This window comes from Copadichromis virginalis, linkage group LG6, assembly GCF_057382275.1.
Source record: "Copadichromis virginalis isolate Kocher_CV1m ecotype Utaka linkage group LG6, C_Virginalis_male_GT1.1, whole genome shotgun sequence".
NCBI classification, from domain to species: domain Eukaryota; kingdom Metazoa; phylum Chordata; class Actinopteri; order Cichliformes; family Cichlidae; genus Copadichromis; species Copadichromis virginalis.
In genome coordinates, this window is record NC_140623.1 from 18,100,609 (window position 1) to 18,384,913 (window position 284,305).

Consider the following 284,305-nt stretch of genomic DNA (forward strand, 5'->3'; position numbering starts at 1 on the left):
ATGCACAGCTATCATATTTTTTTCCAAAAAGGCCGAGGGCTTGATTGATCCTTCATTTGTCAAAATCACGGGGAAAAATCCAAAAATACCTCTAACTGTTCTTTTTTTTCTACTTCCTCCCCCTTTCTTTCTTCAAAGTCTTTCTTTCACCATCCATTACAAGTGTGTGACAGGTTCCAGACGGGTTGAGAGGGGAGAACAATGTGTTGTGACCCTCAGTACCGCCCTCAAGCTCAGCGCCTGGCTTCAACTCCTTCTCCCAGCAGGCCGTGGGGGGGGGCCTGGCCACCGCCCCTCTGCCCGCCTCCCCTCTCCTGGTCCCCCCCTTCTACCACCACCACCAGAATCAATCGCTCTGTGACACCATACAAACGATCCACCGAAGTCCATGCATCACAGTACAGTGCACCACCAACAATGACTGGCCATGTGGTTCAGGAGTGAGAAAGAAGGAGCCAGAATAAGATGGAAAGTTCTTACGGGTAAATATAAAATTAAAGGAGGGAAGGAAAAACAAGAGAGATGTGGCAGCAAAACAAGAAAAATGAAAAAACAAACCATGTGTACATATTGCTCCTAAACAATTCATTAAAATGTTTTAAACTGAGTGTCCGTAGGAAATTACACAGACCTTTAACCAATTAGTATATGCCAGTGCTATGGTGTCTGTGACATGTGCTGTTGAGAATCTGATATACTTAATTACGAAAGCATATTTAAAAAGTCTGGTGCAGTCTGGTGTTTATATGCTAAGAAATGGGCCATTTTAGCTCTTCGCTAGGTGGTTCCTAGGCATGTATCATTACATTTTTGTATATAAATAATGAGTAACACAAATGAGATGTTATTGTCATGAAATTAAAATAATACAATGCTTTTATAATGTATTATAGGTTCATAAATGCTAAAAACAGGTCATTTTAGCCCATTGCTAAGGAGCTGCTAAGCAACGTGATGACATCATAGTATCTGATATAGACAAGAACCTTCAGGGGCCTAAGATGTAGCTGAGTGGTGAGTTTGGTTCCTCAACTCCTGAACATATAGGAGGAGTTAAAGGACAAACAAACAAATAAACACACAGACAGAAACACAGATGATATGTATTATAGTAAGCTATCATTATAATCAATTAGATGTTTGTACCAAGTGTAAACATACACTTGTAAACAAGTGTAATATATAACTGTAAAAGAATGAAACTACTCAATTACATACAAAGAAGTTTAAATTAGCAACACCATCTTCACTAGTTAAACCATGAAAAACTAGTTTTCCTTTTCTAAACAATAATATTGTCTTGTTTCCTTAATGATACGTATACTTTGGGCATTAACTGATAGTAGTATGTAGTTTGACACTTTTAGGTATAGGTTAGAAATAATGAATGAACTCTATAGGTGCTGGTGGGCTCTATAGTGTTATGCTGCACTGCTGGATTAAACCATGTAAGCAGTTTTGTGTGCTGTCTGTGTTCTAAGCTAACTGTCCATATTTTTGTATCCCACTATGATTTTATGCAAGTATGTACCTCTCAACACACCCTTTCTAAATACAGGAATACAAAAATTTTGAAAAAGCGCCCCGGGCCTGGCAGAAAATGCACATGGGGTGGGTTTTTGTTAGTTTGCATAATAAAGCATATATCAAAATCTGTTTCATTCAGTCCCTTTCCTTATCCTTATCCATAGCTTATCGCTGCTTCATAAATGTCTCTGCAGGATATCAAAGTTTTGCAGTAATATTTCTATCCTGGCACAGTGGTAGTGACATTTCTTTACATCCACCAGAAATAGCTGGTTTACCAGAGATGAAGCAGGGAGCAGCTGTAGCAACACAGGTGATCTAGGCTTACATAAACTAGAAGCATGGTGGAGCCACAGTGAAGCGTTTATGATGTTCCACATAAAAGAGAAACTTTGCATTTGGAGGGATAAAGAGAGGGTATGATAACTGTGGCATTTCTTGTTCTTTCTTGTTCTTCTTAATCACATATTGAGAGCGTTGATGTGTGAGACAGACATATTGCACTGAAGGTAAAATAGTGTGGATCTTCTAAGCTAACTCCTACAATGAAAGTAAGCAATTCTCATGATGTTAATTTAACACATTTACTGACAGCAGCTGCTGGCCGACGGTCACTAGGTAACTCTTTCACCTCCTACTGTTTGTTTTAATGCTGCTAATTGCGCATGTAATAATCATAATAGTAAAATTCACAATGCATCATTCAGTTGTAGTGCATGTGTAGACGACTGAAAATTTATTATAGCTTCAATTATAGCCAGAAGATCCTGCAAGCATCTGAGGTCCTCTCTGGTCAGCTACTGCTATTGTTTACTTCAAGCTGTATTACTCTGACTCCCAGAGGTCCCCTGGGAACCAAGTGCCCTCCGTCAAACCTCCCCCTTATCGTCACGCACACACTTACACACTTACACACTTACACACACACACACACACGGTGGAAGAATTGTGTTAATTTACCCAGCCAGTAGTATTAACCATATTATATCAAATAACTGCCACAGACAATTGGGCAGCCAGCTCCGTGACTTCATTTTAATTGATTTTCGTACATGCTCTCAGCTGTGGATGATTTGGTTTCCCTCTGACACTATGTTTATTAAAGGCATATTGCATAAAGGAATAAATAGATATTGTTGGTTGGATTTATATGAGCTTGGAAAGAATGCCGAGATTCGCCCCTTGTTTTAATATGAGCTGGGCGTGTAAATGTGTAGTTTGTTTAAAGTCAATATATTTGTTTAACCTTTGGGCAAAAGGGACACCTTTTGTGCGTGCGTGTGTGCATGCGTGCATATGTGTGTGTGTGTGTGTGTGTGTGTGTGTGTGTGTGTGTGTGTGTGTGTGTGTGTGTGTGTGCGCGCAATGGACTTTACCTTAATATGTGTAATGAAAAAAGTAAAGAGAAACAGAGAAATGTTTAGATTATTCCCGACCTGTCCATCAGAGGAATAACACTCAGCTTCATGAATGAGGTGACTTCATTGTAATATGCAGCACAGCCCGTGAATAGAGCCGTGCGCTGTGTGTTGGCCTGAAACTGTTTTTATTTTCTGTCTTTTCTTCAAGTGGAATGGCTTCGAGGAGACCCCAGGACCATTTCATCTTGAACATCCTTTACCAGCTGTCTCAGTCTTAAAGGCATGCTGTTCAGCCAACAGAAAATCCCACTAATCATCTTTTTGTGTTTGAGGGCACAATATGCTGAAACAGGCAGGGTGCAAACGCGCGCACACACACACACACGTATATATAGATACACATAAACACACACACATGCAGACACTGCCAGCCTGCTGCTCTCTTGTCCCCATGCCCTGAGGGGGAGAAAAGGGAGCGGAGGGATGGAGGGGGGTTCAGTATAATCACTTGTTAGAGGTCTGGCTCCGTCCCCCACGCTCCCCTCTCTCCTCTTCTCTCAGGAACCTCCTTACTCCTCCCCCAGCGTTCTGTCCATCCACCAGTTTGTACAGTGTCTCTTATTTTGGTTACTCCATGACTTCCTCCTGTGAGTTTTGTTGTTTACGCACACACACTCACACCACCTTATATACTTTGTAATATTTTCTATTTTCTAGTACTGTTGATATGATCATTTATGGAAAAAGGACCACAAATTACCTAACAGAGAAAAAAATTATTTAGGGCTTTGGTGTTATATATGAGAAGTTTTTAAGTAACCTAAATACTGTAGTCGCCTACTCTATGTTTTCCACTTTAGTAGCAATTTTATTAATTTAGTAATAAATTAATAAATGGTGTTTTTTCAATAACATATGTAGAAGTCCGTTAAAATAGAAGAAGGAGAAGAAGGAGACTGTGAAGAAGGCTGCCACATCTTCTGAGGAGGAGGCCGAAAACTCCACTTCTCCAGGTGACAGTGCTGTTCACACTGAGTGATATCTCCAATATGGGAGAGACAAATGTCATATAAGTCTGCATTTTCATCCTGGTTAAGAAAGACTTATTAACAGAACTTAATATGTCTATAAATTCTCAAATTCAGCTGTGTGCTTGATAAAGACTGCGACAGCCAGACTTGAGCAATAGTTCTCCAAGCTTTCTGGAGATATTTCTTTCGGACATTGGCTGCTGTTTCACTCATTTCTAGTCCAGTTCTTGTACCCGATCATTTTCAGACCAGATGGTTTTTTGTTTGTTAAGCCACTTAATAGTGACCTATGAATCATTCAAGCATGAAAAAGATGAGGCAATGTTTGGTCTACACAGAACAGGCAACTTAGCAAAGAATCAGGTTTGTATCTATCTTTTGTCACTAGCAGCTCATTGCAAAAACACGGGATTTTTTCCCATTTCTTTACATGAATCTACAAAAAATACCAAACATAACAGAGTTTGGCTGGCGTAAAAGTGTAAAAGTTTTTTTCACCAACGAGGTGATTCCAAAAAGGTATTTGCCAAAAAATGTGGCATAACTTGGGCCTTAAGAATTGTGAGAAAACTGGACAAGAGCAGGATAAAGGAAAAAGGGACAGGGCTAGAACTTACAACAAAATAACAGAACCAGGAAGAAAATCCAGGAAAGACCTGATACAGGACCTGAGAGATGCATCTGGCCCGTCAGGTGATCCATTTACTGTTCACTGAAGCCTCATCAGAAATGGGCTCAATGGAAGGTTGACTGTCAAAAAGTTTGACTGTCAACCTTCCATTGAGCAAATTTGAAAGATCTAGTTATAAGTGTGTATAAAGCAGAGGTGTGGACTCGAGTCACATGACTTGGACTCGAGTCAGACTCGAGTCATTAATTTTATGACTTTAGACTTGACTTGAAAAAATGTTCTAAGACTTGTGACTTGACTTGGACTTTTACACCAATGACTTGGGACTTGAATTGGACTTGAACCGGTTTACTTGAAAAGACTTGATATTTCACCCCAAATATAAAACTTAACATGCATATTATATAGAGATTGAAAATGTGATGTCATTCAGGGGTAAAACCGCAAAGGATTCTGGGAACTCGTGGCAAGAGGTACTAGCGCACACAGACTTTCAATTGAAATCAGTTATACAGCGATAAAAAGAAACACAAAAATGTCAAGAAGCCGTTGTATTATTAACTGCAATAGCCGGTCGCATGACAGCCACGGGAAGCCGACGGGTAAAGAGATCGGTTGTTATCGGATTACGACGTTGAAGAGAAATTGTTCGAGCCATGTTTCCGAAGTAACAAAGATGCGACTGGATTGCAGCCATTCAAAGATCAAATATAACGTCCCAGAACACTCCAGCTCACAGGTTAGTCTGCTCCAAGCATTTACACGAAGGTCAGTGTTTTTTAGTAGTTAATACGTCATTTTCATAACATAATTGGTGATATAGGTTACAAGCAAGTCTGGCGCTGAACAGAAATTGTCGCGCTATGCTCCTTTATTTATTGTGCATAAATAGTGAATTGTCCTGACACAATATTGCGTTTCGCCTCTGTTATTATGGTACATTGACAAAAACATATACTTTTATTCACAGGATAAAACAGGTTTTTGTATCACTAATTGCCCAGTGCGATTACAGCATACAGTATTATTGTCACTGCTACATTTCTGTGATGCTACCAGAAATTATTTCCACTGCTAATTAATTACCGTTGAGCTCAAAGGTCCTATTAATAAACGGTTAACGAATGTGTATTTATGACGACGATTTGTGAGACTGGTAAACTTATGATACGTACGATGGTCTTTCGTTCTACACGGTGCGTTTCAAGGTCCTGCACCCATCCGTCGGTAAACTGTACCTGGGCTTGTTGCAGTGACCTGAAGTTACTAAACTTCATGAGTGCATACACTCACTCCAAGAACCGTATAATTATAAATATGCATATAAATATGCTACGATGAGATAGCTGACTTCATCTAACTAGCAAATGTTGTCCAGGCTACGTTGGTGATACAGTTTTTTTAATGTGTATGATATTTTTGTCATGCGATTTTAAAGCCGGTCCTACAACCGCATCCAAGAATAACATGCAGCTTATCTCAGAACTGTCGGTGAAAATTATTCTTGGAGCTAGGTTTAATTGAGCTGCATTTTAAAGAGGTGCAATTTCACAATTTGTGTATATTTTCTAAGTTCACTATTTTGTCATGTGTTGAGAAAAACACAGATTTTAAAATTACATGGTCTAATATTTACATTTAGCATATAACTGCAACATGCTTTTTTTCGGGTTTTTTTAAAGACTCGAAAGGACTTGAAATTCAAAGTTTAAGACTTGTGACTTGACTCGGACTTTTACACCAGTGACTTGAGACTCGACTCTGACTTGCCTGACATTACTTGAGACTTGACTTGAGACTTGAGGATAAAGACTTGAGACTTACTTGAGACTTGCAAAACAATGACTTGGTCCCACCTCTGGTATAAAGGCACTCAGGAGAGAGGTACAACAGTGAGTGCCTGCAATCATCTGTACAGATAGATAGATAGATAGATAGATAGATTTAAGTGTTTAAGACACATTTTAAAGGAAAAAGTTGCTGTTTTGTGCATTACGTGTCTTTGCTCCTCTTGATCTTTAGTTTGATATTTACACAGGGAGCTGAAGTCATGTGAACATTAAGTTCTTTCTCTAATTTCCCCACTCAATGACTTTATGAGTGAACAGGTAATACATCATTCTTCCCATTGACTAATGTTCTGGTTCATTTTGTCCTTTCCGCTTCACCATCGCCTGCCGTGCAACACTGATTAATACCATCACAGCAAATTAGATAGCCAAGGAACAACATGTTTATCATTTTCACACATTAAGAAAAGTACTTTCTTTCCCTCAGTGCATTCAAAGCAGTGGCCACATCAAGGTGATCTATGCATACACAGCACAGAGGGGAAATATTAATTGGAATTATAGCCAGAGATGTGGCCTTTCTTCTAAAGGTCTTTAGACAGAGGACGAGAGCTGAGGGTAAGGCACCTTTACGTAATGATGTCATTCTTTACAGTGATCCACACAGAAAGTTCTCATTACGTCTTTTGAATTTTAAACATGCTAACTAAGCAATGGACATACAGGCAAAAAAATGTGTCTATGATATTTGTATATCATATACTTGTGTCATTGTTGTCAAATACAGTTTCTTCCTTTCTAATTGTTTCCAACTTGCAACTTGCTGCGGCGGTTTTAACTGAGTGTCTGGGGGGGACAATAAAACAGGCTACACTTTCCTCAAAGTTGTGTTACACATTCAGCAAACACAGAACAACTTTGACAATCCAAGACTCACTTTTCTTTTTCCTCCGTTTTCATCTCCACCAAGTCCTGAGGAGAATCTTGGGGTGTTTGGAAACTAAACTGCTAATTATTTCACACTTTTCAGTGGCTGGTTGCTAAAACTTTGTCCACTGGCTGCCGTTTGGGGCTGGGCTGTTGGTCTTTTTTTTCCTTTTTTGTGTGTCTGAAAACAGCTCCCTGCTGAGGGCTGCTGGATTTTTGTGTGTGTGTGTTTGTAGGTTTGTTTGTTTTGTTTTTTGCTGAAACAGCTGCCCGCTGAGACTACAAGTTGACTGACATAAACAAGCAAGACTGAATCAAACTAGTAGACACGGAGGCGCTAAAATCAAAACATTTAGCTGAAAGACAGTAAAATTAGATCATAATTAATCTCGGTGTCATTTTCATATATAGTCGATAATTTCTCTTTAATTAATTTATTAATATGATATATATATATCTATATATATATAAATATATATATAGATATATATGTGTATATATAACCTCTAAACATGGTCGCCATTTCTCTTTTACCTGTTTTTATTTTGTTTTACCTTTGTGCTATATAAGGACATCAGGAATTTTGCGAAAGCACCTTGAAAATCGTGATGGGCCATTCACTTACAATCGCAGCCCCAGGTATTGACAGAAAGAGAGCAAGCACTCAGAAATTCTCATATCATTTTCATCCTCATATCATGCTGAGAACGTAGCCTGGCACTGGTATGTTCTTACCCAGTGTTCCCTCTCTCAGGCTGTATATCACATCATAAAGAATACATAAACCCCTTCTCCAAAAAAACCTAGTCTCTAAGGCATCAGTGCCTAGCCCTGTTCTCTAACTCTGAACAGAAAGAGCTGAAACAAAGAACTTTCCTGAGAAAGAAAAAGAAGAAAAACAACATCGCTCAGAAAAGAAATTGAGAGACAATGCTAATAACTGTAAAATATGAATGGTGACTTGACATATTTACAAATGCGCTGAGAGGCGCCCTACTAAATGTGATAAAATGGGAAACCAATGGCATGGAAGAAGGCGGTTGTGGGCCCCCATCTCTTGCCATTAGATGTTCAGTGGAAGCTGTCAACAGAAGGCGCATTTGCCTGCCAAGCTCCCTCTCTGACTGAGCTCTCTGCCTGCAGCACGCCCCAAGCTCCTCTTTGACTCAAAGGGTTCATTTCACTTCTTTTAGCCTCATTCGCATGTGGTGCTACACAAAAACCCAGCTTGCTCGCAGCCTGCCTCTCGTGTGTGTGTGTGTGTCTGTGTAAACTGGTGTGTGTGTGTTTGAAAGGGTGTGTGTTTCAATTTCTTCTTTTACTTGTGTGTATGTGTTTGTGTGTGCTGTTTTTGCACGAGTGCACGTGCAGATGCATGTGTGTAAATCAAAAGGTGATGTCAGGATCCTCACTATTGCACTGACGGCCTTAAAGCAGCAGTGACAGGAACAAGAAGAGAGCAGAGGACCAAGTCCATCATCACCACACATTATTTTCTAGTGCTATTAGCATGAGCTCCTTTTACTGAGGAATCACAGCCAGCTTGATTTCACTGTGATATCTCCATAATTACATCACAGCTGAAAAATCTACCATAGTAGTATCCTCCCTCATGCTTTGTTTACTCCTCGTCATCTGTGGATAGCTGTTGTTATAAGACTGGGAGCTTTGGGGAGTGTTGATCTTTAAACTGGGAGCCACATATTTCCTTACACTGTTAGATTTCAGAGAGGTTTGTTTAAAAAACTAAACACTAAATCGCTTGCTAGGGTCAGAAGTTATAGGTGTTGCAAACCCTGAAGCTGAGGGGTGCATAAAGTATCCGTGTTTGACGTTGGTAGGTTTGGTTTGGTTACCAGCACGGCCTCATGGCAGTTTATGAAACAGTCACGCAACTGAATTTATACATTTGTTTTCCTGGACACAAATTTTCCCAATTCAACATAAACCTTTATCTATTGATTTGTGTCCTTGTCACAAAGTCAAGTGTCTGCTTTAGTTGGTTGGATCACTGGCAAAGGTGCAAGTTAGGTCAGGACTAACATCAGAGACTAAAGTCTGAATCTGACACAGAACAAGTTTACCAGAGATTTTTAAACCTTTTTTATTACTTTTAGACTTTTCTATTGGTTGTTTGCTTTTGGTTCTCACTCTGTTTTTAGATTTATTGTTAAATTGTAACCACCCCACCCCCCACGCCCACCCCACATATGGCACGTTCTCTTGAGTGTTGTGTTGACTGTACAAAAAAGGGGAAAAGCATTTACAGTGGGGCAAAAAAGTATTTAGTCAGCCACCGATTGTGCAAGTTCCCCCACCTAAAATGATGACAGAGGTCAGTAATTTGCACCAGAGGTACACTTCAACTGTGAGAGACAGAATGTGAAAAAAAAATCCATGAATTCACATGGTAGGATTTGTAAAGAATTTATTCGTAAATCAGGGTGGAAAATAAGTATTTGGTCACCTCAAACATGGAAAATCTCTGGCTCTCACAGACCTGTAACGTCTTCTGTAAGACGCTTTTCTGTCCCCCACTCGTTACCTGTATGAATGGCACCTGTTTGAACTCATCATCTGTATAAAAGACACCTGTCCACAGCCTCAAACAGTCAGACTCCAAACTCCGCCATGGCCAAGACCAAAGAGCTTTGGAAGGACACCAGGAAAAGCATTGTAGACCTGCACCAGACTGGGAAGAGTGAATCTACAATAGGCAAGCAGCTTGGTGTGAAAAAATCAACTGTGGGAGCAATCATCAGAAAATGGAAGACATACAAGACCACTGATAATCTCCCACGATCTGGGGCTCCACGCAAGATCTCATCCCGTGGGGTCAAAATGATCATGAGAACGGTGAGCAAAGATCCCAGAACCACACGGGGGGACCTGGTGAATGACCTGCAGAGAGCTGGGACCAAAGTAACAAAGGTCACCATCAGTAACACACTACAACGGCAGGGAATCAAATCCCGCAGTGCCAGACGTGTTCCGCTGCTGAAGCCAGTGCATGTCCAGGCCCGTCTGAAGTTTGCCAGAGAGCACATGGATGATACAGCAGAGGATTGGGAGAATGTCATGTGGTCAGATGAAACCAAAGTAGAACTTTTTGGTATAAACTCAACTCGTCGTGTTTGGAGGACGAAGAATACTGAGTTGCATCCCAAGAACACCGTACCTACTGTGAAGCATGGGGGTGGAAACATCATGCTATGGGGCTGTTTTTCTGCCAAGGGGACAGGACGACTGATCCGTGTTAAGGACAGAATGAATGGGGCCATGTATCGTGAGATTTTGAGCCAAAACCTCCTTCCATCAGTGAGAACTTTGAAGATGAAACGAGGCTGGGTCTTCCAACATGACAATGATCCAAAACACACCGCCCGGGCAACAAAGGAGTGGCTCCGTAAGAAGCATTTGAAAGTCCTGGAGTGGCCTAGCCAGTCTCCAGACCTCAACCCCATAGAAAATCTGTGGCTGGAGTTGAAAGTCCGTGTTGCTCGGCGACAGCCCCAAAACATCACTGCTCTCGAGAAGATCTGCATGGAGGACTGGGCCAAAATACCAGCTACTGTGTGTGCAAACCTGGTAAAGACCTATAGTAAACGTTTGACCTCTGTTATTGCCAACAAAGGTTATGTTACAAAGTATTGAGTTGTATTTTTGTTATTGACCAAATACTTATTTTCCACCCTGATTTATGAATAAATTCTTTACAAATCCTACCATGTGGATTCATGGATTTTTTTTTTTTCACATTCTGTCTCTCACAGTTGAAGTGTACCTCTGGTGCAAATTACTGACCTCTGTCATCATTTTAGGTGGGGGAACTTGCACAATCGGTGGCTGACTAAATACTTTTTTGCCCCACTGTACATACAAAAATGTTTGGGTACCTGAGGAGTGTACTACAAAGCAAGGTTCACTTGATACAAACCGTGGTAACTTATGCCTAACATAAGTTATTCACAGCATCTTTTAACTGCCGTATAGTTTCTCTGTTTCGTTTGTTTCTACATCACAAATGAAGCCTCGCTGTAACGTTAAAGCAGGGCAAACTACATATATCATTGTCACTTGAATTTAAATGTATTCAGCTGGTGACGCAGAGAACATATAAATGTTTTTGTACTTTTTTATCTGTTGCTCGGTCTCTGCTACACTGCTGCAGTCGTAACTGTTAGAACACAGAACATACCAAGAATACATATGCAGCCAATAAATTCAATTTGACTTTGATTTACTGACAAACTTCCACATCTCCTTTATTAATCTTTATATATATTTAGACACTTTCTAGTTTCAGAGCTCAAAGGTGCAGCCTTCACATTAGAAATAAACAGCAGCAGAGTGCACTCAGCATTAGCATAATTAACTTGAATTAAAAAGTTTACTTTAATAAACTAAAATTAATTAATTAGTGCTAGATTAATGTCGTGTTTTGTTTGCAACAGTGTTGCAATTTACTGTTATATTTTTTTTATTCTTTATAGATTTTTTTATCACCATCGCCTGATAATGTCTCAGATTAGAGGAGGTGGCACTCACAGGGATCATTTTGTGCCAAAAACGTAATACAGCACATAAAACACTTTTTCTGTGAGCGTGCCAGAGCCTGAAGCAGAAAGTCTGGCTCAACAGAGAAAATTGATAACCATCACCCTGTACCTGTTGTCGAGCCAGAAATGCAAAAGAATCCATGTTGAACTTTCTTCATATTTTACCCTTCTAGCTGTTATTACAAGATATTAGGGTGCGATTACTCAAATATTTTTGGTTAGATTTAAATATTTTAAACAAAACTGTTATCTCATGATTTAGTAAATGTAATTCTGCAACTTTGTAGATATGTCCAGTTTAATTTATCTCTGCAATACTGATTAAATAAAAATAAATAAGATACATTTTTGTCTCCAAACAAAAATTCTTTGTGTTACATATTTTTAAGAAGAAAAGATTAAATATTTAAATTTTCAAGCATTAAAAAAACATCTGTGTAGTCTTTTTTGGTTGTATGCTTTGTTGTTGTTTTTTTGCTACAGAAGGAAATCCTTATGATGATGATGAAACCTTTCAGATAAGGACTCAAAATAAACCAGAGACTGTTTTCCACGAATTGATTTGAAAAAAAATTGAATTGGATTAAACCGATTGTCTCTGTGACTTAACTCTGTTTTAACAATTAAAACGTGCTGCATACATTTTTTTAAATAGCAATAATAATTGGCAATTTAAAGCCACCATTTTTTCTCACAGTATTTGACTTCATAAGGCTCTGGCTGTCCTCTGGCCAGTCTCTTTGACTAGCAGCCCAAGGGTCAGACCAGTGGAGTGGAAGTTGAAGAGGGTTGTTTGAACGTAATAGGTTTTGACTGGCATGTGTTACGCGCTCCACTGCACCATTGATTGAGCGCTTGTTTGCTAAATCACTGCTGGTTTCCCCTGTCTGGTAGCCCTGTGACACGTGTGGTGTGTGGTCACTTCAGCTGGAAGAGAGAGAAAGGGAGAGAAAGCAGCGGGTCATGTGATCAAAAGGTGACACAAGTCAAAGATGTGAGTCAAAAAAAACAAACAAGAAGAGTGGAAATAGAGGGTGGAGAAGTCTTCCTTTTATGATGAAACTCTCCAGCTGAGAAATCATCAGTCCCTTAATTCATTCGCAAATCTTAGCACTTTAGTCTTTCCTCCATGGACACTTGGCACAACACCCCTCCTCCTCTTCCTCTCTCCCATTTCACTCCCACTCTGCCCGCACCCTCTGCGATTCAGACATGCTTTTTACAGCTTGGAGGAAGTGGCAGTGAAGGCAGGCTGGTGTCATGGGTCAATGTCACTCAGCCAGCCATCAACTCAACGGATGTGGATCACTGGGATGAGACCTCCCAGCAATCTCTCTTCTGGTCTCACGTTGCCATTATTAATTGATCCCAGCTAATAGACTTCACACTAATGACGGGGGGGAAGCCAAAATGTGCTGTGCATCACAATACTTTGACTATGTTTACAAATTGAGCATGGGTACTAGGTACACCTCAGACATGCAGGTAATTGACATCTTCCTGCTATTCATGTCTGATATCAGCTAGATTTGTTCTTTAAGTGAAGCAGCCCTTTCATTGAGATTCTGGATGTAAAACAATATAATCTGTTATCATGAATGCAGGTCCACATGAATTCAGCAAACTAAGATCTAAAAATCAGAGTTAAGAAACTGAAGGGATCGGGCCGATTTGTGAAATATCACGAAAATCACTGGATAGCGAGCCATAAAATTTGCTATTCATGTCTTTTGAGATGTATCCCAAGATTTGATGCATCTTAGTTATTATTATTGTGTCTAATACTTTTCAGAATTAGATTGCTAAAACTCTATAGCTGTGTCATAGTGTAGTTGTTTAAACATTTTCCTCACTAGCTAAAGATGCCAGTTTGATTTAAAAGGAGACAAAAATACCAAAACGGTTGTGCCGGTAACTGCATCTGGTGTCAAAATCTGCCAGATCAAATATGTAAAACTTTCTGCTGGGGTGACCTTTCGTGAAAAAGGGAGTTGCTAAAGGTAGCTTTGTTTTGCTAAACTTCTAATCTAAGAAGCATGTTGGTATTTCCAAGTAACATCTTTTGTTCTCGAGCTGGCAAGTGTTTCAATGTTTAGTACTTAATCTTATCAGTTTATGATAAATATACAGTATTCCTTAGATGTTTATATTAAAGTAATCTCTAAAAACCATACTGTATTTCCTGCATATAAATATGGAAAGTTTGTAGTCTGTGGTCCGATTTCGTCAGTTTTTGACAAATTATCTTTGAGAAGACTTTGGTTGTGTGCTTCGGTGTGGTGTGACGAGCAAAAGAGGGACAGCAAAACTGCTAGCTGTTGTTTAATGACCATTTAGATTTTTTATTGTTTTTGTTGTTGTGTTTTGGATGGGCTTTTTAGAATTAATCTGTATTCTTGAACAATGACAGTCCAGGAAGCGGAAGCTAAGACCAGACATTTTTATTTGCTATCTGAATATCCTGTCTAAACCACAGAGCCCAAAATACTCTTCTATGGAAAGCAACACTTCAGTCCAGCCTATTGGCTACTAGACTGAGGTATGTTGCATGAGTATGTGCTCACATAGCAAATGACTGCTCTAATCTTGAAATATATATTTTTTGATATTTCAGTTTTGGATAGCAGCAAGTTTTTAACGGCGTACAGGCTAGCATAGTATAAGCTATGCTATATGTTAGCATTTACATTAATTTCAAATACAGAGAAAAATGTTAAGTAAACCTTTTAGATTTAAACTCTTCTGTTCTGCAGAAAGACATTAACTAGCTCATTGTTTTATATCATTCTCTTCTATTTCCCTCTATAATTCTAGATAGGCTGTTGAAAATATCACAGCTATAGCCTACGCAGCGCCTGGAGTCCTCCCCGTGCCTCTGGAAGGCTTGGTGAGTAAACAGTGTCTTTGCTGATTACAACTCCTCTCTCTCTGCAGCCCAAGGTAAGCTAAAACACTTTGATCTGTTATTGATTGTCTCCCTCCTTCTCCTTATCCCTCCACCCTCTTTCCTCGCTCCCGCTAAAACATAGGTGAGTCAGCCAGCGGCCCGAGGCACTGAAGCAGAAACCAGCAGGCGCGCTGCTGTGTTTCTAATGCTGACCACTGAGGTTAATTGATACTCTCTCTGTGGTGTAAAAATTATAATTATGTTTAAGGGAAACTGAGGAGCTGTTTAGACAGGAGAATACTAATACAGTTTCAGATACAGAGTAGCTGCAAAATGAGTACCACAAGACTATATTGAATCACCATTAGATTCTTTGACAGGGAGTGTGACGCAATGCACAGGATGTAGAGAGGAGCAAACAAGGAGAAAAAACCCAAAAGAGAGCTGTGACAAATTAAAGGAGAGCTAGTCAAGTGTCAGTCGGCACAAAATAAAATCTGGCAGTTAGTGGGCGTTAGTTTGGACAAATACTGGTATTTTAAGAGTGCAGGAAAAACTGTAGAAGTCCTTTGAGCTGTTGCAGAATTTAAAAGCTTCCTATGTTTTGGCATGAGCCAGGGAAGTGTAGGCTCTTTGGCCCTGCTTCAGATCCCATCCTTCTGCAAAATCCAATCAAAGAGCAGCTGAGGATAATAGTAAGAACTCCATTTGACAGCTTTACTTTTCATCATTTTCAAATGCGATAACATGCAGTAAAATGGCACATTTTCACATTTTCCTGACTAGCAAACTCTTCGGGTCTCTTGAGTGATGAGAGCAGCGGCCTGCCAGTAGCAGCCTCTGTCGTCACCTTCATAGTTTCGACGGACTGATGGGAGAAAAACACATTTTTAAAATGAAAGGTTCAACTTAAATCACAAAGCACTCACGTGACCTGAGTGTTTTTTGAATGTGCTACATGGTAGGAAGGGAATAACCCGCTGCTAATATTGTGGTGTACGTAGATTTATAATCCTAATCCAGTAGGGGGCTTGAAAAGGCTGAAACACACAGTATAAGAAAATTACAGTGGCAGCAACCAGCTGATTTGTACTTCATATGTGTTGCTGGATGCTCTCGTGATTTTGACCATCATACTGCAGCAGCAACAGAGCAGAACCCCAAAGGACCGAGGCCAGATGAAGGAATTGAGGAATCGATCAAAGCCCTGGTAGCAACGAGCTGAGATCTATCCTATGCCTTGGTTGTGCTTGACATTGGAGAGTGATTTAGTGGCTTCAGAGTGCTAAGTGTCATGTTCCCACATACTCTCCTTAATGAGAAAGTGTGGAAAAGAACTCACTATCTGCTTAGTCTGTTTTCATTTTTTCTTCTTGTGTAGCATGTCTGTTTCATTTCTCTCTCACGCCTCTCCGTGTGAGGGGGGTGCAGCTGTGAGATGATGAAGTTTCAGGGAAAGGTGGATGTGCCATCCATTACAGGAGGTGGAAAGGTGCAGATAAATCACCTTATCAGCCCTGCCTTCTCCCCACTGAGCTCAGGGAGCAGAGCAAGGGGAAATCCATCAACCTCCACAAATGGGACATGACTTAGAGATCACTCTGCCTCTATATAGGCCTCTGTACATACCTTGCACTGGCTTTAACATTGTATTATAACTCAGATCGAGTTCCATCCAGGCTGAGGCAGACATCCTTGTACAAGATGCAAAGAATAGTGTCTTTACTTTTCAAGCGTATTTGTTTGGTTATGGTTGATGTTTTCTGCTAAATCAAAGTCCAAAAATGTGCCTTACTTATACAGCAACAGTGTACAACAGTTTCCTGGTTGGACTTGGTGATGTTGGGCTTCAGGAAGACATTCAGTGCTGTTGTTTGGCTCTGAAATACCAAACTAGTAATGAAATGTTGTCCCCGCTGCAGGAGCTGTGTGCACGGCCTGGCTTTTGTCATTTGCATCACCTTCTAACAACATTGCCAGATAAGACTGCCAGTATTCATGATTTCATCATGATTCACTCAAGATTCATCAAGTATGTATAACCCAGGATGTTGTATTATTATCATAATGGTAAGGCTAGATTTTGCTAACTATGACGTTTTTTTCTGGTTGAGAAAAAGTTGTGGTTATTTGGAAAAGGACAAATATTAATTGCAGTTTTGTAATGGTACACAGACTTCTATTAGAAACAATATTATTACTGTCATGGTCCTGGGTCGGTGACCCAGTGTTTTTGGTTGTGTACGTTTTCTTTTGATCGTTTTTTGTATTATCACTGTTGTGTTGGGTTTCCCAGGGTTTAGTTGGGTTCCCTCTGTTTGGTGTCATCCCTCCTTGTGTATCCCCCTTAGTGTGGTAGGTCTCTGTGTTTAGTCCGCGTCTCTGAGTTTGTGTCATTATGTGTATGTCTTTCCTGTTTTACTTTGAAGGTCTTTGTCTGATGTCAGTGCGTTCTGTTTACGTTTCCCCTGCCTCATCAGCTGTGATGTCTTCCAGGTGTGTTCCCCTCCTGTTTCCCATCCCTTGATTCCTGGTGTGTGTATTTATAGTGTGTGTTACCTCGTCCTCGTTGCTGGTTCGTCTGCTTCTCTCCATCCGTCTTCCGTGTATTTCCTCGTACCTCCCTGCATATCTGTTTCTGGTTAGTTTCTGTTAGTTTTTCCCAGTTTAGGTTTTCTTAGTTTCATGTTCACCTTCACCATCCCTGTTGTATCCTCTTTTGGTTTAATAAACTCACTTGCACCAGAGCTGCCACATTTTGGGTCCTAAATCATTTTCACACGGCTTTCACTGCAACTTGTGACAATTACCTTAATCTACAAAAAGGTAACGACATGTAAATGCACAATTTGAGGGCAAGAGCTTTGGTACTAGCAGCTATCTGGTTTCCATTTGTAGTCGTTTTATCAGGTTTTCAGTGCATGCAGGAGAACAACTACAGGGAGTGCAGAATTATTAGGCAAGTTGTATTTTTGAGGAATAATGTTATTATTGAACAACAACTATGTTCTCAATGAACCCAAAAAACTCATTAATGTCAAAGCTGAATGTTTTTGGAAGTAGTTTGTAGTTTGTTTTTAGTTTTAGCTATTTTAGGGGGATATCTGTGTGTGCAGGTGACTATTACTGTGCATAATTATTAGGCAACTTAACAAAAAACAAATATATACCCATTTCAATTATTTATTTTCACCAGTGAAACCAATATAACATCTCCACATTCACAAATATACATTTCTGACATTCAAAAACAAAACAAAAAATAATCAGCGACCAATATAGCCACCTTTCTTTGCAAGGACCCTCAAAAGCCTGCCATCCATGGATTCTGTCAGTGTCTTGATCTGTTCACCATCAACATTGCGTGCAGCAGCAACCACAGCCTCCCAGACACTGTTCAGAGAGGTGTACTGTTTTCCCTCCTTGTAAATCTCACATTTGATGATGGACCACAGGTTCTCAATGGGGTTTAGATCAGGTGAACAAGGTGGCCATGTCATTAGTTTTTCTTCTTTTATACCCTTTCTTGCCAGCCACGCTGTGGAGTACTTGGACGCGTGTGATGGAGCATTGTCCTGCATGAAAATCATGTTTTTCTTGAAGGATGCAGACTTCTTCCTGTACCACTGCTTGAAGAAGGTGTCTTCCAGAAACTGGCAGTAGGACTGGGAGTTGAGCTTGACTCCATCCTCAACCCGAAAAGGCCCCACAAGCTCATCTTTGATGATACCAGCCCAAACCAGTACTCCACCTCCACCTTGCTGGCGTCTGAGTCGGACTGGAGCTCTCTGCCCTTTACCAATCCAGCCACGGGCCCATCCATCTGGCCCATCAAGACTCACTCTCATTTCATCAGTCCAGAAAACCTTAGAAAAATCAGTCTTGAGATATTTCTTGGCCCAGTCTTGACGTTTCAGCTTGTGTGTCTTGTTCAGTGTTGGTCGTCTTTCAGCCTTTCTTACCTTGGCCATGTCTCTGAGTATTGCACACCTTGTGCTTTTGGGCGCTCCAGTGATGTTGCAGCTCTGAAATATGGCCAAACTGGTGGCAAGTGGCATCTTGGCAGCTGCACGCTTGACTTTTCTCAGTTCATGGGCAGTTATTTGGCACCTTGGTTTTTCCACACGCTTCTTGCGACCCTGTTGACTACTTTGAACGAAACGCTTGATTGTTCGATGATCACGCTTCAGAAGCTTTGCAATTTTGAGACTGCTGCATCCCTCTGCAAGATATCTCACTATTTTTGACTTTTCTGAGCCTGTCAAGTCCTTCTTTTGACCCATTTTGCCAAAAGAAAGGAAGTTGCCTAATAATTATGCACACCTGATATAGGGTGTTGATGTCATTAGACCACACCCCTTCTCATTACAGAGATGCACATCACCTAATATGCTTAATTGGTTGTAGGCTTTCGAGCCTATACAGCTTGGAGTAAGACAACATGCATGAAGAGGATGATGTGGACAAAATACTCATTTGCCTAATAATTCTGCACTCCCTGTAGAGGATCACTTTTCCCAGAAAGGAATTTCAGAACATAAGCTAATACCTATGGCCTCAGTCCCAGGAACTGCTCAGAGCCGACCTGGCTACAAAAACTCATCAGCTACTCACTAAGTGGTAGTGAAATAACCAAACATGCTGCAACTAATAAATAGAGACTGTTGGTCTTCAAAGTAAAAATAGCGGTAAGGCACAACTTTCATTTTCAAGACAAATGTTCTCCATTTCGATTGCATCGCATTTTTCAAGTTTCACTACAGCTTGGCAAGTAGTTGGCCAGTGTTTGCAGTCAAGTTGGTGTCTTCTATACAAACCATGTGACCAGCTTCACCTAGCGACTGCCAACTAGTTGGGGAATTCACATTTTTCCCTAGCCACTTAACAGCGGGTCAATCACAGGTCTCTAGTCCTGTGTGACTGAGGCCTGATAATGATTTAGCTTTTCATTAGCTCTCTAATAATGTGTCTGCATTAATACATAATGGATAGGATTCGTATGGGACAGGAAGTCTTGAGTCCCATATCTGCTGGCTACTACACATGCCCCAACTTCTTGGCCTTTGTCCAGTAAGACTAGCTGATGAGTTTTATTGTCATCACCCCAGCATCCACATCTTTAATCCCACATATCCAGTACATCATGATCCCACACTTCATACAACACAACAGGCAAATCAAGCTTCTTACTCAAAGTGCTTTATGTAGTCATTCAAAACATAAAGGAATTTAGCAAATTAGCTAATCCAATAAATAAATAAATGAAAAAACTCTAATAACTCTTGTATAACTAAGTTGGAACATTTCAATTTTGTGTGTGGAGCTTTATTACTCATTTGATTTTTTGTTTGCGTATCAGCATATGTGTTTTCTGTTCACACCGACAACATATTTTTCATGTCATTACTCAAGTGCCAAGGCCTGGAAGCGCAGCCTCTTTGTCTATTAACAAGTCACGGCAACAAGTCAGCATCTTTTTCTCCTTACTCACATGAAAACTTTTTAAATTTGTTGATATTGTGGGTCTTTTCCAATTTTATGTATGTTTTATTCTCATAATAAAAACAGGCGCATACATTTAGCCGCATGAGGTTAACGCGAATATCAGCGCTATCGAAGTGATTCATTATACACTCATGTAAATTTCCCCGTGATCTTCTGCATCTCAGCATCCACAATTGCTGTACGGTGTACACCTATGGCTCCACACACAAGGTTGCTAAGCAACAATAATGACAGTGACCTTTTAGAAATCAGTGGGATATGTCCCGCTAGTGGAAATGATTTCACCACACACTCCAGCGCACGTGTGGGGCCTCAGTGTTTACCTCAGCTCACGTCCTGAATAGGCTGACAGAGAAAGAGAACACCTTCATACAACATCATGCAAAGGCATTAAGCACATTTTTGCCCTTGAGGAAACCGGAGGAGTTAGCACTTCCCCGCTAGCTCTGAATGTAGTGCCTTGTCACCAACCCCCTTTAATGTAAAAGCAGTCTATTGGTATTCAGCTGCACAGGTATCTAAGAGAGAAAAGCCTTTTAAACATCTTAACCGCTGTTTGTTCTGTCTCTAGAGGGCATGTGCCGTACACTGGGGGTTTGAGAATAGACAAGGAGAATTGCAAATTTGTTTTGCCAGCTACATGTGCTCTGTAATTCCATGCCCGCTGCATTGTGAGAGATTGTGTTAGATTTTGCATAAACACGCACAAAGGCGGGATGTTTTGTTTAATTCTTTGAAGATTTGGGATGCTTAGTTGTGATTAATGACTCCTCTGCAGAAGGAACATTACACAGAGAGCAGATATGATGTTACCTTTGTGTTGTTTTGCTGCTACGGTTGTTGTCTTTTTCTGAGAACAGCTAGAGAGCAACAAGAACACATGTAACAGGTTTTCATATTTTACTTTTGATTGGCATACGAGACTACACACCAGAAGACGGTGATGGTTTAAGCAAACAAACAAGACTGAGGCCTGTAAGATATTTAGGTTTAGATGAAGACATCATTATATTGAAGTGATTTGCTATTTTGCTTACTTACAATATTTTTCAGAATTACTTTAATGCATTTTGTTGCTAACATTTATAAAACCAGCATCTGAATGTTGGTCCCCGTGGCTTAGTTTACAGTAAAATGCTTTACCGTGTTATCAGTATAACTTCAGTATAATTAAAATTTTATAGCTAAGGGTTAAATGACAATGACTCAAAATGTCCAAATATAAGGCAAATATAATAATTAAACCATACAAAGTTACACATCACTGAGAGCGGAATATTGATTTGATGAGACTGGTCAACATTGTCACGGCTGGCGGAGGGAGCCGTGTGGTGTGGAGGAAAAGGAGGACCCAAGATGCAGCAAACTGATGATACGAGTGATGTTTTATTTACAAAGGTGGTGGTGACAAAAACAGGCAACGAGGTATGAGTACTTTACAAACGGAAACCTAAACTGGGAGAAACTAAATAGCAAACCTGAGACCGTACAAAGGGGGTGCGGGGCAGAGGGACGCAGAGACAGGACACCATGGAACGCAGATGAATGCAGAGATACGCAGAAATACACGGATGAGTGCAGACGAGCCGACAACGAACACAGACCGACACCCACTATATATACACACACACACAAGGTAATCGGGTAATCGCACACAGGAGGGAAGAACAGCTGATCTGAATACACATGATGACTGGAGGACACAAGCTGAACACAATGACAACAGACACAGACTTTCAGAACAAAACAGGAAATCTAGAACCCGAACCGGACACAAGGGGGGAGGACACAGAATAACTAGAACAGAGGGAAATAATCACAAAACGCTGGGTCAACGACCCAGGACCATGACAAACATCACATTTACACCTTTACTGTTTGTGCCGTAATTTCTTGACAGACCGTGTCATTGGGAAGGCACTGCACATCACATATGAAAAACACTGATCACAGCTACAGAAGCTGGATGAGGTTTTTCAAAAAAGAAATTCTCTGAACGCTGCATTGCAACAGAAGACGTCAGCTGATATGAACAGATATGAGTCTGTGTCTCAGTATTTGTCAAACTGGATCACAAATCAGAAGTGGAGACCTTTTGACATCAGAAGTAAAGTAGTACCTGTTGAAATGTGTTGGTTGTCTTGGTTGGAACTACTACTACTTGGAAGACACGCTTTACGTTTCCAGTTGTGTCGCAAGTTTTCAAGTTTCACTAGTGCTCAGCAAGTGTTTTTGCAGACAATTCAGCATCTTTCACACAAAAACTGCAGATGACCGTGGAAGTCCTCATGTAACCAAGCCAAAACACACAGGTTTTTTGGTACTGCACCTTCACTGCAACCAGGATAGCCAGCAACTTGCAGCAAACACTCACCAAATTGTTGGTCCCCCTTTTAAGAAATCCTTTTACAGAGTCACCAGGAGGTTGCCGACCGATCTAGGCCTGTGTAACTGAGGCCTTATGAAAACTGGTTCAACATTTTGCATGAAATTGCTTACACAATGAACCAATTCTGAGGTGTTTAAAGGGGACTAACTTTTTAACAGATGAGAGCGTGATACAATTTAAATAACATGTCGCAAGCCCTTGTTTATGCAGGGAAAAGCAGACATTGGACAGTTCTATTTATGTGCAGTTGTGCCAAAGCACTTGTGATGTGTTCAAAAGCACGAGAATTTGCATTTATTACGCACCAAGGTGACTAAATGAGGTTTAGGTTAAACAGGTACAGTACTTTTGAGAATTTTAGCTCACATCTGAGAAATGTACCAAGGCAACAGAGAAAACTGTAAATTCAGCACAACAGGGAATGACCTAAATGAAAGCAGAAGAAAGTTCCCCAGGCAGAAAGTGTAAGAGAACAGGAAACCTCCTTGGTGTTCGTCTCTTAAGTCCTGGGTATGCATCTGAATGACAAACCTGTGTGTCTGTCCCCCTTTTAAGAAATCCTTTACAAGTGGTGAGACACCAGGGCCAGGGCTGTGGAGGCTGTATATTTCTATTCATAATTGATGACCCGGACCCAGACAGACAGCACACTACACATGTAATATGGATTCACTCTTGGTTTCAGATGCATGCCCTCGTCTGGACTTGACTCTAAGCCATCATTGTGTGTGGAGCTGGAATGGAGAGGGAATGGCATATGTGTATGGGAGGCTGGCTACATGTGCAAGGGTGTTCACATGTGTGTGTGTGATATGGTTGTTACAGCCAAAAATATAATAGACCGACCTTGTGTTCACCAGCACAAGTTTGGCTCATGTTGTGACTGTTGATTCCAAGTTTGGCTTTCCAAATTTCTGTTTTTAGAACTATTTCTTTGACTTCCTACCAGTTGCTTATTTTGTTTCACACTTACTTTGGTTCCTGTGCACCTCTGAGACAAACACAAGCTTAGGGGCTGTTACCTTTGTAGATTCCTGGAGACTAATTGATCAGGAATCCAAGCCCTGGTGTGTTTGCTTGGTCTCACGTTACTGTTCCAGTTTCAGTGAAGGTTCACTTGTTAACATCTTGTTTTATTCAAATCCCTGGTGATTTTTCTTACACCCTGTGATCAGGTGATCGAAAATGTGTCTTCTCCTATTATACGTCTATGGTGCGAAATTCATAAAGGAGATGATGATTAATGCTGGCAGTCAGTTTTGGCATATTTTGACATAATCTGACTAATTGACTAATCCACGTCTGACAACAGACATGGATCATATTAACTTTGTTATAGGCTAAAGCAGCGATTCCCAACCTTTCCATCTCCTTGATGGGTTTAAAAAAAGAAGATTTTTCAGGTTTAAAATAGTTTTATTCCATATTAGCTTCTTATTTCAACCATTCAGTATGTTCGGTGACACTCTAGTTATTCACACATTTTCGTATTATTATTTTAACCTGTTCAGGTCTTAACCAAATATTATAGTTGCGCTTATTTTTCCACTTACCGCTGGCCTTCAGAAGTACCCCTGAAGCACTGAGGTATTCACGGGGCTGAAGTACAAACTAATGTGTAAAAGACGTGTGTTGCGATCATGTGTGCCATGCGACGACAAGCCTTAACTGGACAATTTTTAGCTGGAAAACCAAACAGAAAATCTGTGCAGAAAATAACCACCATATTAGTGACTTGAAAGCTGTAGATATCCTCATGATCATTGTAAGTGACCTCAAAAACAGTGTGTCCATGCTGTTCTGCTCTTGCTGTTCTTGATTTTGGACTTAATTTTAAGACTCATCTTTCAAATTACAATAACAGGTGTAATCATTAAGCATTCTACAACACTTGACCTGGTAAAAAAAAGAGCGCCATTAATCCATGAATATTATAGTCACAATGTGTAATGAGGCTACTGATGCAACAGATAAATGCATCATTAACAAACATAACGTGTTCGTACATTGTGCAGTAACACAACTCAGTTTGCTCAGTTTTACTGCCTGTAGTTGAATAATGAGCCACTTCCTCCATCTGAACAAGCCCGTCACTCGTCCTTGCCTCCTGATTGATTCTGCGCTTTAATGGAGTTGTGTGGTAGCCCGTGAGTCTCACCCTATCCTCTGGTCTCAGCTGAAGTTCACAGAGGCCAGAGTTCATACCCAGCATCCCCATAGCAACATATGACGAGTCAAACAGAAACTCCCTCTCAATAATCTGTAATGGATTTGACCTTTGAACTCTGCCCCCCACTGCCCCTCAAACTGACACATAGCCAAGTGCAAAGCCCTACTAGCTGTAGCCCGCAGCCATGTCCACCACATTTCCCTCCACATACCTGCCACGCAAAGGTTCGTGATTAGCTCTGCTGTGGCATATGTCATCTAAGTGAACTGGCTCGCATGTGCCGTTAATGCCGTCACGGCTTAAAACAGGCACGCGCTCTCAGTGATGACACAAAGTAAACGAGGACTTCATCTGTGCCTGTCATGGTCTGGCGCAGTCATCAGCTTTACCTGCAGTGCCTGACTCACTGCGACCTCACGCAGGTCCCCTGTCATCATTATGCAGCTTCACCTCGCTGCAGCCAATCCCGTTCTCCAACCAGCCTCACTTGCTGCATTATTTATCATCACTAATCAGGACCCCAGCACTGGTGTGCTAGCCACCTACCGGTAACATCACTTCCCTGACCCGACCCTGCCTGTTTCCCCACAGCATTAACGTGTGTTTACGCTAACGCCTGCTCATTAGGTCTAACTATGCTAGGCCGGGGCCAGCTGCCTGAGCTGCAGCTGTGGGGGTTGAGGGCTGGGGGTGCAGAGGCGGGGGGGCTTTTTAACATGCTCTAACCAGCCCAAGCATCCCCCTAGTGGGGTAGGGAGAACAGCTATGTGCTAATCTCAAACAACAGGAAAAAGCAACATCGGTAGCTAGTACACAAAGAGGTGGTTTACTGGGAGACGTGGCCTGCGAGGACCTGCGATCAGGCTCCATTATTGTTGTAATTAGCGTGCCTCGTGGAGCTCGGGCTCCCAAGCAGTGTGCCTCGACCTCCCCGCCTCTCAGTCTGTTTACAGCCAGCTAAGGCAACAAGGAAAGGGCAGGGGGCTGGCCACACGGCTCGATGCCTCTGTATCGCTCCAGCAGCAACACAGCTGTTTGCTCATTTGAAGCAAGACTCAGAAGGCTTTTCATTTCTCTGCTGTCCTACACAATGCAAATATTGTATTGCAGTATTGACGAAGAGAAGCCAAATACCCAAGGAGGGGCCGTTGGAGGTCAGATATAGGATTTCGGTTTTTAATCAGTTTCACTGAAAGATTGCAGCAGTTAGCAAGTGTGCAACAATAAATGACAGGATCAAGCTGACAGCAACACTAAACATTCAAAGCCATCTGAAGGCGTGTGTGCCCACATCAAATCATGCATGACTATGTTATTCCGTGTCGGGTCTGAACCTTCTCTTCCTGACATTCTCATTTCACTTCAACCTTTCAGCAACTGCCTGAACCTCTCACATTTAATTCCAACCCTTTGGTCCTCCATCAGCAAGAGGCCACCCACCGGTGCGACACCCGTCCCCTGATCACCAATTAGCAAGGCCCGTCCCTTTCCCCTGTTGAGATGCAGAGATGGAAGCGTGGAGAGGCAGAAAGGCAGAAAGGTAGAAAGGCGCTATCAGGGCAGTTTGAGGTGGAGGTCCCGTGAAGGACACGGCTCCCTGGGTGGCTGAGCGATGAGCACGGGACCGTGAAGGGCTGAGGCAGGTCTTTCCCACAGAATATCAGTCTTTCAGCAAGTGTTCCAGTGCCTGAGCTAATCAGACAGCTTCTTATATAAGAATAGTGCCACCTTTTCCTCCATAAGGACTTGAACGGATGTCCGTTTTCACTGTAGATGTGTGATGATGTGTGTGGTAATTTTTTTCCAATGTGGGACCAGATGCTCTGACATAATTTCAGAAGATAAAGAACCATTTTGTCCGCATAGACGGCGTCTTTCAAAGGCCTTCCCCAATCTTTCTCCTCGTTGTCTCACTTCATTCCCTCTCTTATTGTACCTGATAAGAGACCCTGTGTTGCAGTGTGGTAATGAAGCCTGTGTTAGAAGAGCAGCACCGCCGGGCATTCAGGCCCCACACACCTCGGAGAGGCAGAGAAGCATGTGCATATCGATCTTATATTGTTTCCTTGAACCCAACTGCCTCAGTGTGCTTTGTGCTCTGGCTGCACTGCATCGCAGCTCGCTGTACTCTCTGTTGTCATAAAGAGCAGCAAGTGAGGTGTTTATGTGTACGAGCTCATGTGTCTGTACTTGTGGCTTAATTAGAATTTATTGGAATTTACAGAGAAAAAAAGAGATTCAAATTCCTCAACCTGTTTAAAGGGATCTTATAATTTCATCTGTACATAGTCAGGTTTTTTAATCATTTGAATATATTTTTACTGTTACTTAATACTATTACTTTTTTTAATTATTTTATACAGAAAGGATGTTTAATAAATGAAGCAGAAGATGGATGGAAGTTTCACATATAACATATAAATGTTAGTGTAGATGCGGCGTGTTTACACAGGGTCTAATCTGTTCATTCACAGACTCTGTGTGTTTATGTTTGTGTGTTCCTGATTTTTATTTTTTTGGAACGACAACATGAAAAAGAATCTAAAGGGCTAAAGCGCCATCTGGTGGAAATGAAGCAATGTGTTCTCTACTCATATGAGTGTCCATCTTCACACTAATGAGCCTTCATTAGTACACAGACATGTAACTACAGGGATGTGGTGTCTAATTATTGGCTAAAACTTGAAAAAATTGCTTTATCACTACCTAAAACTCACATCCAGGATTTTACCTTCAAATTTCTTTCCTCCACATTTATTTAGTTTCTTCATAGGAATGTTTTTTAGGCCAGAGAGGAGTGAATTGCTGTCTTATTTTATTTATTTGGGGGCTTTTTTTAAGCACATTGCAAAAAGCAAAAATGCAAGAGCTTTTTTTTTTAATGCAAAACGTAAATACTTGTTCATGTTAAAAAAAAATGCTGAGGAACACGTTTAAAATTTGGCCTCACACTAACAGCAAAAAAGCCAACTCCACTATTTAGCATTTGTGTGCATTTTTTTCTAGATTCAAATCAGCTCTAATTCACTTCTAATGCACCTGCGGCATCCACCGAACGTGGCTCTAAATCTGAATTATCCTCAGAGTGCCTTGTGCGTTCTGCAGAGTAAATCTGTCATGTTCTGGCATCAAAACAAGCACCAAAGTTTATTTGTTTGCAGAATAGCCGGTGAAGCCCGTCCACGCTTTTCGCTGCAGTTCTTTGTACACAAAAGACTTATTTGGAGTAATGCATGTAGAAAGGGCTGGCTGTTCTGTCCTCTCTAATTGGCGCTGTCAGGCATCCCTTCGCTGGCTTGTTTCACAGTCTGATCGGATAACCCAGTCCACATGAAGAGAGGAGTGAAAGACAGCCCGAGCAAAGTTAAAAAAAAAAAAAAAAGAAGAAGGAGAAAAAGGGAGAATAATAAAAGATGTGCAGGTTGTTAGGAGATGGTGAGCTGCTTAAGAATGATCAGCTGCCGAGCAGACGACAGGCTGCGCTTTCTTTTATACATAAATAGTTGTCTTTCACTCTGTATCTTGCCAAACAATCGCTGATCAGAGGTGTGTAAGCAGGTAGAGGGGGTGGGACTCTAATGCAACATGACAAAAGTGCTACTTTGATATTGCTGATATCATTACCCTCGTTAGCAGGTAAATGCCACTGATAAGATGGAATGGGAAAATAGATGTGGAAGGCCTGCTTTTAAGTGCAGGGAGGAGCGTGATGTTTAAGTGAAGGGAAGAATGCAAAAAGAAAGATTATTTTATTCTCTTTTATCCCGCAACACTCGAGTCGTTCTCTGTCCAATTATTTAATAAAGCCTGCTTTTATTTTTTGTTTTTTTATTTATTGTTTTCAAACCATTTTAGCGCTACTTTTAATTAGTCGTGTGTTTTGTGTGTTTTGTTCCCATCCCTATGTAGGTTTGTCTGGGCGCGCGAGAATGTGTGCGCGCCTATAATTCGGGTTCTCCGTGCGCACGTGTGTGCGTCAGTAATACCTGTGTTACAGTCGAAAGTAAGTAACTTCAGAAGTCAAGTGTATCATGTCGCCGGGATCTTCTTTGTGGTGACAACAGTGATTAATAATGGAAAGCAGATGTTGGCATCTTGATCTGAAATTTTCATGAAACTTCGCTAACGTGATTAAAGTGTATGTCTTCCTCAAGTCAACTCCTCTCTCCGGGGAGTGGCAACAAATCATGGTTGAGACAACATGTCAAATCACAGAGAATCGTATGCATGTCAGAAACAAGCTCTCTGTGTTTCACCTTGGAAAAATATGAACTCATTCTCCCTCCATTGACGTTAACAGAATTGGGCAAAGTTTGATTATTTTGCAACATTTTTTTCTATAGCTCTAGGAATTTCACTTTCATATTTCTTTATTTCCCACTGATTCGGGCTATTTAAAGCATTTTAAACTTTAAAGCAGCTACAGGCCTTGTAAGTATAATTTCTTTTTCCCCCGCTCTAGGGCATCCTTTTGCACGTAAATCAGCTGCAATAGAAAAAACAACAACACAAACAAATAGAAGCATAAATAATATAAATAAAAGGCTTTCTATTGGCGGTCTTAAAGTAGTTCAACGCCTAAATTTAAAACTTTATCAAATTATTTCAGCATGAAGATGAAATAAATAAGCGTGACTTCGTGCCTGCTAGCGTGTCTTCTCCGGTGAAAAGTGATCTATTTTTCAGGGGAAGTTTAATGACATTTCTATTTTCTCTACTTCAGACTTGGGGATTCATTTTTATATTTCTTGTAAGGTGGGGGCGGTGGGAGGATAAATGCATTTGCAGCTTGCTGCTCAGCAAAGTTTATTTATATCTTAGGATGCATTTAAAAGCTCAGGCTGCTGTCACAAGGAGATGGCATTGCTCACTTTGGATTGTGAGGTGCAAATGTATGAAAAAAGGCTCGAGCTGGAGATTCAGCGCAAAGTAGCCGGGAGTGTTGTGGCAGCAGAAATATCTGATCACTTAAATGCTTTCTCAAACATTTCTGGAAGAGGCACCGAGACCGTCTTTCTAACTATTTCTCTCTCTCTCCATCCTTTTTCCACCCCTCTGCCTCTTTCTTCCTCGCTTTCTCACCACCTCTCCAGAATACTACAGCACTTCACCTGCAGTGCATCAAGATGATGCCATTTTTGCTCTGCGCAAAAATGTACAACACAATACAACACAATCGATAAATTGTCCTAGTGTGATCAGTCAGTCAACTGACAGAGAATTACGCAAGACCTCGCACAGACAGTTTGGCTATTGTTGAACCATCTGATGCACAGCCTGAATTCTGGAGACTTTACCTCCTAAATTATAATGTTTTCTAATCATTTCTGCCATAATTTGAACAGAGGAAGAGAAGGGCTCCTGCAGACAAATTTGTCACGCTCATTTGACTCTGTCTACTTGAAATCTACTCTATTTGAGCCCATAAGTGCAACAAAAAAGTGCCCAGCAACCGGCAATATCCCCTCCTCTAAATGTATTAATAAGCCCACCTGTACATTTTGCATGTGACAAATGTTTTATGCAGTTTTTGTGCAGTAATCTGTGTTTTAGAAACCACAGATAAAGAAAACAAGGTCGAATAAGACGTCTTTCTTGACAGGCGTCAGCGTCTGCTGTAATGCTTTACGAGTTATCCTCGACTTATCTCACCAAACTTTTCATTTGTCTTTCAAAACTTCCTGACAGCCCAGTCCTGTCTACGCCACTAAATCCCAGCGGCGCACTAGTCTGGAGCAAGCGGCAGAAAATAATGCAGTCCATTACAGCAGTATTCCTCAATGAAGGTTATAATGTTGGTTTATAATACTTTAGAGAGGTCTTAAATCAGCCTGCACTAACTTAAACGAACATTTGCCAGTATACAAACAACGCAGTTCAACATCTCAGAAACACTTAAGCCTCTAAAGTGGTCAATCAACACCTATTTTAGTTCAGCTGAGATTTATTTCAGAGCTGTTATGTTAGATTGAATAATGAGCCAAATGAACAGGACATTTCTAAAATGATCAAGGCCTCAGCACTCACAGCAGAGTCTGACCCCACTGACAGCCATCTCACAGTCTCACATCCTTTTCACAGACAGCTTTGGCTGTTTTTAAACCAGCACACTCGGAGCCTGCCTCTGAATTCAAGACACTTTACCTCCTGAATTATAATGTATTACAATAATTTGTGCCATAATTTGAGCAGAGGAGGAGGAGGGCTCCTGCAGACACAGATTTTCCACGCTCATTTGACTCTGTCTACTTGAAATCCACTGTATTTGGGCTCTTAAGAGCAAGCGCCATAAATTGCATGAAAGGATGTGTGTGTAAATGAATATTAAACGCAGTATTCTTTCCAGCGAGCCGACAATAGCTGTTTTCACATTCTATCTCATTTTTGTGTTTTCTCATACCTTTCCCGCTCTTCCCTAAGGCCATAAAACAGTACTTTTACATATATTACCTTTTGATTAATGGAGCTGTATTCATTATTCTGCCCTATTGCTAATTAGAAAATGCTCTCTGCTAATGATATACAGTTGGAATAATACTTGCCCACGAGGCACGCTATCACATCAGGTTTCATGCTCGTGCGCTCGGCGCGAGTCTTTACCCACGGAGCCGGATCTGCCTCGCTCCTCCCGACTCAGCTCGTCCATTAGCAATAGAGTCACGGCGAGCGCTGGGTGTCATTGTTTTTGTTCTGGCATAATGAGGCCTGTTTTCTCCGGAGAGTTGTCACTGAGGGTTGATGAGGTGTGCAAGAACTGAGTCAAGTCTTAATCAGGAGATCTGTGAGAGCACGCGCGTGTGTGGTCTTGATTTTTTTTTTTATCATGCATGAAGATATATTCATTTTGTTGTTGCTTTATAGCGTTTTAAAAAAACATTTACATCTATTAAAAATGAATCATTAGCAGGCAGATCATATTTCAGGTTGGTTATTGTATCGGGTGTTTCCGCTGCTCTGAAAAGGCTTCCGTGTTTCTCCTCCTGTCACGGTCCAAACGACCAGTGGCAGTGACAACCGTCCATGTCCCACAAGCAGACTGGTCTGTACTAATGCAGCCTTATTCCCCTGGCTGCCCCCTGACTGTGTTAATGGCTGCAGGGGTGTGATGGAGGCATAGTGGGGTGGGGATGGGTCACAGCATGCTGGTGACAAGGTAACATCAACTTTTTTTTTCTACATATAACACAATATATATGCTATATATATACTCATGAATAAATCAAAGTATGAGTCCTACAATAAGAGCCTTAAAAGACTTGATTTTCATGTGTCTTTTCTACTTTGCTACTTTACTGTATTTGCTACTAAATCAAATGGACATGTCTGTGTTTATACCTGCTTTATCTGTCAATTGGCTTTAAAAGTCTATCTCTATATAGTAGTCATGGTAACAGAGCAATCTTAGACATGTGCTGTCAAGACAAAGTTACAAATTTTGTTGCAAAACATGTAGAAACATGAAAAATACACTGATTCATTTTATGCACTCAGTAATTCAATTATCAAACACTATCTACTGTAGCCAAGTAACATTCAAATATTGCTTCCTTTTAACACTTACATCTGTGTTCTCGCTAATAGTTGCAAGCGCACGAGTGCCAGAATGTTTCGACCTTTTTGTTTTGTTGCTGCTTTTTTTAAGCCTGTTTTTGAGCCTGTTAACAGAAATTGATATTAAACCCATCCTTCAAGTTCGCCTGCAATAATTTCAGCACTTTATCAAGCCTCTACATCCTACAGAGATACACGTGCATGCCCAGGTAAAATAACCACAATAAAAATCCACGTTTCTCATCTGCAGGTAAAACAGACAGCACATCAAAAAGACAGCAATTCAGCCGCGGTTTCGTTTGACCCTACAATACGGTCGGTGAAACGTCTGTAGTAACCGTAGGAGGAAGAGAAGACGAGGTCTGCTCTCGAGAGTCTGTAGAGAGAAAAGGCCAAAGGTTAAAAAAAAAAAGCTGGAATAGTGCCAAAGAGCTGTTAACACTTCCCACCTAGTTTTTGTGGCTCAGAGGTCAGCATTTTCTGAGATTACTACTTCTTATTTTCCCTTTTCCGCTCTAGCCGAGCACCATTACAGGCCAGCACACAGCCATTAAAGAGCAACAGCACATACGGTTGTAATAGCACTCTCATATAGCTCTAGGGTCTACTAACCTATAGCCTCTCTGTGTACTGCATTATCCTGCTGCTGAAGTTCTCACTCAGGTCAAGCAGGTACTGAGGTAGGTCTCTGTTACATTGTTTTCAGGCTCTGGTTAAATAGTAATGATAACGTGATGCTTGATAAGTCCTCGTGAGGAAATAGTTAACTCTTCCAAAAAGTCACCACACTCAGCACTTTCTTTCAGTCTTCATGTGTAAATAATATTGTCCTTGTGAGATTAGAGTTGGGAGGAAAATAAAATATTATCAAGCACTTTTAGAAATTTACACTGAACCAGAGTAATATGAGAATCAAAACCCAGAACGTAACTTTTTAAATGTTCACAACTCATTGTTTGGATTCTGAGGTCCAAATGATGGTCCGGCAGCTCAAACAACAAACCTGGACCAGCCTTGTTTCCCATAATGAGACAACTAACTGCATTTTCACTGAATCGCTGCACAGAGGCATCAGTTATTGTGACAAGGACCCTTGTAAGCTACGTAAAAAATCATTTCCTCTACAGTTGGGGGCCCATCCAAGAGGCAAATAAGAAAAAAAGGCCAGATTTGTATTGTCTCTAAAATTAGATCTTGAAACCATATATTAGCAAAAAATAGTTTTTTAATAATAAAAAGTAGATAATTGGTATATACAGTTGTCTGTATTTTACCTGACCCTCTCTCCCCTACAAGTGGCAAGTGGTCTTTCCCAAAGTTAGCTAGCTAATGATCGAAACAGGCATGACAGGAAAGCAGGAAAAAAAGGTTTTAGTCAAGTTGTATTGTGATGATTATTTACAGTTTTCCCCAGTAAAGTATGGTTTCTCCATTTTGAACTATTCTGTGTACATGTATGCACACATTCCTGTACGATATGTCTGATTAGTTAAGAAAGACAAAACCTATGATCCTCAAAACAAGATGGCAAGAGCCCATCAAACATTTGTGCTCGGGGGTGTGTAACTCAGTGCTTCGGCATGATTACAAGCAGACTAAAAACAAAAACCGGAAGGCAGATGACTTCAGATTCTGCATATTTATATGGGAAAGGCGTTATGCAGAGATACCAACTTGTCACCAACTGTGTTCTGGGTTTATTCATAGCTCTGTGCTACTGAGTTTGGAAATGTTAGCGCTTTGGATTGACATAGGACTGGGAGCTAGAGTGACAGAATCAAGACAACTAAAACAGATCTGCAATAGGAGAGGAAGACATAAACGGGTACCAGACAAGGAGGAACGTTTTTCTCCCCCTCCCCCGTCCCTCTGGACTCTCCTGTGTTGAATCTCAGTTTTCCATTTTAATAGCGTCACAGCCAGAGTACTTAACAGTGCCCTCCAGAGGCAGTGACGTTCGTGTCAGAGTGACACGAAGGCAATGAAGTCAAAAAAGAAATTCACAAGAGGGGGCGCCACTCTTGGAAACAGATACAGGAGGCAACACATATTTCAGCATCAGTCAGACTAAATCACTTGACATAATTACAGATGCATATAGCTTCTTTTTTTTTAAAAAATCTTCAGCCTGTTACAAGTAATTATATGACTATGTCAAACCATACTGGTCATTTACTCCATTTTGAAATGTTTCTGGCATTCCCACTTGTCACCTGTTCATAGAACGGCAAAGATACTATAAATAACTTTAATCCTGCATTAAGTTGAAAACGGTAAAAAGACAACATAACTGAATTAAACCTCTTTCAGAAATAGAAATAGTGAGGTGTTCAGGTATGGTTGTGTTGTGTTTCACTCTCTCTGTCATCACTCTTAGTGTGTTAATTTTCATGTCTCATGTTTGTTTTACTTCAGTTTGTTTCCTGCTTTTATTCCTTACCTATCTGAGACCATCGGTTCTCCCCTGAATAGTTTCACCTGTGTCTCATTCTACTCTAAGCCTTGTTTATTCTTGCCTGTCCCCCTCTCCTTTGTCAGACTGATTGTTTGTTCTCCTCATGTCAGTCTTTTGTTCTTCTGTTTAGATTCCGGTTATGTTTAACTTGTCCTTTGGACAGTGTGTATCTTGGTTTTTGCACCAGCCAAATAGATGCTTGCTTTCCATTCATTTCTCCTGAGAGCATGTCCTGTTTCAGATCCTGTCTCCAGTGCTATCATGACAGGTTCACCGCTCTGTGAAAGACTGCCTGGGCTAATAGTTTAAAGAATAATATTCACTTAAAATTACTTCACAACATTGCCAAATATTTAAAGTGTCAGGATACAGAATCAGGTGATCCTGAATTCTCCGTTAGTTATGCTGCAATAGGCCTAGGCTGCCAGGAGCTTCCAGTGATACACAGATTATTTCTTCTTCACTTTTTACAGACACTATGTGTTTACACACTACTTTGAATTTAATTATTAGTTATTATTATTAATCATTGGATCTCCACCACAGTGTGTTTTTTGTCTTGTCTTCCTGCCCTCAGCCTCAGCTGATTGCGGCAAACAGTTGCCCCTCCCTGGGCCTGGTTCCACTGGAGATTTCTTCCTGTTAAATAAGACTTGCCAAGTGCTTGCTCCTAGGACATTGTCTGACTGTTGGGGTTTATTTGTATTATTCTAGGGTCTCTACCTTACAATATGAATCATGTTTGTGTGTTCATGATATTGTCGTTATTCGTTTGGGTTTCATTTGGATGCATTTTGATTGTTGATGTTTCTCACCATTCAGGCCCACTTTGCTTTTAAGTAGGTCAGAATGGTGAAAATCGTATTTCTGTCAGTGTAAAGAAGTTTAACTGCACATTTAATCCCTGTAATTTCTCAATATAAGATTATAAATATGCAATACAATAAAAGGAATCTGTCAGCACAGTTGCTTGAACTTTTAAAAGCTGAATGTGAAATTACCTAAAAGGTTCTGGTAGTTCATGTCCTGTAATTAATACAGTAAGAAAGTAAGTAAATTAAAAAACGTTTGTTAAGTCACAGAAAGTGTCCTATTTTTACTTTTTTTTATTTATCTATCTTACTTTAGACATATTGTAAAAAATAAAAATAAGAATTTTTATAGTAGATTAATAGTCATTGTGAGGTCTTTATCAGTAGGGCAACCTGTAAAAATTATGAAAATACAATTAAAAATCCAAAATTTTTGGCCACCCTCACATTCTCCAAAGATGTCCAGTGGGCCGGATTGGAGTCTTTGCTGGGCCGATTCTCACCCCGACCTTATTTTTGACACCCCTGTAGTAATTAAAATACATATTAGCATCTAGAAAATTATTTGTAGTCATTTGAAGGAAACTCTGGTTCATTTATAATATTCACGCTATAAGAGAGAAGTTAACTATAAACACGACACCTTTTTATAACATTCATAGAACTAAAAGTTGATGTTGCTAAACTGTCACTGCAGTCAAGCCGCTAACAGAGCTGCATTTTTAATAAGATTTAAGATTTAGAACAACATTTGGTTTCACATTACCGATTACCTGAATAAAATAAAATAGGTATGAGAGCAGAGTCTGTAGCTGTCCCGTTTAGCTATTACAAAGGTAAAAAAGTAACTTACTAAATGTATTTTTAAAATTAACTGTAAATCACTGCATGTTGTTGCCGTTTACATTATATACAGTATCCTAACTTTTTTTTGGATTTGTAGTTGTAGCCTGTAAATTACTTAACAACCACATGTTCCTACAAATTTCACTTTCACATTTTCTGGCAGTTCTGAAAGCAGAAAAACAATAGAAATGTTTACATGCATTTAAAATTGCACAAACCGAGGTTGGAAAACCTGAATATCACCATCTAAGCTCACATAATAATGTGTTATTCGTTAAGGTAATGAGAATGTGATTAATGTATTGATCTTTTAATTTATTGAGTCAATAACAGACAGAAAAGTGATTGTTTATGTCACTTCCCTGTGTGGATAAATATAAAAACTGTGTTATACTGTCTCTAAGAACATTATCTGGGCCAACATGCCACAGTATTTCCAAGATGATGTGGAAAAGTGAAAAAGTAATGATGCAAGCACAAATGCTGCTGAGCCCACACAGTGCACTTCTAATGTTGAAGCTAGTGGGCCTGGTTTAATTAACTTGTATTCAGGTTTCTGGCTGAGGAGAATAATCACAGTGCAGCTCTACTTTCACAGGAGAGCCAAATTAAAACACACACACACGCAAATGAAGGATATTCTTATGAAACTGTGTCAGTTAAGTAAGTGCATCATGTTTCCTGCTAAGGAAAAAGCATGTTTGAACTCAGTCAGTTTACTCTGAGAGATTTTACTTATAAGTTATTGAATGTAATTGATCACTTGCATGATTTTGAACAATTGCTGTTAATAAATTGCTGTTAAATCTTAGGAAAATAATGACAACAGAAAAAATAGCATATTGGAAGGAAGTCAAACTCATTTTATATGGTGGGTCACACTAAGCCCGCTTAACAGGGGCAGACCAGGGAGTGTCCCTTTTCTCTCAGTGTAAAGATGTTTAATTACACATTTAATCCTTTAGATATCTTAATATAAGAAAAAAGAAGTGCAATTTTAACATTGTGTCTCAGTGTTTTCTAAGAAATGCTGAATGAAATCTGTCAGCTTGAAATAAACATGCTGTTCTCCCTTCATGTTCAGGTTTGCCACTCCTTTGTGTAGTTTCACCCAGTTTAGTTCATCCTTAGTTCTGTTTTGCCATCTCCACTTTATGTTTGATATTGTCAATAAATCGCCTTCACATCTGAGTAAGTGCTGCATTTGAGTCCTCCTTTCCACTCTTCACACGGCCGCTGCCCCGGACCGTGACAAAAGCTGTAAAATCCATGAAAGTACAGCTCAGAAACACAGCTAAAAGTTGAAATGAAGTAAATCTTTGGACGGTAACCCAAAAATTACAGATGAAGAGCTAAAATACCTGCAGGAGCTCATCTGTTCTTTGGATTGTTTTACATTCTAACCATTTCATAACTGGCATAGTTAAATGTGGCGTCCTAAACTTTAAACTTAGTTGAGCTTAGATGTGTGCCTTATTCCTCTGCCTTCCCAAAGCATTATGGGAAATCTGGATCACAGTGCATCTTTACAACCATTCTTCACATGAGAGCCAACCTCAGGCTTTCAAAGAGTTGAGTTAAAGGTGTAGACAAGACTACTGGCATCCATCCCCAGGACAGCAGGCCAATTATAAAATTATGAGTGAAGAGTTCCTCTAGCTCCCCGATTGCACCAAAGAACCCTATTACCCAGCAGCCTTAGCTTTGAACACCTCTCCCACACAAAAAGATGACACAAGCCTCCGTCGCTGACTCCTGTCAGGCAAAGGTTTTGCAATTGAAGCTATTTTTTGTGTCTCTGTCTCCCAGAGTGTTTAAAAGCAGCACAACGGAGCCACACTTCCTAACATCCTCGGCTTAAAGGCAGCACTGGCAATATGACAGCCAGAAGAAACAGCAAGTGCCACTATTGACATATTCCCCATCCTTTTGGCATGTCATCTCCCTTTTTCTGGACACCTGATTGATTCTGACAGCCTATATTGGGTATTTCATACGAAAGAGAATTTTGTGATTAAATGTTAATGAGCTGGAATTTCTCTCAGTGCTTTTATTACAGGCCGCCAGTTTTGAACATTTTTCAAAGTAACACACCCAAATTCCACTGTTTGCAATGAATTAATAATACAGTCTTGTCACTGAAGTATCATGCATTCTTTAATCAGGCTCCGGGTCTGAAACAGTAGCTTCTTGAAAGGTATTTCTTTATGATCAGAATAATTAGAAACTTATCGGCACTCATAAAGGGCTACTCAAAAAGTCATGCACTCATATATACAATATATGTGTGTGCATGTCAGAGACAGAGAAAGCGAGACCCCTGGGGTGGACTACTTTCTTGTAGTTGCTAGCTGAATTATATGTCCTGACTGGTTCACATCAGTCATGACTGGGGACTTGAGAAGACTGAGGCCAAAGGGCTGTGTGAACTGCGAGCACAAAAGAACAGAAGTGCGCATCTTTGTTCCAAGAACTCAAAGTGCTCGCCAAGTTGTAAAATAAACATCCACAAGTTTAGCTCACCCCCCCCCCCCCCCCCCCCCCCCCCGCCTCACCCCTTCCTTCACGCAGCCAAGCCTGGAATCGGGCCTCCGCTGCTGTTCCTGTTGTTGAGGACAAGACACAAAATTGCGCTGGTAGTTTGGGTTGTTTGGTGTCCTTTGTACTAAACTGTATTTGAGCTGACATACAGTATATCTAATGTCTGCATCTGCCTCCTACCTGAAATGCTCTGCGGCTTTTTCTACAACTGCCAGCAAGAGACGAGATGGGAGCAGCCAGACTTGTTTTATTTCATCATCTCAGAACATGATAGTGCCTACCTCACCTACACTCTCTTTACCACTTTACCACCCTCTGCCAGTTGTGTCTGTGTGCACTGACATAGGAATAAAGGGATTAAAAAAAAAAACAAAACGGGAATGGGTAAAGTGAAAAATAGAAGGTGCTCAGCAAAATGTCTGAGGTGTTCTCACCGTTAATGCAGTAATCACAGCAGGGAGTGTTATTCTGTCAAAAATGCTCCCCAGTTTCAGGATTGTAATATGCTTGGTATGTGGATGCTGGCTTTCCTTCTCAAGGCAGAGAAAACAAAAGATTTTCACAGCTATTGTGTTTCAGTTTCAATTCTTAGGCTACTACACTTCCATGTACTACACTACGAGTACTGTGTACTTTTTGTTGTATCGCCAGGGTTATGTGAAATCACTGATCATAAGTGAACAACACATGTAACAACAGTAACTAAAGCCACCTCTCATTTCTTTATATTTTGCTTGCAAGGAGACAGATTTTACTGTCATTTTTCAACGTGGTCTTGAGCGATATCTCTACAGGCTTTCATCTTTCATAGTTTTTCTTTGGACATTTTAGCTGCTTTTTTACTCATTTTTAGTCCAGCCCTTACACCTGACCATTTTCAGAGAAAGGTTTTTTGTTAAGCCACTTAACACTGACCTGCCAATCATTCAAGATTAAATAAGAGCACGTAAATGAATGACCCAGTGTCGTGTCTACACAAAGCAGAAAAGTTAGCAGTGAAACCATTTTAAATAGTGTCTTTAGCCACTTTCAGCCTTTCACAAAAACACATAATTTATTGCCATTTCCTGAGCTGAATCTATAAAAATGCCAAAGATAACACAGTTTAACAGACATAAAATAGTATTTTTGCACCAACAAAGAGATTTCCAAATATTAGTGTAAAATTTGGTATATGGTGAGCAATGCGTTCTTATAAAATCTGAGGAAATTTGGCAAATGGTGGACGAAATAAGAAGCGGTAGGCCTAAAAAGAAAACTATGAGGAGCTGATGAACAGTATCTGAAAATCCTTAAGAAATGGGAGCAAAGAAAGACAAAAGACCTGAGAGATGCATCCAGTGTTTCAGTAAGTACACAGGATGTTATGAGTGAGGCATGTAAAACACGTTCATCTGTAAAACACGGTGGAGGTTTGGGATGGCATTCCAGTCAGTGGTGCTGAAGATCTTGTCCGAATTGGTGGAATTATGGATGCAGAAAAGTACAATCAGATTTTGATCCACCACTCAATACATCTACACTGCCAATACAGAAAAAAGAGACATGGATAGAAGGACACACAGAGAAGCCCTGAGAATAATTTCTGGAGGCTAGTTAAAAAGAATTACAAGAAACCTGCCTAAGAAGTTTTGAAGAATAGAGGTAGTCATGCTAAATATTTACTTTAAAGGTTGTTAGAATTCCACAAATTCTGTTTTTATCCCATATACTGGATTTTAATGCATGTTTCCTAGCAAAGAAATAAAGAAAAGAGGGGAAATATGTCTTTACTGTACATTGCCCCACATTCAGGTGCATAAGCTGCCAGATTTGTCGGTGTAAATGCACTCAAAATAGCAAGTGCAAGTATGGAAGTATGCAGCACGGAAGAGATGAAGGTTTCTTTTTTTTGTTAAAAGAGTGAAATCTGCCTTTGTAGACTGATTGACTTTCTGTCTCTTTGGAGTTTGTTTTTCAGAGTCTCTTCTGTTCTGCTCTGCAAAGTACAATCTGTGAGAAGCAGACCTCTGAGCTCTCTCCGTTCCTGAGCAGAAGTTAGAACAGTTGGTGCCCCTCAATAAGTTATAGCGCCATCATCCCAACTCAGGAACACGCAACAGTCTGGAAGAATTTCAGGTAAAGGCCTGTCTAATTAGTTCCCATCAAAAATGTAATTCTTTTCTGGAATTACGCCGCAAGGGCAGAGTAGCCAAAAGCGAAGATACCTGGTGGTAAAAAAAAAGAGGAAAAAAAAGAAAAATAATGAATGAAAAGAGATATTCTAACCTCGAGCCATAAGTACATTTATATGCTTGACATGACTCTGCCATCAATGTTGGGTCGAATTCTAATTTAATTTCTGAGATGTATGTGTAATTTTGCCATTAATATGAATGTTACCACCCTAAATATTTTACGCTTCTCATGGATATTGTGAGCGTCTCATATATCCTTCAAGACTGTATTAATTAATAAACTCTTTTCTGATACTTTTTTTTTTTGCTGGAAACTTCTAATAGGAGCACGCAGGTGGGATGATATAGTGAGCGGAGCCAGCACATAGATGTCTGGTGCCTCATTAACATCTCCGGTTCATTAGGAGGAGGCTTTTTTCCTGTCATCTTTTTACTATGTGCCAATGTTGTGTGGCCTTTAAGGTAATTAATAATGAATTAATTAACCAAATTAATTCGTAGGTTGGAGACGTTGTTCTGTAGTGAGGCCAGTCAGCTTGGATTTGGGCCCTGATGGGTGAGGCCCTTTACAAGCTGATGTTGTTCATGTTTCTGACAGTGCCAGCCCCCTGTCTAAAAGCCCTAGCAAGTGCCATTTGTCTCCAGGTTAACAGAAAGACGAGATATAGGGCGGGCTGAATTATTTAAGCTCCCACAACACATGCACTTTTGCTTTTCAAGCATGAGTTATAATTTAATTAGAAACTTCTGGTGCGTTGCTGGCTATTTAAATATTAAAATCTTCCGCTGATCACATTGGATTAGCCATCCCTGTGAAATTCCCTGAGATGTCAGTTGTTGTCTTTCTGTGTCCCCCCCCCACACACACACACACACACCTCCCACTCTATCCCTTTTCTCACTCTTGCCGCTTCTCTTGCATCTCCATCAGCGTTTCCTGATCTCCCGCGCTCACAGGTTGTTTGTCGACTCCTACATTAGAGACAAAGGACTTGTCATGGACCTTTGGGAACCTTAATGGGTGTCAGCTCAGAGTATGTGAGCATAAAACTGATCTGATGTGAATGAAAAGAGAGGGTTATGCCTTACAATCGGGCTGCGTCAGAGGCTGATTACATTAGAGCTTCTCCCCCGACAGCAGTAAATAATCGTCTTCCTGCGGTCATGTCGAGCCCCGTTTTCCGCCACCTTTTATGCTCTGAATTTAACAGATGCAACTTGTTGACTTGTAGCTCCACACGCGTGTTTGTGCCACTGTGTTGATGATTGTGGCATCTAGAAAACTGAAGTAGAAGCAGTTTGTTTTCCAAAAGCAAGAAAATCTTGATATAGCATAAATTCCAATAAGGTGGAATATGCCAGTCAGAATCAGCTGCAGTGGCTGTATTCTCTAGAACAAAGGAACGTGCCATCAACAGTGTGGATAATTTATATGTAGGTCTTGAAGTACAATGGAAGTCTTTGTCACAGATTCATAATCAAGTTCTGACTATGCATACAAAGCTTGGTTATGTATCTGTGCCATAAATACTGAGGCACATTTATGCAGACTGCAGCTGATGATAAGTTTATGCATTGCTGATTTTTTTTTTTAATTACCACGATATGCACTAATTTCAAACTAGTTTCTTTTTTCTAGGAAATTTTAAGAATATGAAATCCAATTACAGAAGGTGAGGAAGCGGCTAAAAGCTGTTTTTGTCTGCCCCAAATATGTAGGTGAAAGAGAGAAAAGACAAAATTGTATCACTGCAGCGAGCCGATGCACGGCTTTACTCTGCACTGTATGTATGAATTATGGCTGACAGGTTGCACGATCCCTTTGCACGGTCAACCCAGTGACACACACACTCAATCAGCAGTGGCAAAGATGTACTAGTGATCCTAAGCAGTAGGCCTGCCGCCTAATTATAAACCAGCCTCTACCTAAATAGTCTCCCCCTGAAGGTTATTTATTCCTTTATGCGCCTTTTGAAGCTGCTTCCCTTTTAGCTTTAGCCCCTCTTTCCTGCTGCAGATCAATGGATGCATATCTCACCTGCCTTTGATTCAGAAATAGCTCTCACATGACAGACAAAGAATACCTTACTTTTCTTCCTCACCATATGCCTGTGTGCTTCTGTCTTTCTGTGTATTCCTACCTGTCATTTTGGCTGTATGAACAGGTGTATTTGCCTGCTCGCAGTGGGTGCGCCTTGTGCTGTTTCTCCAAACTCTGGGAGGTGCCCCGGCAGCAGCGCTGCAATTGTGTGTCAATCAGGCAACGCTGCAGACGGCCTCTCAGGCCCCCCATCGTGTGGGGTCCTCTTCTTCTCCTGTCTCATCCTGTCATCCCAAATTCTTTTCATCTCCTCCTCTGTTCCTCCCTCAACCCTTCAATCATCATCACCAGTTACTCTCTGGGAAGCGTTTCCCTCTTCATTTCTCCTCCATAGCATTTATTTGCTGCACAATTCACCGATATAACACTAAAAATCAGTTAAAATCAAATAATGCGGAGGGACATCTGTGGCTTTTTTTATAGACTGAATCGATTATATATGTCATATATATATATCTATATATCTATATAGATATATAGATATATATTTAGATTCACAGTGTACTGTGTGCTGTACATTTTCTCCATTTTGGTTTTGTTTTCTCATTGCATTGAATCACTTTCTATTTAAATAGCTTTAAGGTCAAGTTAAAGGTAAATGTTCAGGAAATATCTTAACATTTGTTTTTTCTAGATAGAGAGAGCATTTAAAAAATATACCTTTTCACCATGAGGAGCACAGTGGCTCATAGTAAAAGGGTTATGGTTTCAATGTGGAGCTTTGCATGTTCTCCATGTGCTTGTGCAAGTTTTTCCAGAAACGTCTTCTGGAAAACAGGTTAATGTTGTCTATGTCAGCTCAGGACACTGGGGCAAAAGTGAGTCTTAATCTTAAGAATTTCACATTGTGGTTAAATGAAGGTTAAAATGAAAAACTAAGTGTGGCGTAGGTGTGGTCTCTGGCCCGCTGCAGAGGAGGAGTGGCACGTGAGCTCACGGGGCGGCGCGGAGGCGGGGCTGAACAGGTGTTTGGGACGAGATTGAGATTCTTGTTATGTTTCAATGACAGTCGAGGAAGAAGGAGAGCGACTACTGAGCGGGAGTGTCTGTGTCCCATGTGTCAAGCCAAAACCACAGTATATAATAAAAGAAGTGTGTGTCACCATAACCACGGCGTGTGTGAGCGTGTGCTGGGGTCCGACGTCACACTAAGTAAATAACCAAAAGCGGAAAACTCTCATGTTTCATCTTTAAAAATTACATTTTATATGGAAGTTAGATCAATTCGGGAGAATCAGAGCTATTTCTAATTTTGTCTCATTCATGTACAATTGTGCTATCAGTGTGCATAAGTATGTGGACATTCTTACAGGTGCCATCAGTGTAATTACTGACTGCAGGTATGAAAAGTTCCCTAAAACACTTTAGTAGACAAGTCCCATATTTAGAACAACGGTTAAAGAGAATATCATCACAGGTGCTTTGTTAGCCGATCAGGACATTACAGTCAACAACTTTGCTCACTCTCTCTCCTTCCCTCTCTTTGCCAGACCTCCCCAGATGTTATTTGACTCTTATTGGCTTTAATATTTCAGCAGTTTGCACAGTTAGAGGAGCTCGATTCGCTGCAAGCCCTAATAATGTTACGTCCCTGTAAACACAGTTGTATTTACTGACTACTCGTAATCACACTGGGGCAAGTGCTGGATAATCAAAGAATGAAGGAGAGGATCCGATGTGTGTGCCGCCTGATGAAACGGTTAAAGAGGCAGAGGTGCACCGACGGAAACATCTAAATATGCTGCCTGCGTGAACGTCTGGATGGGCTTCAAAAAAAATCACCAACAGGTCTTTTGGGACGTATTTGACTCAAATGAGGTCGACAGGATTCAGTCGCTTGCAGCATATATTAGTAAGTGAATAAACTGACCTTCGGCCACCCCCGAAGAATTCTTTCGACCTTCTAACCCCGTATTCTTTCAGATGTATTGATTATTTTAAGCCTCCGTCGGGCCTATGAAAACAGTCTCAGTACAGACCTTTTCAGTCTGCTCTGTTTTGTATTGTATTTCCATTCATAATGAGCTCATCTGCAGCCAGATGTTCAGCTCAAATATGCTAAAGCAACCTCTGAGTCCAAGGCTTTCTTTTCTTTCTTTTTTTTGGCAAGAAGACTATCAGATGGCCCTGACAATTAATACTATGGCGAATAGGGCACTTTAATTATTAACCCTGCGTTACACTTGAAGAATGCTCACCAGGCGTGAGATTTAAAAGAAGCTAATGTTTCACTATCAAACCATTTCATCCAATCTTCATAACAGATGTGTGCGCTGGGGAGAGCATTACTTTCCTCAGTGGGTGCTGAAAATATGCCTGCTTTCCTCTCATCAGGAAAGAAGTCATGGTTTGTCTTGAGGGGCCAAGTGTCTTCTTGTGACTAGCCATTGGTTTTAAGTGGCTTGTGCATTTTTCATGGGACAGTGTTCAGTGGGAATGTCTTGTCACTCTATTAAGGCCTATTCAAATGGTAGTGGCCATAAAAACGAAGCAGCCCTGAAATATTAATTTGATATTGCAACACACCACAGTGTGTGTTAATTAAGGAGAGAGCTATATGCTTCAGACGGGACAGGGCTTTCATGCCGTAATGGTGGAAGATGAGTTAAATGAAAGCGGCGTTTGGGCTTCCCAGCTGATTTCAGTATGTAGATTTTATTTTATAAGTAGAAATGAAATGCCCGCCTTACATGGAGGGCACTCAAGTGCTGATAGAGGGCTGCTGTTAACAGTTCTGCTATTCATTAATATTTTTTCATAAATTAAATTAAGTAGTACAGTTGTTTGCTGTTTGGTGGCTTTGTTTAATTAAACAGAAACAGCGCCGCTCGATTGAGAGCCTATAACTGAGTCAGGGACAGCCTAAAGGTTACATTTTAACCGCTGTACCTGTTAACGTGTGTCCTGTATAAGTGTCTCCTTAATGTAAGGCTGAAATGATTAGCCAGTAAATCGACTGGCGAGCTGTTATCTTTCTCAGTTTGATATTTAAGCGATAATCCACAGCAAACATCGTCAGAATCCTTTAATACGTTTGTGTATGTGATCACAAAAACATGCTATTTTCTAATAGTTTTAACATTTGTTGCAGTCCCGCACCACACAAGCACACATTTATAAAAGACTCGGTTATATCATCGTCACAATTCTATATTGTTTCTTTATATGTTTTTCCTTCATAGAGCAGTTAAAGTGTCATTTTGTATCCTTCTCCCCTCCTTCTTTTGGCCTTTTTATTACTTCTCCACCAGTCCTCCTTCCTCTGTAGGACAGACTAGCGATTATATACCCTATCTTCCATCTTAGAGCTTATTAACCTTTTTGTTGGAATATCTGGAGCATAAAGACCTCATTAAATATTTACATATGCACTAACCACTATGAAAAATTAAGAAACCCAAAGTTTTATTAACCTGTGGTGATATAATGTCTACTCTTGGCCAAAAAAAGCGGGTCTTTTTTGCACATTAAAGCATTCTGTAGCGCATAATAATGTATGGTAAGAAGGCTCCCCGTGCATAGATTAACTCTGCTTTAATATAACATTAGGTTTCCCCTAAACTAGCTTTATTATAGAATTATGCTTTTCATACAAGGTGTGGAGCTAAGGGCAGGGGAGGGATGTTTTGCTTGCAGAAATAAAGCATTTGCGACAGTCTTTAATTATCCATGGCTCTGTGTGTTGCGACTTACATACGTGAGGGTTTCAGAAAAATTCTCATGCCCTGCATTTCATGAATATATTAGAAGCCGTAGTGTAAATACCTGTCCCTGCTAGCCACACTGACCCGCCATAGGTGCAGTTGATCCACAACACGCTCAAACTTTCAAATGGGACTAAGTGGCGTTCAATTATTCAAGCATATATTCAAGAAAGGCAGCATAATACTTACAATCATATGCTCCCGCTACTCCACTCCTCTGTTTTGGATTGCGAGTAATACCTCACAGGAATGAGGCACTAATATCTCTTCACTGTCCCCTAAAATCACTCCCCTTTACTCTGATAGGTACTCAAGCACCCTGCTTCCCAGAGAGCTGTTACTTTGATTCTTTCGGTGGCGCATGCGGAGCCGGCTATGCTTCAAACCTGCATACCTGCAGGCACCTGCATGTCACCGGTGCAGTTCATCTGAAGGGAATTATGATTATAATTTCAAAGCAGGAACCGAATCTTATCATCAGTGTCAAGGCCAGATAGAAAGACAGATAGACTGTAATGTAATGTGGTGGCATATATTAAACTATCCAGCAGAATAAAAATTGCCTGCACATCAGGCAGTTATAACATTGTGCTGGCAATGATAATACAGTTAAATAATGTATCAAATAAAAGTGACAGGAAACAAAAACTCACATTTTTATTCGACTACATGCTGTTGACCATAATTGTTCTTGTGCTTGGAAAAGAGAGCTTGACTTTAGATGTTTAGATATTTAAGTATTGTAATCGTATATTAGTCCTTCTCTGCATAATATATGATATAATCTTATAAATTTAAATCTTCAACCATATCTCCAGTAGATGCTGCTTAAATTCTCCAAAGTTGGACTTTACTTTATTGCTGTAAAAGATTTAAATGTGTCTTGCCGTAAGAAAAATGGAAGAAAAAAGTCAATGGTCAGAGAAGGACATCGGTGCGGTAAAGAGTTAAAAAGACAGAAAAAAAGAATTGCAATTACAACGCATGATGAAAAGCTTGGAGAAACAATCCGGGACAGGAACATGGAAAGTGAGAGATGAGATGCGACCGAGAGCTGTAAGTTGTAGGTGTTAAACTTTGATGTCTCTGGCGAGTGAAGCAGTAAAGTACAGTACAGTGTGGTCTGTGAGTAGCTGTAGTGGGGGGGGGGGCGTAAAAGAGCAGTAAAAGTAAAAAAAGAGTAAAAGACAGGAGAGGCGAGCCATACATAGTTTGAGTGAGACACAGCAAGTTAGGGGGTGCAGATAGTTAGATTGCGAGAGAAACAAGAAGGTTATCCATGATTTAACGCCTGTGGGGCCCTGAGATGAGCTTTTCCAGTTCAGGCTGCTGTGATTGCTGGCTGGTGCTGACTGAGGCTGGGGCCTTTCAGATCATTTCATCATGGAGCGCCTAATGAGGCCTGGGCTCACTCCCCGAGCACGGGGGGCTCCAGACACACCTCTGATGGAGAGGCTCCAGCATCTACCAGCAAACACCATCAGGTCCTGCCTAAGGAGGCTAGGAAAGGGGCACTTGGAGGGAAGTGGTGGTGGTGGTGGTGGATGTTGCTCCAGGGTGAGCTGAGAGACCCACTTTGTCCCGAGGCTGTGTGAAAAGGTCACTGCCCGTGAGGAGCGCCCACAGGCCCCCGCTGCAGGGCGTCTGCAGGGAGAGTTGTTTTTGTTCAAACAGGAAGTGGCAGGTTAAGAGGAACATGTCCACCGAATCTATGTCTGCTGTTTGCTCGTGAAAGCAGAAGTGGGAGCTTTTGTTTTTTATGTTTTGGAGTTTGTCTGGGCCACTCTGAAAACACGCTGTGCCAGTTATTTTAGGTTACACCTTAGATGGCTCTCAAATTTATCAGGCAAATAGTCAAGGACTGTGGGACATATGTGGCAGTGTGGGTGCTTCTCTAATGAGAGGCAGCTCTTGGGGATATGAAAGGCAGAGCGGTAGGGGCGGGTGGCAGGGGGTGGGGCAGCAGACTGGTGGAGCGACCTGTCTGTTCACCCCGGCTATGGCCTTTGTGCAGAGTTAATGATGCCACTAATATGTTCTTTAAAGACCACACTGTGATTCATGGCTTTCATTAGCCCTGTGTGCCAGGGTGTCTTTCTCTCTCACTCTCGTTCTCTTTTCTGTCGCCCTTTTAATGATGGCCTGGAGACGAGGTGGCACGCTTGACCCTTAATCATACGAGTGAGAGGAGGCTGGGGCGAGTGAGAGGCGGTGATGAGATGGGAGGTTTTGGAGGAAAAGTAAGGGGTCTGAGGAGGAAGAAGAAATCAGATGGTTGTTCTTCATAATCTAGCTCCCTGGGGCTGGTTAAGCACAGCTCTTCTGCTTGGGCAGGGCAGTGTAGTGTCCAGTATATGTGTGGGCTTACAGGGAAAAGGCATAACTATCATTTATCTAAAATATCACTGAGCCTGTAAAATTCCTAAAACTCAAGACTTTTCACCTCTGAATATAACAATAGGCTAAACCTGACGTGAGCAGATTAGTAAGAAAAAACCCATCTCCTATTTAAAGATAATGATTTTTCATTCGTTGAGGTTTTGACATAAGCTCCAAAATAATATTATTATATTATATTTTATAGAGGTTTTAAGGAAATTCCTTGATTTAGGATCCAGCATGTCTCCTTATAAAATACTAGTCCAGCTAGGCTAGCTGGAGTGGTTCTCAGAGTTTATTTCTATTTCCACTGTAGCTAACTGGCTGGCTGGTTTACACTGGCATGTTTTATTCATCAGTATTGTACGTAATTTTTTGTTGTTGAGGTGCTGAACATGGGAAAAGTTTGCATAGAGTAGCTAGCTAGATTACTATCAAGTGGTGACCTCTGGGATAGAAAACAAAGGAAAATAAAGGACTAAAAACTGCAAATAAATTAGAGGTGACTTAAGGCTGGCCCTTTGTATTGACGCTTAAATATTTCAATTTTTATTGAGCTGCTTTAAGTGACAAATGGGCTGCTAGCTGCCTTGAAGCCTCGCTAATATTTTGGTGAACTGAGCATCTTGATCATGTTTGGAGCTTTGGTGCCTTTTTTAAATACAGTTATTTAACAAATATTTTGGCATGCTGTATCCAGGTTTCCTAATAAGTAAGTATTATTTTATTTGGAGTTTAGCAATAATTCACTGTATGTGATACAACTATGCAGTCAAGGTATGCTAACCAAGCTAGCATTAGCTGCTAACTTAACACTATACCCTTTCTTCCAAATATGGAAACACAGACTGTATGACTTGTCAGTCACAAGTCATTTGCCACTGAGCACACCAGAGATAAGTGTCCACTTTAATACCCTGTATCACTAATTTGCAGTATGACCCAAAATGAGCAACTATCACCAAAGGAAAGTGTTTACAGTGACCAAGGCTGAAAGCCATTTTCCTTTTTCTTCGATCTGTCTTTTTTCAGCCGCAACTCTCGCCATCTGGTGGCCTTCAGATGGAGTGCAGGTCAGAAGTCAAATTGGCTTCATTTCCTTTCTTTCTTTCTTTTTTTATGTCCATCTTTTATACTGTCACTTGATGTGCGTACAGAAACCAACGGGTGAAAGCCCCCATATTTAATGCATAGTCTATGCAAATTTTGCAAGATTGTTAGCTTGGTCGTTAACAGGGTAAACAAATAGGAGAGTTAAATGAAAATATTACTTTTTTTAAATCCTTTTTTTTTTTTTACCATCTAATTACAGGAAGTGGACGGACTGGATGGTGCAACAGAGTCAATAAATCCATTTCTGTCTGAGATGCACCAGTTCTCTTGTTTCCTCAAAGGTAAACAACTCACTATTCATCACTACGGTTGAAATTGATTCAATGAATTTACACCATGGATACATTTTTTGTGACAAAAAATGATATTTATTGGCAAATTTATTGGCTTTTATCTCATTTCAAAGGGGACACTAAGCAAACGATAAAATCTGGCTCAAGTGGCCCACTGTAATGGTCACTATTTACAGAGGTAGACCTTTGACCCAGTGCACTCAGAGCTGTCGGACATGCACGCAATTGTTGTCTTGTGGCAAGGACGGATTTGATGTGCTGAATTTCCTTGAACATGGTTCTTTTGTTTACATCTGTATATCCTGTTTTTGACCCGGTCTCTCTGTTTTTGGGAGGTCTGAAAAGGTCGTGCTCGGTGGGGGGGCGTTACTGGAGCACACTGGTCACATCCTGCAGCTGACCTCAGGACTTCCATTCTTGTGTCTTCTATTTGCGTCTGTGGAGCCCTCAAGCCAAGCCAGGCTTTTACTTAATTTGGGAGCACATACAGGACTTACCTGTGTTTCCTCATGTGGAAGGAAGAGTAAATGTTGAAAGGGGTTTAAAAAAAACTTCTCTCCTGTCCGCTGGAAAAGATTGTTACAGACTCTTTGACCGTGTTAGGACTCAGGGAATCGCAGGATGTAGTGTTACTTGACCTTAATAATGGCTTTGTTGAATGTGATGTTTATTAAATCATAGAAATAAGGGCTAAATTTAAGATTTAAGAAACACCACTGAGATTTTCTCTCCTCTTTGTGATAGGCGATGACATGAGCAAAACTTAAAGTCATCTGAAGCAACGCTGCAGTCATAGCTGATGCTTGGTTTGTCTGTGAGTCTTCGCGTGTGGCCTGGGTGAGTATGTTCACAGTGGGGTAAACAGAGTATCTATCACCTCCAGCTGCCTGTTGGTAGGCAGATAAATAAATGATAAATAAATTACACGCGGACATTCTGTACTTGAGCTTGCTTTGCACAGAATTACAGTTGTTTACAAGTGTGTTGGGGGACCTGGCAGGCAGAGCCACGTACGTCTCTGCATCATGTTGTGCTGTTTTAGACCACTGACACCGGGGATAATTTCAATAATTTACACTCTACGTGATTCTAGGAGACGCCTCGTGTGTTGCTTTTTAAAAATGTAAAGCGGGCCATGTTAGTCCCTGCCTACCGACCACAGCCTCCAAGTTCAGCACACTCACAAACATAACATGGCTTTGGACCAGCACCCTGATGATGAAGAGCAGATGTTTTCCCCAACTGGGGGCATGCTCTTAATGCTTCTATACCCTCCATCCTATAAAAACTATCACCACCCCCTCCTCCTTTTTTCTCTTGCTTTTCTGGTCTCTATCCAAGCCATCCATTTTTCGACAGAGTAAAGACAGATTAGGGCCTAAATCCTCCGCAATTTGAGTCACGGCCTTTTGTGTGCTCCACACGGTGTGAGGAGTGGCGCACAACTGGCCCCCCATTTGCCAGAGATCAGGGGGTTAGGCCGGCCACTGATTGAGGGGGAGCCACAAACTGCGACCATGTTTGGAGAAATAATGAGATGGAATTAAGAGAGAGTCTTAGTGCAGACCTGGGTGTCACAGAGAGGAGGAGTGCTGGAGAAATTAAAGAAAGGGCTAGAGGTTTCATTGTGAGGAGACCGGTCAGCAGAGGTGTGTGTCAGCAGGAAAAGGTACATTTGTGACCCTCTGGATCCTCTCATTATACCTCAATTCTGCACAGAAATGTCTGGCTCATGCATTTTTGTGGCATTAGGCTACATAGCACTATAGCAGGTGGTGGCTACCAATCACAAGGTCTGTGGATCAATTCTCTAGTCTTCATGTCGAAGCATCCTTCGACAAGATGCTGCACTTTGAGTTGCCTATGTGGGGGTGTGTGCGCAAATGTTTGCACACTTTTCTTTTCTACCAGGAGACCAATCCAAGCTATCACAGCAGCACAGCAGTTGTCATATTCTAACATGTTGCTAACTTAGCTCACAATATTAAGCAAATTAAACAATTAACTCTCATGTATGTCAGTTAAACGCTATTTGTGTATGTTTCTATTCATTGTGGACCCTAAAGACTGAAGTCAGAATAGTTGAGTAGTTTTTGGCCCAGGCAGTTTGACGCTTACAATTCTGATATTAAGACCAGGTTTCTGCAAATAGAACAGGAAATACCCTCAAAGAAATCAGCACATGGTTGCAACAATGCCTCTACTCCTAACTTCAGTTTCATCCATATTACCATCTCATCCTCAGTTCAAAGCAGCGCAATGTTAATGAAGGTTCCCATGTACAAAGAGAAGCTTATGTAAATGTTACCTCTCCAGATGTTCCATATCTCTGAGCCAGAACTGCACTTAGCCGCCAGCCACATACTACCAGTTAGCATTTAGACAAACCTTTGTACCTTCACTTGCCTATAGGGCCTATCAGATCGTCGTACCCCCGAAAATCAATATCTGCTGCTAATGAAGTTTAGCCACACATTTTAATGAAGGACCCAATTTGCATTTGAAAGTAACAAGAGGGGAAATGGGTTCATTTTCCCCCATATCTTATTTAGTATGTACGTTTGAGCAGAAAGCAATGCGCCAGTTTGTTGTGTGTGGTAACATTTGTCCGATTGTGAGGGGGGTGTTGAGGGTTATTTTGATTGGTTACTGTATACACGCTGTTATTGCGTGTCTGAAAAACTCAGTTGATGCACATGTTTGTGTGATAAGCTTAAATAAAATCAAGCACGTTGAATCTGTTGAAAGTTTAAGTTGTTGAAGGCAATGGACATTACATGTCTGATCAAGCAAGTGTTCTGCAGCAAACAAAGCTAAGCTAGCACTGGCCAGATTTTGAACCTTTCTACTGTATCCTGCTTGTTTATGAGTATTTATGAAAACGTTTCTCTGCTTTATGTGTGCGTTTAAAGCCTGATTCTGACATGGAAATGCCTGTCTATCAGCTGTTGTCCGTGTTAACCATGATTTAGCTTTCTATTGCGTTTTCTGAATTTATTTATCTGCAACTCATTATATCTGCAAACGTGAAAGTGGAGAATAAATATCAACTGGCTAAACTGGAATTGCAGAAACACTGACCATTAGCCCCAGAGGTTAAATCAGCAGATTAGCTGATGGGTGTTTTATGACCCGCTTCTATTGTGGGACAAATGAGAATCTAAAGATCATAAGTAACCTGTGTAAAGACAGTAGTGCTGTATTTAGACTGTAATTAGCTCAAAGGAGGCGAGCAGCTTCTCATGAGTCCCTCTCCGCTCGCTTTTTTTTCCTCCACAACAACGTCCGTCTGTTTAATCTCTCCTCCACGACCGCGAGCGTCTACTGCGTGCGTCTCTAAACTAAACTGGCTTTAATCCTTATTTATCTTGCTGCTCTACATGGATCATCACACTCCCAACCTGTGTGTATTTTTGTTAGAAGTTAAATTGCTACAGTAGAAAGGCTGAAGGCTGTTTTCTTTCTTTCTTTCTTCCTTCTTCTTCTTCTTTCTTTTAAAGTGAAGCCCAAATCCCACATTTAAGAGGGGGAATAAATGGTGGTTAAGGCCTCCAGACTGAGGACTTGATGATATTCAGATAAACAACCTGCATCCTGCACAAACGCTTGCGTGTTTTCGGTGTAATCCTCTTTTAAAAAAACAGGCGCTTTGATATGTGTTCTTGTGGGAGATTTTCTCCTGGACCAGGTGAAACATTAAAGTCTTATCATTTCACTAAACAGCTGCAGCTCACCTCAGGCTACGTTGCTTTATTTTTTCTTTGTTTTTGTTTTTTTCTGCCCCGTTTTATCTGTTTTTCTATGTTTGAATGTTTTTCACATTCTTGCTTTGCATGTACTGGATCTTGAGTGCATTATTCACAATTTACAGCACAATTTAGCTGTGCTTTTTGAATAGTTTATATCAGGCTGTAATGACCCCATCAAAGGTGATCATCACTGTGGCAGTTCACATTTAGACCAAAAATGAGGGATCAAAATTTGCCAAATGCAGCTCAGTAGAAATGCAATAAAGCCACTAAGGACCGCTGTTCTTCACAGATGGGCATCCTCGTCTCCGTCAGTTAAAGTTCTCCGCGAGCAAGCGCATATTTGTATCGTGTCACACTGCGTTCATGACCCTTTTCTACTTGAGCGGCTCCTCGTTCATGAAAGCCAACCTGCTCGTTTTATGTAAATAACAAGGCTGAGTCTCCGGCGTGCCACACTCGGTTAGAATACTGTGAGATCTCCGCAACAATTTTCGCACTCTCCCCTGTCGGCAAAGTGTGCCACAATACCAGCTGCAGCAGGAAGGCAAGTTAGCCTCCAGCAAGACTAAAGTGTGCATCAGAGTAAAACAGTTGTTTACTTTGTTTGAACTGCAGTATCTCACCCACGGGAGAGCGCACGCTTGAAGTTTCGCGTCTTTCACTCCAAACTTGTGACGAAGGCCTGGATGAATAACAGTGTCATTTCTCTACCTCACCCCCCCACCTCACACCCCACCATCCTCCCTTGTTCTCTTGTTGTCTTCTCCTCCACATTCACTCTATTTCTTTTACCACCCCAGCCCGCGAGTGCCACCGCCACCCTTCTTCCCCTTTGCGCTCCCCTCGAATTATTCATAAGCTCTTTTAAATTTTCAGCATGCGGCAAATTTATGGTGACACGCAAACTACATTATGTTTTTTCACCCCCTTTTTTTTATGAACTAACAGCACTGCTCATTTCTCTTTAATTGCACAGCAGTTGGGGACACAGATGCACACAGATGCGAGTGCAGGAGGAGGGTGATGTGAGAGGAGGGAAAGTGGAGATTAAAAGACAGCAGAGGCGAGGATTGTGTAACTTAGTTAAAGTCATGAGGCAGTGGTCCTAAGTGACCTGGCTCAGATGGAAGCGCGCCTGTGTGTGTGTGTGCTTATGTGGATACAAGAGAAGGAGGAGTGAGAAAGGGCCGATGCTGTTTCTCTGGTTTGCTTCTGCTTCAAATCCAGTTCAAACTAACACTACATCTGAACATCTGTTTTAAAGTTCCTCACAGAAAAATAACAGTGACTGTACTGGAAAAACAGTTCGTACAGCTCCAGATATAAATGATGAACTCAACATGCCGTGAAGTTTTTCCTTCGTTGTGTTCCTATGCTGAAAAGAGTTTTGAGTGTGTGTGTGTGTGTGTTTATACTTTACTGACCTTTTCCTGACAGCGTGCCTTCAGTGTATCTAGAGCAGTCTGAGTACATGTGAAAGCAACACTTTATTTTAACTGCTTGTGTTATTTCTTCAGATTTTTTATTGAGGTATTTGGGAAAACTTCATTAAGTCGTAATGTGAAAAGTACTGTGCTGAAGTCTTGAGTCCCTCTTCATTTCTTTATATTTTGTTGGGGAAATGGGAAATAAGTCCAGCAACTTGTGACACCGAGAAATAAAGTTGTTATCAGTCAGACACTTTCCAGATCGTATTGCATCCTGGATCAAAAATTGAACTTTTCTGCGTTCATAATTCCATTTTGGCAACATTCCCGACACCACAGGCTCAAATGTTGTCCCAGAACATGTAGATAGACACTTGCTGTTGTACCTCTCTCTGGACCTCCTTCATACACACTGATGATGATTTCAATCAAAACTTTTTCATTTGGATTCATGACTCCATCAGACCTGTTGCGGCTGATTTTCAGTCAGGTTCTTGTTACTTTGGCATGCATCAGACTTTTCTTTCTGTTTCCCTTCCTTATGAATTGCTTCTTGACAGCCGCCCTTCCACTGAGACCATTTCTGCTGAGGCTTCAGGGAACAGTAGATGGATCAACTAAAGGTCCAGGTGCATCTCTCAGGTCTGTCAGGTTTTTTTCTAGATTTTTTTTTTTTCATGTTTATGCCTACCACTTCCCTTTGGTGGTCCACTTGTTCAATTTCCTCAGTTCTTTTAAGGACACACTGCACACCATGTGATATGCCAAGGTTTCAGCTATTAAATCTTTGGGAATCACCTTCTTGGTGCAAAAATAAAATTATATGCCTGTCAAACTGTCTTAACTTTGGGATTTTTCATAGATTCAACTAAAGAAATGGGAACAAATGATATGTTGAAATGATTGAATTCAAAATCCTGCTCCTCACATACAAGGTCTTAAATAATCAGGCCCCATCTTATCTTAATGACCTTGTAGTACCATATCACCCTATTAGAGCGCTCCGCTCTCGCTCTGCAGGCCTACTTGTTGTTCCTAGAGTATTTAAAAGTAGAATGGGAGGGAGAGCCTTCAGTTTTCAGGCCCCTCTTCTGTGGAACCAGCTTCCAGTTTGGATTCGGGAGACAGACACTATCTCTACTTTTAAGATTAGGCTTAAAACTTTCCTTTTTTCTAAAGCATATAGTTAGGGCTGGACCAGGTGACCCTGAATCCTCCCTTTGTTATGCTGCAATAGATGTAGGCTGCCGGGGGATTCCCATGATGCATTGAGTTTTTCCTTTCCAGTCACCTTTCTCACTCACTATGTATTAATAGACCTCTCTGCATTGAATCATATCTGTTATTAACCTCTGTCTCTCTTCCACAGCATGTCTTTATCCTGTCTTCCTTCTCTCACCCCAACCGGTCGCAGCAGATGGCCGCCCCTCCCTGAGCCTGGTTCTGCCGGAGGTTTCTTCCTGTTAAAAGGGAGTTTTTCCTTCCCACTGTCGCCAAAGTGCTTGCTCATAGGGGGTCATATGATTGTTGGGTTTTTCTCTCTGTATCTATGAAGCGCCTTGAGGCGACTTTTGTTGTGATTTGGCGCTATATAAATAAAATTGAATTGAATTGAATTGAATTGAATGTTTTTGCTAATGGCTGCTGGTTAAATGGTGGCTAAAGTTTAAAAGTGGTTCTTTGCCAAGTTGTCTGTTATGTGTAGACACAACACTGGTTCATCAAATCAAATCACTTTTATTGTCACATCACATGTGCAGGCACACTGGCACAGCACATGCGAGTGAAATTCTTGTGTGCGAGCCCCACAAGCAACAGAGATGTGCAAACACAACAACACAAACGAGCAAAATACAAGAATGGCCAACCTGAAACTAATAAATATATGTACAATATATAATAGTGTATGCATTTCTGGATGTGTATACTAAATATTTTCCTACGTGTGTGTGTGTGTGTGTGTGTGTGTGTGTGTGTGTGTGTGTGTGTGTGTGTGTGTGTGTGTGTACACATTTTTACAAATTAAATAGTAAAAAATAATAATAATAATAATAATAATAAAAATAATAATAATAATAATAATAAAATATATAAAATATACAGAGTTGAGACATGTGCAAAACAAGTGGCATTTATATACAGTGTGGAGTGCATAATGTTGAAGTTCCAGTAGTGAAGCTGAGGTGTCCATGACGTGTTCAGCAGTCTGATGGCCTGATGGAAAAAGCTGTCTCTCAGTCTGCTGGTACGGGACCGGATGCTGCAGAACCTCCTTCCTGATGGAAGCAGTCTGAACAGTTTATGGCTGGGGTGACTGGAGTCCTTGATGATCCTCCCCGCTTTCCTCAGGCACCGCTTCCTGTAGATGTCTTGGAGGGAGGGAAGCTCACCTCCAATTATCCGTTCAGAGCACCGCACTACTCGCTGGAGAGCTTTGCAGTTGTAGGCGGTGCTGTTGCCATACCAGGTGGTGATGCATCCAGTGAGGATGCTCTCAATGGCACAGCGATAGAAGGTCCTGAGGATGCGGGGGCTCATGCCGAATCTTTTCAGTCTCCTGAGAAAGAAGAGGCGCTGCTGCGCCTTCTTCACTGTTTTGTTTGTGTGTACTGACCACGTAAGATCCTCAGCCAGATGTACTCCAAGGAACCGGAAGCTGCTCACTCTCTCCACAGCAGCGCCGTTGATGGTGATGGGGGTGTGTACTTCTCTGCACCTCCGGAAGTCCACTATCAACTCCTTTGTCTTTGCGACGTTGAGGGTGAGATGGTTGTCTTGACACCAGTGGGTCAGGGCGCTGACCTCCTCCCTGTAAGCCGTCTCATCACCGTTGGTGATAAGACCCACCACTGTAGTGTCGTCCGCAAACTTCACAATGATGTTGGAGCTGTTAGTGGCTGTGCAGTCGTAGGTGTAGAGTGAGTACAGGAGAGGGCTCAGTACACACCCCTGTGGAGCACCAGTGTTCAGTGTGATGGGGGATGAGGTGATGCTGCCCAGTCTGACCACTTGGCGTCTGTCAGACAGGAAGCTAAGGATCCAGCTGCAGAGGGAGCTGCTCAGTCCTAGATCCTGCAGTTTCCTGTCCAGCTTCGAGGGAACGATGGTATTGAATGCTGAGCTGTAATCTACAAACAGCATCCTCACATACGTGTCTCTCTTCTCCAGGTGTGACAGGGCAGTGTGTAGTGTCAAGGCTATGGCATCATCAGTGGACCTGTTGTGGCGGTATGCAAACTGTAGAGGGTCCAGTGAGTCGGGTAGTGCAGAGCAGATGAAGTCCCTGACCAGCTTCTCGAAGCATTTGCTTACGATGGGGGTCAGGGCTACAGGTCGCCAGTCGTTCAATGAGGAGATGGTGGAGGATTTGGGTACAGGGACGATGGTGGCCATTTTGAAGCAGGCTGGGACTACAGACAGAGAGAGGGAAAGGTTGAAGATGTGCGTGAACACTCCAGCCAGCTGAGCCGCGCATGACCTGAGGACGCGGCCGGGAATCCCGTCCGGACCAGTAGCTTTGCGTGCGTTCACCTTCATGCCTTGAATTAGTTGCCATTTTATGCTTGACTGATTTATAGATCAGTGTTAAGTGGCTTAACAAAGAAAAAATAGTCCTCAAAAAATGGTCAGGCACAAGGACTGAACAAAAAATGAGTGAAAAAGCAGCAGATTTGCATGTTCTCATATCCATTAGATTCATACCAGGAGCCTTCTGGTCACAGCTCATATATTACAAAAAAAGAAAAGAAATTGAATCTAAAATGCGATCGGCACATGCACAAAGAAAAAAAGTATTGCATATAAATATAAACAGCAAGTTTTCATTACCCATTAGTTATAGATAAGTGGAAAACCTTGGCTTCTCAAAAGGGAATGGCCTCAAAACAACTAGATATACAATTAAATCTTGTGTCTTCCCTGGATGATTTTATCTTTATTATAATGGCTATTTTTCTATATTTGTGGTGCTTTTGCTGATCCTTGAAGCATCTTTTTTAAACAGTTGTGTCCATTTTGATTTGTTTTTTGGGGGGGGGGGGTTGCTTCGTTGTTTTGTAGTGTCCAAAAACAACCTATCCAGTTCTCTTTGAGCTTAATAGAGTTGTAGCACTGACTGAACAGCGTCAGTCTGGGGATGCGCAGAGCAGCACAGAGGAAAGATCCAAGCAACAAAAGATTATTGATTGGAGAAAGAAACAGAGAAATCTTTTTGTTACAGATCAGGCTGAGGTGTCCATATCGCCCTACTCGATCCAGTCTGTTCTTATCTTGATGAACACATCTGTAAGGAAGTTTGCACGTGTGCCAGCATGAAACCATAACACGTTAATTTGTCCTCAAGAGAAATGTGAATTCAAGACAGCGCGCAAATTCTCTAGCATCATTCCTGAAACACACACGCACTCCCGGATTACCACGAGGGGTTAAAAAGACCAGATCAGACCGTAAAGTGTCACGTTTGTAACAGTCAGACAGCGCAAGAGATCAAAGCTGTACAAAATGTGTCAGATTTCGTGTGCGTGTGGATGTTTGTCTGCGTGTTTGTGGCAGGCCGGAGCTCTTCTTGTCACTTTTTTTTTCCTTTACCAACCCCCCCGAACAGAAAATACATAAATTATACCCGAAATCATCGCCTATGATTGAAGAGGCTCCGAAATGGAGGAGTGAAGAGCATCGCCAGATGAAGTGAAGTGTTGAAAGGAGTGATTATTTTTGCTTCACTGAGGTCTTATTTTTCAAAGTGCCACTAAAAGCATGAGAGACTTGTGTCACTTTGCACTGGGAGGATGGAGGAGCTGAAGGGTGATTTGATAAGAGATGAAAGAAAGGTAGTGACACCCCGGCCACCATATTTTTTTCTTCCTTTCTTTCTTTTTTTTTCCAGACCTTTGCTCAAAAGCCCGATACTTCAAGTGGCTCCAATCATATTCTCCATGAGGCAGTGCGATATTTATGGCCAAGTGCCCACAGCTAAAGCTAATATTATGAGCTTCCACAGTGCCATCCATATTGTTTTACCTCCCGGTTGCCTGCGGTGAGGAACAAATAAAGTGCCTGACGCTGTAGAGTGGCACTGGCAGTCTTGGCTTTCACTCCTTTAGCAGGTTGGAGAGTAGGCTGGGCTGCAGAGAGGGGAGAGACAGGAAGAAAGGGGGCTGTCACTTTAGGTTGGGTAATTTTTGATGTGCACGTCAAGGCCTTGACAAGGGGAATGTGGCCGGCTTGTACATTAGAGTGAGGCTCACAGGCAGCGCAGCACTGGGGACAGGTAGTAATGCAGTCCCAAAGAGTGCTGCTCATCTGCTCGCACTATGTACTTGTCTGGTGCCACACAAGGATGCCCCCTGTCGCCCTGGCTCCACTCCCCCCATCCCTCTGCAGAAATGACTTTAGTCAGTGAGGGAAGAATCCATTTACAATGTGTGCTTTATAACATCTCCTTGACAATGCAGTAGTGGATTAGAGACATTTGTGATGAATCTTTTATAAAGACTCTTCCCCCCCCCAATCTTTCTTTTCCATGTGCACAGGCTTTCTGGGTCCTGGCGCCACATGCACATGTGTCTGTTCGGATGTTATCGCAGATAGGGAGAGGAGATAGCGATGGGTTCTTACAAAAAAAGAAAGGAAAAAGGGGGAGAGTGACACAGAATCGTCAGAGTGGGGCATTAAAATTTATCTGCAAGTCACACTGGCTGCCATGATAGCTGGCGTGAAACTTTCCTTTGAAAATGAACGTCACTTGTCCTCTCCGTCATCCGTGCGCCTCGCAACCAAGACAAGCGCTCTCTGTCCTCATCAATTCTTCACTGCAAATTCTGACATTCATTTCGTTCATTTGCATAGCGGCGTAACGCGATCGGAGCGCGGCGTTCCCTTTTCCTCAACTTAAAAAAAAAAAAGCTCCTTTAAAATTAATGCCGCGCCCAGAGAAATATATAAATATATCCTAAAGTTGACACGATGTTGTTCTACATTATTCTCCTTGAAAAGTGATTTTGTTCATACTTACAGCTACTCAGGCACCGCTGACGTGGAGGTGCGGGGCAGACACGCTCGGCCTAACAAACATGCATGCGGCTGTCTGGCCCTGCCAGCCCTCCCGTCTGTCTGCTCTGTGTTGTTAACATGGAAAGTTGCATACGCAATCCTGCGGTCTTGACCAACTTCATGCTGTTTTTTTAATGCGCAAGCCTCCGGTGAGTTCTCAGCAAATAAGTTCACTTGTTATCAGCATTTGACTTTGCCAGTGATGCTATTGGTTTTTAAAGAGGTGGGGGGGTTGTAGACGCTTCTGCAGAAGTCGTCTGTGGCTTTCCACAAAAGGAAAGAAAACATAAAAATGGAGGATTAAGATTAAAATGAGTTCTATAAGGGTGATCTTCTTTAAGTCATCCTTTCATTTGTTTTCCAGAATAAACGTGCTCTCCTCTCCGAGCCGGCGTTTTCTCTTTTTCTCTGGGCTGCTGCTCGGATGAATTTTCTGCCTACGTTTTCCGCTTCAAGCTCACCTGTCCGCCACCGTTGTCCGTTTGAAAGGGACAACAGCAGCCAGAGAATATGAGAGCGAGTCAATGCAAACGCCGCACCGAAAAAAGAAAAGAAAAATTAAAAATTGATCACCTTTCCATTTGAATTCAAGGTAGGCATCACTCTCCATAAGCAGGCCTGTCTCTTTAAATCAAAGGAACTGTCACTTGTGCGACTGCCTGTTTACAAAATATGAGGCTGAAAATGAGACCTGGTCCCTGCGGACAAGCTCCTTGTATAAATATAAATAATGAATATTAGATAAATTATTTCTGCCCTTTAATAATGTAAAACTTGACGAAATTCACTTACACTGTGAAACCGGAGGATCAAACTAAAAGTAGATAATGCAGTGGGTACAATAGGGGTTAGAGTGCTGTGTGTGTGTGTGTGTGTGTGTGTGTGTGTGTGTGTGTGTGTGTGTGTGTGTGTGTGTGTGTGTGTGTGTGTGTGTAAAGAAGAACAGGGACAGGTTGGAGTCCCTGCTGACCTTGTGGTCACCTCGGTGCATTGATGCTTTGAAGGTGGTCAAATCGGAATTCATTTTTCTTTTATTTATAAAAAACCTTAAAACGACTGCCTGTGAGCAACCACTCAATCATCGTGTATATTCTTTTGCCCATCTGCTGTGTCTGTATAATAATTATTAAGTCATAATTTGAAGAAAGGTTAAATATAAATGTATTTACAGCCTTCACAAGGTAATCAGGGGAATAAGTGGGAGCAAACTTACAGCTCCAGTCCCTCTGGGGGAGGTGGAAGAATGGGAGCGAATGCCTGCGCTGCTCTGCTGCCTGGGTGTCTTCTGGTAAGAAAGAGGGCGGAGATTTGATAAATGGTTAATTATGAAAAGCCTTGTGCCAAAGCTAAAACTGTAATTAGCCTTAATTGGCTAATTGGATAGAATTGGTGGATGGCATAAGCGTAATTACCCCGCTCTTTTATTTTTTTCCTTTAGCATTCAGCGTGAGATTATATGTGTCGCTGAGACAGTGACAGTTGTTGTGTTTTCTTTCTCTAATAAGTTTTGTAGCTTGTTGGGTGATTCTCGACTTGTGTTACTTTTTATTTTAAACTGGTTACTCGGTCGGGTTTGTTTCCACCCTCACTTTCCAGCACCGCATTGACTTGTTGTTGTGCTCCTGCTCAAAAGCTAATAAAACCCTGAGTGAAGGAAGTCCAGCTTTTTCTCCAACCTGCTGATTCACACCGCTGGAGATAAATTGTGCAAAGGCCTTCACTCCTGGTCTGAGACAGTCGAGCGAAACTAAGAATTTTCTTTCTTCCTCTTGCTCTCTTTCTGTCTCTCTCTCTCTCTCTGACACACAAACTCACAGTGAGCATTAGAGCCGCTCAGCTCAAGGTGCTCAGACTCTCTGCTAATAACACCATCTAGAATTCACGCCCTCCAAATAGGTTAATGTGTTTTTGCCCAGAGGGCCCTATCTACCTCAACAGCAGAACTCTCTCTCTCTGCACTTCCATTAAGCTAGAACACTGCCGCCTATTAGCTGCTGCGGTGTGTATGGGGCCAGAAGTGAGAATGCGAGTACAACCACAGCTTTTTCTCTCTTTATGTGTGTGTGTGTGTTTGGACCACAAAGGTGCTCCTGTAGTGCACTGAGGGTGTCACTACCTGGAGCTGCCTGGTGTGCCGTGTTAACTGTTGCAGGAGAACAATGTTATGGCCCCTGACAGCTTGTTAAAGACTTCACCGAGTTGTCTTCTGTGTGTGTGTGTGTGTGTGTGTGTGCGTGTGTCTGTGTCAGGATCCTCGCAGCAGATATTCAAGCACACATACACAGTCAAAACTCACAGAAACACATATTTGTGTTTGTTAACATCTGAGAGTGAAGTTTTTTTTTTGACTAAACAAACAAAAAAACAAGAAAAAGAAACAAGCTGCCACTCAGAGAAGACAAAAACACTCATTGCGTGGACTTTTAATGAATCCCCGCTTTGTTTGCTTTTGTGAATGTCCACAAGCGCTTCGTCCTTGTTCTGTCTTATTTTGTAGATTTACTGATGGGTTACTTAGGAAACTTTTTTAGTGATTACAAAAAAAATCCTTGTGAGCATAACTGATGTATTAATTACAGAAAAGGCTCAGAATTGTGACAGGACTTTTACAAACACCAACCTGGCTCCTCTCAAAAAGTGATGAATGAACGTGAACGATGGGCAGGATAAATACTGAGCGCTGCAGACGGTAATTGAACCTGAGAGCAGCAGCAAAAGCACCGTCCTGAATTGTTATCTCAGCAGTGTTACATTTAATACTGAAGGTGATCACTAATTAAAGATTTGAAGAATAGAACAGATGTATGAATCTATGAGGTGACTTAACTGGAGAAAACTAGCCTGACAGTGTGATTTTGTTTTTAGTTGATTTGAGATTTATGGTAAGAAAGAAAGAAAGAAGCCAAGTGCTCGCTTGCTTGCTCTTTACTTTCCAACGTAAATCGCCCTGAGATTATTCTTTTTGCTATGAATTGTTGCAGTATAGTGACGAAAGCTGAATTCGACACTTTAAGAATAAAATCAGCAGATTTGAAACCTTTCGTATGGACATAATGGCACCTTTTTTCTTTTTTTTCTACCTTCAGCTCCTAAATTTCACCTTTCAAGCAAATCAATGTATTTTCATCAGCAGGACTGACTGGCGTATTTTTGGAATATATTTGCACTAATGAGTCATTTTTGCTACATTAATTATTATGTGATTCTAGCCGTGAGGGGTGTTATAAGGAGAGCATAAAGCAATCATTTCTGATAAAATTGCTTATGGCACAGCACTTGAGGTGAATGCACTGACTCTGTTGCAGACGTGATTTGCTTAAAGGTGAAGGTGATTACGGGGTGTAAAAAAAAAAAAATGAAAGAAGGAAAGAAAAAAGCAATTTTTGTGGTTTGAAATAGCAGCAGCAGTGGGCTCTGACCACCAGGCAGTCAGGGATTTTATTGGACTTTTTTATGAAATGCAAACGACTCTGTTAAAATCAAACACGTCCTTTGTCTCTGGGTTTCTTATTGTGCTTCTCTGCGTGTGACATGTGTTCATTTCACCTCATTCACTTTAGAATTCTGAATTTCCTTTTTTTTAACATTTTAATTTTAAAAGATTTTGAATCTTATTTCCATCATTAGGACCTGGCCTCACATCACCTCACAACGCTCCAGCATCTGAGCGCGTGCAGCGTTGTTTCAGAAGCTGCTCAATGCTTTGTGTCAGCCTGACCCCTAGTGGACATCCAGCCCACCCACCGATGCGCCCGTTTACAGAAGTATTACAGGGAAAACAGCAAAGAGGAAAACATCTATGAAACTTGAATAAGTTTTGTTAAAATTAATAAATCATCTATTGAGACGTTTTGATTGGATTTCACAGGCAGCACATGTCCTGAATTGTTTTGCGGAGAGGATTCGAGTTAGAAGTGCCTTAGGCCCTCAGCAGTGGTCTGTGTCTGCAAACATTTATTTGTATTTAAGCAGACGACGCCATTATTCATCGTGTTTGATGCCAAAGTCAATAACGGGCTGTACGGAAATGCGAGTTAAATTGCTCTCAATTCTCTGAACTGCAGTTCAGCGTGTCTGTCTATGACAACAATAACTCAGGCATTGAATATGTATTAACGACTGAAGGGTCCTCAGAGATGCAATGCATATATTTGATGAATTCCATGACTGACTCGACCAGCCCGTTTCATCGAGTGGAAAATAGATCTGACCAACTTAGAGACAGCAGAACTAATTAAATGGATAAAAGATATATATTGCCTCCTTAGAGTATGTAAAATTAATAGCAGACCAAAGGACTTGCCTCTAAGCCGCTCCATCCACTCTACAGCACTGAGCTACTACAGTGTGCAGAGCTTTGGAGGGCAGATGAGGCTTTGTGTGAGTGCGTCTGTTCTTCTTCTTCTGATGCAAGAATGATATTTCTCTTTTGTATATTTTATTCCCGTATTAAATTATCTGCACGCTCTTTGCTGTAAGTTGCTGTATTTCACTGCCTGTGCGATCAGTGTGTGTAAAGCCTGTAAATATGAAAAGTCTGCTTTTGTCCTGACAGAACAATATGCACACCTGAGCACTAAGAAGTACTGGCATCAAATGAAAATTACTTTTTTCCAAAACCATCAGACTCTTTGGTTTTTTGCCGTTGTTTAATTTTTTACTTTTATTTCATCAGGACATAAAGCTCAATAGACCCTGAGACAATATTAAAGCAGCAAGTAAACCAAGCATCCAGCCAAGGTTCAAACCCAGGACCGTCAGGCTGTGAGGCAAAAGTGCTGTCTAGTATGATGATTAAGAATTTGGGGTGTTGATTTATTTCATTTAAATAGGAATTAAAATATGTGTTCAAATGTTTCATATGACCAGCTGGGGGAAACTGAAAGCAGTGTCAGCTCCAGATCTATGAACCCTCCATCCTCCATCAGGTGGTCTGTCTATCAAGTCTGAAAAAACTGACAAAAAAAAATCTATATATATGGGTGTGTGTGTGTGTGTGTGTGTGTGTGTGTGTGTGTGTGTGTGTGTGTGTGTGTGTGTGTGTGTGTTCCTGTCTAGCTATCTTTGTGAGGACCGAAATCTCCATTCTACTATACTTATGAGAACCGACAGTCACTTGTGAGGACACACACACCGGTCCACACAAATTTGAAGGTATTTTTGAGTGTGTGTATGTGTGTGTATAAAAGAAGAAGAGAAAAAAAGTAACAAAAAGCTCACATTTGAGAAACTTTAATTAGCAAATGGAGCTCTAATGGAGGTTAAAAGTTACAAAATTAGCTCCCAATTAAGTTTCTGTCAGTTGAAAGTGTAATTCATTCAAAAATCCTTTCAGCTCCAGTCTTAAGTTATGCATATTATAGATATGTCTGGTTATACAAATGACTTAAATAGTCTTTTTGTCTGACTCTGACACACGCACTCACCAGTCCTTCACTGACCTGGAACAGCAGGTGACACCCGTGCTGGGAATACTCTACACTGACCCACTTTGACTCCTTAGTGCCCTTCATTCTGAGCTTTGCTGGGTGTGAAGACAGGTTTATTTTAACCTTACAACTCAACTCTATTAACTTTTGCTTTTATAATGCTACATATTAGTGCTTTTTACCTGTTCAAGGTTCAGTTTGTTGAGCCCCAGTGTTCCAAGTTGCAAAGTTTAAAAAACACCTGTATAAAGAAATTCAACACACCTGTGATGATTTTAACATAGATGTTTTGAAGTTTACTTTCATACAGCAATGATTCAAATATAGATATCTGATATCCAGCCATCAGAAGATGGGTACACTGTGGTCATAAAGGGATGGACATGGTTAGGAGCAACACTCAGGTATTCTGTGGTGTTGAAATCAAGCTCAGTTAGTACTAAGGTGCTCAAATTGTGCAAGGAAAATATCCCCCATGCCATTACACACTACCACCAGCATGAACTATTTATACAGGGCAGGGTGGATCCATGCTTTCATGTTATTTATACCAAATTCTGACTCAATAGCACATTTTAAAACAACAGAGATTGACCCAAGGTGCTCTCCAGGCACACAAAACTCATAAACAAACAACACAATAAGAATGAATACAAAGTAGGAAGGATTTTAAAAATGTGATAAATAAAATAATAATACAATCCATGAATAAGACTGAAAAATGAAGTATAAATAAAAAATGAAAGTAAATATATAAGTAAATAAAAGTCAAATAAAAGAGCAGTAGAAAACATTTACAGTGAATTCCACCAACGTTACATCTTTAGAGGTCGCCTTTAGTTTTAAGGCAAGAAGAGGGCACTGAGAGGAGTCGTTAGGACGATGATCTCAGTGACCTGGAGGCAAAATACAAAGTTAAAAGATGGCGTCAAACCATGTACTGTTTTTCCAATCTTACACCGTCTCATGTTGGTGAGCCCATGTGAACTGTAGCCTCACTTTACTGTGTTTTATACTGACAGGAGTGGCCCCTCGTGTGGTTAAATGTTGGCATGGTGTGGCTGGTGTGGCACCAGGTGTGCAATCTTGGACACAGGTCAGAGGTATGCTCTTCTGCATTTCATCCAGAAAACTGGATGGATATCACTGGATATTTTCCCTTTTTCAGGCCATTTTCTATAAACCCTAAATACGAATGAATGAATGAATGAATGAATGTGTGGGGAAAATTTCTGAAATACTCAGACCAGAACACGTTCACAGCCACTTAAATGACCTTTCCTCACTGATTCTGATGCTCAGTCTGAACTTCAGCAGGTCGTCTTGATCATGTTCACATGACTAAGTCCACTGAGTTGACATGTGATCCCCTGATTAGATACCTGTGTAAGCAATCAGTTTAAAAGTAGAAATACTGTATATGTTTGTTTTTATGACTTTTGTATATATACATGCTATAATTCTCATAATATAAGGCCCTTACTTGGCACCTGTGACTATGTATATATGTCTGTCTGTCTGTCTGTCTGTCTAATACATTACAATAGTCTAAGAGAAGGCCATGAAGTGAGTAAATGCAGGTTATGCTGCTGTTTTGGACCTTATACTATGCAGTATTTCTGCTCCCTTTATCTCTGGATGTGCATTCCTGAAGTGTAACTGCAGTGAGCACAATCCACCACTGGAGGGCACCCCAGTGAGTTATTGCTACAGCTCTCAAAGGATGCCTAGTCCTGCCAACTTGCCTGGCCTTGACCATGCACTTGGGAAGCCATCATTTATTTTTGGAGCCCTAGGCTGCCTGGCTGCTGTGAGACTGGCAGAGGGTGAGGAGGTGGGAGGGTAAGGAGGGAGAGGAGATGCAAGGAGTGGGAGGGGAAGCAGGGCAACTTACGCCAGCACCAGTGACACAAAAAGCATTGTCCTGATTTAATGGCTGTGAAGTCTTGCCTCCCCCTGGTCCAAGGAGCTGCCGATGCTTAATTAGGACGAGCATTCATTCAAGCACACACTCACACAAACACACAACAAAACGCCGCGCATGCACACACATACAGCACACCTCGGCCCCAGCATTCAGCCAGGCTTTCTGCTACAGCACCAGCCGGAAGCGAAGATGACTCAATCCAGCTCTGCCATCACAGAGATGAGTTATGAAGACAGACGGGAGTTTCTGTTGTATCGTGGCACAGCACGCTCGCTCTCCTTCCAGTATGGAGACCATAAAATTGTCACCGGGCTTTAATATGAAGACTTAAACCTGTGATGAGTCATCAAGTGTAAAATCAAACAGCCCTGTGGTTTATGAATCATAGGTGTATTGGGAGTTGTAACATGACATGGGTGAGTAGGGAGGGGGAGTGGGGAAAGAGCAGCAGGGGAGAATTTAACCTGAAATATGGCTTTTACGTGACCTGCCGTGACACCGTCAGACGGAGGTGGTGGCAGGTATGACTGACTAAATTGCTTGTGCATTTATCGCCTCTACGTTTTTCAGCATGTTCAGAATGACATTTTTAAAAAAGTACGGCACCATTATCCATCTTTGTTAATCACACAAATGCGTATTTTTATATATTCACCCAAGGACTTTGTATCTGCTAAATACATTCATTTCTCAGTTTGATCTCTCTTTCATTTCTCATGCAGCGTGTTTTGATTGAATGGCCTTGTTCATCGTGTAGAATATTGATCGCCTTGTATTGATAACACGAACCTCTGAGCAGCGCACTGAGCAAACCGCATTAATATGCATGCGTGTCATACTGGACCCATTTGTACAGGTTTCTGTATTTTAAGAAAGCGATCAGGCTCGTTCTCTGTGTTTAACAGGAAACTCTGGATAAATATTTCACTGCATCTTTACACAGAGAAATAAGAATACAATACAAACTCGAGTGCCAGCTCCACACAAACATATGCAGTGGGTTTTTTTTTCTTTTTCCAATGGATTTACATCCAGATGTATTAAAAATTCTCTTCTCCATTATCTGAAAATGCATATTTCTTAATTATTCATCGCAAGGCATTGAAGCACCCAGGTCTTTTAAATTTTTTATTTCTGCTCAGCTTCAAACAGGAGATCTTGTAAAGGGGACCCAGTTTTGGGGTGTGGGAATTGCTGCAGGGCGAAGCTGACAGGATTTTTCAGTCTCGAGGCACCTCTTGCTTTTTCATTACAGCAAAGCAAAGGAACAAATCCAGGTCAATTAAAATAAGGAAGAGGAGGAAGAGTTGAGTAGCTGGCTAAGGGGCAAAGCCATCACCGGGATCTACCACAAGAGGGCACAAGGAGCTCGGATAGTGCTTTCAAAACTTGGGGGAAGGAAGCTGCAAAAGGAGCTTGGTCGCAGCCCAGATTACATGTCGATATCCATAAAGCTTTTGAAGTTTATAGAATCTTTTCCAGAGAGGAATATACCATCAGTTGTCACAATAAACAAAATTTAAAAAATGATGTAAGAATATGTTCAAGTTTCAATTTGTATGCTCAGTTAAAAGTGCTGCCCCATCACTTTAGGCTCTACATAAAAGTCTATCAGACGCCTCCTCCTCCAGGCCGTACCATCACATGTGCGGTCCCTATAAAACCTGCTCCTTCAATTCTATTGGCGCCTTCTGCCGGAGTGAGTCGGAGAGCGTCCCCTCTTCGCTCGCAGTGACGCTCGTTAAAAACTCTGGAAGTGACACGCCCCCGTAAAAAGCATCAGTGGCTCACCCGGCGGGTGTCACATTGAATTTAATGGCCTCTTGTCCGCGTGCTGCGCTGTACGGGAAGTCATATCGTGATGTGAAAGGTGCTTTCCCCCGTCTGTCTCTTAATATGTTGTGACGCAAATGTTCACATGCTCTCTCTCTCCTGTGCACACACACATACACACAAACTAACTGAGGTATAAAAAAGCCATTAATTGTGTTTCTCTGACTCTCATGGTGGCTGCAGTCCAGTGTGCAAGCGTGCGTGCGTGCGTTTGTGCATTCTTGTGATAGATTAAGTAGTTTTTTAATATGTGTTCTCGTGTGTGTGATTGTAGCCTCCTTATGACCTCCCTGACGGCCAAAGTCAAAGATGGGCTGAAGTCATAACTCTTCTGTCTGGCTTTGCCCTTGAGCAATATCAAAGGCAGTCTGAGTGCAGCAAGTCAAACCACAGAGCTTCCGTCTTTAGCAGTGGACACACAAACTGAGATGACCAAACATGCACACAAAGGCCTTTCTAGTGTGGCACACACACACGATCAAACATCGCAACAGTCGGTGCTGCTGATTGTGAAAGACAGGTTGAATTCTGTAAAACAAATCGGTCAAAAGAACATTTTTGGAGCATATTTCCAGTTCGTAACATGTTGAGTTGTTGCTACTGATGGTTATTATTGGATGTTTTAACCAGAGCATGCTGTACTATCACTATCAAAGGAAGAAACATGAGCGGTCAAACCATGAGACCTGGAACAGTTTATCCCGACATCAAGAGCACCCCGAAATGCTGACAACGCCATTACAGCAAATCAAAGCTGCACCACTGTGGACTGTCAACCATACCGGATGTTTGCAGCAGACCCTACAGATTATATTTTTACCTTTAACCTTTGTTTTCTCTCCCAAAAAAAGCTTATTTTAGCAGTCAGCTTGATCATAGGTAGAAATATGATTTTATAGAAGTCAAAGATTCACACTCTTCTTATTTTTTCTTTTAACCGTCTCCCAATACGCAGCATCTTCACTGGAAACAGCTTCCACCGTTGCTAGAATGAAATCTGATGGCGTGATAGTGGCGAGAGTAGAGAGTTGAAGCTGAAACATACTGAAGCCCTGAGCTGCACAGCTGGGATAGTTACGGCTGGATTTGCTGCCAGCAGTTCTTTTCACATACACATGGTCCAGTATTGATTCTTTGGGCCCTCATAAAAAGCCTTTGAAAAGACATATACGTAACTCTCAGGCAACTCTTCCAGGCTTAATAGCAAAACTTAAAACTAACCCCGAATAACCCGGTGAGAGAGAATCCGACCGAATCAGCACCCCAAAAGCCTTTGGCCTGCACTATTTGAGAACAAAGGTTCATGTCTCAACTTCTGACTGTCGTGCAAACATTTCCACTTCCTCAACATTTCATCCAGTGACACACCAGCCGCCTGTGGCTGTTAGTCTGAGAGGAAACAACAACAAAAGACTCTTGCATTACCATTATTACCGTTTTGGGTGCTTGCCAGCAACGCTCCAGATTACCTTGCATGGCAGACAAATTGGCAATCGCAACACCAGTGTAATGGAGGCTAATTGCCTGAGTGCAGGGTTAGTTTGTATTTCATGCAAATCTCATGTGCATAATAGTGAGACTTGGCTGACAAACAGGACAGGCAAGGGCCATTCTGAAGCAAACGTAATTGAAAATGGCTCTTTGACACGGGCCGTTTACCTCATATTCACTGATTATTGCTCACAAGCGCTGATGAGCTCATCCTTACATTTACTATTTTGTGAGACAAGGTCCCAAGACAGCCATTGATGCAATAACTTCTGTGCAACCTAAAATTACCTCCTACCAAGTATTAGTAACGGTGAGCTTTTTTTCCTTCTTCCTACAGTATGATGTGGTCGGGAATTGCACTGGAATAAAATTACAAATACCTTTCGTGTCAGGAAAGTTCAGCAATATGGCAGCAGAGCTGTTTAGTTAAACACTTATTATAGAAGAATAAAAGTTTTATTTTACTTACCTAATTATTTATTTTTATGGATTAAAGGAGTTTGCTTGAGGATCACACATTTTTAGCCCGAAGCTTCGCCTGTTTTTACTGACAAAGGCACAGAAAAAGTTCACTAAGAGGGACAACAGAACGCAAAACTAACAAACCTGTTTTTGGCCTGTCGATTAGACTAGTGATGATGCGCTTTGTATTCATATCCATACAGCTTATTGAGCTGTAAGTGGGTCAGGTCACGGTCAGTGCTACAGTACGATTAACATGTAAGTGAGTGCGTTTCCAAAATAGACCCTACTGTTGCAGGACAGCTGCAGAATCTTTTAGGGGCCAAGGTTCAAGGACTCACATGGACCGTGCTACTGGATCATTCAAGACTTTTCCTGCCTTCCTTAATAAAGCTTTTACTCTTCATAGCGTACACATGCAGCACACCGAGAGCCAAAGAGCTGTTCTCTAGCGTCCTGAAGAGCACCTAGTCACACTCCGCTAACTTTGCCATCTGCATCGGGCTGTTTTGGGGGAAGATAAATCACAGAAGACCCTGTCCATGCTGGAAATAGAATTCTTCCAGTTAAGAAGGTCAGGGGTCGCATTTCTGGCCATGGCTGACTGTCCTCGAGGCTAAATAAAGAGCCTAGGGGTTGCAGAACAACACAGGCTTGCACAGACCTTCACACTCAATTAGGATCAAAACAGCCGTCAAACTTGGACGTGGATGAAGGTTCCTGAAAGACAAGGAAGCGATTCTGAGAAGCTCGCAGATCAACACATAAGTAATGCACACCTTTTTTCTGCTGATACATTGTCTGAATGGATGTGTTTTCAAGACTCAGCATGTATATTGTTTTTGCTTCAACCACATTCACAGTGGATTTGAAATGAAGCATAAAAACATGATTCGCTTAACAAAAAAAACAAAACTGTGTTAATCGTTTAGCCCTTTTTGCACTGTCTGCATTTGTACAGGCTCAAACCAACATAGTGTATAAATATGAGGAATATTATTGAGTCTTGGACACAAACCTTTGCAGCCAGTGACCAGCCTGTTAACAAACTTCCACTTCTTTGCTTTAAGTCTTTTCAACATTTGGTTGAACCTGAGCAGAAGCTGTAGCTGTACAGGCTCACATAATCAGCAAACACCACAGACCCAGTTTCATTGGCACTATACATGCACGTGTCATTACAGTGTGTTACCATGGTTGACAGATGATGATAGCTCCTTCTTTCTCTTCTTTTTCACTTACTCGGATACAAGACAATCTTAACTTTAGCTGACAAATAACCTTTTTCAAGAACTAGACAGGCCTTTTTATAATCTAGCAAAAAATCTAATCCAGCCTTTCTGCTCTTTTTACATACCAGTTATTTGCACTTTGTTGGAAACCTTCTGTTTACATTAATGAAGGTGTCTCTTTCAACGTCCACAGGCTTGACCAGCTGTTGTGAAGAGGTTTGTATTTACAGAGGAAATGTTGATATCGTCACTTTACTTATTCTCCATCAGCTTGCAAGAGTTTCTGCCATCTTTCTTCAAGCCTTTTTAGATTTTTCACTTTAATGGTAATGCCTAGGGTTAGGGTTAGGGAACGTATCGAAGTCCCACTTCTTAATTTGCGGTGAAACCTGTCATAAAGCTTTGTATCACTTGATCTCTGATGGTTTACTTTCAGGCCTGAAAATTGAGGAAGAAATGAGTGCAATGCTTAAACAGTTAATGCAATAGTTTATGAATTCCCTTGAATCAAAGCCTCAAGTATACACTTCAATCATATCTTAGCTGCTTCACTGTGGGGGATGTGGAGGGGCAGAATGATAAAAATCATGTTTCCCATTACTGATTCATGGAATAATCAGTTAACGTGCAGCTTACATTCAGCGTATTAATCAGAGGAACGTATTTAAATTTGTCAGCCACCGCCATGCTGTTTCTAAGGTGTTTGTTTATTCTGCACTTTCCAAATGGCACCTCTGACCCAGCCTGCGAAACGTGAGAGCGGAGCCGCTGAGTGTGAGGTCAGCGCCATCATTTACATCCTAAACACACGACAGGCTGTCAGGCAGAGGTCAAAGCAGGTCAAGTTCACATCCTAATACAATGTGAGGAGGGCGATCTCTTTACACACACAAAAACAAATAGCTGGTCGCATCTACACGTGCAGGCGGTAGATGCAGCGGAAATGTGGTAAATGTGCAGGAAGAGCCACCTTAGTTAAAGTTATTGAATATTTTTGTGTATATATTTTTTACAAACAAAAGAAAAACACTCTTTATCAACCATTCATATAAAAAGTTCCACATTGCACAGCCAAATGTTATAAAACAGAATCTCAGGTTGTCCTTGTCTTCCTTTGATCCCTTGTGAAAAGGCTAGACAGTCATGCTGCAGTGATCAGTCAGGGTCAAAGTCATACTCCACTTTCCCCTCCCTCCCTCATCCCATGTCGTCTCCACTGTAGTTTTGTAGCTCTGGCAGCTGGTGGTGCTGTAAGACTTGAGTCTGCCCCCCCTTGGCTTTCTCTCCTACATAACAAGGCTGTCACCTATTCTACCCTCCTTTGTCCTCTCCCCTCCATCACTCACCTCCACACGTCAACAGCGAGCCACTGCAGCATCCTCCGTCAGCCCGCTGCGATCGGGCAAGTGGGGACCAGCGCTCTACGCAAAGTAAGCCTGGACGACGGAATGAAGTGTCTTCAAATGAAATGTAAAATAAAAAAGGAGGTGGATTTTGGGTGTTCAGTGATCTAAAAGAAAAACAGTTTTGTTCTGCAGAGGGTTTAAAGGACAAATGCATGCACATGCAAGATGAAGAAGATCCTGCATTGATTCAAGAGTTTTTAAAACAAACAAAAAAAAAAAAAGCTCACAGTCCGAGAGCACGATGTCTCCCACCAGGTCATTTGTGTGAATGGTATTAATTGGGTTCCCTGTGAGGCCACACGGCCAGCGGCTCAGTTATGATTCCAGTGGGTAAATATTTGCCTGCACTAACCCTCACCAAGTGCCATAATGATTCTTTGTGTGTTGCGCTGTGTGCCGTGCCTTTCTTTGTGTGTGTATATATATGTCACTCAGCGCCTATGTCCGCCTGTGTTTCGTGTCTGTGTTGCAGCTCAATCTCCCTCCAACATTCCGTCTCTTACAGCTGCAGCTCGCCAGAGTTTGATCAATAACGCGTCCTTCATTCTCAAGTCAGGCCTGACCTTGGCAGCCTTTTGTCTCCTTCCAGGGGCCAGAGTGCGCATGTACAGGTTGGAAAACAAGGCTCTCAAAAAAAAAAAAAAAAGAAAATCCATCCTTGGACGAAAAAGAATCCCCCACCCACCCCCAACCCCACCCTTCTTCCAATGCCTCCACGCTACAGCATTCTCATTAAGAAACTAATGAATCATATATTTATAGCATTCTTATCTTAGCGTAATGAGGTGATGCCACTTTTGAACTCATTTGCTAAATGACCACAGGCCAGACGCAGAAATGGAATAAACTTCCAATTCCCTGCATGTGCCACCGCATTGATTTTCACAGGGCAAAACACAGCAGAGCCAATCCAAACCTGACTGAACAAAGAACACCTATGCAGTCACGGATGATTTAAAAAATAAATAAATAAATAAAGCAGGCCTGTTCGCTCCGAGACATTTTTAAAAGCATTACAACATGGAAGACTGCAGCAGTAGGCAGTCAGAGTTGATCTGACAGATCTGTTTACATGCTAATGCAGCCTGACATAGCCTGCAGGTGGCACCATTTATAGATTGGTCCTGCAGTCTTTGTACTCTTTGTTGGTCGGTGATACATATTTGCATGGCACATTTTTTCTTTCACAGGTAGATATTCAATCTGTGACGGCGCATTAAGTGATCAACAAGTGTATTTTGCAACACAGTCACCAGCAAAGTTCAGATGTAGGGGTTTAAAAAAAATATATATCTATAACTATCCATATATATTTATATATCTATCTATGCGCACAAAGCAATCAAAGCATGATGTCATATTGAGCTAAATCTTTGTGATCAATTTGCAAACCAAAGAGCCAGAGACTGAAGCTAAATGAGCCTCACAACAGGAGCTTTTGTTTATAAATTCTTGTTTTGAAGCGTTTTATTTGAAATTATAAAGCGGCCGATTGTCAGATTATGTGTAATGATGAGTGCATTTGTACACGAGCCATTCAGTAATGGGTTTCTGCAGGCCAGTCGCATCAAGATCAATTACAAAATTAGCACATTAGGACTGACAAATTACAAAATTATGTTCTAATCCTTTTGAAGCCTTCTGGGAAAACAGTGGTAGATTTGATGTCTCCGCTTGCTCCGGGGATAAACTGTGAGCGAGCGATTTCACTAAAAGGACAAAAAGAATAGATCATTCGTCTTCCACAGTCAGACTTCCCCACGAGCAAGGGGGAAGTCTAAGAAGCCATTTAAGATTTAAATGACAATTATTAAAATCATTAAGCATGTATGGATATATCAGTCAGAAAGCACTTTCATCATTGACTGCTACTGGTAAATACAGGACATTTGCTTGTATAGCAGTGAGCTATGTTCATCTGTTGAGTCACATCAATTTTGTGCTGGCTAAGTGTTCAAAAACAGTTCAGTTTGTTTTTACATTGAACATTTCTTTGTTTCCATGGCACCAAATGGGAAATAAAAGCCACACCAGATGATGCATCTCTACAAATAGTTTAAAATTTGCAGGTTTGGACAGAGCCAAAAGAAATTCACCAGCTTTCTTAACCACCTTTTATTTACTTAAACATTAAAGCCCTTCTGAGTGAGGAAAACGCAGGTTTGTGTTAAATTCTTAGTTTTCCTGCTAGGAAAAAGTTAGATTGGACCATATCCGGTAAATGTGCGAAGCTATAGTTGTTTTCCTTGTGATAATAACACCAATATGTGTAAATGACGTTCAACGAGTCAGACATAAATCGAAACTCAGAGTTTATTCATATATTCCACTTTCACAAAACAAACGCTTCTCAAGCTTTACAGAACCAAAAACGTATGACAGTCGTCTTCTGAAACATTATTAAAAACTGAAAAAATTAAATGAACTCAAAATGGTCTTCACTAGACTTTCCTCTTCTGGGTGCTGATGTACAGAACTGTAAGAAGGAGACAGGAGAAAAGAAGGGGGGGATCTTATTCATACACGATGATCCATAAAAATAAATCAAAATTCCGAAAATCTCATTTGACAGACAAAATACTCAATGAGGCGGCGTAAAGCAAAACAGAGGCAGGCTAATGTAGGATTTTTAAGATCGACACAGACATCTGGTGACTTAAAAATCCTGTATGTCGGATGATATTTTTTATTTCCTTTCAGACACACAAAATAAACATATTCCCCTAACATTTTTTTGTGTGTAGTTATTCATTTACACTCCACCCGACTGCTCGAATCAGCTGGTTGTTGGAAACACCCTGTACTGCCAGGAGAGATGCTGAAGAGCGCCATCTGCTGGTTAAATTGTGTAACATCAATGCTCACAACATTGTTGAAGGGTGTTTCTCTCGTCTTTAATTTATTTTATTTAGAAGCCGTTATAAATTATAGTCTGGCTCCACTGCAAAATGTTTTTTTTCTTAAATGTCTTTAACAGAGGAGCCATTGTGTGTTTTGTTTTTATTTTTTTTATGTGAATAGCTACTGCACCTCACAACAGTCTGAATGCGCAGCCCCAAACACAGAAGTTATTCCACAGAAACAAATCCCAAAGAAAAAACAATAATTCCAGTAACAAGAAAATGTGCTGCTGATGATGATTTAGCAAATTCTATGTTAAACCTTGACCCCCTGCAGCATCCACGTTCCACATTTTTTCCCCTCAAAGATAATCTGTATAGTTTGTTGTACTGGTTATTTTGACTAAAAATAACACTATCTGCGGCCTGAAACACCGGCCTGCATGACTCACATTCGAGATCAAATCACACACTGGATACAGTGCATGCCTGGTGTCTGGAAAATGCAGACAGAGAGATGAAGATGTAAACAATACAGTTAAAAACAATGTTCCGACTACTGTGGTGAATACAGAATATATTAAAACTATCTCTGCAAACAAGAGCCTTACAATGAGCCAATTCTCATAAAAAAAAAAAAAATTTAAAAAAAAGGGGCATACCAGTGATTAAACATGAAATCTCTGTGTCAGGACAGTTTCAGTGGTGTGAAAAAGTGTTTGTCCCCTTCTTGATTTCCTTTTTTTTTTAATGTTTGCTGTTTTAGATCATCAAACAAATGTAAATATTAAGCAACAATAACACAAGTAAACACAAATTTCCAAATGAAGGCGTTTAGTCTGACTAGTATCACGCCTGTTCTCAATCAAGAAATCATGTAAAGTGGAGTAGACCAAAAATATCCTCAAAAGCCAGGCACATGTCGGAATCCAAATTCAGGAAGACATGAGAAACAAAGACCTCTTGGTCTTGAAAAGGGTTTAAAGCCATTTCTTGAGATGTATGACTCCAGTGAACCACAATGAGAGCTATTATCCACAAATGGCGAAAACATGGAACGGCCTCAGAAAACATTTTGATGATCCCCAAAACTTTAGGGATAATACTCTCTGGACTGACGAGACAAAAGTTGAACCTTATGGAAGGTGTGTGTCCCATTAGATCATGCATGAAGCGAACACAGCATTTTAGAAAAGGAACGTCATACCAACAGTGAAAAGGTGTTAGTGTGATGGTCTGAGGCTACCTCAGGACCCGGAGGCTTGCTGTGTTAAATGGAACCATGAATTCTGCCGTCCGGCCACCGGTTCATTACCTCAAGCTGAAGCAGAGTTGGGAGAATGATTCAAAATACACCAGCAAGTTCACCTCTGAATGGCTTAAGAAAAACAAAATGAAGTCTCTGGAGTGGCCTAGTCAAAGTCCTGACCTGAATCCGATTGAGATGCTGTGGCATGACCTTAAAAAAGGCAGTTCATGCTTGAAAAGCCTCCAAGGTGGCTGAACTTAAACAAAGATCCACTGCAAAGATGAGTGGGCCAAAATTCCTCCACAGTGCGGGAAAAGACTCACTGCCAGTTATCGCAAGCACTTGACTGCAGTTGTTGCTGCTAGGGGTGGCCCAACAGGTTTAGGGGGGGCAATCACTTTTTCACACAGGACCATGTAGGTTTGGATTTTTCTCTCTCCTAATAATAAACACCTTCATTTAGAAACTGCACTTTGTGTTTACTTGTGTTATCTTTGTCTAGTATTTAAATTAGTTTAATCTGAAACATTTAAGTGTGACAAACACAAAAAAAATAGGAAATCAAAAAGAGGCAAACACTGTACAAAGCCATTGTACAGTTTAAGTTCAAGTCTGTCTATGCTGATCAACATGGAGAATATTAATACAAAGTTTCATAAAAATATAGCAAGACACACAAGAAAATGCAATATTGAACTGACAACGAGTGAAAAAGGGCAGTTCCCAAGAGCTGTGTTAACAATGTGTTGTTTTAACAATAATTAGTGAGTTAAAAATATCTTAATAAATCAGCTCGGGCATCAGCTTACAGCTACTGTCATTAACAGTTTATCTACTGATTATTATCATATAATGATGTACTTCGAAAAATCAATGCAGGCAAAAAGTTTAATTTGAAGACCAATTTAATTTGAGTGGGATTTTTTTTTATCATTAACTAATTATCACCATTTGGCTAACCCTCACAATACTTTCAAGAAGGCGAGAGACCTTTTCCACAGTTTAAAGAGGGAAAAAAAAAGTACTGGTATAAATAAAAAAAATAAATAATAAAACACATTTCTGAGTTCAGTTTTACAGTTTCAGGGTTCTGGTTACTCTTCACAACTGACTTGTACTGTACAGCTTACTGGAGCTGTGTACACTTTTATTTTACAAGTAAAAAAGGAGTTGTGTTAGAACAGAACATAGCTAAAAGATTATGGCACCATTAAGTTGTGCCATTCATAATGTATGCCCTCATTTAAACGGAATTAATAAGCAAGCACTGAATGTGAGTCATTATCAGACAGACCACAGCTTCCTGTTTTGAGAGGAACATCCTACAGAGCAGGTTACTTTTCTGGGCAAGTTGGCTATTTGACAACCTTTTTAGATCACACTTTAATCTGCGCTCCTCACCTGTGTTTGTCATATTTTCGTCTCCTTTCAACTGTCATGAAAGAGTTCCAGTTTCAGACATTCAGAGAAAAACCTGATGGCCTCAAAAACATAAACCTGCATTTATTTATTTATTTTTAATCTATTTTATCATCTCTGTCACAGCTGCACAGTATTTCCTTAGGTTTAGCATATTTATTCTGCACTTCAGTCTTCTTACAGAAGACCTATACTGCCTTAAATACCAAAGTCTACATAAAAGGGACATGCTTACCATTGTTTCCTCTTAGGAAGGCATCGCCATATTTGTTCTTGAGTTGCCCGTTGACATACTCCTCTGTCTGCTCTATGGCGATGTTCATGTAACCATCTAAACAGGCCAGAACACCTGCAGGTACACAAACACACCGTGTTTTCCTTTAAAGTCATTACTTACCGATCAGTAGGGGGGGGGGGGGGGGGGGGGGCAAGTGGCTAAGCTGTTACGTACCTCTATAATCGACACCAGAGTTCAGTTTGACCACAACAGGTCTGCCAATGATCTGCTTCAGAAAGTCACTCGGGGTCTGCTTCCTCAGGCTCATTTTGACTGTGATCTGAAAGGATGGAAGATGAGCATTAGATACTATAGTAGCGATTTATTTCATGGAGCTACATTAGCGTAACAAAAGCTAACTCGTGTTCATGTCTGTAATAGTAACGATTTCCTAACGCAAACAGGCTAGTATCGTTAGCGGCTAGCTAGCTAACGAGTATAACTAACCTGCTAACCGACTATTTTCCCGTGAATCTGCGCAGCGAGGGTCGCTGTCTTTGTGAAAAGCATGCTTACATTTTATTGCACCCAACAACACAAGAAGAAACCCTTTAATTTTATATGCAGCAGCAATATGTTTGTTAGCATTTCACTCACCAGACCGACGTTTTCCAGACAATTGTATTTAGCATGGACGTCAGTTTGACCAATCACAAGCGTGTTCTGTACGGAAAGCGGCTGAGGACAAAAAACTTAAATGCTTGATCGCTAATCACATAATCAGCTATCAAACTGGAAACAAAGTAGCTATAGTTTTGTGATTAAATGTTTGCCTGAGCCTTCTGTATTTTTGCCTCTTTTTTTTTTTTGCATATTTGTCACATTTACATTTTTCAGGTAAACAAAGATAACTTGAGTAAATACAAAATACAGTTTTTAAATTATGATTTCATTTGTTATAGGAAAAAAGCTTCTAAAGCTACCTGGTCCTTTAATCCCCCCTAAAAAATAATCCCCCCTTGTTAAGTCATGAGTTAACTGCTAACTTTTCCCTAGTCACAGCCAGGGCTGGTTACTGCCAGACCTGCTGAATCAAGAAATCACTTAAGTAGAAGCTGTCTGACAAAGTGTAAAAGGTAAAAGATTTCAAAAAGCAACACACCATTCCTCATTCCTTGATCTAAAAAAAAATAAATAAATTTCAAGAATTGATAAGAAACAAAGTCAGTGACGTCTTTCAGTCTGGAAAGCGTTACAAAGCTATTTCTAAGGCTTTGGGACTCCAGCGAACCCCAGTGAGAGCCAAGGTGCCACAGGCAGTTTTTAGGTTTTGGGAAAATAAATGTTTCAAGCAGGGCCAGCTTTCGATAGTCTTTTCCCTTAATCAATAAAATCAAACCACATTTCATATTTACTCAGGTTACCTTTGTGCAAAATTACAATTTGTTTGTTTATCTGAAACATGAAAGTGTGCCAAAGTGGCAAAAAAAAGAGGGGAAAAAAGGAATCTGTAAGGGATCAAATACCTTCCTCAGAGCATGCGGTGTTTTATGTGTTTAAGACTCTTACAACACTGTAGCCTTGTGTTCAGCATCACTTTAACTGCCATAAATGTAAATTATGTCAGTTTGTTTAATTTATTGTGTTCATTTATGTTATTTATTTTCTTTATTTATTGTTCCTTTTGGGGTAGGAACTAAGGTTCATTCTGTGTTGCACACAGGCCTTTTTAAGTGACGTAAAGGGAAGTAAAAAGCATGTGCAAGAAGCTAAGTTAATAAGTTAACTAAGGCAGAAGAAGGAATAAATAAGCAGTTTAAAGTAAAAGAAAGCTGCAAAGAAGAAGAAATTGGGAATTATTTTTGTTAAGTTTTGTTCCTGAAGCGGACTCATTCCCTCACGGTTACGTGCAGCCAGCGAGGTACGTTAACTGTGTTTGTTTATCGCGTATTTGTTAACTTGGGTTTAAATGTTTATTTGTAATATTTATGTTGGTCATTCTGTACTTTTATGTAATAACAGTTTGACGGTGGATTTTATGGTGTTTCTGAGGAGAAGTGTGACAGAAGAATAAATCCATCTGTGAATGAAGAACCGTGGTGTCGTGTATTAACTGGAGGGAGTGATAGTCAAACTCGGACCTGCCCAGACTCGCCCTATCAGCGCAAATTCGACAGCTCATCAAGACGGGAACACAGATAAGCCACTGTTTAGGACACACAGGTTCATAAGGTTTTCATGAAGAAGTCTATAAGCCAGACTCTAAAGTTTTTGGTCTGAAAAGTAACACAAGAGTTGGAAACTAAAAGGAACTGTGTATAGCCTGGCAGCCACGCTGTTTCACGTATATGAATGTGCATTTACGTAAGAGATGTAAATTCATGTTCAGCTGAATAATTATAGTTGGCTCTGAAAGGGCAGAAGTAAACTTTGTACATTTTGACAGAAATTCAGTTTGTATTTATGGTTCAGTGTCTTTTAAGAACTCTGTTAAGTGTACTTACTCTGTAATATTCTACATGTATGGGCTAATTTGAATGAGAGTGACTTCATTTAGTTAAGCTCATTCTTTCAGTATTCACAAATGTTGTTGCAGCTTGCTCTTCTATGCTGCCTGTGTATATTTGTGTCTAAATAATCAAAATGTCACATACAAGTAAAGAAGCTCAGGGTGCAGTAGCTGCTCCGGAAGAAGAGACTGAGTTAGAACAGACAGGTGAATCAAATATCGGGCAAAATATAGCACCACCTGAAGAGCCTCGTAGAAGTGAAAGAGCCCGAACATTAACAGAAAAAGGAAAAGAGTTTCAGAAAGAGCAAATCAAAGGGCTTTTGCTTCGCTTTGACAGCAAATATGAACGATGGAAAGCTCTGATTAAGGTAGCTAAAAGATCTGTATTAAAACAGGATCCTAGTGACATCCTACAAGAACACATCACCAGTATTCAAAGGGAATTATCTGAGTTGAACATTGCTTATGATGATTACAGAAGAATTGATCAACCAGCCCATGACATGCGTCGCAAGATGGATAACTGCATCTCGATCACAAAGACTGTAGTACAAAATGCTCAATCTGAAATGCAGGGAACAGCGGAGGAGTTGATTTGGCCAGATAATAGTTCTGTATTCTCATCGTCAGCCTCCAGTGTTTCACTTCCTGCCTCTAATGGTTCTAAAGCTTCTTCTATTCACTCAAACGTATCTTCACTTAGAAGACAAGAAGCTGCTGCCGAGTATGCAGCTACACAGGCTGTACTGCAGATTATGGCTGAACAAGAGGGCCACGAAGAGAAACTGCAAAACCTTGAAGCTGAAGAGAGGTTGATCATTGCAGACCAAGAAGCAGCAGCATTAGCTCGTCGTCTTGAAGGAGAAAGGGAAGAAACTGAACGTAGGCTAGAAAGAGAGAAACAAGAGGCTGCTCTCTTAAAGAAACAGCAAGAAGAGAATGCTGCAAGAAGAAGGTCTGTAGAAAACCTAAAGAGAGAACTTGAGCGTTTGGAAAATTTGAAAAGGCTGAATGCAGCCAAAGCAAGGCTTCAAGTATATGATGAGAGTGAGCTCAGTCCAGCCCAAGGGAATGCTGCACAGAGCCTGAATCTACATAAGGTTATGCAGCCACTCAATCAGGTGAAGACTGAGGACCAGCACTCACAACCACCAAAGGATGCAGTGCTAACACATGTGCTCCACGATAGCACAGGAGAGCTCGTGAAGGTCTTAGCTGAGGCTATATCAGCAAATAGGCTACCCATTCCAGAGCCCACAGTTTTTAGTGGTGATCCACTCAAGTTTAATCATTGGAAGTCATCCTTCCAAACTCTTATTGAAAAGAAAAACATTCCAAGCTCGGAGAAAATATTCTTCCTCCAGAAATATGTTGGAGGAGCAGCTAGAGAGGCATTAGAAGGTTATTTTCTGATTGGTTCAGATACTGCATATGTTGCTGCATGGGAACTCCTCAATGAGCGATACGGCCAGCCTTTTATGATTGCCAAAGCCTGCCGAGACAAATTACATGCCTGGCCAAAGATAGCATCAAGAGAGAGCGCTGACTTAAGGAAATTTGTGGACTTTTTACGCAGTTGTGAATGTGCCATGGCTCACAATGAGAGTCTGCGTATTCTTGATGATGGCATTGAAAACCAAAAACTGACAGCCAAGTTGCCTGATTGGTTAAGCAGCAGATGGAACCGAAAAGCCACACAGTATCAGCTGGAGCATGGAAGGTTCCCAGATTTCAAGTATTTCGTAACTTTCCTGACTTTGGAGGCTAGTATTGCTTGTAACCCTGTTACATCTTACTATGCTTTGCGGCAAGGGGAGCCAGAAAGGACAAGATCTAAACCTCAGAATGTAGTGACCTCTAAGAACCAAGCAGCAAATGCAAGGATTTTTACAACTAACACCACTGAGAAGAGCATAAGCACATGTACGTTTTGTAAGAAAACAGGGCATGTCTTGCACAAGTGCCGTAGACTAACTGCAAGGCCAGTTGCTGACAGAGTGAAGTTCATACAAGGTGAGAAACTGTGCTTTGGCTGTTTGAGTCCTGGCCATCAATCGAAGCATTGCAGCAACCGGATGGTCTGCGACACCTGCTCAAAGCGCCACCCCACATGCTTACATGAGGGTCGCTCAAAGCAAAAGGAAAATGACGAGACAAGTTGCAGTAAAGAAAGAAAGCCGCAATCGCCGCAAGACACCACTCACGAAACCACATCCAATAGAGTTGTGCATGATGGTAACAGTGCTCAGACTTCAGCAATAGTTCCTGTTTATGCATCAATGCCAAGTGATTCAAACAAAGAAGTCCTTGTCTATGCTCTGTTAGATTCACAAAGTGATTCTTCATTCATTCTTGAAGAAGTGGTAGATGCTCTTGATGTTAATGCAGAGCCAGTCAAGTTGAAGCTGTCTACAATGTCTTCCAAGGAGACAGTTGTACCATGCAAAAGACTCAAAGGTCTACAAATAAGAGGGTTATCTTCTTCTAAGAAGATCACAGTGCCAACGGTCTACACTCGTGAATTCATACCTGCCAATCGTACACACATTCCAACACCAGAGACTGCAAAGGCATGGCCTCATTTAGAGCATCTTGCGGAACACATTGCCCCGCCGAAGAAATGTGAAATCGGTCTTCTTATCGGGTATAACTGTCCACAAGCACTAATGCCTAGAGAAGTTGTATGTGGTGAGGACAACCAGCCCTTCGCACAGAAAACTGACGTAGGCTGGAGCATAGTGAGCTATGGTGATCCAGGTGAACACTACAGTGATGCAATAGGAGTAAGTCACCGCATCATTGTAAAGCAAGTGACCCCTGAACCCAAAGTAACAAGTAAGTTGAAGAGCGAAGTTCATTATGTTTGCAAAACAAGAATTAAGGAGATGACTGCTCCAGAAGACATACTTAAGGTGCTGGAATCTGACTTCAGTGAAAGGCTTGGAGAAGAGACAAATCTCTCGCAAGAAGATCTCCGGTTTTTGACTAAAATGAAAGAAGAAATTAAGCACAAAGAAGACGGACATCTTGAAATGCCTCTGCCTTTTAAACAGAGCAGGCCAGAGCTACCAAATAACAAGCCAAGTGCTGTTCAACGCCTCATGTGCTTGGAAAAGAAGCTCAAGAGAGACCAGAAATATCGGAGAGACTACATGAACTTCATGGAAGACATTATCAGTCGTGGTGAAGCAGAAAAGGTCCCAGAAAAAGAGCTTGATAAACGATCAGCTTGGTATATTCCCCACCATGGCGTATACCACCCTCAAAAGCCAGAGAAACTGCGAGTGGTCTTTGATTGCTCGGCAAGATTTCAAGACATGTCATTGAATGACTACCTTCTTACAGGGCCAGAGCTCACAAACACCTTGGTGGGAGTTCTTTGTAGATTTCGAAAGGGCCCAGTCGCTATTATGTGTGATGTGGAACGAATGTTTCATCAATTCCATGTAAAGCCTGAAGACCAAGACTACTTGAGGTTCTTATGGTGGGAGAATGGTGATCTTGAGTCTCCGCCATCAGTTTTTCGGATGAAAGTCCATTTGTTTGGAGCAGCTTCCTCACCTGGCTGTGCCAATTTTGGACTTAAACATCTAGCCACAGAAGGTCAAGATCGATTTAACCAAAGCACTGTCAAGTTCATCCGAAGAAATTTTTATGTTGATGATGGACTGGTGAGTGTAAGGTCTGATGCTGAGGCAATCAAGCTGATCAAGGAAGCAAGAGAGCTTTGCAGCACAGGCAAGCTTAGACTACACAAGTTCATTTCCAGCAGCAAGAAGGTATTGGAGTCAATACCAAAGGAAGAGTGTGCAGACAGTGTCAAAGAACTGGACATAGATTTAGGGGAGCCACTCCTAGAAAGAGCACTGGGCGTGCAATGGTGCGTATCCTCTGATGACTTTCAGTTCAGAGTAACTGTCAAGAAACACCCAATGACGAGAAGGGGAGTGCTATCCACAGTAGCTTCCATCTACGATCCTTTGGGTTTCGTAGCACCGTTTGTTTTGCGTGGGAAGTTGATCTTGCAACAGTTGAGTCGAGAGAAAGCTAGTTGGGATGAACCACTTTCAGAGGAGTGCAGATCACAGTGGCAGTCATGGTTACAAGATCTCCATAACTTGTGTCAAGTAAAGATTAAGAGGTGCTACATACCAGCAAGCTTCATAGATGTCAAGCAGTACGAGTTACATCACTTCTCAGATGCTAGCTTCACAGGTTATGGGGAGTGCACTTATCTAAGAGCAGTGGACTCTAATGGCAGCGTACACTGCTCACTTGTCATGGGGAAAGCACGTGTTGCCCCCACTAAGGTCACAACAGTTCCAAGGCTTGAGTTGTCTGCAGCAGTGGTTGCTGCGAAGATGGGTGCCATCTTAAAACATGAGCTCGAAATAGACAACCTTAAGGAATATTATTGGACTGATTCAAAGGTTGTTCTCGGGTACATTAATAATGATGCCAGACGCTTTCATGTTTTCGTGGCAAATAGGATCCAGAGAATCAAAGCCACCACAGATGTCAACCAGTGGTATCATGTGCAGTCCGAAGACAATTCGGCGGACCATGCTTCGAGAGGGTTATCGGCAGATCGGCTCGTTGCTTCAAATTGGTTCACTGGCCCAGACTTTCTGTGGGAAAGGGAGCTACCCACAAGAGATGCTAAGGTGGGAGAGGTTAGTGATACTGATCCAGAACTTCGAAGGGCTCAGGTGCTCAACACCAGCGCAAGGATAAATAGAACATTGTTGGACCGCCTGACTAAGTTTTCTGACTGGAAAAGAGTTGTTAAGGCTATTGCTTGTCTTAAACGTCATGCTAAGCAAGTTAAGGGTCTTAGTCCCAAACTCAATGGAAGTACAAGTGTTGAGGAAAGACAACAAGCTGAACTTTTCCTAATCAGATTGGTCCAAACAGAAGTATTCAGCAGTGAAATCAAGAATTTACAGCAATCCAAGGACGTAAAATCCAAAGACAAATAATAAGCATGTGTTAAACTAAATGCTTATAACTTGAAGATGCAAATCTGTGAAGAAATCTCAAGTTGAGATTTGGTGGGAGTTTAACTGCCATAAATGTAAATTATGTCAGTTTGTTTAATTTATTGTGTTCATTTATGTTATTTATTTTCTTTATTTATTGTTCCTTTTGGGGTAGGAACTAAGGTTCATTCTGTGTTGCACACAGGCCTTTTTAAGTGACGTAAAGGGAAGTAAAAAGCATGTGCAAGAAGCTAAGTTAATAAGTTAACTAAGGCAGAAGAAGGAATAAATAAGCAGTTTAAAGTAAAAGAAAGCTGCAAAGAAGAAGAAATTGGGAATTATTTTTGTTAAGTTTTGTTCCTGAAGCGGACTCATTCCCTCACGGTTACGTGCAGCCAGCGAGGTACGTTAACTGTGTTTGTTTATCGCGTATATGTTAACTTGGGTTTAAATGTTTATTTGTAATATTTATGTTGGTCATTCTGTACTTTTATGTAATAACAGTTTGACGGTGGATTTTATGGTGTTTCTGAGGAGAAGTGTGACAGAAGAATAAATCCATCTGTGAATGAAGAACCGTGGTGTCGTGTATTAACTGGAGGGAGTGATAATCACCGTTACTTTTGGTCCCAGCCATCACAGTTGATGTGCAAAGAGAAGATTGTGAAAAAAAGGAAATATGAATTTTAGTCCAGCAAAATTATATATATATATATATATAAGAAGGCGCCGTAGTGATCGATGTAGCGGTTCTGAATGACAGCAATATCAAGAAGAAGGAACACGAGAAGCTGGAGAAATACCAAGGGCTCAGAGAAGAGCTCGAGAGGATGTGGAGGGTGAAGGTAACGGTGGTCCCCGTGGTAATCGGAGCACTAGGTGCGGTGACTCCCAAGCTAGGCGAGTGGCTCCAGCAGATCCCGGGAACAACATCGGAAATCTCTGTCCAGAAGAGCGCAGTCCTGGGAACAGCTAAGATACTGCGCAGGACCCTCAAGCTCCCAGGCCTCTGGTAGAGGACCCGAGCTTGAAGGATAAACCGCCCGCAGGGGCGTGCTGGGTGTTTTTATATATATATATATATATATATATATATATATATATATATCAGCTATTTATTTTCCTGCTGTTAGTCAATAATTTAGATCTGTGCGTTTTCTATATGTCATATTTCACATAATTACCATCCTAGACTGAAGGAGCATGATGAAAACAAAACATTTGAATCTGGATTCTGGTTACAGCACAGAAAATCACTACCCAAATAAGAAGAAATCAGAGCAATTTCTGGTTGAATATTACTAATAACAACAGAGATAATGATGTTGGTACGTCATACCTCTTTGTGTTGTTAAATTAAAATATAAAAAAATCCTTTAGGTGCTTGCCTTGTTTTAAAGTGCATATGATCCTGAGGCAGAATTGAGTTAAACTTAATGGGTGACATCAATATATATTATAACCTATGGTTTCACAAAAGTTTGGATGCTGTAAAATGTAAACAAGAACAAAATGCAGTAATTTGCAAATCGTTCAAAGCCTATAATTGAGAAAAATACAAAGGCAACATATCAGAGTCTAAACTGAAAATATTATAAAACTATCAGGTACATGGGCAAAAAATAAGCATACTGGAAATGTTGAGTCTGCAAAAAATCTGTGGTCATTTGTGGTACATAACAGCAATTAATCAATCAGAGAATCGATAAAGATTTCACCAAAACTTTTGCTGAAGGGCCATGATCTATGGGCTCTCAGCTAGCACGACATTAAAAATAGACATGATGCTTTAGTAGAAATCACTGCATGGGCTCAGGATCCATTTTCAGTAAAATATTATTTGTCAACCATTCGCTCTCACATTCACACCTATGGGCAATTTTGAATGACCAGTTAACTGCACTAACTGCATGCCTGGTTGTCTGTGACAGGCTACCGACCTGTCCAGAGTGTACCCTGCCACTCACCCTGTGGTAGCTGAGATAGGCTTCATCCCCTCTACGACCCTGAATTGGATAAATGGACGGAGGGAAGGATGGATGTTATTTGTCACTGCCTCAGCAAATGAAAGTTAAAACACTACCCTGCAAAGAAAGTACATTTTTATCAGCACATAGTTCAAAAGCTGAGACCTGTGATGGTCATGTAGTACACATGGCGTGTTTAACCTGCACATCTGTAGGGCACACAGGGATAAACACACATTTTCAAGCAGCATATGCTACACAGTCCAAATGATGCGTTTCTCAGAAGAATCATTGCTTATTTCAGTGAGAGGATGTCTGTACATATTCTGAATATTCATCATAAAGAGTAACAGTCCTTCCTGTTTGTTTTTGTTACACACTAAAAAAAAATGGATCATTGCAAAATACAAAATAAAAAAAACCTCAAACAATTCCAGAGAACCCAAACAACGGAAATTATGTATCAAGCAAGAAGAAGGAAGGACTCTGTGGTCTAAATTACTGCAATTTAATTTCAAGAAGGTTGTGTTGTAAAATGTACAGGTGATGCAACACAGTGGTAAATATGCTTCTCCCTAAATGTTCATGAAACTACTCTGAATCTCACATGTTTGACTTTGATACTATTTTACTGCACTATGCATAATTTTCTACATTAATCATATGGACAAAGTCTCATTTAATTTAATCCAAAAGCTTAACCTAATGTAATAAATTTCAATCTCAGTGGAAATCTTTAAAAGCTACAGAAGTTGACTTATATGTTAAAGTGAGTTTATGAGTGTTTCTCACTTTGGGTTTACACATTTTTAAATCACTGTGGAATTTCTCTGTTTTAAAAGAGAAATAAATAAAGTGCATTATAGCTTTAAAAACGTATAATGCAATATTAGTAATAGTATTGTTATTTTTTTATTATTATTATGCTATTGGTAAGCTGTGCTGTGAAGGATAAGAGAAAGTCTACCATCTGATAAAAACTCTGGTTGTTAGGGTGCGTGACCCAAACACTGCACAGCTTGGGAGGTACATGAAAAATGGTGTAGGGGGGGAAATAGGGATGAAATGGTGAGGTGAAAGATAGAAGAGGATAGAGGGCACGAGGATGTGCCAGTACGTGTTAGCAGAGACAGAGAGGTTGAGAGAAAAAGAGAGAGAGAGGGAGAGAGAGAGGGGGATTGTGAGAGGTGGAATCATAAAGTACTTCTTGTGTGTCTAGACAGGTTGCTTGTTAGCAGGGCATGGCTAGCCCTGTGGAGGCTAGAGGTTAATTTGGTATCTGCTGCTGTGTTAAACTAAGGTCAGTACTACAAGTCCTTAAGTCATAAACAAGAGTGGTTAAGAGCCATGTATACACCTAGGCACCGGTTAATGAATATTCAATGAAGATTTTTTTTCCCCCTTGTCCCTTGTTTCCTTTGTCGTTGCTTGCTTTGTAGAAAATTTTTGGAAAGGAAAAAAACCCACCGTTTTTCTCCATGGCCTTCAGAAATGACCTCTGCGTGCTTACATTTAGTTGTCCTTTGTTATCCTATAGTTGTAACAAATAGTGGCTTTTTGCTTTTTGATTATTCGCTTCCATTCTTGAACGCACCGAATGCAAATGCTTGTGATTTTTATTTCGTAGTACAATAAAAACCAATGATCTAATAAAAACAAACGAAAAAAATGTCCGAGTCATGAAGTTTGTGGATAAAGCAGAACTTATACTCATGACTGGCATTTAATGCAGATGTTTTCTTGGATCTTAGTGGAAACATAATGAGAAAATGTTTGAAGTGAGCTCGCACGAGCAAATCGGGTATAATTCACATGCTGAGAAAAGTGCTTCTGGCCTGTAACCAGCACAAAATCCACCAATGATGGTTAATAAGTCAGCTGAAATAGGGCTTAATTAAAACATTGACACTGTGGGCTGTATCTGTTAACCCGTCAGTGATCACCAGACTGTTCTGCTGCCTATGCATTACATTTGTAATGTATGTCTAAGATGCCAAGTCTTTCTTTGTTTTGTTTTACATATGCTGTAACAGCAGATTCAAAAATAAATAAATACATAAACACATGCAAATACAAAAGCATCAACAGGCTTTGTTTTTGTTACTAATTTCATTGTTTTTGCTTTTAGTCAGCACATGTTCTCAGGTAAGTAGTAGATTTCCCTCTCTGGTGTCAAATTGCTTCAGGCAGTCTTAAATGTTTGATTTTTTTCCTCACTGTATTCTAATTTTGTATTCATTTGCATTTCATGTGTGTGTGTGTTTTATACATATATATATATATAATTTTGCATTTTAAGGTAATGGATACTGGCTCTTTGACACTTCCCATTGTCAGTGGCTGATATTTATCTGTTACAATAATTTGCTTGGGCTCAAATCAAGTGAAAAATGTATTGATATAAACACTGACTAATGACCAGATTGTTATTTTAAACACCTGTATTGACAGATTTTCACAATCACCACATCATTAGTTTGCTAACAAGTTAAGGCAAAAGAGGCAAGTATTGTATTTTTAATGCTTCTTTATTCATATTTTCTTCTATTTATTTTGGTTTCCCAAAATAGCAAGCATTTAAGCATTTCACAGTAGTAGCAGCAGTATAAAAGCAGGAAACATCAACCGTGTAGTTATTTTCAACCTGTTTTTTTGGAGCCTCACGCCCACACAGAAGCTCAATAACGCCAGATTTAAACAATAATAATGATAATAACTGGGGGGGGCAGCTTACATTAATGTTTGGACAAACAGCTAGTCATTTTTCTTCAAAACCTCTCTGACCATGCAGTGTAAACCTGGTCAGCCAGAAAGCATAACAGCAGTGCTGTCAATTGACAGACAAATCCCGTCTCCATCTCCAGACCTCTTAACCCCGAGGGATGGGCTTGTGAAATAGAAAGATTACGGTGACGGGAGATGCTATTGTAGGTGGGAAATGGGGGACTGGACCAAAGCAGGCAGGGGCTTGAGGTGAGTGGGAATAAGGAGGAGGGGGCACATCCCTCTTGTATCCTAAAGCAATATGCAGGATGGGGGTTGAGGTGGGTTGGCAGTGCAAGATGTGGAGAAAGTCTAGACTGCATTGACCCTTTTGAAGCCAGGTTTTCTCTTCAGGTCAAGCTTGATATGGAGAAGATAATGGAAAAGCTTGGGGGACTTTTCAAATAAAAAAACAGATTGGTAGACCAAGTATCCCTTCTCTAGCTTCTGTGTAATCCCAAACTGTATGGAGGTAATAGCCTGGAAGTGATGGGAAACCTTTTTCTTCCTTTAAAAGGCGACCAGGACAACTCAGTTGCATGTCTTGAAGCTTGTATCTATTACTTTTGTAGCACCTAGGGTTCCTTTAAATGGTTGACTTGCTTAAACATCTTGCCTGCCCTCTGTTCTTTTAACTGTACAACAGCGCGGCCGCTTACTGAAACAATTGATCAAATCGTCACATTTACTGCACATCCACAAAACAGAGCTCTGAATCCCTTCACTGTAGCAGGGAAGTGCTGAAGAATTTACATTTCTATGCATCGGTAAATTGCCCACAGAAGCAATAGGAGTGTCCCTGTGCTTTGAGTTTTGCTCCTTATTATTTTCTTGCCCATGACACGTCGCTCAACTTCCACTTAATGACTCAGCTATGAGCGCTGACAGTTGACAGAGGTTGGCTGGCCTGGGGGCCCCGTGCTTAGAGAAGGGGGTGGCACAAGGCAGGCTAGGTGGGATGTAATCACTCCCTGTAATTTGGAGGAAAACCACTGAGTCACAGTCAAGATGAAAGCCCCGTTCTTGTTCCCATCATTCCACAGCCATCGAGCTCCACTGCTTGCAAAAATCTGAAAAGAGAGCTTCAGAGAACCAATTCTGCCTGGTTGATGTCCCCCAGGGTTTAGTCCTGAGACCATCTCAAATCAGCTACAGCCCCGGAGCCATGTTCTTTCCCCAAGGAGTGTCACTGTAGCCAGACAGTCAGACTGCCCATCCTGTGCTGTATGGCCCGAGCGCAGCCAGCCAACACAACTCTCCTGAGATCCTCCTTAGTGGAAAGAGAGCTCAGTGGAGCTTACGCTGTGGGCTTGTATCTGGCTGTCTGTCTGTCATTCTGTCTGACATTCTCCCATGTTGCCGTTTCCCTTTTATATCTCAATCTGGGGAAAGGAGGGAATGCATTTCAAAGCTGTTCCACATCAGGGAAGGAAAAGAATATATTTTATTTTTCACAATATAGCAAGTTGGATAAGTTTGCCAAAAAGCATCCTGTCGTGAAAATAATTGTCTGAACTGGCCAATAATTGCACTTCGTTAAGCTCAGTGTACTTCATTTCCCCGAATGACCATTTTCACAGCAAGATGGGCCAGTTTGATCACTTTGCACGCAGCGCTATGCTACCAAGTTGCCAAAGGGACACTGTAGTGGTTTTGCTTGATAGATGGTGAATGGTGCTTATACAAGGAGCCACTCCAGTGCACCCATAAATATGCATTGTGACATTTGGAACAAAGCCGCTCGTCCTCTCTTTCCTGATGAGCCCTGCCTGCATACTATAACATATTGCCATACTGTCACACCTTGTGTTTCATAGCCAATCTCTCTGTTCATCAACTTGGCAGATAACCTCTAGATGCTGACAAATGATATGGGCGATGGCATTAGAGCTCTATTGTATGCAAAAGCGGGAAGCAGTTTTCCAACAGTGATGCTTGTGCAAGTAATTAATGATTAATCCTTGTTATTTGATGATGAATATGGTGCAGGGTTGCATGAATATTAAAAAAATAATAATAAGGCCACACTTTCTATGTTCATTTTTCCCAATCTGCAAATAGTCAGCATCACGTAGATAGTTAATTAAATGTAGTTGCTGTTATTTTAAATTAGCAGAAAATGAAAGATAATTAATAATATTTACTGACCCCCCCCCCCCCCCCCCCCCGAGCAGGTTTCTTCCTGTTAAAAGGGAGTTTTTACTTCCCACTATCGCTAAGGTGCTTGCTCATAAGAGGTCATCTGACTGTTGGGATTTTTCTCTGTCTTCTCTGTATTATTGTAGGGTCCATACCTCACAATATAAAGCACCTTGAGATAACTGTTGTTGTGATTGGGTTCGATATAAATGAAATTAAACTGAATTTAAAGCTAATTGATTGGGTTTAGGATAAGATCATAGTGTGGGATAAACTGCACCTTTTCGCAACTCTGCGCATTGCTGATGAAGTGCAAGGATTACCTATTAACTTGCAGTTTATTAACGATCGTATTATAAATCAGGTCCCAAAACAGGTTTCCCTCTATCAACAAAAGGTTTGGTCTGAGGATGTGTTCTCGCATCCACACACCAGACTCGGGCAAGTGCAGAAGAATGCTCCCAGTCCTCGCTGTAGCATTAAGAACATAGCTGGCCTGGATCTCCAAACACCCCATTGCGTTAGAAAGGAATAAATATCCAAGACAGCCAGAAGCAGTTCCTTTCAAATCCCACACACACGCATATCTCTATCTCTCCTCCATCCCTCTCTCTCTGACTCTGTCTCTCCCTCTCTCTGTCATTTGACCAGCAGTGCTTCCTGCCACTGAGGACCTGTGACTCAACAGCCAGAATACAGCAATGTTCTTTTGCCCACCCTCTTGAATATTCATAGAAATAAGAGGACCCATCCATCTTGCATCCATCCACTTTTATATCTAAAAAAAAGGAATTGTGTGTGTGTGTGTGTGTGTGTGTGTTAGAGGTTTACAAGCTAGCACTGGATATCTAAACGGGTGCTGTTGGAGAGGGTAGGGGCGGGGGTAGGGTGGTGGGGGGCTGTTTTACACTAATTTCTTTATCCCTTTCACAGGAGTGCCATGTTACAAGAGAATTCCTGAGGCGAGCCAATGGCCCGATAAATCTGCCGGAGCCTCTCTCTCAATTTGTCTTCGTGGAATGTCAGCTGGCAAGCGCCCAGACACTGAGAACCTCTTTTCACAATGCGCCAATCTAACAGACGAGATCCCATGTTGGAGCTACAGTACGAGGACTGGCATGGATAAATTGCCACGTGCCTTATCTATGTGTCTTTATGTGTAACTGTCTGAGGTCCTCACTCGGCCTCTGGAAGGCCACTTCCTCTTAGACTCGACAGTTAACCTGAACGGCCGGGTGGCTGACATTGACAAAATGCAGGTGTCGCCAAAGAGGAACCTGTTATGTGACACAGACGCTGTGTCAACCCGTCTTACGCCATATGACCCGCAGTGTGAACAGAAATTGTTCTGTTTGGTGTCGTTCATCACTGTGTGGCGCAGTCTCCCACATAGCTCGGTCCAGGTGGCAGAATGGCAGAGTGGGAGAACAGACCATGTTTGTGTGAAGATGCAACAACTATCTCTCTCTTTTTCTCTCTTTCTTTCTCTCATTTGCCTCCCTCTTTCTGCTCTCGCGTTCCCTGTTCAGACAGATCGCTGTGTATCTGTCTTTGGACACTATTTAAAGGTTGTAGGTTAGCAAACAGGAAGATGCCTTCCCACCTGTACCCCTATATGAGCCATGAGTCATGATCCAGTCATAATCCATTTATATGTACAATATTTGGAGGAAAATGCACACGTATGTACACACACTGGTGGGAACATAAAGTTTATTATTAACCAAGAGAAAGTTTTATTTAATGAAGTTCATAAATTAAAAAGTGCTATCATTTTTATGCATTATTTAGACCTAATTTAAAATAGATTATCCCCTAGATACATAGCAGTATGTCTGCATAATGAATGCGTTTATTTGTTAAATTAAGTTGGGTAAAAGTCTGTAAAGCAGATACTTTCAAATAAAAAAAAAAAACAAGTAAATACCACTCGATCCTCTACATCTCTAACATTTCAACACAGCCCACCACACAAGCGTATTTCGGGGGTTCATGTTACTGCATGACAGTTGGCATGACTGTAAAAAAACGCCATGTGCCAAGTGGAGCTGCCAATGCTCAGCATGGCTGGTTTTAATATTTTAATGTGTTTCATTACAACATTATGGGCCAGATAGCCTTTCTGACGTCCAGACAATTGTCTGCAAATGAACAAGATTACATGACAAGCCCTGAATGACAGCGCTGCCCACTGTTGCCTACCCTAGCCACTTATCTGATGGTAGCCTAGCAACAGATCCCTGACCTGGCTTTGACCTGCACCCGATAAGGTCAACACCTGAAGGCTCTCCCATTGGAGGGCTGGCTGAGAGAGAGGTGGAGCCTGGGGATGCAGGAAGACAAAGGACTCACAGACCAAGGGCAGCCTCCTCTGCATATAGCTCCCTGCTTGTACAAAAGCATGCCAGACCTCCTTACTGGCTTGCATTATACCTGCGTGTGTCTGTGTATTTATGATTGTGTATCAGAGGCAAGGCAGTCAAAAAAAACTGGCAACAAAAAAAAAGCCCAACTGCTGGTACAGCAACCCCTCATAGCTAATTTAGACGGTGCATTATTTTTGGTAAAGGGTGAAAAATATCTCCACATTTCTCCCAGAATTGCTTACAGCAAATGAGAAGTATTGTGGTGACAAGACCGGATAGATACATTATGAAGGAGGTGCTGAATGCGAAACTAATCGACCACAGAAGCCCACCCTGACAGACACCCCTCCCACCACCCCTTCTCTATTATTTGTGTGCATGCACACACGGAAACCTCACTTGGTTTAACAGCAGTGATATGGAAGTTAATCCAAATTGTGATAGTGGCAATATCCTATTAGACCATGGCAATAAAATCAAGCTGAGACTGGTAACGCATTACAGATATCCGAACATGTTCAGCACGCTCCATTACAATGCGAAGTGACATTAATCAGCAGGGGTCCTCTTACACATACATGGAGGCAAAAAACAAACATGCAAATAGTGCACACACAAGCCCGAAGTAAAAGCTCAAAGGAAATATTTGAGCCTTGAAATGATCACTCGATATTATTATTTTTTAAATAATTACTGAAATAACACTGGCTTTTTACAAGATAAGTACAGACATATTGTAAAACAAAACAAAAAAAAGATAGCCAGGCAAGCCAAGCGCAGAGAGGTGGACAAATGAAAAGCAGTTCATAATACTCTTTGTAATTATTTTTGCTCACCCAGCCTAGGAGTAAAAGTGATTTAGAGGCAGGTGGCAGAGAGTTTTACAGTCCTAATGCTGTGTGAGTTTCTCTTTTTTTAAAAAGTGCCGTTATTCAGTATGCAAAGCGTTTGAAATGATAAAAAGAGCACTACAGTTTTTGTAGACCAGTGTTTGCAAAGGGTGTGTCACGAATAAGCTCGTATATGATTTCTTTCATTTTTTATAACCATAAGTTTTCGCATCTTTCCGTCTCTCTGATGTGCATATTCACTGAGGTTTTGTCACCGTGGTGATGATCATTCAGCCCTGTCAGGTTTGGCGCTAAAATAACTCTCGGCCCTGAGTCGAAGGACCTTTCGCTTCCCTCCAGGGCTTTTTGCAAGACCTCTGCCCCAGTTCACCCAGGGCAACCTAGGCTCCTCCTCTGTATATGTGTGTCTGTGGAAATGTGTGTGCATGCGTGTGTTTGCACTGTCTCCTTACTGTGGGGAAACTGTTGAAGGTCAAAGGGGAGGAAGTTGGCCACCTGCCTCTGTCACACTAACAGTAGCTGAGGGGAAAGAGAGAGGAAGCAGTAGCGGGAGACGTGCCATACACACACACACGTGCACTTAAAAGCACACACACACACAAACGAGCACACACAGAGAGAGAAAGTATAAGTAAAAGTTGTATGTGTGCATTCTTTTGTCTGGCAGCTCAGTTTTCAAGGTCAGCTGGGTTGGAGCTTGGAAATCCTTAAATAAGTTGAAATTATTGTCATTTGAGTCACATACTCTTAAATTTCCAGCACTTTGTGATGCTTCCCTTTTTTTTCACTGAACATTTTATTGACCTTTGTAAAAGTTTGTTTATCTGATCCTCACACTTTTATTCCTGAGTCAGAGAAGCAACTCCTATAGGCTCCAGGAGACCCGCTGCTAAAAAAACCTGGTGCAGGGAGTTCTCCATTGGTATTTGCTAGAGGCGACAACCCTGCTCGCACCCTGCATAAATGTGCCAACCGAGGACGAGAGCATAGAAGGCCAGAGGGCAAAAAGGGAGTGAACCACCTGCTTCTGTCACACTGTCAGGATGAAGGCGGATAAGTGTAAATAGGGTGAAGTGTGTGTGTGTGTATATGTGTGTGTAAGGGCTGGGTTGTGGATATTGTGTAGGAGGAAGGGGGGACAGGTGGCACGCCGGACAGCGCTGGCACGAGCCACCCAAGGATTTATCACTCAGCGACAGTCATGGCTGGGCAGGGGACAGATGTTGCTGTTTACCCCAGGGCAACATCTGACTGACTGAGCCTAGCATTGGCCCAACCAGCCCAGCCCAGCCAGCACAGGATGGGGCCTGAGAGGATTGAGGAGAGGGAGGTAGGGGAAGCGACAGAGGAGGAGAAGAAGAAAGTGGATAGATGCTCAGTTTACCCCCAAGGTACACAAGCAAGCGAGCCCATTTCTTTCCAATCTGCTCCATGCTCCACTGAAGCACCTGAAACTCATTTAGCCCCCACTAACTTGTGCCACTATAGGGAAGCATTTTAATAAGTAGTAATAATGCCACATGACAATATGAGCTTTCATCAGAGGCCTGAAACCTAAACCAGCTACTGGGAAGTGAAACAAAGAAATTGTAATTGACCTCGGATGTACTGCGCATTAGTTAACAAAGCAGACACAAACACACGGCCCTTAAGATGTAATTAGTGCATGCACGAATACACACGCGCTGCACATGTGTTCCACCAGGGTCATGTGAGAAGTTTTAAGAGGCTGTCACCAGCAAAATAGTTGAAGCATTCCTCCCTTGAGCAATGAGGAACGACCTTTAGGTTCAACCGTGAGTGAGGTCATGTCATTGTTGCCATGGCTACTATCAGCAGGCTGCCCTGTTGCTCGCATTACCTCAGCTGCCTGGCATTGTCAGGGTCAGAGAACAGGCTGTGACCTCCCCATGGTGACCAAACTCAATGGGGAACAGAAAAAAGCTCCACTAAGACAAACACTAGTGTCCTATTTGGCTGATCTGCTGTTAATGTAAATGCTTAGTGGAAATTATGGCATTTCCGAGACAATGCAAAAGATATTCTTTGATGATTTGTGCCTTGAAGAAGTCAGCCTTGTAAAGTGAGTGTGATATAACATACAGTTTGCTATCATTAATGATCACTAATGTGGTGTAATAAGCTAAGGGTGGACAAGCAGACCAAGATTTTGCACAGGAGCACGACACACAATGGCTTAAAGGAGAGATCTGCAGTGCCACTGTTAGGCTACAAATGTGCAAACAAGAAAACTGTCTCCAGCAAGAAGAAACGCACATTTATCTGAGATTTCATCGAAAAACTGCAAACCACATCACTGATGGTGTGATCAAAAGTAGCTCGCTCTGCAGGAGTGTATGCATGGAAGCTGATCGGAAAGTAAATACAGTAAAGTCATCTGTGATAAGGCCTGTTAGCTCGATGACTCTGTCCACAGTGAACGCTCTACACGTTTATCTTTTAGTGTTTAAACTAAGAGTTTCTTTCTGATGTAGTGCAAGAAACCGTCTAGAGGTCTTGTCTTTTGCATATTTTATGTTGTAGAGAAAAAAACAAGCCGCAAGCAGAAAGAAACCTAAACGATTCGAACCTCTTTTGTTTCCCAGCTCATAAGCTTTCTGCCTGGAGAACCTGTCTTTGTCCATCTGCATGTGCACGTGAGAAACAGCTGTTTACACGCCACAAACACACTGGGACAACTCTATTAAAATTTTAATATAAATCATTGTAATATTCAGCATCACAACCCAACATTATCCTCTCCACAAATGAAAAAAAACCTAATGGAGTGTCTTAATCATTTCATGCAGGAGATGCAATATAAAATCGCTCTTTTGCTATTTGTGGAACATGTTTGTCCACTCTCCTCCTGATAGGCCCCATTTAATCATGTTGTTCTGTTTCCTAATTAGCAGAAATGCAAAGTGTCTTTGTCACCTGTGGACAGCCAAGAGGGCTAATTTGGGCTTTTCACTAATTGCCACGGTAACGAGCCTCCTGCGCCTCCGCTGGGGGTGGGTGGAAGGCATGGCAGGAGGAGGACTGGAGAATGGAAGGATGGAGGGATGAAGACACAGCTCTGCTCACACACGGCCGAGGTGTGAAAGAACGCGGCAGGCCAACAGAACACAGCCTGGAGGAGTCCAACAGCAGGGAGTGGGGGACAGCCTGCGCTGTGAAAAAGCCCCAACACCCAGCTGAGAGGGAGGAGGATTCAGCTCTGGCCAGTTTTGCTCTCTCTCAACTTTGATGGGGAGATGACTACATTGGGTTGGATAACTGTTGGACATTTTTCTGACACCGACACTTGTTTTTTCCCCCACCTGATTTAATACAGGTTTCCACACAAATGCACTCTTTTAAAAAACTGTTCTTATTATAGACAAACTCCAGGAATAACTCTGCAGGCCGTTTTTTTACATGAAGTTTGACATGTGTGAAGCCTGAGTGTATTCTTCTTGTTGCACTTTTCATACACATTGCAAATTATGTTGAAATTAAATTTAAAAAAGAAGAAGAATGCATTGCATCTAGTCGTACTCACCACAAGCCCCCTGTTATTTATTTCCATTTATTATTAACTTTTACCGTGACGCAAATTGAGGGCTAATATTAATTGTGATAAGGATTATATATACATATATATATATATATATACATTAGGGTTTTAGTGAAAATGTATCCACAGAGCGCTGAATTTAATGTTAAATTTCGCCCCGGATTTAGCGAGTTCCACCAGCAGGTCAAAGCGAAGATGTGCATTCATGTTTGCATGCACCGCATAAATTATTGTCGCGCTGTTTTTTTTTTTGTTTTTTTTTTATCTCTATACATATAAAAATATATTTATTTATTTATAATGGTTTTTTTGTTTGTTTTGTTTTTGTGGGAAGGAAATTGCCCTGACTCCCTTTAATGCAACCCGACTCCATCAATATGCTCTCTCCGCCGAATTATGTCCCTGCTTTCTCAAATATATTTTTTGTTCAGTAATACACTCTGAAAGCTTGGGGGCACCTTGTCCGTACGCTGCTCTCGGGGGCGAGCTCCTCCAATGTGTACGTGCGCGCAAGTGTGCGTTTGAGTGAGTGAGTGAGTGTGTATGCGAGAGAGAGAGAGAGAGCGCGCGTGTGAGCGCCTGTGTGAGCGAGAGAGAAAGCGCGCGTCTGTGTATGTGTGTGTGTGTGCGTGCGCGCGCGTGTCTGCCTGCTCTGCTGTTGCTGCCCTTTGATCCCTGCATTAGTGTTAGTTAGGGGCTCGGAGACACACTTGCACCGAGAGCAGCCATAGTCAAGACACGGCAACAACAACAGCGGCACCTCCTCCGCCTGTGTGTTCCCATTCCCCCAACAATACACTTTAAACCGAGCAAAGCCAGGTGCACGACCAAGTCCCTGCCATCACTGGCGCCTCCAGTCTCAATGGGAAAAACCTTTTTTCTCCTTATCCCTAAACAAGGACGAGAATGTGATTAAAAACGGGGGAAAATGCCAAGGAGGAAGCAGGAGCAACCCAAGCGCCTGCCTTCACGTAAGTCGTTCGCTCGTTTTGTGCAATTTTAACGGCTCTCCGTGTGTTTTGCGCAGTAGTTTAGGGTTAAAGAGGTGAAACAGACAAAAGACTCGGCGTAGGTTATTTCTCCCCTTTTTAGGTCCGAGCGAGGCAGCCATGTTGTTGGCGATGGGTAACGTTAGCCTAGGCAGTGAGTGGATAAATGATACGTGGCTTTAATAAGGGTATAATCGATAAAGGTCCGGTTCCGCTAAAGGTTGCGGTCAGTTGGCATATGTGTCGGTTGTGTGTGCGTGTGGGGCGATAACGGCCGAGCGTTTTCGGTAATGCGTTCGCCTCCGCTAGGTCGCTTTTCGGGTAGAAAGGGGAGGATCTGGGAGTCTGGCCGCAATAAAATGAAGGGTCAGTCGGATCAGACGAGCCAGACTCTGGCTACCCGTACTCCAGTGTTCCTAGTTAGCAATAGCGCTATCTAGCAACGCTCGGTAAACTTCATTTCGTCGGCAATAAACGTCCAACTTTCGCCTCGTAGTTTTTTGCGGCTCCCCAGTCGTAGAGACGAAAATTCTTCTCGCTTGTTTGTCATCGACTTTTTTATTTTATTTTTTAAAGTATGGTTAATTTCTCTTTTCTTTTTTTTTCTTTCCGAGGCAATGCAATTTTTCCTCTCCCCCCTACCCCTCCCAGTCTGCATGCAGGCTGTGTCAGAGCCATGGTCGGTCACCTGAAGTTCAGGGTTTTTCCCCCCTTCCCTTTTGCAGCCATTCATTGCAGACAGACTACGATCAATAACGCGGTTAGAAAAAGGAAACGACACTTGTGCTTCTTTACTACGTTTCTCACGGTAACGCCGTGCAAACGCCGCAGAAAGCCCATTAGAGAATCTCGTGCTGAAGCTGAATTGGGAAGAAGCTCGTTTTTTTTTCCTTTTTACTTTTGTGTGTTTGACCCTACCGTGTCTTGGATGTTCGTATTGTGCCTTTTATCAGTCCAGATAATGAAAAGCTGCAGTGACATTCTCTGACCACTAGAGGATTGCTGGAGACGTTAGCGTGGCCGATGACAACTATTATTAAAGGGTTTATCCAAGAGTGGCATTTAGTCTGCTCTTAATCATTCTTGCCCAACACGTGCGTAAGCAAAAGAGCACAATTAGTCATATTAGTATGTAAATGTAATGAATAATGAGTGATTCATGTTTACATCAACAGTGGCTTGATGCATTTGTCTATATGGCACTGTCTTCTTCTTCTTCTTCTTCTTCTTCTTCATCATCATCATCATTTCTTAAATGTCAGATCCGGGGAGCTGCTCGGCCTAACCAGCACAGATCCCATTTTCCTTTTCTCCACTGTTAATATTAACTGATCTACTGTTCAGGTGTTTGACCTAGGCTTGAACTTGGGGAAATTGCAGCGGTTGGCTGGGAGGCATAGAGGTGGAGACGAGGTGACAGTGGGTGCAGGGACTGTGTGTGTGTGTGCGCTCCGGACTTGACTGACAGCGAGTCCTCGCTGATGTGCTGCATGAGGAGTGTGTAAGTCACATGGATGAACCGCGCAGAAGCAGGGTCACGACGTTTAAATGATAAGAATCCACTTCAGCCTGCGTACTATCACTACACATCCTAGAGGGAAGGTGTCTTTAACGGTAGTTGTGCAAAGGCATGTGTTTTGCCAAAGTCTTGTGTGTCATGACGTGTGTCGAGCGCTCGCCGTAGCCCTGAAATGCAAGCAGTGACACATTAATTTCACACGTGAGGTGAGAGTGACCCTTTTCTGTGAGGTGTATTCATCAGTTTGCTCTGCCATTCTCTCTTTAAGAAAGGTTTCAGATTGGGGGTGGGGGGTTTCTACTGTACAGCCCACTGTACTCCTACGAGCTTATACTCGGCTTTTCCTGGAAATAAGAACACGTCTGTAGTCCTGCTCAGGTGGAGTGACTCACTTTGTGATATATATTCAAATAAATTGTATTTTGTGTGTGTGTGTGTGGGGGGCGGAGGGCTGCAGCACTTGAATATCTATTAAACCATCTCAATTTTTGCATTCTAGACTTTGAAAGAAGCAGCAAGGTAAAGGCACTGACTTTTAAGGATGGAGTTTGTTAGTTTAAAATGTAAATATTTGGTATAGTGTGTGAATCGAAATGAACTGTTCTATCAGACGAGCGGTGAGCTGATTAAAATATAAGATCCAAGCAGAGGGGAATGAGAGGGGTTGCTTAAGATTTGTGATTTACGACAACCGGTGTTTTCAGAAGGTGCACACGGTTTCGTGATAAAAGCTGTTTGGCACAGTGTGATTATGTATAGTCTGGATCAGCAACACAAGATGTCCCAGTATTTTCTCTCTTTTTGAGCACATCAACCTTTCAATTAAGCCGCTTCGTAATTGGCCTGCAACAAAAATACTCTTCACCCACGTATCTGAAACCATGCACTCCCGTGTAGGCACTGTACTGGAGCACTGCTGTGCCTGTTCCTGGCTCTAAATGAAAGCTGCTTTTTTTTTTTTCTGATTTAGGAGTTGTTTCCCTCCTCAGTCAACAAACTGTCACAGAAAAGTATGAATTTGTCAGAAGCTTTTTGCGCTTTGTTTTGGATCTTCCCACTCTAGAATGGAAGTGTCACCCCATGCCATTCGCTGTCAGTCTGTGTGTTTTTCATTATTCAGCCAACAACACCCTAGTGGTGTGCCAGCCAACGAGCACAATATCGAGCTTCAAATCTCTTCATCTGTGGTGAAAAAGGGCAAGCTAATACACTGGCTTTAATGCTGGAGGTGCTTTATCTTAGCACAGACCCAGATATATGGGCTGTGCTGCCCAGTGTGCAGTGTCCTATTGTCTGTGGCACAGCTTGTGAGTGGAGACTATTCTTTAAGTGCGTGTGCATGGCACACACATGTGAAAGTGTTATGAAAGTGAACACACAACCTCTTGTGTGTGTGTGTGTGTTGTGTCTGTGGGTACATAAGCTGGCTATGGAGGTCACAGTACAGTATGGCGCCTTCACTCTGACAAGTAAACATGACCTTTGGTGCCACAATGAAAACAGCCATTCTTTATGACCTTGTGGTGTGTTATTGTGTGTGTGTGTGTGTGTAATGTTGCTGCCTTATTACTTGCGATTCAAAGTTAGGTTAAAATGCGTAAAAGTTTGGATATTTTGCATGTGACTTTGTGCATTCGAAAATGTGAGAAGCAGCATTTTTGCCGCCTTCTGTCCCCAAAATGTCCATATCCCAGCTTCCGCTTTACTCGGATCACCCGCTCCGCACCACCTCGTGCTTCTCAAACAATCAAGAAGAGCCACATCACAAAAAGCACCGTCCTCAGCGACTGGGGAGGAGCCTTCTCCGTCCGCCCCTGGTTATCTTCAGCTGAAATGGAGTTGCATTGGACATTTCTAGATCTAACTCTGCTCGTCTTTGTCAGCCAATAGCTGACAGACTGGGTGGCTCTGGAGCTTACTGTAATGGCGGGTCACTGGCTACCTTCCACTTGCTATGATTATAATGACCTTGGTGGGGCTGGGGCTTGAAAACATTGGATTAAGGGGAAAGGAAAATGAGAGGAGGTTTCCATTTCGCTCTTGGCATAAAATTTGTGGGGGAATTTCTGCCAAGAACACCCCCTCCCCAACACACACACACACCCTAACATCACCACCGCTGCCCCTCAAGTTGATGAGGCTTGGGTGCACTGGCGGCGTCGGGCGAGTAGAGCTCAAGCGAGTAATGATACACAGCCTTTAACTTAGAAATGAATTATAGGGCAGGGGAAAGGTGGCGGACGCCTCTCTCGCTGTATAGTCTTTGAGAGAAGAGAAACCTGCTTCTTCTTCTTCTTCTTCTTCTTCTTCTTCTTCTTCTTCTTTGTAAGCAAAAAAGAAGAAGAAGAGTCCAGCTGCCTTTTGTGTTTCACTTAATAGTAACAGAAAAACACTGAGAGTGATGCGAGTTTGGGCAAGGTTTAATGGGCCTGGTTTCAAAGAAGTAACTAAGCCTCAGGGTGAGGATCAATATTTATACCAAATGTTAACCTTATTTGCTGCTTCAGACAATTGGCTCAAAGCACACAGACTACAAAAAAAGAAAAGGAAAAAAAACCATTTCTTAAGAAGCAAAACTCTGTGTGGATCTGTTACTTGAAAATAATGTGAAATGAACGCGCTGTAAAAAATTCTGTTTCACATCCTGTTGAAGGCATCATTTGAAATGCTAACCGCTCTTTACACAACCAGGCTAATACCTTACTGAGTGGGTTTGTTTTTTTTTTGTTTTTTGTTTTTTTTGGTATTATGTCTCCCTTAGATTTTGGTTATGTTTGTTACTCGAGAACATCTGAATGCAGGCATGTCAATTGAAAACTCCTAACACTCGGGTTCAAGTGTGTTGGTCAGTGTCACGTTGGTAAAGCACAATGGAGATTTTTTTTTTCTTCTTTTTTTGTCGTTAATTCAGTTTCTTTTCACTTTAATTGGATTTTATCACCAATACAGAAATCAGAAATACAATACTTTGAGACACAAAACCACGAGCCTGGATTTCCTATGACTTCTTTTTGCAGTAAATACAAGTCTGGGCTAAAGCAACATAAAGACACACAGCATCACAGAAATTCATTTTTTTGTATGTGTTGGGACAGAAGATGAACAATTGTGCTGAGATTTCTGGTGATAATTTGACATGTTTACGAAAGAAATCTGTTTTCTTGGAAGACTGCGTGCACTTACGGTTACCTAGACCACAGCGTGCTAGTCAAACCAAAACTACAAGGCCTGCTTGGATCTTTGTGGATTCATAGCTAGTTGAAGCACCACACAATGACAAGTGGTGGGCCAGACATAATCCTTTTGTGTCTAGACACACTCACACAAGTTATGCAGATTGTTATATTACCTCGCCAAGTCTTTTGAGGTTTCACGACCCAAGCGTCTGTGTGCATTTTTTTCTTTTTTTTTTAATTAATGGAGGAGAATCATGCAAGTCGGTCTCTTGCATACTGAGAAGGGCTATAACAGTACCAAATGCTAAAGGTTGTAAATACAGGATGATTTGCACTTGAACTTCAAGCTCTTGCTGGGCTACAATGATAAAGCATCATGTACACATAGTAGTGTGACTGGAACATCGTCAGTAATGACGTTTTTATGTTAGATGGTGAGACTGAGTATCACCGTATTTGTGCAGAAAAAATATTAGATTTTTTTTTTTTTTTTTTTTTTGATTTAGAAAAAGAAAAAGCTCCCCAAACTTGGACAGTTTTTTTTCCTTGTGGTAATGCATTAATGTGCAGTCTTGGCCTGAGTTATAGGAGATTAGAAGATATTAGAGTTTTTGAAGATTGAATAAATATTATCCTTTTTCCCCTTTATTAAATATGTTTGAGAAAGGAAAAAGTCCCGTGCCTTTTTTCTGCATTTGAGTGACGGAGAGAGACGGGAAGCCCGGGGGGGAAGAGCGGGGTAACGACTTGTAGTAAAGATCCATCTGGCTGGGAATCGAACTTGGGACTTGGCTGACGGACGGTTTTTGTGCTCATGTGATACTCACCCAGTCACACTTTGGATCTCCCCCAGCTGGTTTAATACAATTCAGCGACATTTTTAGCAGAAGAACTGACAGAGAGGCGTGCCGCTCATAGAAATATAAAGACTGTTTAATAAAGAGTAAAGGAATGCATTTGACCAGTCACAGTAAACAAGCATTAAAAAGCTTACTGTTCGAGCCTGTGGTAAGTTAGGTGTCTTAAAAATAAATTCTGGTACAGTGTAACAAAGTTTAGTTCAAATTGTAACACAGGAAAAAAAAAACTTGATCTGAAATGGTCAACTTGGAAAGGTGGTTTTTTTTTTTCAGATGTGTGTTATCTAATCATTTCAAAGTGCTTTCTCTGAGCAGAGAGTCCTCTGCAGCACAAAATCAGTAGTCAGCCTAATACTTCAGTACAGTACCTGCCTGTCTGCCTGGTCACAATCAGAACCCCCTCTGTGAGGAATGGAAGTGCCTCAGCCTTGGTAACGATTTTTCCCGTGTTGACAAGTCACAACATGGAGATCTACAGCTCGGAGAGCAGCCCTTTGGCTACGCAGAGCCCTGCTTGCACTGAGTAATAGCAATCTCACAGGAGTAGCAGGCTTTCAGCTGGCAGCAGTTCATACGGAACAGCTCGCCGGTGCAGCTGGGAAAGACAGAGCAGAGTGGAGAGGGAGAGAGGAGCTGGTGGTGGTAGCAGCAGTGGAGATGGAGGGAGGGAGGAAGTGGAGAGGAAGAGCTGTTAAGAGCTTTGGGCGGTTTCTCTGTTGTTGTACCACACAAGTGCATCCAGGCCCTGCAGGACAAGCCTTTAACAGGCATGAGGGATGGAGAGCATGAGAGGAGAGGAGGAGGCGGCGGTGGTGGTGGTGGAGGAGGAGGAGGAGGGAGGTGGTGGTGGTGGTCTGGGGAGCCGAAGCTGGCTAGTCGTGCCAGACGCTCGCTCTAAACAGGGATGTGATTTATTGTTTGCCTCTGTCTCACGTTTCACTCCTAGAAAGACACTTAAATTGCGTTGTTGAGAGATAAAGTACTTCCTCAATTGTCTTAAAAGAACGACCACCCCCTGCGGGCTGTGAAGAATTTTTTGAGCATGTGGTACATCATTAACAAGTGCACCAAACTGGGAATATTTTTGGCACAAGGTGGCATCTTGATTTTGTTTTTCGTCTGTGGATTCCGCTTGGTTTATTGCTTCCTTTTTTTCTTTTTTTTTTAACTGTCTATATACAGATCCTACTGCTTATGTATATTACGCATTAATTACTTACAAAGCTGCCTTTTAAAACTCTGTAATTCAATGTACGTATATTTCCTAGTGGGCTGGCCAACACGCTGATCTTTGTCACCCTTGCTGAGTGCACTCGGCACGGCACAGTGCTATGGGATGACCTCACTTCCTGTGTGGGTAGAAGAGGGCAGGAGGCCTCGTACGTACACACAGACACACAGACACACAGACATTCTGAAGCACAGCCTGGCTTCAGTTAGCCTTCAGCGCACCAGCCAGGCTAACCCCTCTCCCTCCATTTGGCGCGGACGCGTTTCGTCTTTGCGCATTTGGGCAGACACGAGCACGACGCGGGCTAATGTCTTTAACTAGCTGGTCTAACAGCTGTGTGTTTACAGCTTTTTGGGACATAGGATCAGTTTTATGGGAAGATTAAAAGTACAGAAGGGGGGGTCCGTCACAGACACAGGATAGTAAGACCATAAGGCAGTGACAGCTCTCTAAAAGAGGGTGTGGAAGTGTTTGACAGTGGGACAAAAATCCAGAGAAGTTAAAATCACTGATGTGATGGCATCTCCTGAGAAAGACATTGTCAGGGCGGTGTTAGGTTATTTACGATGTAGTCGTTTCATCTTCTGGCGTATTAAAACAAATATCTTGCCTTTCATTGTTAACCAAGGGCACATGCTCACTTGATTCCGACCTTACAATTCTAAAGAGATTAGCAAATAAGTGGATGTTTTTTGAGTGCAGAGTCCAGTGGCTTATGGTTCTTTTAAAGAAGCCAAAACCATAAGTAGAAACAAATTAAGCTGGACAAATTAGTCGAGTCAAGTTACCAGCGGTCGGATGTGGGAAGCTAAAAGACAGAATCAGGTGGCTCAGCTCATAATTGCCCGTATGTTCCCACACCCCACCAGTGTTTTGACCGAGGTCCATGTTGGTTCAGATTGCCATGCCATTAATCCCTCGTACTCTACAGGGGAGTGGTCAGCGGCAGATGTATTTGCACTTCCTCCAGAAGGTTTTCTAGATTAGCCCAAATCCTCCCAGAAAAACCTTTTTAAAACCTCATTTGGCACGCACAGTCAGACTTTGTGCTCATAGCTGGCCAGAGAGCCGTGCCTCCCTCTACGTCTCATTCTCTCCGACTCCCCTGATATTATTATTTTTTGTTTTGGGGTTGTTTTTTTTGTTGTTGTGGTTTTTATTTTTATTTTTCGTATCCCTACCTTGTGGTTCTCGCAGCTTAGCCCCACGTCGATTTTTGGACTGGGCAGTGTAATTGTTTGGAAAGTCGGTTGTGTCATTTGCATGTAGCAAGCAGCCACTTTTCCAGTTTCAGTGGTTTGACCTTGTTGTACCTGCCAGCCAGAAATGAGATCATCAGAAGAGTAGACGAGAAGCTGACATCTCTCCTCCACCTACCCGTGGCTTTAAGTGATGGTTGTCATAGCAATCATTATGCCACAGAACAGACTCAGTGGGTGAAGGATGGCTTTGAATGCGGCAGCCTCGGGTCACAACCTGGTTATGACAGAACAGATAGACCTATGAGGGTTGGTTGCAGTACACACTCTGCACAAAGTAAACAGCCACATACAAACCTTGTGAGGTTCATATGGATTTCAGGTCGAGATTGAAATTATTAAAGCAGTGCCACCCCCTTTTTTTAATGCCACAAAGAAAGAGAGGCAGGTATTGGTGTAATGGAGAGGGGGAAGAGCAGCATGGGGCGAACAATGCCTCTCATTCCCATCAGCTGCCCTGGCCAGCATTTAACATGGAGATTGGAAACGGAATAAGCCCCCCTCCATTCTCCCTGGACCTGCATGTAAATGAGGCTAGCGGTTAGCATTTCCTGCTGTGCTACAGCAGTTCTTCTCTCTTTCTTGCTCCTCTCCCCTCCTTTTTCTTTTTTTTTTCTTAAGTAATGGTCTGAAAGTACTCCCCCTTTTCCTGGGTAGGAACCGGGACCAATCCTGATTAGTGTCCCTGTCCTAAGTGACAGGCTAAAATCCAAGCAAGCACTGCCTTGGGCGCCTCTGCCAAACAGCCTTCAAACCAATACCACCATATAAAAAAAGACACCCCCCACCACCTACCCCCCATTCGCAAGATTCCCTCCCTCCCCCTCGTCCTCCTCGCTCCTCTGCTCATTCTCCCCTGCCGTCCTTTCTGAGTGTCTCTAATAGATGCTGTCTCCATCGCTCTAACACACTGTCCTCTCACATACATGCATACATGCACATATAGAATTACCTCTCACTCTTCCCTCCTCTCCACCTCACACCAGAGCTTGCTTTGTATCCCTGGGTGGACTGGCTGCTATAGAGCCAAGTGTCCCTTTTGCCAGTAGGGTGATTTACAAACAATACATGGACGCTGTACACACTCCCACCTTCCACCCTCCTACACTCTCTCACTTCTCTTCCACAGACACACAATCACCTCTGTGAGGAGCTTCAGTATGCCAGAAAACTACGCAGCAGGGTGATGGCCTGTTCTTTTCACACTTGTTCTAAAGAATGTACCCTGGCTTCTTCTGAAAGTTAGCGCAACACGCACGCCTCGGTTTGAACGAGGTTAGTTTGTTTTAAGCGGAAGAAAAATTGGTGGCGTCTGACTTGTGTGTCAAGTGGCTTATTATTGGTCATTTTCAGCACCACATGAAATGATAATCTGCGCTCCATTTGTGACAATTCTGCCTCATGCAGACAAGCAAATGCGTGAGGAATTTGTGTATTTCATTTGAGGAGTTGGGATGCTGTTGCAAGTTTGGAAATTGGTATACTTCAAAACCTTAGTATTTGTCACTAATTCCTGTGTACGTTATAACTGTAAACCAACCACGATACTAGTGAAAAGTGCTTACATATGCTTGAATATTTTTGCATACGTACATGCATATATGTAAAAACATGCACGTGTGGGTTCCATGTGGTTTTATGTGGCCACCAACATGTCACAACCAACGAGAGGGTATGAGGGAAGTTTCTGAGTATGAGCAACTCTTCCTCACACAGCCAAGAAAGTGTGAACTCAATCATTCAGACCGGGTCTGTCAAACATGAATCAAAAGGTCCAATCAGGCCCACTGGATGACTTTGCAAAGTGTGGAGGACTTTTTTTTTTTTTTGTCTTCAAACTTCTCCGGCTCAAGGACCACCATCTACATATCCATTTGTCTTCCTTCAGTTCACAGGAATTACTGCTCCTAAGTGTTGGTCAGATTTTAGTGAAACTTGAGCACGTCATCACCTAATAGGTCTTTTCCCCAAATTTGCTCAGTGGCACAGTCATATTGATCGTGTTGCAGGGACCTTCCAGTTTTCAAAAGAAGCTCTTCTGCTCTTAGTGTTGCTTAACCTCTCAATGGATTTTAATGGATCCCATTATTTTGTGCAATACAACCAACCGAAGCTCATCACTCTGTTTCTGTACTTCACATGTTACAATAATATGTGAATTGTGATCGATCATGAAGCGGATGATCTAAAACGTGATTGCCAGTGTGACTGGGCCTTTTACTTCACTGCACTTTGTACTAGGAAGAATTGTATTACAGGTTGTACTTTGTTTTGTAGTATAATTTTTTTTTGGGGGGGGGGATTTTAATTTTTTTAAATTTATTTTAATTTTTTAGTCATTTTCATATATAATTCATATATAATAATTTTTATTTCTTTCAGTGTTTTTTTTTTTTTTTTTTAATTATTATATATTTGCTTTATTTTGCTATGCTTGTCTACAGTAATGTAAATGGTAAATGGCCTGTATTTGTATAGCGCTTTATTAGTCCCTAAGGACCCCAAAGCGCTTTACACAACCAGTCATCCACACATTCACACACTGGTGATGGTAAGCTACATTGTAGCCACAGCCACCCTGGGGCGCACTGACAGGGGCGAGGCTGCCGGACACTGGCGCCACCGGACCCTCTGACCACCACCAGTAGGCAACGGGTGAATTGTCTTGCCCAAGGACACAACGACCGAGACTGTCCAAGCCGGGGCTCGAACCGGCAACCTTCCGATTACAAGGCAAACTCCCAAGTAAGAGGCCCAAACTAGGACATTACCCATGATCTGTCATATGACACTATATTAAGGTGGTTAAACTAAGGAGCTGGGCCAGTGTGTGTCTCTGAATTATGATGTTTGTTTGTAGTTACATCAGACTGTGTTTCTTCCAGGTGCTTTGTCATCCGGTTTGTAAATGGATGGTTTATTAAATGTGAGCATTTTCAGAATGTACTTGCTCTTCTTTACTCTAAAAATAACACAAATGGATCATTATGCTATATTTCGAACCACTTGTGATCAAATTGGGCTGAGCGCATGTGGCCCATGAACTGAAATGAGTTTGATTAATGTTGTTCTTAAGTCAGTTATTCCTAATTAAATAATAGTGATGCTGTTAAAGCCCTGCTCTTGAATTGCTTATGACTTTTTTTTTTCTCCCCCCAAAAATGAAAGGTTTGCGTTTTGGCTGACTTCACATAGACCTGCCATCTGGCTTTTCTCCACAAAAAAATGGAGTACTAAATTATGGTTCATAAATTTAGTTTTTGCATAGAGTCCGGCTGTATTGAGATTAAAGCCATATTGCAGTGCCTTACCCAAAGGAGGACTACAAGTAGACTATAGCAATGCAAATTAGAAAAAATGGTCTATAAAACAATATGTTGCAACATAAAACAAAATAAAGTTGGCTCCTTCCATACCTCTTTGACCAAATAGCAATTTCGGCTTGTCAGTAGTTTTATTATTGCTGGGATTAGATGATTACTTACTGACATCTAGTTTTTAAAGACCTCAACCTGTTCAAATTTGTGGAAATTGTTATTTTGCCGTGAAATTTACACACAGCCACGCAAAGAAACAAACCACTAAATTATATTTAGGGAAACCAAACCGCAAAGGTGCTGAATAGTAAATTTGAACCTTGACATTTGGCACTTCTCTTTAAAAACTGTGGCGTTATCACATTTGGAGCAGTGAACAATAGTTATAGCTTTTGATGGTTTTTGTTATTCATTTTGTATAGAACACCCCATACAATTACTTTAACTGATAAGAGGGGTTTTGTACAGCCTTGTCAGACTTGAGATGTTCTTTTCAAATGGCTGCTTAGATTATTTACCAGCGCGCATAAAGCAGATTCAGTAGAAAAGCATGACTCATCCCTACTAAAAACACTACAAGCAAAGAAGATGCCATTCATATTAAAATAAAAAATTGGCACAAAGCGTGACAGTTAAAATCATCAACTGACCCATGGCCGCTAAGAAGTTGACACAGCCCTCTTAATTGTTTAAACCAGAGCCCTGAAAATCCAAATATCCTGGCTTAATTTCTCTCTTTTTTTTTTTCTTTTTTTTAAAAATTAGGCAGTTAAACCCTCTCCTAGCTCGAATGTCCTTCTTTATGTTGTTTTTATGTATCTAGCCAGAGTCAAGTCTATTCAAGTGGCTAGTGTTTCAGTAGCAACATGTTAAGGCAAGGACATTCAACATGTATGGCATATTTTGCATCCATATCATAGCTTTGTAAATTATCTCAGGTTTTAATTTAACATAACATACACAAAATATCCACCACTATAGGAAGCAAGTTCATCCACTGAACAGTAAGCGTGTTTTTGTATCCTTTACTCCTTTTTATTTGATGAGCGTAATCGCGGCAGCTACGTTTATCTGACATTAATGATATTAACAAAGTGACAGTCATGTCTTTGCAGTTTAGCTTCTGTTGACACTTTTGAAACTTTTGAAGCTCATTATGAAGGGAAGTCTTTGATCAAGGACTAATGATTATCTGATAGGCAGTCAGCATTTGCACCTTACGTTCGTGTGCAGTTAGAGAACTCGTTTCCACTGCGCCTGCACTGGTGGCAGCTAGCTAATTGTTATTTGTGCTAAAATTGTAGGGTAAAGGTAAACTACTTAAGACAGTTTTATATTTGTAAACTGGTCTACATTAGTGGAAATGTACATTTCAGATTTGGATTCATCCCTCCATAACACCTGCTGCCACTGATTTCTCAGTCCACTTATAACTCTTTTCCACAATCCAAGTCCCACTTAAGTGTGGGTGGGGCTGTCACAGCAAAGTGGCCTGAAAGTCTTTTGTATGCGACACAAACAAAACACAACAATGGAGGACATTGAGGCGATGGTATACTTGCTGCTCAAAAAAATCTGTATCTTGTCATTACTGCGGTGTTGGTTTGTGTGTAGCCATTTCCATCAGTTTCAAAAATGGCAAATTTGATTTTTGTAAAGTAGTCGATCTCATGACATGCACTCTGTTTATGTCGCAAACCTTAAAAACAAGTCCAGTTGAGTCAAGTCGAGTAGGTGCTAGTGGAAAAGAGGTATTTTTGTATAATTTGGCATACCTCAACCTTTTCTTCCTGTTTCCCTTCCTTCTTGACAACCACCCTTCCACTGACACCATCTCTGATGAGGCCTCAGTGAGCAGTAGATGGGTTAAATGAAGGTTCGACCCCATCTCTCAGGTCCGATGTGAGTTTTTCACTGGATTTTTTTCCCCCTTATTACTTAAGGACAGGACATTGAAGTACTGTTGCCTTTCAGTTAACTATTTGTAGATAATTGGCATCTTGTTACAATGTTTGAATAGCTGAGTACGCAAAAGTCACCACAATCATTCCTTCCTGGGCATCAGGCGGCATTGATGGTATAAATGGAACGATACCATCTATATGTTGTTTCAGAGCTCTCAGTTTACTAAATTAGGATCTAGAAAGATGAGCTGTGGAGCAGACAATAATGGTAAGAGCTTTTAATAAGGCGCAGCAACATAAAGCATTCGTCAGAGTAAGACGAGGTTGCGGTTGCAAAACATTTAAAATGCATGTGCCAGTATAATGATGATTTGCATTCTCGTTTCATCAATGCAGTTTCAACACCTCACATTACCTGCTCTGGATTCATAGTGCCAAATATCTAGCAGCACATGCTTTGGCCCAGACGCACATTGAAAAAAGCAACATATTTACGGACATATTTACGTGCGACCGTGGCTCAGGGGGTTGGGAAGCGTATCTGTAACCAGAAGGTCGCTGGTTCGATCCCCGGGCTCTCTGTCCTGGTCGTTGTGTCCTTGGGCAAGACCTACCGCCTACTGGTGTTGGCCAGAGGGGCCGGTGGCGCTTCTGTCAGTCTGCCCCAGGGCAGCTGTGGCTACAACCGTAGCTTGCCTCCACCAGTGAGTGAATGAATAGTGGCATTGTAAAGCGCTTTGGGTGCCTTCAAAAGCGCTATATAAATCCAATCCATTACTGATTTCAGATCATCGAAATCGGCGTGTCTAGTCTGCACGATAACACACGAATGCAACACACTAACTAGAGTTTTTCTCATTCTTCTTTTTTTCCCAGCGCTTTTCTTTGTCAACCTTTTCAAGACAGGAAGGAAAAAAAAGTCTTAAAATGCAATAACCTTGAGAGTGTTTGATAGTATAGGCATGGTGATTAGAAAATGCCTGCCTTTAGCCCACTCAGTTGAGAAGCGATTTGACAGTTTCATGTGGAATAGATGTTTCACATATTCTAAGCTGGTTCTTTGAACAGTGACAGATAGCAGACCCTGGCCTGTTCTCACTGGGTACTTCAGTTAGTATACAAGCCTGAGCTGTTTATTGTTATAATGATCAGTTTTAACATTTAGTGGGGTATTTTCAGTTTTCAATTACAGATGGTGTTCTGAAGTGTGTGCGTGTGTGTGCATTTTTGGGGCATTATTAACTCATATGAAGTTAAACTAAATTGGTTTACATTTAGCAGAAAATAATTTATATTTCTAGTAGAAATATGGGCCAATATACTGGCAGATATTCACCTGGTTGACTGCTTCAGCCTATTGATGAATGCTGATGGTGACTGATGTTTGTCTGTTGTCACATCAGTTTTGTGTTGTACAGATGCAGTGCTTGATATTTGTGCAGCGGGCTACAAAGACCTCTGAAACTCTGTGTGTGTGTGTGTGTGTGTGTGTGTGCGTGCGTGCGTGCGTGCGTGCGTGCGTGCGTGCGTGCTTTCATTTATCCATTTCTTAAACTGTTTCCTTTACAAGATTAAAGGTTGTCTCATGAGTTTGATGATTTTTAATTTGTGCTTAATCAAAGATTGTATAATAAAGGGCTAAAAGTGTTGATATATCCCTAGTTTAGAGCAAAGTTTGTTAAGCCAAACTTTCACACTTCTTTTAAGTACATTCATTTATGATACTTATGTTCAGCTGTCATAAGCAACTGCTTATATAAACTTTGCACATTGTCAGTAGAATCAAGTCAAGACCTATGTGTTTGTATGGGGTTTTTTTTTTTCCAAACGATATATAGGATTGGAGAGTATTTGCATTGAAATAACTTGATGTTGAGCTACATAAAGCTTTTCTCGAATAAAGCTGGCCATTGTTTGCGTAAGTCGTCTCTCGTCGATCCCAGAAGTTCTCCTGCAGCACAGAGTGAGACACATTGCCTGTGAAACAACAAAGGAACAACTTCACATGTTATAACGACATGCGTGGCAGCATTGGCAAAGTTCATTGATTTGTGGAAATAACACACTTGAAAAGAAATCAGTCTTTTCAAAACCACCCTGTCTCTGCTGGCAAAACCAGTCACTTTGACCTCATAGAAAGCACAAATTGTCTCCTCACTTTTGTGCTATAACACATAACATCAGATCCAAACTAACCTGTTAAAATACAAAGGTCACGCATGAACACAAGCGAACCAATCAGCAGTGTGTTTCAAGCTAAAATGACTGTTTTTCTTGTCGGGATCCTATGTTTTGTGTATGTCTGCCTGCCTGCCTGGGGGGCCGTGCCAACTGCCATCAAAAGGTAATGTGCACTGTGACGATTAAGCAGGAATCTCATACTGCATTAAAAACAGTCACTGAAATGTTTGCTCTTTTAAACATCATAATTAAATATATAAGAAGGATTTGCTTCTGAGAAAACGACTGCTTTTAAATATGAATGTTGGACATTTGCGTTCTCACATGCACCTTTTGTTGGTTATTATTTAGAGTTCAGGGCTACAGCTTTATGCAGGACCCTGTACAGTTCACGTTAAACTCGGACACCATCTGACCGCCTCTAACCCCAAAAGGAGTGAAGTATTTGCCCCGGGTGTTGCTCCTTTTTATGTTTTTGCACCATTTTAGTGTCACATTGACTTTTTTTTTGCATTTTAAGTTGACTTTTAAAGTGACTATAATGAAGATTTCTTTCCTTTAGGGATGAACTTGTAATGTTTCAGCTTAAAGCTGCAGCATGTAATACATACGTCTCCCTCCAGCAGTTTAGGCACATAGCTTCGAGTACACATCTGAGGTTATGAGCAAGAACTTTTTTTTTTTTCTTTTCTACGTGAGATGCTAAAAATGGAAGGGAAAAATAAACCAGGATGTAAAGTGCACTTCATCTGCATTGAGGAATTTCAGAGGTCTCGGGCTCTCAGTCGTCTCATTCTCTTCCAAGAACACTTCTCCTTCCTGTTTCACCTCTGGCATGCCGCCCAAAGTACCCACAAACCACGGAGGCCAAGGCCGAAAATACACAGATGGTAATTTGCGCTACATTTCAATACGACTCAACCACCATTATATATAGCACTGCTGTCTGAACCCTGATCCCTACTGAGAGTATCACCTCACCTCAGATTCCAGCTGAAAGATGGGCTCTTTATGTCTTTGTCACAGACACAAACACTTGGGTGGAATAGTGCAGGTAGCTGGAGAGGCGTCGATTCTGGATTTTTATCATTTTTGAACTGAATATCTGAATGTCTAATGTTAATCTTCATTAATACATGGGATGACATGTCATGTAAAGACATCGTGTTACTATAGGGTGAATATCTTGTTCCTAAAAAAAAAAAAAAATTCTAACCCGTGACCCCTGAGGGAATGTTTTGGTTTGGGTCCCTTAGTTCGCTTGGAGGAGAGGATGGCTGTAATAAAAAGTTGATTTGTAGCTGTGATAAAATGTTTGTGTCCAGATGAGAGTGGTTTCTTCCAGGATGATGATGCCTTCATCTGTGCAGAGCATCAGGGCTCACTGATGAAACTATGATCTCATCTTAGTTGAACATGGACACGGTGGTGTCCTCCATCACATTCTCCTCCACATTGTTGAATCACCACGAGAAAATGAGTTGATCAGTCTTTACAGTAGGTTTCTAGAAACTAGTCACTTTATGATGGTCTTTCTATTTGTTTAAAACTAGTTATTTAAAATGTAAAAACTAGACTAGTTAAATGGCAAGAGGTCCATAACATGATTTTAAAAAAAAAATAGGCATCTAAATGGGGCATGTGCAAACTAATAATGTAATGTAATGTAATAAACGAAAAGTGCACAGCTGACATGACTCTGTAGAGGAACATACAAATAAACACAATGCATGCAAAAGCAGTGCAGAGGCCACCTTCGTCTCTGGTCCCAAGCTCATTAAGGATGGATTGAGGGCGAAGTGGAAAACTATCCTGTGGTCAGTGCACAGTTTAAAAGCCAGCACTAGTGATATAGTAGCAATAGTATGGGGGTGCATCAGTGTATTTAGCACGGGTAACTAGCGCATCTATGAAGGCACCAGAAGGATACATGCTTGTTTTAACAATGCAGCGCCAAACAACGCTGTAATCGGCCTGCTTACAGGGAAGCTCTGATCTATGACATGGTTCAGGGTTTGTTTGTTTTTTCTGTTGTGAGCCATAGTACTGTCAAAAGTACAAAAACATGTGTATACATAATCTAAGTAAGTTAGTTGTATTTGTGCACTTTGCTGAGACTATGTTAAAACAAATTAATTGCTGATGAATTTTTTTTTTTAAATTAGTTCGATATAATCGTGATTAAAAATGGTGCACGGCAAGCAACATCTTTGGTTATTATACATTTGATCATCCATAGATGAAATTAAAACCAGCGTGCGAGATTAACTAGTGACACTAGAAAGAAAGGACTAGGATAGGACAGCAGTGCTGTGATTAATTGTTCGAAAAATAGTTAGATGGATCATTACACTATCACTTTCTTTTCTAGCACAGGCTTGGGTTGGGTTTTTTTCTGTAGCTAAAATTTCCAGATGTTCCATAAATGCCTCAAATGTGAACCTAAGAAGATCTAATGCGAACTAAGGTCACGTTAAAAGTGAATTCTAGAAATAGGTGTGTTTTTATTTGTATTTTTTTTTTTTAGCACTACACAACAAATGCCTTCTTTTCTCACCTCCATTGCCTTTTGCTTTGAATAATGCTGGCATTAAATTCAGTGATCATTTTTATTAAAATCATTTGGACATTATTTTATCAATTAAACAGATGTTTAAAATGATTTCCAAGTCAATGTTTTCTGTTTCAGTTGACATCATTTTTCACACTGTTGCCACTTTTTTTTCCCCTTTTGTTTTGGAACCGAGCTGGAATTTTAAGAAGTCCCATTAAACAGCCCTGCCCCTGTTTGACACTACAGATTATTTTAAGATTGTTATGCGGTGGTGTTGCTTAACATAAAGGACAGGCACAGTCTTACAAGTTCATTTAATGTAAATAGGAGGCATACTGTCCTGTATGACATTTCGCCTCAGTAATCACTGGTATTGCCTGTCGCCTTGTTGGTTGTCATGTTTCATCAACTTCCTAATGGAAACAACACGATGAATAAACTCGATGGAGTGATGGTCATGTTGCTCCTGCAAAGGAACATCAATATTCAACCGATTTACAGATGTGTCCTTACTCTAAACACATGACACCTTTCTTTTTCTTTAAACCTTTGGTTTTATATTCAAAAATGGGAAATGGCAAAAGAGCCAGGATCTGGATTTGTAAAAATTTAATTGATTTTTTTTTTTTTTTTTTTACATTTTTAATATAAGATTTGTCTGTTTAGAAAGGTACTGACTTACATGTGTTTTACACTTGTTGACGTTGAATCAAAAGTAAGTCTAATGTTTCTAATAAATGTCAATGAAGTATTGTGTTAACATTCGGTTAAATCATTACTCCTGCAGTCTTCTCTTGCTGTTATTCTTCAAAGTGAAAACTTTTATAAAATTGGTTGGTGTTAGGGAAAAAGACACGCATGAAGTAAAGTATATGACAAAGTGGCTAACATCCTGGTTACACAACTGAGACTACTTTACTGATTACAGGTAATAATGAATAACGAAATAAGTAATTTCTACTTTTTTTTTTTTTTTTTTTTTTTTTTCTTAATTCAGGGGGGAGGGGGGGGGTGATTTTGACATAGATCAAGCAAGTGAGGGTTTGTGGAAAAAGGAAAGGGAGGTGATCCTGATCCACTGTGTTCCAATTAATGGAATTACCTTCCTCCTTGGGAGGACTGTTAGTCATTTGCAGAGACGTGAAGCAGTCAGTAGTGCATCTCCCCCACCATATTGTCCAGCGAGCACTAATAAGGTAGCCCTGACCGCCGGGCTTGCTCATTAGCATAGCCCGCAGCTGTGGCAACCCCCGCCAGGGTCCAGCCGGACACTTAATTACTGCCCCGGCTCCTTCTTCACCACATCCATACTCCCTGCCTTCCTTCCTATGGCCTCACCCTGTGCCCTACCTCCTTAACCCAAGCACACATACCACGATGAGCCTCCCAGTCTTAGAAGGAACGAGAGGCTAATCATTTTGGTGATGTAAATGTGATGGCTCTAGTCTCGGTATGTTGTGACAGTCTTTCATGTTATTTCACTTTGTAGGGCTTTGCGGTCAGCAGTCTGTGCGATTTTTAGTGATTCCCTGACCTGCACTATCCTCCTCTCTCTAGCTCTTGTTCCTTCTCTCTCTCATTCTTATATTAGCTCATGGGCACGACTCTCCTTTTGACATCAGCGCAGTATTGATGCACCCCCTTCCAACCTTAATCGGCTAATGGCCTCCTCTTCTTGCCTGCCCAGTCAGATCAGCCCCTCCCTTTTTGCCATCTCTCTATCTGTCCCTTCCTTCCTTCACTGTCCCGTCTCCTCTCCCCCCCTACCCCGTTCAGGCCTGGGGTCAGGGAGGCCAATATTCATGCCTGGCTAAGCAACAGAGTAGCTTTGTGTGTGTAAGAGAGAGAGGAAAAAGGAGAGGGAACATGTTAGTCAGCAGCCTCGCAGAAGTCATGTGGTTGGTGACCTCTTGACCTACCTTTTACTCTAGTGTCCTGCTCTTCTCTCCTTTCTCTAATTCACACGCCTTCCTTTTATATATTTACTTATTTTTTTTAACTAGTGATCTTTCTGTGCGACAAGGTTAGCTGAAATATAGCTGGCACACGGTCTGTACGTCTACATCTGAGCACGAAAGCACACACATGCGTGCACAACCCTCTGACCTGGAAAAGCCTCAGCCAAAATAATCCTGCCAAGTTCACAACTGGAGATTGTTGACAGCTCTGTGTGGTGAAACAATGAACAACTCCACTACCTGGAAGGTCCAACTGTTTTTAGCTGTAGTTACGGGCTGTGAGCCTCCTGGTTTCTTCCTTTGACAGGTTAGCACAACAAATTTCTAAACGCTGTACATGAAAATATTTTTATCTGCTCTGTGTGCATCTCTGGTCAAGCTCAACACTGTTTATTCTGGGAAGTCTTGAAGCCTTTGGCCCTCCCTTTAATGGAGTCTCAGGCTGGACTTGGACCCCTTTATAGGTCTGTCTTTGTCTGTCTATAATAAGGTGGCGCTATACATCTCAGTGGCCCAGAGAGAAAACTCCCTCCCGTTTTTGCCAGTGAATCATCCTTGTGTGAGTGATAACAGATCCAGACTGCTGAGCACCCCGCAGCTGTTTGTTTCAACATGCAAGTCATCCCCGCCATTACACCGCTAAATGGTTCCCTTTCAGTGGCAGACACTTGCCGCCTCGGCCAGTATCTCCATGCCTCCATCATCAAACCAGCCACCGTTGAGGAGCCGAAGCAGTTAAATGTGTATGTCAGGGGAAAAAGAAAAAAAGGAAAAGATAATCATGGGCAGAACTTTAGCAATTAAACATGTGTTTGTTCTTCAAAGAATGTCTCAATGTGTACGATGGGCATGTAGCACTAGCTGTAAGTACAGAACTGGCATGAAGGCCCCTTAGAGCTGGTCTGGAGACCATGACCTTGGAAAATGTCATTCTGTCCACAGGGGTGGCTCGCCTGTGACACACAAAGCCATGGTAGTGAAGTGCGCACTGTAGCACTCAGGCAGAAGCCCAGTGGCTTAGTGTTGTGTGCAGCTGCACCTAACCCCGAGGTTTAAGATTGAACTTAGGCAGCAAGAAAGTTCAGCCTGAAAGCTGAGACCTCGGGTCAGTAATCTAGCGATTTCCCTCTAACCACATTACAGCCATTAGTGGCTCTTGCTGCTTTTCGCATGTCACATGGAAATGGGTCAAGCCCTGCCCTGCATGACTCACTGGCTCCTTCTCCCTCTGCCTCCCTTTATTCCTGTTAACCCTACTCCGGTGGTAAAATGGCTTCAAGCGGCATGGTAAATTGGGTTCACAATCGGTGCATTTTGGTGTTTTTCATTCACCTTAATAATAGTCTCAACAGACAAAGTGTCACACGAGCTCGTCAGTGCCATAAAGTGCGTCCTGTAATATCTTGTCAAGGTGAAGGCTACTAGGCATGTGGCTATAGGATGTTTGGAAAGCACTAAGGCTGATATTATAAGGTGATCCGTTGCTCTGCTTTTTGACATCTTCCTCTGTGTTACTGTAAAATGTAAGAAAGGAAGTGGGGATGTGTTTGAGATGAGAAGATATCTGGAAGTGTGCAGGCCCTGTTTGATATCTGTTGCAGAAGGAGAGTAGCGGTCACAGCGGGTTGTGATTGTGGTCACCTTTGCGGACCACAGTGAGCCATGCTGGCCAGATGTCAGCCATCTCTAATGATCCCTACAGGTTGCTGGGCTGGGTTGCCTGGCAACGATTTTGCCTTTGCCTGTAAACAAAGAGCGGACCCACCGGGCCTCAGCGAGGGTCGTGAAGGTGAACACAGCTTTGGTGTGCTTGGAAATGTATGTTGGTGTGTAAGACATCTTAAATGATATTTTCATTTTTGAGTGCCTGCTCTTCTAATGAATCTCAGCCAGTTTTTTGTTAAATGTTTCGTGAGCTTCGTGTGTTCAGTAACCCAAAGAGGAGGTGTCAGTTTTGACATTTTGTTTCACCCGGGCTTGGTGCATTTGACATATTCTTATGGAGGTTTGTTAATATGTATCAGGAATATTCACTTTTCTTTGTTCGCCCTTGTCTGGCAAGCTGTAATGTTTTGCTTATGAATATTGATACATGAAGTGTATATTAATGACCCTTGGTGACCTTAACCCTATCCTTATTGGCTCCCTGGTGGTATCCGCAGGCTCATGAATATTAATCTAGTTCTGTAACCTCCATTACCCTAATCTTTGCTGTCTAGCCTCCCAGAAGGACCCGTTGTCATGGTAACCCCTTTACTAGGCTCTTCCAGACCAAGGGTGGGAAAAATAAGGTTTAAAAAAAAAAAAAAAAGACAGAAAAATCTAAATTACTCAAACATCTTGGATGTGCCTTGTGACTGTATTAAAAAAAGAAAAAGAAAAAGAAGTTGAATTTGGGCTTTAAGTCTTTTTAGTTGTCTGCCTGCTTTTTCAGCTTTTAAAGGCTTTTTGACTCCCATTTAGGATTTTGCATTGTGTAGTTTGCTAATCTCTGCAGTGTAGAAGCCGGACTGTGAAAGCTTAACTGTCTTAAGCATCATAATTGTAAACCTAAGTTAGAGCTTTACGGCAATTGTTTAGCTGTGAAATAATCATCAGTCTTAACTGTTCGCTAAAGCAACCTTTGCCACAGTACTCACACACTTTCATTAATTCTTCCTTTGGTTTCCTCTCCTCTTCCAGATGTGGACAGCAATGAGGAAGGAGGGCCTGATGGCACTGCTGTGGAGGAGGAAGGCTGGTTTGGGAACGCCTCTGACACGCGCTCAGAGTCGTCGTCTTTTGGAGACACCCAGGATGAGGTCCTCCTGCCCAGGGGCTCCTCTCCCGACGAACGACCTGGAGTCAGCGCTGGGTCTGGGGATCATGACACCTGTGGAGGTGAGAGCTCACTGGGTTGCCCCACGCCTATCCATCGTGCCTCTTTGGAACTTCTTGGACTGGATGGAGGTGCATTCTCGGCCCAGGACACGCTCTCGTCTGTGGTATCGTCACTGTACGGCGAGGCAGCATCTCGAGCCCTGGGAAAGCCCCTCAGCAGCAACCTACGGCGCCTCCTAGAAGCTGGGTCGCTAAAACTCGACACCGGGGAGCTCCTGGGTCGGTCATCACGGGGAGGGGCTGGGGGCGACTCTCCTCCAATAGGTCTAGCCCCACCTTTGACACTCTCTCCATCTTCCCACCACGCCCAGCAGTTAAGTGCTCTTGCCCGAAAACTGGCCAGTAACAACAACAACAACAGTGGCTCAGCCTCACCGGCCTCCACAGCTCCTTCAGCCACCAACATCAAGCAAGAGCCCCTAGACCCCTTTAACTCTGTCACCCCAAGCAACGGCAGTGGCTTTGTATGGGCAGGTGTGGCAGATAAGTGGCCCCCAGCCAGCTGCTCCACGCCCTGCGGCTCCAGCCTGTCCCCGGACTCTGCAATCCAGAAGTTAAAAGCAGCAGCCAACGCTGTGCTTCAAGACAAGAACGCTGTGGCCTCTTCAACGACATCTTCCTCCTCATCCACCTCTGCCTCATCTGCAGTGCCCACCCTGGGTGGGGGTGGTCGAGGAGACGATGTGGTGCGCTTCGATGCCTTTAACTCTCCGTTTAGCCCGCAGTCAGCTAGCTCCACCCTCGCTGCGCTCTCCAAGAAAGTCAGTGAACGGAGCCAAGCCTCATCAACGGGCAGTGCTGCTACGGACCACCAAGCAGCGAGTTCCTTCCTCTCACTTGTGTCTATGACCTCCTCCGCTGCCTTGCTCAAAGAGGTGGCAGCCAGGGCAGCAGGAAACCTGCTGGCAGAGAAGAAAGACGGTTCCCCCTTGGCAACTACTGGGGTCCTCCAAGAGGACGTGAAGCCCCTGTTGGACAAGAACCAGAAAGCACCCACGCCCTCTACACCCAATCAGAGCCTAGAGTTGCTGTTGCCCTCTCCTCCTAAGGGCAGAGGGAAGCCCAGCAACCAAGCAGGTAATCTAAAAGCACAATAAAGGACTATAATAAGCATGGGAATCACTATAAGCATAATGAGATTAGTGAATTAATTAAAATAATGGTTGCACCAGTACGGTACAGTACAGTAGGTGCATAACTCCATATTTCTCTACTTAAAATATGTAGTTTTTTCTTCTTTAGCAGGAGAGACTTGCAAAATTATTAAAGTACACTCAAGTGTTAGATTGTGTTAAACACACAATCTGTCTGCTTAAAGTTAAACAAGACTGCTATGGTTGAATGTGCAAGCTTGTCTTACTGCAGCAGAAAATAATTCACGTCTTTTAACTGTCAGTTCAGTTTCTATATTTCCCCAGCCATCGTGTGGCCAAACATACAACACTATGAAATTCAAAGTCACACCGTTAGCAGTGCTAAATTATTACTTCGTTCTAAGGATGACTCCAAAAAGCGCAGACTCGTGTCTCCTTTCCTTTTCGTGTAGCAGCGGCAGGTTCGCATGTCACCAAAAAAAAAAAAAAAAAAGAAATGCCGGCGGAGAAACAGAATTGTGAACTTCGGTGACATGTTTTCTCTAGTTTTGTAATGGTTTTGTTCTCACCTCACTGGCGCTGAAGCAGTGTGTAGTGTAGCCTCAGCTTAACTGTCAGCCGAGCAGAGAGCATAGCCGAGAGAAAACAGCTCTGGCTGGCCTTCTAGTCTGGGAAATGGTCTGTGGGCTCGACGGGGGGTTCCCGACTGAGACCTCACTGCCTTCCCAGACCAGCTCGTTTGTGCTCGGATGTGCGTGCTGCCAAAAGGGGGCCGTCAGTGTGTGCTCGGCACAGTGGGGAGCCCTGGAGTCCATATCCATCTCAGCAGCCTCCTCCTGGCTTCATACCCCACTAACCAGAGCCCTCTGCACTGATCAGCACAGCAGACTTAAGGCCAAACACATCATACTTTCCACTGACTGGATACAGATGCGTGCACTCTTTTTTTTTTTTTCTTTTTTTTTTTTTTCTCCCTCACTCTTTCTTCTCTCCTCTCGTACACGCTGTCTCTCAGTTACTTACAAATGGGCACGCAGTATAATCTGTAAGAGCGTGCTCAGATGTAGACGTGCAACCCAAACAAGGGTGCACACACAGATCTCACTCTTGGACAGGCGGAGAGATGACTTCAAAGTGCAAGCTCCAGCTAAGTAGTCTTAAGGGAGAACAGAACGTTTTCAGGGAGATGGATGGGCACTTTTGAGGGATTGTGTCGCAACCCCGCCAAAACTAAAATGGCTGGATCAAATTGACTTCAGACAGATGAGGCAGTCGATGTAATATTCTGTGATCTGCATGCTAAAAAGGGGTCTGCTCTAACCCGGCATGCCGTCAAGGTCGAGCAGCACTGTTAAAAAAAAAAAAAAAAATGCAGGTAGTTGTTTGGTCGCCAGACTGAAAAATGTGACCTTGATTATTGACTGTCATGTCTTGTTTTATTGTAGACCCTCGCTAGTTCTGCTATAAAACTGTATCACGCTGGCATGCTGTGCTTTCGTGTTTTAGGAAGAATCGACTCCCGTTTTTCTAACACGTGATTAGGCTTACACATGTTAAGCACTAAACACACACACGCTGCCTCCTGGTTTTATTTCTGCTTTGTTCGCCTCAACTTAGACTAAGCACAAGTCATTTCTGCATTGTGATCTCTGCTGTGCTTGGAGAGGTTGGGCCGCAGATGGTGGTTTATTGTTGCAAATAGGCAGTCTCGAGGTTTTACACCTCAGGTCAATGAATGGCTGAGCACAGTAATTTCACCAAACACTGATTACCAGATGTTTTTCAAGGAACGGCACTGGAATACTTATGAAGCCATCCTGACAGGCCCTTGTAGAATTTGTAATGCAATCATGCCTCTTTCTAATAAGACCAATTAAACAGTAATGGATGCCGGATATGAAGCCAACAACAATAATCGAGATACTAAAACATGCTAGAGTTTTTTGCTTTCATTGTTCCATCGCTTCCAGCTGGTGTTTCTCTCGTGATAGTTTTCATCATTAGGTGCGCAGACGTTGTCTCTCGCAGATCTGATCAGTGTCTGAGTAACTCCCTTATTAAAGAGGGGATTTGCATTTCTTTACAGTGGGATTGTCAAACATGGATCCTGCGGCTGAGAACAAGCCCACCGAACTGTCCATCCCTGATCCGCTAGGTGGCTTTGCAACGTATGAAGATCGTCGTTAACAAATCCAATTTGTTTTCAGCCAAATGCACTTAGTGCAGTTTTAGTGCAGTGGTGCCGGCATTATTACATATGGATCTTTTGAGATCAAATAGGATCAATACTTTTGGCAACCGTTGCAAGAGCTTGGTTCGCATTGCCGGCAATAAGTCGGACTCGTTCCCGGTGGGTGATGGGCTCCGCCAGGGCTGCCCTTTTTCTCCGGTTCTGTTCATAATTTTTATGGACAGGATTTCTAGGCGCAGCCAAGTGGCGGAGGGCTTTCGCTTTGGTGGCCTCAGAATCTCATCTCTGATTTTTGCGGATGATGTGGTTCTGTTGGCTTCATCGGGTGAGGGCCTCCAGCTCGCACTGGAACGGTTCGCAGCAGAGTGTGAAGCAGCGGGAATGAGGATCAGCACCTCCAAATCTGAGGCCATGGTTCTCAGCTGGAAAAGGGTGGAGTGCCCACTCCGGGTCGGGGATGAGTTCCTGCCCCAAGTGGAGGAGTTCAAGTATCTCGGGGTCTTGTTCGCGAGTGATGGGAGAAGGGAGCCGGAGATCGACAGACGGATTGGGGCTGCAGCTGCAGTAATGCAGACGCTGCACCGGTCCCTCGTGGTGAAGAGGGAGCTGAGTGTAAAAGCGAAGCTCTCAATTTACCGGTCGATCTACGTCCCTACCCTCACCTATGGCCACGAGCTGTGGGTAGTGACCGAAAGAACGAGATCGCGGATACAAGCGGCAGAAATGAGCTTCCTCCGAAGGGTGGCTGGCCTCTCCCTTAGAGATAGGGTGAGAAGTTCGGCCATCTGGGAGGGGCTCAGAGTAGAGCAGCTGCTGCTCCACATTGAAAGGAGCCAGCTGAGGTGGTTCGGGCATCTGACAAGGATGCCCCCTGGGCGCCTCCTGGGTGAGGTGTTCCAGGCATGTCCCACCGGGAGGAGGCCCCGGGGCAGACCCAGGACACGCTGGAGAGATTATATCTCTCGGCTGGCCTGGGAACGCCTTGGTATTCCCCCGGATAAGCTGGAGGAGGTGGCTGGGGAGAGGGAGGTCTGGGCCTCTTTGCTTAGGCTGCTGCCCCCGCGACCCGGCCTCGGATAAAGCGGATGAAGATGGATGGATGGATGGATGGATGGACTTTTGGCACGCTTGCTTTACAGTAACTATCCATCCATTCGCTTCCGCTTATCCTTTTCAGGGTCACGGGGGTGCTGGAGCCTATCCCAGCTGTCATAGGGCAGGAGGCGGGCTACACCCTGGACAGGTCGCCAGTTTGTCGCAGGGCTAACACACAGAGACAGACAACCATTCGCACTCACAATACTCATTTACAGTAACTAAATGCTTCGTTTAGCTAGTGCATATTCATTCATCAAAGTCCATCAACATCTTGGGACTGGATCTTGCCTCTAAATAAAAAAATAAATAACAGAAAAATAAGAATAATAATTCTTTGGTTCCCATCAAGGCTCTCCTGAGGATGGTGGCAAACCATTCCAGTGTCCTGTGTGTGGCCTGGTCATCAAACGCAAGAGCTACTGGAAGAGACACATGGTCATCCACACAGGCTTGAAAAGCCATCAGTGTCCGCTGTGTCCCTTCCGCTGTGCTCGCAAAGACAATCTCAAGTCCCACATGAAGGTTGGATTTTATTTTTCTCCTCTCTGATCTGATCCCCTTACATGTTGTGTTTGATCACTATTTAAATGTTTCCATTTCTCTTTTGCATGATTTAATACTGTTGCGGCTCACAAAGAAATGTAGAAATAAAGCAAAAGATGTCCTAAAGCTGTCTTCCTGGCACCATGCAGTGCTGGAGATAAGGAGGGGTTTGACGCTTAAACCTGTCCCCATTTTTTTTCCCAGGTACATCAGCACCAGGACCGGGGTGAGACGTTTCAGTGCGAACTCTGTCCCTTTACCTCCTCCCGTCACTTCAGCCTGAAGCTTCACATGCGCTGCCACCAGCACTTCCCACGCACAGACGTCAAGGTGAAAGAGGAGATCACCACTGACACGGAGGGCGAGGGCTCCCTGATGGGTGACGGCAGTTCCGCAGACATGAGAGCAACGGAGGTGTCCCCGCTGCACTCGGACGCTCAGCAGCAGACGTCCCCTCCAGTCGAGGCGTCCTCCAATCACATCCACATCAAGGAGGAGCCACAAGAGCGAGACCTGTCCGTGCTCTCCCCCTTCAGCATCTGCAGGGACCGTGCCAGCAGCAGCGCCAACTCCCTGGACCTACCCGGAGTAGGGGTCGGAGTCGGCGTCAGATCCAGCCCCAGCGCTCCGACCACAGCCTCCTTATTCAGCCCTGACATCACTACCAAAACGGCCACTGACCTGCTTATGAAGCTTTCAGGTTAGCATAGATTTATTTTTTCCTACGTTAAACGAAAGCTTTTTTTTTTATAGTGCAGTCTTTACAGTGCTGCATTTAGTTAACGCTGTGCAGAAACGCATAGAAAAGCAGCTCACACAGACGCAGCGGTGGTGTAACTCCTGTAATCCATAATTGCTTTGTTTATTGTGCCGCTTTCTCAGCTTGACTTTTTAAACTCGACTCACTGCAGTTGCACTTTCATCAAGAGTTTTTCAGTTCTTCCAAACTCTCATATGAAGACATCGGCACTGATCTCCAGCTAGATGTTGTCTCCCCTTTGCCTTAAGTTTTGTTTTGATTCTTCATTGTCACCAGAAATAACATTCGTAAGAAGTGTAAACACTTTTTTATGCTTATTGTCTCAGGTCAAGGCTGCAGAATGTCTCTGAGCTGTTTTATTTTTATTTATTTTTTATTTTAAATGGCTTATAAAAACGAGAACGTAAAATGTCTATTAGTTCAAACATGCGGGGAATAGAGAGTTTTAGCTTTTGACAGCAGCACGTACACCAACGCATCTCAGGCTTCTTTTTTAAATTTTATTTTATGGGCATTAACATTAGAAAACATTTAAAATTCCCATTGGTGTCATTCTTTAAAGGGTGAAAAGAAACGTAACAGTTCAGACTATGTGCATCTAGTCGCACTGCACAGATGGGTTTTGGCATATGTGACTGAGCTCTTTAACTTATTGAGCACAGAAAAGGTGGTGTCATAATGCCACATGTATTCAAAGTAATTTCAACTATACTAAAGGAATTCAAACCTTTTAATCATAGTATACTGTAGTGTCTTATACATCATACATACATCATCCATTCATGATTTGTTTGTGTACCATACATTGTGGTACCCACACGACAATAGTGGTTTCTGATCCAGGTTTTGGCCTAACGTGTTCTTGCTTGTGCATAGGTATTTGTTATATATACTCTGTATTGCTATTGAAAACATAATGTAGTGAACTGATACAGCATCTTAAAATATTCCAGTAACATCAGTTTAAAAAAAAAAAAAACAAACCCTAGCACAGATGACGCTGAGATAAACACGGGAAGGTGAGATCTGGGCTTTAAATCCATATTCAAAAGCTGACACATTTCAATGATTGATACACAGAGTTTATGCATAAGTGAGAAACTGTTGGGCTCAACACATCTAGCTCATTTACTCACATCCTCCTTCTGCCCAATTCACTGCATGGGGCTAAGACTGCTCAGAAAGCCTTTTCTGAGCTTTTCCTGTCTCTTCTGTTTTTTGTTGTTGTTGCTTATGAATTGAGGACCCTGTCGGTAATGACTCAAAACATCTAACATAAATTGCTGGTAATCGGGCAAAGCGCATCCCACTGTACGCACAACCAGGGTTGGTAGCAGCAGAATGGAATATATACAGGAAATTGACTTATGTGCCACTGTGACGCTCTTAATGCTTTATCTACTAGGAGTAACCCTTGATGCTCTTTCCTGAACTGAGTGGTTTCTGTCATATTTCGGTCATGTGACTGGGTTTGTATCACCTACCCTTGGGAAAACCTGGAAATTGTCTTTATAGATGTACACAGAGGTGTCAAAACCCATCATTGCTGGTACGAGGGAGGTCGTCCAGTGTGGTATTTATGGGGGAAAGGGCAGAACCTTAAATCCAATAGCATAAAACATGCAGTTCATGCAAACATGCATGTTCTTAGTTAGTCTAATTTTTGGAAATTGCAGTTATTTTTACATATCAATACCCAAGTAAAGGTTCAGTTTTAAAATCATTTATCCAGTCAAACATAAATGCAGTATGATGGGGTGTTTTTGTTTTTTTTTTTTTTGTTGGTAAAATTGACACTTGGTAATGCCCGGTGGCACGTCTTTAGCTCTGTGCAGCTGGGCACTGATTAATTCCGCAAAAGCAGTCAGGGACTAAATGATTTGCTCAAGGGTACCTCGTCAATAGTGGTCAAGGAATTTATTTTCTCGCCGGCATCTTGTCAGTTGTCACGGTTGGTGACTAATTGTAGATTCCTGGCGTCTTCCTCCTGCTTTTCCTTGCACGTGTTGTTATTATTACTGACAAATTCAATTCCAAATTAGCCAAAGGGATAAACTGAATATTTACCCAAGCGGACTTAAAGATTGTCGTCTAAAATAGAAGACTTCATATTGGCTGCTCTTGATAGGAAGTTTGTCCTTTCCTTCTTTATTTTCCTAAGCCAGCTATGATACTGCACTTTCTTGAACAAACTTAACAAACACGCTGTTCCCAGCCGTACGTGGCCCGACCCATGTTTAGAGGCATTTCACTGTGTTGCAGAAAATATCAAAAGATGAGCTTGGAGAAGATGGCAAGATTGATGGAAAAAGGTTGACCGGGGTTCAGCGCCAGGGTCGAGGCGACGACTGCCACTCTTCCTCTTAATACTGTGTAATTAGATTGAGATCTTGAGAGTAAGGATGGGAGGGGAAAAAAACCCTGGGAACATTAGATTAATTAAAAATTTATGCATAATTCATAATTAAAAAGGAATTCATAATTTGAAATGATTAGCGCCCTCAGCGCCATCCTGTGACCCCGCCAGGATGCACGGGGACTCGGCTCGGCTTAGTTAACTCCCGCTCGATCTTGCACGCCCCGGCTCCACATGGATGCCCCCTGGGTGCCAGTTGCGCTTCACTCCCAGACTGCACAATCAAGCCCAGGCAACTCCCAGAGGAGCCAAGATGGCTCCCTGCAATGTCAGCCCAGTGTCAAGTGGCGGACATCTTAGTCGGGGCATCATTCAAGGAGAGTGAGGCAGGATATAAAAAGACAGGACGAGAGGATGTTGAACTTGAATGCGTGATGATGGGCTTTAATGAATACCACTTCTTTGATCACAAAGTTCTCTCCCTTTGTTGGGGGGCGGAGTTAAAGAAAGGAGGGTTATGAAAGTGGAAAGAAGTGGGCTCAGATCTTTATGAGACTTACCCATGCCAAGGAGCAGCCAGGAAAGGAGAGGTGAGGAAGTTCCTCCTGGGACCTCTAGACTCCATTTCTTTTGACCTCCCTGCCAACCCAGATTGAGTGCGTACACGAGCAGCTCATCCCTCCTGCTTTTACACCGCTGTCTCAGTGCCTCGATCCCACAAGGCCCTATGGAGGCGGGGGCGGGGTATTAAAAAGCTGCAGAGGGAAAAATTAAAAAAAAAGAAAAACGGGGAGAAAAATGAGACAGATAAAGTGACAGCAAGCAAAGGCGGAGGGAGTAAAAAGCAAAGAGGGAGTTGCATTGAGTTCCCCAGGCATAAAAAGCCAGTGAACTCTCAGTGACCTCTGACATAATAAGCATATCTCTTTTTTTTTGGGGGGGGGTGGCTGCCCTGCTTTCCGTTGAGTGTTATACTGATAACCTTTGATTTTTATCCTTGCACACTGACACAACCGTTAGCTATCCGGTGTGATCCACATTTTGATTCAGAGATGAAAGCCACAGAGGCACTTTGAAATGCACAGCCTGGGAACATTTCACTGTGCCCAGTGGACCCCGAGTTAATAATGACAGCGGGCACTGCACACCCTCCGAACACCCCCTCCACTCCCACCCCGCTGTGGTGACACAGGCACAACGTGCTTGACCCTGGCTGGGTGTGAATAATTGGTGTGCGGGGGGGTTTATAGGAGGTGTTGCATCTGTCATGATGCTTCTGCAGTTGTCTTATTTATGCGTTTCCTGGGAGAGCGACTCCCATGTGGTGCTTGGGTACAGTAATGTGACGCAAAAGCAGAATTTAGACTTGTAAAACATGCCATTTGTGTGTCATCCTAGCAGGAGATCGAGGTTTTTTGTGTGTATTTATGCATATTGAAGGAAAAAAGTATGCAGGAAAGATTCTGTAAGCCATTTTTTTGGGAACGTCTCATGACAGAGTCTTTTTGATTCCCTTCTTTTAAGAATGTCTAGATTTAATCGTATGTGTCCCCTGCTTTCCAGCTCTGCATGAGCAGATACAGGCAGGTCTTTTGTGTGTGACCTCTGGTCCATACATCCCCACTGCAGCCATCAGTATCACTGTCCGGTGTCTAGCACACTGTCAGCTTTTGTTGGGTTCTCAACCTGCCCCATGTAGCCCTGTGCTTTTTTTTTTCTTCCTCCTCTTCTCTGAAGAAAAAAAAAAAAAAAAAAACAGCAGCCAATTGTCAGAGGGGGAGCAGGCCGGCGTGACAGAGGTGGAAAGCTAATGAAGTTATTTGACGGCAGCCCTGGCCACGGAGCTAGAGGTGAGGTGGAGTGGACAAGCGCCTGGCAGTGAGACAGATGAGGCGCAAGAGAGAAGCGTAGCGAGGGGGAGAGAAACGGGCAGGAGAACGGCGATGGAAGTAGCGTTGGTGGCAGGTGTCAGAAGGGTGTGATAACACGGAGACAAACTGATAGCATCGTCAAACCTGAGCTAGAACCAGCGCAGGGAGCTGACACTGGACATTGGTGCGCACATGCACAGACACACACACAGTCACGAAACTCACATAAGCGAAGCCCAGTCACCCAGAGATGCCCATCTCCTCCGCGAATCTGTGCTCACTTCACAGAATGATCTGCCAGGGACTGGATGCTCATGATGCTATTGTGATTGTGAATTTTGACAGACAAAAGGCCAAAAGTGTAAGCTTGGTGGTGTTGTTGGCTGAATAGTTCCTGTTGGTGCTCTGCGCTGCCTTTTTTTTTTTTTTTTTTTTTTTTTGTTCTTGAGCCATCAGCTCAGAGGAGTAAAAAACAAAAAACTTGCCTACTGGATTAGGCTACTAAATTATTCATTGGGATCTGTAACATAGATTCTGAGTGGAAATGCGCTCTATTTATAGCAATCCAAAAGGTCACAGGAGTGGTGTGACTTTGTGTGTGAGTGCACGTCCTGGAGTTGTTTTTGTTCTCATGAGGCCGCCGAGGAGAAGGATTCGAGAATCCGAGCTTGCGTTTAGTATTTATTTGTCAGTGGTTTAAGCGCAGCGACTGCCCGGGGTTTGAACGCAGCATGACGAAGCAAACGGCAACACAAAGTATGGTTAAATGTGAGTTTTTGTTTAATCTGTGTTTGTAAGGCGCTGACCAAGTGTGCTGTCCCTGTCTGATCCGACATGGCCCAACACGCTTCTAATTAGAGGACGTCCTTCCAGGTGCTGACCAGGTTATACTTAGCCTGCCCGCTGACATCTGACAGCATGACATTTCCAGCTGGTGCCATGTGCGACCCTGCGCCACTGCCCCCCTGAACTTGAAGGTCATCGCCCCACCCCCATGTCCCCCCACCCTCCCCTCCCTGCTGCTGCTCACCCTGTTCCTTCCCAGCCTCTTGAACTGCAAGCCCAGCCCTGCCATTGTGTGGCACTGTGGCATCACAACATCACATGGGTGGTCAGAACGCCAGCACCTGTCCCCTTTCCCTGCCCTGTATCCCCTGTCCCTGAGCCCTCTATCCCTCCGGCATAGATCATCATTAATCAGAGGGGCCGGGGCCAGCGCAGATTGATGATGTGGGCAGGGGGCGGCAGGCCTGTGGCGGTTAGAGATGTTAGGTGAGACGATCGGGTGAGGAGCGGAGCAGATCTCTGCTGGGGCCAGAGGAGACTGGACAGCAGTCTGCCCAAGAGTGATAGCCTCTCTTATAGCCATGCTCTGTGTGTGTGTGTGTGTTTGTGTGTGTGTTGCAGATTGAGTGTCCATGCTAGGATGTACGAGCTGTTTCAAACTGTACAAGTGTCAGGGGTTGTGCCAGTAGATGTGAAGATGTGTTTGTCGCTGCACCACTTGACATTAGCACAGTCAAACAGTATTAGCATTCAAATGGAAAAATGGAAAGCCAAATTTGGTGTGGCTAATTATGAAGTTGAACTAGTGATACCTGCATAGCTCCTTAGCAGGTACTTAACCGTGGTGTCTGCTGGAGCGCTCGCAAATTGATTTATTGCAGATTGCAGTGATGTCCTTCTACAAATGAGTCATGTTGCTATGGGGTAAAAATGACATTATATACCAACTTTATTTTTGTAACTTCTGTCATGTTTGGTTATCATAGCAACGAAGCTGCTTCTTGACTCGCATATGAATTTGCCCCACATCACAATGCCACTATTGCAGATAGTGTTCACAAGTCACATGGGCTGATCTCTTTAGATTTTGAATAAACAAGATCAAAGAGCATGTAAACTCGGCTTTTTCACTTCATGCAACAGCGGGGGATTTTGATCCTTTAATACGTCCAATTAAGTCCAGAAGGCTTTGTAAGTTTTCAAGTTATTGTGTCCTCATAAATCAAACGAATATTGTGCAGTGCATTTTTGAATCATTTGACATAGTTAAAAAAAAGAAGAAGAACAAAACTATATTTGGAAATGAAAATGGCTCTAGTGACATAAAAAGGTTCAGTGAGGGATCTAGAGGAAGTGGTTTTTAATTTTGTGGCCAAACAGTGTGACTTAAATTTAAGTAACTGAAGTTTTGTGACATTGCACAATAATCTATTTGTTAAAAAAGTCCTCAGTACTCGCGTTCTTTCTGAAAAATGGTATAGTGCACCTGCACTTAATTGGTAGACAGTGGTATCCTTTAACCTTCTGTTCCCACAGCCCTGTATTAAACAGACGTGACGTGTCTTTCCACTAACAGTATGGTATATTTTTGGCAATATTTTTAGCTCTTCTTTTTTGTGTGTGTTAAAGCAGTTTTTATTTCAACCATTTTTCTGAGCCATAACCTGTAAAAACCTTCGCTTTAGCACAGGGAGTAGTGGAATGTGCTCAGAGACACAAAGAGAGGCGCTTGCCCTGCTGTTCTTTTCTTGGCGGCTATCGGAAGTTGCTCCATGTCTAATTATTAATTATTCATCTAAGGCGGATTAGATGTGGCCCAGTTTCTCTTGAAGATGACTTTAGAGCAGAGGGATCCATGTGACAGTTCAATCCCTAACCTAGGCTACACACAGCAAAGATGGCAGATAAGACTTCGGCTGATTGCTATCAGAACTGCTGGAATTATTTCATGTCCAATTATTTCATGTCCCCTCATGAAGGGGATTCAGATGATGTCAAATGCAAAAGGAAACGAGGAATCCAGACTTAAGGTTGAGAATAATATGCACAGAAATGAATGGGTTGGGGAGAGGGAAAGGCTCTGTGAGGTAGAAAAGAAAGAGAGGAGGAATTCTGAATTTGTTGTGGATACCCTTAAGACGAAATGAGATCATAAGATTGCGCCCTGGGTTTTTCCCCCCATATCGCGCCAACTGTTGGCCAGTATGACCTGTGATATCCCATTGTGGAAAATGTTGTCATTCATTTGTTTTTTTTACATTTTCACAGTGTTGCGTAAGTGACTTCAGCTTATGAAATGCATGTCAGGTGTTTTGGTCATGGCCTTCTTTGGATAATCACTTTTCCCTCTGATCTCTTTTGTCTTCTTGACTCCAGCGGCCAATCAGAGGGAGACACTCAAATCTCCGTTCCAACTGAAGGAAGAGCCCAAAGTGGAGGAAGCACTGAGCCCGAGACCATCCTCCCAGTCCCAGAGCCAGATCCAGCCAAGCTTCCCTACGACTTTCAGCCCAGACGGGCCAACGGTGGCTGCAGCAGCCACAGATCGCCCAGGGTCGCTGAAACCAAGAGAAGGAAGCCCCATGGCTAAGAACAGCTTGCTGAGCCAGGATATCAACGTTAAGGTCGCCTCTGAGCTGCTGATTAAGCTTTCAGGTAGACTATCTGCTTATCTATAGAACTGTAGAAATGCAAAATGAGCTTTATAGCTCTCAGATCGGTCTTTGCAACAATTGGCACAGTTCTGTGCCCTTAAATCTATGCAAAACACTAACTCTGTGGTCTTCAATATATATTTTGAATTCTTGCACTGTATTTCGTGAGTTTCAACAAAGCAGTTTCTGCAAACATACATATCTAAAAGAACGGTCACCACTGCAAGTAGTTCTAGGAAAGAACAGGTCACGCACTGTTATCTTGTTATTTATTGTACCAGTTGGCTGTTTATGTTCCAGATCAGCTTGGGAGGTTAGATGTAGGCCAAAGGTTAAGACGCTGACTGACATAAAACCCAAGCTAAAACTGAGGAGAGTATTACGGACCTGCAGGGGGATAATTGTCTTTGTTTTTTTGAAGCTTCTGTTTCACTTTTATTTTGTTTAGTGTCTTCTGCTCTGATGTCCCCCAAAACAAGGCCAGCAAATGGCAAATTATATAATATTATATAACCTTGCTTGCATTGTTGAACTTAAACTCAACCCTGACTTGCTCCTTGTTCCATGTCAGGCAGTTTAAGAGCAAGAGTTTTGACATGAACCACGTCTCAACCTGTGCGGACCGCTCTGACATCATGCATTGCAGCGTGATTTAGCCTTTGCCTCTTCTGGTTCCCTGCCCAAGGAAGCAGAAGATGCAAACCTGATTCCTTCTTTCGGAGTGTGTGCGCTGCTGCTTCTGCGCTTAGCATTACATAAATGCAATCATTGTTTTCAACGTACTATACGGTTTGTATCACGGGCTAAATAAAGTGTTAGAGCAGGTGCTTTTTTTAAACCTGCATCAGAATCTCTACTGAATACCAGGTCCGGTTCAAGTGTGTTATGGACAGGTGTTTGTCCACTGTGGGCTGCTGGAGTGCGTCTCTCAGGCAGTCAGGAATGAAACAGGCTGAAGTATGCACCGAAACAGCTAGCTTTTCCAACTACATATGAGCAGAGTGATTCTTTCCTTATTGATTGCTTAATTGCAGTGCTCACATTATGTGTACAGCGCAATTGTTTTTCCTTTACAAGTATAAGAGGAAGACAGGCGGTGCAATCATAAAACGTACAGTGTGGCACACTCGTGCAAGTATGCATCCACACAAAGAAAACAAATGGCTGTCTGACGGTGGCGCAGTGGGGTGTTGCTCCATCCGTGGCTCTTCATCCTGTGCCAGTACGTGCACGCTTGACAGACACCCTCACACACACCGGTTGCCATTGTTCTCTCTGGGTCGACTGGTGTTCACAGTGACTCATGCTGGCTGGGAGCTCTGTGATAGTACACGTGTGCTGCTCCAGTGCCTGCCCCCAGGTCACGTTTCCGTGTGTGTGCATGTCTTTGCAGAAGACAGGGATTACATTATTGGCCCGTGAGTGTAAACAGAGAAATTGAGACAATGCTTATGGGCTTTATATAATTCCTTCACTGTACTCCCTCTACCTGTGCTCTTTGTTTCATCACTGCTCTTTCCCGTCCCTGTGCTGACGTTATCCTGACAGTTTATTTGGGCTTCAAGCGGCATGACCAGCATTTATCCCCTCCCGTTACTTACACTAGCTCTGCAAGGTTGACCTAGGTTAGGGAAAGATGCTGCAGCGTTCATCCGTCCGCTGGCTCCCTCTGCCCCCTCACACAGTCCTCGGAGCGCAGTGCCGTCCATTGCCATGGCAACAGTGGGGGCGGTAGATGGAGAGGGCTGTCTAGAGTGACAGCCTTGACAAGAGTCTGGACCCTCAAATGACCCTGGGGGGTGTGGAGGAAGGGAGGAAAAAGATGGTGAGGAGGAGGAGGGGAGGGAAGCGGGTAAAGGTCATTGCCGTTACAGTCACGTGTGATTACGATCATGAGGTTCAAGGGCATCTGCACTGTAACCTTTCTCTGTCCCTCGTTAAAGGTCAGGCCAAGTACACAATAAGCCAGTGAGGGTACTCGGAATAAGGAAAACGCATCGGTATTTTAGGTTAAAACATCCTTGTCTGTCTGTTAAAGTGTTTATTTCCACATACTTGTATGTCAGTACAGCAAATGGACACAGCCTAATTAAATTTCATCTGCTCGGCTTTCCTCGACCATGGCATTGGACAGTCAGAGCAAGTAGGGTTGTCATCATTACTGCCCATTGTGCTGTAACATAAGTTGCATCATCCCTTTAACTAGGTCACATCTTCTCTTCGCGCTCTCTCTCCCTCTTCCTCTCTCATCCTTATCAAACATTTGTTGGTCGTATATAGTCGCCTTGCTAGTGCTACCTCCCCCACATCTGTTTAAAAACCAGGCTGCTGGTGTCTGGGGGCTAATTACGCCAGGCTAAATAGTCCCTGGCGCCAGCGGCTAACGTGTCCTAGCAGATGGGCACTGGTGTTGCAGGGCAAGGGGAACATGGCGTCACAGGACGGGAGGGGGAGAAAAGGGGGGGCGATGTAGGGCCCTAGGTGGTGCCCTGGCAGACTGGCATCGTGTGGGTAACAGCCGTGCCTCCCACTCACCATCCAGCCACCCTCACCATAGGTGTGAAATCACACTGTACTCACTTAACTCTTTTTTTTTTTTTTTTTTTTTTTCCTTAGGAACAGGCCTTGCATCTCCGAGGACATTTTACGGGCCCTCTCCCCTCTCTAGTGCTCGTTACTTTGCTAATAAAAGTTGCATTAAGCAATTTTGACCACTAAGGAGCAGAAAGATTTAGAGCGAGCAGTTGACAGCAACACCCTTTTAACATATGAGGTTAGTTTTATTGTTGTTGTTATAGAAAGCCAGACTGTATGCACTCACTCTGCAGGAAAAGGGACAAATGCATCACACTGGAGCCTGTTCCGATGTCCATTCAATTTTAGCTATTAATATTTGCTGGCAATTCCCCTGGTTTGGTGGTCCACCTCTTTGATAGAGGGGTCGCTGTGATTTTAAAAGCTGTAAGGTTGGGCTTTTTCATCTGTGTAGCAGTATCAATTAACTGAATGTTAAATAATAAAAAAGAAGCCTTTTCAGCTTTTTTCCAGTAGTAGCGGCAGATCTTGTAGCACTGGCCAAATCTAATTCATTGATAATTAACAGTCAGCTTCACCTGGCTTCCTAATTAATGGACTTGACACGATTATCTCAAATGCAGCAGCTACAATAACATGATAATGTTTAACCACAAATGTGGAACTTAAAGAAGGTTGTGGATTTGTTTACCTGGAAGAAATCATTTTTCAGTGATAAAATATTTCAACTATGGTTTTGTGGAAACGAACAAACAGTTCATTAATTTATTTATTTTTTAATCCAATGAAAATCTCATTTTGACAAGCAAGCTTTTTATCCTCTTTGATTACATACATGGATACAGCTCACAAAGGACTTTTTCCGTTTTTCCTCTTTAACTAAAATGTCAACAGATGGTTTTTTCTGCAGAATTTCTTCACTGGTGATGTGTTTCAGGATTTTTGTCCATGTACTACACATCTGGGCTTTCATTCAGTTCTTTCACAACCCTCCTTTTGTTGGTAGTTTTTCTGTTGTGGAGATTAGGATTATTATTCTGTTAAAAGAAACAGATGCCTCACAGGTCATCGACTGGCAGTTTCATTAAACAGTCCAGCATGCTGACCTTTGAGTCAGAGTTTGGAAAGTTTGAGTGTATGCTCTTCTTTTTAACGGCCAGCCTCAGATATGGAGACTCTGGTTTACTTATCTTCCTCTAGATCGTCCCGCTTCTCTTCTGGTTAGAATCAGTTTGGTTGGTTATGTGAAAAATGTAATACACACCATGGACAATCTTTCTTTTTTGGCAGTTTCCTACATGGGCTGATCTGCTGTGGGGGTTTTTCTTACAAGACTTTTTGGACCTTTCTAAACTATAATTGTACCCACAGAGATATTGAAATAGCTGAATGTATGGATTCTTTTTTTCTCCTTTTTTTAGCACATCAATTTTTAGGGAAACAAATTGTTCATTCATACATTTTCTTAGACCAGGGGCGGGCAATTCATTTTCGTAAGAGACCACTTGAGAAACTGTTGTGGAAGACTACATAAAGCTGAACTCAGTTGTGCTCAATATTAATTTATATTAAGTTATCTTCTTATAAGCTGCTACTGTTACTGTAAAAGTAGATGTTACACTTTGTAATGAGAATGTGAAATGGGCGTACTAAAAATGCCAACATTGTTTCACTATTTATTCAACATTCCCAAAAACAGTTTTGAATAAAATGCGTATTTTCTTTCAATGACTCTATGCTATTGCTATTTTGCTTGTAGTTTTAAGTGGGAAATCTAGTCTGTTTTAGGCTTAAACTATTTAAAATTTGGTTCATTGTATGAGTAGAAAAGCAAGGGGCAGTCACAACAACAAGTGCAACGTCTGCCTTCCTTTCAGAGAGCTCTATTACTTTTCTTCTCATAAAACTCTCAAATTTCTGCTCTCAGGTCCCATATTCTTTCTCTCTTTAATGGCACCTCGATGAGCTACCTGACAGCTGTGTGGTAGCCTGTGTCACCATGTTCAGTCTCATCCTAGTTCAAAAGTAAAGCAAACTGTCTGTGATTTGGTGTTCTTGCTCTGATTAAGTAAACTAATTTAGTAATCAATTTCCATGTGGTTAATTCTTAGCAGTTGCTTACACCTTTCAGGTGATATTTCAGTCACTTTATCTTGTATCAGTTTCTAAAGTCCAACATTTTTCCCTGTCAGATTTGGACCTCCATCCGTTGTAACACCATCCTGTTTGTCCTATTTCAGCATGAGCCTATCCAAGCATGTACTTGTCATGTTTAGCCTCATGAGATGATTCAGACACGGCAATCTGCTCTCCACAAACAAAGTACACGCTTTCACCTCATACTTCAGTCAATAAATAATTACAAGTCCAAGTCTTGTTAAAAAATATAGGTTGTGCATTAATCTTTTTATTTTGTTTTAGGGTTTGTTTGTTTTTTCTCCATTTTTCCAGCGCATTTAGAGAGAATCTGCATTTTCATGCAGACATGCTAATTTAAGTTAGAAATAGCAGTCCTTCAAAATAAGAGCAACAATGTTGTATTATGATTTCCCAGAAAATCATAAAAAGAAACTCTCAATAAATACAGTAAACCATTTTATTGGTGACTGAAATGTGACAAAGGCTACGATACAAGTATTTACATTTGTGTCATAATTTGCCATTGACTTGGGTCCAATATAGCCCACATACAGTGCCACTGTCTGCCACCCCCAAAAGCCTGAGTGTTTACAGGGCGAGAGCCTGGGTACAGCCTGGGAATTCTTTTAACTATCAATGTTATCCTGTTAAAGGGATCATTAGAAAATAAAGCATCCTCTACACCTACATACATTAAAAAAAACAAACCACACACAACAAAAAAAATCCGTCATTTGTTTATTTACTTACATGTCTGATCAGTATAATATTCATTTTGTTATAATGCATATTAGATACAAACATAAATACCTTTTATTTAAAAAGATGAGGTAATTTGAATGAATCCCAGCTTTGGTTTGGATGTAAAGAATGTTAAATATTTAAAACCTTTCCTCTTTCTAGCAAATAAGTAAATGCGATTGTAATTTTTCTCGTCACTTGCACGTAAAAGGATTCACTGTTTACTCAATATAACCTATCACAGCGTAATGCCTAAGCACCTCATTCTAATTCAAAACACTGGCATTACTGTACGGTATTACTTTATATTAAGCTCTACACTGTTCTGGCAGTGTCCTCACTGTGCCTCCTCAGTGTGGCCGCTCGCTGACCTCTCCTACTCCCGCCTTCCTACTTCCATATTCTGTCTCACTGGCTCCTCATCACTGCCTATAAGTTCTATTTACAGAAATGCAGAGTTGATTCCTTTTGCCCCTTGCTGGATGTGTTTGCTTCCTGAGTGCCTGGTAATATATGCAGCAGTGATTGACAAAATTACAGAGGAAATCACTTGGCACCTTTTGTCCTGACCTTTGTATGATAAGGCTTTAGTATCCTTACCTCAGCTCTGGCTTGTGTCCAATGTTTTTGTTTAGGAGTACTTCGCTACTGGCTACTTATGGGCTGTATATCAAGCACGCTGCTCCAGAGTCAGATGTAGCTGCAGTATGCAACCGTTGGAAGCCTGAACTACTGCACACTGGCTGGTCGAGGATCAATTGTAGCAGCAGCTGTCTGTGAAGTCTGCAGGCAAGGCTGCTGTGGCTCCCACATGACATGCAGTCTCTACACTGCAGCCTTTGAAGCGCCTGAACTCTTCACCCCTGTCTGAGCAGGTCGGTTGGAGAGCAGCAGAATAGAGAGATTGAGAGAGCGAGGGATGGGGGCAGGGATGGAGAGAGATGTGGAATAACAGAGCAGGGAGAAGTGTAGACTTGGGTAACGGGAGGGGGAGAGGTGGAGAGGTTGTCATTTAGGCTCTAGCTATTCCTCATCCTTCTGTCCTTTTCCAGCTCTTCTTTCTCACTTTGCTTTTTTTTTTTTTTTACCCTGTTACCCTCGGGTGCTTCTTCTTTTTTCTTCTTCTATTCTAGCACTGTTTGACATCTTTCCCTATCGTTACCCATCCTCTTTACCTCTCTATCTCCCTCACTGCCTGTCACTCAAAGTTTTTATTCCTATGCTTTCATTGCACCAAAGTAGTGCAGTAAATTGACTGTGCATGTATTAAATCACTGGACTGTGTGAGTGTTTTAATCCAAGTGTAATTGTGCAACCTGTGCACTGTGTATCCTCAGCAAAACAGGCTCCCAGGTCCACACAGATTCAAGTTGACACCTGAGGCCAAAGGTGATCACTAAAAACAGAACATCACACAAATCCCAATCACTTCCAGTCTGACTCAAACACTGAGTGGAGATGTGGAAGAGAGAATGAGAATATAACATGTTTGTAGTAATGGGGCATACATTCAGAGTTGCACAGAATGGCTGCTCTTATAACACTTCTTATATGATCTAATCAAAGCACATTTTTATCGCTCAACTTCATTGCAGCTTCATTTCTCTGGTAAAACAGAGACACAAAGACGTGAAGTACTGAAACTAAACCCAAATTAAACTAAAAGGCCACTTCTTATTTTAAAAAGATTCGGAACGACAATGATATGTGCAAGTCTGTGAAATTGTTTCATCTGCTCTTAAGAACTGAAAAAAGATCTTGAGCCTTCAGAAAATGGCAAATAGACACAACCTTTGTGTCTGTTATTTTGACATGTATCAAGAGGAAGTGGACACTTAAAGTACTGTGCAAACGTCTCAAATCAGTCATTGAATTTCTTTTGAGTTGCAAATTCCTTGCAAAAATGTGTAAAAACATGTACGAATTAGGTGCAGTAAATTATTGAAACATGTGCAAACAAAAAATGAAAATACAGCGTAGTATTAGCAAAGACAAAAAAAGAATCTGTACAATTCTCACGAGCTTGAAGTGAATCTTTTGGACGTTGGCTGCCTTTTATTCTGTTCTGTCTCGATGATCCATGAGTGATGGTGTTCCACTGTGTGGTTTTGTTGTTGTTTTTTTTCTCTATCCAGGTATGCTTTTACTGCACTTGCAGTGTGTTTGGGATCGTTGCCATGCTAAAAATTAAGCCGTTGACAATTAGATCCATGTTTCAGGTCCTGTGTCAGTCTTCTGATTCCTAAAAGACATGGCGTTTAACTGCTGTTCCATCTGCGGTACATAGTTTTTTTTAATTTTTTAGGTGTGCACTTGTCCTCCACTTGTCCATTTTCATTTTTAATGACACACTCGCACTATGCAGAGAAATATCAAGTTTTTGCCAGTAGGTTTTTGTGAGTCACATTGTTGGTGCAAAACTTCTATTTAATGTCTGTCAAACTGTGTCATCTTTACCATTTTTCAGAGATTCATCTAAACAAACTGGAACAGATTATTTATTTTTCAAACAAGCTGCTAGTAGCAACGATCCAACTTGAAATTAATTCTTTCCTAAGCTTCCTATGATCTGTAGACACAACATTGGTTCATCCCTTGTGTTTGACGATTTTATTTTATTTTTTATGCTTGAATGATTCATAGGTCAAAACAAACTTAAAAAGATTTCTCTGAAAATGGTCATTACAAGGACTGGATTAAAAAATGAGTGAAGAAGCAGCGAGAGTCCAAAGAAATCCCAGATAACTAATGCTGAAGACCACTTAAAAAAATGCAAGAAAGTTTGGCTCCTTGAGCAAAATATAAAGAAATGAGGTGTGGCTCGAGACTTTTGTACAGTACTGTATTAATTAATGAAATGCTGCCATGGAAACCATCAGGAAAGTGGAGGAAGCTCTAAGAAATTAGCCACAGAAAGTTTTAAAAATAGAATATTAATGGAAATGGAAATATCCCAGATGTGACAAACTCCTTTTACTATTTTTGTGTAGTCTGGTTCCCATCTTGAAATAGTGGTGCTGGAGCAACAGTGACACTAAAGAAAAGCTATGATATTTATTGAGAAAGGGCACAGTCTCTTTTGTGCGTACCATGCACACTGAGACATTTTTCCAGACCTGATTCTGTGGCGTAATGGCAGCTGGAGGCTTCTGCACTAGAGGGGAACACACACACACACACACACACACACACACACACACACACACACACACACACACACACATGCGCTCTTGCACGGGCTGGATTCAGACAGTGTAAGGGCCGCTTTTTATGGCTTCAGAACATTAGGTCATGACCCCAACCAAAAAGCCATAGCTATTATCAATGTGGGAGTAAGGCCACATTTTCATTTTTTTATTTGGTGACAGGTAGACTTTTCATCCAGCCTGCTGTGATGTGATCCTTTCAGTGTCGGCGTGTTTAAGATCAAATGTTTAGGGATGAATTCGACCAATCAAAATTGTTGGACTGAAACTGTGACTACTCTTCAACCAGTTGATTGATTGAAAAGAAAATCTGTCCATGTTTTTTCTAAATTAACTAAATTTGCTGCAGTGCACGGCACGCTCTCAACTTAAAAAAAAAAAAAACAGTGCTGCAGCATTTTAAATAATTTAAGGTAGTTATTTAATGCTCAAATGATAAGTGTGCACTTGTCCATATTTATATGACGGCTGAAAATAGGTCTTTCTTAACCACTGATACCAGAACATGTTTGGTTGCATGAGAGCACATCGCCCATCCAGACATCCTGGAGAAGTAAGCCCTTTAAAATGTGCTACGTCTGTTATCATGTGATCGTTGTGTCATGGCTTTTTGAGTTATAAGCATATTTATCCTAACACGTGAATGATCCTCTGGTACATTGGTGCATTTCATCTGCTTTGCAGCAGATCAGTTCACGCAGCCTCTGTCACTAGGGTGGAGATCTGATGGTAAAGGCTCGAGTGTCCCTTGGTTGACCCTGACAGTGCAGTGCCCCCTACCCCCTCCACCCTCCGTTCTATCTCCTCCTCCTCTCCTGTGCTTCTCCATCAGCCTCTCTGAGGTTACTCTTGGCCAACTCTGGCCACCTGATTAAGGGATTAGTGGGGCTGATGGTTGTCAGTGTCCCCCACATGCTGGCTACTACCAATAAAGCAGACACCTGGACCTCAGGGAGGAGGCAAGGGGCTGGTAGCACGTATTTCATGCACATAAACACAGGAGTGTATGCATACACATGGATTTAGTAAATTCAGTTTTAATGCAGGACCAGTGTTTGTCTCACGTTGGCCTTTTTGACCAGACGGATAAAGAATGTAAGAGGAGAGGTGGCAGGGTTAGCCCAGGTCTTTTATTGCCCTCCTGTCTTTCTCTCCTGCTCCTGTAGCCTCCCCCACGCCTCCCACTGCTCCTGATGTCCTGCCAAATTTGTATATCCCTTTAATCGTGTGAGTCGCCATGTCAGCAGCACTGTATAAACCCCACTGCTTTGTCTTGCTTCTGTTTGTCATCACACCGAGACTCTGCCTCCTGCCATCACTCTGGTCAAAGATCAGCTATCTTGGAATTGCAGATGCTTAAGGATGTCCCAATGTTGTTCTTTTTTGGGGGTTTTGTTGTTGTTTTTGTGTCTTGGATCTAAGTTACTTATTTATTTTTCCTCATTATGCAGCTGCACAGTAAAAACCTGCTGTAAAATGAACTCAGAAGTACATTTAATCTGGTAAATATAGCAATCAAGACCACTGGAGAGCTTGTGACACTGAAATAGCTCGGTGTAACCCCAGTTTCTTCATATTTTTCTTTAAACATCCATGGATGGAATTTGAGTCTAGATCAGTTCAGGACATTCCTAACAGCTGCCATCTCCCTCATGACTATTTTTAGCTGCTCCCTTCTTTAAACTTGCACGAGAAACAAGTCATTGGTTGCTTTAGCATTTTGCATCATTGATTGCGAGATGGTGGGGAGGGGAGCACATTACACGTGTCATCATAAACAGAGAGGCATTGCTTCCTAGGTAACATTTAAAGGGTTTTACTGTCTCTGTTGCTTGCCTCAGTAAACCTACATGGACTGCTGTCCTCAAGCGACAGCATGACCTCCCGCTGCCCTCTTGCCCTCATAATCACACAGCTAGATGCTAACCGGCCCAGCTCAGCTTTAGAGCCAGTGCTCTCATGCTTTGGCTGTTATTCGGATTTCTGCTGGTTTAGATTTAATTCCATTCATGCAACATCTGTAAACACGCATGCAGGATGCTTAATTTACTTGGACCTGAAGGGAGAGTTTGAGTGTTTTGTTCTGGTGAGATGGTGAAATTTGAATTAACTAAATGTTTTTTCCCCTTTTTAAAGAAGTTTAAACTGAAGTCTTACTTGATTCTTTTAAAACGGCATGCCCCCCTGCTGGGGTTTAGGGTCTCTGTGGGGGTAGGATGGGCAGAAGGGATGGGTGGGGTATGGAGTGAATCTCGGTTAAGTGAATGTGATTCAGGCAGGGAAAATAAACTAGAATTTCATAATGTAATCATGCTGATCATTACAAATCTATTTGGATTTCTTTATTTATTTATTTTTAATCGTTAGTGATTGACAACAATTGAAGTGAGTGGTGTAAACCTTTTTTGTTTTTGCCTTCTGAAGTCAGGAAATGCCAGGATCACTGATTTAACTTAGTATGTTCAAAGATAGAAGAGGGAGGGTTTTACTTTTCTTAAAATAGACTTTGCTTAAACAGAGTAATCACGTCTGTTAGGTAATTTTAGAGGAAAAATGTGCCAAATGAAGCACTTTCATCAGCAATTACACCGTTCTGTTGTCAGGTTTACTTGAAAAAGTGCAGTCTAATATTATACTGCGCTAAGTCTAGACAAATTAACAATAGAGAGTTTTATAAAATGTTCAATAAGGATGGATTAATTGGAATACAAGAACAAGGGCCATCAATTATAATTAGTTTAAGGACCCCGGTCTGATTGGCTGGAGGAATGCAGGCAAACAGGACAGGTGTAGTGATGTTAAAATCTGAAATAAGGCGAGGTGTGGAAAAATGGAAATGATCATGAAATTTGAGGATGAATAATGTTATTCAAGAGGAATGAGAGACTGTTCTTTTGTTTTTGTTTTTAAGGAAAGTTTTACTTTCCTGGGCTTCCTGAAATGATCAGAGGTAATTGGATGATTGGATGAACCTGCTACAGTAACTATACATGTATATATGAATCATTATGAGGGGTCGTAACTCCAAAACTGACTGGAACCAATGGTTTAATGTAAATGGCGTACTGTATGTTTCTGTTTAATCTTAAAAATTCATTAAGTATGCACTAATGTAGTTAAAAATATACGATAATAATTGTAATAATACTGCTAATTTTTCTTATTAAGTTATTGCTCAGGGTTTTCTGTGGTTTCGGTATCACAGTAAGCTAGAGTGAAATCTTTACCTACAAATATTTGGGTGTGCTGGTTGAATCTCTTTGAAGAAACCCTAATAATTGCTCCTTGTTTGCTTATTTTCCACAGAGAACAACAAAGATGCCCAATACCAGAAGGTGAAGGTAAAGGCAGAACCCATGGAGGTGGACCCGCCACCTGCAGACCTCACCCCACCTGCCTCCCACATGCTAGCCTTCAGCACTTTAGGGGCGAGTGAGAAGAGCGAGCCAATGAGTAACCTCCACGAGACGTTGGCATGCCCCCAGAAAGATCTCTTCTCGCAAGACATATCGGTCAAAATGGCCTCTGAACTATTGTTTAAATTGTCAGGTATGTTACCTCAGGCTGGTCACTCACTGTTTACTGAGCCATAGAAGATCTACAACACACACACACACACACACACACACACACACACACACACACACACACACACACAGGAGCATCATGTTCTTTTTTTTTCTCCCCTCAGCACTCTGGTGTAAACCTTGGACAGTTTGTGATATTTGACCATAAAACCTACATGTTTCCATTTCCATCCTCTGGTGGCTCTGTAGTAAAGTCAGGATGTAATGACTTCCTGCTTTTTACCTGTATGGCCATGAAAGTGACATTGAAGCAGCAGACAGCTGTTTGTATTGCTAGATGAAGACAGAGCACTGACGTGTATTCATGGCCCCCCAGAGAAAAACCAGGTGTGTGCGAGAGATGAGGTTTGTAGCCCTGGGCTGGGACCCAGGGCTCTATCCAGGTTCTGATTGCATCTCTTAAATGCTGTACAGAGACACAAGCTTGTGTAAATCTTTCTTTTTCCTTTTTTTTTTTTAAATTCTTTTTTGCTCGTCTTGCTCTCACACATATTCACAAATTCACACATTGCCAATCGTTCTTTCCTGCACACCTTTACACACTCACACAAGGCCCCATGGGGAGTGGTGTCTCTCTCTCTCTCTCTCCCCCCCTCCCTCCCTCTCTCTCAACTCGTTTTCAGACATGCCGGCTCAAGCACACTTGGCTGCACACGCTCCCCCTGCACTTCCTCTCCCTCCCTCCTTCCTTCTCTCCCTTTACATTTCTCCCGTGCGGCATCTCCATGGCAACGCGGAAAGAGACCTCTGTCCTTGGCGAGCAGTGTGACGGAATAGGGTGTTTTGGGTAGGGGGTGGGTTTTGGTAGTGGTGGTGGTGGGTTGTAGCAAAGGCGGGGGGTGGCTGAGGATAAGGAGGGTAGGGAGGGCAGCGGGGGTACGGAGTATGCCCACCCAGGGAGGCCAGGCCATCACTAGCCTGGCAACAGCGACGACCGCCCGCCTTAGAACTGGGCTTGAATGTGAGGGGGACTGGAACAGAGTGGGCTGCTGTCACACAATGAGCAATCAATATGAATTACCCAGAGCAGTAGGACCTCAGAGACACATCAGTAGCAAGGTCGCTCTGAACACCGAGATGATTGCAGCTTTGAAATTCACTTCAATGCGTTGCCATGAAACTCACACATATGGCTCCGTTCTCAGGCATTTTGTATAGTGCTCTTTACTGCCAAATACTGAAACAGCCATGATCCGTGCGCACATTTGCTGGGCACCTAGTGTCCAACTTGATAATTCTTGCTTTACTTTTAAGAGATTTCCTGTACTGTAGTGCTGTAGGATTGTCAAGGTTTTGATTTTTTTTTTTTCTTTTAAGGAGGGAAAAAAAGAATCTTTGCTCTTTTAGTACATTTATATTGATATTTCTTATTACTAAACAGTTTCTCGGTGGGAAAAAAATTAATAGCACCTTGCTGTGTTTGTGGGCGAGGGGCTTTTTACAATTTGGGGCAAATAAATATTTGCCAGTTTAAAGAGTTTACTTTGTCACCCAGTGTATTAAACTGCCTATTTACAGATGGGTAAAACATTAGAGGGTAAAGCTGAACCATTAACCTCCAACAGTGAGCTGTTACACTGTGGGGGGCTTTCTGGGTTTACTTGTCCCCTCAGACTCATGTGTAAATGCATAACTTATTCTGTGGTCTCATTGTTGCACTGATGAGGCATTAGCAGGTTTGTACAGCGTGACGGTGCCTGCATCCATTGGGCAAGAGGTGGTCACTGAATGGTTGGTTACATATGGAAGTGTTGTGAGTCACATTCTGTGAACTTTCCATGCAGCAAATCTCAATTGAGTTGAACACCGGAGGAAGACTTTGGTGTGGAATGTGTGCATACAGTGTAATACAGTCGAATATTAAACATTCCCATCTTTTTCAACCTTCATGTTATTGAAGGTGATTCAGCTCTTGCGCTGTGGTTTGAGTCCATAGGTGCAAGAGTAGTGGTGTTGATTTAGATACTAAAATGTTAACAGTTTTTGTTTTCCCCCCCCCCCTACATTATCATACAAGAGCATGACCGTACACCAACACATGTGTCATCTGGGTAGGCTAATGCATATCTGGGCAGCCGTGCACATTGTTATTTTTAATTTTTTTAAATGCTTGCAAATTGGTGTTGTTGGGCGAGCTCGTGGCGCAAAGGTCAGCAGACCCGCTGGAGAAACTCCCACTAATCCAGATGGCCAGTGGCCTCCCTACTGGCTGTGGCAAACCTGCACTTTACGTGAGCATAGCTTAACTTGGCAGTCTGGCCATAAGTTCACTTGCCGTTGTCCTGATTGTGTCACAACCGATCAAGAAGGAAAGTTAGGACAGCGCTGTTTAATTATTCATCCGATGGCTTGATCTGTGTGATTCCTCTGAATAGCAGCTCATGTGTCAAACTAAGATTGTCTGGGATGTTGGATAAATCTCTGCACATGTTTCATCTCTGTGTCACTGTCAGACAGCGACTTACGACCCACGGGGCGTTTTAGGAAACTTGCCGACTAACACTGAGCCTAAATGGACAGCTTGTCACCGGTCCCTCAAATTTGAGCACAGTGGTTTGACAGAAAAGATATCTAAACGTATGGTTTATTGTTTTTCTCTCCAGAAAAAGTCAGCAAAGCCAACAACCACAAAGACAGTAACATGGTGGGGATAAACAGGTAAGTCTGTAAATAGACTGTAAATACACGTGTTTTTGTTCAATGTCTGATCAGTAATTACATGGCTTGAATATTGGGTTGGTTTGATGGCCGTGTAAGTAGGCTGTGTGATTTATTTCATGTCTCTCCATTTCAGTCCATTTCTGGACGAGTGCTTCAGACAATCACCCTTTAACTCGCGCTCCAAGAGCACTTCGCCCGCAGAGGCCAGCTCCTCTACCAGGGTACCATTCAACGGTGAGACACGTTACCGACACACACTGTGGGCCAACATCATCACGGGGAAACACGGACATGTAGATAAAAGTTAAAGATGCGGGATTCGAGTTCTAGTGTTTTCAATTAGACCTAAAGACAAATTTAAAAATGATAATTTATATGGAATTTAAATAATTGATCACATAAAGAAAAGTAATTTGCTTATTGATCGAGAATGAAAATCATTGTGGCCTCAGCTAAAAAAAAAAAAAAAATCAGCGAATTGATCGGGTGTCTTTGTGTTTTGTTACGAGAGAAACTGGACTAAAAAAAGTCCTCCGCAGCTCGACAAAATATGAGACTTAATTAACTGCCAGGACTCGGTATCGCTGCATCATTCATGGTCTTTAAAGGTTCCAAGTCTTCATGTTGTTCCCGCTACAGCTTCGGGAAATAATTGATAATGTGGAGTTGCTCATTACCTGCTTTCTTACAATATACAGTATGTCCACAGATTAATACTCTTCGTGTGAATACAGCACACACACACTCACACACACACACACACTGTGGTTAAACCACTCCTCTCACCTTTTCATATATAGAGCTGCTTCAGGCCCTTCTGAACTCTCGCACATTTCCCCAACCTGAAGGCTCTGCTCAGGGCATCCCCTCTCTTCCCCTCTTTCCTGGCATCTCAGAACTTCCCTCCTTGTTCCTTTGGCAGTAAGAGATCCAGAGGTTAATTAGCTTGTGCCAGCTTTGCCTGTCCCTCTGCCAGTTAATGAAAATCTGATTGGCTTCTGGGTGTCAAGAGTGTCCTGAAAGTTAATTCGCCCAGCCCACCTCCCCCTTTCCCTTGTGTGTTTAAGCTTCACATTCAGCCTCTGCTGCCTTTTCTCTCTCTCTCTCTGTTTTTTTTCTTTCTTTTACAGTTGTACCATTTCTCTTTCCTCCCTCATTCATTGTGTCCGCGTTTTATTGCGTCTCCATTGCCTTCGATCGGTAAGTTTGCCCACCGCAGCTGTAGGGAGGCAGACCTTTAAACATATTTTCAGTTCATTGGTCGGTGAACTGCCATCTTTTCCCTGCCACTTTGTGCCACCTTTCCTTTATAGTGCAGATGTCACTGTGCGGTTTTGATCCTGCGTCAGCTGTCAAAGGCATACCTCGAGTCTTTGTTTAGCACTCCTGTGTAATATAATGATTATACATTCCACTGGACTCCACTTTGTTAAATACAAATAACTTTTATAATGTAAGTTATAAATAGAAGTGTATAGGGGAAGACAGTATTTTCCTGGAAAATGCTGCCATTCAGCTGCTGTGGCCATGAGAAGACAAAAAGAAAAGATGTGCCGCAACTTATAAAAGGTGATCAGTGTGTTTTTGTTTTGTTTTTTAAGTCTTTAGTTTGCCCACAGTCAGAGAGTTTCACTAAATACCAGAGATGTAAAGTTTTCTGTTTTAATTTAGTCTTTTCATAAAATTCCTCAAATTTTGGTTCTTTTGGGGTTTTTCCCTATAAAAATATGTAAAAACCAATGAGCAGAAAATGACACCTTACCAGTATGAACAAATGTCTTTAATTCTTTTGTTTGTTATTCACATGACTTGGTCTTAAATTTTAATAATTTTTTTAAATTTATTTTTTAATTTGAGTGTTTAATCTGATCCAATCAACAGCTAAAATTCCAAAATTAGGTTGGTTTTTTTTGTTTGTTTGTTTGTTTGTTTGTTTTTTGAAGATGGACTTATTCTGTTTGTAGATCCCAACTTCAAAGTTTCCTTTAACATTCGATTTAGACATACTATGGTCCGGTCACACTATTGGGAAACAGTGGTTAGAGACCGCGTGGTTGCTTCAAAGATGGGGGCCGAGTCTGTGACGGCTCGCTGTCAGTTGTCATCTTCAGAGCAACTTTGTTGCATCAAAACTGCAAATAAAACCGAGGCAGCTCTCAGGTTAAAATTGAATGAGGTCAAACCAGCTCTTATATCCAATTGCAAACTGTAATACAGCCTTTAACTGTAATAGACACACAAAAAATAAAAATCACAAAACTGTTGCATGTACATACACAAACTCAGGTTAACCGCTTACACATCATAGGTTTGAAACAGAAATTCCTCCATAGACAGTGATGTACTTGCTACAAGACGGCGACTTAACTGCAAAATGATACCTGCACTCTGCAACCTTACTTATATAGGAATATAACCAGCTGAGTCGATTCCCTCTGTTGGAAGAAGATGAGTTGCGCCTGAGCGTGCAGTCTGATTCAGATTAATTGCAACATGTTCGCAATCTGTCTGCATTTAGAAATTAAAAGGAAGTTACTTGCAAACCTCCAATCTGAGTTATTGCATCCAGTTCAAGTTGACCACAGCTGTTTGATACAGGTTGCCTCTCACCAGGCGACCCATGCAGTCGCCTTGCAATCCAAAGTCATTATCCAGACTTGTAAGTAGGTGACTGAGCCTTTAAACAGCTAGTTGATATCTTATTTGATGTCAGTGTAAGATAACGATTTTTCTATGAAAACCTGCATTTTCAATTTCACGTGTGCGTGCGTGCAGTTTATCCAAACCAGTTGAAATTTCACTTGATCATTTTTAATCAGTATAGATCCTCCGGCTTAATATATAGTGTTCAAAAATTAAGGACTACGCTAAAGCACACTTGAAATAATCAAGTTGAAAATCATGACGGACAAAAGACCGGATTCAAAATTACACCAAAAATCAAAATGAAATTGTTCCAGTATTTTTTTTATTTTTTATTTTTTAATGGCTGCACTATTGTTGTCATCTACAAACTACACTTTAATTTGTCCGTCCACCCCCTGGAAAAAACAAACAAAAAAAATCCATAAAAGAACTTAAAACCAGACTGTGAACTGCATAACAGGCGACATAACGGCTTCAGCAGAGCGTCTGTAGCACAAAAATGCTCTCCATTATGAAGCAGCTAATGGAGCAGCTATCATGCAGAGATGAAGCTGAAAAGTGTGAGCATTTCCCTTTAAGCAAGAAAGAGAGAATAAATGAGTAGGAGTTAGTGTGATACCAGTGTGACTTGAGGAGTTCGCTGTCTCCTCCCTCCAGTCTGGGGTTTAACACAATCCTTCATTTCTTGTTTGCGTCCCTCTCTTCTGCTCTAATAGCACTAATTAAACCATTAACCACTTGAAGGCCCCTACACCCTAATTGGCTTAATCATCAGTGTGTATGCCGGGTCATGGCCTTGAGCCTCTGCTGTCTGGATTCTCATCACTCTGTGTGACCAAAACCATCCCCGAGTCTCACTTGTGTGAGTCAGGACAAGTTAATGCTTTCATGGGGTATACTTTAGCTTTAAGACATAATAAAGATTAGGATTTGTACAATAGGTCACAAACTGCGAATGAGTTTAAAAACCGATAGATGCAGGTAGATTCCAGCTAATGCAGGATGTCACCTTGAGGACTTTTACTGTGTTTATGCGTGTGAAGAAACACAAAGTCACTCGTTATTAACGTCACTAATGGTAGGTGTTGCTTGACACCGGCCTGCATGCATTTACCATCGTATTCCAGCCTCGTTCATCCTTCTCTGTAGCAGAGCGGTGAACGGGAAACAAGTATGATTACACATGTTCTCCCCTTTTTTTTTTTTCTTTTTTCAAAATTGATTAAAGGTAATTAAATTCACAATGGGTTTCATGTTGTTTCAACATGTGACACCTTGCCTTTAATTCTGTTTCAAATTAGTTTGTTTTGTTTGTTTTTTTTTTAAAGGTCCAAACGAGTTCCAGACTGTTCTTTTAATCTATTTTTTACTTGCAGTCCCAAACCCAAAGCGACATTTTCGGATGTTTTCACATTGTCTGATCAGCAATCCAGAACTTTCCTACCAGAGGATATTTGACATTTCTGCATGTTAATCAATTTAAATGTTCATTCAGACAGTTTGACCTCCAGTTTAAAAACGATCTGGATGAATGAAGAAACTCAATCTGTAGTCAACTCCTTGAATCTTGAACACTTCCTTAGAAATACTGTCAAATCGTTATTTCACGAGTGGTTCAAGGTAGGAGAATTTTTTTTTTGGCTTGAATCAAGTTTTATAAGAAAAGTAATTGTTTTGATAGAATTCTGTATCTGTTGTCTGGATGCATCTATTGTCTGGATTCTCTGCAGAAAAGTCGAGCTGACTGTGCGTGATCTTGCTTTGACAGTTCCGAAACTCTGCGAGGAGACGGTGTGACGCAGATGACAGAACATGAACAAAGATATGCTAGATAAATTCAGTAGTTTGCATATGGAGGCTAGAGAGGCGATTTTTAAATGCGTGAAGCTGTGTGAGTCACTGCAGCAGCAGTGAAATGTCCTTTCACACCAACATCTGTTCTTTACCAGTTGCCACTAAACATGCCCCCAAAATGCCACAAAACAATCTTTGCTTTTTTTCCCTCATTGTGGTATTCAAACCCACACGAGTAGCTCATCGGCTGGCTAGACGGTATGTTTTAGGACAGCCTTTAAAAAAATAAAAAAAAAATTTAAAAAAGTGATAGCGAGCAGTTGTTAAATATCAACAGTGGACTGAAGTGCACTGATTTCCATCTGCAAAGAATCTAACTCTGAGCTAGTGGGAGGAATGAACAGCATTTTTTCCTTTTCTTTATCGTCATTTTAAAAAAGAGAGACTAAAGAATTTTTAAAGATGCCTTTTTCACCTTTTAATGTCTTGCACATAGAAAGGTTTTGGCCAAGGCTACCTGTGTAGCCTGTTCCCTGAACAGCATAGACATTTGTAAATAAAATTTCTGCCTTCATTCATGGTAGTTGTACACCACAATGGGGTACATGCTTTTGCGCTCGTGAATTACTCCTTGCTCTATTCATATGGTGGGGGTTAGTTCAAAGCTGTAACTTCTATTCTTCAGCGTCTGTCAAAGCAAGTGAAAATTCTCAGTGTTATTCTTTTTATGTCTTTCCTTCCATCCTCTCCCAAATGAAAGAGGTGAAATACAGCGAGGAGAGTTACAGTGGTGTGCTTGTGCTGCAGGCTTCAGAGCAAAGGACTTGTGCTTGCTGTTGACATTAAGAATGCATTTAGACTGCATCCCACCTGCAGGCTAAACAATGAGCATCTGTCAAATGGTGGCAGACAGGTTTCACTCTCGTGGGTTAGCAAATTAGCCCGCGGTGTATCAGTCGTCTGCTGTTCAGACGAAGGGAATTAAGACTTTTTCCTATTTATATGCCTGAAAATGTTTTGATTATGGGGCATATTTTCTCAAACAAGCCTTTTTTACCTTTCAAGCTTTTGGCTGTCGAACAGATTTTACCTTACAATCATCAAAAACGTGAACGCAGATTATAATTAAAATGCATTCGTAAAGAAGGAACTAACAAAACATGTCACCATTCTGTTTCATTTGCCCCGTTTCTTGTCCTGGTGGGTGATGGGTAGGCACACACAGGCACCTTTATGAATGTGAAACTATGTGAAATTATTACATTAGATTAGAAAATGTTTATGTACCCTTTTAAGAGCCAAATACTGTGACCACCCCTGCTTAACACACCTTTTGCATGCTGTAAGTGTCGTGTAGTATCTGGTCCCAAGATGGTTGCAGCAAATCCTTTTAATTCAATTCAAGTTTATTTATATTGTGCCAATTCTTAACATTTGCCTCAAGTGCTTTACACTGTAAGGTAAAGACCCTACAGTATTATGGAGAAAAAAACCCCATGAGCGAACATTTGGCAACAGTGGGAAGAAAAAACGTATTTTTAACAGGAAGGAACCTTCAGCAGAACCAGGCTCTGTGACGGCTATCCTGCACATCTGGTTAGAGCATAAGCTTATTGCAGCATAACTATCCAGACCTATAAGCTTTATCAAAAAGGAAACTTTTAAGCCTAATCCTACAAGTAGAGAGGGTGTCTGTCTCCCAAATCCACCCTGGGAGTTGGTTCTACAGGCAAGTGGCCTGATAGCTGAAGGCTCTGCCTCCCATTTTACTTTCAAAAACTCTTTGAATTACAACCAAGCTGAAGGTCTGAGAGCAAAGAGCTCTGTTAGGATAAGTCTTTAAGATATGACAGCGCCTGATTTTTCAAGACTTTATATGTGAGGAGAAGGATTTTAAATTAAATTCTGGATTTAACAGGGAGCCAGTGTAAGACGTTTGAGTTGGAGCGCGCATTGTTGGACTCGGCTGAGTCTTGTTCAAGCGTGTCCCCTTTTAAAGCACCTTGAGGCAACTGTTTTTGTTATTTGGAGCTATATAAATCAAATTGCATTGAATTAAATTTTATTAAAAGCCTGTCAACATTATACTTTAAGCTGTCAAGAGATTTTTTTTTTTTTTAAACCCAGTTGTCGTGCCATGGTCACTTGGTCACTGTTAAAGCTGAGAAACTTTGACTCTTATCTGATGACTCTTAGGGACATGGGCCATGTTTTGGAGCTGCTGCTGTACCCAGAGAATATATGGGCCAAGAATTTTGCTCAGATGTAGTTGTTACTACAAACTGCATTCAAAAAGCTTCCTGTACCACAGTCTGGATATTCACTTTCAAATATGCAATTATAAGGATAATTCAGTGCACCAGATCATGTTTCCTGCATTCAGTAAATTGACCTGCAGAACCAGCCTTTCCCTAAAGGTTTAATATATCTCTGACCATGACACATGCTGCTGTTATGAAATATCCAACATTGTTTGTTTCACTGTGGAGTGAGAATAATGTTTTGGCTCATCAGGGTAAATTTCAGGACGGCTTAGATTATGTCAGCTGGATGCAGGAGGGCAAAAAATGGCTGGCATTGTTCTGTCCACAGTTCAAAAATAAACCTTACATATTTAAATTCACTAATAAGTATGAAAATTACAGTGTACACGCAAGATGTCCTTTTACTGCTGCTGTTTATCCTGCTGGGCTGCTGTTATTACTTTCTGCCTGTCCTGTGAAAAAAAAAACGGCCTGGCTGCTAGGTCAATAATTATTAGATCCTGTCCTCAAAGAAAGCAAAGAAGCAGATTTCTTCAAATGTGAAAATATTTCTCAACGAAAATATGAACGGACGAGTGCGCCTCGATAAAGCTGCGTTACTGGTCTGAGGAGGGAAGTAACTGGGGCATCGTAGCGGGCTAATGTTGAAGCCTCATATCCCACCTGACAATAGATTATTGAATAAAAAGAAAATGCTTAAAACAGACGAGGAAAGCAAAGGTTACCCAATAATCCAGAGAACACTGTGGTTAGTAGAAGCTCACTTAGCACAGCAGTGCATGTAGAGCGTAAGTAACTTTGGCTGAGTTACAGCAGTCTGCAGTCGTTTCTGTAGCTGGCAGCAAATGATGGGAACGGTTTTCTCCGTGTGTGTGCACGTGTGTGTTCTAGACTCGGAAAAGGATGACGGAGAGCTGGGAAATGGGATCGCCCAGTGGAGATTAAACGAACAGCTCTTCCCCTGTCCCATTTGTGGCAAGGTGTTTGGTCGACAGCAGACCCTTTCTAGACACCTCTCCCTGCACACAGGTAAGTCACCGCCAGCATGCTGTGACGTCTTCTCCGTTCAAGTGCAGGCATTAGGTATTCACCTGTGTTGTTGATGCTGCCCACAGTAAATAAATAAGGTTGACTAGACTAGATTACCCTTCCTTTAAAGAGATTACTACCATGATTAGTCTCACTGGGAAAACTGCCCGTCTAATTACCCAGCTAGAAGGATGCCACGGAGTATACACACACACACCCACACCCCAGTAATTCTGATCCTGCTACGATTGGTTAGCTCTTTCACTTTCTCTCTGGGAGTCTGCCTCACTCCCTTGTGTCCTGATTACCCTGTGTTTTTCAGACTCGGCCCGCCTTTGCACCCCATCGATTCATTCTACCCCATCGCCGTCTTCCACAACTCTCCACTCTCCTCATTCCTTATTGGTTAAAAATGAATTAATAAATAAATAAAATGATTCTCCTGTTTGTAAAGTTTTTGTCTGTTCAGGATTAGTAACGAATAACTATACACACACAAAGTGCACAAATGGAGACTAGTGTACAAAATGCCCCCACACAATTGGACATGCTCTCACATTTAGCGTGCACACACTGCACGACATGCACGCTCACCATCTGAGAGTGTTGGCTGTGAACAGCTTGGCCACACCACGGAGAGCAGAAGCAGGGGCATATGTCAGTGTGATGGTCTTTTTGGTTTCCCCGGCGACATAAAGGTTGCCTGGCTTCGTGTCCTTGGGGCAAATGGCGTATGTGTGTGCGCGCGCGTGTCTTTGTGTAAGCATGTGTGTGTTTGAGCTGGATGTGCTGTTATGTTAATTTGTTTTCAGATAAAGAGAAGTGTGTTTTTGCGTGGATTTCATAGCGCTCGCAAATTATTGGGAGATGATGTTCATGTGTGCCTGTTGTTTTTTTGTTTTGTTTGTTTGTTTGTTTTGTTTTGTTAAAACATCTTGTGGTATCTACATGTTTTTCCCAGAAATCTGGGGATCAGGTTTACAGTTGGGGTCGGGCGAAGGTGAGGCAGGGTTAAGCGTTAAGTAATTAGGTTTAGGCTTGCTTTAAAAGCTCGGAGGCTGAGCGCAACTTAATGAAATATCATCTGAGGTGATGTTTACAGTAACCCAGGGTCGTGTGTGTCTGTGTGTGTGTGTGTCTTTCCTTGCAGAAGAGAGGAAGTACAAGTGTCACCTGTGTCCTTATGCAGCCAAGTGCAGGGCTAACCTCAATCAGCACCTGACCATCCACTCTGTCAAGCTGGTCAACACAGATGCTGAGCAGATTGTCAGCGCTGTTACAGCTGACTCCACCGAGCGCAAGAACTGCCCGTACTACTACAGGTAGGACCACGTGTTACCACCACACCTGCTGAGGACATCTCAAGCCAGTACCACATAGTGGATTTAGGCTTTTCAAAAAAAAAATATATATATATATTTATTTCGCTGATGCACAATTACACCCTCTCTCTGCCACTGCTACATGTTAAAGGTTTGTTTTCATTTTATCTGAAACATGCTCGTTCGCCTTCTTGCTAAAGGTTCAGATGAGGAGATGAAGTAGATCTGCTCTTGTGTCTGTGCTTTTCACATGAACCAAGACCCAGTGAACAGTTGTGCAAAAGTCCCACATTTCCTTATGTTTTGCTGGGAAGCTGAGAAATGAGTGTTGCAGAAATATGTTAGCGATACATGGAAATACAGTATAAAAAACAAAACAGAGTTTGAAATTCTAACAAGCTTGAGAAAGTCAACATTTGGATTTTGATTTGTGAGCAGCTTGGTTGAACAAACAGAACTTAGCTAATCATCTCTTCTTTCTGTAAATGTCTGCAAAAAAATCTAACTGGATGAATTTCCAAGATGTAACTGGACACTTTAATGTGTCCAATGTCTTTTAAAATAGGTCAGTTGCACTATTTCTGAATTGTATGTTATCTTCAGCAGTCTTTATCACGTTGAGAGGAATGTAGCTACAACATACCATTTGGCAGTTCTTGCAGGGAAAATCTAACACTGAAGCGGCCCGTCGGCCTCCTCTCATTCTCACCCTCTTCCCCCTTCTTCCTCTCTGTTCTCTGTCCAGCTGCCATGTGTGTGGTTTCCAGACGGAGCTGAATGCCCAGTTTGTCAGCCACATGTCGCTCCATGTGGACAAGGAGCAGTGGATGTTCTCGCTCTGCTGCAGCGTCTGTGACTATGTGTGCATGGAGGAGACCGACATGAGGAACCACATCAGCACTGGGCACACAGGTACAGATAGCTGGCCTGACTTTTGGTGGTGACAGCACTGATGAGAGAGTCTTTGATTTTTATTTTTGTTTGATTGTTTGTATGTGTATTGTTGGAGTGAGCTGATGATCAGTTTATGGAAGAAAATGTTAGGAAAGTTCTGCAAAAAGAAAAAATACGCTCCAACTCATCAGCAAAGCATGAAATATTCACACAATTTGCTTTTTGTTTTGTTTTTTTTCTGTTTTTCCTAAACAGAAAAAGCTCACCCTCTGGCGAGGCTGAAATATTAGACTTTACTGTTTCAGCCTCCTGCTCTGTCTCATTAGCTGCTGGAAGGCTAATGTTAGCTGCGTGTTAGCATACTGCTGCCACGCTACTCGCAGCTTTTTGAATGATTCACATTTCACCGTTTCCCTCCTCGTCTGCTCTCCTCGCGTCTAGTCCCACCCACAAGAGGATGCAAGGAGTCCAGGCAAAAAGCGTCCTTGAATCTGAACCTCATTTTTAAAGCGACTGGTTATGTGTGACATGTGGCAGAGATGCATGGCCTGCCCGCTGTTACACTGTCACAGCCTACTGTTGGATAGCAGATGTCAGATGAGACTACCGGCGTTCAGGAAGAGCTTTTATATTTCAACTTAATAACTCAACATTTCATGTTATTTTCTTATTATTTTGTATCTTAGGATGTTAATTGTATTTAATTAAAAAAAAAAAAAAAACACTTTTGGCTTCTGAATGGCAAAAAATGACTTGAATTGATGAATTTCTTTTCAGCAGCAGAAACAAGCTTCTCATAGATGCACTTAATGGATAAGGAGGAAGACTTAGTTGTAGAGTCCTCCTCATACCATGGGCCAGATTTACTAAAGGGGGGGAAGGCGCTATACTCCTGTGGTTAGTTTTACGGGTGATTTACAGATGTTGCGCTCTAAATCACTTGCGTCTTTTTTTGAATATCGAGCGCAAAACATGTCTTTTTTCCATCTGAAATGTTGGTGTAATTGGCAGTAAATCAAAGTTTTTGTGCATGATTTAAATATTCCCCTCCAGATATTAAAGAAAGGAACTAAAAGAAATACAATATTTTCTTTTTCACACCTAAACCTAATTTGGTGTAAAACGTATAGGTGTTATCTGTGTCTCACGCCTCTGTAATATGTCATGGGTGCAAACGGTGCCACAGAGGATACATCTGCGCACCCTCAATCAGGCCTCCTCTCTTCGTTCCTGCCTCCTCTCAGTGCGTTCTAGGAAACGATAGATGTTTCAGAACGGCACACTAACATGATTTCCCAGTCACAGGTAGGAGGAGATGAGGAATCACGTAAACTCGATGGAGAACTCTTTCCCATATGGGCGGGACTTAACCGCACTCTGCGTCTTTTAATCTCCTTTCCGCTCGCTGTTGTTTCTGCGGGTCCTCAGACCTGTTCTGCAAAAGTACCCGATTCAGCTCCCGCAGAAAAAGAGATTTATGGAGTTATTTTCAAAATTACTCTCGCATGGAAGAGTGGGTGGTAGCTTACACATTGTGGCTCTTGGTCGCAGCTCAGAATATAAATACAGTGCGGTATTTGGACAGTGACACATTTTCTATTATTTTGGCTCTGCACTTCAACACATGGAGTTTAAATTTAAACAACGGGTGAGGTTAAAGAGCTCTCCCCCCCCTTAGCAGCGCAGATAGGGCGAGCAGGGCAATCGTAGGGCTCCTCCTCTGCTCACCTTGTCTGTATGTGAACAACTTAAAGGTAAAGTGCTCGGTAATAAGCATTTGAGTTGGCTGGTGTATGTGCGTTTTGTGAACAGATATCAAATTTGAGAGAAATAAAAAGCATAATCACAGCAATATAAACTCTGCCACTGTTTAAATATTTATGGGCTGCTTTTGTGTAATTAAAGGAAATCACTATGGGCTGTTTTAAGCAAAAACATCTTAATGTAACCCTTGATAAAAACACATTTCCGAGGACAGAGGGAAAGACGAGCGGCAGAGCTGGGTTTCATAAACAAGTCTCCTCCAATCGACCTTCTTTGGACTTTTAAAGCTGCTGGTCTGAACCTCTGGTGGTCGATATGACTGTTTTTGTCTAAAACAGCTTTGTCCAGTTTATTGCTGACTTTGTGCTCCTCTGCTAGTGCTCCTTGTTTGTGTGTGTGTTTGCTCCTTATGTGTGGGTGGGAGGGTGGGATTGTCCGGCCCAGACAGCTGAGGGGTCTTTCAGAGGCCACGGCGGCCTTGTTTATCTGAGAAGGTTGGCCCTTATCGTGCCTGAGGGGGGGGAAATCAATAGGCCTCGGGTCCTTTTGGGGACGAGCTGGGTTTACGATGCCACTTTGGCCATCTTTTAAGTCTCTCAGCGTCTCTTGGCATTTATCTCAGCTTCGCACAAGATGGACACCAGTGGCAAACGCACAAACGGTGGCGGGAGGGGGTACGAGCGACTTCAACTGTAGAAACGTGCATCCCGCCTTTTTTCGTGAGGGATGTTTTAATGATTTGTCAAAGGTCCTGCCCATTTTTGGTGAAGTGTCAAAACTTCAGGTGGTCGGAGAGGGTGGGCTCAGCAGCCTGTCAGATGTGTGGACACACCCAGGCGCGAGATGGCAGAGAGCTCACCGGGTGTTTGAGCCGACCCCCTCCGGTGAAGTTTGCAGTGAGTGGGGGGTGGCGGGGGCTTGTGTGGGTGGGATTTCATAAGAAGGGAGGAGTGAAAATTTGCCTCTTTATTTCTCTTTATCATAAATGTTGCTGGACAGTCACAGAAAAGTTATTCTGTGAAAGAAAATTAAATATTTCTCAGTTAAGTGTGTTTTAAGGTCGAGTCTCGGTGGCTCAGGGCATTCCCTCCCCGCTTGCATCTTTTGCCATTAGCCTTTGGGATATTATAAGAGAAGGCCAGCAGATGATAAATACTGCAGCAAAGGAGACAGAGGCACGCTGTATTTAAAAGCTGCTGAGACCGTGCTGTGAATGACCCTGGTATATTTAGATTTGATTGAAGGCGCTTCGTCATCTTGTGATACCAGGCGGGGGGAGACACATGTGCGCTGCATGTGCACATTCCTGTACATTTTATGCTTGTGTGTGTGTGTGTGTGTGTGTGTACTAGGCTGTTATTAAAAAGGTAGGTCAACCATTTCAGGATCGGTGCAGGCTTTTCCTCCCTCCTTTTTTTTCTTTTCCTCTCCCTCCTGAGTGAATGCCCTTTGTTGAGCTGTGCCCTGAGATGCTCCCGCCATCTTAGCTCCTTTGGCCATGACCCGAGCTCCTCGCCCCTCCCTCCCTGCCGCCCCCTCCGCTCTTTATTCCCTCTCTTTTCCTACTGAATTGCAGACTTACAGACGGGGATCAATAAAAGCACACTGCATCTTGATTGGACTGGCAGCAGTGCCTCAGTCAGAGCTCAGGACCATCGAGCCTGCCTGTTTTCATTCTGTTTGTGTATGTGTCCGCGTGCGTAACAATGGGGATCTAGAAACCGATGATGTGTCGCTCACCGATTGTGTAGATTTTTATTTTCTCTTCACTGCCCCTGCAGTTTCTCTCCCCTGCTTATTAGATCCTACCAACAAACGTTTCTTTCTCTCTGTGCTCCGCCCTCCGGCGTCCAGGTCTGAACTCGAGAAGTCCCCTCAGCGAGACCAAGAGCACCTCATCCTCCCTCTCGGCCCTCAGCGACTCGCTCAACAGCTCGGAGGGCGGAGACCTCACCCACGGTAACGAAGAACTCAAGAGCCTGTTAGCCCCGCCCTCCTCCGCCGGCAGCCAGTCCAGCTCCGGAAGCCACTCGGGATCAGGAACCGAGGACAAGTCTGACAAAGGCAAGGGACTGTGGGAACTGTTGCACCCAAATACACTTTCAAAGCCCCTGAAATCTCCACAAACTGAATTATTCATTTCTAAATGAGCAAGAATCAGAGTTTAGGTGTTCTGAAAAAGTTGTTTAAAGTGACCAAACAAGCAAAACTGACATGTTTTTGAAACCTCGCTGGGGTCAAACTGATCAACAAATCTCTTGGCCAAACAGTTTGAGGGTACTCCTCTGATTGAGAAAGTGAGTATTAAAGAGATCCCGTCTCCATAATTACCCTTGTCTTTTGAAGATCTATTAAGACTAAATGCTTTGGTCAGGAAGGTGCACGCTGGGCGACGGGCTCAAGAAGACGGGACAACGCCCCCAAACCGATTCCGTCCTTCAAAAACACACTCATTAATTCTCAACCAAGCACAGCCAATGAGTACATACTAACTTGATTCACTTAATTGTATTCGTATGTGGCCTCATCGAGGATGCTGTGAATTGTTTTGGTTTTTTTTCCTTTTATTTGGATGCTCTGCAGATTTTATCCATGAAGGTTAGTTTACTCTAAATGAGAGTCTGTGTACAAAAACCATGTCCCGTGTTCTGAAGTCTGTCTGTACTGTAGAACAGAAAGAGGTTTTTGTTACAGAGCGGTAAGGGGTCATTTTGTTGCAAGAACTGCAGGGTCGTGTGTTTTTTAAAGAGCTCGAGCCCTTTTTTGGACTCAGTCAGGATATTACAGCCGCTGCTGCATCTCCTTGGACGTCCACTTTCACGATCTGTCTCTCGTGAGCTCCTTTGCTTGAACAGAAGTGCAGAGGAATTTTACTTCTGCAGCCTAAGAGGGCATTATTACACCTGACCTCTCCCTGTATCTGAACTCTCTCTCTCCCCTTAGCAGATTGGCAACCTCTGAGATTTCGTCCAAATGCAGATCAGCTTTCTACAAAAAAACAAACCCGGTCTTAATACTCACCGTTCTCCTCCTCCTCTTGCTCTCTCTCCAGGTTTCGAGTGCGTCTTCTGCAATTTTGTGTGCAAGACGCGCAGCATGTACGAGCGCCACCTCCAGATCCACCTCATCACACGAATGTTTGAGTGCGACGTTTGCCACAAGTTCCTCAAGACGCCCGAGCAGCTGCTGGAGCACAAGAAGTGCCACACCGTCCCCTCCGGAGGGCTCAAGTAAGGAAAGCAAGTACAGACAGAGGTTCCTAACTCCGCCCGTCCTTCCCCTCCCTTCCCCTCTCAATTCACTACACACAAAAATCACATACTGTATATACACACTCATTAGAGTACCTCGTGGGGTGTGCTTGTAACTTATTATAAATGCAACATTTTTAAAAAATGCACAAGCATATATAAGCATTATTCATTTAAATAAGAGCTGATTGTAACCAACACGTTTTTTAATTTGAAGATTATTTGGGCCGCATGCCTTTAATCGCCTAACCTCCCTTTTAATGGTTATTATCTGCGGCCAGCAAATGAAATGATACTTGATTCAGTTTTTCTCAACAGCCTGTCTTGGCAAGTCCAACTTATTAGACAGCGGTCTGTGGGTCTGCAGTGGCTGTTGTGAACAGAAGGGAGAGTGGAAAGGAGATGGAAACGGGCTTCCCCTCAGGGTCTGTTGTTCCTCTGCCCACAGCTAACAGGCATGCCAAGGAAAAAATATCTTAGGAAACCTGCATTCCACAAAACTACTTCCCTCCCTCCTCAAAATAACAGACACATGGTGCACTCTGCTGTTGATTATATAAAATTTGTTGGCACACCCCTAAAAGATAATCAAGCGCGTTACAGGCACCCCATAATCACAAATGTCTAAATCACTCGCAGTCTGTTCAGTCTAAATGCATGCAGTGGAAAGAATGAACAGCCTTTAAATACCAGTGTGAACAAACACATGCACACTGCATATGGTTCCGTTATTTTTAATGTATTCTGATAAAGCAGCCTTGTTTTTATTATGCTACAGTCACACTAGAAGAAAACGGCAGTCGGAGACCGCAGTGCGACCAAAAGTATTGCGACTGTGCGCAATCAATTTGAAGTTGTTAAATTTTTAGAGACTAAGTCTGCAACCGCTTGTGGTCAGTTTTGCCTTCAAAGCAACTTTGGCACATCAAGATGGAGATAAAACGGCAATAGGCTGGAGTCGGTCGGCTATCCGTTTCAATCTAGCAATCAGTCAACTAAATTGCAAATCTGTTGTCGTCTACATGCACAGAATTTCATATTAACTACTTACGTTCAGAGTCCAGCGAGAACCTCAGAAATATCTCCACAAATAGTGACGTAGTTGCCGCAGGACAAATATTTGACTACAAAGTGACATAGGCGCTCTGCGACTTCTGTGGCTTTTATAGGAATATAATGGAATGCAGCCAGTCTGCAACCAGTTGTGCTCATGGTTGCAGACTGACTCTGACTGATTGTAAGATGTTGGCAGTCTGTTGATAAACTAATCAGCAGCTATTTATAAACCTTCACCAATCTGTCTGAGAGTCGCTGCACTCAGACCATGAGTGTTTTCAAACCGGTTGCCTCCCACTAGGAGACCTGTGCGATCAAAAGTGGTCACAGAGAGGCTGAGAGTTCTGCGCACTCAGCTGCCGAATGTGGAAGAAATTCAGCGCAAACACCGGACAACCACCAACTTTTCCTCTAGTGTGACTGAGCCATTAGCACCGACTGTGTGTACAGCTCTCGTCTCCTCACGCTTCCCTCTCCATCACCATACTCCAGTCCCACAGGAGCCTTTGTTGTACTGTGACACGTCCTTGTGACATTTCAGGCCTGTCAAGCTAACATAAAACTCATCTGCTGACCTCAGCACCCCCCCCCCCACACACACACACACACACACACACACACACACACACACACTGATAATGTACCAATGTACTTAAACACACCTTTAGCTTCGGCCATGTTAACGCCACTCTGGATACAAGATTCAAGCTTCTGTATGTGTCTTAAAAAGTAAATGCAGATGTTTTGTGAAGATTCATTTCAAGCAACACGAGTCATGTTTTGTTTTTGTTCTCGAGTCTCTCACACAACTCCAGTCCCGTGCATGTGCAGAACCATCGAATATCATTATGAATACCGCCTCATCTTGTCACGAAAGACCTGTGTTGTACATTTTTTTGTTTTTTGTAGTTTTTTTTTTTTTTTTTCTGTTCAGCCATCAGTGAAGTTCTCAACATTGCTATGAATGTGTGGAAATGGTAGCATTTCACTGAATGAAAACAGGAAGCTGCTTAACAGAGTTGCACTGACTTTTATCTCATCTGAAAATACGAATGCAAAAATGACACAAGAAGCCCCTTCATAGCTCGAAGACCTGCACGGCGTCTTTTAGTCGTTACCTCGACACGTTGCTGCTAGCTGTAGTGCGAGCGATTAAATGTAAAGGACTTCTTGTTTAATGATTTAACTGTTTGTCTGGTGTACGTTTCTGAAGCCAGATTAATTTTTTATGGTACAGTATACAAATAATATAGACCTGGATAGAGGACATTTTAAACGGGAAGAACAGAGCTCTTTTGATGTCTGCGTATTCAATTCGCTCCAGCTCGACTCGTATACCTTACTGTTAACATCTGCATATGTGACCTTCTGCCAGACTCTTACTTTCTTTAAGCCACTTTTATATTTACTAATAAAAGCAGGCAGAATTAAGCCAACTAGAAAAACGTTAAAGAACCTTCGGGGAAAATTGCTTTTCGATTGCCTGCATTTTCTTACCCCCCCTTTGAGCCCAGATCAATACTTTTTTTTTTCTTCACCCTTCCCTCCCCCCTCCCATCCTGTGTGCGCACACACACATGTATGCACTCGAGCAATGTAAAGTGTTTCTGTATATGTAGGAGTGTGTAGAGAGGGAGAGAGGGCCTTGACCATTTCGAGGTTTTTCTGAGGTAATTCTGTTCTGCAGGGTTTGTGAAGCGCTTTGGGGCCCAGAGCAGATGAAAGGTGCTATTTAAATGTAAGTGCCACTCCATTCCTTCATTTCCCTTCATGTCCTACTGCTCCAATCTTTTTCTCCTGCCTGTCATCTCCCCTACCCCACACTGCCTCACCTTCCTCCTTTCCCTCCCCTCCCCTCTCACACATGCATACCTGGTCACTTCAATTCTTTCACCATTAAACTTCCACACATACCACCACGTGCACACAGAACTGTACATTGTACTCAATTTTCCTTTATCTGTCCTCCTCCTCTTCATCATTCTCGTGTTATTAAGTTTCAAGGTGTCTTACATGGCTGTGGACATACATGTTCCTTTCAGCTGTCTTTTGCTTTTGTGTGTTGTGTCCTCCCTCCCTGCCCCCCTTCCCTTCCTCCCTCCGTCCTTTCTTCCATTAACCAGGTGCCCTTTTTGCATCTACTCCACCAATCGTCCAGCGGCCATGGAGTGCCACCTTAAGACGCACTGTAAGATGGAGTACCGCTGCCGCATCTGCCAGGGACTGTGGCCCGACCAGGCCTCGCTGGAGGCCCACATGCGCAGGCACCGCCTGGGCAACCACTACAAGTGTGAGCAGTGTGGCTACTTGTCCAAGACGGCCAATAAGCTCATCGAGCACGTGCGCGTGCACACGGGCGAGCGGCCCTTCCACTGCGACCGCTGCTCTTATAGCTGCAAGCGCAAGGACAACCTCAACCTGCACAAGAAGCTGAAGCACGCGCCGCGCCAGACTTTCGGCTGCCAAGAGTGCCCTTTCACTACCACACACCCCTTCGTCTTCAGCCGCCACCTCAAGAAACACCAGAGCGGGGGAACGGGGGGGGTGGACGGAGCCTTAGGGGGAGGAGGAGGCGGAGGAGAAGAAGAGGAGGAAGACGACGAGGAGGCGGTAGGGGAGGAGCTGCCGATGGAGACGTCACCGGGTGGCTCGTCGTTGCAGAAGAGCCAGGAGAACTTCCTGTTTGGCGGCGGCGGTGGTAGCAGCAGCGGAGGCAGCGGGAGCAACAGCCCTCTCATGAGCCTCACGGCATCTCAGGCGCTTCAGTCCGTCGCGCTGTCGCTCACGCTGGGCAAGTCCCAGCAGCTGGACCCCGCCGGCCCCCGGCACGGTTTGGTTAACGCCAACGGCGTTGGCGGCGCCACCCCAAGAGACCCCAGCGGAGCGAGCGTTGCCGGCGACGGCGGCAGCCCCTCCCTCTTCCTCCCTTCTTCCCGCCACATGTTGGAGCAGTACAGGAACTGCGACCGGGCCCACCTCATCCCCCTCACCACCCTGTTCACCCACGACAGCCGCTTCACATTCCACTCCCAGCTCCACTCCAGATGGCGGCCGGCCACGTCTCCTCTCCTCTTCTCCTCCAACTTGGCGTCCCCCTCCCGCTCTTTCCCCTCACCCTCCTCCCACAAACACTCCTTCCTGGCCTACCTGGGACTGATGGAGAGGGCCAAGACTGTCTGACCTCACCCGCCACTCCTCCTCCTCCCCCGCTTCCTCCTCCTTCCCCTTCCTGCTCTTTCCCCTCACTCCTCGGACGGTGGTGTGAATGACACTTGACCACTGCGGCGGGAGCAACCCTTTTTTCCAATCAGACCAGCAGAATAAGCTGGACCAGAGAAAAAAAAGAAAAAAATAACATTTATAAGAGAAAAAGGCTGTACATGCTAAAATGCATTTATATATAAAAAAGCTGCTTTTCTTATCAGTTCTATCAATTGAATTATTACTACTTCAGCATCAATTACTACTCTCTTTACCTGTTTTTTTTTTTTTGTTTTTTTGTTTTTTAATATTTTGTTTTTGTTTGTTGTTTTTTTCCCCTGTTTTTAAGCATCTGAATGACCTGGACCCAGCTGCATTACCTGACGGAACTAACGTCTCTCACTTTTATAGCTAATTTTTCGTTAGTCGTTTCGAGGAGACAAAAAGACGAAAAACAAAACTCGCAAGTGCTACAATTTTAGTGCATTTTTGTCTATCGCTATTATGCATCGGAATAGCATGCCTGTTTCTGTGTTTCAAACTAGCTTTGACGTCATTAGGAAGCGAAATTCGAGATATCCTTGAAGTGTTAGCGGTGCAATTGTGGACAGAACCAATGAAACGGAATGCTTTTCAAAAGCAACGCCTCAAACCACGCACTTACTTATTTATCAATCTTGTACATAGTTTTATAGCCCCCCCCCCCTTCCCATCTTTTTTTTAATTTTTTTTTACTTTTATTATTATTATTATTTTTTAAATTTCTGTTTTCTTTTTGTTGTATAATGGTGAAACGGTATTGTGCGTAGCTGCTGGCTGATATCGATTCCATCTCAGAGTTAGTAGTTATTTCTAAGCTCAGAAAAAAATATATGTAAGCTGTGACGATGTAAATATGGAAAATCCGACCTGTCATCAATCAATCTAAATATGAAATATTGCAAAAAAAAAAAAGTTACAAACATCCGTTCGTCTCTCCTGAGACGGGATCGATGTCAGAGCAGCGTCACATGCAGAACTATGTATCACGCACCTATACTTAGAAGAGATATGAGATAACTGTTTTGTGGAGGTGACCCGCTCTCGGGTTTAGCGAGCTAGCCCGCAGCAGGCGTCACCGCAGGCCGATTCAATGGTGCTTTTTGGAGCTTTTGTAATTTTTTTGTGTACAAAAAAAAGGAAGAAAAAAAACTGTTCCAAAATGACTTGAATGAATGTATTTTTGTTTATGTACATGGAGAAAAAAAAGGCGATACAGAAGTGTGAACAGTCAAGAGACGTCTTCAGTGCTGGTAAAGGCGGGGAAAGTTAGTGTTTGGTGGCCTTTCTGTGTCCTCGTTTATTTTTATTCTCATTTTTTTGTCCTTTATTTTATTTTTAACTGAGCCTTTTACATCATAATAAATCTTTTCTACTAGCGTTCATAGAGAGCCCGTGACGAGGCAAAGCTCCTGTAGGTGCCACGATGAAGCCAAGCCGGGCCTCTGTTAGGCCGGCAGACACGGTACTGCTTTTAGTCCCCCCGCCTCCTTCCCTCGTGTCAACCTTTTGAGTTTTAATTGCACTTACTTTAGTTACACTTCAAGCCAAAAGCACTTAAACCTTTTATTTTACACCCCCCCCCCCCCCCCTTTTTTTTTAAGTGCAAACTTAGATCCACCAAGTTAGCATAATGTGAAGTAGGCAGTAGTTGCTGGAAATGACTCAATCAACACCCCTTAGTTTCACATTTAGACGTTTCTGGCGGTGCAAAAGGGTCTGCCTCTGTGAAATCAGAGAAAGCAAATGAATACAAATTGCATGAATTAGACAGTAGAGGTCAAGCTCCCCCTGGGAACTAAAGGTCCCAGGCTAAATTGTGATAGCCAATTTTGCACAGTGCTGCACTTTTTGATTATGAGACTATGTATTTATCCGCGAGAATGCTCGAAAACAAGTCTTTTTTTTGTTTGTTTGTTTTTTTTTGCAAAATGGAGCGGCACAAAAAAAGAGCTTTACCCGTCATCGATCGCGTTTGTGTTTCCTAAGTGGTCTTTAAGCCAAAATCCCTTATTTGTAAAGGGGTTGTTTTCCCTTATTATTTCCATGTGTCTGTTTTTACTTGTGCATTTTCTTTTTTTAAAAATGAAATATTGTTGCATGTTTATTTTGGTTTTTTTTACTTCACTTATGTAAGGTAAAAACAAAACAAAAAAGAAGAACGCATCGATTGGACAGAGAACGTAAATCGTCAAGACCAAATTGTAACTCGTGGCAGGACGTGATGTTAGGATGGAATCCGTCACGTCCTGCTCTGGAGTGATGCCTCGATTGTCTCCCCCCCTCTTCCTCTTCTTTTTTAAATTCCCGTTTGTTCCTTTTTGTTCTGTCGACGTCTGGCATGCTGTCTCTGGAGTAAAGGGAGCATCTCTCCAGCACACACACAGACACACATACACACACTTTCCTTGTACTATCTATGTTATCTTTTATACTCTAGTGCCACTTGGTGGAAGGAAGCCACCTGAGACTTCTGAGAATGAGTCAAACTAATTGTCAGGGTCCAATAGAGGAAAAAAAACAGAGATAAATAATAAAAGAAAAAGAATGTCTCCTCTTGACACCTTTTTAAAATGTCTGCCTTTTTAATACAGCGTAATCATGAATGGCTGCACTTCTTTACATCCTCCCCCCTCCCTGTCTCCCCCCTTTAGTTTGAGTGTAATGTTTAAAAAGGCAACAGGGCTCTCTCCTTTTGAAACCCAGTACTCTTAAGCACTTATTCTCTTTATTTTGCCCAACTGTAAGCAGCACAGTGACCTTTTTTTCTTTTTTTTAATGCTTGACTACCTTTTTGAGCACTTCAGAGTATGCATGACATTGTCCTCTAGTTCTTTAGCACTTAATTGTGTTTCAAACTAACTCCCCCTCGGTTGCATTTAGTTAGCATCACACTGCACTGTCTGCAATCAGTTAGCTTTAAGTTTGGCTGTATTTTATGATTAGAAAAGGCTCAACTATCTTAACTTTTGGCACTCGGTAAAGATTGGTATGTGCTGTACAAAGCTTTTTTTTTATTACTCCATTGTCAAGGCTGTACAGGGTTGTGATGATAACTGGTAAATAGATCATTTGTACTTTTTTTTTTTTTTTTTTTTTTTGGTTTTGTATTTGTTTTTCTTTGTTTGGCATTATTTTATGTTCAACTTGCCAGATCTAAATGTAACAGGATTTGAAAGTAAAGCTTACATCAGATATTATGTCGGCTGTCTTGTCTTTTTCTTTGCGATATTGTTGGATTTCGACGCTCACTTAACCGCACAAAACATCTTCACAGATGTAGGTTTTGGGGGCTTTTTTCCCAATCAGAGACGATGACCAAGACTTTTGGCTGATTTCCCCAAGGCTGTCACCGCAGCAGACCAATGTTGCGTGTTTGATTTGGTGACACTAGATGTCCTCCCATTTGTGTGGGCTTGATACCCAAGACCAGAGTTGGATTAGCTTGTGATCCAACGTTTTTCATACGCCACTTTGCATTCAATCATTAGTTATTATTCATCTCTGGCTCTCTTCCACAGTGTCTCTTTCCGTTTTCTCTCCCCGATGGCTCTTCTTCCTGTTAAAAGGGAGTTTTTCCTTCCCACTGTCGCCAAGTGCTTGTAGCAGGGTCATCTCATTGTTGTTTTCTCTGTTATTACAAGCTCTTAGCTTACAATATAAAACACCTTGAGGTGACGTGTTGTGATTTGGCACTACATAAATAAAATTGACTTGAATGTGTGTCTTCAAAAAAAAATCAAACAAGGGGAACCTTTTGCTTGTGAGGCAGATGTGTTAAACACTACAGTTCAGAGCCATGCCAACAAAGTAGTTTAATTATAAACTGGTTTCAAATTTGTTTAGAAACTGTGAATAAAAATTAAATTAAAAAGACATTAATACAGGCAGATATAATCCATCTATTTTTTTCCAGTTACCCTATTTAAATTTGCAGGTGGGCTGGAGCCTGTCCAAGCTGTCATGGGCCGAGCATACACCCTGGACAGGTTGCCAATTTATCACAGTGGTAACCGAAAGAAATGAGAGAGCCCATTCGCTCACACATGCATACCTACGGAGCACCCAGAAAGCATTCAGAGCGCTTCACTTGTTCCACAATTTGTCACGTTACAGCCTTATTCCAGAATGGATCAAATTCATTTGACACCTTATCGTTTTCCACACAATAACCCATCATGACAAAATAAAAAGCCTTTGCTTGCAATTCTTTCAAATGTATTAATACAAAACAAAAATAGAACACGTACATAAATATTCACAGCCTTTGCTCAACGCTTTGTTGAAGTGCCTTTGGCAGCAATTACAACCTCAGGTCTTTTTGAGTGTGATGCTACAAGCTTGGCAGAACCTCCATCAGGTTGGATGGGGACCACTAGTGCACAGCTATTTTCAGATCTCTCCAGAGATGTTCAAGTCCGAGCTCTGGCAGGCCACTCAAGGACGTTCACATAGTGGTCCCAAAGCCACTGCTTTGTTATCTTGGCGATGCGCTCAGCATCGTTATCCTCTTGGAAGAGGAACCTTCGCAGTTATCATCCCTGTACATTGCTGCACTCATTGTTCCCTCAACCCCTCAGTTTCTGCTGCTGAATAACATCTCAGCATGATGCTGCTACCGCCATACTTCACTGTAGGGATGGGATTGGTCAGGTGATGCCTGGTTTTCTACAGACATGACACTGGGCAAAGACTTCAATCTTTGTTTCATCACACCAGAGGATCTAGTTTCTCGTTGTTTCAAGTCCTTCAGGTGCCTTTTGGCAAACTCCAGGTGGGCTGTCATGTGCCTTTTAGGTGTTGTTCTTGATATCCTCCCTGAATAAGGTCCAAATAAGGTACCCCAATCGGGCAATCAGCTCTTTCTGTACCCTTCCCTAGATCTATGCCTCGATACAATCCTGTCTCTGAGGTCTACAGACAGTTCCTTGGACTTCATGGCTTGTTTTGTGCTCTGACATGCACTGTAGACTATGGGACCTTTTTATAGCCAGGTGTGCACCTTTCCAAATCATGTCGAATCAACTGAATTTATCACAGGTGGACTCCAATTTAAGCTGTAGGAACTTCAGTGGAAACAGGATCAATCTGAGTGTCATGGCAAAGGCTGTGAACACTTCTGTACATGTTGTATTTTTGTTTTTTATTTTTAATGACTTTGCAAGAATTTCAAGCACACCTTTCCTGCTTTGTCATCACGGAGTTTTTGTCTGGAAAAAAGATTGGGGTGTAAAATGAATTGAATCCTTGCTATAGTTCTGAAAATGAAATGTTTTTCCCCTTTTAGCTTAATTTTATTTATTTATTTTTTAATATAGAACAAAACCAAGTGATAAAATTCAAACCAACAGCAAACTGCTCCTTAAAGTTCTTCAAAAAGTTTTCTTCAGGGAGAAAAAAAAAATCCATCAAAGATATATTTAATAAAACGAATCCTTTGTGTTCATTCAAAAGAAACTCTGTGGTTTCGAACTAAATTATTCTGAATGGCTTTCTCGTGTCCTCTGTGTAACATTTGGTTTTCCCATTCTTGTCCAACTTAGGATTTTAGCCTCCCAACAGTTTGGCGTCTCATTTGTGGTATTTTTGTGTTATGTGAGTGGGTAGCTGGGTTTTATACAGGTGACAGATGTGGAACGGACACCTGTCAGCCTACACTGTGGAGCAATCCTGCTGTAATATGTACTTAATGTGATTTGGCATCATCTTGCTGAAATAAGCAACGCCTTCCCCGAAAAAGACGTCATCCGGATGGCAGCGTATGTTCCCAGATGTTACCAGATGTTGCCCATGTCGTGGGCACTAATTCAGTAATTCTCTGAACCATCACTGATGCGAACTCTGTTCCCGACCAGCTGGTCTGTCTCCTGTTAGGGCCGGGGGACACACGGCCCACGGTTTCCAGAGAGACTTGAGGCTCAGAAGTGGAGGATCTGGATCTAGTCAGTTTTTTTATTTAGTCTTTGCATGTCAGTGTTTTAGATTGCATTTGTGGGATGCAGGGACACACTGTGTTCACTGATAATGGCTTTCTGAAGCTCACAACGGATACATTTCTGTTTTCAATGCAGCGCCCCCCCGGGCCTGAAGATCTTGGCTATTCAGCACTGCTTTCTATTCTTGTCTCTTTTTTCTTCCAGTTTTCTGAATCATTAAATGACATTATGTACCACAGATGATGAGATCCACAAATTCTTTTCAAATTTTAGGCCGAAAAGTTTTTTTTTTTTTCGTGTGGTGAACCCCTGCCTGTTTTTATTTGTGAATTACTCGGCCTCTCAGGGATGCTCTTTTGTTGTCCCAACTTTTTTTGAAAGATGTTATCGAATTCAAAGTGACAACACATTTTTCAGTGGATGAAATTTCTCCATTTCAACATTTGCTGTTATCTTTGACCATTTTCATTTAAATAGAGGTGTCACATGGCTTCCATTCTGCGTTTATTTTCATTTTATACAGCAGAAGGTAGTAAGTGAAGTGGACTTGAGATGGGTTTGCTGAATTACAACATGACAAAGGCAGAATAATTAATCACTGTGCCCACAGTAGAGGTCATTTCAATACATTCTCATGTTCAAGAAGCTAGTTTGAGATGATGTGAGCTGTGTGACATGGTGTGTTGTCCTGCTGGAAGCTGCCATCAGAAAATAAGCACACTGTGGTCATAAAAGGATGGAGATGGCCAGCAAAAAGATTCAGGAAGGCTGTGCTGTTTAAATGTTGCTCAGTTGGTACTAAGGAGCCAAGAAAATGGACTATATTGCCAAAAGTATTCACTCATCTGCATTGAAACATGTGAAATTGAGTGACATCCCATTCCTAATCAATAGGGTTTAATATGATGTCTCCTCACCCTTTGCAGCTATAACAACTTCGAGTCTTCTAGGAAGACGTTCCACAAGGTTTAGGAATGTGTTTATGGGAATGTTTGACCGTTCTTTCACAATTGCACTAATGTTGGACCTGAAGGCCTGCTTCACAGTCTCTGCTCTTATTCATCCCAAAGATAAGAGGGGTTGAGGTCAGGACTCTGTGCAGACCAGTCAAGTTCTTCCACACCAAACTTGCTCATCCATGACTTTATGGACCTTGCTTGGTGCACTGGTGCACTGTCATGTAGGAACAGGAAGCACTTGTCCCCAAACTGCTCCCACAAAGGTTGGAGCATGAAATTATCCAAAATATCTTGGTATGCTGAAGCATGAAGAGCTCCTTTCACTGGAGCCAAGGGGCCGAGCCCAGCTCCTGAAAAAAATCCCCACACAATAATCCCCCCGCCACCAAACTTTACACCCATCAGATGCAGTCAGACAAGTACCGTTCTCCTGGAAACCACCAAACCCAGACTGGCCACTGGATTGCCAGACAGAGAAGCGTGATTTATTACTCCACAGAGCATGTCTCCACTGCTCTAGAGTCCAGTGGTGGCGTGCTTTACACCTCTGCATTCGACACTTGCATTGAGCTTGGCGATGCAAAGCTTGGATGCAGTTGTTTGCCCATGGAAGCCCATTCCACGCACTGTTCCGACCCTACCATCTGAAAATTGCTGGAGAAACTGAGACTCGTCGGATTAAGCAACATATTCCAAGCTTCTGTTGTCCAGTTTTAGGGAGCTTGCGTGAACTGTCTTCTGTAAACCTTTGCTGTAATAAATGTTTATTTGAGTTACTTTTCCCTCCCATTAACTCAAAGTAGGCTGATTATTCTTCTGTGACCTCCAGAGAGAACTCCAGCTCACTGGTTATTTTCTCTTTCCAACCATAGAGATGATTGTGTGGGAAAATCCCAGCTGTTTCTGAAATGCAAGCAACCACGCCAAGTAATTTAAATCACCTTTCTTCCCCATTCTGATGCTCAGTTCAAACTTCAGCAGGTCATATTGACCATGTCTACATGACGAGCTGCTGCCATGTGTTTGGCCGATTAGAAATGTGCAGTAATAAGCATACGTACCTAATGAAGTGTGTGCGTCAGCTTACAAAGAGTGTGATTCTAAATGTGCCGAGGCTGTCATCTTAACAGTTCAGGGTGAAAAAGATGAAAATGAGTGACTGAAAAATGAAATGCTTAAATTGAAACATTTACATTTGTAACCGAGCAAACACAATCTGCTAATGAAAGCTGTGTTCTGTGCATGATGGGAAAGAACAGAACAGCCACTAAATGAAGCATGCAGTGAGATTGTTTTTCTCAGCAACAACAAACCAAGCCCTAATTCCTCCACCGCCATCTTGATTATGAACGCAAGCGCTGTGGTGGCTATTCAGCAATGCTGCGACAAATGTGAATAATAATAAGATGAAATAAGAAGTGAGAAAGATTACAAGTTTGTCTCAGACCCACAGGAGCAGAAATCATGAGCAGCGAGTTAAGGAGAAGCACCGATCATCTTTGAGGGACGTGGCATTCTCGAAATTTATAACAGCGCCATGCCATCGTAATAATAAGGAATAGGATCTGTCATGGGGTCTAGCTGGTGTTTTTATTAGACCGATGGGAAGTCTCTGCGCCTCTCCTTTCTGTGTTGTAGTAATGAAAGTTACAGCACGTTCTCTCCCAGCCAAAGGTTGGCCCTGCCTAATGAAAACAGATGAAGCAGAGATAAAGTGTTTGCCGACATTAAGGGACTCATTTATCACCGTTAGCCCCGAGCTATAGAACACCTTGGTCTGGAGCTCTCCTTTAACAGGCCCTGCCTCACAGCACCCCGGTGGCACACTGCAGCCTTCCAGGCGCATGCACACCTCCATCTTTACCTCTCTTTTCCCCTTCATTCTTTGTGCTTCACACAGATATATATATATTTATAAAGGTGTTGTTGTTTTTTTTACTTCTGTGCAAATACACAAGGTTTATATAGGTTTTATAAGCCAAAAAAGAGAGTTTTTATGGAACCTTTATCAAATCTAAAGGATTTGGGAGTCCTTGCGGGACCTTCATAGCCGTTCGCCTCCCAATGTTGACCCTTTGTGGGTTCAACAGCCATCCGGAGCCGAATCGCCTCTGCTGAGGGGAGGGAGGGGGTCATGTTCTCATCTTAGCTGCTCATCTTGCCTGTGTATTAATGAATCTTTTTCGGCTGTGTTTAAAGCTGCTTAATTAAGTTCAAAGCAGCGCTCGGGGCACTGTGCGCCTGCTCGGCTGACCTCCCTATGAGTGGAAGTGTTGATTAGGAAGTAAAGAGACATGGAGGCACTGCAGGGGGTGGCTATTGATTGAAAGGATAGAGAGAGAGGGGGGGGAAAACTCATTTGGATTGTGGTGATTGGAATATCAGACTGCAATTTTTTTTATATAAATATATATAACTGATCTTCTGAATAACAATAACTCAATCCCCTGCGCTGACAGTTTGGTGAAAATTGCCCAACTTAAGTGAGGAATTTTCTGCGATAAGACCAAACGCCAGAGTTTTCCCTCATCCCAATAATAGCCCTTCACCCCCAGCCCGAGCTGTCTGCACGGTGTCGACCTCTCGACACCACCTCGTGAAAGTTGGCCGCTGTGGATCGATAGCGTGTTAGCTTTTTTGTTTGTAGGTTCAGGGCTGCCTTGGCTTTATTACAGCTGCCGAGAGTCACGGGGGAGTCGTGCGTGGCTTTGTGAGAAAGGAGCTCCCTCTTGTTTGCCAAAAGTGTAATCCCGCCATGACCCGCCGCGACCCTGCCCTGAGAGGAAAGCTGCTTAGACAGAAGTGCGTGTCTGTGGGAGCTCCCAGCTGCCTGGCCTCTCTCTCCATCTCTCTGTTTTTTCCTCAATACATCCACCTCACTCTCTGTTTTTTCCCCCCTCTCCTTACTTTATAGCACCATCTCTCCTTTTTACCCCTCACGCTCATCTCATATATCCTCACCGTTTATTTCATCTCGCAGCAAACTTCATGCATTCCTCACTCCACATCAATACTTCTGAGACTCCCCCCTCCTCCTCCTCCTCCTACTCCCCCATCCTTCCACTGTCGAGCTTGTGAAGAAGGCGAGGCTTTGCTAAGTGCAGACAGATCTGATTTTTTTTCCTTCCAAAGGAGAAAATAAACACACAAAGTCTTAGACAGACTTCAGTACAGTGGTGGGGTGGGGTCTGCAGAGCAGGACCAGTGGTGCAGGAGGGGAAAGAGAGAAAAAGGAAAGGGAAAATGACCTCTGGAATCGATTTGGCATGGGTTGAAGCCAAGGCTAAAACTGTGCGCGGCGAGGCTCCGCTGAGGCTGCTTGTTGATTTGTAAATCTATTCATCTCTGACAAAAAATTAGGCACAGAAATGAAGTGGTAAAAATGTGAAGCTCCATGTTGATTCGAGCACTTAACGCCTGCAGAAGTTGTGCAAGTTTTGGTTGCCAGCTACTGGAAGAGCGGCTGATTTTATGCAGAAGAGCCAGCCGATGATGTCACATGTTCCAAAAAAAAAAAAAAAAGGAAAGAAAGAACAAGAAAGAGGGGCAGTCAGCACCTGATGCACGCTTCAGATCATCTTTGTGGGATCGCCTGGAGGGTCACTTCACTGGGATGCTCTTGATTTGGACACGCATGGTGGGGACGTGGATTTATAATGCAGGTTTTGGTGCCCGGCCCAGCATCACTGCCTGCCTGCTCCCCCTGCTGCGCCCGCTCCCCCGTCCTCCAGGGTGAGACATCACTCGGCGGGGGTCAGCAGCAATCTGATTCAGGAAGCACTGCAGGGGAGGAGGGGGGTGGCGGGTGGGTTGGAGGAAAACTGGGGAGCGGAGGTAGGTGTGGGCGAGTGGGGGGATTACCCACAAGTCTTTGGGCTTGGCATATCCAGAGTTAGGGCAGCCTGAATCAGCAGGAGGGGGACAGATCATAACCCCCTGCTGGCTGCTGCCTCAAATATAAAGCTAATGCTTGGCCACTCCAACTGGATGACAAACACATTATAGAAGGGAGAACGAGGGAGGAGGTGGTGGAGGAGGAGGAGGGTGGTGGTAATGGGCAGAGGGAGAGCAGCTCTACTTAAGTATGATCGTGTGTTTGAAATAGATAGGAAACAAGCCAGTCTCTGCTGTTACCATGGCATTCTATGACAGTCACCAGCCATAGGTTACTTAGTTTCTATGGGTAACAGTCCGTGCTGCACTTCACATCCACCGTGACACTGAACCTACAGATATCGCCCACCGAATCTCAGCAGCTCACAAGAAAGAAAGAAAGCCTCCCCTGCATCATTCAAAACATCCACACGCACCCCGGTTGTTTTCCCCCCCTCTCTTTACCATGATGATTTCAATGATTTTGGGGGTGGGGGTGGTCTGCTGAGATCTAAAGTGAGGAGAGAGCTTAACAGAATAGTCCAAGGTCGAGCCCAAACTAATCAGGCTCCTCATTTCCCTGGATGAAGTAATGAAGTAGAACGCTGACCCCTGGCTGACCCTGGGAATCTGTAGCAGCAAACTGGCCTGGAGACCAATTAGGCAAAAGTAAACGGAAATATTAAAGCACGGCATTCATTTTTTAATAAATATAATCCCAGACTCACACACTCACACACACACACAGACACAAAAGCAGCTTCAAAGCTCAAAGAAGGGCTTGATGTCTTACAGACTGTCAGGGAAACTTAAATCTTGCAGGGTAAGAAGCTTCTTTTTCTCCCCCCCTCTGAAGACCAGGGTTGATTACAACCTGGTTAGCTCTCCTAATTATCTCCTGCACTTGAGCTTTTTTAATGATTTCCATGATTCAATTACCCCTAACTGAATTCCTGTCTTCAATCAATTAAAGCCAAAGCTGCGCGCTCATCCATCTTCCAATCAGGACACCGGGAATCCCTCCATCCATTCTCATTTGAGGCGAGAGAGCGGGTCAGACAATTAACAGAGTTTGCATCCATCCATGTCTCTTTCCCCCCACCTCTCTCCTACTTCTAACCACCGCTTTCAGTCGGTTTAAGTGTGGTTTAACTTAAACTATAAATAACTAACTATTAATAGGCACTGGCAGGAGGCTCCTGCCAACAAACAAACGCTGCTCTTGTAAACGTGTTCTGCTGCGAAACCCTGAAGAAATACACCATCGCCTTTCATCCGAGAACCTCTTTGTCCCGCTCCACTCTGCTGGCTGTTGTGTTGCCTAATGTGAAGGTGAGTGGAGTGACAGCGGCCTTCTTCGCCTCTCAGGAACGTTCCTGACCGCACAAAGACGCCCACACTTTTTGGCACCATCTGCTGGAACCCTGAGAAACATGGAGAAGAAATCATGCTTATTTGTAACAATAACAATAAAAAGCAGGTGTGGAGGTGGGGGGAGAATTTCTTCCTGTTCCTTTTTTTGTTTTTTGACATCTTAATTGCATACCTGCTACTTTTTGCCAGAAAACTTTGATTGATGAATGCTTGCAGCTAAATTAGAAGTAGAAGAAGAAGAAGCATAGAAATGGTTGCCAAGGTGCCCAGATAGTCATTTAACCCTCATTGGTTGAGAGGGAAGCCAAGGGCAGCGGCAGCCTTTTCACATGCTGCTCTTTCCATCCCCATTATCTCCTCTGTCTCATCCCCGCGACCTTTGGTTTCCTTGAAAGGCTTTTGCATTCTTTTAAAATGAAAATACCAAACGGTGCTCTTTCTGCGCAGACGCGCGGGATGGTGCTGCAGATTAGGTTTGATGTTTTATCGTCATGGCGGCTCGCTCTTCTGGAAAAAAGAAAAATCATTTAACAGCAGTGCCAACTGCAGAGAGCAGAGCATTGGGGAGTGTTTTGGTCACGTTTAACATCGGGGAAGATCAAACACAAACGGAGGCCTGCTAGACTGCAGCGGCCTTGCGTGGGAATCCCACCATGATGAAGTCTGTGGCAGAACCACGGCCCCAAACGTCCCCATCAGCATCATGTTACTGGGAGGCTTCAGATGTCTTCATTCAGAGGGAAGCCTCGAGTACGTCTTTCCTCAGAGTCTTAGCTTTTTTTTTTTGTCCTTTTGGATGGCAGCGCACATTCCCTGGCACGATTTTCAATAGCGCTCCCCCTGGGGTAGCAGGGGAATGGCTATCTCTACAATTACACTGACAGCTCTTTTCTAAAGTGCACTTGATTTATTTGATTTAGCTAAGATTAATGGTCCTCCCACCAAGCAGGCCTGGCTGAGATGCGCAGCACAACACAGACTTCACCGCTGCAGATGCACAGGTGTATGCCAGCACTGGTGTACTGGAGATCTGTATATATTTATACACATATGCACGAAAAGTCACAAATCCATGACCACTCTGATCCAATCTGGGTTTTTTTGACCTACGTCGCATTTGAAAATGATAACAGTAGACATCCACTAAAGAGTCCAGAACTGCCAAAATAAATCTAATTATTTAAAGAATTGTTATTTTAACTCATATATAATCATATTTACCTTTCTAGTTTTAAAAATATTGCAAAAACAATAACAAAGCAATTAATGTTGGATGCTTTTATGTATTCAAAAGCATATCACTGCAACATATAAATATGTAATGTATTAAAATATACTTATTTTTTAAAAATATTTTGCAATCAATGCAAAGCTGAATCTTGAAAACCAGAGAAGCAGTCTGACAAAGTGAGCTTAAAGAAATTAAAAAAGCAAAACATGGGGCCAAGATTGAAAGAAAGAGATGTGAAGTAAAATCAGTGACATTTATCAGTCTGGAAAGGGTTACAAAGCTATTTCTAAGGCTTCAGGACTGCAGTGAAGCACAGTGAGAGCCATCATCGTCAAATGGAGCGGTGGTGAACGGGAGTGACCGGCCTACCAAAATTACTCCAAGAACGCACTGATGATTCATCCAGGAGGTCAGAGAGGAATCCAGAACAACATCTTTAAGAACTGCAGGGCTCACATGTCTCAGTTAAGGTCAGAGTTCATGATTTAACAATAAGAAAGAGTCTGGACAAAAACGGCCTCCGTGAGAGTTCAAGGAGAAAACCACTGCTGACCAAAAAGAACACAAAGGCTCGTCTCACATTTACCAAAAGACTTTTGGGAAAATATTCTGTGGACTGATGAGACAAAGGTTTAACTTTTAGGAAGCTTTAAGTCCTGTTACAGTATGCCTTAAAACTAACACAGTATTTCATTAAAAGAACATTATAGCAACAGTCAAACACGGTGGTGTTAGTGTGATGGTCTGGGGCTGTTCTGCTGCCTCAGATTCACTGGCGTAACTGATTGAACCGTGAATTCTGCTCTACCAGAAAATCCTGAAGGATGATGTCCGGCCATCGGTTCATGCCCTGAAGCTGGAGTCAGTTATTGCACCTCCTTCAGTCAAGGATGGCACCACCAGTTCATGGATTTTGGGGGCAATTACTTTTCTACTTAGGCCACGGTAGGTTTGGATAGCTTTCTTTCCCTTAATAATTGTAATCATTATTTAAACTGCATTTTACATTTTCTTAGCTGATCTTTATCTGAACATTAAAAATGTTCTTGATAAACATGTGTGACAATCAAGGGGACAAATACCTTTTTCTCCAGCATACTGTGCATTTTAAAACTGTAAGCTCTCCTATTGTAGCTGCTGTTGGCTGTATCCATACATTTTTAAGAAACTACTGCTCATCTGCAGACCTGCCGGAGACTCCGTGGGCTGAAACACTGTGAATGAATGTGTCAGCAGTATGAGCCGTGCTGGCCTCTGAAGCACCTGTCACACATGCAGGTGAGATGTTTTTCAGTAAGCTGTTTCTTTGTGTTTTTAACTAGATTTCATTGCTGTACTGGCACGCCAGCGCTGTGACAGGAGTGATTTCATTTTTGTGTGTTTTTGTTTTTTAATTTATGGTTTGATCTTATTTTCTGACTCCGAATTTCAAAAACAGACACGTGTTCCAGAGACACCTCCCCCACCACCGTGTGCCAGGAAAAGCTTTGTGTGGCTAGCTGGCTGACAGTTGCCAGGCCAGTGGTCCGGTACAGTCCAGTGCTCCTGGCACTGACGCCTGCCCATCTGCCTGAGTTGACACGTTCGCTCCCACACCACTTGTCCAGGAGGACAAAATGTGCTACGTTGTCCTGGCAAAGCTCCCTGAAATGTCAACCTGGCGTAACAAACCCATGCCGTGCCCTTGGCCCTTGTAGGCCTGGTAGTGTTGGTGGGGCGCTGCCCTGGATCAAGCAGGGAGCCAGAAACATGCCAAGGTAACAACAACTGCTGATCGACTGCCGGGGCGCTACCATCTTGTCCAGTGTGGATCGAGTTTGCTCAGGATGGCTGTTCTCATTATGGGCCCTGAACCTTGTAAAACCTGGCGTTTCCTCGGCTGAAAGAGGGCAGCTGGAAGGAAAGGAGGCAAACCATTCCTTTAAAAACCATTATGAATAAAACCCATTTGTGACTTGGCATCTCCTTTTTTTTTTTTCCTTTACAAGCAAAAGACAAAGGATGGAGAGGAATAACACGCGCAACATGTTCTCCGTTGTTCAAGCAGATGGTCTTGGAGGTGCTGCGAGGGTCTGATGTTGGCTGACTCTGTCCCGCAGCCCCCTCAGGGCAGCAACTGTGAGTGGTCATTAACACAGGGAGCAGTCCATGCCAGCAGAGAGGGGAGGCTAGAAGTAGTTAACAACCACTATCCAGTTAAATCCTCTTTCTCCGTGCTAAACATGAGCAACTGCAGCCTTCCTACTGGCTGCCAAGGCTGAAAAAGCAGCACATCATGTAAGACCTTTAGAAAAAAAAAAGACATTGTTTGGAAAGCACAAAGGAACAGAGCGGGAAAAGGTGTATTTCTACGGCACTGTGCCTCATCGCTCACTTGTGCTGAATCTAAGGTTACAGCCGGGGCTGTCTGGCAGTTATCCATACACAGTGAATCATGCCGTTCAGTGTGTGCGCGCTTGTGCGCGGTGAAGCTGTGGACAGGTATGACAGGGCTGACCTCCACGTGTTGCCAGAGAGAGTGTGTGGCCCAGTGTTACCTGTCATAACATGGGCTGCCTCGAGCCCCGGAACACCCGCCTGACCAGGCCACTGGGCAGCCAGAAATAATAGAGACTGGCAAGAGGGCCATGAGGGGTCACACAGACGGGGGGAGGAGGTGGTGGCGGTGGGCGGAGGGGAAGGACAGGGACATATGACAGGAGGACTTGCAGAAGCATGAAGGCAGGAGAGCGAGAGAGAAGGATGGAGTGAAGAAGAATTTACTCCAGCGAGGAGGATTGGTAAGGATAATGATGCGGCGGGGGGTGGGGGGGCAAGCGGGTCAATCAAGTAGCGGAGAAGAGGACAAAAGAGAGGAAGGCGAGGGGGGCGGCTACTGTTCTCGCTCCACACCGCCTCTGTGGAGAGTTAAAAAAAATCACGTGTGAAGGCGGTGACAGTCGCCCTCTCCCACCCCCCACCCACCCAAACAAGAAAAATAAGCCTCGCTTATGAGAAGCCGGTCCACGCCTCGCCTCGCTTCTCATTTGTTTTGGAAGCCAGTTTATCTTCGCGAGTATGATATTCCCGAGGTGCAGCCACTCGCCTGCAGAGATGGAACAGCTGAATTCACTTAGGCAGGCTTTGGCCAGCAATTAAAGTGCCGGATTAAGAGTGATTGCATTTTGTGTCCTGAGGAGGCGCTGCCTGCCATCTTGAGAGGTCTCATTAACATGGCTGCCGTAGGCTGTGCTGAGCACTGCCACAGGCAGTTAAAAAATAATGGAGACATTATCAACCTTAATGTCTTGTACCTGGAGTGGGGAAGATTTTATAATCACTATTGTGATGGGCCACAGGCTGCCAGTTGTGCAAAAGGGAAAGGTTGGATGAAGATAACCCTTTTTTCTGACCAGACCCCTGTGTGGGTTTTTTGATCAGCCACTACACATGGGGAGCCTGAGCAGCTGGATTTCATTAATTGAGTGCTGGCAGCGTTCTGCTCTGGCGGCAGGGGTGAGTCACACTGGTGGGATTGGTCTCTCTCTCCCTGATATCATCTTCCAACCATAACTACAAATAATTATTCACTCAAATCCATTACCGGGGGTCAATCAAGTTCCCCAATCAGTTCTAAAGTCCAATTACTGGCGCCAAGGCTCTATTCGCGCCTTCCTGCAGATGAAGGCCTTAGCCCACAGGCTGCCCAGTAAATTACACATAGCAAACAGAGGAGCGTGTGGGAGAGCGAGCCTCCTCAGGTGCGTAATAAAGCAGAGGTACACAGTGGTCTCTCCCTGGGGCATTCTGACCGTGCCAGCCGGCAGACTTCACCAGGTTAAATAGAATTAGCCCATGCAATGAGATGCACTTTGAATACCAAACCACCACGTCTCATCACTCCACAGGCTGGAGAGCACGCCCAGCGCAGCCCAGCATTAACATCCATCTCAGCAGCTGATATAATAAGACGTGTCGCCATGAGGGTCTTCTTATGAAGAGGCTGCACAGTGACCCACCGGAGCAGCATAATGAGTGGGGTGCTACATCTGCAAGCAAAGCGGGGGAAGCGAGGGGGCTCCTCGCATCGTTTTTGTGGCTGTCTCAAAAGTCGAATCCCGAGCCTGGAGGAAATGCTTCTCTTTCTCTCTCTCACACACACTCATCTGTCACTACAGAGGGACAGCAGTGCAGCCAGGCGAGTCAGAGCGGCCGGGTTGGCAACGAGGCAGTCAGCTCGAGTGTGTGCGACAGGGGATGGATGGATGGCTCGTATGTATGTACAAGATGTGTAAGCGGTGAGCCGGACGGATGTTCGTGTGTGTAAGAAGGGGAAGAAAAGAAAACAAAAAAATAAAACAAGAGAGAATGGAGAGGGGGAGGAGGAGGAAGGTGGGCGAGTGTGATGTTATGTGCTCGTGTGTGAGGAGGAGAGCAAACATAGAAGAGATGGCTGAGGCTTTGTGGATCAGCAGCCCATGACCGGCTGTCACACTACACATAGACACACACACACACACATCTCCAAAAATGTGGCTGGTAGCAGGGCTGACATTTCCCTCTGTCAGGCTTCCCTCACGCTCTGATCTGAGCAGAAAACAAACTACTACGCTGATGCATCCTACAAGAGGAGAAACATGTGTGCCTCTCTGCGCTACAGTACACCCGCTCTGTTTACTGACATGTGTTGTAGCCTCATTTTTCAGCATTCGGGCTCTGAGGTTTTTTCTTGGAGGGGGTTAAGCTGAGTTTTTAGGCAACAATCACAACAGTTCTTAGTTTGCTCTTTAACCAAGGAAGGCATTTTGACTTCAGACTGCTGACACAATGAAACGCTGTGAATGTAAGCCCCCCCCTCCTCTATTAAACATGAAAAAAACAACCAGTAAAAGAAAACCTCATCAAAGAGCCTGTCTCTGTCCTCTGCTTACATTCAAGAGATCCGGCAAAATGCTAAACACATGTGGACGGGCCCTGTGTTTGGGCTAAGATGGCTGAACATGATCCGGCAGCATTTGAGTTAATCTTCCTTAGTGAAACCGCATGGTGTTGTTTACACTGGAGACAACTGTGTGTATATGCATGGATGTGTGTGTGTGTGTGTGCGCGTGGAGGGAGTCCAGAGCTGCAGAACTCACTGTTCCCTTTTGCAAAGCCAGAGCAGTTACAGTGTGTATGTGTTTGTGTCAGCATGATGGAGGAGATGGGTGTTACTCAGACCTAATGAATCCATCTGCATTCAAGGGGCATTCTTCCTCTCACACGCAGGCGGGAGCAAACGAGCAGCGACCTGGGAGCCCGTCCAGCGGTTGGTGGGGGCTTTCGCAGTATTTCCAAAGCAGACTAGAAAGTACAAGCACAGATTAGCACTGAATTCACCCTGTTTTTTTCCTTTGAGGAGGTTGAGAAAGCTGTACAATCACACACTCAGCCCTCCTGCTCTGTACTGTACCAAGCTTGGGTCCTTTCTGCTTTTCAGTGAGGATTGAGAGAGAGGGGGGGGGGGAAAAGCAGAGGATGGTTGTGTACAGAGAGCTGGGTCTACAGTACCTCGAGCTCGACCTCGAGGAGAGTGGCAGCTGCTGATGTCCTCACCTCTGAGTGACCCGGCACCCTAGGCAACCTCGATGAAGAATGGATGGAGGGCAGGAGGCGGGGGCGCTAAGAAAGGGAGGGCGGTTGGCACTGAGGGTTCAGTCATTAGGATAATGAACCCACAGCTGAGTGGGATTTGGGAGACCTCTAGTGGCTGAAGAAAGCACAAACTTACATTTACAGAACACTGATGGTACGATAAAGATTATTTACATAGTGTATAAAAGCAAATCCAGTTCTTAGTGACCTGGAGGAAATGAATCACGCCTTCTTGATCTTGTGACTGCTTCAAACTACATCTGCCGGCTTTTAAAGGTGAGATATTTCAGGCATAAGTCAGATGTGCCATTTTGGTTACATAACAGTGATTCTTCCACACTAGCAGAAAGACAATATCTAAAATACAAATTCAGGAGCTTATTGTACTTTTTCTCATTTATGCAAATGTGTGCATATTTAATGAGAACATCTCATTTGCATATGATATCCATGGTGATACGTTTTATTTGAAAACCATAAATATTAGTTTTTCAGTGACGTGACATTACAACAAGCTTGAAAGGCCACATTCGGAGTAATTGTGTTTATTCCAAGCAAGAAATCTCCAACTCAGCTCTTACATGAAACTTCGTTTATATTTCTAAAGCTGCTTTTTTTTTTAAACAGATGGATTTTATTTATACAGCATTCAGACACTGATTTATGAACATTTATTCATATTTTTCTGGTTTATCAAATGATAAAAACAGATTTTATAAAGACTCTAATGACCTTGGCTTTAGTCATTGTCCAATTCGATTTATGATCTGCAAAACTATGCCAATAACAGGGGTGACAATGCCTCATCAAAAATACACTTTCATAAAACTTGCAATACAGAGCATTAGACAGACCGGAAATTTTCATGGTGATCTAAACAGTTTTCTCTCTGTAGTCACCTGTAGCGTTTCTCCTCTATTGATCCTGTAAGTAAGAAATAACTACAAGTTTAAACAAATTAACCACTTTTTTTTTTTTTTATCACTTATTCAATTCAGGGTCTTGTTTCTCCCACAAAAAGAAAATTATTTGAAAAGGTAGAGATGAGTGAAAATTTCAAGTTATTATTGCAAAATGTTGACTTAATGAGTCAAACTTCTGGGTGAGTTGAAATTTTGACTAATAGATGACTTGTTTTATCTGCCCAGTGGCAGAAACAAGCTTCCGTATGCTTGTCTTTTTGGGAAAAGAAGCCTGATTACCTGGAAAGACCTCCCTCAGGCACGGAGAGGAACATCCAAACTCCACACTGAAAAACTGTTGGATCTGAACCCAGGACCTTGTTCCAGCAGGATTACAATCCTACCTCCTTGAGCACACCTGATCTCGGACACTGAGCAAGGGTCGGGCCCGGTTAGTACTCGGATGCACCGCCTGGGAATACCAGGTGCTGTGAGCTTAGAGTGGCTGTGGTTCAGGAGGTCGAGCAGGACATCTACTAATTGAAAGGTCGGGGGTTCAACTCCTGGCTGCTCCAGGTCTGCGTGCCAAGATGATGATCCCGGTGCGTTCATCGGAGTGTGAATGTTATATAGAAAGGACTTGGATGTACTAAAAAATGCTTGTGTTGTAAAAACTGCTTTTAGTGCTCAAGTAGAAAAGTGCTATATAAGAACCAGCCCACAATGCAAAAGGTAATAAGCTCTCAATACCAGTTTAAGTGACTTACTGTGTGTCAGAAGTACCAGCAAGTTTACACAAATTTAATGCCACGTGTACACAATCTCATAATTAGACCAACGGGACAAACATCATTGTGCTGACAGCTTCGACTGTTGGACTATGATGTTACAGAAACCAAACAGCCTTTTCTATCTCATCGATATATTTTTGTTTTAGCATTTATTGGCATTTTCAGTGAGCTCAGGGGGTTTTACACTGTAAGTTAACGATTCTACAGTATTAGAGAAAAAACCGCAACAATCACACGACTCCCCGTGAGCGAGGAAACATCTGACAGAAGCAGGCTCAGGGACAGGCGGCCATCTGCCACAACCGGTGGGTAGCGATGGAGAGGAAGAGAAGAAGAAAGAGAGGATAAGGAGACAGGGCAACCTGGGACAAGAATGTTACAAAAGGGATTCTTTAGACTTTCAGAAAACTTGACCTCTGACCTTGACCTTTAGATCGAGGTCACCGGGATTTGAACACATCTGAGATTTTTAGTAGATGCACCTATGGCATCAATTTGAAAATCGAGTCATCGCATTCACACACTTGGACGTCCACGCCACCTGCTCGCCCGGTGGGTTGAAGACAATACTCCAGTGTGCGAATTCAGAAAATCGAATCAACAAACTGGATTTGAACTTTATGTGACCTCGCATTTTCTTCTGGTTTAAAGAACACTTACAACCCTACAGGACTCCTGGACTAAAACTGGAGGCCACAGCCAGGCTTTCCCTCAGTCTTCAGATGTCAGTTTGGAGTCTGGAAATTATGATGTGTACGTTTACATACGTTTATATATTTAAAAAAAAATAGCTGACGGATTAACAGACACTAAAAATAACAGGTGCAGCCTACGAGTACATAATGGGTGGGAAATACCCTGTGTATAGATTAGACTGTATAAGAATATGCCGCTGACACCGGCGTCTGCTGCGGGGTCCCTGAATAAAGCAGCTGCAGCAGCCTCTTTAAATAATAAAGTAATAAAGTAGCTGCACCGGCATTATGAGTGCGTGACTTCTCTTTGTGTTCAGTCCTCTGGTGGTGTCCGGGAGCGCAGCGCAGTATGAACTTAATTCTGGAAATATTAAAGTGTGTTTTGCCTGAATTCGAAGCAACCGTACAGCTGAGTCATTCAGACGAAGCCCAGCGCTGACATTTCTGGCTCCGGAGAGCCGAAAAGAAATGTCATTAAATCTCTGACAAATCTCAGGGCTAATATTCGTAGAGGTAACATTAATCACTCGGCCCTTTTTCATATCGTGAGCAAACACGCAGCGGTAGAAGAGCTCGGCCAACTGCGCCGGCAGATTTAATGTAATTCACTTGTCCACTTAAGATTCAAATTGTTCTTTAATAGAAACCAAACAGTGGATTAAAAAACAAACAAAAAAAGAAAAAAACACTGATTCAAAGCCTCGATGCTTTCCTGAGGAAAACCTGTTATTAGAGCAACATCTTCAGTAGTTCAGCAGCAGAAACACGGGGCTCTAACTAAATCGATTCTACCCAAGCCCGATCCTTTCATTGACGCTTTGTGGCTCGCAAATAGGCTGTTATTACTGATATTACTGATCGTGAGGAACGAGTCACAGCTTTACTGTAACACGCCGTTCATGATAGTGAAAGATACCGCTCAAACTATTCTTCAACTGCAACCACACGACCTTTGAATCCTCCTTCACTGATCTCGTTAAAACTTGTCCGTAGTGTCCAAAAGAGACGGTCGCTTCCGCGTTTCACATCTCGGACTCTCAACGCATCTCATTTTTGCCAAACGCGAGTGCGTCTCGGAGCCGCTGACGAGAAATGACGACTTTCAGCGCTCTTCCTGCTCTTGTGACTTGGATGAAAGCAATCAGAAAGCGAAGCCTCTGTAGACGGGGGGTGACTCTCACGTATTTAAATTTTTAAATCGTGTGTTAAAAGAGCAGAGATCGAGTCTTTTTGTGCAAACCGCAGAGCCAAGGTCATTTTCTCGCTCTCCTTTTCAGTGAGTGATCCGTTCCTTATCTGACAGTGCAGTCCCAGTGATTACTGTGATGAAGAGGATGAAGAAAAGGCTCTGAGAAGCAGGTCAGCAGCCAGTCCTGGAGAGATGGCTCCTTTGGTGACCCTCTCCTCGAGGTGGGGTAGAGCTTCTCTGACACCGGGGTGATTTTGGAAATGGCACAGGACGCTCTCCTGGATCAGACTCCACATCCACACCTTCTGCTGGGCCGTCCGCCTGCCCTGCAGCTCACCGCTGGCCAGCGCGGCCTCCCGGTATGCCTCCATCTTGGCCCAGACCTCTGGGATGCCCTCGAAGGTTTGCGAGGAAGCCCGCACCACCTGCGGGTGGAGAAGGTGAGGGGTGGGAAGATTCATGATTCAGCTGTTCAAAATGAGCGTTTCACAGTCACAGCAAAATATACAGAACAGAGAAAGTTTTATATTGTTAATGGATTTTTATGCCTCCTGTAGGTCATGAAGTCTTTAAAGCAAATCATCATTTTCATTTCAAGGTCATGTCAGTAGCACGAAAATGACGGCAGCTGCCAGAGGTAAGTTCAGATCTCTGGAAGAGTATGTTTAAGAAAAGCCGCAGTTCCACTAATGGCCACTTGAGGCTGACCCCAAAACCGAAACAATCCCCATTGAATCTAATGTTAAACAGTATCAAAAAGCACATTTACAGCTCCATATACTTTAGACTTCTATGGCGGTTTCCTCTCTTCATGACAGCTGAACAGTGGAGGATTTTGTTTTTTAATTTTTAAGACAAATCAACAGCTCTGGATGCTGGTAAGATGTGGGCTGTTTGGGAAAAAAATGAAATGGCCTTTAAAATGGTAAATGGCCTGTACTTTTATAGCGCTTTACACTACATTCAGTCATCCACACATTCACACACTGGTGATGGCAAGCTACATTGTAGCCACAGCCGCCCTGACAGAGGCGAGGCTGTAGGCCTACCACCAGTAGGCAACGGGTGAAGTGTCTTGCCCAAGGACACAACGACCGAGACCGTCAGAGCCGGGGATCGAACCGGCAACCTTCCGATTACAAGACGAACTGCCAACTCTTGAGCCACGATCGCCCCAAGAAATGAACTGAAACAATTTTGTGAACTAAAATAAAAACAGAGGAACTGTCTTTAGCTTCAGCATCTGTTAGCTTGGTGAAAATGCCGAGGCATTGATGAATGTGTTTACTGAAACTCAGGGCGTCTACAAGACTGTGAGACAACAGTTTTGTTTCTCTCGTTCTGTATTTTTTTTTTTTTTGACAAACACTTTCCTTAAAATAATAAAAGACTGAAACTAATAAAAACTAAACAAAAACTAAACATTTTCAAAGTGTAGTAAGAAATACTTCTCTGAAAACTAACTGCAACTAAACTGAAGTCAAAATAAAGTCAAAATGAAATGAAATGAAAATTATTAGATAGTTCACATGAAAACAGTCAGCCCGTTGCAGGATTTCCATTAGTTTTACCGACAGTTGCTGCACTTTGTCTTCTCTGCATGCGTGCATACCTGCACAACTGGCTACAGGAAGGTCTTTTGCATACACCTGTTGGGTCTGACTGAGCTTGGATGGGGGACCACCGCCACGTCTCCCCAAACAAACCACGCCGGGGTGGGAAAACAAACCAGAGCTCGACCCCATGCGACCAACAGATATGTGCTTTTAACTTTATACGTTCACTTTGATATACCGATGTGTGTTTTTATGTTTTAAAATGTCTCATTTTTTCCTGTCGACTTCAGCTTTAATGTTTTATTTTTTAACTACAAGTGCAACATGCACTGCTGAGCCAACCGTGGCACATTTACATTGATGTTTTTCAAATGCCAGTGATGATTAAATCCTGAGCAGGTTACCGGTTCACCAGTACAGACTGCTGAACAGGAAGTCTTCTTGGGAAAAGCCAACCTGAGCTTCCTACAATACACAATAAATGTAGAGGTTATTATTAAAAATAAAGGTTTAACCGAAGACGGGCTTTAAGCTTCCCCCCCGCGATCATTAAGAGAACATTTTGGATGCGGTAAATGCATCAGAGTCTGGGAGTTCTGCATTTAAGGTTTTTTCCTTTCAGTGCACCTCCAGCCTACAAGAAGCTGTCAAGTCACTACGCAAATATCAAGCATTCGTCTGTCCTTAACACCTTGTTCACGCAGGCAATCCGGGGATAAATGTCACTTATGTGTTTAGTACTTCGACTGCACGTCTCTCCTCAAAGCTTAATGCAGATCCGAGAGCGCATGATGAAATTCAGAGTAACATTGAGTTTGTTGAAAGCGGGCTCCAGGTTTACAGGTAGACACAAAGCTCCATTCAGATGTGCAGATCCTTTCTTTGCCGTCTTCTATTAAACACCAGCTGACAATCAAATTTGAGTCACTTACACAGCTCAGAATATAAATGGCAGCTGTGATCAAAATCCACTTACACACGTTCCAGTTACAACGTTAAGGTGAGAAGAAGAAAGATCATGTGACTTACTGTACTTACAGCATATTCTCTCATATAAATGATCTTTTTAAAACTACTTAATACATTCACAGACCGCCTTACCTCTGCTGGTATCTAGTTACACAAATGCTTGTAGTTCTCCAGGTTTTCAGGTGTTACACAAATCTTTCTAATATTCGTCTCTCCGCCGTCACATTGGTTTTGTTTCCGCTGGCCGCAACATTGAAAGCTTTAAAGCCGCTCTCACTGTTCCTCCGTAAGAAATCATCAAGAAGCCACTAAAAGCTGAGAGGGAAAACAAGCTTCTTGTAATCTGGATGTAACAGCTCTTAAAGAGGCACTTGAGGAATTTTGTATTGCATTTCTAAAACACCAGGGAACAAAGAAAGCTTCAATGACCCTACGGCTTTCATGACATCTAAAATAGATTTGTGTTAACACAACATGTCTTGGAAATGCCATTCAAAGACGTCGGTCTGTCCGTCTCCTGGATTTACAATAAAGTAGCCTTGAAGCTCAAACTGAAATCAAGATTAATTTATCTAATCTTACAAACCCAATATTAGAAGTGCTGTGAAGTTACAAAAAACTCATCTGAAACAACATTTAAATCTAAAAGCACCAAAATAAAATCAGAAACACGAAAGAGCAGAGACATAAAATCATAGTGTTCCTGATTTCTAATTTTTTTTGTATATTTGTCAAACCTGCATTATTTAGATCATAAAACACATTTTATTATTAGACGAGGATAACCTGAGTAAATACAATATGCAGTTTTTAAGCGATGATTTTGTTTATTAGATGGGGAAAAAGTCCAAACCTGTGCGGCCCTATGTGATAAACTATTTGCCCCCTAAACCTGATAACTGGTTGATCCTGGCTTGGTAAGTAAGAGCTGCAATCAAGTGTTTGTAATAACTGGCGATGAGTCTTTCACATCGCTGTGGAGGAATTTCGTCTCACTCTTATTTGCAGTGTTGTTTTAATTCAGACACATTGCAGGGTTTTTGAGCCTTTTTAAGGTCACGCCAAGGAATCTCACTTGGATTTGAGACTTCGACAATGCAGTGATGTGAGACGTTGTGTTCTTTTTGCGTCAGCAGTGGTTTTCACCTTGAACTCTCTCATGGTTGCCTTTTTTGCCCAGACTCATGTTGAATCATGAACTCTGACATGAACTGAGACATGTGAGGCCTGCGGTTCTCCGAATGTTGTTCTGTGACCTCCTGGCTGAGTCCTCGATGAGCTCTTGGAGTAATTTTGGTAGGCCGGTCACTCCTGGAAAGGTTCACCACTGTTCCAAGTTTTCTCCATTTGTGAATAATGGCTCTCACTGTGGTTATAAGTCCTGAAGCCTTATAAACAGCTTTGTAACTCTTTCCAGACTAATAGATATCAACGAATTTATCTCTCAGCTGTTTTTAGTTTCTTCAGATTGTGTTGCTCTTTGAGATCTTTTAGCCGGCTTCACTTTATCAGACAGAGTCGGTTTAAGTGATTTCTTGATGCAGCCAGTCTGGCAATAACCAGCGCTGGGTGTGACTAGTAAAACTAAGCACAGGTTTCCAAAAATGTGATTAATCACAGTTAATTCATGATGTGCATGCACTGTGTATATGAATGTAATCGTTTTTTAAGCAACATGTCTAAAACCTTTTTCTAGTTTCACTGTCCAAAATCTGCCTTTTTTTTTCTGACATCAGTGTAATCAGTCTTTGGGGGTTTTGGGTTGTTGGATGGACAACAAAGATTAAATTTAAAGACGACCCGTCGTGCTTCTCAACTCTGGGACCATTTACCTTTTGCAATTTCCTACATAACATAGACCAAAGGATTAAGTGATTGTGAAGAGAACCATAAAAGTCGCCTCACATGCCACCAAGAGTTTAATCATCAAGTCAAAATAGAATTTATGTCACATCATAGTGCCACGCAAAGCAGAGCAAGAGACTAAATCTCTGCCATACAGTCGGGAAACAGACACGAATATGCACAACAAAGCCGAGCGTGAAGCATAAAGAGAGAGGAGCTGTAAGAGAAGCCTATCAGATTTTATGAGAACGAGCACTTTTCTAATCAGTGAAATGCATGACGCAGCAGCCGAGTATCCAGTGCATTGGGAGCGGGGGGTGGGGGGTAATAAGGACTGGTAGGTGGGGGTGCTTCCTGGCTGCTTGCCCGGTGGGCAGGTGCAGCACTGGGCTGGGAAAACAAAGGGACAGGGCTAGCCAGGCGAGCGGGTGAGGTGGGACACTGCAGCACTAGTGCCGTCATGTTATGATGACCCACCCCCACACTCCTCCTCCTCCTGGGTCAGCTGACCTCTCTGTGGGATATCTTGTTGGGTCCATGTGCTGTAGCTGCCCAGCAGAGCAAACACCAAACACCACCAAATCCTTGTTACCGACTCCTTGCATCATTACATCACTACACACACACACCTTAGGGTTCCAGGATTTGGACTGTCTCCTGAGCAGTTTGAGTGCGCTGGTGTATTCAGCCTGGATCCTCCTGGCCGGCACCACCAGGTCTCCGTCTGACTTTGTCACCACGACCAACTCGGCCCTTTCGATTATGCCCCTCTTGATGCCCTGAACAGAGATTTTGTCATTAGAGAGGAGGATGATTAAACGATGAAAACGCTACCTGATGCCTGAGCTCCTCAAGGCTCCTGCACGGAGCTGCGGTCAAGTGTTTTCAAGCCTGAGACTTTAAAAGTCTTAAGACTTTCTTTCCATTCAACATGGCTGATTTTTGCAGTCGATATCCAAAGATAGATGGAATCGAATTGTATAAATATTTTCTTTCTGTACAGAACTGTGCTAAAGTAAATGGCCGACCCTTAACCCTAACCCCAGGTATGAGAACTGGACTGAAAAAGCAAAGGAAAACTTTGAAAGTCCTTCAGAAAGCCTGGAGAAATATTGCTCATGACCACTTAAAGAAATGAGACTTTTGCACATTACAACACCTCTGATATAGTTAGGTTTTCTATGATTAGCTCAAATAATCCCATATAAAAATATACGGTGGTATGTGTAGACCATGAGCTAACTGTACATTTTGACTCTGAGTAACACAGGTTGATTATTAAGCACTAATTTACTGGAATGAATTTTCAAGCGTGCTGCTTTCCTCATGTGTTCATGTCCGAGTGTTTCCACATTACCAATAGTTATTATAATTAAAACAAATGCCACTTCAGCTACCTACTGTCCCACCATAATCACTGTAGCATTAATCATCATGAGGAAGGCTAATGAAGTGAATAATTTTCCTAATTAATTAAGTGGCGAGCATATACTTATTGTGAGCATGTTTATCTTTACAAAAAAAACGTGGACACACAATCTGCTTTTGCTTATAAACAGTGCTTCATAAATATATTCATCAGGTAATTTAGTTTAGGTTTTATAATTCTGATGAATTTAAAGATCGTTGATATCAGATAATCAGCGGCTGATAAATGACAGCAGCTCAATCAAAAACTGGTTTTATTCCCCTACACATTAGCACGAAATTAACAATGACTAAATTTTACTGGTCGATTACTTTGTTCCAGCTCCACAGATGAGCTGAAGCACGCTTGTTTTCACTGACCTGGAGTTCATCGCCCCCTGCTGGTGGAATCAGCAACACAAACATGTCAACCATGTCTGCCACTGCGAACTCTGACTGGCCGACTCCTGGAGGAAAAACAAAAAAAGAAGAAAGATGACAAAACAGAGGACTAGTTTAACGATCACTGCTGACTGATAACACGACAAAGTTTGATACGACACAGTATCCTCTCATCTGAAACTAAATCTACAGTCCTATACAGCCTCACGCTTTTCAAACGATACATCCAACAGTCACACTAAATATTTGCCTGCGTTTGCGTTGTCTGAAAATCTAAAGAATTTAAAGGAAAGCTGGTCCTGGTGAGGACTTGCTCAGTCATTCAAAAATCATGAAAGCTGATGAATAATCATGAGCTTTCACAAACTTCAGAGCGCTCACAGTGAATCAATTTTAGCCTGGAGATGCAGAGCAGGTGCCTGATGACTGGCGCTGCTATCAGACATCACATTGAACAAATTATGTTTGCATTAAAAAAAAAAAAACTTAGTACAAGCAGAAGAACAAATACTTGCTGAGATTATGGCTTTAACACGCTTACTCCGAGGGTTCGCGTCACAGCATCTTACCTACAGTCTCCACAAGGACGATGTCGTAACCTGCTCCCTCGCAGAGAACAATGGCCTCGTTGGTTGTTCTGGTGACACCTCCGAGTGTTCCCGAGGTCGGCGATGGCCTGATGAAGGCCTTCATGTCTCTTGAGAGCTCAGTCATACGAGTCTTATCACCCATCAGAGACCCTGCAGCAAGAGGGATGAGTCACTTGGCAGCAGTTTTACTGTGCAGTGCTGCTTGTAATTACTCAGTGATTTCAGCCTATTCAAAGAGGACCTATTCTGCTTGTTTCCTGCTCTATATTTTATATTCTCTCAAATAAAAATAGCCTGATTCATTTATGGAAAATAAATGGTTTAAAGCAAGCAGTTTTAACTTCTCTCTCTTTAAGGCCACCACCTGTGGTAGACAACTTTCTGCTGCGGGGCTCTGCACCTGAAATGGTCGTGTTAAAGAGATCCCTGCTCAGTGACTTTACACCAAGAGCAGAAAGGAACAGTCAACATACCTCGTTATTTGAAACTTTGACCGATATGAACATTTATCTCCGTCATCGTATGTTTCTACACAAATCAGGAAAAGCACTTTAATACAGCCAAACATAAACAGCACAATATTCCCTGAACCTAAATCCAGCATCTTTAAACATTACATAAAATTTCCCTGTGCGCTGTAAAGCTCAAAATAATAATAGTTCATCTGTATCACAGTAAAAGCAGATGATGAACGTGTCAGCGGTTACCCCCAGTGGTGCAGGAGGATGGGTCGACAGCCAGCACTGCAACTTTATGTCCACGTCCTGTCAGCATCTTCCCCACCACCTCGATGAAGGAGGACTTTCCTGCTCCGGGGGGTCCAGACAGACCTGAGAAATCAAAGAGATCTCATCAGTTTGCAACAAACAGTGACGATGACACTTATTTACGTAGCACATTCCATTACATCAGTCGGTTATTGAATGTACGCACAGATGTAATTGATCTCAAGTGAGCAGGCAGCTTGTTCCAAAGACGCAGAGCACAGTAACTGAACCCTTCAGGTTACTTGGATCTGATTGTGGAACCAGTTAAAAGAACCTGATGACCTAAGAGGTCTGACTTGGTTGTCAGATATGTACTGGAAGGCCAAACCATTGAGAACTTTGTGAACATACAGAAGTGATTTTATATGGTAATGAGAGCCAATGAAGTGGTCTTCAATACTGGGATAATGTGGTCAAATTTCCATGTACCTGTAAGGATTCTGGCTGCTGTGTTTTGGATAAGCTGAAGACGGCCCATTGATGATTTGAGTGTTAAAATAATCTAACCTTTGTGATATGAATGCACGGAGTCAGTCTGAAATTGTAATTTCTAACCTTAGATATACTTTTAAGTGACAGGTAACCTTATTGATCTGGTTATCAAAAGTGAGATCACTGTCCAAAATGATGCCTGACTTGTTCACTGTGTGACGAGAAATGAATGATAAATATGAACAGGTTTTTTTGTCTCTGACTTTTTTTGGACGAGTATTTCTGTCTCGTCTCTGCTCAGTTCTAAAAGGTTTTAAGACATCCACCAGTTAAGGTCATTAATGCAGCTTATTAGTTTGTGAACAGAGGTTAGATCATTAGAGGAAAGTTACAAGTACAACTGTGGATCATCTGCATAAAAATGGTAGTCATGATTCTTGTGGGAGGGAGGTTAAACTGTAATGGATGGCACCAAACAGCCCCAAGAGCTGATTTCTACTAACCTAATTTAAATTTATGTGCTAAAGTAACTACACAATATTGTTTCTACTTTCTGCTTTTAAAGCTTTAATAACGCAGAGTTTAAATGTAAAAATGTTAAACTCTTTTTTTTGTTTGTTTGTTAAACACACTTCACTTTGGGGTCAAGTCTGAAGAAATCTGAATGCAAATTTATGTGACTGTTTCTTTGCACCACATAGAACATCGGAGCCACTGCTGCAGAAACCGTCTGATGAAGGATTCATGGCAGAGGTGACGTGTTTATACTACAAGGTGTGTTAAACATAAGGCCCTGGGGGCCGAACTAAAACACAAAAGGGTCCAAATAAGCCCACTGCAATCTTTGCAAAGCCTGAAAATTTCAGAGAATTCATCCCCCCGGAAATTGCACCACTATCCTTGTGGTGGGGATTTCAGCATTAGGACATATTTACTGGCTGTGACTTTGTTTTTTATCGTAAAAAAAAGTGTGAAATGAGAAACTATTTTATGAGAAACTATTTTACAACAGCAGTTGTAAAATAGTCTTCATATGAAGGTTTCGTGTCTTATAGCTCCACTGTGATCTGTAGGTTATAATGCGGATACAATGGCAGTAGCCGTAGTTTAAATGTACTTATTTTAATACATTTTAGGTTCAAAGACACTTAGAGACAAGAAAAACTGAGTTCAGACAACCGCCACAGACTTAAGCCTACACACCTACTCTGAAGGCCACTGGCTTCCCTCCATTGCGGCTCTCCTGCTCCCTCCTGTAAGCCAGGACCCTCTGCAGCAGCACCTGGGCCAGCTCTTTCTTTCTGGGATGCTGGGTCTCCACCAAAGTGATGCACTCTGCCAAAGACGCCCGCTGTCCTCCGATCAGCCCGTCATAAAGTTTATTCAGCAGTCTCTGCTCAGGCCCACTCAGGTCCTGTATGTGCTGGCTGGCTGCTGTGCTTTCAGTCCGTGTGTGCTGGCAGCTGTGAGGCGGGACGATGCTCCGGTACTGAGGGCGTGAAGCAGTGAAGCAGTGCCAACTGTGAAGGCGGCACGTCTCGGTGAGTGCGGGGGCAGTGGATGAGGAGATGTGGCGGAGGAGAGCGAGGCTAAACTGTCTCATTGTGTGTCAAAGGTAGGGCGGTCTGGGAGGGCGTACAGGCTTACAGTTAATTTATCCAGCGGTACTTCCAGCTGAGGTGCTTACAAACGTCACCGTTACAGCAGTTATAATAGTCACCGTCAGGCTAATGTGTATTCTTTCTAACGTCAGCACGTAATGTACTCGTTGAAGGCAGTTGTTAAAGACGTAGTTTGGACAAAATAGCCACAAAGTGTGAAAACTAAACTCACTCTGACCTCGTCCCAGTTGCACGGAGACGTTACAGGTTATCTATCGCCATCGTTTCATTCATTCACTTCCGTTTCCGTCTGACACCGCCCACCGCAGTATTTCCGTCGGTTTATTTGGAAAGTAAAACGTTTCCCAAATACATCTAAAATCTGCCACAGAAGTTTAAATGTGCGATTCGTTACTTTTTTTCTTTGTGTGTGTGTTTTTTAATAACAGACGAAAGTAGTTAAATGAACATTTAAATATGGCAGTTGGCCATTTTAGCCAGCAGGTGGCAGCAGATGTTAACCTTCACATCTTATCAAATCAAATCAAATCAAATTCAAATTTTATTTGTCACGTACACAGTCATACACAGTACGATATGTAGTGAAATGCTTGGACAACTGCTCGTGACCTAAAGAAAACAAAAAAGGAAAAGGCTATGAATAAGATAGGAAATAAATATGAAAAATTAAAAAGGGTAAATTTAACTAGGAAGGAATAAAATATAAATTAAGGTTAAAAATGAAATAACTGTACAACACAAATTAGAATGAAGAGTAAATTTAACTGGGAAGAATAAGATAAAATATATAAATTAAAGTTGAAAATAAAATAACTGTACAACAAAATACACAATACACAATATAGAACTATATAAGAATGTATGAAGAAATCTAAATATAAATAAATATATACACAATAACAGCAGCTGTACAAGTATTAACTGGAAATGAAGAATATAGTGACCAGTGTTGTGCAAAACCAAAGTCCAGAAAGTCCAGTGTGTGTGTAAGAACCATATGTGTGGGTCAGTACTGTGTGGTGGTGTGATTGAGAGACCGTATCGCCTGCGGGAAGAAGCTCCAGGGTTAATTCCCTCTAAAAAAAAAAAAAAAAAAAACTAAAAAAAACCCCAAACTTGATAATACATGCATGTGTTCCGCGTCCTGTGCCACTTTAAATTAGTCAGTATTTCTGGCATGGATCGAGTCTTTAACTACTGTGGCCCAGGCTTTGGAGCAGTCTGCTTCAGGGTGTGAGCAACACCACCATTTTTTCCCTTACAGCAAAAAGTACTAAACTTATTTTCAGCTTGGCTTTATTTAGATTGTCCAATCATTTATTCATTTAATTTTAAACAACTCCCTTATTAAACAGGGATCACCTAACTGGTAGCTATGGATCTTGGGAGGAAATTTTGGGAAGCAAGGCTGAGATGTTTTGGACATGTGCAGAGAAGAGATCGTGGAAACACTTGACAAAGGATGGTGAATATGGGGCTTTCACCATTATTAAAGTTGTGCAAAGATTGTACTTATTGTACTCTGGAAAGAACTCTGGGTTTTAGAAAGATAGCTGAATTCAGTATGAACCTCATTAGAATGCTTCACTGTGCTGCTGGAGCTTGAATAGTGGACCATACGTGAAAGTAATGACAACTCATTAAAAAAAAGTCCCTTTTTAAATTGATTTGATCACAAACAGCAATTTGTTATCATTTTACTGGTAAAAAGAATCAATTAAAGGGGGACTGGAGAAGCTGGTTCAAAAAGCCTTAAAACAACTAAGATGTGTTGAATACTTGGAAACATGTAGCACAGTAACAGGAGCTGGAGACCAGTGAGAAACAAAACAACAATTACAGAGAAAATAATCTATAAAAATATATCTTATAATAAACAAACAACTATTATTTTATCCCTGCTGTTTTTTGAGGTCTACAGTAAAACAAGTTTTCCTGTTTGGCTCAAATATAGCAATAATAATTTATACAATGCCATTTATGGCCTGTATGTTGTGGTGCTTTAAATTCAGTTTTGTAAACAGTGTTGTATGTATGCTGTATGTCAATCACATGAGGAAGAGACTCACTTTTATTCTGAGTACACTGCAGGCCTGAGACAGTCAGGCTAGTAAAACACTGGGATTATTCCACCTGACATGCTCGTCTGAGCAGCCTACGGGAAACATGCAGCCTTGTGGGAGGCGGCAGCACTAACCACACTGCAACCATACCACCCACATCACAAAGTCAAATGAAACTGCTACACTCAAACCATCCACTCACCAACTTCCAGAAGACCTTTGAAGGTTGTTACAGTGCCATCACAACATGTGTCTTTAAAAAAAAAAAAAAAAAAAAAAAAGTGTGTTTGTGTGTGGTGGGGGGGGGTGGGGGGGTATTTTATGCATTTCCATGCAATTTACTTGAAAATGCAATTATGCTTAACACTGGTGCAGTTGGCTTTGGCATGCTCTTGTAATTGTGCGTTTCTAATTGAAGGTCTACTTCCAAATATACATACAAACACAGGAGGAGCTCTTCCATCACTTCAGAGGGCATTACAGTGACTTGCATTCATTTCCCACTTGACTCTTACCTTAAACCAAGTCTACTCATTAAAAACCTAATTAATGAGGGGAATTGCCGTTTGTCCCCAGAATCTGATCTGACTGGGTGCAACAATTTATGTCCCTACACAAGTACAGGCGCACGGTGTACTTGTGTGAAGTACAGGATGAAGTGAAGAATCTGGCATCATGGTGCCAGGACAACCACCTCCAGCTGAACGTCGGCAAGACCAAGGAGCTGACATGGGCTGCCCACATTCAGGTCCAGACCAAAAAGGCTAGGCAGCGCCTGTATCACCTACGACAACTGAGGAAGCTCAGGGTCTCTCCAAAGATCCTCAGGATTTTCTATACAGGCGCTGTGTAGAGCATCCTCACACAGAACATGACATCGTGGTTTGGGAACAGCTGTGTGAAGGACCAAAAAGCTCTCCAGAGAGTGATCCGTACAGCAGAACGCTGCTGCAGGATTGCTCTCCCCCCGCTTCAGGACACCTACACCAGGAGATGCCGGACTAGAGCAGCGCAGCTACTGAAGGACCCGTCCCATCCTGGCAACAAACTGTTCCAACTTCTGCAATCTGGTAGAAGGTTCCGCATCTTCCGGGCAAGGACAGAGAGACTCAAGAGGAGCTTCTATCCCCAAGCCATCCGGGCCCTAAACACACACCCACCCTCTCACATCATCTATAATTGACTGAGTCAGGACTCTTCCAGACACTAAACCCAGGCACAATGTACATTCCAAATTCCTTTAATTTTAAATATGTTTATATTGTCTATCCTGTAAAATAGTCAGATGTCTATTAATATTAATGTACAGAATTCACCTGCTTGCTGCTACTACTGCACATTCACCCAGTGTGTGTGTCTATATATCTATCTATCTTCCTCTACCCCCCCCATTTTTGCACATGTCGAGGAGCATGTCAGGCTACATTTCACTGTGTGTTATACTTGTATAACTATCCATGTGACAAATAAAGAACCTTGAACACACACACGCACACAGAAAGTCCCCAACAATACATATTTTCTTAGCATGGGTGGCCTGTAATTAAACCAAGTCACACAAAGACAAACATGCAGAGACAGTGGTCATGAAAGAGACAGAAATATTGCAAGTAATGAAACAAATTTATTGACTCTTCCAGTAGAGACTTGATATTCATGGAATAAAACTGCTTTTCTGGGAGTTTTTACTGAGCAAACCAGACAGAGGAAGCGAAAACAAAATAAAACCAAAACAAAGAGGCAACATGTGAAAGTGCAAACAAAACTAAAAATGTTCAAAAAATACAAAAAGAATGTAAAGAGTACAATAGTTTTACAGCAAACAGGATTGCTCAAAGCATAAAAATAACTGAATGGCAAAAATCTGCATTTTATTAAAAGAAAATGATTTGGGGAAGTCAGTAGCTGACACCCTTTTTCTCAGTCATGATTAAAATCTGAATACTCAACTTTTTCCCATAACAGTCATTTAACACGTTTTGCTCAATGTAATAAGATGATGAGGCGCAGTCACTGAAATATTAATGTCCTCAATGCGACTCGACTCTGCATGACACATCAGATTCAGCTGCAGAGAATACAGCAGGGGACAAACTACACTGTACTTGTGTTTGCCTCCGCTTCATTTCATGTTCAGCTACCAGTCTTAAATGTGTAACACTACACTAACCAAACTAGGCTTTGAAAACCAGACTGCACAGCACATAATCTAATAGTGAATATATCTAAACACTATCCGTTTTTTCCTCTTAAAATTCATTTGAAACACAAGATGAGCAACACTTTAAACTGTTTATGTCTGAAATGCCCTTTGAGTGCCATGCACCACACTAAATCCTACACTAAATGCTCAAATGGCCCTAAATTTTGCCCTCATATTATTCTTCTACTTGTAATAGTGGATTTTATGTTGCTGTTATACAGATAACTTTAACTGCTCTCACTTATTATAATCTAAGAAACATTTTGACAACCCGGCACACTTCTTTACATATCGGGAGATGAAAATTTTCCTGCTAACAGTTTACATTTCAGAAGCACATTTCATGCCAACCTGACTGCAGTTGGACAGAAAACAGAAACCAACTGCATTTCGGTGACCTGGAATGTCCCATAATTATTGTGACTACATGTGTATATCAGGATTTCCGAGGGAAGAATTAGATGCAAACTAGTTATGAGTCAGAATAGTAGAAAGATGGAAAAAAAATGTTGCGGGAGCAAGATCAAAGAGGATACTTGCATCAATATGAGTATGATGGTCTAATTATTACAGTTGGTCACAGAGATCAAGTATCTTCCAGTTGCATCACGCTCACCTTGCTAACTCCTCTCCCAGTCTGTAAATGTGCCCAATTCAGACATCCTTCAAGTAGAGAACAAACCCATTTAACAACCCGCCTAACCTCAAAGTCCCGGATCAGTTTGTGTTTCAGTCAAAACTTCAGTCTGACAAAAACACAAACCAGTCTGGCACCAGCTAACCCCTGTTCCTGCTACTTAAATCAAAATGCTGGGATATGGACATCCACAGTGCCGAGCACAGTGAAGCCTAGGAGACGGAGGATATGGGGTTGTGAGGGGAGCCCATCTGAGTCAGCACCTTATCCAACCACTGCAGGGGGCCGTGCAGGTGAATCTCAATCCAGCAGGGTGTGCTGGTCACATCTTGGCGGTGGTACTCTGCACCCCAGCCCTGAAAAGCACAAAAACACGGGTTTTATTTTCTTACAATTTGGTGGTGATTTAAAAGAAAATGGAAAATGCTAATTATTTTTGGACTGTCTCATTCCAGATATTTTACCACTTTAAATTAATTTTCAGCTTAAAAAAGTGCCTTTAAAAAACAAAAAAAAACAAAAAAAACCCCCCTCCAATGCAGAGTTTTAAAAACAGGGCACAGTTTAAGTGTGGCTTGACTGAAATTTCATGGTATAATAAATCTCCTGTCAGCTGTGAAAGACCATCAGCTGACATTAAAATTACAGATTATCTGTAAACATTAATGTGCATTTATTGTAGTTTTATGAGAATTTAATTTATAACAATGTAAAATTATACAGCGTAACCACAAAATAGAGACAGGCACATAGTTACATGCTTAACTGTAATTATGTTACACAGCATCAAACAAATACTGTGTGTGTGGCTGCTCAGCTGTTTGTACAACTGCTGAGCCATATAAACCTTTTTTAAAAGGTAAAAACTGATTAAAAGCAGCTAAACATCTATCGTCCAAAAACATTAATTTTTTAGAAGGAAAATTCAAACCAGACTACCTTAACAAAGCTCATGCGGATAGTGCACATCTTGGTGAGCTCATAAACGGCCTCAAAGCCGTGGTTGACGGACTGAGCCAGCAGCTCAGCGAACTCCTGGTTGTTGAAAATCTTTAGGCTGCAGCCGCTGGGAATCTTGCAAACAGTCGTGGGATGGAAGCCGTGATGATAATTGCAGTTACGACTCTGGACGAAGATACTGCTGTCACTCAGACATTCTGCATACACCTCCCCTCCAACGTAATACAGATGGACGCCTAATAGAGAGTAGTACAGTATTAACAGGGTGGATGAGTCTCTTTTATCAAAAGAAGACAAACATCCGTGTGGTCAACCTGAAATCAACAGACTGGAATGTTTAGTCAATCTGTCGTTGCGTTTTACGCCACATCTCAGTTCCTGCTGACAACATGAATTGATTTAGGCTAGTCTGGCGACAATTGCTTCATTTTGGTCACCGACAGGTTTTCCATGTTGTACCTTTGCCAATGTGCCTCCTGGTATTCTCAATAGTAGAGTTGCGGTTGACGTTTGAGAGCAGGCCGAGGCAGAATCGGTTGCGGTTGTTGGAGGGATCTGTGAAGCCATCGACGAGCACACTGGTGGAGGAAGCTTGGAAGGCCTCTCCAACACGATTATTGAGCTCGTAGTAAACAATAGAGCACCAGTGCTTGGGTTCTTCATAGGCCACAGGCTGCACATCTGCACAGGAAACACATTAACAAGTCACTAGAGTGAGTAGAGTACACGGTACATGCCTCACACCAGGCACAATTGTGAGGGGCATTTAAGAGTCGTGTGCAGAGAAGCTGATGACAGGAAACCAAATATTTAATCAAATTCTTTCAGACTCTTCTTTCATTCAAATTATTCCATGTTGCCTATAACCATAAATAAACAAGCACATTTCCATACATTTATTCTGACCCAAATCAGTGTATTCTAAAGTGTCAAGGCCAACTGTGGTCTGCATGCCAGGGTTTATTGAGCAGGCAAACAGTCAAAAGACGGGACGTGAGCATGCTCGCTGAGCCTGGTATCTCAGGGTAAGCTGGTGCCAGCTGGCCTCACCCTCTCTCTGTAAGGGGAATAAATCATGTTTATTTAAGCGCATACTTCTCCCAAACTTCCTCTGTAGCGTGGCACTGGCTAGCAGGTGTGTTTTGTCTGTCCTTTTCCCAGAACTGGCCTACAATAGAAACCTGCTCCCCTGTACAGGATGCAGCTTGTGGAAGAGAACTGGAAAAAAATCCCCAAACTCCAACTGCCAGGAATACTTTTAACAGCTCTGCTGTCAGCATGCATGGGCAGAATCTCTAAGCTTTAATGACACAAAAGTTCCGGCAGCAGTCAGAGCTTTATCAGCGTTTGCACCAGCAGATAACTGCAGAGTGCAGCCATTTACGAGTTTAACTCTAAACAGTAAATATTTTTTTAAAAAAAGGGTCAAAATCAAGTTCAGTCCCAGAGTATCACCTGATCACATCAGCTGATATCTTAGACCAGTGGTCTAGACCAGTGTGTTGCATTGTGCCGTGCATTATGAATGATGCACACTATTCGAAAATTCATGACAACCACATCATTAAAAGTTAAAATTTAAAATGAGAAAACACTAAATTATCCATTTTCTTCCACTTATCTTGAGTCGAGTCATAAGGACCAGGATTGGGTATCAATTAAAATGTAAAACAGATTAAACTAGTAGATTTGGTACAGACTAGTGACAATAGCAACAATTAGTTGACTAGTAGCGCATAATCCCTACAATTTACCTTTGTTCCCTCTATATTTGGGTAGTCTGAAGGTTTATTTAAAACCTCTCATCATCTACCATCAAACTTCTTTACAGCTGTAATCCAGGTCTTTGGATTACTGATTGAAATGATTACTGCTATAAGATATAAAATCTGAATCAAAGGGCTTTGGAGTCCAATACATGTCCACTGCTTAGTCTGTTACGCATTTATGAATGCAGTGCTCAGTTGCTGTCTGTCTAGCACAATAAAGTATACAACACAAAGTCAAGATAGCAGCAATTACTGCACCGCATTTTAGATTTAAAAGTAGGAGGCAATTAGTGAACCTTATCGTTAACAAGTTTTAAGTTATTACCCGCCGCAAAGATGACATAAGCCTAAGCTTTTATAGTCCCCATAAAACGGCTTTGAGGCCTGTCTTAATTTGCTGAGGCTTTGAGCTTCCCTTGAGCTTGCACCCACAGACAAAGCCTACTGTAAACTAGCATGCCCTGCCCACACGCCGTTTTATCTGACAGGATAAAGAACAGTGGCCTCACTGAAGTTTTCCTCTCACTTTGTGCATTTCCATGTGACCCCCCCCCAAAAAAAAGAGGTATAAAGAAAAAAGGTGAGCAGGTACAGACAGTGTTTTGCAGATATCACACAAAACGTGTGTGTGTGTGTGTGTGTGTGTGTGTGTGTGTGTGTGTGTGTGTGTGTGTGTGTGTGTGTGTGTGTGTGCCAGCAAGACAGTAACTACCATGGTTACCTGCCCGGTTGTTACTCTCCAGGGGCAATGGTGGAGCCATGAGGTTGGTGTCCATTGGCTGAGGGCAATCCTGGCTCATCTGCTCCTCTGGGGGCATGTAGGCAGGAGGGGGAGTCTCTGCATGAGGAAGGAGACAGAGCAAAGTCAAGTGAGCTTTAAAGTGGAGGAAAAGTGTAGGAGAAGAAAGAAAACAGAAGAATAATTACTACCTGGCATCTGGAATGGACTGCCGGGGTCAGAGCTAGATGGTGAATGAGGAAAGGTGACGCTGCTGCCACTTCCAGGTGAGTTTGGGTAACTGTTCCCAGGTGAATGTGGGAAAGGCAAGGTGTTTGCCTGACCAAAGGATTCTGGGAAGGTGGCATTTTGGGGCATGTGTGGCTCGTTCTGTTGTAAGGGGTTGCGAAAGCGAGGCAACATCGTATGCTTGGCATTAAACTCGCTGTTCCTTGGTACCAAGACAGGTGGCAGCACTGTAGAGGAAGAAACAAACAAATGGTGTTCAGAGAGAATATACCGAGTCGAGTTAAATTGGACTCCCTCCACCCGTTAGAAAGTCGTATTATGTGACACTAAAGCTCTTGCAAATTACAATCCCCCCCATAGTTAATCATCTATAAAGAAGGTAGGAGATTTTTTTTTTCCCATGCTTCAGATCAGAGGTGGATGAAAATGACATATTGATATAAACTGGGAGATGTAAAATCTGCCAGCCAAAACAGCTGCGACAGCAGTCATTCAGCCTCATTTACTAACAGTATGTAAACACAAATGAGTACATAAATCGTACTTACAAACCTTTCATGCACAAATCAATTTACTCGTACAAACAAATTTAGAAGTGCCTTTGACTGCTTTTTCAATATCTACTCGACCAAGGTTCCAAGAGAGCCGAGTTGAGCAGAAAATGTGGCGTCAGGCTGCTTGCCAATGATTGGCTAGGGTAAAGTCATGGGATGAGCCCTGAGAGAGACTCCTTTACAAGAATCAAACCCACTATTTTTGAAACCCAGCAACAAACGGCTACAAATAATCCATCACCGTGATCCAAGAACAATGTACAAGGTAAAGCAATGGTAAATATTTTGTACAGGCTTCATTTTGGTGCAGAACTGCTCAAAGATCAATTGGCTAACATAACCGTAGCGTAAGAACATTCATAAGGTAACTTGTAGATGTAGCTTATGTCTAAAAAATGTTTTTATTTCTTACAAAATTCCTCATTGTGTAGGGCCCAAAGGAGGTCTGGGACAATTAAACAAGCATGTGGCAAATTATTTTAGTTTATTTTCTGATGTTCCAAAACATATTTATGTTGAAATGCACGTATGCTTTGTCTTTTTTTTTTGCTGATAATAATAATAATAATAATAATAATAATGATATTAAATTTTATTTATGAGCGCCTTTCAAGTCACCCAAGGACACTTTACAATAAGATAAAACACTTAGTAAAACAATGGCAAAATAAGAACAATAAAATAAAAGCACAAGATAAAATGAACAAACAGTGGATTCACAGTGAATATGCAGATTTGAACAGATGAGTTTTGAGTTGGGATTTAAACTGGGGGAGAGAACCAATATTTCTTATTTCAGGGGGCAGAGAGTTCCACAGCCTGGGAGCAGAGCAGCTGAAAGCTCTGCTTCCCATGGTGGTGAGGCGGAAGGAAGGTACAGTAAGCTGGATAAAAGAAGAAGAACGAAGTGAACGGGCAGAACAAGTGGTGGTTAACAGGTCAGAAAGGTAAGAAGGAGCGAGGTTATGATTTATCTAACACCACAATTACCCACTGAGGTAAATTCTTCATTAATCCCAATCTTAAAAAACAAAAAAACAAAAACAAAGAAAGATAATTACTTTAAGTGCTCATCATATCAAGCTCTATCCACGTAGAAAAAGATACATCTGAACTCAATAAGTTATTTGATGCCAGCACAACAAAGGAAATCTGTTTCTGGCACTTTCCATGACTCAACATTCTGCGCACAGATGTCGCTACGCATTTCAAATGTCAGCTTCCAGGCAGTAAGTCTTAGCCAGCAGTATTGGCCCAGACTCTCAGGTTTCTGCACTAAAAAGACATTTTGAAGCAAGCTGTTCTTGTGGAATTCATCACTTGGGGTAAATATCCTGGCTGAAGGCTGTTCAGGTGCAGTAGAAACCACAGATATACACTCCACTTGTGTCTATAAATACCTCTGCAGATAAATAAAGCTAGTGGTGAAACTTTAGATGAGACTCGGGTTGCTGTCTATATTCCTGCAGGTAGCCTGAATGTGCTGCAATAGGCCAATGGATCAATATATAAATAAATGTTTATTTTACAGGCTATTTGTGGAGCAGTCAGACAGCTGTGCTTTTATGTATAAGGTTGAAGGGAAATTGGCAGGATGTGTTTGAGTAGGTGGGCTGGGTTAATAGAGGAAAAATAGGGTGTGTTGTGGTGTTTGTTGTGGGGGGGAGTCGTGTGGCCAGACAGGTGCTGTGGGGTTAAATCACCTTAGCCCTTTCTTCCACCCGCTGTGAAAACAAAGTGTCTGTATGGCAGCCAATAACTCTTTCCTCCTATTGTGAGAGACTAAGTATCTTCCTGTTCCAGCCATCGTCGGAGAAACTGCCTGCAATCATACGTGTGTGTGCGTGTGCGTTCTAATTTTTGTGACATGCGTCCAAGTTTGAGAGTGTGTCTGCCTGTATGTCTACATGTGTTCAAGATAAAGGAGAAAAAAAAAAAAAGTAGAACCTGCAGTACTGAGCATGCCCAAAACAAAGCCCTCATTCTGCCCAGATGGAATTTTCTGCTACATACATACACACCCACACAGCACCATGCAGACAGCTGTTTTTATCTTGTCGGCTGACTTTCATTTTGTGTTTAGTAAAAGGCCAGTTTGTGTTTGATTTGTCTTATTTTTGCAGGTAGAACCCCAAAGCAGTGGACAAACCTAGGCAAGGAAATAACTCAAACTCGGGTAGTACAAAAAGACATTATCCTGAGTTTATTTTTTTTACCTGAGATCTTTATTTTTATTCTTTGTAAAGTCATTTTTATTGTTTTGGTTTTTTTTTTACTATATCTATATATCTCTATCTATATCTATATATCTATATCTATCTATCTATATATATATATGTTAAATCTAATTGTGTGTGCCCTGCCGCTTTCCATGTGGCCAGCCTCCTGAACTTCTCCTTAATAATAATAATAATAATAATAATTTTAAAAAATGTCATCTCTCTATGATCATCCATGTAAATAAAAAGTTGTGTGGATATTCTGGTTAGGGACAAAATCTGTCAGAAAACAGGAAGGTAACTAAAACAACATACAAAAAATATACAGAACTGATTAAAGGAACTGATGAAAGGAAAATATAGAAACTTGAGGATCCTAAAAGTTTTAAATAGTTATTTTGTCATGATAAATATGAGATGGCCAGGAAAACCAAACCAGGAAATCACCATTAATCCAAACCACTAGGCCCAAGTGTCCTTGAATTTAAAAATGTGTAGATTTTTTGTTCATTTTACAGTTAGAATACTTGTATTATACTTTCAATCTTTTCTCTCATGAAAGCAATTCCTCTACCTTGACTCATGCCGTCATCTATACTTAAATTGCAAAGTATCCGAGTTTTGAGTACCTTTAAGAGTGAAATGTAAAATTTATAACAACACTGTCAAAGAGTCTGCACATCTTAAACAGGTATTAAGGTCAGTGTAGAGGCATGCCGTTCAAGTTACCTCGGGATTTCACTCACCTGGACTGTCCACTCGTTTGTAGTGGTAGGGATTGATGCACACATCCTTCTGTTTGGAGCCAAAGGGGTACTCGCAGCATTCCAGCGCTTTCAGCTCATGGTGGGACTGCAAGTCAGGCCAGCGCCACACCCGACAATAGATGACGTGGGGCAGGCCTTTCCTGTGAGACACCTGCAGCCGTCCATCCAGTGAGCGGGGGATTGTCACACAGTTACTGGGCTGACCCGGGCAGCTGAGAGCCCGCTCCAGCTCCTCCATGGCTCCCTTTTTCTTTTTCAGTTTCTTAACCAGAGCATCCACTGCCTTTTCTGCCCATTTCTCTTCCTCATCTCCCTGCTTCCAACCCAGCAGCCGTTTCACGGCTGGGCTGGTGAAGGAGAAGAGCGAAGTGACATTCATGTTGGCCAAGCCGCCCTCCTCCCCACTCCTAAAGGAAGCGCAACCAGTCGTTGGACACTGTCCAGTCTCTGAACACAAAGATTTAAATATTATTTGTTTGTTTTCTTATGTTAAAATCCTTGGCTTCCAAGATGCAAGACAAGGTCCTCTTCAGAGTCACTAGAAAAAAATAAAAAGAAGTGTGAGTTAAGAAGTATAAGCATAACTTACATAAGTGTAAGTTAAAGTCCTTCACAAAAAGATGTACACGTCACTGCCTGCCCGTTTCACAAAGCTGCTGCAACTACAAAACATGAACATAAATCTCCTCCTCCTCTTTAACGGCACTAACAGACCTGCTCGTGTAAGCAATGAAGCAAGCAATGATTTCACCCATACAGCTGGTCTGGTCATATCAGTCATGGGTTCTGGGAAAAGAGCTGGAGAGTCACAGAGGACACCCTCCTCTGATCATCAGCCCTAACCAGACAGTCTCCCAATAGCTTCCTGTCCTGTCTTGTCACATTACCACCAATTACTGATGTCATTTACAGGAGAACACTTCTTATATGTGCAAAGTTAGCACATCCCACAGAGAGAAGCAGCCGTGCAATATGGCAAAACACCTGGAGAAGGTATTTTATTACATTATAGTGCTGCCTAAATCTTTGTGGAACAAATGATTATATTCAGTCAATAATAGCAGAAATTAAAGAATATCCATATATCAGAGAGGTAAAAGCCAGCAAGTTCTGTCAATATTAAAATTATATTAAATATTTTCAAACAAAATCAGATTTTGAAATTAATGTCAATTACTTTCGTGATTAGACTCATCGACTACTAAATACACTTTTTCCCAAACAAACATGAAGGTCATATTTAGTCAAGAACTTTATTTAAAGTGTGCAACTTCAACAGAAACAGCTGCATCATGTAATGCAGTCAGGGGTAGGGATGGGTATCGTTTAGGTTTTATCCGATACCGGTGCCAAATCGGTACTTTTGAAACGGTGCCGGTGCTTAAACGGTGCTTAAAGAATGGAGAACACAAAATTGGTCCAAAAACCTCTCATGTTCAGCTGTTTTTTGTAAAAAGATAACAATGTTAGCCTTTTCTGCAGCTATGGGGCATATATGGTATCACTCTTGGCTGGAAGCAGTGCTTAAACAATGGAAAAAAACACAAACTTTGTCCAAAACCTCTCATGTTTAACTGTTTTCCACTTTTTCTTTGGTCATTTTAGCCTTTTTGGCCAGGGTGAAGGGAGCATCTGCCATCAAACAAGAAGATAGCCGCATGTAGCTATGATGATGTTTGCTAGTTCACCTTACATGCATTAATGTAATAACGTGGTTAGTCTACTCAACGTAAATTACACACGAACAACATTAAGCTACTCACGCAGAGAAGAACGGCTGCTGCTGCCATCATCATCCGTCATCATTTCTGCTACACTGGCAGGGCTAGGGGCCAGGACTCTACTCTTCGGGTTTTTGGGGGATGCTGCATAACAGGCAACCCACCCGCAGTAGATCTGCACGGCGTGAGGTCTCGCAGCAAGCTATCAAATACGGCGCATTTCTGGGCTTTTAAAAAAAAAACGCTATGCGTCGCCAGGTGTTTCATCGGATTTGAGGAGTTACCTCCTTTGACAGTATCACAGTATCAGCTTAAAGCACTTGTTGCAGGCTGCTGAGTTTGCATATTTTGCTGTGAAGTACAGCCAGACTTTTGACCGCTTCGCCTTGGACATTTTTAATCTGTAGCTCTGCTCTAACAGAACGTACGTACCTGGGCCCGCCTACTATCCTCGGAAACGTAAAATGATTGGCTAGAAGTGTATCACAGCTCAGGAAAAAAAAAGCACCGAAATAAAGCACCGAAATGTGCGCTGCTTTTCGGTCTGGTTACTACCGTTTATGTCAGAACGACACCGGTACCCATCCCTAGTCAGGGGTTGGCAAATCAAAGATTAAAAACTATTTAATTCCAGGTTTCCAGGTAAACTTATTATCATGCGTTTTTAGTGTATTATGTTGCTTTTCTGAAGGCCATTTGTATATTTTACTCTGACCTACCCAGAGACTATCGAGACTGTGCTTGTTAGATAACCAAACAAATAAATGTTTGTGTGTCTGTGGAAGTGCAATATGACAGCATATTGATTCACACCGATATGATCAAGGCTTTTAGAATTATTTTCTTTCTTATCTCTTATTCTCATCTTGTTTCTCAGCTTAATTTTCAGAGAAGATTAAACATATTGTGTACATACTATGAGATTTTATGATTCAACAGTGCAAAGACAACTTGCTAGGTAAAATAGTGTGTGCTTGATAAAATCCAACAGAGGTGTGGACTCGAGTCACATGACTTGGACTCGAGTCAGACTCGAGTCATTAATTTTATGACTTTAGACTTGACTTGAAAAAATGTTCTAAGACTTGTGACTTGACTTGGACTTTTACACCAATGACTTGGGACTTGAATTGGACTTGAACCGGTTTACTTGAAAAGACTTGATATTTTACCCCAAATATAAAATTTAACATGCATATTATATAGAGATTGAAAATGTGACGTCATTCACGGGTAGAACCGCAAAGGATTCTGGGAACTCGTGGCAAGAGGTACTAGCGCACACAGACTTTCAATTGAAATCAGTCACACAGCGATAAAAAGAAACACAAAAATGTCAAGAAGCCGTTGTATTATTAACTGCAATAGCCGGTCGCATGACAGCCACGGGAAGCCGACGGGTAAAGAGATCGGTTGTTATCGGATTACGTCGTTGAAGAGAAATTGTTCGAGCCATGTTTCCGAAGTAACAAAGACGCGACGGATGGCCTGGATTTCAGCCATTCAAAGATCAAATATAACGTCCCAGAACACTCCTGCTCACAGGTTAGTCTGCTCCAAGCATTTACACGAAGGTCAGTGTTTTTTAGTAGTTAATACGTCATTTTCATAACATAATTGGTGATATAGGTTACAAGCAAGTCTGGCGCTGAACAGAAATTGTCGCGCTATGCTCCTTTATTTATTGTGCATAAATAGTGAATTGTCCTGACACAATATTGCGTTTCGCTTCTGTTATTATGGTACATTGACAAAAACATATACTTTTATTCACAGGGTAAAACGGGTTTTTTTGTATCACTAATTGTCCAGTACGAGTACAGCATACAGTATTATTGTCACTGCTACATTTCTGTGATGCTACCAGAAATTATTTCCACTACTAATTAATTATCGTTGAGCTCAAAGGTCCTATTAATAAACGGTTAAGGAATGTGTATTTATGACGACAGTTTGTGAGACTGGTAAACTTATGATACGTATGATGGTCTTTCGTTCTACACGGTGCGTTTCAAGGTCCTGCACCCATCCGTCGGTAAACTGTACCTGGGCTTGTTGCAGTGACCTGAAGTTACTAAACTTCATGAGTGTGTGCACTCACTCCAAGAACCGTATGATTATAAATATGCATATAAATATGCTACGATGAGATAGCTGACTTCATCTAACTAGCAAATGTTGTCCAGGCTACGTTGGTGATGCAGTTTTTTTTTAATGTGTATGATATTTTTGTCATGCGATTTTAAAGCCAGTCCTACAAGCGCATCCAAGAATAACATGCAGCTTATCTCAGAACTGTCGGTGAAAATTATTCTTGGAGCTAGGTTTAATTGAGCTGCATTTTAAAGAGGTGCAATTTCACAATTTGTGTATATTTTCTAAGTTCACTATTTTGTCATGTGTTGAGAAAAACACAGATTTAAAAATTACATGGTCTAATATTTACATTTAGCATATAACTGCAACATGCTTTTTTTCGTTTTTTTGAATGACTCGAAAGGACTTGAAATTCAAAGTTTCAGACTTGTGACTTGACTCGGACTTTTACACCAGTGACTTGAGACTCGACTCTGACTTGCCTGACATTACTTGAGACTTGACTTGAGACTTGAGGATAAAGACTTGAGACTTACTTGAGACTTGCAAAACAATGACTTGGTCCCACCTCTGAAATCCAATAAGAGTTTTAAAAGGCTGTCTTTCAGATTTCAGAGGAAGGAAACCTCTAATGAGTAACCTGCTGAGGCGAGCAATCAAAAAAAGCTTTAACACTGCACACCGGTTCTGGGCAGGAATCTGGCCATGCGTAGGACAATAAAAAGGAAGTGCATGTGAACCCCAGTATAAATGTGCCTATTCACTGGGGTCCCACGGGAGCAATTCAGTAGTCAGAAGGTACACACATTTTGGCTTTTGAAAGGGAAAACAAGAGCACATTCAGCACTCCTCGTTCCACCTTCTTTTCAAGTTATGCCTGAATGCAATTAGGCAGATAAAACAGAGTTATGGTTGAGGTTTGGCTGAGGATGAATGTTCAAATGTGATCCTTGAATCAAATAAACAGCGTGTCAGGAATCCACCAGCGTTTATCTGTAACCGATCGTGGGCGAGTGTGCATCACTCTGACAGTAAAGCCTGCAGTATATTGGATTTCCTAAGAGCAGGAACAAATACATCATTAAGACTGCTCTGTAGTTATTCCTGGCCCTTCAGATTATGGGATGAATAGTGATTTCTATCTTTGACAACTACTGCCTATGTAAGCTACCTCATACTGGCATCTGGGCTGGGACGTTTGATACGAACAGGTGCTATTTACAAAGTGTGTGTGTTTGTGTGCATGTGTTGTGGAGGCCGTGGACACTTACTACTGCCAACCACACTGACTGGAAAGCTGCAAGTTACAACTAAAATTAACTTGAATATAATTGGCTCATCTAAAAAGTAATACAAAGCTACAATCATTGAAAGGACGGGGCATATGGTGGGAAAACTACACCTTTATATTGACAAAAGACTCGCCACCTTAACAGAAACAGGAAACAAGCTGTGGAGTTTTATCTTCTTATGTGTCATCGCCTGAACAACAGTGACATCACTTCCTTCTGCTGAGACTTGCAGGCTTTTCCACAGGTGCAGGATGGAAAACAAAAAATGTTTCCTGAATTGACCATCCCTGACTCGTTTTTTCCCCTCAGGCTCTTTCACAATGAACATCTTTTCATTGTAGTGAAACAGTTAAGGAGGGGTAAAAGAAAATCCTTGGGTGTGGCCTCTCTTCTCACTGAAGTCAAATTAGATTTCTGTCATGTTACCCCTAATTTCATTTGCAAACTAACTCTTCTATTTATGAGGAACATGTATTAATACCAAGACTGTTACAGTTACATAAAAGCAAAAACTAGGTGTGAATTTTTTTTAGGTAATTAAAATTAACATTTGAATAAAGTGGATGGCATTGTGTACTCACAATATCTTAGTTTTGTCAAGGGGGTCAACTTTATTAACACAACAAGCATCAGGAGGCTTTGGCATTTAAGGTTTTAGTAAATTCTACGGATACCTGTATTTTCATAACTATTCTGAACTTCTGCCCCTGAAAAATACCACCAAATTATAACTAGTAATAATCCTAGTTACTATTTTACTTGTTTTTTTAAACAAGGAAAAACAAACAAATAACTGACTATAATTTAATGTACACTGGTAGCTAGGGGTGGGCAATATATTGAATATACTCATCTATCGAAAGTTTTTCTGCGGGTCTTGTGCCTTTGCTAATGTTGCCTTGATAATAATTACACACAGAATAAAACTACCACCTTTAAAAAAAATCCCAAAACAAATTATACTACTAAAATTAGGTTAAATGTCACTGAAATGAGGACCACTGCATTTTTAAACACACACACAATGTCAGACTAGTTTTCTGTGTGGCTAACATTGGCAGGACTAGCCCCAGTAGCCCTCCCTCCTTGCATGCAAACATGAAAATGAAAAAATTATTTTAAAAAGAAATTAAAATGACAATAAAAAAAATATATACAATGACAAGTAGGGCTGCACGATTAATCGTTAGAAAATCGCGATCTCGATTCATACTTATGTGCAATCTCATTTCCAAATGACAACGATTAAAAAAAAAAAAAAAAAAAAAAAAGACGACGACGATTGTACCGCATTTTGATCCGGGACGTAATCTGCATAAAAACAAGCGCTCACTCTTCCTACTCAACAAATGACAAGGGCGGAGCCTTATACCATGTGATACAGAAGCTGTGCCGTGTGATGCTAAAATTAGCAGGGAAAAAACAACGGAGAGCACGTCAGGGATGACGAGAAAGTGACAGGAGAAAATCCGTCCCGGGTCAACCACCCAAACATCAATAACGGGAACCTTATACAGCGCTTCCCCATACCCGTCGATCTCCCGCAGGCACAAAGAAATTACGGAGGCTATTACTTATCACCTGACCAAAGATATGGCTCCCATCAACACTGTGCAAAACGAGGGATTTAGGAAAATGATCAACACCCCTAGACAAACGCTACACAGTGCCGTCCCGCAACTATTTTTCTATTGCTGCACTACCTGCTCTATACACGCAGCGTCGAGCAACGGTGGACACGGAATTTCAAGCAGTACAACATTTTGCGGCAACAACAAAACGTGAGACATTTGTTGTTTTTATGTTTATTTATTGTTTTTATGTTCAGTCTCAGCTGTTACGAAGTTGATGTGCAGTTAATAAGTGCAATAAATATTTATACTGGAAAAGAAAATCGTGAGAGAATCGTGATCTCAATTCTAAGCCAAAAAATCGTGATTCTCATTTTATGCAAAATCGTGCAGCCCTAATGACAAGTACAATTCTTACCAAAACTTGGGAATTCAGCTAAAATTCTTACTACTACTAATAACAGTATTTAAAAAAAACAAAACAAAAAAAACTGACTTATTCAAATAATTGTTTTGCTTACAAAATGAGATTAAGGTGACATCATCAACTGTCCTGGGGGTCTTTTAAGTAATCCACACCGACTGCACCCTACATTAACTAGTGGCTTGCTTAAGGTAAATATAATAAATGATATAATAAATAAAATAAATCAGAGAAAAAGGAAAAGGAAGAAAAAAAGGTTTCTATAAATAGTTTATATTTGAATATACCGTATTTTCACGACCATAAGGCGCACTTAAAAGTCTTAGATTTTCTTCAAAAAGTACGGCGCGCCCTGTAGCGCAGTGCGCCCTGTGTGTTGTAAGGAGGACGTAGTAGAGAACACCATGAGAACGCTAAAGGGTGAAGTGTGGGCGTTGATCGTATATACCGGACAATCGCACATATGTGCATTATGTGGAACATCGTTGTTTTAACAACCCTGAAAATGAAGCACAGTTTAAACTGAAGGCCATCAGCTATGCGGAGGAACATGGAAATCGAGCAGCCATGAGAGAATTTAAGATTAACGAATCGATGGTTCGCAAATGGAGGAAGCTAGAAAACAAGCTCCGGCAGGTCAAGAAAACGCAGCGGAGTTTCCGCGGACATAAGGCGAGGTGGCCCAAGTTGGAGGAAAGACTTGAGCGGTGGATCATCGAGCAAAGAACGAGTGGGAGAAGCGTTTCGACGGTCACCATTCGGCTAAAAGCAGTTTCACTAGCTGAAGAGATGAACATTGAACATTTCCAAGGAGGTCCGTCTTGGTGCTTTCGTTTTATGAAACGGTGCCATTTTTCCATCCGGACCAGGACTACGGTAGCGCAGCAACTTCCAGCGGATTATAAGGAAAAGCTGGCCATCTTCCGCTCCTACTGCAGCAAACACATCGGCGACAAAAACATCCAGCCCAGCCACATCACAAACATGGACGAGGTCCCGCTCACTTTTGACATCCCGGTGAGTCACACTGTGGAGAAGAAGGGGACCAGCACGGTAGCGATACGCACAACGGGGTATGAAAAGTCTTCTTTTACTGTTGTGCTTGGCTGCCATGCTAATGGACAGAAACTGCCGCCTATGGTGATTTTAAAGCGAAAGACTTTGCCTAAAGAGAAGTTTCCAGCAGGAATCATCATTAAGGCAAATGAAAAGGGCTGGATGGATGAGGAAATGATGAAAGAGTGGCTGAGGGAGGTGTATGAGACCAGGTGGTTTTTTCCACGCATCACCATCGCTCTTAATCTGTGACTCTATGCGTGCCCATCTCACAGCCGATGTGAAAAAACTAGTGAAACAAATGAACTGTGAGCTTCCTGTCATTCCGGGAGGCCTGACAAAGGAACTCCAACCGCTGGGCAAAAGCCGGCATCATTTCCGAGGAGCCGCACGGCACGGAAAGTGACTCTGACAGTGAAGAAAGTGAACTTGGCATGTTTGATGGAGATTTAGCACAGCTGTTCAATTCAGACACAGAGGATGAGGACTTCGATGGGTTTGATTGATGATAAAAATGTGAGTACCAAACTTTGTTTTGCTCCTGCTTTATTTTTAAATACGCACACTTGTATGCTTGTGTGTTGTTGATGATGGTGATTACCGGTAATAGAAATGTGAGTAAGGTACCGAACTCAGGTTTGCTCCCGCTTTATTTTTAAATACGCATACGGTACTTGTATGCGCCCTATGATCCAGTGCGCCTTATGTGTGTGTTAAATACAGTAATGGCACACATAACTGAGACTGCGTCTTTTAGTACAGTGCGTCTTATGGTCGTGAAAATACGGTAATCAAAACCAACTCTTAATTTACACCCCCCCACCCCCACCCCTACACGTTTTGTTAATCAAACACCAAGTAAAAAGAACATACATATGACCAAACTTCTGACACTTGTCTTGCTTGTTTTAAACCTAAAATGTATGACGCATTTCTCTTGGTCTAAAAAAACTGAAATAAAAAAAATGGGAAAAAAAACCTTTGCTGTTACTGGCTGCCTGCTGCTGTTGTAGCATAACCTCATCCGTTCACATAACTATCAATACAAATTAAAAATCTCTAAAAGCTGACATACACTATATCTCTATGCTGGCCTTGTCTAAAGCAAATCTGACTGAGCACATTTTCAAAAAAATTAAAACATTTACGCGAGAGCTGAGGATGCTGTGTCAAAAACAAAAAACAAAACCCCACACTGTTCAAAAGGTAAACATCAGCATCATCTTATTTCTGTCAGGGTCACCACCCAGACATATAAGAAGTTATTCTGATTCATATCCAGCCACAGAGCGTCTTTGATGGTCTCTCAGTAACAACCAGTGCTATTAGTACAAGCTCAGGACTAACTGCACAAAGACTAACTTTAATGCATTTCAGATGGAGGATTCCACAAAGCTTTGTACAGTAACATCTGGAGCAAACCTAACAATCCTGTACTGTCATTCAGCTGCAGATGGAGGCTATGTCTCTGAGATATTTCCAGCCCTGGCAGTCAATAACATCCGACTGCTAGCCTGACCACATGCTTATTTAAAGGCCCTGATATGGCACTGTGTTTCTTCTTTGGACAATGCTAGTTTGGAGTTTTCTGTGAGGCAGTCAAAACAAAAAGGCGCCAACGCACCCCTCCTCCTATATCTATGTATGGACTAGGATGCCTGTATGACATAACGGCCTTTCTGTGAACCAACTTTCCAAATAAGTGTCTGAAAAGTATTTATGACCTGCAGCAACAGTATATCTGGTATTGTTTTTGTCATGTATGTGTGGTTTTATGTGGTCCTGGAAAACTCTACTGTACCAGGAACTATAACATAGGTGATGTTGAGTAATTTGGTGAGTATACATGTGCCTATCTACGTGCAAATAAAACTTTACAGGTGTGTCACTGATATTATAATAAAGATCTCATCCAAAAACTCTGGCATTTTGCTGATAGAATGAACATCTCCAGATTCTTCTTCATCTCATTATTATTATTATTATTATTATTATTATTATTATTAAATGAATTTTTAGCTGAAGTGCCTCCTGAAGTTTGACTTCAGTTGGAGAAGTCACACCAAACCTGACTTTGCAATTCAAAATTGCAGTGGTGAGTGTAAACAGTAGTAATACAGTATAATCTGTACTACAACTATTGTGTAAATAAGCCATACATGGAGAACCCACCAGGCTTTATTTGGGAACATGCTGCAGGAATGTTTTTAAGCGCAAATTAATGCAATGCAGGAAAAAAAAATTAAATTAAATAGGATTGTTACATCATCACTTAGCAAGCAGATGGGGAGAATGTCATAGGATTTCACATTCAGGTTAATATTTCAAACACATTTTAACCAAATAAATTATTAAATGAACTCAATCCACACATGATCCATACTTCAAATTTCTATGTAACCATCAAACTTTGAGCATCATCTCTAATCTGTGACACAGGCATTAAAGAAAGATGCCTGCAGTGGCCTTGGCCGTTGCTCTCTCCTCTATGAAAATGGAAACGGATACTATCATTTAAACAGCTCCATAAAAACATTACCTATAGCCAAGTCTGAGCAATGCTCTCTCACTATTGTGTTAGCGGTAGCTTGTTATGGCCATCAGTTAGCCCACTGGACAGAAACTGAGGCTAATGGGAGCACAGAGTGGGATGATGCGACACTGACAGGGGAAGGCTTTAACCCACCTGGTGCGAGCTGTTCGCCACTACACTAGCCCCATGGATCATTTTGCACTGCTCCAGTGTCTGTTAATCAATTTAGGCCTGGGCTGTGTAGGATGAGCAGGCAGTAATGATGCTCTCTGGACCCTCCCTGGGGATGGAGCATTATAAAGAAGCTACATTATTTATCAGCAGGGTCCTGGATAGGGCCTCCATTAACCCCCGCTCAATGGAGTCACTGGCTATAAACCGTGGAGTGCAGGAAAGAAGAGAGTGATAGATAAAGCGAGAGGAAGAAAGGAGGAATGATGCAGAGACAGAAGGAAAAAAGTGAGAGTGATGGTGAAGCCTGAGATCTAAGACAGGCTGAGTGTTTGGGGAGGAAGAGATATGAAGAACACTCACATATCTGGTCTCTTCAGCTAGTACTTCAACATCAAGAGCCTTCAAGGGGCATTACTATGTGAATCGTGACACTACAAGGATACACTACAGGCTACTTTACGAATACCATTTCTAACAACGAGGCTAGGATTTTTTTTTTTTAATGAGCCAACAAATCGCTTTTAAAACAGGAGACCAGCTGTCATTTTTAACATCCTTTTGAGAAATCAACATTAGTACTAAGAAAAATACTTAAAGTACTTGTCATTTAAATCATGTTGTTAAAAAAAAAAGAAAAAGAAAAGAAAGAGCTAAAATATCTCTGGTTCCAGTTTCTTAGTCAGATGTCCTACAATTATCAGTTTCATATTATTGCAAGCTAAATATCTTTGGACTCTCGGCCAAACAAAAAAAGCTGCCCAGTTTAGCAATTTTATGCAATAAATAAATAAATAAATATAGAACAGGGCATTTTACATGAAAAATATATATAATTAACCTGTCAAACTTTCCTTGTTGTACAGTCTTGCAAAAGCAGCATATCTTTGCATAACTGCATTGTGCACCTTGTGGCTAACATAAAGTAACATATCTGCTGTAAAATATGATGAGTTCGTTTTTCCAGGCTCCCTAATAACTACTTCAGTTGGTTGCAAACAACATTAGGTGGACATGTACAATTAATCAAATTTTAATTACAATTTTGGCTTCAAACTATATTTAAAACAAGAGTTATTGTGCTGCACTAACAATTTGGCTTTCAGTCCCACTTACAATACTTTTGTCATTCTCTAAAAATAATTTTAAGTTCAATGAAGCCACTATGGCAATCGTGAGAAATGACTTTATAAATGAGCAGCCCTAGAATTAACACCGAACAGCTAGACCTAGAACCAATCAACACAACAGTCTAAGAGCAAACCCCGAAGTAATCACAGTCATGGCATTGACCTGAGGGGCTCCTAAAAGTCACCAACACATCCACTGCTCAGCATCCTTCCAATGCTGATACAGAAAACTCTAGAAACCTGCACCAAAAGTGTCAGGATGGTTCAGACTCTGACGAGACTGAACTGGGATCAGATTCTTTGCATCCCAGACATGTCAGTCTACCACAGCAGACATAACTATCAAACACATGGGTTTTCATGGTGCTATTTCAAACATGTTCGGAACTCAGCGTTGGGTTTGTGTTGTGTTAGGGTGGACACTTCGCTCCAACACATAGCAGACATGTTATCCCAACCATACAGTGACACAGGGACACAAGACTTAAGGTTTAAATCTGTCATGTTTCTTCTTCTATTTATCCAAGAAGAACAGTGCTTATCTAAAACTGTCAACTAAAGAGTTTATATTGGTTTAAGTCTCTCATAAAGGAAAACCTGCAACGTATGGAGACCTTGCAGTTTACTAGTTACCAGCAGCTGTTATAGTGAATGGATGATAGAAAATATCATGCTTTGCGTTCACTGATGCAGATATCAAGCTCATAAAAGCCTCTGATAATGACAGTCACATTCAAGAGGCTTCATGCTTATTTTTAAGCTGGAAAAAAAGCGTAAATACAAGTTAAAGCACAACATACTGAGAATGCGATCACAGACAAGGACAAATTCCTGTCCTTTGAGTAATCTGATATGTCATCTTCAATAATGTCAAGAGAGCTAGCTCTAGTTGTTGTAGGTCTCTGCCTCCCTCTGCAATCTTCCCTCACATGCACACTCACACAGGCAGAAATTCGTAAACACATGGGGACACTGTCCTCTGAAGTGCACCAGCTGAACAGCCACGTTAAGTCTGCATACATTAACACTACAACAATATACTTTTTTAAAGCCTCAAATGGCAAGGTGTAATACGTGTTTACTGATTATAGAGTGATATATCGTTTAGTGGCATCCAAATATGATACATTTCAAGTGTGTAACGTTTTAAATCAAGAGATTTAGCTAATTAATTAGGTGATCATCAGAAACTTAAAGAGTAGTCTTGATAAGTTTATCAAGCATTTTCAGTCGTTTATCACGGGGAAAAGAACACTTGCTAAACCCCCAATTTCTTGCTTCTCAAGAGGAGAAGCTTGGCTCCTTTTCTGTTCAATGTCACCGTAAACTAATTTCTACACAGAACAAGATGAAGCCCTCGGGCGACTGGTGGCCATTTCTTCCATTTGTTTTTTATGTTACAGACTAAACAGCTAATTGATGAAGAAAAATAACAACATATGACACAGAAAGACCACCCGTTTATCCGCATAATGCATGCCCCCCCCCACCCAAAAAAAGCAAAGCAAAAAAAAAGAAAAAGAAGAAAAAGCGGTAGTTTAAAAATAGCACAATAATCATCATTCCCAGCTGCAAATGGATTACATAGTTAAATACGGAAGACCTCGTCCCGGTGAACTCTTTATGGTGATTTAAGGGGAATTAAAGGGAGTTTAGCTTTTAGACGAAAAGCTTCGCTTCTACAACATTTCTGCGAAACCTTTGCTGCTAAATTCCTTAAGTTACCCACTTTCCCCCCCTTTTGTAAAAGATGTGTACAAGACATTTACAACTTTGAGGCTAAATTTCCACTGCTGTCTGATAAAGTGTGCGCAAAAAGAGGGGAAAAAAGTTTGAAGCTGCCAACTGACAGTGATGAGCGGATAACCGCTGGGATCTACTTCCTTTAAAAAAAAAAAAAAAGAGTCGAGCACACTATGGTTACCGAAATAAAACAGTTAAAGGCAGCTTTCATTTACAAATCTGTGAAGAAATAAAAACTTTACCGCACCTTTTCTTCCTCTGTAGCTTTCTGTTTCTGTGTCGCTGGCTCCTCCTGTGTGCTCTCGCCGCCTGACTGTGGGTCTGCTTGGCCTGGCGTCAGTGAGTCGCGGAGCCGTCTCACACTCTCCCGAGCGCCAGTATCACACCGCCGCGAGATGCGGCCCCACCGGCAAGAGGCAGACCTACTTTTTGCACATCTAACATCTTCATCGAGAGCGTGGAAGTGGATTATGTAATAGCGAAACGGTGCGGTTTTAGTGCAAAGGTGTGAGGTTTCTTTAGTGCAAAACGTGTCTGTTAAGATAGGTGAAATGTCGGGGTTTTTGGGAGACGGGAAGAGAGTCTCTAAGTAATACGTCTAAGTAATAAGTCTTTAATCTTTACCACTCTGTTGGCTCCCCCAATACAACAGACATCTATCGGGACTAAATGGGGAAGTATTTTGAAAAAGCTCGCTTTTATCTATAGCAGTAATATTTCCGAGAGGCTGTTTTTAAGTGACACATCTCTGTGGTTTCTCTGTGAACTCCTGAACTTCAAGCCTACCTCTCGGTTTCCCCTCTCGCTTTGACTGTGACATGATAAGCACAGTTCAGCCAGGAGAACAAACGTGTCCCAAGAGCACAGTAAGCACAGGAACATGCTCATACACGCCACCATCTCCACCTCCTCAGACACTGATGCACGCTTTTTAGGGTCCCACTGAGTACTGCACGATGACACATGAAAACACAGCCTTCCTGCAGGACAGCAGCTGCAGAGGACATGAAAGTTTCTTGCACACGAATGAGCCCAATCTGTGCATACTTGTGCCGCAGACTCTGAATTGACCATGAGGGCCAAGGGGAAGTAACCCATTATCTGATCAGATCTGAATAAGTCACAAAAGCGACAAAAGCGCGATATCTTATCTGAATGATAAGTAAACTTTAAACAGTCTTTTTTTAAACAGTCAGAGCTCGTAGATGTTATTAGAGATCCTCGAAAATATGAAATATAAGTTGAAAAACGCCACAAAGTGTCCAAAGGGTGACCACAGGCTTATTAGTGTAATAATTTGCTCAAACATACAATGACGGCTTAAATATACTTAACACTGGCAGAAAACGGGCTTAGATTTTTGTTGTTGTTTTTTTTCATTATATTTTAAAAAGTGTAGTAAGGAGGAGGGAGGAGGACTAGATTATCTTGAAGACAGGCGGAGGGAAACGTTCAGAGCGGAGGAGGCTTCTGGCGCAGGTGACGTCACGGCGCTGGCGACAGAATGTCTGAGCGAGGCGGGAGCGAGCCGCACGTGAATAAATCTGGGAAAACAGTGCGAGCGGGGAGGGTGGGTGGAGGTGGGGGGTGTAAGGGAGGGAGGAAGGGACGGCGAGGATGATCGTGATGATGATAATGAGAAGGGATAGGAGGAAGGGTCCCCAAAATTTGTTTTATTTGCTAGAGGATTCCCCTCACACACGCACACACAGGGCAGCAGCACATTAGACCTCATACATTTATAGTCCTATTAGGGAGAAAAGCCTACTGAGTTTTTACAGACTCTATGGGGCTTCATCGAATTTTATCTCATTAGAAGAGCAAAATTTAACCTCTAATATTCCAATTAAGGTAATTTAACTTTTATATTCGCATATCACGCTTTCAGATTTTTACACTGCTGCTTCCTAGTGCTCTGCTCTCTGGTGAAAAGCGGGCCCTGAACCAAAGTACCTTGCTTCATAATATCTCTGAGAGTGGAAACAAAAAGTGGAAACAATTCCACTTTGTTACACATGACAGCTCAGCTCATAAAATATTAGTCATTGTTACAAGCTTCCCAGACAGCTTAATGTGGTCAAATGGATCTCCACCTCGACAAGCGACCTTAACAAAAAGAAACAAATGAACAATGTAAAGAACACATTTCAAGTTTACAGGTTTTATGCTCTATTACAGACAACTCCAGTACTCCAGAGCTACAAAACTGACAGCTAAGACAGGGTTAAGCAACACCTGCCTATATTTTGCTTTATATTTTTTAGCATTGCAATGATATTGTCTATAAATGAATATGAAGCGCCTTGAGGCGACTTTTGTTGTGATTTGGCGCTATATAAATAAAATTGAAATTGGAAATTGAAATAAATGTATAGATTTCAGAAGTTAGAATATTTTAAAGCCTTTTCAACACTGATAGGAGTATAATCTTCTTTGTCACTGGCCTGTGATCTAAAAACACTCACATGCCCCCCCATGCCCCTGAATCATATTTGGGAACCACTGGATGCAACGGTAAGGAAAAAAAAAAGATGTTACAGATCCTCAAAAGATTTGCTGGCAAATTTAATTATTTAACAGACGAGTATCGGCCATCTTCTTTTTTATACAGCAAAAATGCAAATACTTGCATTTCTGGAGCGGTGGCTAACATGAAGCAAATTACATTTCAGGTCATACAAATTCACTCATGCAGTCGCTGGAAACAAGATTATGTGAGCAATAAAAATACAAATCAATTACAGTTGCTTATTTACCGTGCTTATGTGCTTATTATTGTATCAGTGGCAAGGAAACTACCCAAAAGTTTATACAGAGGGTTCCTCATCATTGTAATGATGACAGTAGATACTGTAATGGCTGCAACTCACTTTGCTTTTTCCTTTTATGTGAGACGTACAGTGCTCATGCATATTCTGAACAGAGCGGTTTCCTGTTCTTACACTGGCTCTGTAGTGGCAAGGACTCAGCGTGGATTAAATTAGACGATATCTCTTGTGGAGCCATCACACAGCAGGACACCAACCGCGGATGGAGACGAGGAAAGAGCAACAGAGGGGTCAGCCCTTTCCCAGTTCTCTTGATTGTCATGCATGTGAATTCAGCCTTAGGTCTGCTGAATTTGCACGAATAAACACACCATGAATCTAAATCCACCACCAGACATGGAGGAGATATATATGTTCATGAAAACCCCGTGAATGGTCTTGCTTCAGTTTAGCTGTGTTTAAAATGCATCTGAAAACATCAAACACACTTTGATCTCTGTTCACAGCAGTTTGGAGACATGAAGTGGCCACTTCACGGATAACAAACCAACCTTTTGTTGTGGTATAATGGACCTGCCAGTCTCCACTGGTGTTCAAGAGGCACAAAGGTGATAAGAGTTTGTAAATGTTTGCTGCATTGTCGTGGTCAGGTTTTCTTTTGTTCTAACTGACTCTGAGAAGGAGAATTTTACCTACTGTGAGCTCCTTTGAGGTCAGACACCTTAGATGGAGACTATAAATATGGATGAATAAGAATAGGATGCGGGCAGATAAATGCAAAGAGCAACTTTCATTGAAGTACTTTTTTGTCATTTATCTCCAAGTCTGTTATGCTGATATTTAGCATATGGTTTACTTATTAACCTAAATAAACTTGTTGGCATTATGAGAAAGGGTCTGCCGCCTAGTGAAACGACTGTGCTGCATGTGATTGTTTAGATAAGGAGATTTAGCTCGTTAAAATCTACAGTACTGTGCAAAAATGTCGAGCAACCGCTTATTTCTTTATATTTTACTGTGAAAATGGCAAACATACATGAAAATACAGTATAACAATGTATGTAAGGGGAAAAAAACTTTTAACCTGACTTAAAAGTGTCAATATTTGGTTTGACCAGCTTTATTTTTCAATGTACCCTGAACTCTTTTAGACAAGCTTTCTTCAGGAATAGTTCTTCAGGCTGCTTAAAGGACATTCAAAACTCTTCTTTGGATGTTGTCTGCCTTTTGTTCTGTTTGCTGTCAAGATGATCCCACAATGCTTCAATAATGTTCAGGTCCAGGCTCCGGGGAGGCCAATCCATGACTGATAGTGTGACATTATGTGTTTTTCTATCGAGATATGCTTTTGCTTAACTGACAGTGGGGTTGGAATCACTTTCATGCTGAAAAGTGACACTATTGTCAGCCAGGTGGTTTTAAGACGGCGCTGAATGTTGAGTTAATATCTAACAGTACTTTTATATGGTCATATTTGCATAATGTTGATAAGATCACCACTGGCTGACATGCAGACCCAAACCACAACATAGCCTCCATTATGGTTTATAGATACCTTTAGAACAGGGGTAGGCAACCTTTCTGATGGCGAGTGCCATTTAAAATGTCCTAGAAGTCAGTGTGCCATATGATTGCATTAGCAATAAATTTAATAACACTCTATATGAACAGTTACACACTATATAGAACCACTTTATAGAATTATATTTGTTCGCAGATGTTGGCAGCTATCAGCGAATAGTTATCAGCTATTTTGAAACAAAAAAAGACACTTTTTATCCATAACAAGAACTCCATAACAGCAAATGAACAGTACAACAGAACAAATGCTATTTATGGTCTCCTCACAACAATGATAAGAAAAATAAACTAAGCCAATATGGCATGTCTGTTAATACAGAGACACACATGTTAATGTGATCTCTGGTCTCCCACTCAGAGACACAGGTCTCCGAGTGTCCAGCATTCAGACGGCTACCTGAGGACACCTCGTCATGTGAGAGAAAATCTGCTCACACAGACATGTAAAGCCAAATACTGTCAATAAGGCCTCTGCAATGTTCTGAAGACAGTTAAACTTGTCAGGTAGTGATGTCCAGCAGGTGAAAATGCAAGCTCCATGAACACTCACAGCTGTGGATTCCAGCATTAACTCAGCCAGTTAATGCGAGACAAATCTAGCTGCTCATTAAAGATTTCTGGTTTGATCAGAAAATAAAACATTGGTCCATATACCTGAAAGTCCCAATTTGCGATGTGCACCGCTGGCGCGGCCATTTATTTTTTGATGCACCTTCTCAGATTAATTCACTGCGTGTCGTGCCCAGGGCTGGACTGGGACAAAAAATCAGCCCAGCAAACCTCAGCTGATACTAGAAATTAATATTAAATAAATTCTAACAACAGCTGATCAAGCTTAAACGTGCTGCTGTTGTTTAACGCGACATCTGCTGGTTTCCTCTTTCTGGCGCAAAGTGGGCGATAAAGAAACAAGAGAGAAAAGCCGATCAGCTGATCATTGATCAGTTTCATGATTAAAGTAGCAACAGGAGAGAGAGGGGAGAGAATGAGAGAAGAAGAGGCAGCTGTGCGGAGTAACAACAGAATAACTCCAGCTTTGTGCCTTTTTTTACATTCTAGCTGAAGTCCGGGACAAACTGCGTCCCCTCTCAGCTCAACACGAAACGGGTAATAATTTCTCTGAATGTGGACGATTCCGTCTTTTTATGGACGGTTGGCAACTCTACTAACTAACCTTATGAATAAAATAAAGTTCACTATCAGTAACATCATAGCACCCACCCAGCTGTATAGAAACTCCATCATGCTAGCTAGTTCGCAGTACGAGTTATTGCAACTGACTGTAAAAAGTCAGCATAACGAAAATAAACTCCACCTAAACTTGGTTTATATCTGACCCAGATAGACTGCAGGTCATAACTTCTTACCTGAAGTTCAGTTCACCTGACACTCGGACCGGCGGCCGCCTCGGGTCTCTCCTCCTCCTGCCTCCCCTTTCCCTCATCCACCTGCTGGCCTCCACCACTTGTTAATGTTACTGAATCTGTGGAAGCTCCACCATAGCCACCACCAAACAACTGAGTTATTTTTACACACCAGCCAGCATCTGGCCAATCCACCACCTTTCATTGTTTATACTGTTACAAAAAATAAAAAATAAAAATCATCGGGCCACCGGGCAGTCCAGCTATGGTCGTGCCATCAGTTAACCCTTTGCATGCCAACTGTGGCACGCGTGCCTAGGGTTGCTGACCCCTGCTTTAGAAACTCATGGTTGTACTCTCTCCTGACCTCCTCTGTACATGCATGCAAACTTTCAAATTTGGATTCATCACTCCATGAGACCTGTTGCCACTGATTTTCAGTCACATTCTTGTGTAACGTGGCATACCTCAGCTTTTTCTTCTTGTTTCCCTTGCATAAGAATGGCTTCTTGACAGCCACCCTTGCATCAACTGAAAAAATTCTTAAAATTCTGCTTATTGGAAGCAAAATGTAAAGACATGAATGGTGGCTCAAGAATTTTTTCACAAAACTGTACACAAGCAGCATAGACATATCTGCAGTGTGAATGTAGCCAAAGTGACCTGGGTCGGATTTGAAAAAATCGGATTTGTGCTGTTCAAACCGTCATACCATGATCGGATATGGGTCGCATAGGGTCAACAAAGTCGGACTTGATGCGCCTACAGTGTGAATGTAAGCCTAAGAGAAAAAAGGGGATAACAGAGGGCACATGCAATGGCAAAACCACATGTTGACAAAGACAAACAAAAGACAAATATCAGATGTGATCATTAGACATAATTTCTTTAGGCGCATAACTGCAACAATAGCCAGGTTTAACTTCCCTACCCTTGCATGTAGGCTCATTTCCTACATGCATTTATTTAAATAAAATTTCTCAACCCGTCACTTTTGAAGCTCAGTTCTATTGTCCGGTGCAGAAATCACAAGGGTCTAAAAGAAGAGCTCTTGCTCTCGAAATAGTCAAATACTCATCTGCTACCTCAGGCCAAAACAGGACAAGAACTACAAGGCCAACATGCTGCCTTTAAAATGTGTAGACAGGACATTAACATTTAAACCACTTAGTAGTAGGCTGTATTAGGTCAGGGTTCACACAGAGCCATTTAGAAACCTTGGAGAGCTGCCTGTCTCTAACCAGGCGGAGGAAGAGTGGATTCATGGGTTAGGATTGATTACAACATTAGCTCCACAGACTTCCATGAATTAGTGCGTGGTCAAAAGGCTTAATGATGACTGACACACAGGCGTAGATGACACTCCTTCACACATGAAATTCATTTTGCCATCCGAGGGCTCTTGGCAGGCCCCATCAAATTTTTTGCAGTAACGTAAGGCATGGCAGCAGTGCATCGGGCCAGCTCACATTTCAAACGGGTGGCTCATCTGGTGCAGCTTTTTTGCAAGTCCTTCTAGAAATAATGTCCAGGGTGGTAATATTTGAATGCTGTCTCCAGGGGCACTTAGCTTACCTCTCCTACCTTCACTGCACAGAGACAGAGGGTGCACCAATCAGAGGGTGGCACTCCCCGAAGCCCTACTAGCTTTTCATTTTAAGGTCAAAATGTCCTCTAACATGCCCTGAGGTTTTTCGATGAGCATGCTCAGCAGATACGTACCTCATCTGACACTCAGAGGTCTTTTAGAGGTTTGATCTTTGGTCCTTTCATCAGACAATGCTGTAGTTCTAATCTAAACCCACTGTGTAAAATGACACTGTTCCTGCAACCCCCAACCCTCACCATTCACACTTACATACACCCACGACAAAGAGATTCCCTGGGCTCAGTGTGGAGGGTGGTCTGCCCTGGTTTATTGAGTCGAAGTGTCAGAGTCTGACAGCAGCTGTCACGGTCACTTGTTAGCTGGGACAGTTAACCCTTGATAGCACAGTTGTCAGATGCAGCACATTGTGCTGGGTGGTGACATGTTGAACTTCACCCAGCTGCTGACACAAGTTTATCTGGGGCTGGGCACTTTGATGTGCTCAGAAGTTTGGTCCTTTATGCACTAATCATGTATGTTTTATGGAAAAATGTACAGGTTTTCTTTCTATTTGGAAAGATGTAAAAGTCGAGGTAAGTTTGAGATGCTAAATTGCCTTCTGCTTGAGATTTAAATGGATTCACATACAGTCCAATTCAATTTTATTTATATAGTGCTACATCACAACAACAGATGACTCAAGGCGTTTTATACTATAAGGTAAAGACCCTACAATAATACAAAGAAAACAGAGAAAATCCCCAAAATCATATGACCTCATGTGAGCAAGCACTTTGGCGACAGTGGGAAGGAAAAACTCCATTTAACAGGAAGAAACCGCCAGCCGAACCAGGCTCAGGGAGGGGCGGCCATCTGCCAAGACCAGTTGGCAGTTAATGGATGAAGACAGGACAAAGACATGCTGTGGAAGAGAGGCAGAGATTAATAATACCAAATTACAAGGTGTATAAACACATAGTGAGTGAGAAACACTGAAGAAGAAACACTAAATGCATCATGGGAATCTCCCAGCAGCTTCTACCGATTGCACCGTAACTAAGGAAGGATTCAAGGTCACCTGGTCCAGCACTAACTATATGCTTTAGCAAAAAGGGAAGTTTTAAGCCTGATCTTAAAGGTAGAGATAGTGTCTGTCTCCTGAATCCAAACTGGAAGCTGGTTCCACAGAAGAGGGGCCTGAAAACTGAAGGCTCTCCCTCCTATTCTAAGCCTGCGAAGTGCTCTAATGGGGTGATATGGTACTATAAGGTCATTAAGATAAGATGGGGCCTGATTATTCAACCTTGTATGTGAGGAGCAGGATTTTAAATTTGATTATGGATTTAACAGGGAGCCAATGAAGCCAATATAGGAGAAATGTATTCTCTCTTTCTAGTCCCTGTCAGTACTCTTGCTGCAGCATCGAGAAACTCCCTTTTAAACCTGCCAGCAGAACAGGGCTCAGGTAAGGGCGGTCATCGACCAGTTGGGGGTGAGGGGAGGAAGACAGGACAAAGACAAGCTGTGGACGAGAGCCAGAGATGAATAATAACTAATGGTTAAATGCAGAGAGGAGTATAGAGACATAATGAGTGAAGAAGAAACACTAAGTGCAAGGCCCCAGATGTCATGGTCCTGGGTCTGTGACCCAGCGTTTATGAGTCAATAATATGAGTTTAAGATTCTGTTCTAGGTTTTGGTTCTTGTAAAGTTTGTCAAGTCAAGTCAAGTCAAGTTGGCTTTATTGTCACTTCAACCATATACAGTTTAACAGTACACAGTGAGGCGAAACAACGTTCCTCCAGGAACCAAGGTGCTACATGCAACATAAATTTACAACATAATTTAACAGAAAAACTCTAAACTAGCTAACTAAGAGGCCTAGTTAGCTGGCTAGCAGAGACAAGACAGACTGACCTAACATAAATTACAACATAAATTAACAAAAAACGATCTAACTATCTAAGGATGACTTTGTGTGTCTCAGGCTCTGTCTGCATTTTTTGCATTTTTCATGTTGTATTGTGATAGTCACTTGTCCTGTGTGCATCATGTTCTTTTTTGCTTCCCCTTGTTCCATTAAGCGTATCCGGTTCAGCTGTGTTCCCATGTGTCTCCACTTTAAACACCTGCCTGTGTATATTTGTCTGAGTCTCCGTCTGTCCCCTGTCAGAGCATCTGTTATGTTCCCATTATGCATTATCTGTTTAGTTCATGTCCCCTGATGCCCACCTTGGCATCTCCCTATTCTGTGTCATACCCAGTTCAGGTTTTCGTTAGTTCCCGTTTATGTTTTGGACTTTTGCCTTTGTTTTGGACCAGTTTCACAACCTCAACAAAAGTGCTTGCTTTCTGTTAAACCTCCGTCTGCTTCTGTGTCAGCATTTGTCTGTCTCTGTGTGTTAGCCCTGCAACTTCCCTGCTGGCAACATGCACACTTGGAATGCCACAACCAACTGATGAGTAAATAAGTAATTACACATTACACATTTTATAAACATCTGATCATGTATCAGAAAGAAAGAAAAAATCTGATTTCAGCCAGGTGTTACCTTTAGCATGCACTGGGATGATTCACAGCTATGTGTGAAATAGCTGTGATGAGAGTCAGCACCTCAAAGTCTGCGGCCATGGTTCTCTACTAAAAAAAACAGAGCAATGTTGTTATGGTGACGAGAGAGCTGAGACCAAAGATGAAGGTTCTTTAGATCCATGTTCAGTTCCTTACCCTTGGTCATTATATCTGGGTAAAATCTACGAGGATAAGGTTGTGAATACAAGTGACCGCAGTGAGTTTCCTTCATATGGTGGCTAAGCTTTGCCTTAGAGATCGTCTCATCTGGCCTCAGAATGCCTGGGACACCCCAGGAGAAATTTGAAAGTGTTACTGGGGAGAACACTTTCCCCACTTAGCCTGCTGCTCCTGCAACCCAACTTCAGATAAGAGAATGATAATGGATGTAGACTAGATGGATTGATCTTTGAAGTACCTGAGTAACATGCTGCTTTGAGTGAGACTAAATATAAGTGGATGAAATAATTTAATAACTCAACACACATTTATTAGATTTACCCTGAACTTTACTCCTGCCAAAGGAATTTCCACATTTTCTGAAACAAAAATATATTCCTAATGATAAAATAGTCACCAAAAATATGAGGGTAGTCATACATCAGCACACAATATTACACAGTGACACACACAAACCTAACTGATTTGATCCAGTAATTTCCAGTAATACAACACACTTCTCTCCAGTGTTAAGTATTGCATCAGATCAAACCTGATTCTTTCCAACCAGATCATCAAGCAGATGTTCCATGTGAACACGCGCACTGAGGTCATACCTCAGGAGAGGAGGAGGTCGGTACATCTGGATATGGCTGAAGCATTGTAAGCGATAGCCATCATGACATCACCTCTTCCTGATTTGGCCTCTGAAGACAGATCTGCAGGGCAAAAATAGACTGGTCCTCAAACAAAGCTCATGACTGAATGCTCACAGAAAATCATTACACTAGTGGGCAAACAACAAAGAGATATGAGGTCAAATGTCAAACAGCAAAGCAAAGTGCTATAAATGGATAATGAGATTCTGTTAGATCTATTTAATGCCAAGTGGATCAAAAGTAAAACAGAGGGGAAGTTTTCCTTAGGACGGTGCAAATGCTGTAGGCATCTACGCAGAGTAACTTATTTTAAACATACCTGAGATTTTTTCTCAGGTATGTTTAAAAATAGGTTTTGGGGTTTTTTTTAAACTTCTGTGATGCATGATTACTGTTGTGGCCATTTCGAGCAAAAGATGATGTTTTTCTTTGTGCTTGGCATCATTTAAGTTATGTTTGTGTTTTTTCCCCACTATTTGGAGCATTTTTTTAGTGGAATTATCCATTAAAAATGGCTTGCTATGCAGTTAATTGTGCTAGCAAACAGTCCAAGACGTTTATGCGTTAGTTTGCTAGAAAGGCCCTTTGTCCCTCCTGGAGAATAGGCCCACTTCCCACCAATGCTGCCCACCATGAGGTGGCTTTATCACCTGCTTCTATTCCAGTCTTAGTTCTATGACATACGCGACAAAAGGTCACAGTGGCAGGAGTTTTGCTGCCGTTCCCTGTTTCTTCTTTTTTGTGGGTTTCAGCAATTTTGTGTTGTTGTTTGACATCTTTCTCAGAGTCTGCTTGAGCCATCCCCACCTTTAAGATCTATTCTTGTATCAGAAGTTGCTCATCTGCTGCTAAAGGTTGAAGTCGCTAGTTTTGTCATTTTTCTCATAACTGGATTAAGAGGATGTGGTGTAGGCACTGGTTCAGAAAAGTCTGGACTTTAGCTATGGCTTTTGTAGCTTTTGCAGTTGTCTGTGTCTCTGCTGTACATAGCAGCACTGGCTTGCTGTGCTGATTTTATACGACTTTAAGTTGTATAAATGTAGCTTGGTGGAAATTCTAGTTATTCATATGATAGTGCTAATTAACAGGCAGCCATGTTTGCAGCGCCTTCTAGTCTGCCAAGCTAAATAAGCTAGCTAGAGTCTTTAGCTAAAATCATACCCAGTATGGCGGCATCTGACACCAGGAAAACCAAAATTGTTGTTGCCAAAACCTTAATTGTGAGGTCATAAACTAGCAGGTAAAGTCATGTCAGCTATCTCAGCAAAAATCACAGTGTTCAAACATAAATAGAGGTACAACAGAGTTTGTACAATTCTAATGAGCTTGAAAGTTATTATTTGTCTTTATTCTTTAATCCAGCCTAAACTCTTTTAGTCAAACTTTCTTTGGATTTCTTGAAGGACATTCAAAGCTCTTCTTTGGACTTTTGCTGCCTTTTGTTCTGTTCTCAGTCAAGATGATCCCACACTGCTTCATTAACGGTGAGCTCTGGGGAGGTCAATTCATGACCATGTTTTAGGGATGACTATAGGTTCTCACTGTTGTACTTCTCTCCTGGCCCTTCATACATATTGATGATGATTTGAAGCAAAAAACAAATTTGGATTCATGGCTCCATAAGCCCTGTTGACACTGATTATCAGTACATTTTTGTGTGGTGACAGCCACATTTCCATCGAGACCGTTACCAGTGAATCTTTGGCAAACAGTAGATGGATCAACTGAATGGCTAGATACATCTCTCACGTCCTGTGTCAAGTCTTTGTTGATTTTTTCCCCCATTTCTCAAGAACATACTTTCAGGTACTGTTCATCTGCTGCTGACAACTTTTTAGGCTTGTCATTTCTTCCTTTTTCCACACTTGTCCAGTTTCCTCTAAATTTTTGAGTACACACTGCACACAAATTGTGGGGTAAAGACAGCTGTGTCACAGCCTCACAGAGCTGCTCTTAGTCTTAGTCTTAATCTGCTGGGTCGTGCTTATTTAGGTCGCGCTTTTGAACATTGTGTATTTGTTGAAATATTTAGAAATATGTGATTATTAAACCCCCCCAGCTGTAATCACCAGTTCCCTACTGAATGAAGATATCTGCATAAGAATAGGATAATGAGCTTGTCTAAGTGACTGGGTCGTTTCATCTTCTTAAGCATTGTCACAGCAATAGTGATTGAATCCTGACACTTTATTTCAACTAAAAATGTCAGTGGAGTTTAACACTGGAAGCTCAAGCTACAGTGGGTGAAGGAGCCACGAATGAACTAAATACAGACACGGGCGACGTGGGAATTCACTCTTCATTTGCACCCTGAGACAGAAACCATACCCAGACACTGAGATGATGTCACCAATCTTTAATTGATCCCTGTGGTTGCAGCTGTCATGTGACTGAGACAGATGTGGATATCCATGTTAAATCAGCTTCATAAATTAAATTATAATCATACATAATCATATATAATATAATCAGGGCTTTCTAGAAAAAATGGCTTTACAATGTTATTACATAAACCTCCATCTCAACTTTCACTTAGCTCATTCCCGAGTAAACTCACAGAGGCTGTAGTGAGGTGTCATGTGTTCAGCTGGCTAAGTGCACCACCCAGCTTCTCTCTCCATCGCCTATCATCAGTTTAAAGGCTTGGCTCACCCTTGGGGGTTAGGGGGCATTTACAACAGTTTTGCTATAGGACACCAGTGCAACAGTTTTTACCACTACTGTGCTTTATGAAGCCACAATAAATCTTTAATATGGTATCCGCACTTAGTCACTTACGTCATTTTCTGTTTTTATCAAATCAGACTGAAGCTTACGTGATGATCTAAACAGGAGATACACAAAATAGTTAACATTTGAACAATGATTTTATTCAAAAGCACTAAGCCAAATTTAAATCAGTTTTACTTTATTTACACAGATAAAAATAGAAAACCAATCTTCTTCAATCACCTATTAAGGTCCCCATTTATTTTTCACACAAACCCCCTTTAATCATTAGATGCACAATACTCCACATACACCAATAAATAAACCAAAGTGGGGCAACACACACATTTTCATAATACAAATTTCACCCAGCATCAAATTGCACAGCAAGTGAGTCTGCGACCAGATAAAGAGGTTTAAAGTCCTGATTTTATGGCTCTATTTATAAATAAAGCCATAAAATAAGTAGAATTCACTTGAAAGTATCCTATAAACAGAGCTCTACGCCAAACAATTCATCTAAAAGTAGATTCAGTGCACCACCTGGTGGTAAAGAGTGGTCAGTAAAAAAGAAAAAAAAAAGCTTTTCAGGTGTTTGGTGAGTAGCTCAAAAACATGAACACGTAAAATGTGTTTACAATTTAAAAAAACATCCTTTAAGGATATTTAAAGAGCAAAAAAAAAAAAGAATCAATCAATCAATCAAAAACAAAGCAGTGATACTAATGAGGTAAAGGCACACAGCCCAGCGTCGTGGTCTCAAGGTTTTTAAGCATTTGCTTGGTTGGTTATTTTGGATTTTGTGATTAATTAGAGCTTCTTTTTTTTTGTTGTTGTTGTTTTCATGGTCTTAGTTTTTACTGTTATTGCTTAGCTGACCTTTGTTTTTTGTGTGTTTTATTAAGTATTCTGATTCCAGTTCTTTGAATATAGTTTTTGTATTAATTGCCTGGCCTTCTCCAGCGTTTTCCTTAGTGTAAAGTTGCTGTACATATGTATGTGTTTGGCCTTTGTTTGTTACTTTCTGTTGTGGTGTCTGTTTTGGCCCATTTGCCTGTTTATTATTATACCCACAGACATTTTCTGGTTTCCTGTCATTTCTAAATGTCATGGGGTGAATATAATAGAAAAGGAATGAAGGATAAAACTCAGACTCTCCAGCTCCAGAATCCTTGATCCCTGGGAGTGCACCTCAAAAAAGAAGATACAGCTAGGTCGGTAATTTGTTGGACAATGACACAATTTTTGATGTTTTTGTAGTTTTGCCTCTGTAAGCCACCTCAGTGGTTATGTATGTGGCTGAAAGAGATTTACAGAAAAAAATTGGATGAAATGTTTTGGACTAACAGTCATTCTAACACACAGCCAAAGGCTCAAAATAAACTAGTAAAACTAACACAGGGGACAACCTTAGGAAAGCTTCTATAAACCTACTAGTATCAATAAAAATGATCAAGTATCATGTTAAAAACAAACCCAATATCCTAAAAAAAGGAATTTTTTTTAGTTGTTTACATTTTTTTTATTGTAATATCCAATAATATAATTGATTCCTGGGCTGAATCATTGTGTTCCTCACAGAGATGTGGCCATGAAGTTTAATCAACACTTCTTTAAAACAGCTTAATCAAATGATGATGAATATTATAACCCACAATAAAGCAAATAACTGTAAACTGCCCATAAACACACGAGAGACCGTTCAAAGCAGATTTAGAGAGGCATTCATATGTATTAAAAAAAGACACATTCTGTGAACCAGGCAAGTCCAGTTTGGTACTATCAAAGTTTGTAAATTAAATTATTCTTACTATTTTTCATATAAAGTATGTTGCTATAATAACTGAAGCACAAAAGTCACCCTCAGTGAGTTATTAGCTTTAATAGCTCTTCCCCCCTCTGTTCTGTTTAGACAGAGACAATAGAGCCTGAATTATATGTAGTATATGTATGTGTATGTCATTATGTGTCATGTCTGTATGGGGATATTTATGGATGCACATCCTCTGGTCATCCATGAGATGTCAGTGTTGTACTACTAACGGTTAGCGTGGCCCAAAGTGTTGCCTCAAAGGCGCCTTTGAGAGTCTCTTGGCAGCACCTGACTCACAGCTAAACACTGGAACATTTGGATGGAAAATGAGACTGTAACTCGGGCTTCAAGAAACATTCCACGTCAAATTATTTAAACTTTTCCGTCAAAATAGACTACATTTTTTTGAGAAGCCTTTTAAACTGAAATGGTTTGCCAGTAATTCATAGCGCTAGCATGGAGGCCAGTGTTGATTTCTTTGATGCCAAAATAGACAGAGTAAAGCCTAAAGTAAAACAATATCTCGAGCGATCGTTTATAACATCTCAGATCGACTGCCAGCTGTGGTTGCAGTGCGGTCAGGCTGAGGTGAGGTTTTTGGGGTTTGCCAGTTCGACCTCAAGTTTAGCTTAAGTGGACATTGAGGTTTGCTCTCATTTGTATGGGTTTAGAAATGGAGCAGGAAATGGGGGAACTTCTTGAGCACCATGCAGGTATTTCAAATTGTGAAAAGATGGACAGGACATCACTTAACAACATATCAAAAACGGGCTGCGTGTGTCTAAGTAGTGTAAACACAGAAAGCACCCTGTTCTGTGCTCTGGTTTTGCACGTCAAAACAGCTAATTTGGACATCAAATCAAGTGTATAAACATGCAATTTGAGCACTGCGGTAATAAAACAATTTCCATCCATTGAAGTTTTTCGCAGAACACGCTGTTTCAATTTCCCAATTCAACTCTGAAAATTTAGAGTGCGTCCCCGTGGGCAGGGTGGGGTCACTGCGAGCACAATGAATGGGAAGGTATTACACAGCGTGACTAGAGCCCGTCTCTGCGTCTACATCTATACTCCCCGACTTCTGCCCTTGTGAGATCATTGACCACTGACAGGGAATTGGCTGCAGTCTGCTCTCACTGAGTGATTCCCCAGTGGGACAACCTGCCAGGCAGCGAGCTTGCCAGCTACTCTCTCATGCATTTCTCAACAGAGTGGCCGCTGCCAGCTCGGCAAGTCTGGGTGTGTGCCACACAGAGCTTCCTTAGCTATCCCAGACACCTGAACTAGCACAGGAGAAGAGGGGGGAAAACAGGGGAGAAAACAGGGATAGCACGGTGGGGGAGAGAGCTCGGTTCAATAGCCAGCAAACAGCCACTGCAGCTGTTGTGGCCTTTCTCACAACGATTCCACTGTTCAGCCTTCCAGCACAGCACTAATTAAAACTGTGCCCATCCCTCCGCTTGCCAGAACTTTCTTTTTACACATACATTTAGGGCACATGCAATCAGAAAAATGCTCTCTCAGACTCATATGGCATCCCCAAATCTACACAGTCTTTGCCCCCTCACAGCATATTACCAGTTTGTTTCAAGTTTGTAGTTGAGAGTAAAGCATGCCTGGAAGATGTGGGATATAAAAGGTAAACAAAAAGCGTGAAGAAGATTAAAAAATTAGGAGTATTGCAGTACTGGATCAAACTTGTCTAATGCGATTGTGACTTGTCATCCTTCCTACTTTTCTTTCACTGTTTTTCCCTCCTGTCATTGGTAGTTATGTATCTGTTTCGTCAGACTTGCCTGTTATAAAAAAAACAAAATAGTGATGAAAAATTCTTCATTCCTTGCTCCCAAAATGAGTTAATCCCTTTGGTTCCCCAGGTTAAAAGATAGACTGTATATAAAAGAAAGAAGACACCCTTTTTGTGACCGCACCCACATTATTAAATATTTGGATTAGCCATATTTGCATCAAATATCATTAGTTCTGGATCAAAATGTATCGCAGAACTGGATTTTCTCAACTGTGATATCGCTTCCTTTAGGTCGGTGATTTCCCAACTGTTGGCAGGGGGCCCCCTTGTGTGCTGCAAAGGTACTGCAGGAGGGCTGCAGTAATAACAGAAATTGAGTTTGAAATTACTCTAAAGTTACACATTTATATGCATCTATTTATTTACATAAGAAGTGAATTAAATCTGGAAACAAGAGGTGGTTAGCTTATACATATATTACTCTTTACTTTGACTTAAATTTACCACTCTTGTATTGAAGTTTGTGTCCCAATGGTCTTCGGGTCACACATTTGGCTTAACACTTAGCGTATGATTGGGTAGCATTAGCAATTTACAGCCAACAGCCTGTGCTGTTTATGCTTTTTGAATAAAAATATCAAGGTTTGTTATGTCACATTCTTTTGTATTTTTATTAGAGTGAAAATTTACAATTGTGTGGGCCCCATTGGGATTGGTTGTTAAGCGGACCGCAGCACTCTTGACTTTAGGAATTGCTGCTTTAGCGGCATCTTTAATTTAAATATATGGCAATTAAAAATAGCTTGTCGTGTAGTCAATTGCTCTGACAGCATGTTTAAAAACACTATGCTCCAGTTTTTTATCAGGTGTGTGCATGATCCACTCATATAGTTATCTGCTAACCACATCTGCTAACCAAGCTAGCTAGCTTTGCTGATCTATAGAAGTCCAACTCGGGTACAGGTTGAACTGGTGACCCTTTGTGCCACAAGGCTATTGGAACAGTCGAGGTTTGAGCCTGTGGCTCTGTGCTCCCCTACACAGCCACAGGCTCATTATAAAGGCCCCCCAAATATTTGTTAAAACACAATATGGTTACTTCTGGCTTTAAAAGCAAGATGGTGATGACCACATTGTTAAAGACAAAGCTAGTTCACAAACCAGTGAATGACATGGATAACGCTGTGGTTACTAGGTCCACCTTTTAAAACCAGAGCGCTTTCATTGAAATGAAAACGTGAAACAAAATAAAGTATTATTTTTGTGACTGATTAATCTGTACATATTTGTTGTCAAGAGCTAACACAGCTAGCATAGCCAACAAACTGTGATAAAATGATAAAAACAAACCCTCACATTTTTTTCCCCAGACCATCGCAATGATGCAAAAGAGAGTTGAGCAATGGATCATACCACATGAGCAGCTGGAAGCGGCCAATGTTTGCTTGATGAATAACACAGAATTAAACGATGGTCAGAATTGTTGATAATTAAATTAATTAGAGCAAATCACTTCTGCAGCAGAACAAAACAAACGCTTCCCTCCTGCTGGAGGACACGCAGGCTGCAGCTGAACAGAAGTACACTGCTTTCCTTAGCGGCTGGGCCCTACTCGCTACCCAGTGTGTTGGCTTCCAAGAAACCTCTGGTCCCAGCCACTTCCCCTCACCTTCTCCAGAGTGGGCATTCCAATATAGATTAGCTGGAAATCTTTCCTGTTCTACTGAGGATAATCCTCCGAACAAGGCTGCTCGGCTCGCATATTAAGAATGATTTAGGCACAGCGAATTCCGGTCAGGTTGAGACTGCTTTCATGTTATGATGTGGCTGTTTCAGTTCTCCTACATACTCTGTGGAGAGAATGGGAGCTGACAGAAGAAAGGAGAGGAAAACTGAGTTCAAAGTCATCATGTGGATTTGTAACATGAATTAGGGTCACTGTTACACTACAGCTCCATCCATTTCAAAGAAAAGAGGAAGTGTGGGTGTGTGAAGAATGAAGGGTGCCTGGGAGTTAACTTTAAAGACGTTTGAGGTCTTGGGGATATTTCCACATCAGGTTTTCCTTCAGCCTCACATGCACACACACACACAGACACACACACATTACCCACCACATAGCAAAACATTCATCAGGACTGTGTTAGTATGAATGGGAATGACAAGAAAGCCCTTCTGGGGGTCACACAGTGGAAAGTATTTACTCCACATAATGTGATTTAAAAGTGACTGAGAGGACACTGCTGCCTTTAAGATAACAGGAAGCTTTAATTATCACCATGTCAAAACTGGGCTAAATGGGTTAGTTAGGCTGCTGTGATGTGACTGAAACAAATGAGCCGTTCGTTTTTCTCAATATATATTCAGCTCATTTCAGTCAAATTCATAAAAAGAAAGAAAGAAAGAAACCCGGGGAGGTTACCACAGGCAGTGAGCCGTCACACTTTCTCCACTCCGGGGTGGATTTCTGTAGGCAGAGGCAAGAAACGAGAAAAGTCTTCCTAACAAGATTTATAATTTTACGCCAAGGGTTCAAGCTTTTTGGCTTGTTCTACCCCCGAGTGGGATTGGTCAGCATTTCGTTCTTTAATTCATTCATGGAAACGCCACCTTATGTTCTTCCTCACAGCGAGTGTGTGTAAGAGGAGATGGGTCCAATCGGAACACAATGCGAGTTTTAGCTGTGGAGAAAAAAAATAAGAAAACACTGGCTCGTTCCAAACGAAAGTGAAAAGGACAGTAAGGGGAAGGACAGGGGTTTTTAGTGGTTTTACACTTCAGTGGTGCTGTTTGAAAGGCCTTTCAGCAACTTGGGTGGCACGGTTGTTCCTAGCATCTCCGTTAATGTATTGTCATTGGCTCCGTGCACTTGTCAGCATCATTGCTCACTTTCTCGGGACAACAATGTTGATTTTGCTTTATATAAGGCGAGGCCAGGCAGCAAGCAGCAGCTCCTCAGAGTCGTACGTGAAATCGGGCTCGTTTTGTGAGAGCTTGTGTCACCGCAGACACGTCCAAATTCCTCTGACGTGTTTATTGTTGCCTTTTATTTCACCGAGGTCATACTGCACGGCTCACCCCCCACACCCCCCCCCCCTTTTTTTGCTGCCCCTCCATGAGAAATCTTGTGTGTCGTGTAAACAGAGGACCAGAAAATAACAAGCACAAGAAAAAAGGAAAATTTCCACCCCGGCGTCCCCTCACCTCCCTCCCCTCCCTCCCCTTTCAGTGTACCCACTACTTGTTGTCCTTTATTTGTAGCCTAAGTGCCTTGGCATTAAATCTTATTATTTTTTTGGTAAATAAACCAGTTTCTGGTAGGAATTACACACAACTTGGTGTGAGGTCCTTTTCAGTAAAAGGGGCCTGGATCCTTTTATCTAAAATGTTTTCTATTTCTGCTTTTGTAAGACACTTTTGAGTGCTTTGAAAGAGAGAAACCAGGTTTTTCTTGCGTTTCTGGGGGTGAGGTTGGGGATTTTTCTCAGCATTGTGGTGAGATTTATTCTAAGAGGCTGCATTTTTTCCTGATTTCCCTCTTTGTTCTCTGTAAGTAGTTCCAGGCCCCCCCTCACTCTCTCTCTCTCTCACACACACACACTCGTCTGTGTGTGCGTAAATGCGCACAAAGCTCTGTGATTTTGCACATGGGCGTACGCGTGTGCGCAGGGGAGGCACATGTGTGAATGTGTGCGCGCGAGGCTGAGGCGGGGACTCGACGTGACACCTGCTGTTGGGATGAATAGGGTCAGTGGCAGGGCCCTTCAGCAGGCAGCAGCTGCTTGTTCTCACTACAAACCCGACTCCCCGTGAGCATCAAAGCCTCGGGGACTACAACCGAGGGCCCTGACACAACACACAGTGCCCTCTACCACCATCTCCTATCATTACAGTTATTATCCTCAACTATTGCAATCCTCCCGCCCACCCCCTCTCCCAGGGTCACGATCTTAATCATTCGGAAGGAAACTTGAAATTGACCTGAGAAAAACATCAAAAAGCAAACTTCAATTTCCATTCGTGCGCTCTCTGAAAGCAGGAAGAGGTTTCCAGACAGCTGCTGACAGACAAGGATTCCTGGTATTTGGTTGGTCTGACCTGTCTGTGCTCTCTTGCTGTGTGGTAGTCTGCCCCACGTGTGACTTAGTGGGTCTGAAAAACATTCCCTGTGGCATAACAGAGGGAGAGGGGCAGAAGATAAACAGTGAGGTAGGAAAACATCAGTCTGTGCTTTAGCTGCTTCCAAAGCGAGTCCATCACGTTTATATACCATCTGTTTGGACAGGTTTTTTTTTTAAATTAGAAATTAAGAAAAAAAAATAACATCGCATTAATCCATAATCACATGGTAGACTTACAAAGTACACATCCTTTGGTAGCATTTTGTTTCACTGGCATTCTTCAGAGTTCACAGTGAAGGTAGGACAAATCCAGCATCTTCCCTTATCTATCCACCAGAGGTCAGCCTTTTATTAGCAAAATCTGAAGCCTCACAAAACCGCTTTTTTTCATGAGAAAATTTACATTAAAAGGGGGTAAAAATCTATAAATTACTAGTGATGCAGACCCGATATATGAATGATTTTGCTTTGCTGTGTTGTACAAACAGGGGCGTGTGTCTGAGGTTCTGAGATGAGTCACGGCACTAAAGCCTCCAGCTGGTTATTTGGGCTCAAACATACTATTAAAGTATACACATTGCAGTCCTTTTGCAGTGCACTTGTTAAATGAAGGGTTTGTCTACTTGATACTACACAGGCAGCCGATGGTGCTGTGAATATTTTCAAAAAAAAAAAAAAAAGAAAATGCAAAAAAAGTTTCCAGCTGAGCTGAAAATTCTTAACAAAAACAAACAAGTCGGCTCAAAGTGTTCCCGCCTATTTTTACAGTTGTGCGTGTGGTTTTTTTGTTGGTGATGTTGTTGTTTTTGCTTATTAAATCATTCCTTAATGTTGCATGTCCTTTTTTATTTGACCCATGTAGTTTGCAGGAAGTTGAGCTAAGATGCAGGTGGCAGGAGTCTGGTCCTTTTGCTGAGTTTGTAGTTGAAGTACATGAGAGCCTTGGACTGCGGGGCTCTCCTGGGTTGGCAGGTGCGTCCGTTGCCGAAGAATCCCTCCAAACACAGACAGGTGTAGGAACCATCGGTGTTGAAGCAACGAGCATGGCGGCTGCACCGGTGAGCCCCGGTTAAACATTCATCCTCATCTTTGGAGAAGAAGAGAAGGAAATAATAGTTTGATGGCCTCACAGCATGCGAGTATGCTAGACCTGCTTTACAGTTGTTTTATCGATCAGCGGGAAGAGAGCGAAAAGGTTTTGGGACTGACTCCTCGAAACCTGCCTAATAGATAATTTTGCAGTGTTCATAACACAGATGAAAACAAAAAAAACAGCTTGCGGGTGAGCCCACAGCTGAGTGGGTGAGCTACGAGTGCTCATCAAATAAACATGGTCTCTGGATTCTCTGCTGCCAAAGCACATCTTCACATGATCCCTCTCCTCTGCCAATTAGCGCAGATGAGGAGAACATGTGGGGATGGTGCTGTGATCCATTTAGTCATTTACGGGGCTGACATGGAACCAATTTGAAAGAGATTTTCAAAAATTCATATCACTTCTGGCTTCCCTTTGGCTTCTCTCGCTGTATTTCAGATTTTCTCAACCATTCAAGTCCAAGAAGACAACAAAATTCTATGAATTAGAAAAAAAAACGCAAAATACACACACACACACACACACGCACACACACATGCACACATACACACGTGACAGTCTGCTCAACAACATTGCTTTTTACCTCGGCATTTAACGGAGCCCTCCAGCGCCCCCATCACAAAACCGTCTTTGCACACACAAACGAAGCTGCCAAAAGTGTTCTTGCACGTCCGCCGTGGTGGACACACATCCTGCTGACACTCGTTTACATCTGGAACACAACGCAAATAAATGTTTGACTTGCACATCACTGAAGTTTTTGTTATTTTGGGGGATACAACAGCTCAGTATACATCACTTCAGAAGACCTTACACTGACTTACATTCATTTCCTGGAGATTTACACCAAACTCTAAATCTAATCTCACCCTAAGCCTAAACCGTGTGTTCACCTTAATGTTTGATGATGACGCCTTAGTTTTTCCCCATGAAGAAGACATGACCACATATTGTGACTCTGTGAACAGAGTCCAAACCATACCATGAGTCCACACCTGGACCACACACACACACCCACACACACACACACACACACACACACACACACACACACACACACACACACACACACACACACACACACACACACACACACGTCTTTCCAGGACAAGGCGCTTTCTTGTCTTCGCTCAAAACAGCAATTACCTTCTAAAACACACAAATGAGTACCTGGACCTCACGTCATTGCTTTGAAAGGTGCGCTGTTAAAAGACAAGGAATGACCCAAACGCATACAAATTCAGGTGTGGACCATGAAGCTGTGTATGGGTTTTTGGCACACCCTGCAAGTCACTCATGAAAATATAAAATCATAAAGTTTGTGAACCAAGACCACAGATCTATGGAGCTGAACTAGTTTTTAAAGCCGACCTGTTTATGACACTTTAAGCGGGGTATAGATTGAATAAAACCTGGACATCACCAACATTACGTCACAAGTTTGGTTTTAGATTACCAGTTTCAAATCTTCATCATTAATGTTTGGTATTTTGGAGAAGCTACCTTATATGGATGCGAGGGTAGAGTGCCTCGCAGATTCTAGATGGGACACCTCTCAATCAACACAACCACACCCCTAACTCAATTATCAAGGTAGATGAGTTGTAAAAAGAAGAAGGGAAACCATCCACAAAGGCCAAAATGATTTTGCCCCCTCTACCAGGTTGTAAATATGCTTTTCAGTGTTGAAAAATTGGGCATTTTATCATGGGAGTTTATAGGGATTAACTCATTTCTGGAGCCAGCCTCAAGTGGCCACTAAAGGAACTGCAGTTTTTGCCACTTACAAGCTGAACTTATAAATTATCTTTACTGAGGGCTTCATTGATGCATATAAGATCCTACTGAAAAAAACAGAGCATCTTCAGAAAATTATTTGAGAAGTACTAAAAGGAATTTCTAATATTTTGCACTAACCCTGAGCGATAAAGGATTTTTTTGTGTGTTATATTTGAATTATTTTAAATGTCTCTGTACCTAATAAGCTGACAACCAAATATTTCTTTCCTAGGTAATATACTTACTTTAAGGAAGAGGAGGAACACCTGCAGATTTTTTAATTATTATTTGTCATTTGTCCCAGTGTCATTTAAATAGAGCAGTATTTCAGTGAGAGAAAAACAAAAAACAGTGACTTCCCACTGCCTTTGAAGTTGACTAGCTCCCACAAAGAGTGTGTGAATGCGCCTTAACAGCTGCGAGGTTCGCTTCATTACAGGACAGGAGTCGCCAGGAGTTATCGAGAGGGACTCCAGCATTTTAGGTAATTCCCTTCATTTTAGGTTATTAAAGGCTATTTTTACCACTGGGTGGACAGATCAGTGGATGTCTGGTAACTTAGCTGCAGGTAGTTGACATAATGTGCATGCTTTCATCACACTCAACTGAGTGTGGAGGCTTTATTTTTATTTTTAAGCTTTGAGCAAACATTTCCTAATAGATTCATCTATGAGTTCTAATTAAGCATTTATTCAGACCTGATAGTAAGTTGATGATTATAAATCAAAGCTCTTTAGCTCTTTAGACAGACATCAGTTGGAAAATAAAAACCCACTCTCTCCCATATACGAGAATAATGTCACATTGACAACTAACAGCAACAGCAACGGCAATTTTATTTATATAGCACGTTAGATTATACATAAACTCAATGTGCTCAACATAAACGATAAAACATGACACCTTTGTGGGTTAAAGGCAATAAAAACAACAAAATAAAGAAATAAAATACTATTTAATGTGCAGCTTATTATTTTTGAAAACGGGTTAGATCATCAGAGGAAAACAATACGTGCATTTGTGTATCATCTGCATAAGAATGGTAGAATATGTGATTTTTTTTTAATAAAAGTACCAGGTGGGAGCATGTAGAGGTCAAAGGTAAAGGTTAAAGAGTAATGGACCAAGAACAGACCCTTGAGGAACACCTGATTAAATTTTTATATGTGCAGATCTAAAATTAGTTACTGGAACTAAAAAAAACAACAACCTCTATTCTTTAAGTAGGATTATCAAGAACCTGACCTAAACCAAACCTAAGCCTTAAATTAAAATTAAATTAAAATGTCATGACCAACAGTATCAAAGGTGAAAAAGCGAAAAAGTTCTGATATTTTGCTGAGGAAAGAACGATTAGAAGTAGGTGTATAATTGTTAATGAATCAAACATATTTTTCTAGAGTAGCAGTGTGATTAAGAGACATTCTGTAAAGACCTGTTAATGATATTTACTGCATGGGTAAATTAAAAAAAAAATACAGATTTGAACAGTTACCGGTCTGATTATCGGGTGAATAAAAACTGTGAAAAGTTAGAATCTAAACGGGGTGACATACTGAGGGTGTTTCTAAGGAGGCACTACCTTCACAGGTCTTGTTGTCAGCAGCCAGGTGGAGGCCGGGGGGACACAGACAGCGCGGCGCTCCCCCTCTCTCCATCTGGCAACCAAACTGGCAGTGCAGGGAGGAACATGCGGCCTCTCCTGGAAGACAGACAGGGAAACACTGGCTGAGGATCGGTCAGAGGGTCACACACACTGTCATGCCACCACACAGTACACGAGCGCATGCTCTGCAACACTCAGACCAGTAATGAAGCTGTAAACAGAAACGATAACTGAATGCTCCTTAAAAACTAAAATCTTACATGAATCACTAATTTATGCTCTTTGCTCTTGACCCTGTCACCGCCAAGGTTTGTTATGATATCACTTTCCATAATATAAACTGTAAATTTCAGCCATAAACATTTATGCGAGGCTAAAAGGATGTGTAAGCTGAGTCCTCGGACACTTTAACCTCCTATTATGGTATGAAGACGGTGGAAAGCTTTTTGTAGAAAACTGATCGGAGAGAAATATAATCTGCCAGCACGCAGGCTTTTCTTAATGTGGATTTTAAGCATTCCCCTCCACAGAAAATTACTCACTGGTGCAGGTGTATCCATCTGCACTGAGTGTGTATCCAGGTTCACAGTAACAGCGATAGCTACCGTGCGTATTCATGCAGCGCTGGGAACACGGCCTCTCCGGCAAACCGCACTCATTCACATCTGGAGTCAATATGAAACATTATTCAAGCGGCAGATAGAAATCCTTGTGGTAAATGATGCAGAATGACGCAGGTAATGGTTAAGAAATCAAAAACATAAGACAGACAACGATTTTGTAAATGATACTCCACCTTCATTGCACTGCGGTCCTTTATAACCCATGGAGCATGAACACTTGTCCGGTCCCACACATTTCCCATTTATGCAGGATCTCTTGCACACCGCTGCGGACAACAACAGACACAATGTAACTTCTGCACACTGGTATGAGCTACATAAAGCAGCATGTAAAGCGTGCACAGGATAATGGAGAAAAACCTAATGTGAGCTATGTTAGCAAGCTAAATGTTTATATAACTGAATAGTTTAAACTGCATTAATGATTAAACCTGATGACAATAATGTGTGCTAAAACAGGTGTTTAAACAGGTGTCTATGGGTGAGGACCTCCAGCTCAGCTGGTTACACTCACTGAATGAAGCTTTGTCTCATAGCGGTGCATTCTGGGTCATTTTTGATGCAATTATCTGACATAGTATGGCTTACACTGTGGTTAACTGTACTAAGAGACAACTTAAGAAGAAATAATACAATTCTATCATTATTTTTTATATATTAGGACAGTTAATAAAGTTAGTTCTCATAGAAATATTGCCAAACAGTAGTCTGACAATTTTAAATCAAACAATCAAGATTTGGTTGAAGTGGCGACTTTCAAGGGATTTCACAAAACACATTGCATTAACTATTTAGGAATTACAGACATTTGTATGCACAGTCCGCCATTTTTAGAGGCTCAAAAGTGTTAAGACAAATGACTAACAAGAAGTTTCATAGCCAGGGGCTCTCATTATTTAATTACAAATTAAGCAGATAAAAGATCTTTGGCTGCTTCCAAGTGGAAATGTCAACATGAGCTCAAAAGACATGTGAGTACAAGAGAGGTAGGTCATGATTAGAAAAAACAAAATCAACGTATTAAAGTGGCACAATCAATAATCTGGTCCATTTTTACAAACATTGAAAGCACTGACCAGCTCAGCAACAATAAAAGGCCCGAAACATCAAAGAGGAACACGAATGTGATTGATTGCAGAATTATTTCCATGGTTAAGTAAAACAATGTCATGACATTTAACCAAGTCAAGAATGGCATCGAGGAGTTCTTCAATCAAAAGGCGCCTTCATCAATGTGCATACACAACAAGGTGCAAACCACTGGTTACACTCTAGAAGAATAAGGCCAGATTAGAGTTTCCCAGGAAACGTCTAAAAGAGCCTGCAAAGTTCTGGGGGAAGAAAATCTCTACAATTCAAGCTTAACTTGTACCAGAATGACACGAAGAGAGAAACTCGATCATGCCAAAGCATATAACATCATCATCAGCATAGGCATGTATGACTGCCAGTGGAGGCGAGTCACTAGTGTTTATTGGTGATGTGACTGCTGATAAAATTATCGGAATGAATTGTGAGGTGTTTTTTCCTGCATCTTGAAACAGAGCTAATAATACTAGACTAATTGAGCCATAAATTATGTGCTGAAAGAAACTGAAGCACCTCATAAAACCAAGAGGAATAGTTAACTCTCAGCATACATTTTACATTTTGCATACAGCTTTAAATGTAAATATACAAAATATACACATTTAATTAATATCAGAAAAATGTCTCAAGAGCAATACTGTCTTTCAGGTTGTTACAGCTTATTATAAAGTACGTGTCATAATATCTCACATTTCTTTCTCTCCTGAGCTCATAAATGACCTCAGGAGCTGGATAATTGGGGCTGTTGTATTACTGAACTGCAGAATGACTTACGCTCACAAATGCTGTTAACATTCTTCCATCCAAAACAACAGGAAGTCGTCTGACCATAGCTGCAGAGACCCCGACTTTGCTCCGGTTCATCCTCCACTGGCCTGTGGAGGCTGGGACAAGAGGTTATCTGATTATTAATCATCACCAGACCTCCAGGGCTTTAGCACAAAGCCCCTCTTATGCCTGGGAGGTAGGCAGTGCAATTAATCACCAATAAAGTTTTACAGCTATTTGCCATTTGATGGTTTTCCCAGAAGCAGTTGTGAGACAGAGACAATAATATTAGACCAACCACACACAAAAAATGATATTTAAATGTGAAAGAGATGAAGTAAGATAGATTATCCTACTTATGCTGAAATCAGTGTAAGGTAGAAATAATGCACTGTATAATAAATAGGGTGTGATTTTGGACATGAGATCGTCTCTTTCTCAGATAGGACATACAAGGACAAAGAAGTAACCGCTTAAGCTGAAAATGTCTTCACTTTTGCAAACAATAAAAACAGAAATGCTCTTGGGAAATCTGTTTCATAAACACCCAGAGACAAGAAGAAAAAGAGAAGACGGAAGAAGGGAAGTAACAGAAATAAATAAATTCCAGATTAGTTAGTAGATGAGATCACATCACAAGCAGGGATGAACATAAATCACAGCAAGCTGGAAACAGAGTTTAGTCTTAATACAGATGTTTCCCAGTGTTCACTGATGGTACTGCAGAGCACGTCTCAGTGTGCATATGTAGTGAACAACACAAAGCCAAAACAAAAGCAAGACAATATTATTGGTTCATCTGCTAAATTAATAATTTGATTAATTTAGGCATCATTTGAGTTGTCCATCGACATTACAACTACAGGACCTGTGTAGTGTATAATAATACTAAGGTTGCAGTATAAGTGTGCTTACTGCTGTTTTGGGTTACAGTAGCATGTGTTATATTTATTATATTTATAAGTGTTTTAGTACAAAGAGCAAGAAACATTTTCATTGTTTTGTTACTTTTTTCTTCTTCACTCACCTTTTTGACTCACTTAATCATTTGTTATTATTAATCTGTGGCTCTCCTTCACAGTGTATTTTATGTCCCATCTTCCTTCTTTCACCCCCAACTGTTCACGCCCTGAGCCTTATTCTGCTGGAGATTTCTTCCTGTTAAAAGGGAGTTTTTTCTTCCCACAGTCACCAAAGTGCTTGCTCATATGGGGTCACCTGATTGTTGGGGGTTCCCTTGTTTCCTCTGCATTATTTTAGGGTCTTTACCTTACAGTATAAAGTGCCTCAAGGAAACTGTGATTTGGCGCTGTATAACTAAAACTAAAATTAAACTAAAAAAATTAATTACTTTGCACTTGACCAGAAATATAACCTTAAGGGTTAAAAAAAACTCTTTGGGGCTAAAATCACCAAAATTCTTAATAAGATTCAAAATTAGATTAATTAGATGCACTTACTATCTACCTAAGATCTACTCTAACTTCTCTACTAACCAAGTTTGAGTAAAACTTGAAAAAGTGCAATGGAAATGGGAGACTGCTCACCTTCAAACTAAAAGTTGTGCCTCAGTGTTTCAAATAGTGCAACTTTTATTTTGAAGGCCAAGGGTCTCACAGTTTTAGTATCCTCAGAGAATAGTTTGCAAGTGTTTGTAAAGAAGTCAGCATATTCTTAATCACTTGACTGTACATATCATGATAATTGACAGACCTTCAAATTGGCAGAGCAGTTAGCATCAGATGGACACGTGTGTGCAAAACCTCCATATCTTCAGACAGATTTAGAAGTGTCTCATTAACCCAAAGTTACTTCCTGGAGGTGTCACCAAGAAGTCTGCGGAGCAGTAACACTTTCTAGAAGGTCAGTTTTAAATAAGGGCTAGCTAGCTAGGTAGGTTGCTAGCTAGGTTAGCATGCAAAATGGTGAACAAAAAGGTTGCCATAACAACAGAATATTCAGCATTAACCAAAGGTTAGTTTAGCTTTTACTTTAACAACTTCTTCACTCAGTCAAAACTAAATTTAAAAAGTCTATGTTGTCTCAAAATATTCATGATATCTTTTACTTGTATTTGGATTTTTCTACTCTTCTATATATGAATCCCCCACACTTTAAATCAGTTGTAACCAATGTTCGCTCTAAGCTGCGTGCATGCTCAATTGCGCAGTGTTGGCATGGTCTCTGTGCACAGAAAATCTGTGTTGCGCACATAGAAAAAAAATCTAACCTGAATTGAAATTAAAATAAATAAGTTAACAATTCTGTTTTCCAGTGTTAGTCAGTAAGTGACTGGCTGCTCCAGTATGGGATTAGACGATGCCACCTTATCCCATAGTCCAGCCGCTGATGTGATTCACATTCGTATATACGCAGCTAATCAACGTCATTGACAGGCTATGACAGCGTCCTTATGTGCTGACACCGGTGTTTTAGCTAGCAAAGCGGCGTGGCTGATGTGGAGTGAAGCCATGTTCATGACAACGTGTACAACCATTGGAGATGTGAGCAGGACAGACGGAACAACTGACGGAAAAAGTGTGGACTATGCCACAATTTAAAAACTATACCAGTTTTTAAATTGTGTTGATGGGCCACGTAAAACCAGAGTTATGATAAAAATTTATGCAATGTTTGTTTTTTTCCTGAATACTATTGTTGTTTATATTTACTGCTGTTTTTACGGAAGAAACCGTAAAAACAGCGTTTTATAAGGAAAACCTCGAAAGCACTCTCCGCCTGTGAGCAAAAACACACACACCCCTCCACCCTTTCCTATTGGTGGAAAAATGTACTCTATGGACCAATAAAAAAATGATATAGCAACATGGCATTTAGTTGTTTAGGAAGGGGGGGGGAGTGTTAGGAGTGACAGCGGTGTTTTGAGATGTGAGAGATTTGCGACGTTTAGCGCAAATCTTGTGTAGTTAGCATGTTGTGTAGTCAATAGTTTTGTTGTGTGTGTCAGAACAATGAGGCGACTGCTGAATGTTAAGGTGTTACAGCAGTGATACATCTCCTGTTGTCAGGCCTGCAGGTATCAGGCTGTTGTTCTCCTTTATCTCATAGTGGACAGAAATTATTTTTTGGAGTGGCACAAATAATTTGTGCGGCATCAAATTTGATGAAGAACACCTGATTGTTCTGTAAATAGTTTTGAAATGTTTATTTAAACAATCGCCCTTGGCTGCATTTTTAGGTAAACAGCTGCAAAAAACTTTGTTGTTTGCATAACTATATAATGAATTGCCCAACGTTGGTCATTATATACTGTATTTTGCAGACAGAGAGTTACAGGACTCTCTCCCAGACCACAGACTCATACTCATAATGCAAGTCAGAGCAAATAAATAAATGAATAAATAAATAAAGTTGTGTTTTCAAAATTGGAGTTCAAGTTACTTTTACGTCCAATAGTATTAACATACTACACAGGCCAATGACTAGATTCTTTTTTAAATTTTCATTGTAAGTGGGCTAAAGCAGTTAATTAAAAGTAGTCTAACATAAATGTAAATGCTGTAATTTGATTCTTTTAATAAACCATGTAACTTGGGTGGATTCGATGCTGGCGTGACCACAGTGCACACGTCTGCTGTTGCTCACAGTGGTCCAAGGGACCGCTCAGGGAGTTTGTGTGTTCACTCAGACACGTGAAAAATTAGTGGGAACTTTGGTTGTAACTCTTGTCAGACCTTTCTACAGTTCCATATACACCCAGACTCATACTATTAGCAAAAGAAAAGCTTAATTCTTTTTAATCACGTGGCTTTGTTTTTTCTACATCTTTGATTCTATATTACTTCAACCATGCCCATCTGTTCATTTTTTATTGGATCTGTCAAGCATACTGCTGCCTATTTAAAGCATCTGTACACTGTAACTACTTATGAAACACTTTCCTCATCCCGAGTCTTTAACAAAAAAAGTCTTTCTATTCTATACAATCACAATTTCTCCCTTATTATTTGCTTTCATCAGCAAATGTGTATTAAAACTCAATTGCCTGCAGGATCACCATGTGAGCTGCATTTGTAGCTGCTCTTAAATCTCCATGTTAACAGGCTATTAAATGATCTAATACAAAGCAAGTGGATTAATTTAAGATGTTCACACTGTACAGGAAGAAAGAGTCACAACCATTACTTTTTTAAAAAGGCTTTTACAATATTCTTATGGTATTACGTTCACTTTTACCAGCTTTAGGGAAAACTGAAAAAAAATCTGCATGTTTTTTAAGAAAATTTAACAAATTCAAATTTCCTTCAAATAGAAATACTTTCAGAAAACTCTTACCCATCCCGATGATCAGCCAGAGAAAAGAAAACAAAATGTGCCATCACCACAAAGACTTGCTGACTTAGTTTGGTCATTTTGTTCCACCACAGTTTCTATTTTAACCTCTGAACTACATATTAGCTTCTGCTATCCTCGGACGTTCTCGTTTTTCAGTGTCTGTGTGCTCGAAAAGCAGCGTTATCTTCTATCTTGCATGCCAAGGGGCATTTAGGTGTATGTGTGAGTGTTGAAGAGCGGAGGGAGTAATTGCAAGGTGCTGAGAGCAAGAGGTGTGACAGCTCACCTGTGTAAGAGACGCAAAATATAGAGTGGGACACAAAGAGAGGCGCAGGGACGAAAGAGAGAAATAAAAGAGGGAAGGAGGTGTGAGATTGCAAAGAAGCTAAAAAAATCAGATCACTGGTCTGGGTCATTTACTGACTTGTTCCAATCCATATCACACTGCCTTCAACAGCAGATGTAGTTTGTGCTGCTGTCATTGTTCTAACAGTGCCTCCAAAGTCAAAGTGTTTGAGTGCCTATCTGCAGTCCACACTTATAACCCAATGAAAACGCCCCACTGAGACCCTGAAGAAAGTTTTGGGCTTTAAATAGGCTAAACTTTAATACAGTAGCTCTTTTCCAGTCTTACAGAACAAAGCACTTAAAGCGCATACACATTCACAGAGCACATGCCACACACGCTGCTGATTGGTCTGAGGCAGCTGGATTGTTTTCAGACTGTACTCCGGGTTGATTTATCAAGCTTTGTGTGACCGTTTAGCCTCACTGCCAATGAGGAAAAGAAAATCCAGATAAGGGAACGATATCCTGGGTATGTTGAACTTTTCTTTGGAGTAAAGGCCCCACGAGACCACAAGGGCAGCACAGCAGACGATCCAAAAAACCAAAACAAAACATGAAAACAGTGGACTGATTGGGGATGAGAAACAGGTGGGGAATGAGGCACAGGTGACAGTAATCAGACACAAGTGGAGACAATCAGAGCGACAAAGGCACGAGACAAAGACAGGAAGGGAAAACAAAAACGGGACAATCAACAGAAAATGATCTATCAAAGAAAACGAGGGAACAACCAAAAGACAAATAACCGACACCGAGACATGTAACACTGGGGTTAAAGCAAATGAAAGTACACGAGAAATGCGAGAAAGAGTAGCTACCAACCAAAGCTTAGCACTTTTTTCCCCTTTTAGTGTTGGTTGTTGCTTACAGTACCGAGGGTTGGGACTGAGATCTCAGGGTTGGAAATAACTGCTGGCAGCCTCAGAGGCTGTGTCTTTGAAGCCTTAACTATTACCAGGACTGATCAGAGTGCAATCAGTTGTATTAAGCTCAAAGACGGGGTCCGTGTCTAGAGGCCTGGTGGTCTGCTCACTAGGCTAGACACACACTCACACTCACACACACAAATCCTGCTTTAAGGCTGCATCTGTCTGATGGATGAGCATGAGCTGGTAAAAAGTCTTTTCTTTCTTTTTAAAATAAGTTTATGTCATGAGTTAGCCTCCCTACAGCACACCAAACTGATTATGCATCTACCCACCACGCTCAAGCATTATTCAGCTCATTCATCCAGTTTTCAGTAAAATGGACCTTTTCTGCTCGCAGCCGACACCTCTGTTTGTCTGGCCTCAAAGCAACAAGTAACACATATTTGGCATGTTCCTTCAAAACCATTCAGCTAATTATGAGATTACTGCAAGTAGGTGGCCCCGGGGTGTCACCGCTGCAGAGGAGACCATAAAACCAGCATAAACACCCTCAGACTGCAAACCACACAGTTTTTAAAATCAGCCAATGATGCTTGTAGAGAAACTGGATTATTTGTGGTGCTGGGTGGGACGAAAGAAGTTGCCGTTCAGGGTGAGTTCACTTTCAACCCACACGCACAGAGGGCCCCACCCAGCCCTTCACCTTGGATGGTTTTTGTCAAACGTGTCACCACCACATGTCACAGAGCGAGTTGGAAAGAAACCATAAAATGGTTGTGCGTGGTCTGCCTCAAATTAGTGCCAAACCTCACTCCGTATCTGTCACACACAATACCATTAAACTTAATCCCGCCTGCCAAAAAGGGGAACGCGGCGAGGGGGAACGGGGGAAAGCGGAAAGTGGCCATCGACAGCGAAGAGAGAGCGATAAACGCTGTCGGTGTTAGCTCAGTGTGTGGCAAGTGCAGGAGTCGATCGGGGGAGTTGAGCTCTGCTCTCTCCCATCTGCCAGCATGGACGCAGTGGGAAAGGATCAAGATTTCAAGTGTGCCTCTGAGCCAATCTGCAGATTCTCCCCCCACCGCCTTCCACTGCCTCTGACCACATTAGAGCTGTAACACATTGGTGGTCTTTGATTCCTCAGCTTGAAAAAGGATGCCCCCACAAAGAGATCAGATATCATTCGGAGCTCCTTCGCAACCCCAGCTCGCTCCAAAGTACAGTGTGTCCGTCATAAATGATAAAGTTGAGTGAATCGCTGTGAAGTGAAAATACGATTCCTGGAACAGTTTTGGTGGTTAATCGCACAGAACATACAGTGAGCCCTTCTGCTCTTATTAAATTGCACTTAGTCATATGTGATAGTGACATGCGGGTGCTCTAAGTGACAATTCAGATGCATTCTCACATTTTTTTGAGGGGTATTTAAAGTTAAAAGCACGGAAAGTCGAATTAAACCTAATTTTACAGCTGCTGGTAATCATTTTGGAGTTGAACGTTGTCACTAATGGATTAATTTAGACTACCTTGTCCAGGCTTCTTCTGCAAATTTTTTTCATTAGTTGGAGTTTCTGGAATATTAAATGTGTAGAGGATTTACTTGAGAATAAATTGCAGTTTTGTTAAATAAAATTATAAAAACGTGTGTAAGAAAGTCATGGAATCATTTCTCTTTGAACGACATCGATTTTTGACATAGTTCATGGATTTTCTTAACTGCTTCTTAACTTGCAGGGTGCTGGAAACTATTCCAGCTGTCAGGACACCCGGGACAGGTCGCTAGCCCTCATGTCTAGAACTGAGAAAAAAACCCTCTAGTAACTACAGTCCCATTTAGATTTGTCAGTCAACCGAACAAGTGTGTTCTCCGGCATAGTAGGAACATTCAAACTCCACACAGAAATGCTTCAGAGCACCCAGAGGTTTAAATCCAGAACACTGAGATCACGAAGTCCTCGTTATCTGCCACTTTCTCTTTGAATCCTCTTAAAAATGAACTTCCAGCGCTGCAGCTCTGGGCACATTTCTATCAATCTGTTATCAGTACTGACACAAAACATATAGACTTGTGGGCTGGTGTTCTTAGCGCAGTAGCTGCCCAGCAGAGATCAGAGTAAACAGCTGATAGGGGGAAAAGGCATTCAATTGACTGCACCTGAGGGGACACTAAAACACCTGCTTTCAACATTTGTATAGTTTCTGTTATGGACGTGCATGTGTACACATCCATCCATTAGTGTCTCTTTAAGTTTCATCAGGGCTGAGTCCTTATTGATAGAGCACTTTGGACTTGCGCTTTTCTCAACGACACCGATTTTCTATAGAGACTGATGACACGGGTAGATATTCTCCAGCGGGAATAAATTGATGTGTTAACATCTGGCATGTTTAGTCGCATGTTCTCCTTAAATTGCTGGCTGTCTGAGCAGTAGGGATGGGTATCGTTTAGGTTTTATCCGATACCGGTGCCAAATCGGTACTTTTGAAACGGTGCTGGTGCTCAAACGGTGCTCAAACCGGTGCTTAAAGAATGGAGAACACAAAATTGGTCCAAAAACCTCTCATGTTCAGCTGTTTTTTGTAAAAAGATAACAATGTTAGCCTTTTCTGCAGCTATGGGGCATATATGGTATCACTCTTGGCTGGAAGCAGGGCTTAAACAATGGAAAAAACACAAACTTTGTACAAAAACCTCTCATGTTTAACTGTTTTCCACTTTTTCTTGGGTCATTTTAGCCTTTTTGGCCAGGGTGAAGGGAGCATCTGCCATCAAACAAGAGGACAGCCGCATGTAGCTATGATGATGTTTGCTAGTTCACCTTACATGCATTAATGTAATAACGTGGTTAGCCTACTCAACGTAAATTACACACGAACCACATTAAGCTACTCACGCAGAGAAGAACGGCTGCTGCTGCCATCATCATCCTCATCATTTCTGCTACACTGGCAGGGCTAGGGGCCAGGACTCTACTCTTCGTGTTTTTGGGGGTAGTAGATGCGCTCGGTGTGAGGTCTCGCAGCAAGCTATCAAATACGGCGCATTTCTGGGCTTTAAAAAAAAACGCTATGCGTCGCCAGGTGTTTCATCGGATTTGAGGTGTTACCTCCTTTGACAATATCACAGTATCAGCTTAAAGCACTTGTTGCAGGCTGCTGAGTTTGCATATTTTGCTGTGAAGTACAGCCAGACTTTTGACCGCTTCGCCTTGGACATTTTTAATCTGTAGCTCTGCATAAAAGAACGTACGTACCTGGGCCCGCCTACTATCCTCGGAAACGTAAAATGATTGGCTAGAATCTAAAGTGTATCACAACTCAGGAAAAAAAAGCACCGAAATAAAGCACCGAAATGTGCGCTGCTTTTCGGTCTGGTTACTACCGTTTATGTCAGAACCGACACCGGTACCCATCCCTACTGAGCGGTGTCCAAAAAACGATGTGGGCTTCACAGATAATTGGCAAACCTTCTGGAGGGAACCTGGTCTTGTTAGGAGAGACGGCATCCATCCCACTTTGGATGGAGCAGCTGTCATTTCTAGAAATATGGACAAATTTATTAAACCCCCCAAAATATGACTATCCAGAGTTGGGACCAGGAAGCAGAGTTGCAGTCTTAGTGTTTGTTGTTTTTAACTTGAGTATGAACTTATACAAAAAGCAGCAAGATATTAAAAAAAACTGTTTTATTGATTAAAAACACACTATATCGGATTCATATCGGTATCGGCATATATCCAAATTTATGATATCGGTATCGGACATAAAAAAGTGGTATTGTGCCATCTCTAGTTAGGACTTGACCAGGTGACCTTGAATCCTCCCTTAGTTATGCTGCAATAGACATAGGCTTCCGGGGAATTCCCATGATGCATTGAGTTTCTTCCTGTTAAAAGGGAGTTTTTCCTTTCCACTGTCGCCAAAGTGCTTGCTCATAGGGGGTCATTTGATTGTCTCTGTATCTATTATTGTACGATCTACTGTGCAATATAAAGCGCCTTGAGGCGACTGTTGTTGTGATTTGGCGCTATATAAATAAAATTGAATTGAATTGAATTAACGTAATGCAGGATATAGCCACTAAACACCAGAACATGTATTAAGATTAATATCTGGGAACAGACCAGAGGATTTACCCCCTGCTGACCATGAGGAAGAATGCAGATTTAAAGCACTTCATGACTTCATTAGCCATCTTTTATTTACAGTCTACATCCAGTCCCCACTGAAAAGTCTGTGTCTGTGGTAAATTAACTATTCTACAGGATGAATCAGTAATCAAATCAAACATATAATGTATCTGAACCAAGTTTCTAACTGCATGTATGATAAACATACTACATGTGCACACTGCTTCCTCTTGTTTTATTAATGTGCAGAAACAAGCGTACGTCTGGTTCTAATCCACGTATGAATATCTGAATATCAGCATGTGTAAACGTCCATGAGTGTGTTTATGCATGTTTATGTTCTTCACATGATATGAAAGGAACAGACATTCCTTTAACACTTTATGAGTTTCTCTTTCTATACTTGAACAAAAAGAAACTGTTATCACAACATAAAGAGACGTACATGATTTGCTGTATTGTACATGCAAATAACAACTCTTGAAATTGTTTTAGGAATTAGGCCTCAATGCGAGAAAATAGGACAGAGCAAAAAATGTTAGGATGTGTGGATGTTTTGAGGGAGTTTCTCTGGTCTATGAGGAGCTCTGCTGAGACTTCATCACTGCCTAACTAGTATACTTTTTGGTTGATGGTTTTAACAGGTGAACCCAGGATGATAAACAGTCTGGGGTCAGAGTTCACAGAGAGTATGCAAAGGAATCAATCAGGGACGAGGGGTTAAAGGTTGAAGGTCAGAGATGAGGTCACCAGAGAGGACACCTGTGAGGGCCCGATGAGAACCATAGTGGTGGCTCTGGCAGGAAGACAGTGCAAGCTGCCCCTCTGTTGGTCTTCCTTGGTCTCTTGTGTTCTGGGGGCCTCTGGATGTCTGGAGTCTTGATCTCCTCCATACCTGCTTCATGCCTTGGTGGACGGGGCTGTGGCCCCCCACACCCTCTAGCAGATCATTACATGAAGGAACCTTTTAAATACAAGTGCGTCCATGCTCACAGGTGTACACACGGGTGATCACACCCACAAACTACACCCTTTTTGGCTCCTACCTCAAAGCACACTGTGTTCTGTTGATCTTACGTGCTGCACAATAATGTTTAACATTTAGTATTTACTGTCATATTCCCATATATCATTGTGATGTTGTTTATTATATTACTCTCATTTTCTTCTGCTTATTTTCTTTTTTCTTTCTCAACAGGTGATCCAGGTGATCGATATATGCATTTTTTGTTTTGTCTGCTTATTCTGTTGTTTGTTTGTTTTTTGCCCTTCTCCCCCGTCCCTCTTCTCAGCGGTTTTTCTTTCCCTCTTTCTTTCTCTCCTTGTTTCCCCCAGTCAAGTCTGTCCCGTATTCAGCAAGTGAAAATAAAATAAACAATAAAAGGTGGAATCAAATGGACCATTATGGCAAGGCTGGGATGGTCAATTTGGTAAAGTAAATCTTTCTTCGCCTTTAGACAATAATTCTGATGGCATAAGAGCCAAACGGGACAGGCAAAAAAAAAAAAAAAAAAAAAAGGAAGACAGTGCAACAGTCTGGAGGGGGAAAAATTAGGCTTCTCGGGCCATCATTACCAACTTTAAATCTTCTTTATATTTCTGGTCTGGTATGTGCATTTACAGTGCTTCAAAGCATTTGCCTCATTCCCAATTTCTTTTTTTTCCCGCAAATTTTTCACACGTTTCAGATCATTTAACAACAGAGAAGAAACAAAGTCACAAAGCCCTTTCTAAGACTTTGGGAAGGTCCCAAGTTCGCCTCCACCATCCATCCAGGTGTCTGTGTAGAGAAAGGCCCCCCATGTTTTCTTGGTTTCTTTCTGGATACTCCGGCTTCCTCCCGCCATCCAAATACATGTAAATATTGGGGTTAGGTTAATTGGTGATTCTAAATTGTCCACGTCTGTGTGAATGTGAGTGTGGATGGTTGTCCATCTGTCTGTGTCAGCCCTGCATCAGATTGTCAACCTGTCCAGGGTGTATCCTTGTGTACCCTCTTGCCCAGCGGTAGCTGGGATAGGCCTGCACCCTTGATCAGATCAAACTACCAAAATTCCCCCATTGTTGAAGTTGTGCAAAGTATGGAACAGGATGCAATGCCACCGACATGGATGCATATTCATGCAGTAAATGTGCTCCAAGCTAGCTTAGCTTCGGCACTGATTGTCTAGAGATTGCAACAAACGCACCTACTACGTTATCTGATTTATGCTTTATTCAGAAGGTTATTCCTTAGAGGCAAAGTCCAAAGCTGGCTGTAGGTGTGCTCAGCTATACAAATAAAGCAGTGTTCTGGCCTCTCTGCCATAACCACATTACAGCACCAGACCCTGAATATTTAAGTATTGTACAGAAAGCATTCTTCTATTTTGCTCTTCTCATTCTTCTCTTGGCTTCATATGACAAAATGCAAGGTTGCTGGTGTACATCGGCATATTTTATTGAAAACTAGAATCACTATCTTAATCTTACCAAGAACTTTTGGTGTCTGAAACTAAGAGCGTAACCGAACTAAGTGAAAAAAACTGTACCCCGACCACAGTCCCCCTGATTGTTAGTCTTTTGATTCTTGTCACTGTTGCCTGTCCATCCTCCTCATGTAAACTTTGTTGCTTTTTTAAAAATGGACTGTTTGCTCTCAGACCGTGATATGGCACCGATACCAAAGGACAGTGTGTACACATCACTGAAACACCAGGAGTCCTGGCAAAGTATTTAACACTGGGCTGTTCAAGCATAAATAAATGAACATGACTCATGAAAACACGTCTTCATCTTTTAACTTCTTCATTTCAACTGCATGACTTCATCCCATTCATGTGGACTGGCATATTTTCATGCTGAATGACATGAAATACAATAACTGTCAAACTGTGTACATGAAAAGTGCTTGTTGCCGCAAATGTTGCTGAAAATAATGCAGCCCTAAACCCAGAGCGCTGTGTGAGGGCAGCGTTCAGCTGCAGAGGATTCAGAGTAGATCACTTCAAATTAACGTTGCTGTGATAGAACTGGAACCTGAGCCCGAACTAAGCTGCAAACAGCATCGTGGGCTACAGATGACCAAACTATGCAGGCAAACTGCTTCCGCACAACAGTGAAGAAACAGGAATAACAGACTCAAATGTAAATGTAAAGGTATTTACTACATTAGAATTATATGGACTTGTGATGGGAGTAGCACAGAGTCATAGTATGCAGACAGGTTAGTTTTGAACCTTGCAGAAATAAAAGAAAATGCACAAAAAGGCAAAAATAAATGTTCTATCCTCTACGTTCATTGAAGCGAGTTCAATCATTTTTTAAAAATATAATAAAATAGTAATAAAAAAGTGCACATAATATAAATAAAAAATAAATAATGTCAAAAATAATAATGCAAAATTAATAGCACATATAAACAACAGAAGCTTACCCAAAGTGCTTTAGAGACAGGCAGATTTACATTCAGGTCTCCAAAAAGCCCCAGTTTTAAAATATATGAAAAGCTGAAAGTTTTATTGTGTTAACTCATTATAATGGAAAGTAAAAATCATAGTGATTTAGTGGTCAATAAAATGTATTCAGAATTTGAAAATTATTGACAATTTCTCTCATGATTCATGACACACAACTCCCCCCTACATAAGCTGTCGGTTATGCATATCGTCTTGATGCATGCTCCATCATCCAGGTAAGTAAATCCTAGAAGGTTGATTCTGTTCATCTGGACGTAGTGTTTTCAGTGGGAGAAACGTTTCCTCACTCATCCAAGTGACTTCTTCAGTCATATCGGTATTGGAATCGGCAATACTCCTCCTATACTAACTTTGGCATCGATACCAAACTTTGCAGTATCGCCCAGCACTAGTGACGAGTGGATGGTTAAACTGGTCCTTGAATACACAGGTGGAGGGCGAGGTGATGGAAGACTGGCTTGTCTGCCAGAGAGTCGTCAGAAACAGGTGAGGTTGGGTCCTTGTGGGGAAGGTAAACCTGCATTACATTGAGACACTGACACTGGAGAGGAAATGATGGTACTCTTTAAAGGTACAGCAACTGAAGTATTGAATCAATCAAAAGAACAATAAAAGAAGATCAATCTGTACCTAGATCCTGCAGGTATCTGAGTTTTTTTCCACTTCAAACGTCAAAGTCTAACTTGAATATGCCTACAGTCACCGTGGCTGAAAAGTTTTAGCTTTCTTCCCTCGCAGTCTTTTCCTCCTGTCACCACTTTGTCATGGCTGTTAGGCTGTAGCTAAAGTGGGAGTACACAGTGTACAGAGAGGCAGTGCAGCCATTAGACACAGAGCTTTGGAGAGATTAGGATGCACACAGTACACCACCACCACCACAGGCAGTCTGTGTACCAAAACGAGGATTAAAGATTTGGCAATGGTGAGGCAGCACCAAAGAATAACTCTTATACATGCAAAAAAAAGCTATCAGGAAATTGTTAAGAAAATTTATACACCAAATGTGTTTTTCCTCTTATGTGGCACCAATGAGAATGAATTGCTTCTTTCCTAAGAAGAAATGGGCCATATTTCTTTTTCAGTGCAATATTTCACAGAGAAAAGTCTGTAACCTTCCATTTCTGGATAAAAACAACTTGAGTTATTTATGATTCATTTTGTAGAGTGCATTCTGTCACTGCAGTTCGAATTATAGGGGTGCATTTGGGTGATTGTGTGTGGGTTTAACTGAGAGGCCGTGTACGGTTGCAATTTGTTGTGCTGGCAGGACCATAAACAATCAGATTTCTGTTTATCGAGGCTTTCGTTGCCTCTTTGTTACACAGTCAGTGTTGATTTATTAGTCAAGTTAAGAGGTTTTTCCCTTTCTTTAATGTTGACCTCAAAGGAATAGTTAATCATTTTAGGAAATAGAGTTTATTTAATTTCTCGCAGCTTGTTACTCAGCAGTTTATTGTTTGTACAGTAGGTATGAAACTGAAAGCAGATTAGGAGAACTTAGAGCGGTGTGTGTAAAAACACTCCTGCCATCGTAGTAACACATGCTCACAAAAACACGTTGGTGTTTGACAGATACCACAAACCAACTTCAGTAGCAAGGTGCGACTAGTCCATACACGTACTAGACACTTTATCATATCCACCTTGTTGGTACCGGCTCAGACCTCCTTTTGCCTTCAGAACTTCTATAATTCTTCATGGCAGAGATTCAAAAAAGAGCTGAAAACTTTGGCATGAGAGCATCGCACAGTTGCTGCAGACCTTCCAGCTGTGCATTCATGATGTGAATCCCAAAGATGCTCTATTGGACTGAGGCCTAGTGACAGTCGAGGTCATTTGAGTAGGGTGAATTCATCGTCATGTCAGGTCAGAGGGCCCGGTGGCGCCAGTGTTCGGCAGCCTCGCCTCTGTCAGTGCGTCCCAGGGTGGCTGTGGCTACAATGTAGCTTGCCATCACCAGTGTGTGAATGTGTGTGTGAATGGGTGGATGACTGAAAGCGCTTTGGGGTCCTTAGGGACTAGTAAAGCGCTATACAAATGCAGGCCATTTACCATTTACCATGTCCAAAAAAACTATTTGAAATGAAGACTTTTGTGACATGGTGTGTTATCCTATAGGAAGCATCAGAAGATGAGTACACTGTGGTCAGAAAGGCGTGGACATGATCAGCAACAATACTCAGATAGGGTCTGGTGGTCAAATTCTGACGTGTCCATCAATGTCACAGGAGGAATCAAGACTCATCAAGCCAGGCAACGTTTTTCCAATGTTTGGTGAGCCCGTGCAAATCTCAGCGGTGACTTCTGCTGCTGTAACCTATCTGCTTCAAGGTTCAACATGTTGAGTGTTTTGAGATGCTCTTCTGCATACTTTGGTTGAATTACTGCTGCCTTCCAATCAGCTCAAAGCTGTCTGACCGTTCTCCTCTGACCTCTGACGGCATTTCCGAGAACTCACTGAATGTTTTTCTCTTTCTCACACCGTTCTCTGTAAAACCCTGCATATGGTTGTGTGGGGAAAATCCCAGCAGATCAGCAGTTTTAGAAACACTCAGGCCAGCCTGTCTGGCACCAACAACCATGACACTGAAATCACCTTTCTTCCTCCTTCTGATGCAGGCTAATCTTGACCATTTCTACATGCCTGAATGCATTGATTTGTTGGATAATTAAATAAACTTTAAAAGGCACCAACACCATAGTCACGGCCTAGAGTTGAAATCGAGTGAATTAACACGGCAGGCACCTAGTGGCTATAAAGGAACCTGGGAATGTACTGGACGCAAACAAGATGTCAGCCCTGTTGGTGCATCTTGTGGGTTTGAACCACAGTCATTGGTGTGAAGGTAAGCTGACCTAAGAATTGTCACGTTTTATTTTATCGGTTCATCATAAATAACTTTTGAAAATAATATCGAGTAAATTGAGGAGAACCTTTGCACCTCTTTTCTCCTTCAGTAGGTTAAAAGCATCAGTCACATTGTTTTAGATCAGTTTTCTTGGAAACATCAAAAGTAGAATTAACCATTTGAGGAACTGCACTTCCATTATTTGCATATCTTTTGGAATTTAGGGAAAACAACGCCCACTCTGACTCTCTGCTTCCAGTTAGCCATCCACATCTGACTTTCAGATGCAGTTTCATCTAACTGCATCTGTGCTTAATTTTAGCCATTTAAACTGATGTAATCAGGTTTTGACTTTTGCCTTGCCTAGGCAAGACTGATCGAGAGTCCTGAGTATAAAACGATTACATGAAGAGGTCTACATTTGTTCCAAGGATGCATATAAATGCGTTTTGTGAGTCTGTGTGTTGCGCTATCACTTGTGCAAGACCCCAGCCTATTTGCCAGTGGTGTGTGATAAACACAGGAGAACAGACCATGCTGGTACAGATAAGAAGGTGGCAGGCATCTGGCAGAGTTCACTGGCCTGGACACAGAAACATGGACAGGCTGATGCAAGCAACGGCTCACTTCTCCTGGAGGAAACCACATCTTTGCAAGCACCGAGAAACCAATTGTGCTTCACTTTCTTTTTCTTCCTCTATTTCTTGTTGGGGAGCGAGTGTTTGAAGAGTAAATATGTACAAAGGCGTCGTCATCACGAAGTGCTTGCTGGTTACACAGATCTAGAAAATTGTTTTTAGCCATTTCTAATTGGGAGAAACCAAACAGAAGAGCAGCAAAACCGGGGACGTTTGCACTGCTGCAGTGGTCAGGTGCCTGTGAACATGGCTGGTTTCCTACACACACACACACACACACACACACACACACACACACACTATTTGACCCCAGTGTTAGCTCAAGTGTTAGCGGTAAGACTGCGGCGGATATCCCTCTGTTGACTCTTAGTGATGTAAGCTTGAGATGAGCCCTGCAGATTAAGAGTGAAGACAAACAAAAGGTCCTGCCAAGATGAGCCGCAGTGTATACAGATTAATTTAACAATACAGCCACACGAGCACTGCCGTAAACCATTTGCATAACTCCTTTTAATGTGTTTTGGAAAATTTCCTCGCTTTGCTTTGAGAATATACCCCCACGTGGAAACTTATACTTAGGTGGTCCATTCCAGCCGGCATCAGCTGTTTACCTAGCCTGCCCGAGGATCGTAGAGGGAAAGCAGGCAAAGAGCGCCGTGTTATCTTTGACAGCCACGCAAACGCTCACGTAGACTGGATCTTACACACAGACAAATATGTGATGCATGCAAATTTATACATATTTATGAACCTTTACAGTTCTCTCAAAGACCGATAACCAGCTTAATTGAGATGTTTGTGAACAAAATGCCAGTGGAGGATTTCGCCCTGGGTCAGCGGTTCTCTGACAGATGGAACGAACCCTTGAGAACCTCTTGGCAGCCACCATGTTGTTGATAACCCAGTTTGAGGTATAGTTAGCCATTTGAGGAACTGCAGTTGCTTGAATGTTGCTTGGCTTCATTTATCACTGCGCTACACATGAACACATAGAGCGCATAGTGTTTACTTGTAAAGAATCGGACTTTGGCACCAATCATCTTGCTTGTATAAAAAGAGTCTCTGCTCAACAGAACCTGCCGTCCAACATTTCGACTCCATCTAGACGCACATCATCAGGTCTGTCAAGCTATTCTTTTTTCCCATCAGGAGATACTAAATGTAAATTTTGACAGGATCCCCTCGTCATTCGTCTTTGACATCACAGATCAGTCGAATCCTGTCTGGAACATTTTGTTTCTTCTGCAGTTCAGGACATGAAACTCCTGCCCCCCCCCCCCCCCCCCCCCTTTCTCCCTTTTTTTTCAACCTCCATCCCTCACCCCCGTCACTCTTACCTGTCGGCCAACGCTCAGTGCTGCTCTGGGCTCTCTGTGGGGGTTTAGCATGTGTTAACATGACAGATTGAGCCCCAGTTGGAACCTTAATTGCATCATTTCATGGATGCGAGTCAGTGCTGTGGTCCGGGAGAGTAAACAAGCTCCGAATCCAGGAGCCGAAAGAGAGGAAGGAGGAGGAGGAGGAGGAGGGGGGTGGGGGAGTGAAGGAATGAAGAAATGATGGAGATGGGGATGAAGAGGATAAATACAAGTGCTGAGGAAGTGCTTGAGAATGGGAAATTTGAGTTAAACTAGGGGAAACACGAGAGAGCAGAAGTATAAAGAAGTGCAGGGTTGACAGCAGTGAAAAAGAAATCTCTAAGATAATAATAATAATTTAAAAAAGAGACAAAGTCAACAGCTGATATCCACCCAAACCTCCTCCAAGGTGGTCGGCGCGTGTGGTTTGTTTTGTTATGTGATGAATGGAGAGCTTGGTGAGGGAGGAGGGAAGGCGCAGCAGCAGCCTGGTTGGAAAGCGTGTCCTCATTAGTAAGAGATCGGGGGACAGGGGGAGGTAAGATTTCAGCAGCAGTACTCAGCGAGGCCGCCAGGAGTAAACACATGAGGTCAAGGAATACACTACAATTAGCATTGTGACAAAACCTGATATACAACTGGAAAACTTCAATTAGCACATGCAGTTGCAGACATGCAAGCTCAGAAGGAACCTTCACACACTCCACATCCAAAATGATCACATAAATCAGTTTTAGCTTATTCATCTATTTTAAATCACAAGAAACCTTTTTTTCTTTGGCTTTCTGTGTGAATGCAGAAGAAACATCACTGTTGCTCCCAAGCTCCTTCCTTGACAAGACACCATGATTTAAAAAGTTAACCTGTCACCACAAACTCAGCTAAATGTACAAACACACTCTAAATTTAACTGTGATTTTTGCGCTATTGTGGTGAAGACAGCGCTGCAGGGAAAGTCAGACAAGATATGAAGGAATGTCACAATCCTAATGAACATCAGGAGATGTTTTCAGAAAGTTGACATGTCACATGTGAGGTCACGGGTGGTGCCACGAAAACGCAATCGTCTGAGTTGTCATTTGAAATAACACAGTATAAATTGGCTTTGTGAAGGAAAGGAAGCGCCCGACAAGGAAAAACCCTCGAGACGTCTCGTTTTTCTGGGGAATAGTTAAAGGAAACATCACCCAGGGTGGTCTAAAAAATGGATCTACCAGCTTTAAGCGGCAAATCATATATGTGCAGCATATTCCTCATCCTCATACTACACTCAAAACCACAAAAAGACTGTTGAGAAATTAGGCCTTCGCCCATTTTAAACAGACTCAAATTATAAATAGAAAATTATATATAGTTTATCCAATGCAGAAATGGCCACATGTTCCTGAACTTGCACATTTCTGCTGTAGTTTTTGTTATAAAGCTGAAGTCTATATCCTGATTTTGACTTTTGTAGTGCCTACGACGTAACCTGCGTGACTGACAATGACTTGATTGGTATAGAAAGTTGCAGCTTAGGGTTATAGTTTCCTCTTACATCGTAAGTTAGGGCGTAGATTTCCCACAGAAGTCTATATCAGACTTAGGGAGGTGCACGTCAGGTTACATACTGGGTTATGGTGTAGGGTTCAGAGGGGTTTGATTTCCTGCTGAAGCATAAATTGGGTATAAGGGACCAAACTTTTTTTTATGGTTTATCTTTACTAAGTTCCCTTTCTTCATGTGTTGTGCTCTGAAATTTACAGAGAGAGAGAAAGAGTTTTCAAATAATGTTTTCAAGTTTTTTTTACAGGGGGGGGGGGGGGGGGGATTCAGCTGTCATAGAGGGAGAGGTGGTGTAGGTCGCCCGTCTATCAAAGGGCTAACACTGAGTAACACAGGGCTGGAGACTGGTAGGTGACAGGCCTGGCCACCACCGGTTGCTAAGGAAAAATCACTATAAAAGTGATTACTAAACCTCCAGTCATGCATGGCTAGAAATTGGTGCCCATCGGTCACAGTTTTTCCTATTATTATTAAAACCCTTGTTTAAAAATTGCTTTTCTTATTTACTCTGGTTATCTTTGTCTAATATTAAAATTAGACACATAGAGAGAATAGTGCCTTTAAACAGTTATAAATCAGGAAGGAGGCAAATACTTTTTAGCCATATATTTTATGCACTGCAGTGAAAGGCTAGTGCAAACCAACAAGCTGTGACAGCAGTGAGAAATGGCTCACCAGCACCATCAAAATAAAATTATTAGTAGCTTACAAAATAAATGTGTTTTAGTTAACTAACTAAATATTGTGTGGTGCTTGTGCTGAGGTTTCCACACCCTACAGGAGAACTGCGTCTAGATGCTCCAGACTGTTTAGGCAATCAGACTCTTGCACCTTAATAGCAACACATACAGATACACCCTAGACACACACACACACTGGCAGCCTGAACAGGGACTGTCGCAGTAAATTTATTAGTACAACAGTTTAATCAGTCTCATCTGTTAATGTCTTGCACAGTAAGTCTAATTTACTCCTTGTGCGCATCTATTCATTATTTATAGAGGTATTAATTATCATTTGCAGTCCCGAGAGTAACTGGCGACCTACTACGAAATAGAAACACAAGTAGATAGAGCTTAATGAATTATTTGCTTTGTTCTGGCTGAGGAGAAAAGGAATGACGTGTCTCGTTTTAATCACGGGGCTATTGTTCTGCTGCTCTGTGGGTCTCCTTCTGTTACCCTATAAGTATTGCTTGCGCTGACTCTTGCAGTCATGTATACAGTATTATAGCATGCACTTCCAGCCATCTCAGTCCTGCAAATATTTGGTATACAGGCTCCTCGTGTTTATTCAAAGTACTGGGTTACACTGTTTGGGAAAGATAGCCAGACAAGGGCCCGTTGGGAAGGAAAAAGAAAACTATTCCAAATGAAAAGAAATGATTCATGCCGCTGATAGTGTATAAACTAAAATATATGTTGGACCTCGCAGCACTATTGGACAGTTCCACTTTATGCAATTTTGATTGGATCTGAACATTGCATAGACAACTTAGTATCGCATTACTCTAAATATGGCAGTGCGGGCTCTTTGGTGTGTGTGTGTGAGTGAGTGAGACCAGAGTGAGGTGGGTGGTCTCCGCTCACTTATCATTACACAACACAAAAGCCTCATTGGTATTTTGAGAAGAAAATTAATATTGCCATCAGCAGCGGCTCTTGCGTGTGTGCCTCCATGCTCGGACCTGTTTGTGTACTTCTGAAAAACGGAGTGGAGAATTTCCACTTCAGATGTGGAATTTTCCCAGCCTGAACTTTGAGCGATGGCATGACGCTGCATGACGACATTGCAGCCATCACTGGGCTTGCTCCTCACTGACAGCTCTGAAGGCAGCTTTTCCATTTGAAGCGAGAATGAAGGGAAAATCTGCGGTTTGTAGGCGCGCTGTCTCCGGTTTAACTTAAAATATTTTCTCAGCATCCTCTTTTTTACTCTTCTTACCTGGCCGGAGGTAAAACTGACAGTGGAAATGTTGCAGCTGAGTTACCAGAAACTCACAATATGCGGCCAAAGGACGTGCTTTTTTTTCTTTGATTACCATCCCGTTTTGACAGATTTATCCAAAATCTTCGCTAACACTTCATTTTATGAAAGCCTGCATTTAGTAACTATACTGAGGAAATAGACACTGACAGGAAACATGCTGAAGGCGAGACAGGAAATATGTTAACTTTCCAATAAGTTCCAAGAATCGTTCAGCAATTTAGCATAAAATTTGGTGCAAATTACAGGAGAAAGTGACATGAAAGGAAATACAATTATAAAGTTCAATGCCTCGAGCCATAAAAAAACACAAATCCTGGTTTTAATTTGGGCTTTTTCCCCTTTCGAGATCGTGTCCTCTTGCACATCTGGATAGCTTCCAGTGCTCCTGCTACTTTTAGATCGCTCTGTGGTTCTTGCACTTGTGGCTCAATCATCACTCTCTGTGAAATGACCTGACGTTCATGTCAATGATCTTTACTGGTGATGGGAGCTGGGTCTTTGGCTACAACTCAGCGTCAAAACAGCAGTTCTCAGTGGAAGATCCCACAGCGGCCATGCTAACAGTCCATGCCTCAGGTCAGGAGTGCAACATTCGACACCCACGGGGTCATGCACCCCATAGCATCAGACTTTCAGTGTGATATTCGTGCTGCGAGTTACTGGTTGAAATATTTATCCCAAATTACTAAACTGAGGTCATACTATTTGCCATTATGTACCAGGATACAGTGCTTTGAAAAGGAGTGGTTTAGCTAAGCTCTATGCTCCTCTGTGTTTTACCCAAAATGATGCCGTGTTCTATTTACCTCAGAAGTTGGATATTGGATTTGACATCACTCTCTGCATGCGAATGTTCCAGTAATAGAGTCAGAAAACCAAGAAAAACAGGATTTGTTTTGCCTCTTAGCGAGGTAGAGCATGTGTTTTTATGTTTGCAACCGCCATCTTGGATTGCTAACTGAGGGTTGGTGGGACTGCTTCGATCTTTTGAGCTGGAAATCGGACTTGAGCGTTCCAGATGAAAAAAGTTAAGTCTGGGAAATGGAAATTTTAACTTCCTACTTCAAATGGAACTCAGTATGTCCCTGTTTTTGTTTTGACACAGTGGAGATCCAGGAGACAAGTAGTGGGAACAGGACTTTCCCAGTGTACAGTGACGTTAACCTGAGCTGCATGAAGAAACATGGAGAGATTGCCCTAGCTGTGATTGAAAAGCGATATAATCACATGCTACTGTGAAAGGATGATTTTGTGGTCTGATTATTGAACTGCTTCCTGTTGGAGTGCTACCAAATTACTCGCCAAGGGACTTCCAGCTTGAATCAACACAGTGTTTGGATTCCTCCATCAGCTGAAGTCACCCAAATGACTGTGGTGAATGGATGTGGATAATTAATGGGATTGTTGTTATTTTACTTTAACAGTTAGTATGTAATAGTTGGTACCACACAGTGTAAAAGATGGGTGTATCCATCTACCACTGGTTTCTGGCATTTTGAAGCTTCCATGCTAGCATTTTGGCTGCTGCCTGTTTTTTTTTGATAGGGGTGCAAAGCACACACACACACACACACACACACACACACACACACACACACACACACACACAGGCTAATTAGTGCTAAGTGAATTCACACAGTGAAATGGTTCAATTTAAAGATTCAAAGTAGTGGATGAGGCCTAGCAGATGCTAATCACCTAAACTCACCTGTGTAAGGACACCTGTCAATCAGAAATACCATGCCCTTAACTCAGTTATCCAGCTGGACGAGTTTAAATATAAATCATCACATTCAAGACTTGTTTTGTGGAACACACTATCCACACAGGCCAATATTACTTTTTACACTTCTCGATACTTTAACTTGAGTTTGAGTTTAACATGGGAGTCTGTGGGGACTGACTCCCTTTAGGACCCAGCCTGAAGTGGCACCCACAGAGCTGTAGTCTCCGTTATCCCCACATTGGCTTCATTTGTCATCTGTAGGGATGGGTATCGTTTAGGTTTTATTCGATACCAGTACCAAACCAGTACTTTTGAAACGGTGCCGGTGCTTAAACAGTGCTTGAACCGGTGCTTAAAGAATGGAGAACACAAAATTGGTCCAAAAACCTCTCATGTTCAGCTGGGTTTTTTTGTAAAAAGATAAAAAATAATAATAAAAAAAGATAACAAAAAGATAAAAAAGATAAAATGAAATAATGATAAATGATAAGTGATAAAATGATAAGATAAGATAAAAAGATAACAATGTTAGCCTTTTCTGCAGCTATGGGGCATATATGGTATCACTCTTGGATGGAAGCAGTGCTTAAACAATGGAAAAAACACAAACTTTGTCCAAAAACCTCTCATGTTTAACTGTTTTCCACTTTTTCTTTGGTCATTTTAGCCTTTTTGGCCAGGGTGAAGGGAGCATCTGCCATCAAACAAGAAGACAGCCGCATGTAGCTATGATGATGTTTGCTAGTTCACCTTACATGCATTAATGTAATAACGTGATTAGCCTACTCAACGTAAATTACACACGAACAACATTAAGCTACTCACGCAGAGAAGCACGGCTGCTGCTGCCATCATCATCCGTCATCATTGTAATATTCTGTCTCAAACTTATGAATAACGTGTTCATAATCTGCTTCGTGAGCCACCATTATCTTTATTGCCGCTCGTCCATTTCAACATCAAACACACCCACTTTCGTGACAGCAAACACTCCCCGTTGCCACTACGGTGGACCACAAGGGACAGTAAGCACGGAGTGCAAACATTATCAGCAATACAACATCTCCCTTTTTTTTTAGATGCCCACCAGTGAC

The 284,305-nt window shown here is 42.0% G+C and overlaps 6 protein-coding genes and 1 long non-coding RNA gene across 11 annotated transcripts; 3 read left to right on the plus strand and 4 right to left on the minus strand.

Moving 5' to 3' along the window:
* Nucleotides 1–78,054: 78,054 nt before the first annotated feature.
* Nucleotides 78,055–82,225, minus strand: lsm6 (LSM6 homolog, U6 small nuclear RNA and mRNA degradation associated). Its single transcript, XM_085459013.1, has 4 exons — nt 82,142–82,225; nt 81,719–81,824; nt 81,503–81,616; nt 78,055–78,235 (listed from the first exon to the last, which is right to left on the minus strand). The coding sequence occupies exons 2-4, from the start codon at nt 81,810–81,812 to the stop codon at nt 78,201–78,203; spliced, it is 243 nt and encodes an 80-aa protein (XP_085315139.1). The 5' UTR covers nt 81,813–81,824; nt 82,142–82,225; the 3' UTR covers nt 78,055–78,200.
* Nucleotides 82,226–83,086: 861 nt separating this feature from the next.
* Nucleotides 83,087–89,575, plus strand: LOC146707596 (uncharacterized). The gene is made up of 2 exons (XM_085459014.1): nt 83,087–89,378; nt 89,480–89,575. Exon 1 carries the CDS (start codon nt 84,128–84,130, stop codon nt 88,973–88,975), a length of 4,848 nt encoding a protein of 1,615 aa, XP_085315140.1. The 5' UTR covers nt 83,087–84,127; the 3' UTR covers nt 88,976–89,378; nt 89,480–89,575.
* Nucleotides 89,576–103,215: 13,640 nt separating this feature from the next.
* znf827 (zinc finger protein 827) lies at nt 103,216–177,130 on the plus strand. 3 transcript variants are annotated; one of them, XM_085459015.1, is made up of 14 exons: nt 103,216–103,591; nt 126,251–127,525; nt 131,181–131,353; nt 131,579–132,074; nt 139,524–139,802; nt 151,729–151,971; nt 154,613–154,667; nt 154,804–154,904; nt 162,266–162,403; nt 163,554–163,725; nt 164,471–164,637; nt 168,238–168,447; nt 169,436–169,613; nt 172,814–177,130. In XM_085459015.1, the coding sequence occupies exons 1-14, from the start codon at nt 103,549–103,551 to the stop codon at nt 173,868–173,870; spliced, it is 4,587 nt and encodes a 1,528-aa protein (XP_085315141.1). In that variant the 5' UTR covers nt 103,216–103,548; the 3' UTR covers nt 173,871–177,130. The 3 variants fall into 3 exon arrangements, with proteins under 3 accessions (XP_085315141.1, XP_085315142.1, XP_085315143.1); XM_085459017.1 differs by lacking the exon at nt 103,216–103,591 and adding an exon at nt 125,077–125,357; XM_085459016.1 differs by lacking the exon at nt 168,238–168,447.
* An 8,263-nt stretch (nt 177,131–185,393) lies between these two features.
* Nucleotides 185,394–206,366, minus strand: mmaa (metabolism of cobalamin associated A). Of its 2 annotated transcripts, none has more exons than XM_085459019.1 (6): nt 205,665–206,366; nt 203,970–204,092; nt 203,242–203,412; nt 202,652–202,737; nt 201,493–201,642; nt 185,394–186,122 (listed from the first exon to the last, which is right to left on the minus strand). In XM_085459019.1, exons 1-6 carry the CDS (start codon nt 206,062–206,064, stop codon nt 186,063–186,065), a joined length of 990 nt encoding a protein of 329 aa, XP_085315145.1. In that variant the 5' UTR covers nt 206,065–206,366; the 3' UTR covers nt 185,394–186,062. The 2 variants fall into 2 exon arrangements, with proteins under 2 accessions (XP_085315145.1, XP_085315144.1); XM_085459018.1 differs by lacking the exon at nt 185,394–186,122 and adding an exon at nt 195,922–196,918.
* Nucleotides 188,121–188,860, plus strand: LOC146707599 (uncharacterized). The gene is made up of 3 exons (XR_014921079.1): nt 188,121–188,248; nt 188,489–188,581; nt 188,742–188,860. It is a non-coding gene; the product is annotated as an uncharacterized LOC146707599 (long non-coding RNA).
* A 3,384-nt stretch (nt 206,367–209,750) lies between the features above and the next one.
* Nucleotides 209,751–232,333, minus strand: smad1 (SMAD family member 1). Of its 2 annotated transcripts, none has more exons than XM_085459021.1 (7): nt 232,208–232,333; nt 218,202–218,669; nt 214,646–214,909; nt 214,437–214,553; nt 212,406–212,627; nt 211,926–212,182; nt 209,751–211,342 (listed from the first exon to the last, which is right to left on the minus strand). In XM_085459021.1, exons 2-7 carry the CDS (start codon nt 218,599–218,601, stop codon nt 211,199–211,201), a joined length of 1,404 nt encoding a protein of 467 aa, XP_085315147.1. In that variant the 5' UTR covers nt 218,602–218,669; nt 232,208–232,333; the 3' UTR covers nt 209,751–211,198. The 2 variants fall into 2 exon arrangements, with proteins under 2 accessions (XP_085315147.1, XP_085315146.1); XM_085459020.1 differs by having other exon boundaries at nt 218,202–218,760; nt 232,208–232,272.
* A 20,877-nt stretch (nt 232,334–253,210) lies between these two features.
* On the minus strand, nt 253,211–260,153 carry LOC146707601 (epidermal growth factor-like protein 6). Its single transcript, XM_085460768.1, has 6 exons — nt 260,012–260,153; nt 258,322–258,414; nt 258,068–258,190; nt 257,502–257,621; nt 254,724–254,852; nt 253,211–254,131 (listed from the first exon to the last, which is right to left on the minus strand). The coding sequence occupies exons 1-6, from the start codon at nt 260,151–260,153 to the stop codon at nt 253,923–253,925; spliced, it is 816 nt and encodes a 271-aa protein (XP_085316894.1). The 3' UTR covers nt 253,211–253,922.
* Between the last annotated feature and the right edge of the window lie 24,152 nt (nt 260,154–284,305).

Excerpts from the sequence above, each read along its gene's own strand:
- lsm6 (XM_085459013.1), bottom strand. The coding sequence starts at position 81,812 with ATGAGCCTGAGGAAGCAGACCCCGAGTGACTTTCTGAAGCAGATCATT. Across the intron at positions 81,617-81,718 it reads CTCTGGTGTCGATTATAGAG|GTGTTCTGGCCTGTTTAGAT; the intron begins GTACGTAACAGC and ends GTGTACCTGCAG. Across the intron at positions 78,236-81,502 it reads CTTCCTAAGAGGAAACAATG|TTCTGTACATCAGCACCCAG; the intron begins GTAAGCATGTCC and ends TCCTTCTTACAG.
- LOC146707596 (XM_085459014.1), top strand. The coding sequence starts at position 84,128 with ATGTCACATACAAGTAAAGAAGCTCAGGGTGCAGTAGCTGCTCCGGAA.
- znf827 (XM_085459017.1), top strand. The coding sequence starts at position 125,231 with ATGCTGGCCAGATGTCAGCCATCTCTAATGATCCCTACAGGTTGCTGG. Across the intron at positions 139,803-151,728 it reads GCTGCTGATTAAGCTTTCAG|AGAACAACAAAGATGCCCAA; the intron begins GTAGACTATCTG and ends TATTTTCCACAG. Across the intron at positions 162,404-163,553 it reads ACACCTCTCCCTGCACACAG|AAGAGAGGAAGTACAAGTGT; the intron begins GTAAGTCACCGC and ends CTTTCCTTGCAG.
- mmaa (XM_085459018.1), bottom strand. The coding sequence starts at position 206,064 with ATGAGACAGTTTAGCCTCGCTCTCCTCCGCCACATCTCCTCATCCACT. Across the intron at positions 201,643-202,651 it reads CAGGGGGCGATGAACTCCAG|GGCATCAAGAGGGGCATAAT; the intron begins GTCAGTGAAAAC and ends ATCTCTGTTCAG. Across the intron at positions 196,919-201,492 it reads CCAAATCCTGGAACCCTAAG|GTGGTGCGGGCTTCCTCGCA; the intron begins GTGTGTGTGTGT and ends CTCCACCCGCAG.
- smad1 (XM_085459021.1), bottom strand. The coding sequence starts at position 218,601 with ATGAATGTCACTTCGCTCTTCTCCTTCACCAGCCCAGCCGTGAAACGG. Across the intron at positions 212,628-214,436 it reads GGAGAGTAACAACCGGGCAG|ATGTGCAGCCTGTGGCCTAT; the intron begins GTAACCATGGTA and ends TTTCCTGTGCAG. Across the intron at positions 211,343-211,925 it reads TCCGCATGAGCTTTGTTAAG|GGCTGGGGTGCAGAGTACCA; the intron begins GTAGTCTGGTTT and ends TGTGCTTTTCAG.
- LOC146707601 (XM_085460768.1), bottom strand. The coding sequence starts at position 260,153 with ATGATTAATAATCAGATAACCTCTTGTCCCAGCCTCCACAGGCCAGTG. Across the intron at positions 258,191-258,321 it reads AGGACCGCAGTGCAATGAAG|ATGTGAATGAGTGCGGTTTG; the intron begins GTGGAGTATCAT and ends TATTGACTCCAG. Across the intron at positions 257,622-258,067 it reads AGATGGATACACCTGCACCA|GAGAGGCCGCATGTTCCTCC; the intron begins GTGAGTAATTTT and ends TCTGTCTTCCAG.